General features: G+C 45.7%; 2 protein-coding genes, 2 long non-coding RNA genes and 1 pseudogene across 11 annotated transcripts; 3 read left to right on the top strand and 2 right to left on the bottom strand.

Moving 5' to 3' along the window:
* The first annotated feature begins 65,338 nt into the window (after positions 1 to 65,338).
* LOC120846464 lies at positions 65,339 to 65,929 on the top strand (annotated as a pseudogene).
* A 9,899-nt stretch (positions 65,930 to 75,828) lies between these two features.
* On the top strand, positions 75,829 to 98,217 carry LOC8029680 (acidic mammalian chitinase). The gene is made up of 8 exons (XM_040218220.3): positions 75,829 to 76,181; positions 76,251 to 76,451; positions 82,877 to 83,133; positions 86,278 to 86,381; positions 87,596 to 87,713; positions 92,547 to 92,732; positions 97,786 to 97,908; positions 98,000 to 98,217. The coding sequence occupies exons 1-8, from the start codon at positions 76,121 to 76,123 to the stop codon at positions 98,129 to 98,131; spliced, it is 1,182 nt and encodes a 393-aa protein (XP_040074154.1). The 5' UTR covers positions 75,829 to 76,120; the 3' UTR covers positions 98,132 to 98,217.
* A 19,695-nt stretch (positions 98,218 to 117,912) lies between these two features.
* On the bottom strand, positions 117,913 to 128,761 carry LOC120846495. 2 transcript variants are annotated; one of them, XR_005717037.3, is made up of 3 exons: positions 128,696 to 128,761; positions 125,481 to 125,652; positions 117,913 to 118,304 (listed from the first exon to the last, which is right to left on the bottom strand). It is a non-coding gene; the product is annotated as an uncharacterized LOC120846495 (long non-coding RNA). The 2 variants fall into 2 exon arrangements; XR_005717038.1 differs by lacking the exon at positions 117,913 to 118,304 and adding an exon at positions 124,956 to 125,031.
* A 2,214-nt stretch (positions 128,762 to 130,975) lies between these two features.
* Positions 130,976 to 142,385, top strand: LOC120846465. 2 transcript variants are annotated; one of them, XR_005717033.3, is made up of 3 exons: positions 130,976 to 131,225; positions 135,324 to 135,495; positions 140,105 to 142,385. It is a non-coding gene; the product is annotated as an uncharacterized LOC120846465 (long non-coding RNA). The 2 variants fall into 2 exon arrangements; XR_005717032.3 differs by lacking the exon at positions 140,105 to 142,385 and adding an exon at positions 135,945 to 136,020 and having other exon boundaries at positions 131,021 to 131,225.
* A 7,728-nt stretch (positions 142,386 to 150,113) lies between these two features.
* On the bottom strand, positions 150,114 to 273,069 carry LOC8029686 (WW domain-containing adapter protein with coiled-coil). Of its 6 annotated transcripts, XM_029995512.4 has the most exons (16): positions 272,861 to 273,048; positions 272,641 to 272,674; positions 271,870 to 272,041; positions 236,363 to 236,407; positions 210,050 to 210,180; positions 196,548 to 196,684; positions 193,242 to 193,328; positions 189,058 to 189,164; positions 181,368 to 181,490; positions 178,865 to 179,044; positions 165,090 to 165,140; positions 160,538 to 160,649; positions 159,921 to 160,098; positions 150,456 to 150,583; positions 150,323 to 150,402; positions 150,114 to 150,261 (listed from the first exon to the last, which is right to left on the bottom strand). In XM_029995512.4, exons 1-15 carry the CDS (start codon positions 272,899 to 272,901, stop codon positions 150,327 to 150,329), a joined length of 1,602 nt encoding a protein of 533 aa, XP_029851372.1. In that variant the 5' UTR covers positions 272,902 to 273,048; the 3' UTR covers positions 150,114 to 150,261; positions 150,323 to 150,326. The 6 variants fall into 6 exon arrangements, with proteins under 6 accessions (XP_029851372.1, XP_029851379.1, XP_029851382.1 ...); XM_029995519.3 differs by lacking the exon at positions 236,363 to 236,407; XM_029995522.4 differs by lacking the exon at positions 165,090 to 165,140 and having other exon boundaries at positions 272,861 to 273,038.
* Positions 273,070 to 288,358: the final 15,289 nt, after the last annotated feature.

Raw genomic sequence — 288,358 nt, 5'->3', positions numbered from 1 at the left:
GGGCGGCAATATAAAGGGAATTTAAAGTAACAGAACGTACATTTTACAAGACAGTGATGCTACGAGCGACAAACGTGTCGAGTTAAGCACAGAGAAGTACGTTACACATCCAGTTAAGTATGCGTGTACAAAGATCAAGACGAAAGTAAGAGTCCAATTAGCGACGGTCGAAAGGAATGTTCAAAATTGAAGCAACATATATAGCTGACCGGGGAGCACGGCGGCAGTCCATCCACAGAGACGACACACGTAGAGCGGCCCTCGAAGCGGCGGTCCTTCCGGGGCAGCGGGTGGTCGGTCTCGGAGATGCGGTGCGGCGGCGGCTTTCCCCCCCGAAGAGCGGACTGGTGCTGGGCAGGGTGTCGAACCGGAACCGAACCGAACCGAAAACCGGAACAGAACCGTTATTTTTAGCCGAACCGGAACTGAACCGAACCGAAATCTTCGCCGCCATCTTGGAACTGAACCGGAACCGAACCGAAAAAAAATATAACGGTAACCGGTTCAAAACGGTTCAAGGCAATATTTCTTTTTTGTCTCTTTTGTTAGTATCACGAAATGGACATACGTGAATAAAATATTGGCGGCTGTATTTCTATCTATGGATCAAATCGTCATATACAGAATTGAAAGGTATGGTAAGTTGTGGGTTTTCATGGCATTACGATTAACCATATGTCACGTGACGCCATGGTGTCAATACATGTTGTCACGTGACCTCGAGACGTCACGTGACTCACTGCGTCAACTCGATTTAATTTGAGGAAGTCACTAGATGTATTAACATTGTTGACAGCATGACGTCACATGACATCACGATTTCGCATCGAGAGTCACGTGACACCGTGACATCAGCGATTCTCATAACCCCTCGTCGAGTGTTCGGGTTCATGACAATCAGCACCGCCAAACATTCGGGTAACGGCACATGTCAATTACATATGATAATAGCCCAACTCTAACAAAATCTGAAGCTCCAGCCCATCTTTTGCTTTCCAAACCCTAGCCGCCTAGAGCACGACTGTGATGAACACTGGCGGTATCAGATCACGTGGCCGCTTGTTTAAATTGCGAGTTGAGGAGATATCGACAGCTGTCTCTTTCCTGTATTTTTTCTGCATCTGCTATTAGAGGAAAACTAATGGATGTTTCCGCAAGCTATCAACGTTAGGGGTTATTTCTTAACACTATTTATTGAAAGTACAAGAAAAAATTTTTGCAAGACCCATTTTACATTAGTGAGGCACCCAAATATTTTTTCGTTGTTGCTGAACTACATCTGAAAGATGTCCCTGAAAATAGAAGTACTGAAATTACTAAATGCGACTTATTAATATGACGTTACACAGAACTACACGTTTGTACGGAAGGAATACTAAAAAAAAAAAAAAAAGGATATTTTAGTGACCTCAGAGAGACAGCCGAACGTTGGCAGTCACTGTAAAGGCCGGTTCACACATGCAGCGAAGCGCTAATGTAGCGCTTCTCACGTGTCGTCTGCTACTTATTGTCTGCCATGAACAACAGTATTGACGGTGCGACACAAAGCTGGTGAACGCTCCCGTCAGCACGTGCTCAGCGCGAGGTCAGCGCTACGCTTGTAGCGCTCCGCTACATGTGTGAACAGGCCTTTAGTCTCACACGAGCGTCGTTCTTACGTTATTGCCCAAGTTTCGACTCCCTCTGTACTTTGCTTAAAGGAGCTATGAAAATATTTCTATACATTACTAAATACCACTCAAAATCACTTACTAACGTTAATAACTGCTTGAACTTGGCTTTGCTATCTTTTCTAGGCAATGACAGTCGCCCAAAAATTCGAGAAATATAAGCATCGTTCATCCCCTCAACTCGGAGCCAGAAGCGGCCACATGGCCTGGTGTCTATCTTATGCCGCCAACGTTAATCATACCTCCGCGCTGGGGTTTTAAAGGAAGAAAACGCGTGCGCAGCTCCAGGCATTGTTAGAGTTCGGCTATCCTCATCACCGCAGTGGTTGGACACGAGCCACTACCCAAGTATCTGCCAAGACATTGATTGGTACGAGCCGATGTACGGTGCTCACGCAGTCCTCCTGTCCAATCCATATATGAGCCGCGCTCGACTGTCGTCAGGCGGGTGGTTTTGATTCTACAATTGCGGCATCAATCTTTGGGAAGGCAAGACTAAAAGAAATAGTCTCATTTAATCCTCGCAATTTGACCGCGACAAAGAAGCTTCTGAATTAGTGGCGGTCTGTGCGAGTATACTTGGGCCAGAGGACCAGTACGCCTCGGAAAAGTCATGAACATTCCAACCCGATGTCGTTTTATGACCCATCTAAACTTCACGGGGTGCAAAATAAAAGCAATGAAGGGTTGCGGTTAACAAGTGTCAAATAAAATTGTCGAATGAACACACAAACGGAGGAGGCAATTCCTCAGGAATACTTTCAGCCTTTCCACTCTGGTGAAGAAGGACCAGCGAAGCTGTACTATCGTGGGAATCAAGGAATGGCCGGCCACAAGTCGGCAAGCCAGAGTGGAAAGGCTGGACAGCTACCGCCATCTATGAGCGACGGCGGCAACCAGACAACCGACAAGTCGGTTGTCTAGTTGCCGTCGTCATTTATAGATGGCGGTAGCTGTCCAGAGTTTAATGTCATCATTTCTTTGCTGACGGACACTACACTAGCTGGAAACTAGCCCTTAACAGCTCCGCTGTATAAAGAAGTGCGTGTGTGTGTGTGTGGGGGGGGGGGGGGGGGGGGAGGGGGGAGTTTTAAAAACATACTGTGTTGTAAAGGTTCCTCTTCCCTGCATCTTTGGCGCAAACCAAAAAGCGTGACTCCGGAAGCTACTTTGCTTGCAAAAACGCTCTTACCAAAAAGCACGTTTTTGTCGTGCCAGACGCTCGCGCCGTTCCTAGTGAAAAGCGTCTGACTCGCAACTAAAGGGTCGGAGGTTCGAATCCCACCTAAAATTCTTAAATTTTTTTTTCTTTAAGGCAAAATAATTACTTTCAAAAGTGAAATCATTTGAGACATACGGCGACCTTTAATTTGCATTACATGTCATGTTTTAATAACTCTCATTCCACGCGTGATATCACGTTTCACGTGAGCATTGTGGGTAACTTGAAATTCTTGCGCGAGGGTATGTAGCTCTGACGTCATGAACCTATCGACCAATCAGGATTTTCCAGTCACGCCACCGACATCGGCTTTTCTGCGACATCAGCTCCTTAACGCTATCGAGTTAAAATCATCAGTTAGCAAAGGTGACGCTCATTTGCAAATTAAATTGACCGGCATCTTGTCAAGAACAAACCTCAACAGCCAGACTATACCAGTTTATTCTGCATAAGAAGACCTTCACTTGGACAACCGCTATTTTGGGCCAGATTCGATCTGAGGGCGAAGGTGCGTCTAGATTAGAGTGAACAATCGCGATTACTTCTTGCTGCATGAATAGTGGCATGCATGCGGTGCTGAGTGTAAACAACCTTTAGTTAGAACAACAAGGATTTGGATTGCCGCTCGGTGTTTCTATAAAAAAAATAGACTGAAAGGAATTATCCTAAAACTTTTGTTACATTCTGAAAATTTCATTGCTTTTAACTCAGTTGTGTCGTCATCATAGACATATATTGTGAAGCGTATTTTGTAAACCTTATTTCATAATTAGCATGAGCACCGAGGTGCTCATTTCATAATTTTATGGAATGTAATTAATTCCTTACTTCAAGAACACAATCACGATTTCTATTTTAACACTGCGACACAAAGTTGTACCAATCACGGGTATTTTAGGCGACCTACCACACTTTGCGACAACATTTTGCACCGTGTAAATACATCAGCTTGAGCTTTACAATTTTACTTAAACCCGAGGAAAGCACAATAAAATACAGTATAGTGCTAAATTTGAAGCTGATCTATTTACATTTGTGTACCAACCAGCTCAACTCTTTACTCTTGTACTTAAACATTTTGATTCAGGTAAAACATATGTTACTGGTAAACAAAGGGATGTGGAGTCGTATGAACACGACGTTATGTATGTTAATGTAGATTTGTTTCTACTCTTGCGTCGAAATTAAATAACTGAGTTTAATATTTGTGGTACCTAAAACAAAAGTAAATTGCACGGACGATCGAAGAAACTATATAGTTAATCATTTCACGGCGTAGATTCAGGAGTTTCAGCGACGGTGTCACCGCCCTGGCGGCCGGTCGCCGAAAGAGAACGAGGGGGATAGGTTCGCTGGGCGTTGGCTTTGTGTGAATGCGTTGACCGCGAACGTAGGCTTATAAACTTCGGCATCAAGAATATTACGCGGCTCTAGTGTTTCGGTACGAGCAACAGAGGTGACACGATCTGCTACGACCAGCCACGACCACCCGCCGCAGCGATGCAGGCGTCGAAGGAGCGCAACCTGTGTACTACGCAGTCAGTCGCCGTCGCAGGTCGTTTGCCATTCAGGGCTTTCCGCCCCGGGTTCTTCGCTTGTACTTGGAACCGAGTATTATTTCATGTGCTTGTGTACGTGCTCAGTGGCTGGATATGGACCTCATAGAGCAGTTCTTCAGAATCAACAGCGACTCAAAGTTGACGGCGGAAGGGCTTGCAGCAACGCTTTCGGTTGGTGCACGGCTGCGACGACTACACGGATAAATTTTAAGATTGCTGCTAGCAAGGTGGGCCATAGTCGCTTTATGTTGACACGATTTTGAGTGTAAGTACTCCGTGCAAAGGAGAATCTATCGCGTTTCTAATCAACCTTTGTTTTTGTTGTTTTTAGCACGCACGACCGACTGCTATGCAAATGCTTCTGTACCGATCACGGAGTGAATGTCTTCGGCCTTACATTGCGGAACGCCCAATAAAAAGTCATAATCGTTCAGCGAGAAAACTTCCCTTTCGAGTGACCTTTTGATTGATAATTTCTCCCGTACTTAAGTGCTTTAATCAACACGATCGATTAAGTTTCTTCCCTAGTTAGGACATTTTTGTGCCACATGCGGCACTAATGCTTGGCACGATGTATGCCACTGGTGGTATTGTGAATTGGTTTACTTCCAAAGCTAACAGTGTGACAGATGGGACCATTAAATTTGCTAAAAATGTGATATGGGAATTTCGTTGCATAACTAGCGTTTTACGTTGAAGATTGATAAGAAACATGCTCATGTGATGATGCATGTCTACAGCATAAGCTTTGCAGATCCAGAATGAATGTGCTATAGGCTACAGCCTCAAGATTTTTGATGGACCAAATTGGTGATTACACGGCAATAAATATTGTGGTGAAAAACTGCCCATTGACTCTGAGTTTTGATCGTGACCATTGGTGTGCTGTTGGCAAATTAGGTAATGGCACACCTTTTCCCTGACCATCTGGCTTCAAGGGGCATTGCATCTAGATGTGCTTAAATATCTTTATTTCAAGGTTCAGTGGACCCCTCTGCATCATTACAGGAAGGCAGTCTCAAGCCACAACAAACAGCAGTGAATATACAATGCACAATAACAGGCACCAGTGTCCAGGCGTATAGTCCGCAGAAGTCAATTTGAGCCTAAAAATGTTTTTGTTTTGTTTAGATAGTTTGCATTTGGTGTATAATCCGCAGGGCCCGATTTCCGCGCCCAGTGCATAGTCCACCAAGCTGGTGCGTTGCGTCTTCGTGCTTTTTTTTCCGGGTGGCGTTTTCTTCAGAACTTCTTCGGCGAACGCTATTGAGCCTGAAGAACTGCTCTTGAGGCCCATATCTAGCCACTGAGCACACACAAGCACAGAAAATAACACGCGGTGCCAAGTACAAACGAAGCACCTGGGTGCAAAGCCGTGAATGCCAAACGAGCAGCGTCAGGTGACGGCGACTGACTGCATTGCGCCCCTTCGATGCCTGCATCGCTGCGGTGGGTGGTCGTAGCTAGTCGTAGCGAGATGATCTTCCCTTCAAGCAAGAAATCTTGCCATGCCATAGTCAAGATATGTGTGCAAGTGTTCGACGACGTGGGCTCTCTCACGTTGGTGCAGTTATCAAGAAAGGTGCATATCAACAATGTTGCGTGTTTGAGGCTGAAACTATGACGCATACTTATCTAAACCTAAATTTATCGGTCTGCGGCTACAAACATTTTCGTTGACGTTGTTTAGATGGTGTAACCGTTCAGGCCTCGCATTAAATGGTGTTGCGACTCTTCGGTTGTGTACGAAAACCTATTTTTGTCCTAATAAAAGACAGTTTCAAAAGGACACGTGTTTTTTGCTGATACATATCTTCCAATTTACAATGCAGAGGCAAACAGAAAATCAACTGCGTACATCTACCATATAGCATAAGCACCTTTGGCATTCATTCTTGAGCACACTCAAATATCAGCTTAGGTTGCTCTTGTTTTAGAATCTTTGCCCTGTTTTGTAAAAAGAAAAAAAGTTAAAAAAAAGCTTTACCTGTGTTCTCCTTCTGTCATTTAATACAGACTTGTTTGTCAGCAGATCACACACAGCAGATATCACCGTGGCACATTTAACTCGAACGACCGATGAGACTATTGCTATTACAATAAAGCTTTCGACAAGAGCCAAAAGGAGGCTTGTAGGGGTGCACAAGCATGCATCGAAATGAGATTTGCGCTTCCGGTGCTTGTTTACATTATGCGTAAAAACAGGACGATCGGCGACCAGCTGATCGCAATATAACACCAAGGGTACCGATGTTTCAATACATAGAACGCAGGATAAAGACCTCAATCGTCTCTTGTATGCTGTAGCTATCATACTTTTCGTCCAACCGCTTTTTAGCACAATTAACTAGAACAACCGAAGAGTTCGCAACACCGTTTAATGCGAGGCCTGGATGGTTACTTCATCTAAGCAACGTCAACGAAAATGTTTGTAGCCACAGACCGATAACTTGTTTTAGATAAAGTACGCGTCATAGTTTCAACACGCGAATATTGTTGATAAGTACCTTTCTTTGGACGCGCGTACATTCGGTTCAACTTGACGACAGCTGCACCAACGTGAGAGCTCACGTCGAACACTTGCACACATATCTTGACTATGGCAAGATTTCTTGCCTTCGACTGGCTTGAACACTTCATTTGTAGCATCACGGTAGGTCTTGGTTGAAACGATGATCGTCTCGCATACGGCAACAAACAGGGAACGACACGCTTTGTTTTATTTATACGCTACCGGTCTACGGGCGTCGCAAATCTATCCCCCTCTTGTCCGCCATGTTGGGTCGATCGGAGCGCCCCCTATATTCGCTGAAACTCCTCAATAGTGTATATTGCCAGAACAACGCGAAAAATATATTCTCAATTTAGCGGTTCAAACCGGTTCGAACCGGTTTGAACCGATATTTTTTGCTCCCCGGAACTGAACCGGAACCGAACCGAAAGCCGTGAACCCGAACCGGAACCGAACCGATAAAAATTTCGGTTCGACACTCTGGTGCTGGGGTCCAGTCGCCCTCTTTTTTAGCGGCGTCGGGCGCTCACGGCCGAGGCACTCGCGGACGCTTGTTCACGCACGGGGTCGGAGTCGAAGCAGCACAAAACCAAAAGCACACAAAGTAGTTCATACAAAAAGGGAGGACCACGTAGACACGGCACCTTTGACACTGCATGGCCGCCATGTTGAAGTTAGAAAAAGTAAGACATAGCTAAAACAGAAGGCCCCTACGCCAACAGCTTCTGTCCTGCTAAGGGTGACCGTGCAGGCGAGAAAAGTTTACCAATACACAAATGGAGCTCAAGACTTTGGGCGCAGTTAGGGTGACTTTGAGGTTGGAAAAAGTAAGAGAGACACAAAACATTAATCACGTACACCCCCGCTCGCGATTGCGCGAGAGGATGAGCTAACTAGGAAGAAACTAACAGGACAAAACCAACGCGTACGTACACGTGCCTTTGCAGCAACCGAACCAGCGACGGAGAAACATACAGGCTACAAGGAGAAATATGTGTACGGAAACGAAAACGCGTTATGTTTAAATAACGCAATAAAAATAAATTACAGGATGCCACTACTTCTGTGACAGGAAGTGACGCGGGGATTGGCTTTCATAGCGCGGTTCTTTCGTTTTCCTCTTTGCTTGCTTAGCGTGTTTTTTTTTTTTTTGTTGTTGTTGTTTTTTTTTCGCTTGCGCGTGCAAATGCCTACTTTTCGGAGATGTCAGATGAGTGATCCCGACAACGAGCCTTCCAGCAACCATGTCGCCCCAAAAGGAATGCCATTTGGTTGGAGGCAATCAGGCGTTCGCGTAGCGACAAACGTCTCCCGTTACGTTCTCGTTATATCACTCCGGAGGTCGTCGAGATTCGCACCGGGTGCATCGAACGTCCGCGAATAGACACAGCTGTTACGTGAAAAACCTGGCACAGCTAGCTTATTACGTAATGGCTGTCCGCAGAAGCCTTCGGACGTCCGAATTCTGCGTTAGCCGACAGATTATGGAGGCTGACGCTATAAATAGTTCCGGCACGTGTTGTGTCAGTGTGGCGTCAATTGACTTGGCGGATAAGGAGTTAGCGTACTTGCGGTACGTGGCGGGGCCACGGATTGGTTGAGATGTGGTGCGATGACGCAGTGTGTTCCTACGCTGAGGCTATTGAATTAAATCAGTTGAAAGTTAGCGCTCTGCGGTGTCTGTTCTTCCTATGTCCCTGCCTTCAAAGCGCAATCATGTTTTCTTTGTAGATTATCTTATTCGTTTTGCTGGAGAGACGCAAACGACGGGCATAACGAAATCGGTTGCATATTCCGCATACCTTGCAAAACCACTTCCCCAGTCACTTTGCGAAAAGTGCGAAACACGGAGTCTGCACCGTCCCGACTTCCCATTATTTTACCTGCTTTAGAGCAGTTTGTACCTGCTAGTGGGTATGTCTACTGAAACTTGAAACTAGGGGCAGTGCCAGAGAGCAAAGAGACAAAGTTCGGAAAGCTTGCTCGTCCTCCCCCATTTCTGAACTTTCAAGTGGTTCTACCGTAATAAATGCGCAACGCCTCTTCCAAAATAAAAAAAAAAGAAAGCACTATGTTCACTAGGTAAAACATGGTCTCAGTTCATGCATCTGTGGGCAGGTAGGAAATCTTGTCCGAATTTATTCACACCGCACGATGAGCGCAACACGTCGCTGTGCAAACGCAGTCCAACACGAAGCATAACAACAGCAGATTTAGGACAACGATTCGGAGTTCATTGTTCAACTAAAACGACGTAATTTTGTTGAAAACGCCCGCAGCTTTACTCACGGTATGCGTCGGCAACCTTCCCCATTCTGAAACGGAACGAAGGAAGACTTACTTTTAAAAACACTCGCTCCGTTCTCCCGGACCAGTTTGACTGGATCAGCTGACGACGACGGGACTGAACCCGTTGAACCTCAACCCCACAACAACCAATTTGCGCTCGGTGTTAGTGTGCGTGTCTACTATCAAGCACCGCACCACACACACCACGAACGTTTCATTTCTTTGGCGCATCGCCGTGTTGCACCAAACAGAACGAGATCGCCGAAGTCAACGCCGCGCTGTCGTGAACATTGGCTTGCGGTTGCGCATTCGTGAACACTGTGACTCCCTTCGCTTTCAAAGCACACACGACGATTACGAATGATACTCTCCGTCTTCCGGGAACATCACATGGGCACTTCTCCGGTCACGTCTTCGCTATGTGCTCGCAAACCGCGCAGCTTCTCGTGTACCGTCAAACCAAAACAATACCGGCGCCATGTTTAACCTGCGTTGTTGCCAGATCTTACCGGAAGTCGAGACGCTGCGTCATTCAACTCAGCGGCCAAGTCAACCCAAAAGAGCAAATCCAAGATTGAGGGGCGGGGCGTAGTTCTCCGCGGGTGTCGAAAGACCGGGAGTTTCAAATGTGGAGAGGTTCAGACTCCGACTAAATTACGTCCTGTGGCGTAAATATTGCTAAGAAAAATTATATTTTTCACGGAACATTTCTTTTGTGACATGCTTGTCTCAATTAGTCCCAGCTCGAAACGTCGTAATAAACTTCGAATTAGTAACTCCGACAGTACGCATCTTTGACTTCTTAACTTTTCCCGGTACATTGTTTTTATATTTACCTTATTTCACCTATATATTTATATATATATATATATATATATATATATATATATACAGGGTGTTTTAAGCTATATATTATGGGTGTATATATATATATATATATATATATATATATATATATGGGTGGTTTCGTTTGAAATCGAACACGCTTGTCGGGGTGGGTCTTTTGATTTTTTTTGTAAATTATATGTGATTGCCCCATTTCTGGAAAGAACAAAACCGCTTTCCAAAATTTTTTAAAAAAATATTTCGCTTCACAAAAAATTATTGAGTGGAGCAGGGTGAAAATCAGTTTTTTACTCGGTGATTTTTCTACCCAATTCTGTACGCTGGTATGAATACGGGAAGCATACAAAACTCACAGTAATTTTTCGTGCTCCTGTATATTATCTGGAATATTTCTTAGTTCAAAGGAAAATACTTTTGTAGTTTTGTTTATTGAGGTATAAAATGCCAAACATCGTCTCTTTGACAATCCGGTGACATCTTCAGAGCCTTGTAACTCATGAGTTATTATATTTGTCACTTATTAAATGTTATGCGGGTGTAGCCCTATAGATGGGCTATCGACGGGCATAAGTTTAGTTTACTTTATTTTCACTGAATTTTTTATATAAAATTTGAAATATCGTCGAAAATGAAATTAACCGATATTTTGAACTCACTTTATCAAAAAAGGCCATTTTTTTATTTCGTTCAATTTTTTTATTATTGCTGCCGATCATATGAACTTTTAATTGGCTTGGTGCGATTTCCCCCTTTTTTGTTGTATCTTCTCTAGAAGTGATAGAAATCGCTCCTACGAGACAATGCGGTGACAACTTCAGAGCCTTGTAACTCATAAGTTATTATACTTGTCGCTTACCAAATACCATGCTCTGAAGATGTCACCGGATTGTCAAAAAGACGATGTTTGGCATTTTTTACCTCAATAAACAAAACTACAAAAGTATTTTCCTTTAAACTAAAAAATAGTCCAGATCACATACAAAAGCACAAAAAATTACTGTGAGTTTTGTATGGTATGCTTCCCGTATTCGTACCTGCGTGCAGAAGTGGGTAGAAAAATCACGGAGTAAAAAACAGATTTTCACCCCGCTCGACTCAATAATTTTTTGTGAAGCGAAATATTATTTTAAAAAATTTTGGAAAGCGGTTTTGTTCCTTTCGGAAATGGGGCAATCACATATATTTTTTTAAAAAAAATCAAAAGACCCACCCCGACAAGCGTGTTCGATATCAAATGAAACCACCCATATATATATATATATATGGGTGGTTTCATCTCAAATCGTGCAGGCAAAAAGGGTCGAATTTTTAATTTTGATGAAAAAAATATATGTTATGGCGCCGTTTCTAAAACCGCAGTCGACACAAACCGCAAGTTCGTCGGATTTTTGGTTCTCGACTTATGAATTTTTAAAGAGGCCGCGGCGAAAAGCAGTGTTTTTCACACCCGTCGTGGGTCGGATGTTTCGCTTGATCTCCCGCCATGGATTTTCAGTCCACATTATATTATCTTTTTTGAAGCACTCTGTGGACACATTTAAAAGGCTCCAATACCATGAAATAATTTTAGGCCTTTTGCTTTTTTTCTGTAAAAATGTCAAAAACGCCTCCTCTGTCAATTGTTGACGAACTTTGACAATTAATTACTGGAGATCTACTTGGGTTACACCGATATTTTTTATGTCCACGGAGAGCCCAAAATACGCTCTTTTTATTTATTATAAAATTCCTTGGCTGTATAAAATATCCTTTGCGGTACGTTTACGTTAATATTATGCAAAAACCAAAAAGTACCATTTTTGAAATTGATTTTCTCAAAAAACCCATTTTTTATTTTTTTATTTTTTGTTAAAATGTAGATATGATAGTTGTCTACACGAAAATCAAGCCTAGAGAGTGTATATTTTGTTTGCATGTTTTATATTTAGGCCTCAATATCGGAAAAAGACGTTTTTGTTTTGCAAGACCTAAGTCAGACATAGCGACCCATGCGTCTCTATGAATTGTGAAAAAGTTTTCTTGAATTTTCTTCTGCATTTTGTAATCAATTATAAACAGATTTTGTGGTATTGAATATTTATGTGTTTTGATAAGAGCGGGAACCATGAGATACATATCTAACAAATCAGCAGGCCTAGTAGACTTTCAATAACCAAATGGGACAGACGTTGTATTGTTTCGATTTATAAACCTTTCAAAGTAAACTAGCACGACTAGCTATTTGCTGTCATATTACTAAGACAAAGAAAGTCACCACATTGTCGATATATACAATTCTTTACGAAACCAAACACTGGGGCGCTCGAAGCTAGGGCAAACAGGCGGTATCGTTTCACGCATGCACGGATGGCTGGTTTCAAATTCCCCCACATCCCTAACTAAACCGGCCCATCTTCGTGTGTGCGTCTGCGGGATTTCTGTCTCGCGCCGCCGGTTTTAGCGCGCACGCGGCGTTGTTTTGGCTGGCAGAACAGTTGTTGACCGTCGACATTGTAAGGCCCTGGTGTCCTCATCCTTTCAGGCAACGATTCCTTTGCTTTCCCTTGTGCAATACTCTGACAGACTCCTCCTGGGTGGCTGTCACTGCTCGCCGCGTCAACGACAGAATCGTACCATTTCACTCCTCGTGACACAGGGTGCGCTGCTCGCTTTACTGTCACGGGTCGTCCCATCTAACACAACGAGCGCGAAAGGTCGTGGTCATCTGCTGGCTCCGAAAGGGCGGGACGTTCATGCAGGCCAATGAGGGCCCCGAATCAATAAGACGTCTGCCGACTCCTACACGTTAAAAATTTACGACACCTGCTGCTCTGTTAATAAGTGTTGCTTTCTCATTTTGGAACGCCTCCGATGTAGCTTGCCGCCTATAATAAAATTTAAATAATCAAGAAATATATCTGGGTGGAAATACTGTATTTCATTTTTATGTGGGAACGTTGAAAAAAAGAAAAAACTATTTCCAAGCTTGTGAAGACGCGCAATTCGCAAGTCCATTTCGAGCCGTAAAAACACGTTTTCGTACGATATTGATGCTTAAATGTAGAACATACAAACAAAATATACACTTTCTAGGCTTGATTTTCGTGTAGACAACTATCATATCTACATTTGAACAAAAAATAAAAAAAAATAAAAAATGGGTTTTTTGAGAAAATCAATTTCAAAAATGGTACTTTTTGGTTTTTGCATAATATTAACGTAAACGTACCGCAAAGGATATTTTAAACAACCAAGGCATTTTATAATAAATATAAAGAGCGTGTTTTGGGCTCTCCGTGGACATAAAAAATATCGGTGTAACCCAAGTAGATCTCCAGTAATTAATTGTCAAATTTCGTCAACAATTGACCGAGGAGGCGTTTTTGACATTTTTACAGAAAAAAAGCAAAAGGCCTAAAATTATTTCATGGTATTGGAGCCTTTTAAATATGTCCAAAGAGTGCTTCAAAAAAGATAATATAATGTGGACTGAAAATCCATGGCGGGAGATCAAGCGAAACATCCGACCCACGACGGGTGTGCAAAACACTGCTTTTCGCCGCGGCCTCTTTAAAAATTCCTAAGTCGAGAACAAAAAATCCGACGAACTTGCGGTTTGTGTCGACTACGGTTTTAGAAAAGGCGCCATAACATATATTTTTTTCATCGAAATCGAAAATTCCACCCTTTTTGCCTGCACGATTTGAGATGAAACCACCCATATATATATATATATATACAACGGGCATGGTGGCGGGAGACCGAAGGTGTGGATATATAACTGAGAAGAAAAAAACCTTTGGTGAAAACAGCAGCAACGGACGATTTATTCCTCGACGTTTCGGCCGGAGCCCGGCCTTCGTCAGGAAGAACTTTTACAGATGAACGCTGGTGGTATTTCTACCACCAGCGTTCATCTTGAAAAGTTCTTCTTGAAGAAGGCCGGACTCTGGCCGAAACGTCGAAGAATAAATCGTCCGTTGTTGCTGTTTTCACCAAAGTTCTTTTTCTTCTCAGTGTTTATATATATATATATATATATATATATATATATATATATATATATATATATATATATATATATATATATATATATATATATATATATATATATATATATATATATATATATATCAGTGTGTCGAACCGAAAAAAATATGGGTTCGGTTACGGTTCAGGTTCAGGTAAATTTATATTGTTCCGGTTCAGTTCCGGTTCGATTAATTTGATCCGCGAACCGGTTCGGGGCGCTGAACCGGTTCGCGAACCGGTTCGGAAATTATAAATGGCAAATTTCAACATCAAAATAAATTACAAATAAAGCATCTGAAATCAGCAGGGCACCAATGAAAACAAATGAAAAGTAGTCGAAACTAGTAGTGCATAACATTTATAAAAGCCTGTAGCCAATGCAAGCGGCAAACAACGACTGTCTGATAACAGGGCTGTCTGTCACGGGCGCTAACTCCAGCGTCTGCTGAGCGTTGGTTTGAGCGCACGCGCCCGCTTGAGTCCCATGACTACGCTGGGCAGGCGACGGAAGCAACAGAAGCTCGGCAGATCCTTTGTCAAATTCGAAAGTGCGCGCAGCTTCGCTTCTCCGCGAGGGACTAGGGTTTGTATCCCTGTTTTTTTCCCCCGCATTTATCGAGTTTCCGGTACGAAAAAATACGGCATGTAAATCTTGACACTTCATAGCTCGATATACTCTGACCGGTGGTTGGGGCAGCGAAGAGCAGATATAATTCATGAATGCTCATTTCAATTGTAAATAAAATTTCTTTCTCTCCCTCAAACATTATCAAACTCGACAGCCTTTTCTTTTCTCAGTCCGATGGAAGCAAGCTTCAAGAACTCGCGCGTTCTAGAAACGTGTTATGAAATGAGCACACAGCAGCAAATATTTAGGATTTACGAGATTGTAGGAAAATGAAATCCCGTGACGCAATTCTTTTTTTTTTTTTTTTTTTTTTTTTTCACAGCCTTCCAATTCTCTTTCTTCCGTGCAAGCCGCGACCAGCGCAATACTGGTTCCTATGTCAAGAATCATGGATGCAGCGTTTGTCAAGATTCATGGATGCAGCGTTTATATTCCTAAGACTGAGTGGAGAAGAAAAATATGTAAGCGAGGTATGTGTCAGTTGACGGCACTTAAAAGAAATGGCATTGATAGCACATTCATTGCCAACAGCGCGTGGCCGAACCGTTTTGACATGAGCCGGTAACCGTTATTTTTTTCCGGTTCAGTTCCGGTTCGGGTTCATCGCGATAACAATATAACAGTTCGGGTTCGGGTTCAGTTCCGGAAAAAATACCGGTTCGGTTCCGGTTTTCGGTTCGGTTCGGTTCCGGTTCGACACCCTGATATATATATATATATATATATATATATATATATATATATATATATATATATATATATATATATATATATATATATATATATATATACAGGGTGTTTGTTTGTTTTTTATTCTTACACATTTGTTTAAAAAAACCGTGAAAGCTACACTAATGCGGTTTGTGCAGGTTGGTTATACGGCCAGGCGGACAGTATGTGGGTGGCTAATCTTTACGATAAGTCGGCTAATTAATTAAAATTCGTTAATTAACTTTTTAATTACTGAAAATAAACATATGGTTTCAATTAGAAACTTGCTGAGCACCATCGAAAACCCCTAAATCAGCTAATTTTAGCAGGATATAACGCCGGGGCAGCGTTTTACGGCGTTCTGTAAAAACGCTCCATTTGGACGCGTTTGTATAGATTTCGGTTTCTTATCGGAGCGCACCTACGCGCCCGCGATCCTGCTCCCTCGTGCTCGCGGCGCGAAGCCACCTCCTCGCCTCTTTCGTAGAATGGCGGGAAGTAGGGCGCACGTGTGTTGCGCGTCTCAGCCACTGGGGAGCAGGACCGCGGGCGCGGTGATGCGCTCCGATAAGAAACCGAAATCTAGAAACGCGTCCAAATGGAGCGTTTTTACAGAACGCTGTAAAATGCTGCCCCGGCGTTATATCCTTCCAAAAATAGTTGATTTAGTGGTTTTCGATGATGCTCAGCCAGTCTCTAATTGGAACCATATGTCAATTTCCACTAATTAAAAAGTTAATTATTAAATTTTAATTAATTAGCCAACTTATCGCAAAGATTAGCCACTCACATAATGTCCGCCTGGCCGTATAACCCACCTGCACAAACCGCATTAGTGTAGCTTTCACGTTTTTGTTTTAAACAAATGTGTAAGAATAAAAAAAAACACCCTGTACATATATATATATATATATATATATATATATATATATATATATATATATATATATTTATTTATATATATATATATATATATATATATATATATTGCGAAACGTATTTTCTAAACCATAGTTCACGATATATTTGACGATCATGTTTTCATTCCATCATTTTATGCACTGTATTTAATTCCTTACTTCAAGGGCAAAACTACGATTTAACTTTTAATACTGCGACGCAAAGTTGTACCAACCACAGATATTTTAGGCGACCTACTACACTTTGCGAAAACCTTTTGATTCACGTAAAATATACGTGACTATGGTAGACAAAGGGATGTTGAGTAACATAAAGAGGGCGTTTTGTATATGCAAATCTAAATTTTATTTTACTGTTGTGTCGAAATTAAATAACGGAATTTCATATTTTTTATACCTGAAAATAAACGTCGATTGTACGAAAGATAGAAAAAACTACATATTTAATCGTTTAACGGGGGAAATAGCGCCTACTGCCAAAACAACCCGGAAAATAAATTCTCATTCAACGGTTCAAACCGGTTAAACCGGATTGAACTGTTATTTTGACTCCCCGGAACTTAACCGGAACTGAACCGAAACCCGCGAACCCGAACCGATCAGATACAAATTTCGGGTTGACACTGCCCACGAAGGACATGCCCACGCGGCGCCCACGTGGGATCAACGTGGGTTTCAAAGGGGCTGCCCGAGCCCCCATTGCCCATGTGCGTCCCAGATGAGCCCCACCTTGTGTGGGCTTCTGGTCAAAATGTCCATCGAGACGAAATGCTCATCCGGGTCTAAATGTCCACCGATTCAAAATATCTATCGAGGCGAAATGTCCAATTGGATCAAAATGTCCATCGAGTCCTTTTTCTTTATTTGCAAGTTTGCAAGAAAACCGACAGAATATATTCCTAAGCAGGGTTCAACTCGGAACCCAGAAAACCAAAAGGACAGAGAGCTCTAAAACCACAAAATTTGCGAAGAACAAAGTGGTCTTTGAAACTTTATCTTCACATATACCACGTTCCATGCGACCCTTTTCTCGGTGTTCTACCAGTTGACCCAGGGACAAAGTGTCCTATGACGAATTCCCTTATGTGACAAAATAACCCTGCCACGAGTTGCCTTTTACGAATTGTCTTTCAACGAACACCCCGCCTCTTCCGCTGCGCCAAGTATGTAGGTGGTTTAGTTTAAGGTTCTTGTTGTTGTTGTTGTTGTTTTATTTTGTTGTATCCGTGGAACTTGTGGTGTGGTGAAGTGTAACGTTGCTTGAGGCAACAATGTGCCATTTGTTTTGGAGCTCTATTTTAAAAGTTTCTGCTATAAACCTCATTATGTGCGGCTCGTTCACGTTCAGCCGAAGCTACCACATTAATGTTCCTAGTTTCAAAATTAGTACAGAGGTGAGAAAATTGTTGCCCGTCATTTGGAGCTCGGAAAGTATTCTCGAGTTCGGTATTTTTTTTTTTTAATATTTGTTTTCATCTGTTCTTCTCATTATCTTATGTAAATGACAAAACGTTTACAGTAATTGTGTCGCATTTTTTGTTCTACCAAATCATAGATACTGCCAAACACAGGCCGTTTGGAGCGGATACAACCCTGCTTTTCTGAGAATTAGCATAAATAAAATTCGCCAAAACTTAAGTCCAGCAGTTCCAGAGCCAAGGTTTTCGCAAAAAAGCGCTATATCTTAACGTTGAACTAACGACCAACAGAGACCGTACATACAGTGAATTAGATTTTTTCGCGAGTTCAATATTTGGCAAATTTCTCTAACGAATTTTCGAAATTAAGAGTGGAATACTGCGTATTCATTAGCGTGGGTTGAATGATTCGCGGAACCAGTTGTTCGTGATTGTTTTCAAATTGCGAAATTTGTGAAACTGAAGTCAGCAAGCTTGCCCTATTTTGTCACTGACATTTATTAAAAGTCGGTCGCACCTTTTAAAACTTCTACCACTTTTCTCTGAACCAATCGGCATCTTGTTCCAGCCAATGTGCATGCTATGGTAGAAGTTGAGCGGGCTGTAATTTTTGTTTTAATTTTAGAGTCGAAAACTCTATTCTCTCTTTAACATCCGGTACAGGAAAATACGATTTGTCACAAAATAAAAAAAAGTCACTCGGATTTTCGCAAGCGGTCAGATTCTGACCATTTGTGCAAAAACGCGCGTGTATATGTACAACATATGAACACAATCGGTATCTGCGCCAGTCCTAAATAAGAGTCAACGAGGTAAGCTGTCAAACTGGTCAAAATGTCCATCGGGACGAAATGTCCATCGAGTCAAAATGTGCATCCAGGTCAAAATGGTCATAGAGACGAACGTTTTGACCTGGATGGACATTTTGACTCTATGCATAGTCAAAATGTCCATCCAGGTCAAGACGTCATCGAGACGAAATGTCCAATATTGGACATTTCGACTCAATGGACATTTCATCTCGATCAACATTTTGATCTGGAATCCTTAGCGAGAGGGCCTAGCTCTCGGCAATACCAAAGGGCAATTCAAACTAATGCTTAAAAAAAGTAAAGAATACCCACCGACCTTTACACATTTGAAACAAAACACGCGTCTTCGGTAAGGTATTTTTTATTTGCTTCCAAAAATAGGTAGTAAATTCCCATTCTCGACGGAACAACACACTCCTAATTTTTTTAAAGAAAATATACTTATTTCTACAAACATGCAACATTTCGGCTAATTTAATTTTTTACCCACTTTTGTTGATTCACAGATAGCATTTGGAAGGGGGCCCACGTGGGCCCCACTTGGACAAAGTGGTTCCACCTCTGTTATTAGAGGGCAAAGTTAGCGTAGTTGCATGCAAAGTGAGGACATGTCCACTTGAGCTGCAGACGCAGTACTACCGTGGATCCCACTTCACTACGAGTGGGCATGCCCAATGCGGACTGCCCGTGCAGTGCCCCCATGGATTCCACCTAGACAGGGGAAGTTAGCACAGAGGTGGGCTCCACGGGGGCAAAGTGGGCGAGGCAGATCCTGCAATATCACCGTCGGTTCCACCCCTGTTATTAGATGGCAAAGTTAGCGCAGTTGCATGCAAAATGAGGACACGTCCACTTGGGCTGCAGACGCCGTACTACCGTGGATCCCACTTCACTGCGAGTGGGCATGCCCAATGCGGACTGCCCGTGCAGTGCCCCATGGGTTCCACCTCCGCAGGTGGAAGTCAGCAAAGAGGTGGGCTCCATGGGGGCAAAGTGGGCGAGGCAGATCCTGCAATACCCCCGTCGGTCCCCCCTCTGTTATTAAGGGCAAAGTTAGCGTAGTTGCATGCAAAGTGAGGACACGCCCACTTGGGCTGCAGACGCCGTACTACCGTGGATCCCACTTCACTGCGAGTGGGCATGCCCAATGCGGACTGCCCGTGCAGTGCCCCCATGGGTTCCACCTCCGCAGGTGGAAGTCAGCAAAGAGGTGGGCTCCATGGGGGCAAAGTGGGCGAGGCAGATCCTGCAATACCCCCGTCGGTCCCCCCTCTGTTATTAAGGGCAAAGTTAGCGCAGTTGCATGCAAAATGAGGACACGTCCACTTGGGCTGCAGACGCCGTACTACCGTGGATCCCACTTCACTGCAAGTGGGCATGCCCAATGCGGACTGCCCGTGCAGTGCCCCCATGGGTTCCACCTCGGCAGGTGGAAGTTAGCAAAGAGGTGGGCTCCATGGGGGCAAAGTGGGCGAGGCAGATCCTGCAATACCCCCGTCGGTCCCCCCTCTGTTATTAAGGGCAAAGTTAGCGAGTTGCATGCAAAGTGAGGACACGCCCACTTGGGCAGCAGACCAGTACCACCGTGGATCCCACTTCACTACGAGTGGGCACGCCCAATGAGGACCGCCCGTGCAGTGCCCCCATGGGTTCCACCTCAGCAGGTGGAAGTTAGCAAAGAGGTGGGCCCCATGGGGGCAAAGTGGGCGAGGCAGATCCTGCAATACCCCCGTCGGTCCCCCCTTTGTTATTAAGGGCAAAGTTAGCGTAGTTGCATGCAAAGTGAGGACACGTCCACTTTGACTGTAGATGCAGTACCACCGTGGATCCCACTTCACTACGAGTGGGCATGCCCAATGCGGACTGCCCGTGCAGTGCCCCATGTCTTCCACCTCGGCAGGTGGGAGTTAGCAAACAGGTGGGCTCCATGGGGGCTAAGTAGGTGGGGCAGAACCTGCAATACCCCCGTCGGTCCCCCCTCTGTTATTAAGGGCAAAGTTAGCGTAGTTGCATGAAAAGTGAGGACACGTCCACTTGGGCGGCAGACGCAGTACCACCGTGGATCCCACTTCACTATGAGAGGGCATGCCCAATGAGGACTGCCCGTGCAGCGCCCCCATGGGTCCACGTCGGCAGGGGAAGTTAGCACAGAGGTGGGCTCCACGGGGTAAAGTGGGCGAGGCAGATCCTCCAATACCCCCTCGGTCCCACCTCTGTTATTAGAGGGCAAAGTTTGCGTCGTTGCATGCAAAGTGAGGACACGTCCACTTGGTCTGCAGACGCATTACCACCGTGGATCCCATTTCACTACGAGTGGGCATGCCCAATGAGGACTGCCCGTGCGCGTATAAGCAAACCATATCCCGTACAGCACCTGACCACGCCCCTTGTCACGTGACGTCACTTCCGCCAAGGCAATTTGTCATGTCACGTGCCCTGACGTCACTTCCGCTCCAAACCGAAACCAGTTGTTTTATTGGTTAGCGAATTGTTACGTGACATGACGTCACTCGTGCCGCTGTGGCAAGGTAAACATGGCGCCCGCCTGAAGCACGAAGCCTACGCGGTCGATCATCGGTGCAGTCGCGGCTGAAGCCAGAAACGCTTGAGACGGGAAGCCTACGCGATCGACGCAGTCGCGGCTGAGACGCTGTGAACGCGAGGGACTCAACACTTGGTGACGCAACTGCGCGACGCCCGCAGTATGTCTCGCATCGTGCTTCTGCACAGGAGTGCGTAAAAGGCGCAAGTACTTAGCGTTCTCAACTCGTCGCTTGATAAGAGCGAAGCAAGGTTACTACCAACGCCTACCGCTGGTTTCCGAAGTCGAGCCTTCGGTTTCCGACGTCGGGTCTCGATGTCGCCGCTATTCTTGCTGCGCAGGCTCGTCGCCGACGCGGCGGATGTGAACCATGTCATGCATGAACGCTTGCCTTTTTCGATACGAAAATATGCTCTGTTGTCACGAACGCTTACGCCGACCCACAAGCTGAATTTGAAGTATTGCCAGCATTTTTATTTCGACTGTACGTAGTCATCGCATCACCGTTACTCACGGCGACGCAGATCTTCGTGCTTGCCTTCTAGCGGTGCCGCGGCTCTCCCGACCCAAAATAAAAAAAAGCTGCTCTCGAACCGCAAATTGGGGAAGTGGTAAAGAAATTAGCTTAGTACCGTCAGAAACACCCGTATGACGATAGGCATGCTCAGTGGAACTATGAAGAGAAAAAACAAGAGTGCATACTTTGAACTCGAAAAGTTTTTATTTCACCACATTAAATATATCGTTGCAATGCAGTGCTGGTTTCAAAAAATGCTATTTCCTCAGTCCCTTGCAAAATGGCAAGTTCACACTGAAAAGCAACAGTTTACATATACATTAAAAGAAGTTCACGAATGGAAATAGTTTCTCTCGAGACCTAGGGTACAGCAAACGGGCATGTCGCCTCAAACGTATAAGGCACATGAAAGCTGTAGCTTTGGAAGCTACTATAGCTTATTCATGTAAAAGCAGCTTCACACATTTGCAACAGCTTATGACCAGTGGCTGACCAGTCAGTCACAAGAGGCTTAAAATCGCTTTGAAGTCATTCCCTTCGTTAGCAGTTGCAGGTGAGTGAAACAGCCTTAACTTGTGACACCTTTCGCTGTAAACACCAATTGTAAACAATGAATAAACCTTTTCTGTTCTTACTTAATTTGCACCATGTCGGAATTTTACATCACACTTGTGTGCATGTGAAACTGTGTGTGCATGTGACAAAATGTGAAACTGAGCCCGAAACTGACACGGCTGCAAAATAATCAGTTTTAAGAACTCGTGTCGGATTCAAAATTGCACCCAAAAATCCTGGACACGGAGCAGACGTTTGATTGTATCTGTTCGGATGAGCAGCTGTTTTTCTTTTCATTAATCCAGGCAGTTCGAATGGATGTAACCTCTGCTTTTGTACATAACATGTGGATATGAGCATAAACAGCAGGGGAGGCACCCAGCATTAACATCAGAAGAATGAAAACAGGTTAGAGAGCAGCTGGACTTAATTCTACTTGTTGGCTGATGAGCTCGTGGACGACAAGAAGCGTGGAGTCTTCTGCCGCGCATGTGAACACTCTGTGTACGCCCCTCTTTCAATCTCTTTTTTTTTCCGCTTTTGAAGAGACTTGGGGCTAAGGACGTTGGCAACTGGTCACCGGTTCACACTCGACAAGTGCTTCCGGCGAGTCTGTGACCAACTACATTGCTGTGCTGCGTCGTGTCGTTCAGCACTGCGAGTAGACATAATTTTCGTACAAGTTTTGTGACCGGTTAGTTTGTAGGGTGTGTGAGGAAGCCATTTAGCGACACCTTCTCGCCACACCAGACCTCGCTTTCGCTAGGGCTCAACAACTTGCGATTGCTGCGGAGTGTGCCACAAACGGAAAACCCCACATTTCCGGGCTCCAGAGACGGCAGAAGTTCGCCACATGGACAAACACCACCTACACAAGGCATGAAACGGTTCATCAATGCCAAGCCACAGCCCTGGCGCAGGGAAGACATCACCGAGTACAGCTAGAAAATGTTGCGCACGGTGCAAGTAGCTATAATTTTGAACACGCCATTTCTGTGGTGGAAACGGACACATCATACATCCATGCCGTCAGTAGTTGGCCAAATCCAAGCACCACGCTCCGGAAGTGGAATCCAGTCATCATCTGGGATCATTAAACCAAGGCAGAAATCGTCGAAGTTCAAGTAAATGAAATCTTCATCTGCATAGATGGTGAGGCTTGGTCAACAATTGTTCTAAAGAGATAGTGTCGGCTTGGAACGGCAGCATAGACTTAAACCTAAACAGCTCTCCGGACGTATTCACAATGTAAGTTGGTGGTTCTGGGAAATGTCAATTTTTCCACGCGGTTCAAGGGAAAGGAGCGTGAGCCACCGTTGCTGACTGTGAAAAGACGTGGAGCAAGCCTGCTTGAAAGAAACCGGTTTGAAGTATTCGATAAGCTACGTGATGCGTGAGCAACGGACCTTTCCGGAAACATATGGTGCCCCCAGCGTCTACTTTATGCACTACGACGTCCAGATGTATGGCACGAGGAATTGTCCCAGAAGCGAAGACGGAGTTGATGTTTGTTTAACAAATTGTGATTTCAGAACACGGAGGGGGCAGAGGCAGAGCAAAACAGAGGGTGTGACGACCTTTTTTTTTTACCACTCACTCAATTTTTAGCATTTTCTGAGCTCCTAATGATAAGAAAGACTGAATTGTGCTACTACTACGATATAAAAAGCGTTCGAGCCGGCACGAGCGTACATCCGAAGAGCCCTACAATTCCCCCCGTTGCAAGGTGTCTTGGGATTTTCCGGAAAGGTCTATTGAGCATTCAGAAAGGGAGAGAGGGGGGGGGGGGGGTTCCAAGAAGATGACAAATTAAAACACTCTTAGTCGAGGCTTGAGAAAGGACGGTCTTGCTCTTGTCTACCGCCTAACACAACACAAAGCACTACTATTTAAGTTGTCCTTCAATTAGCCGAGCCACTCCCACAGACTCAAGAATTTCCAAGGGTCTTCGAGTAAGGACTTGGCGGACCCACATACATTCACACTAAATCTAAACTTCCAACCCAAGTACCACAAGCCTTGACTTGTTCCTTTGGCCCATGAGTCAAAGGTGTAGTACAGCCTCACGCAACTCGTGCAACAAGGAATTTTGCCCCTGGTGCGGAAATCTGCATGGGCTACGCCAGTTGTACCCGTGGGGAAATCAAACGGCATGATATGGCTATGTGTATGTTATAAACGCATCATTAATCCAGTCTTGAAACAGAAGTCGTACCCACTGCCAACAGCACAGCAAATGTTGACTCAACTAGTAGCATAGTCCTTTATCACGCTTTTGGTCAAAAAACTTCTCTGCAACGCTATAGAAGGGCTTGGTATGCGACCACGTGTGGCACTGGGGTTGACAAGGAGCCTGAAAGACGCAAATCTAGCAAGCACCATTGGGAACTGGGCATCCAGGACGTGCTATTGTAGTTCCGAACCCACTTTGAATGAGCCACCTTTAGATCACGGTGATGCATCAATGCACTGATAGCATTTCTCACAAGTCTAAGTGTCTTTGTATATGTAAACCGTTGCTTTTCAGTGTGAACTTGCCATTTTGCAAGGGACTGAGGAAATGGCATTCTTTGAAACAGCACTGCATTGCAACGATATATATAATGTGGTGAAATATGCGCTCTTGTTTTTTTCTCTTCATAGTTCCACTAAGCATGCCTATCGTCATACGGGTGTTTCTGACGGTACTAAGCTAATTTCTTTACCACTTCCCCAATTTGCGGTTCGAGCGTAGAGCAGCTTTTTTTCATTTTGGGTCTGGAGAGCCGCGGCACCGCTAGAAGGGAAGCACGAAGATCTGCGTCGCCGCGACTAACGGTGATGCGATGACTACGTACAGGCGAAATAAAAATGCTGGCAATACTTCAAATTCAGCTTGTGGGTCGGCGTAAGCGTTCGTGACAACAGAGCATATTTTCGTATCGAAAAAGGCAAGCGTTCATGCATGACATGGTTCACATCCGCCGCGTCGGCGACGAACCTGCGCGGCAAGAATAGCGGCGACATCGAGACCCGACGTCGGAAACCGAAGGCTCGACTTCGGAAACCAGCGGTAGGCGTTGATAGTAACCTTGCTTCGCTCTTATCAAGCGACGAGTTGAGAACGCTAAGTACTTGCGCCTTTTACGCACTCCTGTGCAGAAGCACGATGCGAGACATACTGCGGGCGTCGCGCAGTTGCGTCACCAAGTGTTGAGTCCCTCGCGTTCACAGCGTCTCAGCCGCGACTGCGTCGATCGCGTAGGCTTCCCGTCTCAAGCGTTTCTGGCTTCAGCCGCGACTGCACCGATGATCGACCGCGTAGGCTTCGTGCTTCAGGCGGCGGCGGGCGCCATGTTTATCTTGCCACAGCGGCGCGAGTGACGTCATGTCACGTGACAATTCGCGTACCAATAAAACAACTGGTTTCGGTTTGAAGCGGAAGTGACGTCAGGGCACGTGACATGACAAATTGCCTTGGCGAAAGTGACGTCATGTCACGTGACAAGGGGGCGTGGTCAGCTGCTGTACGGGATAAGGTTTGCTTATACGCTGCCCGCGTAGTGCCCCCATGGGTCCAACTCGGCAGGGGAAGTTAGCACAGAGGTGGGCTCCACGGGGGCAAAGTGGGCGAGGCAGATCCTGCAATACCCCCGTCGGTCCCACCTCTGTTATTAGAGAGGAAAGTTAGCGTAGTTGCATGCAAAGTACGGACACGTCCACTTGGGCTGCAGACGCAGTACCACCGTGGATCCCACTTCACTACGAGTGGGCATGCCCAATGAGGACTCCCCGTGCAGTGCCCCCCCCCCCCCTCGGCAGGTGGAAGTTAGCAAAGAGCTCCATGGGGGCAAAGTATGCGAGGCAGATTCCGCACACCCCCGTCGGTCCCACCTCTGTTATTAGATGGCAAAGTTAGCGTAGTTGCAGGCAAAGTGAGGACACGTCCACTTGGGCTGCAGACGCAGTACCACCGTGGATCCCACTTCACTACGAGTGGGCATGCCCAATGCGGACTGCCCATGCAGTGCCCCCATGGGTTCCACCTCGGCAGGGGAATTAGCACAAAGGTGGGCTCCACGGGGGCAAAGTTGGTGAGGCAGATCCTGCAATACCCCCGTCAGTTCCACTTCTGTTATTAAGGGCAAAGTTAGCGTAGTTGCATGCAAAGTGAGGACACGCCCACTTGGGCTGCAGACCAGTACCACCGTGGATCCCACTTCACTATGAGTGGGCATGCCCAATGAGGACTGCCCGTGCAGTGCCCCCATCGGTTCCACCTCGGCAGGGGAGGTTAGCACAGAGGTGGGCTCCATGGGGGCAAAGTATGCGAGGCAGATTCCGTATACCCCTGTCGGTCCCACCTCTGTTATTAGATGGCAAAGTTAGCGTAGTTGCATGCAAAGTGAGGACACGTCCACTTGGGCTGCAGACGCAGTACCACTGTGGATCCCACTTCATTATGAGAGGGCATGCCCAGTGAGGACTGCCCGTGCAGTGCCCCCATGGGTCTACCTCGGCAGGGGAAGTTAGCACAGAGATAGGCTCCACGGGGCGAAGTGGGCGAGGCAGATCCTGCAATACCCCCGTCGGTCCCACCTCTGTTATTAGAGGGCAAAGTTTGCGTCGTGGCATGCAAAGTGAGGACACGTCCGCTTCGGCTGCAGACGCGGTACCACCGTGGATCCCACTTCACTACGAGTGGGCATGCCCATTGAGGACTGCCCGTGCAGTGCCCCCATGGGTCCACCTCGGCAGGGGAAGTTAGCACAGAGGTGGGCTCCACGGGGCAAAGTGGGCGAGGCAGATCCTGCAATACCCCCGTCGGTCCCCCCCCTGTTATTAAGGACAAAGGTAGCGTAGTTGCATGCAAAGTGAGGACACGCCCACTTGGGCTGCAGACCAGTACCACCGTGGATCCCACTTGACAATGAGTGGGCATGCCCAATGAGGACTGCCCGTGCAGTGCCCCCATCGGTTCCACCTCGGCAGGGGAGATTAGCACAGAGGTGGGTTCCATGGGGGCAAAGTATGAGAGGCAGATTCCGTATACCCCTGTCGGTCCCACCTCTGTTATTAGATGGCAAAGTTAGCGTAGTTGCATGCAAAGTGAGGACACGTCCACTTGGGCTGCAGACGCAGTACCACTGTGGATCTCACTTCATTATGAGAGGGCATGCCCAATGAGGACTGCCCGTGCAGTGCCCCCATGGGTCCACCTCGGCAGGGGAAGTTAGCAAAGAGGTGGGCTCCACGGGGCAAAGTGGGCGAGGCAGGTCCTGCAATACCCCCGTCGGTCCCACCTCTGTTGGGGCCAGCCAACGTCACTAAAAACTCAGTTGGGAAACTCCCATAGAGACAGCTTTAAAAAAGTGGCCCCAATCTTTCTCCGAGCACCGAGCTCATGACGAACACAACGCTACCCTTTCTCCCGCAGCGGCCACTCAAGGAACTGCACGTGACTTCTATTCTGGCTTTAAGAACAGATACAGCGGTAGAGGTTACAGGGGTGCCACCCCCGTCTCCCCAGCGGACGCGCCGCGTCCGTCAGTCAGGGTATTGGGAGGAGGAAATCAAAGGAAGTGTTACTGAGCAAGGACGCGCCGCGTTTAACTACCGAAGCTAAAATGCACCTAGGTCGGGACGCGCTACCTGAAAGGCCCGCTGAGGCATGGTTGCATAAAAACAATATTAATTGTTCCGCAAAACCTTGCGAACTAAAGATGATAAAAACATCACGCGCCCATCATTTGGTACTAAACTCCAATAAATTTCATATAAAAAGAGTCTTTTCCGTTTGTTTTTACGCAAAAACAGGCTTTGAAAAAGCTCGAGGTGACCATAGTACAGACAAACGAAAAAGAGTGGCGCTGTTGTCGCATTTAGCTCGGTCTCGGTGGACGCCAGCGGCCCAGGTTTCGACGACGAGTTTCCCAACTGAGTGTTTTAGTAACGTTGGGGCCAGCCGAACTGGTGCTGCCAGCAGTTGGGGACGCAGTTGGGGTATGCACTAGCCTGACGTTAGGCCTAACGTTAGGCCTACCGTTACGTTTTGAAGTCTAACGTCATCAACCGGTACGCGAAGCTGTTTGACGTGACGGGGGAGGCGGGCATGCGCTGGCCTGACGTTAGGCCTAACGTTACGCTTTGAGTTCTAACGTCGTCAACCGGCACCCGCAGCTAGGGCGATGATGATGATGGGAGGACACGTGATTTCAGCACACGCCGCGCCGAGCTTCTCACTCCCGCCGCTGCCTCATCGAGCGACGCAGCAGTCCCCAGCGAGCCAGGGTGGTCTGCGCGGCGCACCGCCGCACTCCCTGCCGTCGCTGCTGCCACTTCTGCTCCACTCGGCGCCGAGGAAATGCGGCCGCAACCTCGGCAGTAGCGAAACGTGGCCATCCACGCCAGTACACCGCAGACGAACTAAGTGATGGAAAACGCAGAAAGACGAGCGAAGAGGGAGTCAGCGAAATCCACCATCGTTGTCGAGTCTCCGAATACGCGGGCGGAACGAGAAGCGGCACAACGCGCTAGAAGACGGAACGTAAAGGCCCGTTCACACTCTTGCAACCGAGTTAGACCGAGAGAGACCAGACCGGTTTTTAAGCCTCTTGCGACTTCTTGAGACCAGCTCCGCTGCATCGCATCCGGTCCTAAGAAGTCGCAAAAGGCTAAAAAACCGGTCTGGTATCTCTTGGTCGAAGTCGGTCGCAAAAGTGTAAACGGGCCTTAATGATTTCGCATTCACAACTCATAAGAAGTGCTTAGGTGTGCTTGGAATTTTTTCTCTCCCATATGACCTATTGTCATTTAGTTTGAGATTATATATAACCAATACAAACCTTCATAAAGTACTATCGTGGACAATATGAGCTGAAACAGCGCTCCGGCCTGTGCATGCACGGTACTACCTGCGCCGACTGTCGCATCGCTCCGCAAACACGGCGCACCCTGAGGCCGAGATAAATTCTCACTTGCGCTCACTGCGCCTCTGCGCTCTTCCGGCCGTCTGTTAGCCCAATATTCACGTTTCTAGCTAACATGCATTTCAGTGCATATCAAGAAAGCGCGGAAGTAAAAAATGCACTGTCACGCTCGTATCTCCTCGAAGAGCGCTGCCTGACGAAGCTGCTTTGGCCCCTAAAAGGAGCCGATCTGAATATCATCGAAAATATTTGGAGGCGCATCAAGGTAGCCATGTCACAGCATCCCCTCCACCACGCCACTGCCCACAAATCGTGGAAAGCAAACAGAGGTGAATGGGAGTGGCTTCGGGCTGAGCCAGGCTTCGTGGCCGAGCTCTATGATTTCTAACCAGACAGGAGGAGAGCCGTGGACGCGGGTCAGGGGAGAATGACGCGGTATTAAATTATTTTGCAAGTTTTACTGCGCCTCAGGACGACCTGAACTGGACTTCTGCAGATTGGAACAAGCTTGATGCTACGGTTGCGACGCACTGTTTGACGCCGTTAACCACGCATACTTTTGGGGGGTGCCTTCTTCATCCCGATCTTCTTGTATAGTGCAGTTGAACTTCCACGCCGACAATTAATCTTTTGTGTCTGACAATGTCCTCTGCAAATATACTTTCGATTAAGTTTCAATCTCCTTCTCTTTACAAATATATGACTGTTTGTCCCACCTTATTAAGATCGTAAACAAAAAAACTGGTGTCTTGTTGGCAACTTCTTTTGTTTGAAACAAACACATGGGCCCAGTATTAAAGAAATAATATCTTTGAACCTTTTCCTAATAATCAAGGTTACAAAACCTTCTCAGTAACATGTATGCTTACTGTTTTTCGAACATTTGTGATTAATGAAACAGAAAAAAAGAAAAAAAAAACCTTGGACCCGGACTAAATCCGACATACAGATTTTGGCCTATATTCTACGATGTCCTACTTTGTGCATGCACCTATAATCAAACAAAAACAACCTGCGACGTCTTTAGATATGACTTTCAAAAACGATAAGAGCAGCTGAAATTTAAGACACTTCAATATTTTTTCTTCAGCAGTCAGCGTTTTTTCTATTGAATTTTGAGCGATAGAGTAAAGTAAATCAATGCCAAAAGGGGGACGACAAGTATAATCTTTTGTTCCCCCGCCGCCCTACCACACATGCCCGCTGTCGCACCCGCCGTCTCGCTTGCAGACAGCCGGAAGAGCGCAGTGGCGCAGCGAGCGCATGTGAGAAAATGATCTCGGACTCAGGGTGCGCCATGTGTGCTGAGCAAAACGACAGGCGGCGCAGGTAGTACCCTCCGCCGGCCGGAGCGCTGTTTCAGCTCATATTGTCCGCGATAGTACATATATTACAAAAGAAAATGCTGAGAAACATCTGTGATATTTCGTATGACCACCCTAGTTAACCTCTTATTAAAAGTTTGAATTTGATACATGTTTATAGCCTACATAAATATCGTTTATGTGTATCTTATAGATCAGAAACACAAAATAATTTTTGTAACATGAGTGAATTAGCTTACCTTGTACCAAAAGTACAAATATACCCCACTAGAATTGTACCAGACTTGGAAACTACTTAACAAAAACAACCTATGCCGAGCAAATGCTGACAAATACACTTCCAATCTTGCTTAATTTCCTGAACACAAGTAATTTTGATACTTTTGTTTCATCACTGAAATATCTTCGAGCGCTTTTTTTAAAGTATAGTTTCATAGCAATAAATAAGTTACACCATTGGGTGAAATTTTTATTTGATTAAAAAATGTATATAGTATTGCTTTTGATTTTTTTTAAGGGCCGCTCTGTATATTTACCGTGTGTAGAGTGTTTGGTACAAATTTGTTTGTAGCTCCAGTTTTGATTTGTTCGCTGTTATTGTTCATTTTTTTCTTTTTCGTTTGTGTTCTTGTGTGTGTGTTTTTGCTGCCGCTGCTACCATTGTAGGAAGGGGGCCGAGGACTCGTCAAGCTGCATGAAGCAGCTTCTTTCCTCGTTTCCCTCCATCATAATTTGATGGAAACTGAAGTTATTATTATTACTATAAATTATGCGGCAGTGCCGCGGCATCCAAGCGCAAGAGCTGAAGCGGTATTAACCGGGCAACGCCCACCAGAACACTCACCGGTGAGCCATCGACAGCGCGGGCAGCTGGTTCTACGTTGTCATCGTGTGCGCCTATACGCGCGTTGAGCTGCCTCGGGTGTGCTCCGCGTTTCGTCCCTCTTTTCGGCCGCTGCTCCTGCCATCGTTCATCGCAGCCGTACCAGTTGGCTTTCTACGTTTTCTTCATGTGCGGCAGTGCCGCGGCGTCCAAGCGCAAGAGGTGATGCGGTATTAACCGGGCAACGTCCACCAGAACACTCGCCGGTAAGCCATCGACAGCGCGGGCAGCTGGTTCTACGTTCTCATCGGGTGCGGCTATACGCGCGTTGAGCTGCCTCGGGTGTGCTCCGCATTTTGTCCCTCTTTTCGGCCGCTGCTCCTGCCATCGTTCATCGCAGCCGTACCAGTTGGGTTTCTACGTTTTCATCATGTGCGGCAGTGCCGCGGCGTCCAAGCGCAAGATCTGATGCGGTATTAACCGGGCAACGCCCACTAGAACACTCGCCGGTGAGCCATCGACAGCGCAGGCAGCTGGTTCTGCGCTGTCATCGTGTGGGGCTATACGCGCGTGGAGCTGCCTCGGGTGTGCTCCGCGTTTCGTCCCTCTTTTCTACCGCCGCTCCTTCCATCGTTCATCGCAGCCGTACCAGTTGGGTTTCCACGTTTTCATCATGTGCGGCAGTGCCGCGGCGTCCAAGCGCAAAAGCTGAAGCGGTATTAACCGGGCAACGCCCACCAGAACACTCGCCGGTGAGCCATCGACAGCGCGGGCAGCTGGTTCTACGTTGTCATTGTGTGCGCCTAGACGCGCGTTGAGCTGCCTCGGGTGTGCTCCGCGTTTCGTCCCTCTTTTCGGCCGCTGCTCCTGCCATCGTTCATCGCAGCCGTACCAGTTGGCTTTCTACGTTTTCTTCATGTGCGGCAGTGCCGCGGCGTCCAAGCGCAAGAGCTGATGCGGTATTAACCGGGCAACGTCCACCAGAACACTCGCCGGTAAGCCATCGACAGCGCGGGCAGCTGGTTCTACGTTCTCATCGTGTGCGGCTATACGCGCGTTGAGCTGCCTCGGGTGTGCTCCGCGTTTCGTCCCTCTTTTCGGCCGCTGCTCCTGCCATCGTTCATCGCAGCCGTACCAGTTGGCTTTCTACGTTTTCTTCATGTGCGGCAGTGCCGCGGCGTCCAAGCGCAAGAGCTGATGCGGTATTAACCGGGCAACGTCCACCAGAACACTCGCCGGTAAGCCATCGACAGCGCGGGCAGCTGGTTCTACGTTCTCATCGTGTGCGGCTATACGCGCGATGAGCTGCCTCGGGTGTGCTCCGCGTTTCGTCCTTTTCGGCCGCTGCTCCTGCCATCGTTCATCGTAGCCGTACCAGTTGGCTTTCTACGTTTTCTTCATGTGCGGCAGTGCCGCGGCGTCCCAGCGCAAGAGCTGATGCGGTATAACCCGGGCAACGCCCACCAGAACACTCGCCGGTGAGCCATCGACAGCGCAGGCAGCTGGTTCTACGTTGTCATCGTGTGCGGCTATACGCGCGTTGAGCTGCCTCGGGCGTGCTCCGCGTTTCGTCCCTCTTTTCGGCCGCTGCTCCTGCCATCGTTCATCGCAGCCGTACCAGATGGGTTTCTACGTTTTCATCATGTGCGGCAGTGCCGCGGCGTCCAAGCGCAAGAGCTGATGCGGTATTAACCGGGCAACGCCCACCAGAACACTCGCCGGTGGGCCATCGACAGAGTGGGCAGCTGGTTTTACGTTGTCATCGTGTGCGGCTATACGCGCGTTGAGCTGCCTCGGGTGTGCTCCGCGTCTCGTCCCTCTTTTCGGCCGCTGCTCCTGCCATCGTTCAGCGCAGCCGTACCAGTTGGGTTTCTACGTTTTCATCATGTGCGGCAGTGCCGCGGCTTCCAAGCGCAAGAGCTGATGCGGTATTAATCGGGCAACGCCCACCAGAACACTCGCCGGTGAGTCATCGACAGCGTGGGCAGCTGGTTCTACGTTGTCATCGTGTGCGGCTATACGCGCGTTGAGCTGCCTCGGGCGTGCTCCGCGTTTCGTCCCTCTTTTCGGCCGCTGCTCCTGCCATCGTTCATCGCAGCCGTACCAGATGGGTTTCTACGTTTCCATCATGTGCGGCAGTGCCGCGGCGTCCAAGCGCAAGAGCTGATGCGGTATTAACCGGGCAACGCCCACCAGAACACTCGCCGGTGAGCCATCGACAGCGCGGGCAGCTGGTTCTGCGTTGTCATCGTGTGCTGCTATACGCGCGTTGAGCTGCCTCGGGTGTGCTCCCTGTTTCGTCCCTCTTTTCGGCCGCTGCTCCTGCCATCGTTCATCGCAGTCGTACCAGTTGGGTTTCTACGTTTTCATCATGTGCGGCAGTGCCGCGGCGTCCAAGCGCAAGAGCTGATGCGGTATTAACCGGGCAACGCCCACCAGAACACTCGCCGGTGAGTCATCGACAGCGTGGGCAGCTGGTTCTACGTTGTCATCGTGTGCGGCTATACGCGCGTTGAGCTGCCTCGGGCGTGCTCCGCGTTTCGTCCCTCTTTTCGGCCGCTGCTCCTGCCATTGTTCATCGCAGCCGTACCAGATGGGTTTCTACGTTTCCATCATGTGCGGCAGTGCCGCGGCGTCCAAGCGCAAGAGCTGATGCGGTATTAACCGGGCAACGCCCACCAGAACACTCGCCGGTGAGCCATCGACAGCGCGGGCAGCTGGTTCTGCGTTGTCATCGTGTGCTGCTATACGCGCGTTGAGCTGCCTCGGGTGTGCTCCCTGTTTCGTCCCTCTTTTCGGCCGCTGCTCCTGCCATCGTTCATCGCAGTCGTACCAGTTGGGTTTCTACGTTTTCATCATGTGCGGCAGTGCCGCGGCGCCCAAGCGCAAGAGCTGATGCGGTATTAACCGGGCAACGCCCACCAGAACACTCGCCGGTGAGCCATCGACAGCGCGGGCAGCTGGTTCTACGCTGTCATCATGTGCGGCTATACGCGCGTTGAGCTGCCTCGATTGTGCTCCGCATTTCGTCACGCCTCCCGTCCGCCGCAGGCCTACTGAAGCCATTCTGTGAAGAAGTCGACCGTTCTCGAATGTGTTATGGCACTACAAAGGACGTCCACTTGCGTTGCCGAAAGCTAAATGCTGCGTGTCGGGATTTCCAATCTATGCTCATTTGAGAGAGTGATCTTTTAACAATACCGGATTGTTGTTGTGCCGACTCAGGGCTGCAATGGACTGCCTAGCCTGTTTAGAGCCAGTTCCTTCCGATGGGAGGTTTCTCACTTGCATGGAATGTAATAGCTCTTATCATTTTGGAACGTGTGCTGGAATTTCGGATAACACGTTCAAATCCATGGGCTCGGGGAAGCGGGAGAAGTGGCAGTGCAAAACCTGTCGCCATAAAGATGCGAGATCTCATTCGGTCTGTAGTGCAGAAGCGTCGCAAGCTACGAGTGGGGGTTCTACTGCTCTAGATGAGGTGAACAAGAAGCTAGACATATTGTTGTCTGTTAAGGCAAGCGTCGAAAAGCTGCTTCCACTACCAGCCAAGGTAGATGAACTGTTGTCCCTAAAGCCTGCAATGGCAGAGCTTAAAGTTCAGGTTAACGAACTCCAGGCCTCGGTTGATTTCTGTTCCTCCCAGTGTGACACAGTATTACGAACGGTCACGAACAACGAAGCAAGAATCGAACAACTTGGTGGCGAGCTTGCGGCTACCAAGGAAGTTGTTCTAGAGCAGTCGAACACCATCCATCAACTGCAGAGCGACTTAAATGATATGCAGACTTTGCTGTGCAAGTCAACTCTAGAAATTAACGGCATACCGTCCAGCCAAATCGAAAATTTGGGTCTCGTTGTCAATAACCTTGCAGAGAGACTTGAACTGCCACCCTTGCAGCAAGCTGATGTCAGTGAACTATGTCGCCTGCCGTCTAAGAAGGTGTCACCGCTCCCATCCTGGTTAGATTCGCGTCCATAAACGTTAGAGATAGATGGATGGCCTGCCGTAGCCGGCTGAGAGCGCTGCCCTCCCCTGACGCTCTCTCCAAGGTCTTCTTTAAGGAGCACTTGTCTCGAGTAGGCAGAGAGCTGTTCTGGAAGGCGAGGGTCAAGGGGAAGGCCAATAACTACAAGTTTGTTTGGGTGAAGTATGGAAAAATTTACGCTAAGAAATCCGAAAACATGGACACAATTCGAATCAACTCTGTTCAGGATCTAGAGAAAATTTGCTAGACTGTATTCAGGATCCGGATAAAATCTGCCAATTTATGGCTGTATCTTTCGAAAAGTGTGATAATTTCGCAAAATTTAAAAGGCTCCTTGTTACCCCATTCCGAGCGTTTTCAGTTGTCCACGTTAATATCAGGAGCTTAAGGAAACATTGGGAACTTTTCAAGGTACTGGTTAATGAAGTGTTGTCTCGTATTGACGTGTTCGTGTTGACGGAGTCAAACGTCCCAGAAGAACTCAGGGATCTGTTTCAGCTGTCCGGATATAACCCCTTTTGGTACTCCCGTCCGTTTTTGTTAGGAGGGGGAATTGTTTATGTTAAAAGTGAGTGGTCAGTAACGAGACTAGATATCACGCTTAGTTATGCAGAATGTATTTGCTTAAAAATAGAGAACACTTCGCATTCAGCTGGGCTCTTTGCCTGCTATAGAACTCCTTCTAGGAGTATCAGGCAATATCTTCAAGAGCTTACGGCGGTCCTGACGGAGAGCTGGAGTCAGGGTTTATTTTTTATCGTAGGCGATATCAGCATAGATATGTTAAAGGATCATAAAACCGAGGTTTGTGACTACCTAAATACTCTAGCTACCGCAGGTCTTGAAAGTACTGTCAGCGCACCTACCAGAGAAGAAGAGGTGGCCGGTAAGCTGGTGTTTTCGTGTATCGACCATATCATGCTCAGAACTCTAGACGCAATGGTGACATCGGCGGTAATTTCCGAAAAGCTGGCTGACCATTACTTTGTCGGGTGCCAACTAGTCTGGCAAGATGTTAAGGCAAGTCCGGTTGCCGATCGGCAGACAGTTCAAATTATTGATAACAAGATTTTGAACAGTCTGGTTTCATCCTATGATTGGAGCTCTCTTCTCGAATCAGCTTCGTCTTCGAATGTTAACTTTAAATTCGTGGAGGTGCATAACTCTTTTAAAGTTCGAGCTCAGAAAACAGTAACAGTTAAAAAACGAAGAACAGACCGAGTTTGGTTAAGCACAGCCATCTTGATCGCAATCACAAATAAGGAAAGGTTATGGGCGCGTTGGTAAGCGAGCGGCGAGAAATGCCGTCCTGCGTGCTGAATTCCGTGCGGCTAGAAACAGAGTAAACGCCATGGTTCGCTCTGCTAAGCGAATTTATTTTCATACGCAATTTTCCCCCGCAGGGGGCACCTGTGAAAGCAGGTGTTTGGAGAGTGGCGTCTCCACGGACCCCGAGCCATGCGGGTTCGCCCGCCCACGTATGGCTGTGCGTGGCTTTCCGTGTCCGAGGAAAAGGGCATCCTGGTGGTTGAGTCGAGCCCGGGGTAGGTTTGGACCCTTCGGGGCCCCCCGGGTGAGGCAATACACCACTTCGGCCCCCGCTTCTCGTAGACGGGAGACCTGGTAAGGCCCGGCCAGGATGATTCAGCCTAGTCGCCACTTCTACTATCCCCTCCTCTCTTTCACCCTTGTCTTCTTCTTCTTTTCACTCTTCTTATTTCTCTTCTTTCTTTTTTCAACTCCTTTGGCGGCAAGGGCTAACCTTGGGTGGCGACAGACTCCTTGTCCAGAACCACACTTGGGTATAGTACCTGGGCAGTGCTAATAGCGTAACGTCTCCAGCAGAGCCCTGTTTGTTATGGTGCGTTACCTATTCCCGCGTTGGGCTCCGTGGTGGGCGGCACACCACAGGTTCTGAAGACTCTCCGCCTCTTATGGCTCCCCCCCTCCTCCAAGCCGAACACGGCGCGTGCCCCTAAAAGGGGTTGCTCCGTACTTACTTTCGAAAAAGCATCCGAACCGCCAAAGTTTCCAAGATTTTTTGTCATTCAAGCCCTAGATGAAGAAAAGCCACTGGCTGAGCTATCGCCTTTTCTAGTTTCAAAATGTCTTGATGCCATTATTGGCAAAGCTTTCAAAGCGAAAAAGCTTTCTGGTAACCTTCTTGTCGAGGTTGAAACAGAAGTTCAAAGCAGGACGCTTCTAAAACAGACATGTCTAGGCGAACACCAGATAAAAGTCAGCCCACATCGGACACTGAATAGTGTTCGAGGTGTTATCTCTGAGCCTGATCTGATAGGATTGCACTGAGGATGAAATTCTGGCTGAACTCCAGAAACAGGCAGTGGTGGCCGTCAAGCGGATCATCATCCGTAAAGACGGGCAGGAGCAGCCAACCAAGCATTTGATCCTGACTTTTGAACTGCATACGCTTCCTACGACCGTTAAAGCTGGTTACCTACACTGCAAAGTCCGGCCTTTTATCCCCAACCCCCAAAGGTGTTTCCGGTGTCAGCGCTTCGGGCATGGCTCGCGAAACTGTCGGGGCCGTGAAACTTGCGCAAAGTGTGGCAGCAACGACCATGTTGCTGACATTTGTGAGAATACCCTCAACTGTGTTAACTGCCAAGGCAACCATGCTGCTTATGCTAGAACATGCCCACAATGGAAACGGGAAAAAGAAATCCTAACCCTTAAAGCACAAAAGAACATTACCTACCAAGAGGCAAAACAACAGTATTCCTTTTTCGCAAAAGGAACGTTTGCGCAGGCGGTGCGAAGGGAACCAGCACCGCGAACAGAATCGAAGGCCACTCAGGTCTCTCCTGAGGTCCTGGCGGTGGCTCTTGAGTCCCCAACCCCCCAGCAGCGGCAGCAGCTTCCCCTGGTTTCTGGAGGAAGCGCACCAGCTGCCTCTCGACCACGGGACAGGCAGGGAGCCCCCCTATCTGTCTCCATTCCAAGGTGTCCCCCCAGGGAGAAGGAGTGAGAGTCTCGCCCCAACTCACGGGAGAGGGCCTCGTCCAAGGAGCGGCATCACGCCGCTCCTTCAACAGCTGAGGGGCGGGGACGGATGGAGTTGGGCGACGGTCAGCCCAGCACCTCCACTGCTGCCCCTTTGAGTGAGGGCGGTCGTGGCCGGAGAGTCCGGCCCCGTGCCTCGACTTTGTCCAGACCTACACAACAAGCCTCGTTTCAAGAGGTGGAGGCGAGGGACGAGGCCACCGAGCCTTCCGCTCTTTCGTCCGATCAGGACGATATGGAGTGAGAGATTTCTAAAACAAAGAAAAAAACGTAAAAACCAGTAATACCACCAAAGTAATTTCCTCCGGGAGCATCATCCCAGGACCAGAGTAGTTGATTTCATTTCTTATACTTGCATCTCTTTTACATAATAATACCTCCACTTGTTCTACAGTGGAACTGTCGAGGTCTTCTTGCAAACTATGATGATATTACTGATATATTAGAGGAACACAGTCCCATTGCCCTCTGTTTGCAAGAGACTCACCTAAAAGAGAGTCACACAAATGTCCTCAGGCATTTCCAAGTGTTTCGGAAAGATCGGCAGCATTCAAGTCATCCATCTGGAGGTTCTGCTATCGTTTTGCAACGCTCTGTACCATGTTTGGAAGTACCCTTAAAAACAGAACTAGAAGCTGTTGCTACCCGTATACTGACTAACCGATTGATTACTATTTGTTCAGTATATATACCTCCAAACTACCAGCTTAAGTATGAGGAACTTGAATCACTTTGTGATCAGCTTCCTTCTCCTTTTGTGCTTGTGGGTGATTTTAATGCTCATAATCCTCTCTGGGGAGGTGGGCGAAAAGACACACGAGGGGCACTTATTGAGCGTTTTTTACTGTCATCAGGATTATGTTTGCTCAACTCGAAAGAATCTACACATTTTTCATCAGGAACACGTACATTCACATCAATTGATCGTTCAAATGTGCATCCTACATTATTTCCTTTTCTAACATGGAAAGTCATTCCTAATCCATATGGCAGTGATCATTTTCCCATTATTTTAGACTTTCACAATCACCCTATTACACTTCCAACTCGGACACCTAGATGGAAGATTGACAAAGCCAATTGAACACTTTTCAAGCAATCCTCTGTTTTAGCTATTACATCTCTCCATCAACTCTCTATTGAAGAGGCAGTAGACCATATCACAAAACACATATTGGAAGCTGCTATGCTCGCAATACCCATGACATCCACTCACCTTCCCAAAGGACCGAAGCCATGGTGGAATGAAGATTGCCAAAAGGCTAAAAAGAAGCAAAACAAAGCATGGGGCATTTTTAGGCGGTACCTATACACCGAGCAACCTTGTTACTTTCAAGAAAATGAAGGCTTCTGCGCGATTTGTTCGCAGGCTGTCTAAAAGGCATTGTTGGGAGAAGTATTCGTCATCTATAAATAGTCAGGCAACACCAGAGGAAGTATGGGATAGAGTCCACAAAATAAATGGCTCTTACCATGCTTTTTCCATTACTCTCTTGACAAAAAAAGGAATATGCCCTGAAAACCTCGAAGAACAGGCAGACGTTCTTGGCGAACACTTCGAGTTCGTTTCCAGTTCAAGGAACTACACGCCTACTTTTCTTCGACACAAAGTACAGGTAGAAAAAAGATCTGTCAATAGTTCGAGTGGCTATCAAGACCCATATAATGCTCCACTCACATTGCAGGAACTTGAAATGGTTCTTCATGCCCCTAAGCAGACTGCACCTGGTCCAGATGGACTTCATTACATTATGCTTCAACATCTTCATCCTTCAACTGTTCAACTCATTTTATGTATTTTCAATAGAATTTGGTCTGAATGCCACTTTCCAACTTCTTGGAAGGTGGCCTTTGTAGTACCCTTGCTTAAACCGGGAAAGGACCCTTCTAGTGCTTCTAGTTATAGGCTTATTGCATTGACCAGCTGTCTATCACAAACTCTTGAACGAATAATTTACACAAGGCTTATGCATTATCTTGAAACTCACAAAATTCTAGACAGCTATCAGTGCGGCTTTCGGTCGGCACGATCCACAGTGGACCACCTGGTTCTCTTCGAGACAGCCGTGAGAGAGTCATTTGTGAACAAACAGCACTGCTTTTTTTGTGTTCTTTGATCTGGAGAAGGCTTATGATACTGCCTGGCGATTTGGAATCCTGCAAGATCTCATCAACATCGATATTAGCGGGAGCATGTTCGGCATCATTAAAAGCTATTTAGAATGCCGCTCATTTCGTGTGAAACTTGGAACAACTTTCTCTCGAGATTTTGCACAGGAAAACGGTGTTCCCCAGGGTGGTGTACTTAGTGTCACTCTTTTCATAAAAATAAACTCCATTGCCCGAGTAATACCTCCTTCAGTTCAATACTCTATTTATGTTGATGACATCCAAGTTTCAGTATCATCATGTAACCGCTCTATATGTGAAAGGAGAGTTCAGCTGGCAATCAACAAATTGACGAACTGGGCTGATACCAGCGGTTTCAGGTTTTCCACAAAAAAAAAACAGTGTGTGTATGCTTTTCTCGCCGGCGTGGGATTTTTCAAGATCCTTCATTAACCATTTATGGACTACCTATAGCTGTGAAGAGTGAACATAAGTTTTTAGGTCTTCTGTTCAATTCAAAATTATCTTTTGTTTCTCACATTAAGCAGTTGAAGTTGAAATGCACAAAATCACTTAATATCCTAAAAGTATTGTCTCATCAATGTTGGGGTTCTGATAGACTGTGCCTCTTACGCATTTATCGTTCAGTGGTTCGCTCCCGTCTAGATTATGGCTGCTTTGTGTATGGCTCAGCTAAAGCATCGGTATTGAAGATGTTAGACCCTATTCATAATCAGGGGCTACGGCTGTCTATCGGAGCTTTCCGCACCTCCCCGGTTCCCAGTCTTTATGTGGAGGCCAATGAGGTCTCTCTTGAGAAGAGACGCTTTGCTCTAGGATCTATCTATTCACTCCGAGTAAGGTCTGTTCCTCTCCATCCTGCTCATGACTCTGTTGAAAAAATTAGGTTTCAAAGGACTTTCCCAAATAAGCCAAGTTGTGTTCCTCCTTTTGCCTTGAGAAATACTACGGCAGCAGAACTCTTTGGTCTGGAGCCCAAACCCTGTGTGACACAGCACAGAAATACCGTAGCTCCTTGGGATTACTCCCTCATCCATTGCGACTTTACACTGACAAAACACAACAAGAAAGACACTCCGGACGAAGTGCTGAGGCAAGAGTTCTTTGAACTACAGAGCCACTATCAGCACCGCACAAGCCTTTATACAGATGGTACTAAAACTGAATCCTTTGTAGACTGTGCAATGATTGGACCATCTGTTTCGAAGGTAAATAGATTGAACCCCTTTGCCACAATTTTAACGGCAGAGTTGCATGGTCTACTTCTTGTTGTTGAATATATCATTGAGAAGAAGCTGCGTCGCTCCGTAGTATACACAGACTCTTTAAGCTCATTGAAAGCCCTTGTTTCCCTGAATATCCCCACAAACCCGTTGGTTTCACACCTGCAGAGTAAAATAATCTGTGGGATCAAAAACAAGGGTGATATTATCTTCTGTTGGGTGCCAAGTCACGTTGGCATCCCGGGTAATGAGGAGGCAGATCAGGCTGCGCACTCTGCGGCCACACAAATTGTGCACCTTAAAGAAATTCCCCACAAGGATTATCACAAGGTGGTTAGACATTGCATACTGCAGAGATGGCAACATGAGTGGGATACTGAGATAAACAATAAGTTGCATATGGTGAAACAACTCTTGAAGGAATGGGAGAGTGCCCGGCACCGTGAACGATTCTACGAGGTGGTACTCTGCCGTCTAAGGATTGGCCATACACGGCTCACACATGGGCACCTTTTGCGGGGTGAGGATGCCCCACAGTGTGAACATTGCCACTGCCCTTTGACTATACTTCATATTCTAGTTGAATGCAATGCGTATGGCCTAGAACGCCGTAACCACTTTTCACAGCTTTACAAAGAGCATACTCCCCTACATTTGATGATTTTACTTGGCGATGAACCCCTCATACCACACTCTTGTGTTTTTAACTTTCTCAAAGCAATCGGCCTTCTACACCGACTGTGATTTTACTGTTCTGAAGTCATGTCCATACCTTTTGCACTTATACGTAAGTCATGTCCATTGTTTTATCCTATCATCTGCTACTAAAGCTGTTTCTTCTCCTTAACCCTCTCCCAGCAATAGTTTATGTACTTGGCGCATTATAGCCTTAGATGCTTTTGCGCCACTAAAACCCAATCAATCAAATCAATCATACGCAATTTCCCGAAAACCGTTTCAATATTGCAAAGTCTTGGTCACTTGTCAATGAGCTCCGAGGCCACCATTGCCAACGCTCACTCGATGAGGTCTTGCTCAAGAATTTCGGGGACAACAACATAGAGACAGTTAAAAATTTTAGCAATTTCTTCGCTACTTCTTCAGAGCAATCTCCGGTTGACTGCGTTCAGGATGTAACCTTGAAAGAGACAGTCAGCGCCTCTGCCTTCCTTTATGACATAGACGAAGAAGGTTTACGATCGGTCTTGTTTAGTATTAAGGGGTCTAGATCACCTGGCGTTGACGATATTAGTGTAGATTTCCTTCAAAGGAATTTTGAATCTTTAAAGTGTGTACTTCTTTATATGATCAACGGCTTCATTCAGCTGCGTGCGGTTCCGGAAGTGTTAAAAACAGCTATTGTTAGGCCAGTGCTAAAGGTTGGCAAACCAACTGTAATTGGTAATTACCGCCCCATATCTATTCTGCCTGTTGTAGGACATTTATTAGAAACGCATCTTGTTTCGATGATGACCAGTTTTTTAGACAAGTACCCAATTGTACCGGAGACGCAATATGGTTTTGTGCCAGGTAGAGGCACGCAATTGTTGTTAGATGATATTGCCGATTATTTAAACTCCGCTTTTGATGGTAATATGTTTTGCTGCGCTCTTTTCTTGGATGTGTCAAAGGCCTTCCACACCGTGAACCACTCCGTCCTGCTGCGTAAGGTTTTCAAGGCGGGTTTTAGGGAGCCTTTTTTTTATATATATGTTGTCTAATATGCTTTCCGGTCGCTCGCAGCGGGTGCGGGTGGGGCACGAGTTGAGCGCTATCTGAAAGTAGGCGTTCCCCAAGGCTCGTTGTTGTCACCTTTGTTATTTAATATCTACGTCAGCGATCTTCCCTCCGCCATCGAGAGTTGTACCTGCTACCAGTATGCTGACGACACTCTGCTGATATCTCGGCATATCGATTTTGCGAGCGCCCTAGACATTTTACAAGCCAATGCTAATAAAGCAATGGATTGGTACTCTGTGAATCTTATAAAAGTGAATGTGGCTAAAACAAAATTGATGTGTTTTCGAAATCCGCTGAAACACGGTTTCGTAGACAAGCCGTTTTTCCTTCATGGTATATTGTGCGACCCTTGTACTTGTGTCCCTGTTAGGTGGGTGGAGACCACTAAGTACATGGGAATTTTTTTTGACCACGACATGTCTTGGAATAATCAGATGGCATATATATGTAGAGTGTTACGGAAAGTGGCCTGTATGCTTTATAATATTAGAATCTTTGTTCCTTTTCATGTTCGAAAAATGTTGGTTTATGCCTTGGCATACAGTGTACTTAGGTACGGGATTACGGTGTTTGCGCACAGTAGTGGCCAGTGGCATGCTAAAGTGAACACCTTGTTGAAAAGTGTTTTGAAAAGTTTGGCGTACAATTCAATTTTCACAGACAGCACGAACATTTTCAGTGACCTTGAGATGCCAAATTTGTCTTCTCTACTTCGACAAACAGTGACATTTCGTTATTTTTGGACGAATCAGTTTAAGATTTTGCACGAGCCGTCTCGCACGCTAAGGAAAACAATTCGTTTTATACGGCCTCGTTGCTTCACGAGGTATGAGATGAGAACCCGTGATTACTATGTTCCGGATATTTTCAATGATCTTCCTGGATCTGTTTTCTCTTTCGCCTCTAAAACTAAGGTTAAAAGATGGCTCCGTTCTTTTATGGTCGATTCAGTGTAGGTAGTCATGGGTGTGTAGAAGACCAGAGTGTTAGATACGTAGGTTAGGTGTGTGTGTGTGTGCATGTTTTTTTCTCTTCTTTCTTTTCTGTTAATTTTTATTTGTATTTTTTATTTTTTTTATTTTTTTTTTTTTTATTTTGCGCTTTTGTTAACATGCTGATGGTGAGGTTGAAGGGTTCGAGTCCCACAAGCCATTTAGGCTTTGACTCACCCGATTTTTTACTGTAATGTGACTGTTGCGAATAAAATTATTATTATTATTATTATTCGCTGCGGAGATGTCGCCCAGTAAGGATGCATGTCTGATTTGCTCTCGCTGTTATTACGGACGACAAAAATTTCTTCGCTGCACTGAGTGCCAACTTCGCGCGGATACGAAGCGCGTATGCTTTCCGGAGACCGAACGCACATTTCTTCAGCGTGAGGTGAGCTCATTTGTCTGCCAAAGCTGTGCCAAGATCAACGGTGGAGCTAGGCCTAATGTCAGCGGCGTGGTCTCTGGTGGCCCCGACGGCCAGTTCGCCCGCTCTCCTCCTCCGCCATCGGCCTCCCCTACCAACACCACCTAGAGGAGAAGGCCAGCACACGCCTCCGGTGACGTCACGGCAGCAGGCTGACGAGTGCCGCGCTATAGAGCTGAGCTGAAGGCTTCGCGCGTAGCTTTTACGTCGTAGAAATGCGAGTTTTCGCACAATTTATTTTTTATGAGCTAACGTGAGAACTGTGAACGCCGAGTGATATAAAGAACCAATTTTAGAACGCAGGAAAATTCTTATAACCTACAATTATTGTAGTGAAATACTAGAAAGTGATATCTTGAGACAGATGTGTTATTTTTTTAAGCGATAAACTGGGTGGTGTAATTATCTCTAAACGGCATGGGACTTGTCTAATAAAAAATAATCCCTATGAAATGACAATAATCGAAGTAGTAGGACCAGAGAAAACGAACTAAAGTAACAATCGGATAAATGATGCGGAGGCATTCATTTCATTTAATTTCATTCACCTCAAAGGCATCCAAAGACGCATTACATCAGGGGGAATTCAAAAAAATAAAAGACAAAATAGTAATTGAACATAAAAAGAGACACCAACAAAAAGAAAATGTCACACACACATACACAAAACCGCTTATTAGCATGTTATTGTTATGATGCAGTTTTACAAATCAAAGTTGTTACACAAATTGATGCACTTTTTCAATGAAATGGGATATCTCTCAGTTACAATATGGTCAGGTAGTTTGTTCTAGTCAGTGTTGCAAAGTACTAAGGAAGAGGAAAGTGTAAGTATGGCACTGAAATGGTTCAATCTTGAAGGAATTATCTAATATGAATTATATGAAATTGGCAGCCCAGCACTAAGTAGATTGAAAATTGGAATCTGAGTAATACACATCTCGAAAAAAAACAAAAAACACAATCGAACTATTTTTCGTCTTCTTTCTAGATTAGGAAGATTAATGCTAGCTTTTAAAGCGGAGACACTAGTTTCGGATGAATAATCACTACATTTAAATCTGTCTGCTTTGTTCTGAAGATTCAAGCCTCTAGATTATAGGTAACTTAGATGTGGATTCTAAATTATGCTCGCATATTCTAATGGTGGGAGGATATATGTTTTGTATGCGAGTAGTTTTGCTTTAATAAGAGCTAGATCCCTACTGAAAAATCTCATTTGTATGAGAAACTCCTGTGTCCAATAAACACATATGAATCATACAAGATATATAAGAACATATAAGAGCCCTATAAGAACTAGATTAGAATAATATAAGAAATTTGTAAGAAGTTTCTTATATATCTTATATAGTTCTTATATGGTTATTATATATCTTGCATGATTCATGCGTTTATTGAACACAAGAATTTTCTCGTACAAATGGCTTTTTCAGAAATTAAGTGTTTTTAGTGCGCTATTTGTTATTTGCTCAACTCATGATAATGAGTCTGTGAAATACACGCCCAAATATTTGTACGACAGTGAGTGTTCTAGTGGTTCGGAAAGTAACAAGTACTGGGTTAGTGTTTTAGTGGAGGACTTAATTATGGACATTTCTTTACATTTATATGTGTTAATGTTCATCTGCCATAGGGAACACCACGATGATATTGTATCTAAATCGTCTTGGACAATATTGTGATTAATATAGGTGTATTAATTTTCCGGTGAATAACTCAAGCATTAGCAAAAAGTCTAATTGTCGATTTAATTGATAATGGTAGGTCATTGATATATATTAGAAACAATAGAGGCCGAGTACACTACCCTTAGGGACATCTGATGCAACAGCAATGGGACCCAAATTGCCAGACAAGTATAAAAGTAATAACATTCTAAAATTGTGATGTACTGGTTTGAAAATGTATTGCACATAGTTTGAAAAATGTATTGCACATAGTTTGAAAAATGTATTCCACATATTTTGGCAAACTTTTCTTAGATCTGTGATCAACCTGCATAGGTTCAGCAATTCAAAGCACTCTGCCTGTTCAAATATAGTACTTGTTTTGAAGCAAGCAACCTATCTGGTTACTACATCAAAAAACACCTGTGACCTATTTCTTGGCAATGTCATAATGTGAAAACTTTATATTTGCAAAAAAAGTACCGTAATACCCGAGCGTTGCCCCATATGCAGATGTACTTCGACAGTACCGAGTCTGTGAAACGACACAGTTAAAGCAGCTAAAAACAAGTTTTGTACACAAACAGAAGTGGGCATGGGAGCTTCATATTCAAAGTTGCTTGCATTTACAATGCAGAAGAGTCATAAAGAAGAAATTGGTCACCTTTGAACACTGCGAAACGAGCCCCCTGGTATCCATAAGTTCTGAAAATATCCGTCTTCAAAAACATTTATGCACATGCATCTTAGATGCTGTAGATTATGTGACACCGAGACACACAATATCTGTGCAGCATGTTGGCATTTACATTGTAGCACCACAAGATACCCAACAGACTGCTACAAGGACACCGATTATCTGCACACACACACACACACACACGCACACAGATCGATCGACTTCAGAGAGCAGTTGCCTTTGCATGAGGATGAAGCGCAAGCATGTTGCTGGCCGGACACGAACTAATTTGTTTAGCCTTGACCTCTTAGCGTATCTTGCAACAAAGGTTTCTCAGTTGAAAGTTTTCACTGCAGTCCAACACATGCTTCAGCTCGAACTCACGATGGGTTCATCATCACAGGCGTCAGACATACTCTTCCTTGGTCCGAGTTCGCTTCTTGACATCCGTGACGGTTGGCAGCGAGTGTCTTTGATAGAGTTTCAGCTTTTCATTTCTTCTGTTTGGCATTCTTGGCATTAATGCAAACATTCATTTCGCTACAGCATTTACACCAGCTCTGTCTTCCTGTGCGAGCAAACTGTAGCCAACTTGTTTCGTGCTGTCGATGCGGCCTTGCATTTTTCGCCCCTTGGGTTTTTCAAGGTGGTGTAGACTGCACAGCTGGCCACATAGCCCATGGCTATGCCTTATTTTTTTACAGCCCAGGGCCACATTGCAGGTATACCACGTTGCAGGTAGGGCGTCAAGTATCCGCTCGCTTGGGAAGATCTTTCTAGTTTCCATTGCTAGCTGTAGTGACCGTTGACATTGTGCTCCACAGCAGTATTCTGTTTTCATCTTCGCAAATGTGCCTTGTAGACACGTGATATTGTAAGCAAGCCAGTTGCCTATACATTCCGAAGTACTCTTCTAAGGTGTCAGTTTTCAGCTTGTCCCATGGAGGCCGGACAGTAGCCCGAGTTCATCAAAGCAGTATCCGGGATGTGTGACCGCTTCTGCAGGAAATAGAAAGAAAAAGGAGGAAATCATATTAACTTAAAGAAAGGTAATGTAATTAAAAATGGTTATAAAAAGAAAGAAAAAAAGAAGAAAGAATGCTGTTCTTTAAGGTGAAGTGGTTCCGTATTTGACAGAAAACACTGGCAGTGTTTCGATCTGGTATTTTGAATCCCAAACATCAAAATTATTCTTGAATTTGATGTGCCGAATGCGCTATAATAATAATAATAATAATAATAATAATAATAATAATAATAATAATAATAATAATAATAATGCTTATTGCACGAGCACATAGAACCAGGTACAGAAAATAATAATAATTAATAGAGCTTCCTGGTGCGTGGTGGGATTCCTTGGGGAGCCTGAAGTGGCTCCAGCTAAATCGTTAGTATATAGCTCTGGTGTATGGATAAGTAAGCTGATCAATGAACCATATTCCGGCTTGCATGCACTCCAAGCTACTGCTCAGAGACCCGCTAAAATATCGGTCTTACTAGTTAGCTGTAGCGGATCATTTCTGCGCTCCGATGAGGTTACGCAGAAACGACACAATGTACTTCTGTTGTTGTTGTTGTTTTTTAATTGATGTGCTGGTTGCACCCGCGATAACCTATCACTTGCGAACCTTGCGAAAACATTCCAACCTGAACTCATAAATCAAGTCATTTTTATTCAGTTCTGCACCTGCAAGTAGCGCCAGCATTTGAATATGTTGCTTCCAGGCCACAACCAAATCACTCCCAAGCATGCATTCAGCGAAAAGTAAAAACAAAAAACGAAACCACGATCATAAACATTAAAAAGTTCTCACCCTGCCATGCCGTCAAGGAGCGAGATCTTCCCATCGATCCGCTGTATAGTCGACGCTTTCGTAGTCATCCTTGCAGAAACTCAAATATGGACACTTTCACATCCAGTTTTCCGTCAAAGCGCGGATCATAGAGTTATTACAATAAACGCTAGAGGCTCAGCTGGCGCTAGTGTCTACGGGACTTCCGGTTGCAAACTGAAGCAGACAGCATGCAGTCTACTTTTCCAGTTTTCCTGTGTATTCCTATGGAAAAACACGCGTGAATTTTGTCTCGTCGACGGAAAATAACATGAATAACGCTTGTTATTTCGGTTGTACCGGATAGTATGCACCTTTATTACTATTGTGAAAGTGTAATTGCTTTAGTTACAGCATTTTTCTTTTACCACTGAACGATGTTAAACTTCGCTATATTTCAGGCCCAAACCTCTGTTCCATGGCAGGTATGTAGAAACGACCGACGATTCTAAGCAAAATAACGATCGAAAGGAATGTAGAGTGTGTTCAAAGTTCGCCAGCATTCCTTTGGTGCTTATATATTGCTAATACGCCTGTCCTCTCACTATATGAAAATGACCCTGTCGTGCATCGTTACGAGTGGCTAAAAAAACGTTAGAAACGTAATAAATAAAGTACGTGGGCTACGAAAGGTGTGTTTTCTTATTATTTCCTATGTTGGGCAGTTTTTATCGCGCACCTGTCCTCTGGCTTCCCCCAATTTGCAAAGATTTGGAGCGTGCGGGTGATAATTTGAACACAGAACAAGAATCTTCGCACATATTCATGAGCAGAAAGAATAAAGCAGTACTTATTTATTGCAAATCGGACTATATTACGTGACTCTCAATTTATTTTGATCGTCTGCAAGCACAAGGAGTTACTTAACCAGTGTTACTGCGTTGTTCTTGCCGTCTTTCTTGGTTTTCCACATGTCCTTCGTTCGTTTGGCACGTAATCCCCCATGCTGGAAAGCGCCGACGCCGTGTTCGCGCTAACAGTGTCCGACAGTGCACATAAATACATGTACCAAACAGTTTTAACACCGTTTTTCATGGCACGATTTTAAAATAAAAACGCCGTAACTGACCAATTATTTCATCTGCGTGACTGGGAAATGTTCTAATGTGCCTAGTAGGTACGAATTGTTCGTTATATTTGCTCTTATAATCGAGCGCAGAGAGGAAATGCACTCGCTTTTTTCCATAGAAATACATTACCGGAAGTCAATTTCGGACTGCTTGCTGTCTGCTTCAATTTGCAACAGCGCACTAGCGCCAGTTGAGTCTCTAGCGTACATTATAATAACTCTATGGCGCGGATAAACAACATATGTACGGATTGACAGCACCGGCAATCGAAAAGCAGCTTTCACGTTAGTCCACACACGAGGCCGCGAGAGCACATTCCAAAATGTGCTCGACCTCACTCGAGAGTTTAACTTCTGACCCTCGGCGTCCAAAAACCTACTCGCTTCCAGAGTTGTTCTAGTTGATTCCTCCAGCCTTATTGTCACGTGACCCAACCCGCAGGAGTAAGTAAAAAAAAGCCGTCGAAGAAAGGAACGCGACAAACGACCGCTGAAAGAGAAAAAAAAAAACGCAACGTCGTGGCGTTTTTTTTTTTTTTTTTTGGCGCCCCGTCAAGCGTAGAGGGAAAAAAAAGTAAAAGAGAACGTGCATTGCAAAGAAGCCAACTGTCAAGGGGAGCCTTGCGGAGAAGCGCACTACCATTTCAGCCTACTCATACCGACGCTCCTTGAAGGGAGAGAGGGAAGCGCTGCGGCTTTCTATCTAGGTGGTGTTGCCCCTACTCGTCCGATGACGCTGCCTGCCTCCTCTCCCGATGGCCTCGACGCACGTGGGGCAACACCTCCTAGAAGACAAGGCCGTAGCGCTCTTCTCGTGACGTCGCAAAGGAAGGCCATCGGGGGCGCGCGTCGAAGCGAAGGCAACGCGCGTGGATCGACCGCCGTAACGTGTTTTTAGTCACATACGCGTGTCAAATTAGCTAAAATGAAAGCTGCACATAGCAATGGGTATAGAAAACATTTTATTACACGAGCAAAATATTACACCGCTAAATTACCGGTACGAAATGGCGCGAGGTATGCGTATGTGATTGTTTTAAGTCGAAAACATTGAGTCATGCAATTATTGTTGTAGGAATGCATATTTTATACAGAAATACTTCGACAAAATGGCGAGACACGCAGTGATTTGGAAACAGCAAAACAGAACAGTTAAAAATCAGGTAGACGTAGTCAACGCGGACAAGGCAAGACAAGTGTTTCTCACGATCATGTAAGCGACGTTATCGCGTGCAGTCACTGAATTCTTGCATCATACCCCGGCCACATGGCAAAATTAATGTAATTTCGATCGAATGACATTATGGGGTCGACAAATCCGCTTGCGGCGCTCGTATAATCACTCAAGACCGCGAGCTGATTAAATCCTATATGACTGAATGAAAATATATTAACTATTCCGTGTGGCAGGGGTACTAAACGTACTACTTAGTCTACTAATTTACCTTTCCCTATGGGCTCGAGCTCTCTTAGAACAAAACATTACTTATTTTGTATATAATAATACTATTACCTTAATAGTTAAGATTCTAGTATAAACGCGATAAAGGCAATACAATAACCTTAGTGTAAACAAACACAGAACCACAAACAACACACTTTCAATAATCACACAAACTAGTTTTTCACCTTCCAGTGAAAACTAGATTACGCGCATATTTACAAATGTCGACGCAACTGCATACGAATAACGACAAAGAACAAAATTGCAATCTATCATGCGTTTAAAAAAACGATTGCAGCATTTTACTTGCGTCCTACATGACCAAGAAAGCCCGTAAATAAGTTGTTTCTCACCTGTCGATCGGATCCATACGTCCCACAATATCCGTGACGAACACATTTGAACACGAACTCCAAGCCTCTCTCTGTCGAGACAGGTCTATCGATTAATCGACCAGAGTCTTCGTTGGCTAGTTGTCACACGTCACTCAAACCGTAGCAGGACTTGTTTCACGAATCCACGTAAATGCCGTAGTATCCAAGCGAACACAAAAAAAACTACCCGAGACTACGGTGATGACAGAAATACGACGGGAAACAAGTCTCAAAAGTACCACACACCAGTGCAGCGGCGACGCAAGGCTTAACGTTGTCGACCCATCTCTTGCTGGTGTGCGCTCCCTGCGCAATGACTGGATTTCTTTTCGGTTTCCTTCCCTTCTGAGATGTCTCGGCGTTCCTTTTCAGACAGTCAGCAGCTCACACACAACGTAAATTTACCAGAATCGGAGCCATGTGGCATTGGCTGCATCGCAGCCGGTCCTTTCGAAAAGTGTGGGGTGCTGCGGAACTGCACGTAGTCCCGCGGTTACGGGGATATTCATAAATATAAATTTGGTACTCTCAACCTTGGAAACGCGTTGTATATTACGTTTATATTATATATATAATAAATTGTACAAGACTGCGCCTTTAAAACGTATATTAACGTCAGACAAACGCGCATGAACGAACACCACCGCGCCGCTTGTCAAGGATAATTTTTTTCACGTCGATAGCGTATTCTGACGTAGTTGCGCCATGGACTTCCTTCCTCCGCCATTGTGACGTAACCTCTCAGAGCGCTATGGCCTTGTCTTCTAGGAGGTGTTGTGTGGGGACGCCAGCCTTCAGTCCCTTCGGTCCCTTCTCCTCGGCGCGCTGGAAGGAATTTCTTTCCTTACCGAGGAGGTTGCTTCCCTCAGTGAAGACAACGCGCGTCTCCGTCGTGAGCAGAGACAGCAGGCGGAGCTCCAGGCAGGCTCCATCGCCTGCCTGCGGGCGGAAGTTCGCAGCTTACGCGATGTGCTTGGTAAGCGTAACTGGTGCTGAAGTTCAGGCAGGGCCCTTTGGAGGAAAGACATTTGCTGGGGCCCTGCGCTTCCCTCCTGCCTCGGCTCTCCCTGCAAAGTTTGCAGGTGCACCAGCGGTCGGGACGACGAAAGATGATGCGCTGCCTGGTAAGCCGAACCCCATGAGCCCGCAGGCACCGGTCTCTGCGCTGGTGAGCGTGGCGTCGGAAGATGATCCACTTCCTGTTAAGCCCAATCCGATCAGCCCGAAGACTCGAATCCCCGCGCAAGCCGGAGCGTCCGTGGCGTGCAAGCTGAGCGTTGCCCCCTCATCTTCCCGCCGGAGGGCATTGTTTGTGACCAAGCTGGATTCGGTCACCACCTCTACTGACGTCGTTGGGCATCTGTGTTCACTCGATGTGGAAAACTTGAAGTGCCACCGACTGAAGACTCGCTACAATACCTACGCCTCTTTTCACGTCTCTGTAGCTGCCGAAGACTTCGAGAAACTCTCTGACCCTGCTTTGTGGCCGAAGGATTGTCTTTTTAAACCTTTCAGAGGCGCTCTTCGTCAAGAACTCCTTCACTCGTCTGAAGAAGCCCACAAGCCCAGCACTAAATACAAAGATGAGTAACGTCGATTTCTTTTACCAGAATGTCCGTGGCCTGCGGACGAAAGCTGAATGTTTTTTTGCCAACATTACTCTCTCTAATTACTCAATTGTTTGCTTAACGGAAACTTGGTTATGTCCTAGTGTTAGTTCCTCCGACTACTTTCCGCCTTGTTTTGATGTCTACCGTCATGATCATGATTTCTCTTCCCGGGGCCGAGTAGGAGCCGGTGTATTGGTCGCGGTCAACAACCAATATAGTTCACGAAGACGTGAGGATCTGGAGAGATTTCCCGAGTCTCTGTGGGTGGAAATTGAGTGTTCTAGCAGTGAACGTATTTTAATAGGTCTGTTTTACCTTCCTACTCAGACGACACCAGATGATTTCCAAAGATGTCTTGCTGACATTGAAAATACTATTAATGATTCACAGGGTTGCAATATCTTAATCTTGGGGGATTTTAACGCCCCAGGTATTAACTGGACACAGTTCAATGTCCTTACTGGCAACTTTTATTGTAAACAAAAGTGCAACTATCTCCTCAACTTTACTTCCTTTTTAGATCTTAGACAGCACAATAACATTCTAAACGACCAAGGTAATGCTTTAGATTTATGCTTTTCAAACACGGACGGTATACGTGTGGCTCGAAGTGAACTTTCTATGGTTCCTGAGGATAGATATCACCCTGCTCTTGATGTAGTTCTTTCTGTTTTTGATCCTCCCGTCCTCAGTCCCTCTGATGGTCTTTCCCCACAGACATCATATAAGTATTCAGCGGGGGACTACACTGGATTGTATCACCATCTTTCGGGTGTTGACTGGGCTTCTATCTTGGAGTCGTCTGATATCAACGACCAAGTATATCTCCTCACAACTTTTGTTCAGGAGGCTATGGACATATATATCCCTCTTAAAACGTCTAAAAAATCTCGCTTCCCTATCTGGTTCTCTCGTGAACTCAGAACGCTTTTAAAATGGAAAGATTTTTTGCACAGGAGGTTTAAGAAAAGTGGTCTTCCAAAGTGGGAAGTTGAATTTAAAATTTGCAGAAAACGATGTAAGAAAATTTTAAACCGTGATCGCCTGGCGCATTCTGACTCGGTAGAATCAGATCTTGTTAAAAATCCCAAGAAATTTTGGAGGTACGCTAAATCGCGCTTGGGGAAGAATATTGAGTCCGAAATCGTCTTGAATCAGCATAGCGACAGTGCGAAGGGCATGCCTGAGTTGTTTGAGGATCACTTTGCGTACGTTTACATTAATAATAATAACTGCTCCTCAACTATTTTGCCTCATTCGGACGTTTTTGGTGACTCATTAGGTTCTGTGGTTGTCGATGAGGAATGTGTTAGGCTATGTATTAAGAAAATGAAATCCACATTGTCTGCAGGTCATGACGGGATACCCGCTGCAATTGTTAAGGCTTATCATGAATTACTTACGCCTATACTGTGCACGATTTTCAATAACTCCTTGACGTCAGGGATATTCCCTGACGACTGGAAACTGGCAGTGGTTGTTCCGGTCCTGAGATCTGGAAATAGTGGTGATGTTCTTAATTACAGACCTATTTCTCTTCTCTCTTCTTTTTCCAAACTCTTTGAAATGGTAATCCATCAATTCCTCTCCTTCAAGTTTCGTAGTATAGTCATTCCTAATCAGCATGGTTTCATGTCCGGCAGATCGACATCCACCAATCTCGTATCTTTTATGTCTGCTGCCTCTGAAGTAGTTTGTAATAGAGGTCAGCTTGACGTTTTTTATTTCGACCTGAGTAAGGCATTCTACGTAGTCAACCACAACATCCTCTTATACAAGCTTTCCTCGTACGGAGTATGTCGTTCGGTATACAATTTGTTAAAAAGCTATTTGCCTGATAGGCAAGCCTACGTCCGCGTCAGCAATACTACCTCGTCCTTGTACAAGGCAAGCTCTGGAGTGCCTCAGGGATCTGTCTTGGGCCCCCTCCTTTTTAATATTTTTGTAAATGATGTCTCTCGAGTTATATTAAATTCTTCATTTCTGTAGTACGCGGATGATATTAAACTTTACAAAAAAATATCGACCTTAGAGGATTGCATCGCGCTTCAGAATGACGATATTCCTTCGGTCGTTGGTGTTTAGGCAATGACCTCCGTTTGAATCATTCTAAAACAAAAATAATGACATATTCTCGCAAGACCCATGATATATTCTTTCCATATAGTTATCATGGCGAACTGCCGTCACGTGTAAGTGAACTGAGGGACCTTGGAGTTGTCTTTGATTCAACCCTGAGATTTGACACTCACGTTATCAAAGTGGTTCAATCGGCCTTGCGCACGTTAGGTGCCGTGTCTCGCATAACGAAGGCGTTCAAAAGCCCGTCCGCTTTTTTTAAACTGTATTGTTCTTTAGTTAGATCCCAGCTAGAGTACGCCTCGGTTGTTTGGAACGGCATTTCCAAAACTAACAGTTTATCTGTCGAGCGAGTCCAAAACAAATTTATTTCTATCTTTAAATATCGTTACCTTGAGAAAGGTGATCCTTGTCTGAACGGTGTGTGTAACTCGCAACTTGTCAACTTGTTGAGCCTGCAGCAGCGTCGGGTGAAGGCAGATTTGTTGTTTTTGTTTAAGACACTGCACGGCTCGATTAACTCTCCCGGCCTCCTGTCCGAGGTGAGCCTCAGAGTTTCACCTGTGCCTACACGGCTCCAATCATCTTTTTATATAGCTCGACATTTTAGCCACTTAAACCCGATCCAAAGATCGGCGGAGTGTTATAATCGCTACTCTGACACAATTGATATTTTTAACTCATGCGGGAGCAAGTTTGGAAATGCTGTTCAAATCTTCCTCTTGCAGGAAAAGGGCCGATCAGTTGAAGCGTTGATGTAGTATTTGCTTTTTGCTCTCACACCTGGTGATGTCTTTGTTTTGTGCTTTTGATTTCCCTTGTTGATTTGAGTGTCTTTCATACTTGTTAATATTTTTATTCTCAGACTGGAGAACTACGTTCTCCTTCTGCACTCGTGTGTATGCCTGTTTGTATGTGTGTGTTTTTGCTCATTTTTTTTAGTGTGCCAGCACTAAGACCGATTGGTTGTTCCTGGACACTTTAATAAACATTGATTGATTGATTGATTATTATTATTATTACCAAATATTAGTATTATTACAAATTCATTCATTCATTACAATAGAGTATACTCTATTGCATTAGTCGCCTGCTATCGCCCTCCATCAGAAAGCGCGTCGTCTTTTTTAGTTGAATTGAGAGCTTGCTTGACTGACCTTCAGGCCGAGGAACAACTTTGCGTAGTCGGCGACATGAACCTTGACACTTTGAAACCCACAAAGTCAACCGTATGTGACTACTTGAATCTGCTCTCAGAATTTGGTCTCAACTGTACAATTCAAGCACCTACCAGAGAGGAAACTTTGAATGAACACCTTGTTTCTGCTTGTCTAGACCACATGAATATACGCACTCACGGCCTTTCAGTTAAGTCTGCTGTCATTTCGCAGAAACTCGCAGATCACTACTTTACCGCAGTTCAACTGGTTTCCGATACGCCTCTAAGACACGCCTGTCCGGAAACAAGACTTATAGAGGTTGTCAATCGGAAATTATTCGACAAATTAATTTCTTCTTATGATTGGGGACGTTTACTAACATATTCAAATCAAGAACTCTACACGAAGTTTATTAATCTTTGGCAGACTTTCACAAGATGCAGTAAAAAAATAATTACTATCAGAAAGAGGCGTGCGGAACATATATGGTTGAATAATGACATTATTGCCGCGATTAAGTATAAAGAGATATTATGGACGCGTTGTCGTCGCTCTCCCGATAACATAGACCTGCGGAATGAATTCCGAAGTGAGCGCAACAAAGTCACTGCATTAATTCGCTCCGCTAAACGTAACTATATTAAACAGAAGTTAATAGATTCCCGTTATGATTCCCGTGTAACTTGGTCTGTTGTAAACGATTTACGAGGAGGCCACAGCGCGAAACATTCTGTCGACGAGACGATCACCAGATATTTCCCTTGTAACAAACAGTCCACGGCAAATGCGTTTAATGTACATTTTGGGAAAACTTCAAATGTTTCACGCGATAGTGAAGTTTGCCTCTCAAAAGCAGCTCCGGTGAATGTAGCGTCTGCCTTCCTTCCTGAAATTACAGAGCAAGGTCTACATAGTATGTTGCTTAGTTTCAAACCGGGTTTGTCTCCTGGAATTGATAACGTCCGGATGGCTGATTTGCGGAGAAATTATGCACCATTGAGGCATGTGATACTAAATATGTTAAACGGCTTCATAACGTCAGGTAATATCCCAGAAGATCTCAAAACAGCCATTGTCAGGCCTTTATACAAAAATGGGGATCATAGTAGCATCGAAAGCTACCGTCCTATATCTATCTTGCCTTCACTAGCGAAACTTTTAGAAAAACACATTTTCCAAACAATGTCAGCGTTCTTAGAAGAATTTAACCTTATGTCTCCCCAACAGTACGGTTTCGTTATGGGTAAAGGCACCCAACCCTTACTTGAAGACTTTTCCGATGTTCTTCATAATGCATTTGAACATAATCTTTTCACGTGTGCACTCTTTCTAGATATTTCTAAGGCTTTCGACTAAGTCTCACATAAGGTACTTTTAAATAAGCTCTTCAGCCTCGGCTTCAGAGGCCCTTTTTACAGACTGCTAGAAAACTTTCTGTCAAGTCGTACACAACTCGTTTCAATATGCGGAGCTCGGAGTTTGAAAATGTCCCTAAAGGCTGGTGTTCCACAGGGCTCGATACTATCGCCTCTTCTTTTTAACATCTATGTCAATGATCTTCCGAAGGCGGTCAACTTCTGCACAGTATTTCAATACGCAGACGATACTGTCCTGTTGTCGAGTCATGTACGATACCATGAGGCTGTTGAGCTACTCCAATCAGATGTATTACGGCTCATGAACTGGTTTTCAGCAAACGTAATTAGAGTAAACGCGAAGAAAACACAACTAGTGTGCTTTCGTAGTCCACTAAAACAAGTTCTTTTAGACAAACCAATTTTTCTTCACACGTCAGACTGTGTTTCTTGCGAATGTGCGCCAATTGTTTATGTGAACTGTACGAAATATCTGGGACTTTATTTTGATTGCGACCTGTCATGGAACTCTCACTTCTTCTATATTTTCAAAAAAATACGAGCCGCTTCGTGCACCTTATATAATCTTCGCATACTTCTTTCCATCACAACAAAAAGACTTCTGACGCACGCCCTTGTTTATAGTATTCTCCGTTACGGAATAACTTTATTCGGACAGTGTACAGCCTTATTAGAATCTAAAGTGAACTCCTTACTAAATGGCATCCTGCGTAGTGTAGCTTACGGTTCTAGTTTCCAAAGATCTGATAACCTCTTTAATGACCTCTCGCTACCAACTTTTAAATCACTATTTTTGGAAACAGTAGTGCTGAAGCACTACTGGGATAACACTTTTAAGACCCCCAACACTGTCTGTCGTGCCCTTCGAGACGTGAGACCATATCAAACGCCACGCATCAAAACACATTTTGGAAAATGCGTTCGCCTCTATTATGTATCCCATATTTTTAACAACCTCCCTTCTGTGCTACTCGACGTAAGTTCTCGAGGAGCTTTGAAACGTAGATTGAAGACTCTTTGCCTAGACATCATTTTTTAAAGTGCCGATTAATTTTTTTTGTTTTCATCTTGTATTCTACTTGATGTGATTTCTGTGCGCTGTGCACTAGTCCCCTGTTTGTATATATTTCTCTCTGTCACGCGTTCTAGATCTCTGAAGTGTTTATACTAACTTGCTTTGCGTGTGCCTTAAGTAATTCGTAAGGAACTAGTCCTACAAGCCTTTAGGGCTTTGACAGTTCCGATATGTGTATATAGTTCTATTTGAAGCACCTGCATTAAATATTATTATTATTATTATTATTATTATTATCATTATTATTATTATTATTATTATTATTATTATTATTATTATTATTATTATTATTATTATTATTATTATTATTATTATTATTATTATTATTATTATTATTATCGATATAGAAGAAGAAGTCGCCGGGCTCGGATGATGGTTTTTACCATGGCGAGGCATTTTCGATACGTTTAATGATTTCGTCGAATTAAGACCTTTGTCGACGTCCTTCTACCTACCCAAGACGAAGACAGTACCTGTGGAAGTCGCTCAACACCCTTCCGATATACGTACAGCAGAGAAATAGTCTATGGTGATCCCTCGCTCACCTGCATGCTCGCCTAGATGATTCAACAGCCGTCTTTGTCTTTTTAAGACCACTTCCGTGTGCCCGGGCGCAACATAATCACTCAAGGCTCACCACCAAACCACATCTGACCCAGCTCTTGTCAACGAAAGCTGTAGCGCCGTGGTTGAGCCTCATCAATGACCATCTGAGTTCGACGGCTTAGAAAAGAAACCCGCGGACATCCAGAACGTTTCCTGCACTGTCTGCGGAGAGTGCTCAGCTGCGACAGACACCGGTGCCTCACGTGCAAAGCCGCCAAGGTGCATTTAATTTCGCGGGTGAGCCTGGAATCTTTTTTCTAGATTGGATTATCCTTTTTAATCATATTTGTGTTGCACCGTCTCATGCCACTTAATTCTTTGTCGTCGTTGTTCTGTGGTCATGGTTAATCCTGCAATGTGTGGTGCTTGTTCCGATCCTATGGCAACCGACGGCAGATACATGAAGTGCTGTGACTGTTCAAGCCACTATCATTTAGGCAAAAAATGCTCTGGAATTGCCGACGGCACGTTTAAAGGTATGAGGGCAGCCAAACTTGAACAGTGGCGATGCCTCGCATGCCCGGGAAGGACAAGCGAAATCCAACTTAAACACCAACTCCCCGTCCTCGCAAGTGGAGCCACCTGATTTCTTGGAGCAACTATCGACGGTGCACCAGAAACGTGATCTGCTACTTTCTCTCAAAGACGCTGTGAATAATCTTCAAAAGATGCACCCAAAAATCGATGCCCTGTTATCATTGAAACTCGCGATCGATACTATGTGCAACACCATTAATGAGATGCAAGCATCCCTGAATTTTGTTTCTTCTCAGTAAGACGCTGGTGAATTCGACGCAAGCCCAAGACAAAACTGTCAAAGAGCTGCATACAGAAACCAAGGCCTTGAGGTCATTGCTATCGGACTAGGCGCTTGAAATACAGCAACTGAGAGCGGTTCAGAACGACACCGATCAATCTAATCGTATGTCCAACCTAGAAATACATGGCATTCCCTTTCAACCAAATGAGAATCTTGGAGGCATTCTGACTAACCTTGCAGGGCAGTTGAACATTGAAGGCTTTCAGCCAGCGCATGTCGAGAAAGTACATCGCCTGCCTGCTAGACGTGATGCCGTGCCCCCCATACTGATTCGTTTTTCATCGTCTCCACTAGAAAGAACGCTGGATGATGAGTCGTGGCCGCTTCAGTTCTCTTCCTTGCGGAGACTCACAGCCTCGAATCTATTTCAATGGCAATCTTACCGACTACAACAAAAAACTCTTCTGGATGGTGAGAACCAGAGGAAAGGAAAAGGACTATAAGTTTGTGTGTACTCGACATGGTCACATTTTTGCCAAAAAAAGCGAAGGATCAACTTTGCTTCGCGTTATGAATGTTGTTGATTTGGAGAAAATAGTGTAGACCCTAATGGCTCATTTTTCTCAATTTAAGTGTAGTGTAGACTTTAATGGCTCATTTTTCTCAGTTTAAGGACCTCAAGTCTTGCTCTGAAAACTTTGATGCGAACCCAGGGACATCTTTTACCTTATTCCATGTCAAAATAAGAAGCTTGCGCAAGCACTGGGATGAGTTTAGATTAACCGTAGATAGCGTGCTTCCGATAGCTGACATGCTCATTCTCACAGAAATTAATATCCATAGCGACGACGTTGGACAGTTTCTGTTACCCAGATTCAACATTTTTTTTTATACTCGCGATAAAAAGTGCGGTGGTGGTATCGCTGTTTTTCTCAAATCCACATAGTTTTATTCGAAAATTTCTGTTTCGTTTCTCTCTTGTGAGGCATTGGCGTAAAGTGTCTTTACTTCTACATATGAACTCTACCTACTGGCAATTTATAGACCCCTTTCAGGTAGCATTCCTGACTTTCTCTCCGAACTTCGCTGCTGTATACAGTCGTTGCCACTCACTGCACCTCTTTGTCTTACAGGAGATATTAACATTGACCTCTTCAAGCCTTCCAAAGCTATAGTTAGTGAATACCTCACTCTATTGGCTGACTGCGGAGTAGAACCTTCTATTCATGCCCCGACAAGAGAAGAATATCTAAACACAAGACTTGTCAGCTCGTCCATTGATCACATTAACCTAAGGGCACCTTTCTCAACAATCAAATCAGCCATTATAACTTAGAAACTAGCAGACCACTAGCATGTCACTTGGAATTTCCTGGTGAAGTGGGTGCTGAGCCCAATACTCAAATTCGCCAGATTGAAATAGTTGACCGCCAGAGATTTGACAAGCATGTTTCCGATTATGACTGGGTAACATTCCAACGGTCTGTATGTCTTTCAAAAATCTATTCTTCCTTTGTTGAACTATTCCAAAAGTTTGCTAACGCATAAAAAAAAGTAATTGTTTGAAGCAGAGGAACTCCAATTTACGCTGGCTTAACAATGACATATTAGCTGCAATTAAACTTAAACAAATTGCTTGGAAGCGCTGCCGCCGCTCACCACACAACCAAAGCCTGCTTGTACAATTCAGATCTATTTGCAACAGAGTAAGTGCACTCATTCGCTCTGGTAAGCGGGCTTATTTTCAAAAGCAGTTTTCTGAATCTCGGAGCAACGCTGTTAAAACCTGGTCATTGATCAACGAATTGCGCGGTGTCTCCCCGCGCGTGCAAGGAAGCATTTTAAAAGACACCTTTGGTATTACCTCGCTTGCTGCTGCAAATATTTTTAACGATTTCTTTGCCTCTTTTTCTGGAACAGCTAAAAAAAAGCTCAATGTGTTTATCTATTCCTAACTCTAACTCTGCTTTCGCTTTTCTTCCTTACACTACCAGCAAGCGACTTAGAGTCTATAATACTGAGCCTCAAATTCAACAAATCCCTCGGAATAGATAAAATACGCCTTAGTGATCTTCGAAGAAATTTCGTTTACATTAAGGATAGACTCCTTTTACTTTTCAACAAAATAATCGAGACTGGTATCATACCTCGTGCATTAAAAACTGCTGTTGTCAAACCCCTATTTAAGGGAGGTCAGAGAAGTAAGGTAGAAAACTATCGCCCAATATCTATTTTGCCATGTCTGGCACAAATATTTAAAAAAAAAAGATATTTATATGACAATGACATCCTCAATTGATAAATATCAAATCATGTCTCCAAGTCAGTATGGCTTCATTGCCTGGCCGAGGAACACAACCTCTCTTGGACACGGTTTCTGATTACTTAAATTATGGCTTTGAGAATAGCTTGTTCACTTGTGTTTGCTTCCTTGACGTGTCAAAAGCGTTTGATACTGTTAATCACTCTAAACTACTTAGCAAACTTTCAGCCATAGGATTCCGTGGACCTTTCTTGTCGCTTTTAGAAAATTTTCTGCTTGGGGGCAAACAGCTGGTTTCGGTGAACAATGTGCAAAGTTCCAAAGTTAGGTTAAAAGCTGGCGTTCCGCAAGGGTCTGTTCTTTCTCCACTATTGTATAACATCTATGCCAGCGACTTACATAGCGTGGTTTTAAACTGCATTATTTACCAATACGCAGATGACACCCTTTTATTAACACGTCATACTTCCATACCCAGAAGCGCTTCAGATGCTCCAGCAATCCTCCAACGAAGTCATGGACTGGTTTTCTCGGAACTTGATTTCTATAAATGCATCGAAAACAAAACTCGTCTGCTTTCGCAATCCCTTGAAAATAGTTTTCTTAAATATTCCTTTTTTGCTATACACATCAAACTGTACAGTGCCCCTCAAACTTAACGCCGCCACTCGGTTACACTCGGTTACGCAAATAGTGATCTATTGCATGCTACCCAAAGATCAATTGGTCGCTGCAGCTGCTCGAATACCTTCCCCTGGTTGGGTTCTTATCGGGGACGCGAATGTTCACCAAGTAGTTCGACCACTAGGTTCAGGAATAGCTCAACAAGTAAATAAACCGAACGATCTAGTGGCGGCACTGTACCTCGTGCCACTGTGCTGAAGCGCCGTATTCCGACGCTGTAAAATACCTTGGTATACACTTCGACTCCGACCTTTCGTGAAATTCTCATCTAACGAAATAATGTTCCAAGTTGAGAAGCGTTTCTTGACTGCTTTATAACATCAAAACTTTCACGCCCCTCGGCTTACGCAAACGCGTTGCTTATTCGTTAGCCTTTAGTCACCTGCACTATGGTATAACTGTTTTCGGTTCATGCTCGAATTTATGGCAAACGAAAATAGACAATATCTGAAAGGGGCTTTTGAAGACCGTGTGGTATAACCTCAATTGTTCTCATTTAGACCTTTTTGAGACATTGTCATTGCCGAACTTTAGATCTCTTTTTTTAGGAACAGTTGTGATCAATCACTACTGGTCTGACGACTTTAAATCTCCTCGTCCCGTCTCACGGCAACTACGGAACGTTTCCAAATATCTCGTCCCGAAATTCTACACACGGTAAGGTAAAAATATGCGTTCATTTTACGATCCATACATTTTTAATCAATCAACAGCAGATCTCTGGAAACTTGCATCAAAGGAAAAACTAAAAAAGCGCCTCCGTCATATGCATATAATAAAAGAAAAAGTGTAATTGTCCGTTTTTTTCTCACATTTCTGTGGTGTCTGTTTGTGCGACTCCGCTAGACTCCTCACCTCGAAGTTCTGTCCCTCGTATTTTTGTGTCGGTCTTTGAAGCTGCTGTGAACAGGCGTGCCGTGCGAGTGTGCCCTTTTTTGTCACACTGCTAGACTCCTCATCTCGAAGTTCTGTCCCTCATATTTTGTGTCGATCTTCGAGTGTGCTGTGAACAGACGTGCCGTGTGAGTGCGCCCTTTCTTGTTCACCCTGCTAGACTCCTCATCCCGAAGTGCTGTGCCTCAAAGTTTTGTGTCGATTTTCTTTTAATGTCCTGTAACCAGACAAACAAACCAATTTTAACTTTTTTTCTCCGGTCTCTGTATGCTTAACATCAACGATTTTTTTTCTTCTAATAATTTATATTGATCAGTACTACTGAAGTGAACAATTACTGTGGTCTTCTAGTATTTTAACTTTTTCTTTTTTTCCTTGACCCACTATGTTACCGATTCTACCTAAAAGGGTTCAGTCACACAAGCCCATGTCGGTTTCGACGAACCTGACTGCTTTGTCGTGAGTATAGTCCTCGAAAATAAATGTATTATTATTATTATTATTATTATTATTATTATTATTATTATTATTATTATTATTATTATTATTATTATTAATTTGAACTGTATGCACTAACTTGCGGCGTTCACGCCGAAATTCCCCACTTTGAATGCATTTTTTTTTCTTTCTTTCTAGCAATTGGTGTTGGCGGTAGTACCATTAAGCTTATCGTGTGTTGTGACTTTGTGTTTACTTTTTATAATTTTTAAGTGTATTTTTCTAGGGCTTGTCCGTTGTTTGTGTTGTCCGTACTATTGCTTTATACCCTGTTCTGCCTTACATGTTAACACAGTGCACCTGTACCAAGACCGCAAGGTTGTTCCCGGGCACGAATAAAAACATTGATTGATTGATTGATTATTATTACTGCCCGCCATCTTGCTTCGCAAGATGGCGGGCAGTAAGGACAAGTGCGACGGGTGCTCTCAGCCTTTTTACGGCAAACAAAAGTATCTCCGATGTAAAGAGTGCGGAAAACGCTGGCACAAGAAGTGTGTCATGCTTCCGGACAGCGAGGTTGGACGAATGATGACTGGGGTAAGCCCATTTATATGCAACGACTGCATCACCGTCGAGCGCACGCATAGTCCTAGCTCGGACGAAGCTAGGCCTGACGACGAGCAGGACTCACCCTGCCCGGACCGGCTCGGCGAGGTCGCCGCGACTTCGGTGGCTGTTCTCCGAGACCTGCTGGCCGACGCCTTGAACGGCATCTCTTTCCTGACGGACCAGATGACGGCTGTGAGGGAGGAGAATGCTCGCCTTCGCAGCGAGCTGACGAGGAGCTCCGAAATTCACTCGGTCATGTTGCGCAACATCCAGACGGAGCTACGAGACCTCCGGCATCGCCCGAGGTACGTCGGGGTACCCCCGCCTTCCGCTGCCGTGGCGGGCCGCCATGATCTGAATGCTTCCGTGCGGGGAGGAGGGGGAGCCGCCCCATTCCCCAAGGGGAAATCGACCTCGACGGTGTCTGAAGAACCTGTTTCCTTCAGCGAGGCGTGCGCCGTGACTCCTCGTTCGCCCCCCGAGCATCAACGTGACCAGAGCCGGTTAACCTTGAGCGGCAGAGCCTTCCGCGAGACGACGACGGAGTTGCTGACGGGCATTCCCTCCGTTGCCGCTTCGGCGACGCGGGCAGAGGGGGCCGGTGGCTCGGCTGCTCACAGCAATCGAGACGAGGGAGGAGATAGGGGAGAGACCGGTCCACTGGCCCGTGGCCGCTCAGCGGCTCAGCCTGGCTTACCGGAATACAGTGCGAGAAAGGTCCCTGGACTTCGTTCCCCCGGCTCCATTCCCCAGCGGCCATTCTTTAAGGGAAGTTCTAAGAATGGAGGAATTACCGCCGTATCGGTGTCTGTGCGACATTCCAGAGCTGTCTTCGTGACACGTCTGGACGCCAACTGTTCTTCGGCGGACGTCAGAGAACATCTCGGACAATTCCTTGGCCCAAAGGAGCTTCGATGCACAAAGCTGAAGACACGCTATGGTGGGTACTCTTCATTCCACGTCGCTGCTGTGGACGACGACATTGAGGCATTGTTTGACCCGAACATCTGGCCGGAGGGCTGCCTCTTCAGGGAATTTCAGGGTCGGCTGACGGGAAGCCGCGTGCATGATGAGAATGAACGTATAGAGTGATCCCCAACCATCTTGCCTGGAAATGACTAGCACGCACATTTACTATCAAAACGTTCGCGGCCTTCGTACTAAGGCCAGTGACTTCTTTTCTAATGCTATACGTACTGACTTTTCTATATTTTGTATAACGGAAACCTGGTTATGCCCAGAAATACTGTCTGGGGAGTATTTTTCGTCGGATTTCCTTGTGCATCGCAGTGATCGTGATTTATCTCGCGGAAAGAAAACGGGAGGCGGTGTCTTGATGGCAATCGATAGGTCTTTGAAGTGCACCAGGCGCGCCGATTTAGAGACTTATTCGGAATCTGTGTGGGTAGAGCTGGAGTGTGATAATCGAGAACGCGTTCTGATAGGTACTTTTTATTTTCCTCCATACATTGAACCCGAGGAGTTTAATGATTGTCTCCTTGGAATTGAGGATATAGCAGACAAACTGGGTGAATGCAAACTATTAGTAATTGGCGATTTTAATGTACCAGGTGTGTGCTGGGAAACTCACAGTGCTGTTTCAAGTAATTATTACGGTGCAAAGAAGGCCGGTCATCTTGTTGACTTTGCCTCTTTCATGGCCCTGAATCAGTTCAGCAGGGTTAAAAATAGTAAAGGCGCTATGCTTGACCTTTGTTTCTCAAACATTGATAACGTTTCTGTAACTAAGAGTGAATTTCCTTTAGTACCGACAGACAAATATCACCCTGCACTTGAGGTGGCTATAACCTTGAATGTACCTGTCAGCCGTATACCGGCTGCTAGTCTCACTTACCTAGACAAACTGCATAACTTCGCTGCTGGTGACTATGTGGGATTATATAACCACTTTTCTACGTTCGACTGGTCCCCTATCCTGCAATCATCTGACGTCAATTATCAGGTTCTTCAATTCACCACGGCGGTGCAGGAGGGAATGGATCATTACATTCCTCTAAAGAAGCATACCAATTCAAAATTTCCCTCGTGGTTTTCTCTGTATTTAAGAAAGTTGCTGAAGAAAAAAAGCTTCTCTCATCGCAAATTGAAAAAGACTGGCAGTCTCAGGTGGGAGGCTGAGTTCGTTCATTATAGACGCCTATGTAAGCAACATCAGAGGATTGACCATAAGATATATGTGGAGTCAGTGGAGTCCGAATTGAGGAGAAACCCAAGAAAACTCTACCGACATGTTCGTTCTCGAGGAGGAAAATTGATACATCCTGATATTATACTTATTTATTTATTTATTTATTTATTTATTTCAATACCTTCAAGGCCACACGGCATTACAGAAGGGAGTGGGGGAAAAACAAAAGTACAAAAAATAGAATTCAACACATATTAGTTAACATAATAGTTTTCAATGGCAGACTTGAATGCAGGAGCGTCTCTGATTGTGGCGATGGAGGTGGGCAGGTGGTTCCAGTCATTAGTAGTTCTTGGGATAAAAGAATCAAAAAAGAGCTTCGTGCGACTGAAAGGAACGTTGACTTTATGGTGATGATCATTTCGATGGGATACATACGATGGTTCAGAAAAAAGCTCTTCACTTAGATGCTGGTTGTGATGATAAATTTTGTGAAATAAGGACAAACGAGATAATTTTCTACGCAATGAAAGATTCGGAAGATGTAAAGTTAGTGAGGAGAAATTCGGAAGATGTAAAGTTAATGAGGAGAATGGGACCACGTCCAGTGTATGCGATATATTCGCGCGTCATTTCAGTTCTGTATATAAACACAATAGGAGTGGGTACCAACAGCCGCCATCCCCTAGCGTGAACGAATCCATTTCCTCCCTGCCTGTGGATGAGGGAATGATTCAGGAATGCATAAAAAAACTGAGGCCTACCATGTCCACAGGTCACGATGGTATTCCAGCAACACTTGTAAAAGCATTTCACGAAATTTTTACGCCCATCCTTTATGATATTTTCAACAACTCCTTAAGAGCAGGAGTGTTCCCTGATATGTGGAGGAAGTCAGTCGTAGTCCCAGTCTACAAGTCTGGAAGTCGTACCACTGCATCAAACTACAGGCCAGTGTCTCTGCTGTGTACATTTTCGAAGCTTTTCGAAATGGTGGTCCACAAAACATTGTCCTTTCGTTTAAAAAATGTATTAAGTTCCAACCAACACGGATTTGTAGCAGGACGCTCGACAACAACAAATTTGATTTCATTTATGTCCATTGCATCCAAAGTTGTGTGCCAAAGAGGCCAGCTCGACGTGGTCTACTTTGATCTGAGTAAGGCGTTTGATGTGGTTGACCATGACATTCTTTTATCAAAACTTTGTGGTATTGGTGTCTGTGGAAAGCTACACAACTGGTTTCAGAATTATTTGTCTAATAGAACATGTGTTGCTCGTGCGAACGGCGCGTATTCTTTTACGTACACGGCCACGTCTGGGGTACCTCAGGGATCAGTTCTGGGCCCGCTTCTTTTTTCTATTTTTGTGAACGATGTGTGTAAGCAGATTGTAAACTCGTCTTTTTTGCAATATGCTGATGATATTAAGATATTTAAGGAGATTAGAACTATCTCAGATTGCAAGTTTCTACAAGAGGACATAAACTCATTTAGCAAATGGTGTTCACTGAACGGTGTCCTACTAAACAGCTCGAAAACCAAGGTCATGTCCTATAGTCGCAAAACGCAAACGACGTGTTTCCCTTACAGTGTTCGCTCGGACGTATTGTGCCGTTCTAGTGAAGTGCGGGACTTGGGAGTGCTTTTTGACTCCTCCTTGAGATGTGATAGCCATGTGGCTCGTATAAGTACCTGCGCCTTGCGCGCGCTCGGTATCGTTTGTCGAACGACTAGAGTATTTAAAAACCCCACAACGTTTGTAACCCTGTACCGCTCTTTGACAAGGTCTCAACTCGAATATGCATCTCCTGTATGGAATGGCAGTTGTAAAACTACCCTCCTAAGGCTGGAGCGAGTGCAAAACAAATTTTTATCTATTTATCGATATCGATATCTGCGAGATGAAACATCTCTATCAAAGGGTAACAATGTATTGGACGTCCTACAGATGAACAGCTTATATCACCGTCGAGAAAAGGCAGATCTGGTTTTCCTTTTCAAAGTCCTTCATGGTATGGCCGACTGTTCAGAACTGCTCTCACAGATATCTTTGCGAGTTCCTCGGACAGCGACCCGTTTGACAATGTCTTTTTACTCTCCTCGAACGTTAAATATCTTGGACCCGATGTTTCGTATGTGTCGGGCATATAATGGCATTGGAAGTGATCTTGATATTTTTTGTGTGACTGAATTTGTCAGATCTCTCAGATTCTTGTATGGGTCTCTCTGAACCTGTCGGTGATTGTGATGTTATTATATATTATTTTAAGAAGGTATATTCGTTGTTGTGGTAGTCTTCCTACTCTGCGTTCGGACCCTGTGTTCCGTTCTTTCCTTGTTGTGTATATCGTATCTTTGTGTCAGCATGCGTTATATGTATCATATCTTTTACTCAATGTTTTGAGTTTTTTATGTTTTTTTCCTACTTTTTTGTAGTGTGTAAGTTTCGGTGTGCCAGCACCAAGACCGCATGGTCGTTCCTGGACACCTAATAAAAATTATTCTTGATTCTTGATTCTTGATTATTATTATTATTATTATTATTATTATTATTATTATTATTATTATTATTATTATTATTATTATTATTATTATTATTATTATTATTATTATTATTATTATTATTATTATTATTATTATTATTATTATTATTTCCACCGCTCCAAAAAATTTCAGCTGCCAAAACCAATCCCAGGGAACTTCAAGGTGCTGGCGGTGCGACGTTTCCCTGCCCCTTTTGACCCTCACTTCCACGGCACAAGGTGAAGCTACCGTTTCGTCCCTTCAAGCCGAACGGCTACAAGATATTCGGCGTAGCTACGCCGCCGTCATTGTCATCAGAGGAGCACCAACGCTGGTACTCGTCGCTTGACGCTTCCCACCTTATTTTCTCGGTAAGCCTGGAACTGTTCCTCTTTTTGATCGCTGTTACTTTGTTCCATCTCGAGCCTCGTCTCCGTCATCGTCATTCTCAAGTCATGGCCGATGTTTGCGGAGTTTGCTCAGCTCCTATACCAACTGACGGCAGATGCATGAAGTGCAGCGATTGTTTACGACAATATCATTTGGGAAAAAAGTGCTCTGGGGTTGCTGACGGCACATTTAAGGCTATGAGCACTACCAAGCAGGATAAATGGCGATGCCCTGCATGCCGGGACGGGTCCTCAAGTCAGAATCCTACTTTGAACTGTGACACCCAAAGCTCTCAAACCGAGTGCACCGATTTCGGAGCGCAGCTGTCAACGCTTCATCAGAAACTGGATCTTCTGCTCTCTTGGAAAGCCTCCGTTGATAATCTCCAAGACCTGCACCCCAAAATCGACGCCCTATTATCAATGAAGCTCGCGGTCGACGCCTTGCGCGACTCCGTAACCGAGATGCAAGAATCTGTGGCCTTCGTTTCAGCCCAGTATGACTCACTTGTCTACTCAACAAAATCTCAAGACCAAGCAGTCAAGGAACTCCAAGCAGAAAATAGGTCGTTGCAATCAAAAATATCCAACCAAGCGCTTGAACATCAGCAACTGAAAGCCACCCAGAACGACCAAGCGCTTGAGATTCAACTACTGAAAGCCGCACAAAACTCCACCGAGCAGTCCAATCGTCAATCTTTCCTGGAAATTCACGGTATTCCTTTGTCCTCCAAGGAGAACCTCAATGGCATCCTCACAGACTTAGCAGGTCAATTGAACATTGATAGCTTTCAGCTCACTCATGTAGAGGCTGCACACCGCCTGCCTGCTAGGCATGATGCCATTCATCCAATTTTGGTTCATTTTTCTTCGGTTCCTCTCAAAGAACGCTGGATGACATGTCGCGGCCGCTTGAGATCTCTGCCTCATGAAGAATCTCAGCCTAGAATTTACTTTAACGACCACCTCACAGATGCCAACAAAAAACTCTTCTGGATGGCGCGAACCAAAGGAAAAGAAAAGGGATACAAATTTGTGTGGGTTCGGCATGGTCAGATTTTCGCAAAGCAAAATGTAAATTCTGCTGTGCTCCGCATCACCAATGCTGCTGCTTTGGAACAAATTGTATAGGCGTATATGGTCACTTACTATCAATTTAATGACTTTCACTCATACTCTCAAAACATCCAACCTAGTCAGGATACTTCATTTACTTTATTTCATGTTAATATAAGGAGCCTCCGGAAACACTGGGACCAATTTAGGTTAGCAGTAGACTGCGTGCTTCCAACAGCAGATGTATTTATCCTTACCGAAATTAATATTCTCAACAAGGAAGTTGATGCTTTTTCATTACCCGGATTCAGCAGCTCCTTTTACACTCGTGATAACAAACGCGGGGGTGGTATTGCGGTATTCTTTAGAACTTCTTTATTTCACTCCAAGATAACAGTTTCATTCACTTCTTGTGAGTCAATAGCACTACGTATATTTAACTCCGTATATGACATCTACTTATTGGCTATTTATCGCCCACCTTCCGAAAACATTCAAGTTTTTCTCGACGAGTTACGATATTCTTTACAATCTCTTCCGTTAAATGCAACCTTTTGTCTGACAGGTGACATAAACATTGACCTAATGAAACCCTCGAAATCGCTCGTCTGTGAGTACCTTACTTTGCTATCCGATTACGGAGTTGAAGCCACAATTCTCACTCCTACAAGGGAAGAATTCCTAAGCAAAAAACTTGTAAGTTCGTCAATTGACCATTTAAAATTAAGGGCCCCATCCGCAAGAACAAGCTCGGCAATTATAACACAAAAAATATCAGACCATTACTTCGTTACATGTCATTTAGAGTTTCCTGGTTCGACTTCTGTTGACACTAGTACTAATATCCGCCGTATTACGATAGTTGACCAACGCACTTTCGACAATTATATAGCCAATTACTACTGGGCCACTTTGCAAAACTCGATTTCTCCTTCCCAAATCTATCATTCTCTTGTTCAACTCCCGACACAGTTCTCTAACGCATCAAAAAAATGTCTATACTTAAAGCAGCGGAAAACAGACATACGTTGGTTAAATAATGACATACTGTTTGCCATTAAATCTATAGAGTTAGCCTGGAAGCGTTGCCGCCGCTCACCACGAAATCGGATCTTTCAAGTAGAATTTAGGACCATGCGCAACAAAGTCAACGCGCTTATTCGATTGGCAAAGCGAATCTATTTTCAAAAACAGTTCTTCGAATATCGGAAGAACTCAGCCAAAACTTGGGAATTGATTAATGACCTGCGAGGCGTTTCTCCGCGTTCCCATGGCAGCTCATATGGCGATGTCTTCGGACACGATTCACTCGCAACTGCCAACCTATTCAATCAGTATTTTGCGTCCTTCTCAGGTAAAGCAAGAAACAGCCCCAATTCCTTCTCTCTTTCTTACTCTAATTCGGCTTCAGCTTTGCTTCCTTCGATGACTATAGATGATCTGGAATTTATAGTAATGAGCCTCAAACCCAACAAATCTCCAGGTTTTGAGGGCATACGACTGAATGACATCCGTAGAAACTTCCGTCATATTAAAAATACACTTCTCCTTCTGTTCAATACAATAATAGAATCTGGCATCATACCTAACGAGTTAAAACTCGCTGTTGTAAAACCTCTGTTCAAAGGAGGCCACCGAAGTAATGTCGAAAACTCTCGTCCAATATCCATTTTGCCATGCCTTGTTCAGATACTGGAGAAATTCTTATATAATACAATGTGTTCGTTTATTGACAAACATGACATTATGACTTCGAATCAATATGGATTTATCGCTGGTCGAGGCACGCAGCCACTTCTTGATGCACTATTCGACGACCTGAACTTTGGTTTTGACAATAACCTCTTTACTTGTGACTGTTTCCTAGATGTTTCGAAAGCATTCGATACAGTTAACCATTCCATTCTACTACAAAAGCTTTCCGCTAGTGGCTTTCGCGGCCCATTTCTATCACTGTTAAATAATTTCTTACATGGCCGCTCTCAGCTAACGGCAATCAATAATGTACATAGCACCAAAGTTTCTTTACAAGCCGGCGTACCTCAAGGTTCTATCCTTTCACTACTTCTTTTCAACATCTACTTGAATGATATGGCTACTGCTCTTTCCAATTGTACTCTCTACCAATATGCTGACGACATTCTTTTATTGACACGTCACCTTTCCTACCCGAAAGCAATGGAAGCACTTCAACGCTGTTCTAACATGCTGATGGATTGGTTTAACCAGAATTTGATTGCTATAAATATAACTAAAACAAAGCTAGCTTGCTTTCATAATCCTTTAAAAGTTGTTTCTTTAAATATTCCCCTTTTTCTCCATTCGTCCCATTGTACCCATGTTATTGTAATGAAGTTCCATATTCCGACACTGTTAAATATCTAGGAATACATTTTGATTCCGATCTTTCATGGAACTCGCATATCACGAAACTATGTGCTAAGTTACGAAGTATTTCCTGTCTGCTTTATAATACCAAAGCATTTATGCCTTTCATTCTACGCAAGGGCGTAGCTTATGCATTAGCCTACTCCAATTTGCGGTATGGCATAACTATTTTTGGTAAATGCTCCAAACTATGGCAAAAGAAAATCCACAGTGTCCTGAGGGGAATACTGAGAAGCGTGGGGTACAAGCGTGATTTTTCGGATTTAGATCTTTTTCAAACACTATCAATGCCAACTTTTCAGTCCCTATTTCTGGAAACAGTTGTGCTCAATTACAACTGGAAAGACGATTTTAAGTCTCCACGCCCCATCTCACGAAACTTGAGGAAAGCTTCAAGATTCCTCACTCCGATATGTTATACCCGCTACGGCAAAAAAATGCGTTCGTACTACGTCCCTCAGATTTTTAACCCATTGCCCCCAAGCCTTTCAGAGATTACATCCGAAAAGAAACTCAAAATGGCAATCCGGACACTTTCCATCGATGAAGAGGCCTTATAATATCTCATTTTTGGTTTCGTCATAATTGGTGTTGCTTCCTCACATGAATCTTTTTTCGAGTCAACATTTTTGTGTGTAGTGTAACGCAGTAATGTCTGTGTATTTGTGTGTGCACGTATCTGCGTGCGTGTGCATGTGTATGACTCCTTCTATCATCAAGTTCTTATACGATACGACGGGAACTTAGCCGTACCTCTTTTTTTTTCCTTCTACTAGAAAAATAGCTTATATTTGTATTGTATATTTCTTTCCTTGACTCTGACAATAACTTCCTGACTGACATTTTTGTGTAGTTTTCACAACTGAACAAACCATGTGGTGTTTTTCTGCTTTATTTTATTATTTTCCGAAACTCTCTTATATACCACTGCTACTTAGGTTCAGTCCTACAAGCCCCAGCTGGCTTCGACGAACCTGCCTAGTGCCGTCCTGAATACATCCTGCGTAAATAAATTTATTATTATTATTATTATTATTATTATTATTATTATTATTATTATTATTATTATTATTATTATTATTATTATGTAGATATGTAGATAGATATAGATATGTACGCGTATATGGCTCGTGTTTTTTTTCTCTTTCCCTTGTGTTTTTTAGCTGACTTATGCGCGTATTTATGAATGAGTTGTGTAATATATTTTTGTTTTGTTCTTTTTCGGCATGTTTAGTGGTATTGTTTTTTTAATGCGATGTTTTGTATTATGTTTTCTACCTATGTTGTTCGTTAAGGTTCCAGAACCATTATGCTTTGTGGTATTTTTTTTCTTTGGCGTGTTCTTTTTTTTTTTTTTTTTGTAGAGTTGTCTGCAATTCTTGTAACTTGTGTTTACTTTCGTCTTATGCTATGTTTACGTATAACTGTTTTTTCTCTACGTCGATGCCGAGTCTAGTCGTACAAGCCGCTATTGGCTTTTGACAGACTTGCTTTCTTTTGTATTGATGTTTCATATTTGCAATAAAATTATTATTAGTAGCAGTAGTAGTAGTAGTATTATCGTCATCATCATCGCTAATGGTTATCGAAGGTATCGGATTGATCATCTATGTATCTCTCCGTCCGCCTCACCGGTGGCACTCTTAAAGTACGAAGAGCGGAAAAACGGATCAACCGTCAAAATGAGCTGCGATCCTCGAGCGGAATTTTACGATGTGTCAAAATGAAAGCCCCTCTCCTAAACGAAACAAGATAAAATAGATGAAAATCAAGCACCCGAGGCACTTCCGAGAATTCCAGTCGGGAGTACGGTGGGGATGCCCCAATCGAAAGTTCCTCCCCCCCAAGAAGAGGCGACGCTCTCGGCCCTCCGCACCCAAGTCGCCCTGTGGCCCGACGCTAGGCGGAGGTGGAGGGCGCGCACCTTGGTTCGGTTGAATAACACTCCACAAGGCCGACCGCTCATCCCCGGAGCAACAACCGACGCAGCAACGGCGTCGAAAACAGTCCTCCCTGCAAGCTCAATGGGCAGGATCCGGTTCGCCCCAAACGTGGCCTTATAAAGAGCCAGCCCAGCTCATTAAGATGCGGCTCAATCGCTGCGTCGCCGCGATCGCGAGTTGCACGAATCGAGAAGCACGATAAACACCCCAAGGGGTTCGAACCTTGAAGGACAAAAGCTTTGAAACCAGATGAAGCGGCTGCCGTCGGCCGTCGCCCTGGTGGCCCTGTTCTGCGCGGCAGCCGTTCCCGGTAAGTCGGTCCCACCCCGCGAGGCAGCCTCGCGCTAAGCGCTCGCCCCACGGCCGCTCCGTCCGACAGCGGCCGCAATTCCCGAGGCCAGGAAGGTGCTGTGTTACTGGAACAGCTGGGCATTTTACCGGACCGGCAAGGGCAAGAGCACGCCCCAGCGCCTGGACACCGCACCGTGCACGCACATGGTCTACAACATCGTCGGCATTCGCGGCGCCGAAGTGGTGCTCTCCGACCCGTGGAACGACCTCTCCGACAACGGGGGAAATGGTGAGGCCCGCATTTCGTTTGCCTTTGTCGAGCTTAGAGGTTGTCGCGTAGACTGCTATCGTAACAAGGGGTGGAGCAGGAAATGGAGACACGTGCGAGTGCGCGCTGGTGACAACTCGGCGTGTCCGTCTCCAGCATTCGGATTCTAACCGCAACGGTACGATGTATAATAGCCCCGTGCGACGCAACGTATGGCTCATAATCATGGCCATCTAAAATGGTTGACTGTCACAATCTTCAGGACAGAACATTTAGGCCAGGCTCAAAGGTCCGGAGCTCACTGAAAAAAAAAGAAAACCGTTCCTGTTTCACGTCACTTTCTTCTTGCTGAGAAAACCGTCCGTCGTACTTAGCTGTCATGAGCCGGCTTGGTCGGAACGAGAAGTTGTTTTTATTGATAGCAGTCTGGAATTTCGAACTGCAAAAGCTACCGTACGAAGGACGAGGTAACATATCCCGTCTCAAGAGCCCGCGCGCCTCGGTTGAATCTTCATCTAGCGGGCCCTATTAGATTTGTCAACAGTTTCTTGTTTTCGTTTTATGGCGTTCTTTATAGTACCTTTTACCTCCCATCTAACCCATCTGAAGGGAGATTGGGGGCAGAGGTGAGCTGGGAAATATTGGGCAACAGAATAAAACCGGAGACACGGAAACAAAAAGGACGTACACAAGACCGTCTCAGACACAGGTAAACGTTCTTTTTGCTTTTTATATTTTATCGCTCTGTCTGAGACGGTGGTATGTACGTCCCTTTTGTTTCCCTGTCTCCGGTTTTATTATGTTGACTAATCCACCTAGTTTGCTTCTATTCGCTATGCAACTCTGGCGCTGTTTCGTGATACATGTGAGACGAGCCGAAGCCTGCAGCTGAAAAACCGGCGTTCGTTTTAGTCCTGGGGAAGCTGGTCTACCCTGCCAGGTCTACGTTGTAGGTATCCAGGTACTCAAACCGTAACCGTAATCGAAACCGAACCGCAAACCGTTTAGGAACGAAATCTCTTCAGTAACCGTAACGAAACCGTTATTTGAAATTCATGAAAACTGTAACCGTAACTGTAACCGTAATTTATTTACAGGTAACCGATATTAACCGACATTAACCGGAAAATAAAACTATGAGTTTTTCTCAAGAATGACTTCGAGGAGAGATCCTGAAGTGTCGTGGCCATTTGACAGAGTTACTGTCAGTGAGTAGTGCATCTGGTAATACATTTCAGTTGAATCTAAATTTGGGATTAAGAATACTTGGTTGGAATCAGTGGTCGAGCTTATAATGAAAAGTCTATACAATTTCTAAATCAGCCGCACTATACTACAATCGCTACATGTATTCAGTACGTGTCGCCTTCAGGGTATTAACTAATAAGTTAGAATGCTAAGAAATCCATCCAACTCGTTTTTTTTTGTTTTTTTTTTAATTATTGACGTTCCTGACCTGCACTAGCCAGTATGAAGAAGCGAGGTAAATTGACCATCATGCATAGCTGGCGGAAGACAAACGTCGAACTTTGAGGTTCGACGTAAAAATCCGGCTCGACGAAAGTTCGTGACCATCCCTAGTTGCACTACATCTGTAGGAGAAGCTCCGCCTCCAAACCATGAAGAAAAATGGCGCTACCATACAAATGCACAATTTTTCCAGCCTCAAACTATCGGACAACGATATACGCGCGCTTCTATAACCACATGCATTTGCTTGGAAATGGCAAACATGACGTACGTGTAGCAGCGCAACACAGCGAAGACTAGGGAAAGGAACGAACAACGCAGGACATATTTTTACAGCTTTCTGTGTTGTTCGTTCCTCTCCTTAGTCTTTATTGTTTTTCGCTATTGCATTTACAATATGTTTGACTTTCACCAACTAGCCCAGCTCTCAATTTTATTACTTTAGTCCACTTGGCAGTATTTTACTAGAGAAGGGCTATAGTTCTGCCCCTTCCTTCAGTATGTGAGAAGCCTTTTCTGCATATCTTATAGGCTGCAACAAACTATAGCGACGAAAATGTGCGAATGGTTCTTCCAGCACCCAGTGGGAACTTTCTGAGGGTTGTTTACAAACGTTGCCGAACAACAAAGTAGCGATGTTTAGTAGCGATTTTTATTATATAAAATGCGATGATTCCCGAGTAGTGGGGGTATTATCTAAGCTTGGGTACCAAACTATAGAGGTAATGTAATTAAATGTAGTGAACAGGTGTTTGAGCTAGAAACGTGTGCAACTTTTGACCAATTAGAACTACTATGACGTTTCTGAGTTCTCGTTATTGTGAATGGCCCGTTGTTGGCTATCTGGGACTATTTTAAACCGTTTAATATAAGACGGCTGTCTATAGCATTTTAATAAAACAAATTACTGAAGAAACCGAAAAAAAAAATGTTTTTTAGGAACGTGTAACCGGTAACCGAAACCGTAAAAGGTAAAACCGTAAAAAACCGCAACGAAACCGATATCAACAGGAAACGGTTACCATATTTGTAACTAAAACGTTATATTTTTCGGTTTGAGTCCCTGGTTGTATGTGAAGGCACACGTGATTCACATTCTCTCCGTTATATATGCGTTGCTCTTGTTCATGTCGTTGTTGTTGTTGTTGTTGTTTTCCCAGTGGAGCAGTTACATCACCATTCCTAAAAAATATAAAATATAGCATCGCCCCCCCCCCCCCCTAAACCCGTATTTTCGCAATATCAAAGCTTTTCAATTTTAGTTCAAGAGCAGTGATACACAAAATTGCAGCTAAAGTTTTATTTGACAGTTAAAAAATAGCAAAGTAAATCAACTGTCCAAGAAACCATCACAAAAAAAAAAAATGAATGCCAGCAAGAATAACTTTTTTACTCTATTTTATTTATTTATTTTTTTTAATTTGCACCGAACCTGAGTGCACCGAACGTCGTAACTTAGCGAACTTTTTTATTTTCTCGAAATTCACTTTATTTTAAAAGTTATAGGCATGTGAAAATTACATCTGCATGTAGTCCTATATGCAGATGACAAATATATTTTCTTTTCTGGCTGGGACATCGACGACCTTTTTGGAAAGGCAAAACAGTGGTTGTGGGGATTAGACTTATGGCTTAGAGCTAATAAACTTTATTTAAACATGGAAAAAACAAAGTACTTACTATTTAGACCAAAAGGAATGACATCCCCTTCCAATTTGCAATTAAAATTCCAGGATTCTTATATTCAACTATCTTCAACCATTCGATTCTTGGGAGTTTTATTCCATGAAAACCTATCATGGACGCCACATAATGATTCTTTGAGAACAAGTTTTTGTCGAGCTGTTGGTGTTTTAAATAGATTAAGATATTATCTTACAACAAAAGTGAAACGTCAAATTTATTTCGTGCTTGTGCAATCCCGCATAAGTTACTGCCTTTTAGTGTGGTCAACGACATCCCCAACAAATCTAGACAATATTTTATCCATACAAAAGCGAGCATTGCGAGCAATTGGTAACATACAACTTCTTAAAAGTGCCACACCACATTTTAGGACATATCAAATACTCAACATAAGAAATCTACATAAATACAAACTATCACTTGAAATTCGGTGGCAATTTCAGCTCGATAAATTGGTGTTCTATGTTAAGTACCACGCGAAAGATAGCCCGTATAATTTAAGGCGACATTTATTAATAAAATCGCGGTCGCGAATGAATTATGGAGACCAGAGGTTGAGTTTTCTTATACCAGACCATTTAAACCAGTACCCGTATATTTTAGCTTCATTGGAATACGTACGATCACTTTATCAATATACAAATGTTGTAAAAGAACATTTACTCACAGGGAAATAAAACCGGATGTGCTTTAAGCAAAAGGCTTATGATGATAACTAGCAATTGTCCTTTCACGCCATGTTTTGTGATGTATTTGTTTTGTTTAGATTTCTAGTTTGGAGTGAAATTGTATCTATCCTCATTTGTTTATGTTTTTGCTACCGTTGCTGCCAAAAGGGTGGCATGGCCCCGTCAGGCATTTATGCCTTTAGCCCTGTCCCCTGAGACATCTCGGTACTGTTATGTCTTAAATAAAGGTATCAAGAACAACAACAACAACAAAAACAAGCAAAAAATAACCTCTTTCATAACGTCATTGGTCCTCGTCCCCCCTATTCCCGCGACGGAGGATTCCCCTTGCGGCGGTGACTGAGGAATTTGGGGAGGAAGGGGAAAACGGGGAAAGGAGGTGAGGCCGAGGAGAGAAGCTTCCCGGGAACGGGGCAGCTCTCTCTCCCCGGCTGACGTCAGGACCAAAAACGTCACGATTTCGTCCCATGCCGCGCGCTTTTGACACCACGGGGCGCCCCCGTAGGTGGAGGAGGTTTCCACGTCGCCCGGTTCAAATATGACGCACTGATATTTAGTTACTCTCTCCGTGCCCGCTGGCTTGCCCGAACCACAAGAGACGTGGAAACCGCAAAAAAGGTAGACGCTTAAATAGGACTGCAGGGAACCTTTAAAGGGATACTACAACGAAATTTCGGCGCTCATTTTTTGGTCTATATGTGTTCAAAGGAGCAGTATCACATCGAACATACCAATATTTTGTTAAAAAAGTCTCGAAAAGTAATTTTAAAACGAATTAAACGGTTAGCAAAGAGCACCTGGTGGATGTCGCTAACGCCTCGTTTGTAATGCTCGTCTAGGAACCTTGACAGCTAGTGACGGAGGTTGTCTCGTCTCCGGCCACGACGAAAGAAGAGGAGAACGAGGAACTCCCCTCCTCCCGGGAATGCCTTTTTCTGTCGCAGAAGTCGCTATTGTCCCCCTACAAGATTATAGAAGATTAACCCGTCGCTCAAAATTCGTACAAAAGCAGCCGCTTCGGTGGCTGGAACGACTAGGCCAGGGGTGGCCAGGCTGACCCGGCTGAAGAGCCGCAAACAAACCCACGAAACTTTTAAGAGCCGCGGGGGAGGGGGGGGGGGGGGGCAAACTTAAATTTTGTATAGAGCCTGACTGTACGTATGGGGGCACAAAGCTGTCAAACCGCAACTGTGCTTTTTTTTAAATCCTTTCTTTTTTTTCATGGGGCAACGCGGAAAGGAGCGAAAGGGGGGGTCCCCTACGAGGAATCCGCGAGCCGCACTTAGACCAGCAAAGAGCCGCATGCGGCTCGCGAGCCGCGGTTTGGCCACCCCTGGACTAGGCCATCCTCTCGACGTCAGCCTTGCCGTAGCTTTGCTCGTCTTGAGACGACCTACGTCACGATTGCGTTGGATGTCACGTGGTCTCCGCTGGGCCTTCTCCGAGCGCTTGCCAAAGTGGGCCGTTTATAACGAAAAATACAGCCACCAGGCTCAAGATACAAACGTGCGATTGTCATTTACGGATATTGTGGATCATATTCAACCTATTTTTAAACACGACGGGAATATTTCAAATATTGTTGAAGTATCCCTTTAATGGAGAAGTGAGCTCGTTTGTTACAGCACGGTTTCTCAAATCGATAGCGAAGTTCGGACAACGCAACTCTCACTTCAGGCTCGTAATTAAGCTGCAACTTGCACTTTGTTTTCATCGAAGCTACCGCAGTAATGCAAATTTAAGTTTGCGTTATTTTAAGTTCCCGAGCCGCTACGGCTCGGGGTTTTGTTCCCGAGGTTGTGTCATTAAGAAATGCAAAACGTCACGCTTGCATTGCTTAGTGTGTCAACTCAGATTGCGTTTTTTGGTCTAAACATATGTTTCGGCATCGTCATTTACTGAGCTGCCTCCGTAAGCTGCGGTGATTTGCTCTCCGAGTGTGGGGCGGGAAAGTAGATGCGCGGGCTTTTTTAGAGTGCAGTCCTCGGATATTACTACTAGGTGAGGTTGTCACGCGTTGACGCCACCAAGCAGCCACGCTCGCAACTACAGTACCCTAGGCAGAGGGAGAACTCTCGACGTCACGAGCGCGATACGCATTGCGCTTCTCCCTGGCCGACTTTGAAGCGAGAGGTAAAGAGCTCGCGAGTACGCCATTTCGTTTCCGTACCCCTTTAATGCGATTTAAGGACGGCACTTAGCAAGTGACAAGGCCGTGAAAATGTCGAGACCCATAAAATTTAGTCTGCATGAGCGTGACATATCCCATGTTCTCGTCACGCACAGTGTTGCAGCTTGATTTGGATAGGTCGGAACATATTTTGCACCTTGTTATGCGCCCAGCTCCCTCTTTATATCGCAGTCGTTGGCCCTCCGAATGCTCTTCGTGACGTAGCCCTTGAAGAAGTGAGGAGCACGCGCAGAAAATTTCACATTATTTGAAATTTCGTAGAGTACGTCGAACAACTCGGTCCTTTAAAAATATTTTTAAAAAAAACATTTTGGTGCACTTTTGATGTACGTGAGCTGCAAGACTTTTCCCGAGTAGGCATGTGGAGGCGGGCAGACGCTAAGGCGGCATGCACGCGCTGTCCAATGCAGGGAACCTTCGGCGCTTCACAAATCTGAAGAACAAAAAAAGTCAACTGAAGGTACTGGCTGCTGTGGGTGGCCAGAGCCTCGGATCAGCGCCGTTCAGCAGGATGGCGCGGTCCGAGACACACCGCAAGAGCTTCGCGGAAAGCGGAGTGTCCTTCTGCAAGAGGTATCGGCTTAACGGCCTCGTGCTCAACTGGAACTACCCCGGGGGCGGCGGAGGGCGGCCAGAGGACAAGGAAAACTTCGTGGAGTTGCTCAAGGTGGGTGGTTTGTTAGGCCCCCTTCAGCTGGAGTGGTTTTCTAACGTCTGAACGCAGCAACCTCAAAAACTCAAATTGCTAGAATTTTTTTATCATCGTCATTAACATTTCAATTTTCTCGCACTATTTAAGCGTACAGTTACGCTTTAATAACGCGTTAATAACGTGTTTTATATCTAAAAATAGCGCGGAAAGTTCTAGCTCATCTCCCTGAAACCATTCAGTCACGAAAACCGTTTCAAACCAGTACCAAGTCAGCTCCTCTGTTCAATTATCATCATCATCACCACAGGGGATTCACGTGAAAACATCATGTCTGGGACTGGTGTATTGCAGCGTGAAACGTCTCCAAGTTGTCGAAGTTGCTCGCCCGTTTCGAGCCGAACTCGATCCCAGGAATTCGAGCTGTCGCTTCTAGAGAACAACTCGCCAGCAACCCTGATATTGCTGATGCACCGTCTGAAGCGGGCCTTACAAAAATAATTTTCTGATTCAAAGAGAGAGTAAAGGTCGGTTTTATATATTTGCGTTTTAATGTGATCGATTGCGGTACGACTTCTTGCGTTCCACTATGACGCGTTGCGCAGATCTCGGTGGCCATAGCAGCCATCTTGTAAGCAGACAGATGCGGTCATAACGCTGTCGGTCACACTCAAACGAACATGCCTCTTTACGTGAGAGTGTCAGCGTGGTGCCATAGCCTAAATTAAAAGAACAACGCGGGAAACGAGAGCCAAAAGACATGTACGTAGACAAGCGCTGATTGCCAGAAGAAACATTGACTAAACAGGAATTACAAAAAGAAAAAAAAAATAGTGGCACCCTTTTGCAAGGTAACGGTAGCTTCGTCGTACCGAGAACGTCCGTACGTAGTATAGTTCCTTCGTCTGTGGACGCCGGAAGGCGTTCGCAGGTCTTTGGTCACATACAGAGCGGTGGGTCTTACTTGCCGTAAGGGAATACGTCCCGTCAAGTTTAGTGAAACGAAAGCCCGTTGCATTTAGTTGGTGAACGCACCTTTTGTCGTCGCAGTTTTGCAGCGGGGGGAGCCTGAGGACGCGTTTTGCGTTAAACGAAAGAACTAAATACTCGTAAATCTCCAAAAGCATTATCAATTGATCACGCAACAGCGAATTTGATCATCTGACGTTGAAAACAAACGCATGTGCGACCAGGGCGGGATAAATTTCCTCAATCAAGTTGACGGCCTCTGCTGTGCTATGCCGTCGGAGGAATATGCGGTTCTCTTCTTCATGGGGGCAAGCCTCTCGCCATTCTGCATGGTCCCTGTGCAGGGTGCAGTTAAACGGGCTGTGTTTTGAATGCTATCATAGCTTGCTGATATCCCTAGTATTGATAAGACAAGAAAAACTATTTTCATTTTATTACACAATAATTGTTTACATTTTCTCAGTTTATTTTTTTTTGCCACCTTTTTGCTTTTGTTTTATGCTGTGGATGGCCAACAATAGAAGTGAAACATTTAGCAGATTACTTGTTCAATTACTGGTATTAGAAAACGACTAACAGGGAAGTTTCCGATCCCTGGAGACATTTCGCCTCGGGTCCTTTGAACGTTTTAATTTTGTATAGACTTTCGACTGTAAGATCTCAATTTCAGAAATGAACATTGCTCGTTAGTCGCTGCAAATGTTAGGCGACGCTCGTACCTCCGGAGAAGCACACTGGGGAGCAGGCTCCCCGTTATTAGGGTGGCAGCACTTTCACCGCTTTGCGGTGTTATAGGGGGCATCACATTGCTTTAACGAGCCATGAGAGAAGAAGCGAGCGCCTATGTTCAGCCCGGCCATGGCCGAACGTACGTCTCAAATCCTCCAATTCATGGAGAACTTGGGTGGTGCTTTCATCGTACTCAAGCGCTCGGTTCATGCAAGATTGAGTGTGACAAAGAGATGCTGTTCACATCACCAAATTTGACATCCCGTGCCTTTTCAGTGTGCACTCCTACTCAGAGCACTCTCTGGCACTCTGCATTTATCCATCGGAAAGTCGGAGTACGAGCAGCGTCCCGGCACAGCTATATACGAGGTCGCGTTGACGTCGGCGGCATCCTATGGCCAAGTGTCAGTGACAGTGCTGCGCCACTGAAAGCGACGAATTCTGGATCTACATTCGCTTGTGGACAGTGAAAGGAAATGTTGCCGTAAGAAGCATTTTCGCTCGTATCTTTAGTAGATCGTTCTTCTGACGACGGGGGGGGGGGGGGGGGGGGGGGGACCATTTAAGTTTGACGGTAAAAAGCGAAGAATCCTATATCCTATGTTCCTCAGGTTGTTCAGAGTGTGTCCATAGAATTAAGCTGTGAAATAAAGTCAGAGCCGAATATAATTGACTGCGTGTTTGTGTCCCACGGCGATGCGCTGAGCAGCCACTGAGCTCGTGTGGATGATAAGATTATTCGGTTGGGACAGGGAAGATGCTGTTTACTAATCAAGTTCTCTTTCTGCCATACGTGTGACCCTTATCGCGTTCGCTTTCCGATACAAGTTTATTCAAGACTATTTGCAAATATTACTGTACGACTGGTTCATCAAACAGCGCGTTTACAGGCTGTTTGGTTTCGTCCACTAAACAGCACTTTTACGCAACGTACCTTAAGTTATAAAAATGTTTTATCTCTGGCATTTTCCACCGCTGGACAGAGAAGGCCAAAGTGCTCCGAGCTGCACAGTTGAGATTGTATGAGACGGATTCAGGGCTCTTCTGAGGAAAAGAATAGTGGACTCTCTTCGATCGAAGTCAAAGGACCGAGGCAGCCATCCAAAGCGGAAAGTATGTCCCGCACGTATGTCCCTCTTCGAGAGCATTCACTTGTTTGTATTTCAATGTAGGGCAACCGATGCGTCTGCTTCCCGACTGTTATTTGGCGGCAGGTAGTATATATATAGACACGCTGAATAAATAAACAAACAACATCTGTCCTACTTTAGGGTCTTTGAAGTATGCGGATTTGCACTATGCAGCAGTTGTTCTGCCGAAGTGTCGCTTCAATCAGTGTTCGAGCTCTCAGTCAGAGTTTGTCATGTTCATTTCTTCTCTTCAGACGTGATTTCGGCGGCATCGACTTAATGGCAATATCCACTCAACTTTCCCGTCGGCCTTCTCCACTATTCTCGTGCGCAGGAAATGAAGGCAGCCTTTGAAAAAGCGAACCTGTCACTTGGAGTGGACCTGTCTGTTGCGAGAGAAATCGTCGCAGAGGGTTACAACTTGCCCGAAATTTCAAAGTAAGGGCTGACATGACAGCTGTTTTCATTACTTCATCAGTTGTTCATCACTTTTTTTTTTTTTAGAACGATTTGAATGCATGATTATTCCCGTCTCTTCTTGTCTTCAAATCTGCGCCTTCCCGTAATAACTGTTGAGGGTGAAAGTGCTTGAATCAAAAAGAAATGTCATGTCGTGTCTGTCACCTATCAGTGGTGCGCTGAATAAAAGTAATTGAAAGAAGCGCGATCAGAGCGATGCTAAGACTACATACAATGCTTCTGTTCATTCTACGTCTGGAATTCTTTTTTTTTATTTCTTTTGTGTTTACGGTAGGGACGTTCCCTGCATCGTGGATAACACTTTTTTTTGTTTTAAACAAACTACACATCTCAACACTTCCTCGCACAAACATTCTGTGAATCCAAAGGATACCGTTACCTTTTTCGTCTTTACGTTGGCGAAAATTAAAAATAATAAAATTAACTTTACGACGACTATCGCTTTTCCCTCTCATACCATCCAAGCGATCTCGTCTTGATTTGGACACCCTTCGTACGCCAGGACTCTCCTCAAATTCTTCCACAAATCTATTGGGCCATAATTCATCAAACATCCCCAGTGAACTATTCCGGTAGCCCTCTGAAGCCGTCACTAAAATGCTTGTGTCCGCTGCATGAAGCGCTTCGTCCAAAGCTCCGAGCATGGCACAAGTTCATCATTCTTGTCAGCCATACAGTTCTGTCGTGCCTAATGTGCACAGGCGATGCATGGCTTATGCCCCGATGCATGGCTTAAGCCTCGACTCTTGGGGCAGTGTTCGTTTCCAATGTATTTCCCCCAAAAGCTTCCGGTCGTCCTATCGAAATGCGAGAGAGAGAGGTACACGTGCCGTCCTCCTCTTCTTATCGCTTGCGAGTCGCAGGATGAGGCGCTCACTGGATGTGTCGCAGTCTTCACAAAGCCTCGCACGAGGAAGTAGTGAACTCAAGAGGAAATACGTAGTTGAACAGAAACGGCCATGTGCTGAGTGTGACTGTACTCGACGTGCCAGAAGACACTGGAGGGGAGAGAGCGGCGTATCGTTAAGGATAGAGAAACAAACCTTCATAGAAAACGAACTGTGATATCGCATTTCCACGTAGTCTGCACAAAAGCACCGCAGAAACACAGCCCCGTTGTTTTATGCCTCCTACATCGTCTTCCTTAAAATATGTCTGATATTTGTCTGCAGGAACGTCCACTTCATGACAGTCAACGCCTTCGACTACTGGGGAACTTGGTCAGGGAGGACAGGCCCGGTGGCTCCCTTGCACGGGCTCTCTGACACCGAGTACACCACTCCCAGTGTGGTAAGTGGTAAGAAGGGACATATTTCCCAGTCTTGTACCATGGGGGTCCCGATACGCAGGTATTAGTTGACGTAACCACACGCACAACTTCTGTTTAGACGTTAAATATTTACATAGCGTGAGGTCGGAATGCCATGGTATGGCGACACTGGTTCTCGCTGTAGATGAGAGGAGACGCAGTAGTGATACACGAACGCACGTCAGTACGATGCTCGTTGATGATAATAATAATAATAATAATAATAATAATATTATTATTATTATTATTATTATTATTATTATTTTTATTACTACTGACCGCCATCTTACTTCGCAAGATGGCGGGCAGTAAGGACAAGTGCGGCGGGTGCTCTCAGCCTTTTTACGGAAAACAAAAGTATTTCCGATGCAAAGAGTGCGGAAAACGCACGCACAAGAAGTGTGTCGTACTTCCGGACAGCGAGGTTGGACGAATGCTGACTGGGGTAAGCCCATTTATCCATTTATATGCAACGACTGCATCTCCGTCAAGCGCACGCATATTCCTATCTCGGACGAAGCTAGGCCTGACGACGAGCAGGACTCACCCTGCCAGGGCCGGCTCGGCGTAGACTCCGCGACTTCGGTGGCTCTTCTCCGAGACCTGCTAGCCGACGCATTGAACGGCATCTCTTTTCTGACGGACCAGATGACGGCTGTGAGGGAGGAGAATGCTCGCCTTCGCAGCGAGCTGACGAGGAGCTCCGAGATTCAGTCGGTCATGTTGCGCAACATCCAGACGGAGCTACGGGACCCCCGGCATCGCCCGAGGTACGTCGGGGGACCCTCGCCTTCCCACGCTGCCGTGGCGGGCCGTCATGATCTCAGTGCTTCCGTGGTGGGAGCAGGAGGAGCCGCCCCATTCCCCAAGGGGAAAACGACCTCGACGGTGTCTGAAGAACCTGTTTCCTATAGCGAGGCGTGCGCCGTGACTCCCCGTTCGCCCCCCGAGCATCAACGTGAGCCGCCGCAGCAGGTACTAAAGCCCCTTTATACGGAAAAGTAGCGACATCCTTTGAAGAATGCCGCCTGCCATCCTTGGCCAAACCAGGCGGCGCTATCGTCGACACGCGGGTGCACAAAAGCAAAACATGAAGATAAGAGGTGTGCGCGTCAGAGGAGGAAGGAGAAGGAATGCCTATGCTGTTGGAGTGCAGCCATTGCTATGAGCTCATGTCGCCAATCAAATAACGCCGACTGTGCAACGTCACGGCTTTCATCGTCTTTCTTTGAGCACATCCTTCAAGGCTGGAGACCATGACAGTGCGCTTTTAGCATGTGTGTATGTATTTGCGAGCGTAGCTTTCAGGCCTTTGACTGCGCTCTGACTCAAGGCCGTCTGTTATCTTGGGCCAAACCAGGCGGCGCTACAGTCGACGTGCGGGTGTAAAAAAGCAAAACATAAAGATAAAAGGTGTGCGCGTCAGAGGAGGAGGGAGAAGGTATCGCTACTTTTTCTATTCAAGGGCATTAGCAGGTACAAGCTCCCGTGCGTCTCCATGTTTAGTTTAAGTCCCGTCTGACCCGGATGAAAGTACCGCGTCTCTTCCTTGAGGTGGTGGTTGAGCCTGGTTGTCGCCATCCACTAGAGCAGCTTACATTAGGTGGACGTTAGGGAGATCGGGCGGGGTTGGCCATCTCTGAGGGATCCCTTCCGGGCTTTGGGATCGGTGTGACTATGGCGTGCTTCAGGGCCGTCGGTACCTCACCTCGTGTCCAGATCTCGTTGACATGCGCGAGGAGCTCCTCGAGTTGTGGAGCGTCGAGGTTGCATTGCCCACGTCACATCCTTTCCTGGTGCGCTCTTCATGTTAATCTGTTCGAGGGTCGCGGTGAGCACGGCTTTTGTGAATAGGATCTCGATCGCCCGCGACTCATCCACGTGGTCCGGAGTGTAGATGTCGCCGACTTGTATGGTTGGCGGTTGTGGGAAGAAGACGGACGCCATTTTCCTCTCGAATTGGTCGCGGTTGACGCCAGTTCGAAGCAGCACGGCTTGCACTGTGCTGCACTCGTTGAGAGACCGGAAAGTTATCCAGAGTTTACTAGCCCCAGTGTGTCGGGAGAATGATTAGCAGTGCTCCTCCCAGCGTTGGCGGGACTGTACCTGCGCGTGGCGTCGAATTCTGGCCGCCTGTTGTCGGATACGCATTAGGTCGGGGAAGGTGCGGCCGCAGGCCATGTACTTTTTATGGACTTTCTCCTGGACTTGTCACAGGTTGACCGGTCCAGCGTTGGGGAGTCGCCTTCCACCTCGAAAGTATTCGTAGCGCCGGCCGCCGCCACCAGAATGCGCTCGACCAGCGTGGTGGCCCCGTCTGTGTCTGCAGAGTGGCTCAGGAGGTCCCCCCTGAAGCGTTGCCAGTCGGTATAGTGCATTCGTTTCTTTCGCTTCTGCTGGCCACCGAGGACCTCAATCCAGATGGGATGGTGGTCGCTACTCCACGGTGTGGGTTCGCGATACCATCGAGCCGCAGTGTCGGCCGTCACCCAGGTCAGGTCGGAATTGGTGTCGTGCTGTCCTGGGTTCTCTGCCCACCTAGCTGGCAGGCCGAGGTCGTTGGCCAGCTGAAGTTCAGCCCCATCGGCCTCCTCGAGCAGATGTCTTCCGCGGCCTTGCGACCGCTGGTACCCCTAGGCCACGTGTTCGGCATTAAAATCTCCGGCCAACACAGCAGCGTCGTGCGGGTAAAGCGCGCGCAGACGGCACATCCATGGTGAAGTCCACGTTGGTAACAGTCTGTCTAGTAGTGCCAGGTCGCACGTAGACGCCACCATGATGTTGCGGCATCCAAGGAGCGGCCGGGCGGCTATTACCTCTTGCACTTCGGTCCCAAAGGCCGTGGTAGGGATTTGGCAGTACGGCAGCAGGACCGCCAGCGGCTTGCGGTCCATGCCCGGAGCCGCTCGTTCAGCGTTGCTGCATGCGGCCCCCACCGCAGCCGAGCGGCGGGGGGCCGCATTAATTATTAAGTCTATTGAGTAAATAGTAACTCTAAGTAATCAAACTACTAATTATAACATCTATTAAGCTATTAACATATCAGTTGGTCGAATATTAGCTCAAAGTAATCAAGTCATCACGATGTCAGTTAGGGCGAATTAAAGTTCATTGGGTCAATAGTAACTCGAAGTAATCAAAAAGTAATCATAATGTGACTGGTGCTTATAATAAATTGGTTAGTTTATTATTTGCTCAAAGTAATAATGAGAGTGAGGATTATGCAATATAAAGTCAAATAGGTCACTAGTTACTCAAAGTAATCAAGATGTGAATAATGCTGATATAAACGCAGTTGTGTCACTAATGTACCGGGGAAAGATAAAAAGTAACCACTAAGTTAATTGAGTTAATTAAAATCAATTGGGTGAATAGTAACACGGATTAATCAATGGAGTAATCCGAATCTTACCTGATATTATATGAACTTGCCTTTGTCAATATTAATTAAAGTAATCGACTGAGTTATAAAATGATTGCTTCTATAAAGTTATTTGTGTCAATAATAGCATATTAACCAAAAAGTAATCAGAATGTGGAATGAGCTACGAATTTGTATTTTTGTCATTAATCCCTCAAAATAATCGAGAGAGTAATAAAAATGTTGAACTTTTATTATATAAATTGTGTAATTAACAGGTTGAAGTGATTAGAAGTGGGAGCCATTTTAAGTCAGCGGAGTCAATAATAGCGAGAAGTAATAAAAATAGTAACCACAAATTGCAGTTGTACTCATATCATTTGAGCTGTATCAATAATAAGTCTAATTAATGAGAAAGAGTAAACAAAACGTCAATTCAGCCTAAGTAAAGTCGAGTGCGCCACTAATAACTCGAGGTTACTGGTAATCAACGTGTGAATCGTGCGACTAGTAACTCCAAGTGATCGAAATAGTAATCAAAATATCAGTTATACAAAATCTAATTTTATAAACAATTACTTTAAGTGATCAAAAGTGTAAGCGAAACACGGCCACTGAAGACAAAAAATGTACATATTCTGGATTACATATTGTGATAAAAATTAAATACTATTAATATTGTGAATTCAATTGACTGACCCGGGGATTAAATTGGGTAGCGCTGCGATTAAATTTAATGGCACTTGAAATAAATTGAATGTCACTTGGATTAAATTGACCACCATTTGCATTAAACTGAGCGGGTAATCCTGTAGATGGCGCTTCAAACGACGGGATGCGTACTGAAGGGGAGGGGGTTACCCCCTCCGCGGGAGTTTCACAACTGAGCTAATCTAGTTAGGTTGTACTTGACAATGTGACTCCAATTTCCCCGCTAAATTTAGCGAGGAAATTAAAGTCACGTGACCTGACATTATATGACGTTAGGTCACGTGACACCGTGACGTCACAGCTGTGGTGCCATGTGATGTGGCGTCAATTGCCCGGCTAAATTTAGCGGGGAAATTCATAAACAATATGTTCGTCACTTCCTGAAACGACTGTCTAATGTCTTCTAAACAAATGCAAACGATCGCTCCTTTAATATTGCATTCCATGCATTTTAGGACTTAAAAGATAAGGGTTGCTGGTCATTTTGTTTTTCAGACCTATTCATTCATCTCAACGACGGAGCTATCACATCCGTATTTTTTCAATCAAATCTAAAGATCCCACCTTACGTGATTGTTTAAATTCAATTAAAACTACACAGGTTGTTTTGTTTTGTTTGTTTTTTTCTTTTTTTTTTACGTGCATAAAGCGGTTTTGTGTATCGGGCTCCTGTGTATACATTCGTATCCCGAGTGGTTCAAGTGCACCATTGTTCAAACTTGAGATGAGAACTGCCTCGCAGGAGCACAGCGTCAAAAGCTACCTTAACGCGGGCGCGGAGCCCTCCAAGATGGTTCTGGCCATCACGACCCTCGCTCGATCCTGGACCTTGGAAGACACGCAGAACACCGGCTACGGCACTTTCACGGATGAGCCCGGCACCGCGGGCCCCTACACCAAAACAGCTGGGGCCCTGGGTTACAACGAGGTGAGTTAAACCGCTAGTTATAATGCCCATCAGTTGGAAGAAAAAAATGAAATTTGGGGTTTTCGCCTGCCACGCCCATTAAGCCTTCAGTATTCATCGCCTGGGAATTTTCTTGTAACATTCAACTCTCAGTTACATAGCTCCCACACCGAGAAAACCTATCAACTGATTGCGGTCGTCTCGATCGAGACTTCAATTCACAAAGTGAGGATTCGTAGTCCGGCAGGTTCCTTCGGAGCCGCCGAGTACCTTGAATAACGGCTAGAGTGTCTAATTGAGGTCAATTCTCAAACGCACAGCATACCTATTGTAGATCTCAATGTAACGCGTTAGAGCTGTTACAGTCTCCACAGTTCGAACGACTGACTACGAACAACAGCGAACTTCGTCAAATTAACATAGAGACCGATGAGCATGTCGCCGATGTAGACCTCGTCGCAACATACACCACCGTAGTCGAGTACGAACACGAGGTCACCCGTGTGATCGCTTTGCTTGGTAGTAAGACATCGACAATCCCTCCTGCAAAGGGAACTGCAACCACCAACGGCCGCCGATGACATCGCAACCACGTTTGAACAGCGAAGGAGCTCCCAATACTAGGCCGGGAGGGGTAAAGTTTCCTAAGCTACAGCTCTAGAGCTTCAACGGCGACGTCGGCGGATATAGCAGAGCTTCTAGGAGCAGTTCTCAAGCGCAGTATGAGAACAAAAGCGTCCCCCGATGCCAGAAGTTTCGCTACCTGCGGACCCTCCTTGGCAGAGGCTTTAGTGATCTCGAGTTGACAAACCATCGACCCCTGCTACGCACGTTCACGCGATCGATATGCTTTCTAGTCGATTCGTTGACAGACGACGTATAGTCCAAGATAATCTGGCGAAATTATGAGGCTACCTTCTGTAATTTTATCAAGCGACACCAAGGCTCTACGACGGATGTACGACCACATCCAAGTAAACATCCGGGGGCTGAAGGCTCTTTGCATCAAATCGGAGACGTATTCCACAATTATGTCAGACATCCTGCTTAAGGCCCTACGGGAGGAGCTAGTCGGGGCGCTCTGTCGACGAGCTAGCTTCATTTCTCCACGAACGCGGACCGAACTCGTTTATTCGACATCGTACAGCAGGGGGTTCAATTTGCCTCTTAATTATCTCGTAGCCATAGGCATAGACTACGGGGGGGGGGGGGGCATCGGGGCTTGTGCCCGCCTGGTGAGATCCAGGGAAGGGCAGAGCCCCCCCCCCTCCCCCCCCCCCCCCCCACCCCCGGTCCCGGGCCATGATCCTTACCGAGACACTGTTTACGTGCCATGTAACGAGCTTCTAGTAGTGGCATGTAAACAAAATAACGCCCACGTTGCCTTTATTGACAAAATACATCGGAAACGGAATCCCAGCGTGCTTTCGTTAGCTTCAATCTCCAGTTCTGGCGAGAAAGTAACGCGCACCCCCCCCCCCCCCCCCCTCCCCCCGGAGAACTTCTCAGCCTGCCCCCCCCCCCCCCCCCCCCACCCCCCGGGAAAATGGAAAGTCTACGCCGCGGCTCGTATAGCTATCTCGATCACGTATAGCTATCTCGATCAGCACAGCGCCTGCAGTCCCACCATCTGAAAGAGTTTTCAAGCATCCTGAGTTTCCTTCAGACCGAAATGGAGACCAGGGAAAGGGCTGAGATGACTGACATGCATCAAGAGTCCAGACGACGAAATCAGACCGATCAAACACAACTATAGACAACTTCTGCAGCAGCAGTTCTACAAACACTGAACGCGGTTGCTTCTTTTGCAGAATGACGGTTTATACAACTGCGACCTAGACTGGTGACGTACTATTTGGTCAAAATGAAAAAAAAAGGCTATCCGATTATATGCGGTACTTTTGATTGAGTAAGAAAGGACATCAGGTCATATACTGTCGTGGAAAGATGTCAAGCTCCTCTTGTTCTGGAAAGCACGCCGCGTCTATGTGTAGTCCCAACTGGAAGCTCTCAGAAGATCCTGGTCAAAAGACCGTCGCTACTTGTGTAGGAACACCAGCTGCGGAAGTTCCCTTGGCACAGAGGTCCTCCTCCTAACCTTCCGGGCCTTGGCTGTCTCAAAGAACCCGAGTTGCTACTTTCGTGCCATCGCCGATCAATGCAGTTAATGGACATGGATACGCAGGGATAAGTCCCGCAAACTTAGCCTCAAGGTTCTGGGAGAGACCAGTCTCCGGTTGAAAACTTTCGCGAACACTAAAGGCTGAACCGCATGTAAGCGATTTAGCGAGCGACGAGACGAGCGACGGCGACAAGCGACGAGAGTCAGCGGCGAGCGACGGTGATTGCTCACTGTAGTTCGTCGCGTCGCTTGGTTCTGAATTTCTTAGAAAACGTCGCTCATCGCTCGGAAGTGGCTGAAGTAATTATCCAACAGTACGAAACGTTCCGTTTTACGTGACTGCGGATTCGCGCGCGCGGCAACCTTGCGCGCGCGATTGCGCGGCTGTCCTCGGTTGTGTGTCGTTGAGAAGCTTCGTTTGATCACCGGTTGCGATGGGTATAATAACCCCGACGACAAGCACCGCTTCACAGACGATCCTTTGGGATATGTCCCACGCAAAAAAAAAAAAAAAAAAAAAACACCAGAATTTAAGATTTATTGCGCTGAGCCGCATCGGAGCGGCCCTCAGACGTGCTGTGTGGCAGTCAAATTACCGCCGTAAAATATTCGCTCTCCTCCGTGCAATTTTTCCTAACCGGTCGCACCCAGTGCCTGGGGGTACAGGCTTTTCTTCAAAATGAGCATCAGACGGTATGCGGCGAGCTTTCTTTGACGATCCATCGTTGGTTGCACGAAAGAAGCACATCTCGCCCCGCTCGCTTTCGCAGTCAGCTGAGTTGCCAGCCGCGCCAGCCCATTGGTCAGCCGGGCGCGGCACAGTACACTTATTGGAATGTTTTATCTTGCATGCAGCCATAGGCGCCGACTACGGAGTGCCCCCCCCCCCCCCCCCCCCCCTCGAGCTCCTTGGGAAAGCAAGTACTCTCGCCTCTGCAGGGCCTACGCCTCATTCACCTCATCTGTGCGCCGTGCCGGGTGCTTGGGCATATCGACAGGTGTCGCCCATAAGTCAGAGCAACGAGAACATCGAGCTACTAACACTTCGCAAACATTGATATATGAGACATTTAAATAAAAACTCAGTTCCAGGCGAAAAAAATAGCAATAAAAAGTAAACAAGCCTGCAGACGGCAGAAAATACGTTGGAAAAGACCCCCTCGGCGAAAGCAATCGTTGCGGCGCTCTTACCCAAGAAACTGGACAGAGAAAGGCGAAAAAGGTGCTCAGTCACTTTACAATTGCGGTGTCGGAAGCAAGGACAAAGCAGAAGCAACACGAAGGGAAGGATGAAAAAAGAAAAGTGGTCCGCACAAGCGACTAGAGCGAAATGTCTTTTTTGACGAACGCGGAGGCAAAGGCGCTTTAAGGCATGGCCCTGGCGGCTCGTAAGAAGAAAAAAAAAATGTTCGTAAGAAAAAAACAGCTGAACATAAAAGACAAAAGGACATCTGTGCGCTGTCGGTGATGTGTTTGTTGTTGTTCTATGGCGGCAACATGCGGCAAAATGCGAAGGCGCCACCAGACGCGACAGAGAAGGCGAAGAAGCTTGAGCGACCGACGACCGCGGCCTGGCCGCCGGGTTGCCGAGCACCAGCCTGGCTCCACGGCAGCGCTCTACTTGGCTGTTGTCTCAACTGACTAACACGTACTCAATTGTAGGAGAACCGCAAAAGGAAACGTTGAAAATGCACGCTCACCAGAAAAACGGTCACTCACGTCACGCTCTTTTTCTGGTGTGCGTGCATTTTCAGCGTGAGTTTCCTTTTGCGCTTCTCCTACAATAGGAATATCCAACTCGCCCAAGCATCCATTCCAAGTACTAAAATTACTCGCGACCATAGTACCATTTTTTCCATACCCCGTCCTAATGGCGAAAAAATGTTGAAAATTCAGGCGAGGTGGTGCGTATTAATCATGATGTTTCAACCCTGGGACTGCGAAGGAAACTTGTAAGATCAAGTAGAAATAGGACAGAAGGTGACAGCGTCTCAAAGTCAGCAAACAAAATGGCGCCCCCTTTGTACAAGCTCCCTAGCAAGGAAACCTTGAAGGAAGTGTCAGACAGGAGAATGCTTTCCTAAAACTCATGGATTAAGAAAATAAGTAGTTTGTACTTGTCTGATTTTGATTCAATAAAGCAGGAAAGGCCAGTTTTCAAACCGGCAAAACAAATCGGTCAGTTTGAAAGTCTCAGGCAAGCGCAAAAGCAACGGTTACTTTTTCAAGTAACGGTAAATTACTTTTCCTGTCAAGTAATCGAGAAATATTATTGGATACTTTTTAATTGAAAGGTTAACTGAAACTGTAATAGATTACTTCTTGTAACGTGTGCAAGATTAAGAGAAAATGTGTTCTATGGCTGGCACCTAACATTTTCGGTTCGGACTCCTGAAACGGAAAATTCAACGCGGACTGGAAGTTGAACGCTGCCGCAGCGCTTGCGTCCTCACTTGTCGGACACGACTGCCAGCTGAACGTCCGAGTTACTCCCTCGCCACATCACGCGAGAAAGCATACAGCGACGGTTCTACTCCTTTTCCAAAAATGTGGACCCACCAAACTCAAGCTAAAGTCTCAAGCACGATGAATGCGCCACCTCGGAGAGAAAAGTTTCATTGCACGCTGTGCATTGGCCTATTTATACGATTTTCGTTCTGCTGAATAGCGCTCCAGAACAGCCTGCATAATGGCAGCAATCACAAGCCTTTTTTGGGAAACAGCGTATGAATGGAGGTTTTGGGAATGGCTTTTGCACTCCATCCGGACACCGAATTTGTTTGCTCCATCTCTGGTTAAACACTACACGTCTCCCCTAAAATAAAAAATAATTGTATCAGGGTTATAGCTCACGGTAATCCGGTAGCAAGATGTCGAGAAGATCCTTCGAGAACGCAACATGGCCAGTGCACGTTCCAGTAACAGGGTAACTATCAGTGTTTCCTTTTTCAGCTCTGCGAATCTCTCAAGACAAAAAAATGGACTGTCAGCTTCGACAAGGGCCTGCAGGCACCGTACGCTGTAAACCTGACAAACTGGGTGAGCTACGAAGATGCCGAGAGCGCGAAAGAAAAGGTAGGTAAAGTGCAGCTCAATTGCGCGCAAAGAAAAATTAATTTTTTTTTTTTTTTTTTTTTTTTTTTTTTTTTTTTTTTTTTTACGCCAGGCTTCTTTTGCCAAGCAACTAAAGCTGGGCGGGATCGCCATTGTGACGCTTGACACGGACGACTTCTCCGGGAATTGTGGAGCAGCCTTTCCAATTCTTCACTCTGCGTCGAGGGAATATTTATCCACGTAGCAGATCGAACTCGACGTTTGGTTTTCTTTGTTTGATATGTGGTGTTAATCCGTGAACTGTTCCGTGAATGAAAATGATGAACGCAATGTATTGTTCGATTGTATTCTACATTTCATAATCATTAGCCTTCATTAAGTCATCCCGTCCAGAAATCGATCGTCTATAGCCGGTGACAGGTGAAGGGTCTAAGGTAAGCTCCTCCCACCCCTCTTTCCACTTTAGCAGAGCGAACGCCCGCGAGGAGGCGACCCCCTCTCCAGCGTTCGCTCTGCTGCTGCAATCTAATTTAGTGGTTCGCACCCTCGAGACCACTTAGGACGAATTGAGCGGTCTCTGTAGGCACTTGATATCCGAGCGCACTCTCAAGAAAAAAGGGTGTCAAAAGGTGCATTCTTACACCCTTTGTCCCATATAATACACCCCCAAACTTCAATTCGACGTACAGCGCCCTACAGTCAAACAGACGGCCCGAACTTTTACGAGGGACCTGATAGCCGTGTGGTACAACTTATTAAGATAGCTAATGTTCGTTTTACTGGCAACAAGAAAAATAATCGGGGTTTTCTTGGCCCCGCTGTAAAAACTCGGTGTGTTCTTTATTTGGACTTTGATACGTACTTTAGCTATTTACAATGTTGTACCACACGGCTATCAAGCCCCTCGTAAAATTTAGGGCCGACTGTTCGATTGTAGGGCGTTGTACGTTGAGTTGAAGTTCGGGGGTGTATTATATGGGACAAAGGGTGTAACGATACACCTTTTAACACCCTTTTTTCTTGAGAGTGCGTTTAACGGCAAAGTATTCTTGAAAACAAACTGATCCACCGCCAAACCGGGACTGTTTGTTCTTCCCGCCGCGGAGCTGACGTTCCAGCGCCGCACCGCAAAAGCCGGACGTCGCGTGAGCTGCGCTGCGGGGAAAAAGTCACGGGGTTTCTCCCTCGTGGGAATACCGCTCTACTACTATGTCCGAAGGCTAACGGTAGGGGCGGCACTCACCTAATTTGCTATTTGCACTTCGCCGACGACGACTACCCAATCATACACGTCTTGGGAGTCCACATCAAAACATCCATAGAGGCGTGCCCTCGCTCCGACGCGCTTTTCGCCACAGGCAGAAAAACCACTCGATGCAGAACGGACAAGGTGAAAGGCATGTCTATCAAACTTGCGGTGATTTATGCTCCAACGTAACATTGACGAACCAAGGCCGACATCGGTACACATCATCAATCAGCCAATCAATCAGTGTTCATTTTAGTGTCCAGAAGCACACGACATGTTATATTCGTGCTAGCACAAAAAAAAAAAAAAGAACTGAAGCGCAGAGCAGGAACGCAGTCCACCATGTCTGAAAACACAATAAATTTAAACGGCAGTTAGAACTCCTAGACAAATAAAAAAGAAAAGACAAAGCACAGACATGAACAAAGCGTTTCGATTCTGAGTCCAAAGAAAAAAGAATATATTGCACTGGCATAAATGTCTTATCAGCCCTGTTCCAGCATGAGCAAGTTTCTGTCAGAGTAATGAAACCTAGCGCACCAAGCACTAAACATACCAAATCTGTCACAGTACGGTCTCTGGGGTTCTTAACACGCAAAGCTCTCCTCCGACCTTTCCAAAAGCTCGTTTGCTCAGCAAAAAAAGAGTATAGCACAGCTTCTCTAATGCTCGGCAAGATGGTGCTGATACAGAGCGGGTATGTTCTATGCAGCAACGTACACCATATTTTACAACTGAAAAGGGTGTATGACCAGAGATCAACATGCTGAAAGGATGCAAATCTGGAAAATAGCCTTTTTACACCCCTAAATGGGTGTAAAAAGGCTGTTTACACTCCTTTAGGGAAACGAAAATTGGCATATACAAATTTCGTTCCGAAATTATTTAAACATGACAGATAATAACCGTAAATGATAATCACACGTTTGTATTTTGAACGACTGGCTGTATTTTTGGTTCCAAACGGTGCGCTCGAGAAACGAACGGAGAGCACGATGCGTCATGGGATATCCCGCGCAAACAAAGAACGAAAAGATTCCCCGCATTCGTGACGTGGCAAGTCTGGCGTGGTTATGAAATTTGCCGCTGGTGGTGTTTTGGTGGCATCAACACTAAAGTCTCTGGATAAGATCTTCATACAAGTAGCGACATTCTTTGCTTGACGGTGCTGCTTGACGGTGCAGGTTTTAGGAAGCAAATGGAGACGCACAGCAGAGGTTTGAACTGAATGCCTCCATTTTGTTCCAGCGGAATGTGCTTTGTCATTTGTATTAGTTGTTGTTACTTGTAAAAGAAGTACCAAGGGACTTTAATCAACGCGTTACAACCGAGCCGTTCGAAGTGCCCGTGGGGTGACGAGCGTTTCACGAGTGAGATCAGTCGTACACGCCTTGTTCGTGTGCCCCATTCTACCTCTAGAAGACTAGCCCGTCGCTCAAAACTCGGACAAAAATTGATTACCCACCGCCGCGGCACCGTCTACCCTGCATGAGTGGCGGAATTATTCTTCCATGTTGCGATCCCGCTCCCTCCTTGTCGTCTGCTAGGCGCAAAGTAGACGCCGCTACAGCCCTTGCCGATGTTTGTGGGTGCCTTTTTCGGTACGACGATTCTCTGACTCACAGAAAGGAGTCAGCTAAACAACCAACGGAGGAGATATAACGAGCTAAGCATAATCGTCGCCAATTGACTCCGTAAGTGTGACGTCCAAACAAACTGTTCCTAGGGGCGTTGTTATAGACAAATACATTTGGCTAGGTTTCGCTACGAAAACCCCACCGTTCAAAAATCAGGACTACGATTTAAACTTCTAAAAATCACAGATATAGAAAGCTTCAATGTCATATATGTTTCGACAGAAGTGCGCCTAATCGCTTGTTTCTGAAATATTTACGGCTGCAACTTCCGGTCCTCAAGATGCCTGAAGCAGACGACGAACGCAAGAAGTATATGCCGTTTGCCACACGCAGGTGCCGTCGTTTGAATCGTGTGAATAAAGGCTATATTCTGATATTGCATTTGTTTGATATATAATGAGTTTCAGACACTTATAAAAATTCATAATGGGGGGGGGGGGGGCGATGCAAAATATGGTTTATCGAAAGTCCGGCGTCGATCGAGATGATCGTCTGCTAAAAGATCGCATTGCACCCGTGAGAAAAGCACTTCAGGCAATCGGTCGAGATCCCAAAATTTGTTTGCGGACTCACGCTATGGAAGGGTGCTTCGTACCTTGTAACCATCGCGTGGAGAAAGATTCTCTTCAAATTTCCGCAAGAACGTAAAGCGCCGAAGAACGGGATAAAAATGAAAGCCGTTTACAACTCCCTGTAACGCCGAATTAGAGCGCAGCTCTTGAGGAGGAGGAGGGAAGGGTATTAAGGGTCACGTGTTTTCTGGGGGGTCACGTGACCTTGGGGGGTCACGTGACCTTGGGGGGGGTCACGTGACCAGAGGGTGTCACGTGGCCTCGGGGGGTCACGTGACCCCCCAGAGAAATTTTTTCGCTAGATTTAGCGGGGAAACTTTTCCGCTAAATCTAGCGGGGAAATTTTTCCGCGAGTGGGGAAATTTTTCCGCTAGATTTAGCGGGGAAAATTTTCTGCTAGATTTAGCGGGGAAATTGTTCCGCTAGATTTAGCGGGGTAATTTTTCCGCTAGATTTAGCGGGGAAATTTTTCCGCTAGATTTAGCGGAGAAATTTACCCATAATGCACCGCGCGGTTACGCCGACGGCGACGCCGCTCAAGCCGGAAACGGGCGCCTAAGAGCTGCGCTCTAAAAACCTAAGGTGAGTACATGTAGCACTGGCGGGTACTGGCGGAGTTCTCTACGGCCATGGCGACGCACTGGTTTTAGAGCGCAGCTCTTAGGGGCCCGTTCCCGGCTTGAGCGGCGTCGCCGTCGCCGTCGGCGTCGGCGTAACCAAGGTCACCCCAAGGTCACGTGACCCCCAAGGCCATCCCAAGGTCACGTGACCCCCAAGATCGCCACAAGGTCACGTGACCCCCAAGGTCACGTGACCCCTCCCCTAGGGTCCCGTGGCCCACGAGGTCACGTGACACCCAAAGTCACGTGACCCCCGAGATCACGTGACCCCCATCGAGGTCACGTGACCCCCCGAGGTTACGTGACCCCCCCTCCCCGAGGTCACGTGACCACCCCCCAGGGTCGCATGACCCCCCGCCGAGGTCACGTGACCTCCCCGATGACGTCATCGTCACTGATGACGTCACCGGCATCCGCATCGTCATCATCACTGATGACGTCATCAGTGACGTCACTGATGACGTCACCGGCATCCGCATCGTCATCGTCATCATCACGAATGACGTCATCAGTGACGTCACTGATGACGTCACCGACATCCGCATCGTCATCGTCATCACCGCTGATGACGTCATCGGAGTCCGCATCGTCATCGTCACTGATGACGTCATCAGTGACGTCACTGATGACATCATCGGCATCGTCACGTGACCCCCCAAGGTCACTTCACCCCCCCCCCAGTACTTTTCCCTCCTCTTCAAGAGCTGCGCTCTTTTGTCGCTCGTTTACCGACGCAATTCAATGAAGACGCCCGCTGCAACAGAGGCCAGCAAATCTATCGTGTCGTCTACTACCAAAGTAAAGCGGAGTGTAATACTTCAGAAATGGCTTTCATCGTTGCAATACACACTGAGACCAGAACATCTTCATAATTAGATATCAAGAAATTAGGTTACTTACAAAAAGTATTAACTTACTTGTAAGCAAAAATCTAGCCTCATCTGGAGTATCCATGCATTAGCAGTGAGTAGCCCATAGCAACGTCCCTAGTAACGGTTTGTGTGGACTCAGACGCCATGTTGTGACGTAGTCACTTACGGGGTCAATGATTGTATACACAACTCGGTAGATTACTTTTATTAATCAGGGAAACGCCTGTTCGTCGCCTTTTTTTGTGTGAGTATTGCTGTGCTAATTATGCTTAGCTTGGTATGTTCCCATCGTTAGAAGTTTGGCTGACTGGTTTCCATGAGTCAGGGAATCTCCGTACCGAAAGAGGCACCCAAGAAAGCCTTTGAAGCAACATCGGCAAGTGCTGTGGTGGCGTCTGATTCCAGCCTAGCAGGAAGTGTTCTCGTGGAAGAGCAATAGACCTTTTCGAAAAAATGTATTCATTTATTTATTTATTTGTTTGTTTGTTTGTTTGTTTGTTTGTTTGTTTGTCTGTCTGTCTCTCTGTCTGCCTGTCTGTTTGTTTGTTTGTTCGTTTGTTTGTTTGTTTGTTCATTTATTCATTCATTCATTCATTTATTTATTTATACATACTGCATCCCCAGTGAGGCTATGGCAGGAGTGGGAGTTATACATAGACGGTCCAGACATCACTGTGGACCACTGTCAACGGCACACAGTAATTCATCTGGTTGTAGTGACCGGATGTTTCCTGGTAACAAAATACAAAATTCCTGTCGGCTATCATCATCATGTCATTCGGAGCTGCCATATTGGAGGGTTTATGCCATCTTTCATCTGTGGACCAAACGCATCTGCATTCAACCGTACGTTTTCAGGATATTAGGGCGACGCATTTGTATATTCAATAAGCTGGCTATTTAGTTTCGGTGCAACGAAGAAAGAGGGCCACGAGATTGAGGAAAAGGAATTGTCAGAAACGTTGTCGTAAGACTCCTCACTCAAGCAGTGAACTGGGCCATCCTGGGGGGATATATGTTGCACGTTTTGGACTCCCAGGAGACTAGGGAGAAGGAAGTGACGTCAACAACGCTCTTTGGATGTTGATTGGTGGAGTCGGTGATGACGCGTTGCGTGGTGCTGCTAAGATACGTTCATTCACACCTACGTCACTTCCTTCTCCCTAGTCGCCTGGGAGTCCAAAACGTGCAACATAGCCCCCCAGGTAAGTGAGCAGTCTTCATCGAAGATGCGGTGTGAAGCGTTCGTACTGGACTAGCAGTACGTGATCATATTGCTTTGCCTGGAGTAATGTCTGTCGTGCAAATCGATCGGTACGGTAACCCCCGAATATCGCGGAAACGCGATAATTTATCATAAGAATACAATATGGCACTTCTTTTTGCATATGGGCTTTGTGGGACTGTTCAGGTGCACACCCGTGCTAACTCGAACGCTTCATATACTGGAAGTGGCACGGTTCATTTTCTCTTCCGATTAGGAAATCAGAACCCTCAAGAAATAGAGCGAACACAAAAGGAGGTTATCAGATATCCTAGCTCTTTTGCTTTCATTCCCCCTTCTCTGCGTTCTGAAATCACAACATGTTATACCAACGTCAACCTCGCCTTCGATTCCTGGATGATTGTATGTACTGTACATCGGAACGTGAAAATGAGTGGTACAGCAGACGGTGGGGCCGACACTATTTTCCGGAAAAGTCAATACTCCGTCGTACAGGGTAGGTGAGGTATGCACGGTACGTGTTTCAGAGTGCCCCTGCTATGTGGCGCTGGGGGTACGGAACTGGTAGAATTCCTGCCCTACGAGAGCCAGAGTTGCGTGTCTGTTTTCCACGTGCCGCCGCACCGCTATTCGCCGAGATCCGATCACGTGAGGAGCAGGAAAGTAGAAGTTGCACGCGCCCCGGCGTACGTTCCCCTACTTCTGAGCGCGCCGCGCCTCCAAGGCGCGGCGCCGCTATTCGCCGAATTCAGTCACGTGAGGAGCAAGATCAACACGCCGTGCAGGAAAGACGGCGCTACGGGGATGAGCGCGAAACTCTGGCTCCCGGGAGCCAGAGTTGCGACGTCCGATCCTACGTCCGAACAGGCAACGACGGTCGGACGCGAGGGTTTTCAACGCCCTCCGGTGCTACGAAAACCCTCGCTCCCCAAGGTCATTCCGGCAGTCCGCACGTCGGATCGGACGGTTTCGTCGTACATCTGTTTCGCGCTTTAGGGTCTAGCCTTGTCCGTCCGGCGTCCGTGCTCACATCGATTGCCATCTCATCTGTCTTCTTAAAAAAAAGAAAAAATGTTTGCGCAGTCGACAGGATTCGAACCTGTGTGGGGAGACCCCAATGAATTTCTAGTCCATCGCCTACGGGACGAGTCGGGGCTCTGCGATGTGGTAGTAACTCAAGAGCTGAAGATGTCATGGATGAAACGTTGCATGTAGCCGCTCAACGTCTATACAGGAGAGGGCGCTGCGGTCAAATGCGTATATAATCGCGTTGAACTTTGCATGCATTGGCTCAACGTTTATAGACGAGAGGGCGCTGCGGGCAAATGCTCAAATGCGTATATAATCACGTTCTATACCACACATTCCATACCAATGCAACCCGGAACTCAGCACTACCTATGAGCAATAAAAAAAATTAGCACCATCAGCACTACCTATGAACAAAATCAGTATCATCAGCACCACCAGACCTTCGCCCCAATCAACATCAATCACCACGTGGAAATGCGGTCATTTTTTTTTTTTTTTCACGTGTCGCCGCGCCGCAATTCGCGGAGATCGATCAGGTCAGGAGCAAAGAATCCTGCGCCGTGCAGGAAAGTCGCTACGCCGACTTTGCACGCGAACCGGCGTATGTTTCCCTGCGTTTGCCTCCATCTACTCCTTTCCTGTTATCCATGCGCGGCGGCGCGCGCAGCGCCGCTATCAGCCGAATTCAGTCACGTGACCGGCCACAATCTACGGACCACGCCTCCTACACGCGCGAGGAGTGGCTTTCCCGCATAACTTAGGATTTCAAGTGGCTGAACGCGCAACTCTGACGCCTACACCCTTAATCGGGGGCCGGCAAATGTCATGGCCATTTTCAGAACTTTGCCACGAACAGAACCGGCCCCGTCCAAATAGCCGTGCACAACGTCACGGCTGCAGTTGTCCCCTCCCCTCTTTGATGGTGTGAATGGTGAAAATAAACCCTGGAAAAGGGGGACAAAGGACAAACGCTAACTCCAAACACAACTAAGTGACTAATGCGCATATGAAAAAAAAAAAAAAATCCGCCTGGTTTTGGTATTTAACCAGAAACCTCTCCATTTACAGTGGAGCGCTCTACCAACCGAGCTAACCAGGAGTGAGGCGCCAGTAGAGCAAACGGGTTTTATCAGCTGCCACCAGTCTAACACCAACAAGGATGAACGGCCTGCATTTTTAAGATGATAGTGCAATTAATGTAAAGGTGCAAGCGAGCTGCAGAAGAATGACGATAATAAACCCCGGAGAACGGGAACAAGGGTGACAAAGGACAAACACGAACTCCAAACACAGCTAAGTAACTGATGCGCAACTGAAAAAAAAAAAAATCCGCCTGGTTTCTTACGCGAATTTTTTTCGATTGCGTACCAGTCACTAGTTCTGTTTCGATGCTTCAGGCGGATTATTTTCAATGGCGCACCAGTCACTCAGCTGTGTTCAAATTCTCTAGGCGGATTTTTTTTTTATTGCGCACCAGCCACTTAGCTTTGTTTGGAGTTTGTTTTTGACCTTTGTCCCCCTTCTCCAAGGTTTATTATCGTCATTCTTGTCCAACTCGCTTGCACCTTTGCATTAATTGCATTATCATCTTTACAATTGGTATGCGCATGAAAAAGGCCTTCCCGTGTGTTCTCTCGGAGGACGCTTCCTCTCCCTCTCTCAGCTGACATTAGCGGGCCTTATGCTGCAGCTTAGAGCCGAGCGAGGTCACGTAATCTTTTCGCCGTAGTTCCTTCGGCTGCCACTTGGGGCTAAAGGTGGGGGAAAAGCTCGACTTTTGCTTTGCGATTATGCAGCGGAATCGCGACATTTTTGAATGAAGGAGGTGTTTTCTCTATCCTCCGGGACACGATAAACAACGTAAGAATGACGAGATGCAAATTCTTTTAATCATAAAATCGTTGCACCGCCCCTTTAAAGGTGCCCTTTAATCCTATTTAAGCGTCTATCTTTTTTGCGGTTTCCACATCTCTTGGTGTTTGGGCAAGCCAGCGGGCACAGACAGAGTAACTAAACATCGGTCAGTCATATTTTAACCGGACGGCGCGGAAACCTCCTCCACCTACGGGGGCGACCTACGGTGTCGAAAGCGCGCGCGTTATTTAACGTTTTTGGTCCTGGCCTTACTACTGGTCACAGCCGCTAAAAGCTTTTAGTCGAAATTCAAAATATAAGTGGCGCGAACCGTTGCAATTATTTATGAAAGTAGTTTTTGTTCGGCATTTTTAGATCAGAAGAGAAATAAATGCAGTTTATAAAGTACAGAAACAAGAAATGACCCGTCGACATACCCACCACCAAGCGGTGGAAAAGGCGGTGCATATTGGATGGTTTCATTTGAAATCGAACACGCTTGTCGGGGTGGGTCTTTCGATTTCTTTTTTTTTTTAATATATATAATTGCCCCATTTCTGGAAAGAACAAAACCGCTTTTCAAAATTTTTTTAAAAAAATATTACGCTTCACCAAAAATTCTTGAGTGGAGCAGGGTGAAAATCTGTTTTTACTCCGTGATTTTTCTACCCAGTTCTGTACGCAGGTACGAATACAGGAAGCATACGAAACTCACAGTAATTTTTTGTGCTTTTGTATGTTATTTGGACTACTTTTTAGTTTAAAGTAAAATACTTTGTATTTTTTTTTATTGAGGTGAAAAATGCCAAACATCGTCTCTTTGACAATCCAGTGACATCTTCAGCGCCTTGTAACTCATGAGTTATTATATTTGTCGCTTACCAAATACTATGCGGGTGTAGCCCAATACATGGAATATCGACGGGCATAAGTTTAGTCTATTTTATTTTCACTGAATTTTTTATATAAAATTTGAAAAATCGTCGAAAATGAAATTAATTGATATTTTGAACCCACTTTATTCAAAAAGGCCATTTATTATTTCGTTCAATTTTTTTTATTATTACTGCCGATCATATGAACTTTCAATTGGATTTATGCGATTTACCCCTTTTCTTGTTGTATATTCTCAAGAAGTGATCGAAATCGCTCCCACGTTCTCTGAACGGCCAAACGCAGTTTCCGCAGGTCGGCTTCGCTGCAAAGACTATACTGCTTATTTGTGTGTTCAAATGCAGCGGGTAAATTCATTTCGATTGAGAACACTCTTGCTTGGCTACATTGTATTTTATTAATTTTTAATGATGGCAACTGACATTCCTTAGTCCGATATTCAGCGGTGCAGCGGATGTTCCATTATCCGATGTTTAAAGCCAGGTCACAAAGGGTGGAGAAAACGGAACGCGTTCTTCACGTAGCCAGACCGGGGTCATATACCCATACCTCGGCAAACCTCACTCATGAGGGCCATCACTCACCCTTACTCACCCTCATCTTCACAGGTCAGGTGAGGGTGAGTGAGTTTCTGAACCAGGAAAATTCATGAGTGCGAGGGTGAGTGAGGGCCGTGAGGGCCGTGAGGGCTGTGAGGGCCGTGAGGGCTGTGAGGGCGGTGAGGGCCGTGAGGGCAGTGAGGGCCATGAGGGCAGTAAGGGCCGTGAGGGCCGTGAGGGCGGTGAGGGCTGTGAGGGCGGTGAGGGCCGTGAGCGCTGTGAGGGTGGTGAGGGCCGTGAGGGCCGTGAGGGCGGTGAGGGCCATGAGGGCGGTGAGGGCGGTAAGGGGTATGAGGGCCATGAGTGCGTGAGGGGCGTGAGGGCGGTGAGTGGCGTGAGGGCGGTGAGTGGCGTGAGGGCCATGAGTGCGCGAGTGGTGTGAGGGCGGTGAGTGCGTGAGGGGTGTGAGGGCCATGAGTGCGTGAGGACAGTGAGTGGCATGAGAGGCGTGAGGGCCGTGAGGGCGGTGAGTACATGAGGTGGTGTGAGGGCCATTAGTGCGTGAGGGCGGTGAGTGCGTGAAGCCCCCTTCAGATCGAGAACCTTTCTCAGCAATTTTGGTGGTAATGGCGGGTTGTTCTCTAGCTTTCCCTAGATCGACACGAATTGCTGAGATCGGGTCCGGCTCGAAATAAGCAAGCAACTCGGAGCAATTCGAATGCGTTTGAAGCGGCTGCATCCAATCAGGGACGCAAAATTTTCACGTGATACCTCGTGCCGGTGATGATGACACCGAAAGACTTGCTTCTGGTTTGAAATCGATCGTTTTTTTTTAAAATAAACTGTTTCAGAAAGGTGCATTAGTATTCTTAACGAGATTTAAATGCACAAAAACACGTTTATAACGCGTAATTGCGTCTAAATAGTGCAAGAAAAATAAAATTTTATGATGACGATGGCAAATTGCAGCAATTGGTTGCTGCGTGTGACCGCGGGCGGCCCGTGTTGCTGGTGTTGCGACGTAAAGTTTCTGGGCGAAATTGCTCCATCTGAAGCTGGCCTGAGTGGCGTGAGGGCCATCAGTGCGTGAGGGGCGTGAGGGGTGTGAGGGCCGCAAGGGCGGTGAGGCGCTGAGGGCTGTGAGTGGCGTGAGGGCGGTGAGTGGCGTGAAGGCGGTGAGTGGCGTGAAGGCGGTGAGTGGCGTGAGGGCCGTGAGGGCGGTGAGGGCGGTGAGGGCCGTGAGGGCGGTGAGGGCCGTGAGGGCGGTGAGGGCCGTGAGGGCGGTGAGGGCGGTGAGTGGCGTGAGGGCTATGAGTGTGTGAGGGCCGTGAGGGCGGTGAGGGCCGTGAGGGCGGTGAGGGCGGTGAGGGCCGTGAGGGCGGTGAGGGCCGTGAGGGCGGTGAGGGCCATGAGTGAGTGAGGGGCGTGAGGGCCGTGAGGGCGGTGAGGGCCGTGAGGGGCATGAGGGCCGTGAGGGCGGTGAGTGCGTGAGGGCCGTGAGGTTAAGTGAGGGTGAGTGAAGGGCTGAAGGTGAGTGTGACTGTGAGGGTGAGGGTGAGTGAGGGGCTGAAGGTGAGTGTAGCTGTGAGGGTGAGGGTGAGTGAGGGGCTTAGGTGAGTGTGGCTGTGAGGGTGAGGGTGAGTGAGGGCGACCTAAAATGCCGACCTCTGCATATACCTGTTCGTGTTTTTTTGTTTTTTTTTTCGTTTTCGTTCGCAGGACGGCTCCTTGAGGCGGACGTCAAAGGACTTCGTTAAAAAAAAAAATTAAAACAATGACAAGAAGCGTTCAGCTTTTCGACTGAAAGGAGAAAGAAATCGATATAGTCAGGAAGCACAGAAAAGAAGAATGGGCCTCCGTAGATGCTCGCACAGGATTACGCTCCTCACATGTGTGGTGCACAGTTCGCGAGCCGGACCAGGAAACTAAGAGGACATTGGCACGAGATGTACAGTCTCCAGCATTATGAAAGACACATTCGCCGATGCTGTTTATGCAGCGGTGGGCTTTGCCGGACGCGCTTTATTTTTAAGGAGAAAATAGAACAAACCTTTATTTATTCCCCAACCAAAGCAATGTGCGCCTACCCAAACCAAATCTACCGTAGCCACCCAAGATAAAATCGTCAAATCGCTTTTCCATATTCCCGAAGGCTGTACAATCTTTGCATTAAGCTCGGTACGACAAAGTAGAGAAACTAAAAGTCTACAGAGACATTAAGTGACTGCTTTAGCTGCCTTCTGTGCATGTGGGAATCGTTGCTTCTTAGCATCAGAGATATTTCGATCAGTCTTGAACAAAACCCAACACTTTTATTTTTAACTGCACACACTCGTTCAAACAGAAGGGCCACCGTCTCGGGTTCACCGCCCGCTCGCCTTGGCTCCAGTTTTCGTTCTGTCCGTCTCGACTTACCACGCTGTTGAACTTCTCGGCTGCATCCGACCGCTGCCGGTACAAAGTTCAGCTCGCCCCCGCGCACGATCGTCTCCACAGGCAAGCCGATGCCGTTGTCAAAAAGTTCCAATATTGCATTGCTCGTGAGCTGGACTATTTAAAGCACAACAACATATCGTTTTACAAGTGCATCCTCAATATATTAGCGTTAGTTAATAAAAGTGACTATTTATCGCCAATTGGTGTTTGTGTTCTGTAAAAAATTGTCTTCGCTTCTTGTAAACTTGGTCCGTTTTCCTCACTTTTTTTCTGCAAACTGCTTTTCCTTCTTAAAAAGGGGCATGCGATATTACATATTTTTTATATACACGCTGACAATAAAGAACAGGCGATTACATGGTTATTTGATCGTACGCGACAAGACACATCATGGATTGGCGCCCGTGCCGGATGCTTCCTGGGTGTAACGGAGATGGGCCTATGCGAAGGGCAAGTTCGTCTGCTTCTTGCGCAAGGGGTGGCGGTGGCGTCAGAACGCCGAGCCCTGATTGGCTGATCGCGACCCCCTATCTGAGCGTCGTCTGCTCCTTTGCAACGTCGTCTGCTCGCAACATCGTCTGCGTCTGTCTTACCTTTCCGGCGACTTTCGGAAGCGCAGAGGCCAGATTTACGAAACGATCTTACGCCAAAAATGTGCGTAAGACAAAACTTAAGAACAAATTCGTATTCACGAAACGAAATTTTCGTAAGTTTTCCGCAGATTACGACGAAATCCTACGGCAGCTCCAGCTGTCTTACGCACATCTTACGATCAAATCAGCATGGCCGACAGCGTCGCGGTCGCGACGACCCCACGGACGTTTATTTTTCTACCTGCGCTCTGACGCGTCCCGACTTCAAGCAGCAAGAATTAAGAAGTACTTGAAACAGACCACGACGAACAAGAACGCTGGATCCACAAACACCCGGGAAAAGCTCCAACGGCCACGATTCCACCGAACGCGACCAAACGAGCTGGGCAGTTAGGCCTAGCAGGCACTCCGCGACTCGGCGACCGTCTGCCCACGACCGGCTGGCGTGCTGAATGGAATATGCTCGCGCGACCTTTGTGAACCCTTCCCGTATTATACTTTGATCGCTGACCTCAATTTTAGATTAAGAGGTCAATTTCTTCCTGTTATCTCCTTGCTTCCGGAGGCAACGGTGACTCTCGCCGGTGAAAAAACGGTGAATCTCCGACAGACGCAGGAAAGGTAAAGCAGCCATCGCTTTGAGTAGCAGACGTAAAGCAGACGACGTTAACTGCGCCAACCCGCCGACGTCGTTAAGAGGGGTCTCGCCGCACACGAATGGAGGGAAAAAGTATTTGGGAGGGAACTTGCGGACACTAACACGCTCACTCTCGGTTCTAAGCAAACAAACCTCGGCGCCCCGGGACACCTCGCCAGCGAGTCCTTTGACTTCCCTCCTTGATGCGAGTCTGCTAGTTGTTAAACGAAAACAACGTACCGCTCGAGTTATTTCGTCTGCCCTCTCTGAAAGGCCAAGTCGAGCTCGCTCGTAAAGACCTGCAGAAAGTCGCAGGAAAGGTAAGACAGACGCAGACGATGTTGCGAGCAGACGACGTTGCAAAGGAGCAGACGACGCTAAGATAGGGGGTCGCGATCAGCCAATCAGGGCTCGGCGTTCTGACGTCACCGCTACTTCCTTTCTCATGCGCAGAAGACGAAAATGAGCCCACTTGCGCGAAGGGCAGGGCGTGCTGTACAGAGCGCGACACTGTTAGCGCGAACAAGCGATCGCCAGTTTTCTGTGTTTTTCTCTTAGAACGGAAAGGTTGTCATCAAAGATATCATTGTTATAGAAAGAGCTTATTTAGGGCTCTAATATAAGGGGTAAAATTCTGTGCCCACTAATACTCTTTCCTAATAAAATGCGAAAAGGCGCCGATGTGTTCGCGCGTCGAGTTTTCCCTTCGTCATATTGGCACCACGGAAGAAGCTTTCTGGATTTGTAACCGCCTTAAAGGGATACCACAACGAAATTTCGGCGCTCATTTTTTGGTCTATATGTGTTCCAAAGAGCAGTATCCCATGGAACATACCAATATCTTGTTAAAAAAGTCTCGAAAAGGAATTTTAAAACGAATTAAACGATTAGCAGAGAGCACCTGGTGGATGTCGTTAACGCCTCGTTTGTAATGCTCGTCTAGGAACCTTGACAGCTAGTGACGGAGGTTGTCTCGTCTCCGGCCACGACGAGAGAAGGGGGGAAGGAGGAACTCCCCTCTTCCCGAGAATCCCTTTTGTGTGTCGCAGAAGTCGCTATTGTCCCCCTAGAAGATTATAGAAGATTAATCCGTCACTCAAAATTCGTACAAAAGCAGCCGCTTCGGTGGCTGGAACGACTAGGCCATCCTCTCAACGTCAGCCCCGCCGTAGCTTTGCTCGTCTTGAGACGACCTACGTCACGATTGCGTTGGATGTCACGTGCTCTAAGCTGGGCCTTCTCCGAGCGCTTGCCAGAGTGGGCCGTTTATAACAAAAAATACAGCCACCAGGATCAAAATACAAATCTGCGATTGTCATTTACGGATATTGTGGATCATATTCAACCTATTTTTGAACACGACGGGAATATTTCAAATTTCGTTGAAGTATCCCTTTAAACATCGGATAATGGAACATCCGCTGCACCGCTAAATATCAGACTGAGGAATGTCAGTTGCCATCATTAAAAATTAATAAAATACAATGTAGTCAAGCACGAGTGTTCTCAATCGAAATGAATTTAACCGCTGCATTTGAACACACAAATAAGCAGTATAGTCTTTGCAGAGAAGGCGACCTGCGGAAACTGCGTTTGGCTGTTCTGAGAACGTGGGAGCGATTTCGATCACTTCTACAGAAGATACAACTAAAAAAGGGGGAAATCGCGTCAAGCAAATTGAAATCTCATATGATCGGCAGTAATATAAAAAAAATTGAACGAAATAATAAATGGCTTTGGATAAAGTGGGTTCAAAATATCGGTTAATTTCATTTTCGACGATATTACAAATTTTAAATAAAAAATTCAGTGAAAATAAAATAAACTTATGCCCGTCGATATTCCATGTGTAGGGCTACACCAATACCACCTAGAACCACGACCAACTCTATAAAGAACACAAGGCCTGCGCATGTAGATCCCCGATCCGCCCCAAGCGGCAAACACCCCGAAGCTTGACGAGAGTAGGGGCTCCCGGCGGAGCACGGGAGAAAAGTGATCGCAGAGTGGCGATCACTTTTCGTCTGCCCCGCCACTCTGCGATCACTTTTCTCCCGTGCTCCGAGCTCGCGGCTAGGCGTTGGGCGAGCTCGGAGCCTCCGCTAGCAGACGAATTCTCCGCAACGCATTCCTTTTGCCTATTTCCGTGCGAAGCGACCAATGAAAAACTTCGTCCCGGGTATTCGCTGCTTTTAATGTGAAAAAAAAGGTGCCACCTCATAAGTGAAGGACATTTTCTTCGCGTGGGAAGGATGTTAGAGCTTTCAGGTTGCAATTTCGGGGCTCTCCTGAAGTAAACACCCTGTCACAACTTATATAAGCGAGACAAAACGCGAATGTATCTTCGCATTGTCTTTTGAAAAAAGGGCAATGTACCAAAATTTTGGAACGTAGCGACATTTCAACTTTGCTATTATTATCAGTCAATTTGTTTCGTTGTTGCAGCTCCCATTTCTCCTTGTTTATAACCGTTTTGTCGAATAGACGAATAGGATGAAGAAGCAAAACGCAATTTCGAACCACGTACGTTATTGCGATCTCAGTATGCTCTGGAAGGAGTCGATTGTGCACATGCAAATTTAACGCTATTACTGAAATTAATAAAAGCGGAGTTACAAGAACAGCAGACTTCTTGCGCGTCCAAAAGAAAAAAAAAAAAAAAAAAGAACAGCGTCGTAGTGCAAAAAAACAACAACAAAAGGATTGTCAGCGCCCGGGCGGCGTATTTCCAAAACCTGGCCCTTCCAGATCTGCCGCGGAGCGGTGTGCTCTGATTGGCCAGATTACCGCCGCAAAAAATATTGACGGCGACGCACATACGGCGCCGGTCGCCGGCAGGAGCGTCTGCTACACTCCGGCGGATACTTTGGTGTTGTGGTGACTTGGTGGGCACGCTGTTGTGTAGAATACGTGTTGTTTCGTCTGCCAGTGCATATCCATTGAGTTATTCCGCATATCACGCGCATAAAAGTCGGTAGCAGAAGTTTCGAGCATGCCGATGTCCACAGTTCGACTGCTCCAACCTCGGCGATTCTTTACCCAAGCTCGAATGAAGTAGGCCTCGCTGCTCTGTTCCGTAATTGAAACCGTGTACACGTGGAGTGCTTGCAGTGCTAATGCGCAGTGCTTTTCAACCGTAATTCAAGAAGCGAGAACGATAGCCCTGCACAGCGTGTGGCTGGTGTCAACGTTTTCCGTGTGGCTCCTATCACAGTAAGCCTTGTCGCCTTCCTACGCGCCCGCGTAGCGCCCGCAATGTTGTCAATCGTACTGCTCAATTAATTCGCTGTTTTTCTTGCTCTGAAACGCTATGCAGATTTTATATCCATTTCAATGCTTCACAGTTGAATGAACACTTGTTTGTGCTGAACAAGATTGCCATGAACGGATTTACTTCCGCGGTTTTACGCCCCGCAAATGTTTACTTTTTCTGCCGTATTTTCACGTTTTATTGCACAGACTGCTTTGATTTGTACCGGTTTTAGGCTATTTGGCGCATACCAAGTTTTGTGAAATTAAAAGGACGCGAATTGGTTTCAAGCTGTTTGTTTCTTACGCCTATCATGATTTCACGTCGTGTTATTTTGATCAGCACTGGAGGTGAGCTAGGACTGCTCCAATATGTCTTTTTAACCCCAAGGAGCAGAGAATAAAAACCCATACAGAACTCGGTTTCAATAGATAGGGACCTTTTCCTGGTGCCTTTTTGTTCACTGTTCCCTTCTCTGCACTTGATACATAGGTATGTGACCTGTTCAGTTACCTGGAATGTCACCTTCCCTTTCAGCCTGTGGAGGTCCATGGGAATTAGAACAGAAGCATTAATGCCATCTTCAGAATTACTTGTGCATCAAATCCTGTTACCCACGGGACATTCTTGTGTGAATCTGAAGTCCATGCTATTGATAGCTTCTCCATGCTAGTGATAGACTCCAGCTACAGTCTAGTTTTGTCATCTTTATTTCGGTCCCATCAATTTCCAGCTGCTGATGTCATCACTGTGTAATGCTGAAGTTCTAAAGGCCCCATAAATTACAGGCAGATCCACACAAGATCCACAACACTGAGCACAACGAATGCAATGCTGCTGGTTCTTACGACCAGCGACTTATACGCACACACCCCTAACATGCCCCAGGTCGAGTCCCTAATAGCCGCATCCCACTAGAGCAACAAGCGACATACGACACCGACAAACGGCCTGTTTGTCGGAGTCCGCTGTCCCACCTGGCAGACACGACACGGAACACGGGGACAAGGAAACTTGTTTGCTAGTGGGACTGGAGTTGTCAACAAAACACTTCAAAATACAGAGACAGAGTATGGCAAAGCGGTTTTCTTGTTTTGCTCTCTGGGCGTCAAATGCCCCAACAAACACTATGAAAGTGGAGACGATTACTTTATTCCTTGTTTAAAGCTTCCACTTGTCTTCATTTGCCGTTGGCGACTTTCTGAAAACAGTCGTGACAATCGACACCCAACTTTTTCCGAACTAGAATTCCTGAATCATTCCTTTTTTTGGGTCGTTCGAAGCATTCAAGGTGAGCGCCATGGGATTTCACGTCGATTTGAGGACGTTTTTAATTTCATATCCGAATGACCGAATGGCAGGCGTTTTATGGGAGACAATCACAGAATGGATGACAAGTCTCTCAATTTGCCGGAATGGCTAGCCACAGAACTGGCGGAACGTCGTGTCCTACTTCGTGGTAAGCGGTCTTACTTTGGTCAGTCCTCACACGTGGGTGTATCCATCCTGATGCAGGGGCGCAGACTTCGGCATCTTGAAGCACCAACTCGCGCACAAAGTTTTCGTGAGCAAAACCAGCCACAGCAAATTCCCTTTTGCAACACGACATCTAGCAAGCAAGCCGGGCCCGCGACTACAACGAGCAATCCAGGAATCGAAACTGCGGGAGCGGGAACAATCAGTGGCCGCCAAGGACTGAGTCACGGGAGGAATGGGAGGAAGGGTAGGAGGAGGGTGGGGAAGACAGCAACAGAAGGCACAAGCGGGCGAGAAAATTAAGTTTGTCCCCAAGTGATGTTCCTCGGTGGGACTGCTTGCTGCGCTTCAAGTTCAACGACAGACAACAACTCGTACGTCGTCGATGGTTTGTCGGCGTTTGTTGCGGGTGCTGGTCACTGCAGTGGAACAGCATCAGCAACACAAACCTTTGTGGTGTTGCTGGACAAAAATCAGTGTTTGTCGCTCTAGTGCAGGGGTGGCCAGGCTGACCCGGCCTAAGAGCTACAAACAAAACTACGAAACTTTCAAGAGCCGCGGGGGGGGGGGGGGGGGGGGGGCTTTTGTCTAGAGCAATTAACGAAACTCGAACTACTTTCAATCTATCCGAGTCAAAAGCACTCCAACTGGTCGTAAGGTAGCAGCAGCACAAGACTACCAAACTGCAACCTGTCTTTCGACTTAAAACGTGTTCCATTTCTTTATTTTGGGGAAGTGCTCGTGTGATAGGGAGGGAGGAGGGCAAGGGGGAGGGGGAGGAGGGGGGGGGGACCGCGAGCTGCACTTTAACACGCGAAGTTGCGAGCCGCAGCTTGGCCACCCCTGCTCTAGTGGGACGACGCTATAAGAATTTTCTACTCAAAGTACGCAAATCTATCCCTCGGGAGGCCTTTCCCAGAATTAGCAACACCTTCCCAGATTGACAATCATGGATGAACCCCTGGTCTCAATCCTGGAAGTGTTACAGCAGTGGAAGGTGGGCACCGCAGATGCCTGTTCTGCTGCGTCTCACTAGCAAGTCAGTCGAGGGAGATTCAAGGAACTCCAAGTTGGGACATTGCGACCAAAGCAACATTTTCCCCCCTCTGCTTGAACTTCTAGAACGAGCCATACCGGGATCGAGACAATCTGCACCAGTACATGGCAGCTCCTATGACCCATCTTGTAACGCCTTCATCTCAACCGCCATTCTCCAGCAGTTCTTTTAGGCACAGTCTTCAGAAGGTAATCAAAAGAGCATGCACAAGCTACGTCAGAGGTCCATGTGCAGTTCAAGGTCTTGCATCCAAGAAATATTTCTCGAGACATTCACAACATATGTTGATGAACACCAGTGTTGCAGGCAAACATCTGCCAAGAAACCACACTTGATCATGCAGACACTTGCTTCCCAGAGGTCGATTGCGTAGAACCGGATGGTGCAGCTTGATCCTGCCCATCAACCAGGCCTTTGGCACATACCCTCTACTGTGTAGCATTGCAGATGCTTGAAGTACAGCAGACTGCCAGCCTGATGGGGCAAGAAAGACCAAGCAGTCAACCCAAGCCACTCTTGAACCAATGTGCAGAAAAGGAAATTCAAACATAGAGATATGAAACATGCTGTAGTCAAGACAGATTGTAGGTCGCTCTGCTTGTTCTGGGTGTGTCCTGATCAATCCATTAAGTGGGAGTGGGAGACGCCCTTTTAAAGGGCCCCTAAAAAAGAAAAGTATTTTTTAACAATCTATAGTCGGTGACAGGTCAAGAACGAAGTGGAAGCTTGTCCCATTTCTTTCCACTTTAGCAGTGCGAATGCTGGAGAGAGGGCGACCTCCTCTCCACCGTTCGCTCCGCTCAAGTGGAAAGGGGTGGGAGGAGATTCCACTTCGTTCTTGACCTGTCACCGACTATAGTTGGGACACGTGTGTCAAAAAAAATTTAACGTCGGGAAAAAGTTTTTTAGAGCAATATTGACGGCGCAAGACGCGATTTAGTCGGCAGTCACGTCCCTTATTGCTTGTTTTCTCTCTCGGCATTTCAGGCGCGTGGAGCAGAGGTAGATCGCCTTCGCCTTCACGACCAAGATGGTCACTTTGGAATGACCCATGACGTCATGGATTTCGCGCACAATTTCAATTAAATCTCGCAATCAATATTGCTCTAGAAAATCTTTTTTTTTTTTTTTCATGAACTTTTTTTTAGCACATGTGTCCCACTAGACTGTTTAAAAAAAACTTTTTTTTTTCTTTTCAGCGGTCTTTTAAGTTGGCCATAAAGTTACTTCCCAACCAGCAAGTTATCCCTTGAAGTCCTGCTGCATGCTACCTTAGGAAGAAAGTTGAAGATGCGAAATATGGATCGGAATGAGCAAGAATGCCTTCCAAGGCGAAAAGTATTGATGTGTATGCTCCGCCAAAGTGCTTACCCTGCTACATTTCACCAAAATGTGATGAATTTATGCCTACATTGCACCATAAGGGAGTTTCCGTTTATAACTACCGAAACTAATAGTTCAGGCGTCGCAGTACTGCCAGATTGTTCCTGTAACATTGTGCGAATCGTTCAGAACTTCCGGTTATCGCTTAGAATAACGTGTGATTTGATTAGATTTACACACCGAACATGACTCGGTACTCGGATGTTTCGTGATATCTCTCAATGTAAGTGGTATGTTCAGCAGTCTATCTCCATTGAATGCGCTTCTCACACCACGCACTGGTGCACTGCCGAGAAGCTACACCCGTAAAGTAGGCATTGCAATTCTGCACATGTCGCTTTGCCGCAGCGCAGCCTTGTCTTAAAGGGGCACTATAGTGCTTCTTGAGATCCTCGTTTTATTGTTATAACTCAATCTACGAGCACTAACCACCCTAAGAAAACAAAAATTACATTCATCTGCGGCCAATTTTCATACTAAAACAATTGATCAAAATTTTCGACACTTGGCGTCAGCGCAGAATGACAGATGGCGCTACCGAACCTTGGTGAATACGGTCAAACAACGGACGGCACGTGTCGGCTAGTCGCGGGCAATTGGGTCCACCGTGGACGAGCTGCCGACCAATCGTGCTCGTCCACGCAAGAACCCATCGCTCGCGAGTGGCTGACACGCACCGTCCGTCATTCGACCATATTCAGCAAGGTTTGGTAGCGCCATCTGTCATTCTGCGACGATGGTAAGTGTCTGGAACCATCACTTTCTTAAGATACGAATTGGCCACAAATGAATGTAATTTCTGGTTTTTTAGGATGATTAGTGCTCGTAGATTGAGGTATGACCATAGAACGAGACTTTCAAAACACACTTTAGTGCCCCATTAAAGGGATATTGAACTGAAATTTGGATTTTGCAAAATAAGGATGCATGAGCGTTGAACAAGACGCTAGGAACTTCAAGACATGACTCGTACATCAATATCTCAACCGGATGGCCACACTTTTGGAAAAGAAGGGCGTGATCGAGCGAGGTCTTTGACTTCATTGTCCTCCGGCAGAATTTCAGAATGAGGGGAAGCAGCCTCGCTTCTCTCCTCCTCGCTTCAGTTCACTAGCTCGAAGGGACGTAGCGAGGAGAGGGAATGGGACTCGTGACGAGACCTGTCTCGTCAGCCGTGTTCACTCACACAATTTTTTTCCAAAAATACAGTGATCCGTTGGAGATATCGCTGTAAGAGTGTTGTTTTGGGGTTTTGCAGCGTCCCGCCTATCCGTCCAGCTTCGTTTTGTGAGCTCGAAATTTCTGTTCACTATCGCTTTAAGGGTAAAGCACTATTCCAGGGTGAAAAGATGGACAACAAAGCATGAATTAGAAAAATATATATATATGTGAAAGGAAAGGGAACTTGGTGAATGCTGATGTGATATTTACCTTGCAGTAAACTTTGCTAAATAAAAATCTGGTTAGTCTATATCAGGGGTGGCCAAACTGCGGCTCGCGAGCCGCATGCGGCTCATTGCGGGTCTAAGTGTGGCTCGCTGGTTTTGGGTAAGTGTGCCACCCTACAACTCCTGTGTCCCAAAGACGAAGAGACTTTTAGAATTATAAGAAAAAGCTCACAGACTTGGCACCCTTGTATTACACTGCGTAGATAGAGCAGGGCTGGTTTTTGACACATTGATGTGTCCAGTGACACTGTTTCCTTTATTGTTCTAGAGAAAATTTTGAACCGTATACGCATAACAAACGTCAGGGGCAGTGGCTGGCTAGCAAACCAGCCGAAGCTTTAATTTTTGCTGAGCGGTTAAAGTAACGTTCTGCTGCTTGGTGTTATTTGTTGTAGTCAACAATTATACTTGTCCTTTTTGGAAAGCACTATTCCCTCCACATAGTTTTTTTTTTTTTTTTCTTTTTAAGTAGCCTCCCCCCCTTTACTTTTCCTGTGGCTCTTTGAACTTTTGTTATTTTGTCTGCGGCTCTAACCCCATGTCACTTTGGCCACCCCTCGCCTATTAGCCCCGAGAAGTTTGCGTGGCGCCCCCTTACGGCGAACCGGGGTGACGTCACGGCGAGGAGAGAATTTTTCTCCGGCTCGCCCCGCTCGCCCTGTGGAGGCTGCGACGACGCTAGCTGTCGGCGCGCTCGTTCCTATTTAATTTTTTTTGGCGTGTTTTTCGTAGGAAGTTTAATATTTTTTTTATGTGCCTTTATTGAGGTATGGCCTGTAGCTTCAGGCGAAACTTCGACCAACATTTTAAGCATGGTTGACAGGGCAGGCAACGCATGAATCGGAGCTGGTATATGAAAATAAAGAAATATGGTCACAATTGCAGGAGCAACACTATAGATTTACATCTCGCACAAAAAGTGCTGCTGATGGTCTGAATGAATTGGCAGGTTATGTATACTATTTTTTGTTTTGTATCTCCGTTTTTAAACAAGTTCGCCGAAGCAGAAAAGCTGCATGCCGCTCGGGTAACATGCTAAATACGGTCTGGGCCATGGGGAGAGAATCACAAGTAAGACAGCCCAAGGGCAGGGGCAAAGTAAAAAAAACAAGGAACATTTATTACATACATTGCTCGCATTTGACCTTTGCTGGATTCGGATAGTATTTCAATGGACTACACGGGTGATATCTGTGGACTTGTTTATATCAACCCTCAAGTAATGTATAACAAACGTAAGCGAAGGTGTCTAGCTCGTTATTAGTTCGTTAAGCCCTAAAATTGAGATTTTACTTAAATCGAATTTTCCTGAAGCTAAAATACCAGAACCTTTTCTCACGCAGAATGTCGCCCTTCACGGGTTCCACATTTTGTGCTACTAATGCTGCAACTACCACTGGACAAGCGTTCGAATGCTTGCTTTTACTCCTGTTTTCATCTGTTGTCAGAGAGTACAGCTGTAGGGAGTTTGGAGGCTGAGGAAGCTTTTGGAGACCTGCAGCAGTGTCTCTTTTAATTGGAAATGACAATTCAGACTAAACGGTGTATTTTCCGAATAACCAAAGCTGGAATAAAAGTGTCAGGAAAAAGTATAAACATTTCAAATTACGGCACATTTGCTGTGCATATTTTGGGCAGTCCAATACATATCATACAGGCAACTGCGGGTAATTCGGCCGTTTTTGCTGCTACCATACAAACTAAATTCTAATAATTGTGCATCTTCTATGAAATATGCCTGCATACGTGTATAAACTGTTTAATTAATTTACGAAGAAGCTACATTTATGTAAAGCAATCCTGTTCTATGATCACTTCAAAGATGATCAGACACAGGGCCTTTAAAACATCTGCGAACCAGCGTATGCAGACCGGCAGCACAAAGTCGGAGTCCCGAGCTAATTTGCCGACCACCCAAAGGCCCTTGATATGAATGCAATTTCAAATGCCTGCAAAGCGGGATGTAATATCGTCCTAAATCATGAACATGCAAGGAACAGAATTACAGCGTCCGAAACACTTGCGCCAACGCTCCACCAATCCTTCGCTAAATTGCCTTGTGTCGTGTGGACGGGCGGTGAGGTTCATCGGCGGAATTGCCTCCGCCGATAGCTTTCGGGATTTGTAACCCAATTTTCAAGGTAAAAGAGACAACCAGGCTTATAAAATGTACGGAAGCACGTCAATATCAGCCTAACTCAACGTCCTGTACACCGGGTAAACGAAGTCCAGCGCTTCGAAGAGCTTGCGGCACACAACGCCAAACCGGGAAACCGGTGCTGGGAAGCGAGCCGATGCGAGGTCGCGGAGCGGAGTACTCCCCCTGACGTCACGGTACGCCTCACCCAATCAGGGCGCGGCGACCGCAGCGACGCTTGTGTTCGCTCTCGGGGCTAATATGATAGACTTTGAGAGCTTGAAAATATTAGACACAATTCCTTTATGTGGTTAGCATACCTATTTAATGATGCTTGCTTATCCAAAAGTGCTCATCAGTGAGTAAATAATACATTCATCCCCAGAGCCTGACCTGTGATTCTGGGGGTATGCTGTGTAGTACGTCATTTATATATGTCAAGACTGACCCCAAAACAGAACTGTGAGCTACAGCCGAATATGCTGGCAGAGGGTTCGCAACATTACCGCTGCTTTCCACACTTTGGCTTCAATTTGTTAGGTGGGAATCAATCCAGTTAGTTATTACTGGTTCCATCTTAAATGTTTTGATTCTGGCCACAGGTCTCCAATGTGGCACTCAATAAGAGGCCTCATATAAGCCTACAAACCATATAAACCTGCTCTGTCATTTAGTGCTAATGCAATGAGCTGTTTCCTATGGTCTGTTCACTACCAAGCTGACATTGCGGTGGGAGCTACACATTCACTGGACCTATCGACCGCCTTCCACTCGTCACTGGACCCTGCTCCTGGCGCATGGATGTAGGCGGGGCAATGTGATCAGATGGCAAATGATGGGCGTACAACTGGTCCAGCAAGCACGTAGCTTCCTATGCACCGTCAGCTTAGGGGTGAACGGAAAATACCAGTTGTGCGACTGTACATAGGCCAGGTCACAACCCGTGTCGTCTAGGTTTATGGCGATTTAGCTCTGCCATAACCCAGGAAGGAATCAGACCATCTCATTTTTCTCCGACACGATTCACAGTGGTCCCATTGGAAGGAAATGAGATACATTTAATTCCCTCATGAGCTACAATGGAACTAAATAGCCATAAAACCTTTATCCATGACGACACACACGCAGCACCCGAAACGAAGGTGTGGGATGGCGATATGTGATGCCATTAAATGACAAAGCAGTACAACATCATGCTTGTGTTTAATATCTGTTAAAGTGCATGGTGGTTCTGCAATAACCCGCACATTAAGTTGAGAAAACTAATTCGCAACTAGCAGCATGGTTTTTAAAAAAAATATTGTTTGGAATTTTTGTGCGACGCTTGATGTCCCCATTATTTAGGTTCATCAAAATTGAGTGCTGAAAAAACATTGATTCAAGGCTTTTACAGTACCTCTTTCCTCATTCCATTTCATTGAAAAATTTCCCCCCTAAATCTAGCGGAAAATTTTCCCCGCTAAATCTACCGGAAAAATTTCCCCGCTAAATTTAGCGGGAAAACCCCCGCTAAATCTAGCGGAAAAACCCTCTAGATTTAGCGGGGAAGCTTTTCCGCTAAATTTAGCGGGGAAATTTTTCCGCTAAATTTAGCGTGAAAATTTTCCCCGCTAAATCTAGCGGAAAAAATTTCTCCGCTAAATCCAGGGGAAAAATTTCACCGCTAAATCTAGCGGAAAAATTTCCCCGCTAAATCTAGCGGAAAAACTTCCCCGCTAAATCTAGCGGAAAAATTTCCCCGCTAAATCTAGCGGAAAAATTTCCCCACTAAATCTAGCGGAAAAACTTCCCTGCTAGATCTAGCGGAAAATTTTCCCCGCTAAATCTAGCGGAAAAAATTTCTCCGCTAGATCTAGCAGGGAAATACTGGTCACGTGACCTGGGGGGTCACGTGACCCCTCCCCGAGGTCACGTGACCCCCTTCCGAGGTCACGTGACCCCCTTCCGAGGTCACGTGACCCCCTTCCGAGGTCACGTGACCTCGGGGGGCACGTGACTCTCCCTCCACGAGGACCCCCTCCCCTGAGGTCACGTGACCCCAACAAGGTCACGTGCCCTCGGGGGGGGGGGGGGGTCATGTGTGACCCTTTCCCCTATGTCACGTGACCCCCGAGAAACCGTGGCCCTCAGTACACTTCCCTCCTCCTCCTCAAGAGTTGCGCTCCAATTCGGCGTTACAGGGAGTGGTAAACGGCTTTCACTTTTTTCTCCGACACGATTCACAGTGGTCCCACTGGAAGGAAATGAGATACATTTAATTCCCTCATGAGCTACAATGGAACTAAATAGCCATAAAACCTTTATCCATGACGACACACACGCAGCACCCGAAACGAAGGTGTGGGATGGCGATATGTGATGCCATTAAATGACAAAGCAGTACAACATCATGCTTGTGTTTAATATCTGTTAAAGTGCATGGTGGTTCTGCAATAACCCGCACATTAAGTTGAGAAAACTAATTCGCAACTAGTAGCATGGTTTTGTAAAAAATATTGTTTGGAATTTTTGTGTGCCGCTTGATGTCCCCATTATTTAGGTTCATCAAAATTGAGTGCTGAAAAAACATTGATTCAAGGCTTTTACAGTACCTCTTTCCTCATTCCATTTCATTGAATGGCAGTGACAGCACCATAAGAATTGAACAAAGAGTGAAATCTGCCACCTTGTTGACAAACCTACCTGCTGAAGGTGGCCACGAGATTCCCTTGTCACCACTTGGTCACTTGAATAAGCCGTTAACTATTGTATCTAGTTGTACTATGGCAGCAATGTTGTAGCTGTGATGCTCGTCGGGCCAGGTCTCTTTCAGATGTGCATATTTCCGTCAGAGAGTAGCCCATCGCCATGGCAGCTGGTATGACAAGAGTATAAATACATTAGCCAAAAAATTGAACAGTCAGACAAGCTAGTCTACATGCCACACAATTCTACACAAGGAGACTAAAAAAAAAATGAAAGCAATGCAACATTGCCTTTACAGGGCTGTGTATCTCAATTCTCTTCCCTAGCCCTGCGTTGACCAAGACGTGATGTGTGCATACTTGCAAGTTCAGACGAAATGGGACAATCTACCTATGCGGTCTCTATAGTTTTGCATTGCAAAGGCAGACCATGTTTTTATTTTGGCAGTGACAAGGAGGCTACAGGCATAATCTGAGGTTCTTTTATAGATCAAAACAATTCTGTAAAGCGAACCCACGTTACAGCCTGTACCATGTCTACGTGAGGAGAGTTAAATTCTGGTTTCTCTCCTGAATGTCTATAATGAAGCACTATATGCCTAGCAGTGCTAGAACATTTCTTTGTCAAAGGCTACCCAGCAGCACAAAGTGAGTAAGGCACAGAACTTCCTTCAGTTTAAAAGGTTGAAACAGCGCAAAAACGACGGACAGGGTAAAGAAGGACACGATTTTAGACAACTGAAGAACCTTCAGTTGTCTAAGACCGGAGAATGAACCTCTCACAGGGGTGAATGTGCACAAAACGTGTCATTTAGGAATGTATAATAATGAGTGCGTTGTGAGCCAGATGTAGATAATGCGACAGATATATACTTTATGATGACATCTGAGCGTATGTACAATGTCTCGACATGCGAATTTGCTGTCCAGCCAAACATATTCCCCACTGCTTTATTCTGAGCGACGATTGCTACTCAATAACGTCACTGCAGCGTGGTGGTTTCAGACGGTGCTGTGTCATTAGCTATTTTCAGACGTCGGAAACTTAGCAGCAGACGGAAAAACTACTGTCGCAACTTCTACATCCATTCAGCCCAACTAGCTGACTAGATAAAATCATAACTAGGGATGTTGCAAACCTGCTGAGATTGCAGGAGTTAAGGTTTGAACTTGAAAAGTTTGCAAATTTCAAACCCTGCTGTGTTTTGAATTTGAAAAGTTTGAAGATGTCAAGTTTCTGAAAGTTCAGGTTTGAAGATTCCAACTCTCTTTACAGATTGAGTATGAAAAGTTTGAAAATTTCTAATTTCTTAGCTATTCAAGTTCAAAGAATTCGAATTTAAATTTTTGAATCTCGAGGAACGAAATCAAATACCACAATATAAAATAAAGATTTTAAGGACTCATGTGGAAAAAACGTGAAAGTGCTACAAAATTGACTAAAAATGTTGCACATTTTATTTTGTACCATAAACACTACTTTCTTCTCGGTATCAGGTTCTCGTGATACTTCTCGTTATTTATCATGATTTATGAAACAAGCCTTGAATTGAATGGTTCAGCGACAAGCCTTGAGGCGGTCTAGTATGCATCAGGAATTGCTACCTCTTTGCAAACTGGAAGCAATGCGATTGAATACCCCTAAATGAGATGCTGGCATGAGACAACGAAATATAAACAAGTTGATGCGTGCAGACAAAGTCGCCAAGGCAAAACATCTTGCTTCACGAAAGTTTGTAGTTGCTCTGGGCATTTATTTCCAGTGGGATGACCCGTGGAGCAGAGAGAACACTCCACGCAGGTACAGCACCCGACAGAGCTCGAGGCCAAGGAGCATGCAACCAGAAAAGCTCGCAGGTCCCCCGCCCCCCAAGATACAGCTGATGAGGTAATGACCGGTCGTGCATCAGGCTCACTACACTGCCGGTTTCTTTGGCACCTCAGTGGCTCCAAGGCAAGGCACCGGCCTACAGACACCAGGTGGCGGATTCTGACACCGGCCCAGGTGCCTGTAATTTGACAAAGGCTTATTGCGGAAAAGGTCATGTAATCAAGCTTTCTGTTGCACGTCTGATCCCCAGGTGGTCCAAATTAATTGTCAGTCATCTGCTGAGGTGTTCCAAATGCTTGTCGTCGGTTTGGCTTGTAAAACACCCAGATTTGATTTTGCATAGCTGGTTCTTTGCGCTTTCCTTCTTAGAAAAATAAGAAAACAAGCGTAGATATTAGTTGCTTTAAAATGCAAGCGGATACTGTTGATAACGGATCAAGTGCCTATCCAGTGTTGCCTCTCACGAGTCGGTGTCGCTTTCAGTGCGCGCCTTTCCCCAACCAGCCACTAACCGGAGGAGATCGGGCAACTTGCATTAAAAAGCAGCTAGGGTTATGAACAATGCCCCAGAAAAGTGCCTTTGTCGGATTTCCAACCTAAAGACAAGAAACCTGCAGGTTACTTTGGGGCAACCTACGCAGTTTTACACGGTAGAGGCTCTGTGCGAAAGCAGGAGAAAAAACTTCCAGGTACGAGGCCGGCTGCCACCCCAAAGCGAGTCGTTGGTGGCACCACCACATCTTTGTGTTACTAATATTTAAGACCTTATACGATTTGGGTAAAGTTTCTTCACACTTCGTCAAACTTCTGTATGTTTCACGTACCCAATTTTTCCCCTTCCACTGGAAACCTCAAAGATTATTTTTCAGTTTCCACTTCAAGTTTTTTCCAGAATGAAAAAAATTATAATGTTTCAGTCTGACTCCGGCTTGTACACAAATTGAAGTTTTTTTTCTGATGTTTGGTTTTCTTTTCAGTTCGATGCCCTGGAGGATTAATGAAACCCACTGTCTACGATACAGATGACCTCTTTCGTCTTCATACCTTGAAAAATGTACAGACCGCCAACGCAGCATCAGTTTGTACCGTCGACTCGGTCACATAATCGTCACTTCAGTGTTGCGTCGTGCAAGCAACTGAAAAAGGGGTTGGCTTTCAAGGCACAGTGTTATGTAAGGAAAGTAATGGTGACCAGTTCCAGTCCCAACCCAACTATCCACCTCGTGCAGAGCTTGTGAGCTCCGTTTATAAGGCCCCCCCCGGCCACTACAAACAGCTGATTTCACTCTCCTTGAGCACATAAGTTAATGTTATTCAAGGTTATTGCGTTCCGTAACTTCATTGTACAGTGTACCTTGCGAGCGCATAAGGCACCGCCATACCTGGGGCCATGTAAGCAGACTTGGACGGGTGAAATCCAGGCGGTCTTGATATCACGAAAGCTCACCTGCACCGTCAAAAAGTAAGGAACAATATGTTTGAAACAATCTTTCTTTGAATTCAGCACATCTACGAACCTCCAACGAAGTTGGCCCTGCGAACAGGAGAGTTCACGATTGGTTTGCAAGGCATTCCGTTACGGGGTTCTGTCGCACACTTTAAATGTTTTGCCAGTAACTGATATTTTCTGTTTTCTTTTTTTTTTTTCATAGTTTTAAAGTGGCAAGATGTGAGTGAGTATAGCGCACACCTTAAAGGCCGGTTCTCACATGCAGCGAAGCGCTGATGTAGCGCTCCTCACGTGCCGTCAGCTACTTATCGTCTGCCATGAGCAACAGTATTGACGGTGCAATACAAAACTGGTGAACGTTGCCGTCAGCACGCGCTTAGCGCGAGGTCAGCGCTATGCTTGTAGCGCTCCGCTGCATGTGTGAACAGGCCTTAAGAACGAAAAGCTTAATCCAGTTATTTTTTACTTAAGTACCGGGTATAGCTTGATTACGTTAAGCTAGGGTCATACTGCTTATACATCATACAAAAAACAGTCTGCATACAGATTTGAGGGCAAGTCACCGTGAGATCCATGCTTCGAATGCAGCCTGGCAATGGGTTCAAGGAGAAACTTAGCATGCAACATTCGAACCACAGATATTGCGGTGACATGCGTGTGCAGACTGTCCTTTGTATGATGTATAGGTGGTGTGACCCCGGCCAGCCGTCTTCTGGGTAAAAGCAGAATGTCCCGCCATCACATTGAGAACCCAGCCAGCTGACACGGGGGATTCGCGTCATAGGCTTCTGAAACATGAGCTCTTGAAAGCAGGGCAAAAGGGGCGGGGTGCTTCACATTGGGTGCTTTCGTGCACCACCCGCAAAAGGCTGCTGAAACCCTATAAAAAATTTTCATTTGAACCATTTTTGCTGCTATTTGCACAACCTACAGCTGCACAGTGATGAGGCATAACAATTATGAAGCCAAGCCGTGAGAATAGCGGGGGTGGTCAAGCCAAACCAATCCTGTCTGAGCGACTGAGTGGACGAGAGAGCCCCCAAAAATGGTGCCTTTCCCTTTCCTCCTCTCTCCGAGTTCACAGATGCACCCAGGTATACATGGCTAGCACTGACGTCACATCAGCCGCCATTGCTCCATACCATACGCCTGTTTCTGTACGTTCTGCAGCATACATTTGACACCATCAAATTTGTCTTCTGGGCAAGGCTTGCCGAGAGAAACAAATTGAATGGTGCGAAATGTATGCTGCAAAAGGTACGATGCAGCAATGGCAGCTGGTACGGTGTCATATGACGCCCGTGCAAGGCATGTATACAAAGTCTGCAAACACAGATATGAGACCTGTAAACGTGGGTTAGGCACTGAGAACAAAACTGACACCTGGATATGCATGTTTTCAAGTAATTTGGTGTGAGATACTAGTGTCATCGTACATGCAACCTAATAAATTATGTATATTCTTCTATCCTGGAAAATTTAATACGATCCATGTACTGGCTCGAGCGTACACGGTGGCCGGCTAGCAGTCACACATGCGTAAGGGTTGCAACCTTTCTGCCTAGCCTTGCGCGTTGTCGTGTACGCACCAATCTCTTGTGCAAAGAAATCAGAATTAAAATGTGTCACTACCTCGAAATCTGCCTTCAACAACATGAAATCAAACGGGGCTATACCGATCTCTTTCTGCCCGTTAGAGACTCCGCAACAAATTCTGAAGTTTAATCATATCAAGGCTGGCAGCCTGCTATTTGGGTATTTGTTTTTGATCGGCATGCGAAATGTGCACCACGATTGTTTCTGTACTCATTATATGGCTAACATCAGACTTGATGCTTGTACCCAAAGGTTACATCAAAATGTTTCACATATATCGGAGCATAGCGTCACTTAATAAGCAATCAGAGCAAACTTGCCAAAGGACGCAGTCTGCAGGCGACGTAGGTTCATGTAGCCCTCCTTGGTGTAGCCCACGGTGGAAGAAACGAAATGTTTCTTCCACTGTGGTGTAGCCAGATGATGGGCGCAGCCATGACAGTTTGAATTTATGATGTAGCAGAAAGTTTCGCACATCAACTTTGGTTACTTATTACGTTCGTTATATGTAAACCAAAACAAAATATTTAACTACAATTGTTATTTATTATTTATTATATATTGTTTAATGTTTTAATACATTAACTTAACGTTAACGAACCTAACGACTACGAATGAACAGAAACGAAATCGACAACAAGCAAAATGGCTGCGACCAGTTGACGCTGCGGTGGTGAAGTTATCAGCATTTAACGTTGCTGGATTTAGTTGTAAGCTCTTACACCACTATAATTCGACACGAGATTTCTGAAAAGTCGACACGCTATAAATAAAGCTGTAGCGTGCCCTTCTATTTAATTAGAGCTGAAAATACATTTGGGAGTGAAGTGATTTGAATCTGAGCAGTCGCCCGCTGCAACACAACGGTATGTATTCACGATTCACGAAGATTTCTTGTGCAAGTATCGGAAGATATTCCTTAAAGCATGGCTCACGGGGCATTTTCATCATCTTAAGCGGCCTTGAAAAAGGGAAATAATGGAAGCTACACAAAGGAATGAAACGTTCGGATCGAATAGAATTGTTCGACGGTGCCGAAAGACAAAATTGAACGAGTTGTAATTTACGGAGTGTAGAAGCTTAGCACACGAGCGACGTTGTATTTGTTAACTCTACTAAAGATTTGAGTGATATGGATACCTTTTGCGCGATATAACGTTGCAAGCACGGTTGTGCTTCTTATTTCCTTACAGTTTGCACCTAATTTTCTGAAATTAGAACACCTGACGAAGAGTTTATATTCTACAATTCAAAAGACGATAACATTGAAGATGACATAAATATCGTTTCTTTTAAGCCATTGTTTATGTTATCGTATTTTAAATTGTAAAGCACCGAGGTATTTATGTTTTTCCGGAGTTTACAGAAACACGACAAAGAAGGTCCCAACATTAAAAAGAATGTTTGTGACTCGTAATCTCGAGACTGTCGCTCAGGGCTTCCCTCTCTCTGTTTTCTGCAGTCACATGGAATGATAACACTAAACTCTTCATAAAAGAAAAAAAAAAGATTAAGGTTTTGAGTAGTATTGAGCTGTTGGGCACCAGGGCATTGAATGGAAAAGAAAACTGAACATCAGAAAAAAACTTTTATTTGTGTGCAAACCGGAATCACACCGAAACATTATAATTTTTTTTTGCATTCTGGAGTGAAACCGAAAAATAATCTTTGAGGTTTCCAGTTCAAGGTGAAACATACAGAAGTTTGACGAATTTCGAACTTCTGAACAGAAATTTGACGAAGTGTGAAGAAACTTTAACCAAATCGTATAAGGTCTTAAATATTATTAACACAAAGATGTGGTGGTGCTACCAACGACTCGCTTGTGGTGGCGGCTGGCCTCGTACCTGAAAGTCGTACCGTGTAAAACTGCGTAGGTTGCCCCAAAGTAACCTTTAGGTCCCTTGTCTGCAGGTTTGAAATCCGACAAAGGCACTTTACTGGGGCGTTGTTCATAAGCTTGCTTAGGAGAAGAGTGTGTTGGTTCAAGTCATGCATGAAGAAAGAATAAAACAATTAAAACAGGGACAACACAACCGCATCTTTCAACTAGCAACAGATGAGTAAAATTTCCACAGCAAGCAGTCGACTATACCCAGGAGGGAAAGGGGGGAGAAGGGGAGATAAAAAACGCGAAGTGCAAATCAGAGAGGTGGGTTTTTCTCGAATTTCAGAAATTGAACCTCAGTTTTCGTCAGCAGGAGGGAAGGGTTTGACACATTGTTTTTTGCTCTGGTCATGGCAAATGACTCTATGATCTCCCTGCTGCTGTAACATGTCAAACCCTTCCCTCCTGCTGACGAAAACTGAGGTTCAATTTCTAAAATCCGAGACAAACCCACCTCTCTGATTTCCACTTTGCGTTTTTTATCTCCCCTTCTCCCCCCTTTCCCTCCTGGGTATAGTCGGCTGCTCGCTGTGGAAAGTTTACTCATCTGTTGTGTGGTTGTGTTGTCCCTGTTTTAATTGTTTTATTCTTCATCCATGGTTGTTCATAACCCTGGCTGTTTTTGAATGCAAGTTGCCCAATCTCCTCGTGTTAGTGGCTGGTTGGGGAAAGGTGCGCACTGAAAGAGACACCGATTCGTGAGAGGCAACACTGGATAGGCACTTGATCCATTATCGTCAGTATCCAGTTGCATTTTAAAAGCGACTAATATCTCCACTTGTTTTCTTATTTTTCTAAGAAGGAAAGCGCGAAGAACCAGCTATGCAAAATTAAATCTGGGAGTTTTACGAGCCAAGCAGACGACGGGCATTCGGAACACCTCAGCAGACGAGTAAGGATTAATTGGGACCACCTGGGGATCATTTGACGTGCAACAGAAAGCTTGATTGCACGACCTTCTCGGCAATAAGCCTTTGTCAAATTGTGGGCACCTGGGCTGGGATTAAAACCTGCCACCTGGGGTCTGTAGGCCGGTGCCTTTCCTTGGAGCCACTGAGGTGCCAAAGAAACCGGCAGTGTAGTGAACCTGATGCACGACCGGTCATTACCTGATCAGCTGTATCTTGGGGGGCCGGGGGACCTGCGAGCTTGTCTGGTTGCATGCTCCTTGGCCTTGAGCTCTGTCGGGTGCTGTACGTGCATGCAGTGTTTTCTCTGCCCCACGGGCTATCCCACTGGAAATAAACGCCCAGAGCAACTACAAACTTTCGCGAAGCAAGATGTCTTGCTTTGGCGACATTGTCTGCACGCATCATCTTGCATATTTCGTTGTCTCATGCCAGCATCTCATTTAGGGGTATTCAATCGCATTGCTTCCAGTTTGCAAAGAGGTAGCAGTTCCTGATGCACACTAGACCGCCTCAAGGCTTGTCGCTGAACCATCCAATTCAAGGCTTGTTTCATAAATCATGATAAATAACGAGAAGTATCCTAAGAACCCGGTACCGAGAAGAAAGTAGTGTTTATGGCACAAGATAAAATGTGCAGCGTTTTTAGTCAACTTTGTAGCACTTCCACGTTTTTTCCGGATGAGCCCTTAAAAACTTTATTTTAAATTGTGGTATTTGATCTTGTACCTTGAAATTCGAAAACCTAAATTAGAATTTTTCGAACATAAATAGCAAAGAAATTCGAAATTTTCAAACTTTTCATACTCAATGTGTAAAGAGAGTTGAAATCTTTAAACTTGAACTTTCAGAAACTTGACATTATCAAAATTTTCAAATTCAAAACACAGCAGGGTTTGAAATTTGCAAACTTTTCAAATTCAAACCTTACCTCCTCCAACCTCAGCAGGTTTGTGACATCCCTAGTTATGATTTTATCTAGTCAGCTAGTTGGGCTGAATGGATCTAGAAGTTGCGACAATAGTTTTTCCGTCTGCTGCTAAGTTTCCGACGTCTGAAAATAGCTAATGACACAGCACCGTCTGAAACCACCATGCTGCAGTGACGTTATTGAGTAGCGATCGTCGCTCAGAATAAAGCAGTGGGGAGCATGCTTGCCTGGACAGCAAATTCGCATGTCTAGACATTGTACAGTCAGCACAGAATGAAACCCGAATGCCGGAATGCGTGGCCATCGTCACAGGCTGCTCCGCTGGAGGGCCCCTGAGAACTAATGAAAATGTGCCTTGGAGCGAGGGTGCAGGTCCTACTAAGATGTGCTCGACCCTCGCGCGGCGTATCTGAGACTTTCCCGTTTCGCCGGTGGTCGAGGGTCAAGCACAGCTTAGTAGGACACGCACCCTGGCACCTCGGTGCATTTTCATTAGTTCTCAGGGGCCCTCCAAGTGGAGCAGCCTGTGTCGATGGCCACGTGTTGCGGCGTTCGGGTTTCATTCCGTGCTGACTGTACATACGCTCAGATGGCGTCATAAATTATACATCTGTCGTATTTTCTACATCCGGCCCGCACTCATTGTTATACATTTCTAAATGGTGTTTTTCGTGCAAATTCACCCCTGTGAGAGGTTCATTCTCTGGTCTTAGACAACTGAAGGAAGTTCTGTGTCTTACTCGCTTTGTGCTGCTGGGTAGCCTTTGACAAAGAAATGCTATAGCACAGCTAGGTGTATAGTGCTTTATTATAGACAATCAGGAGAGCAACCAGAATTTGTGTCACCTCACTTAGACATGGTACAGGCTGTAACGTGTGGGTTTGCTTTACAGAATTGTTATGCTCTAAAAAAAAAGAAAAAGAACCTCAGATTATGCCTGTAGTCTCCTTGTGACTGCCGACATAAAAACATGGTTTGCCTTTGGCATGCAAACTATAGAGACGGTGTAGGTAGATTGTCGTATTCGTCTGAACTTGCAAGTATGCACACATCACGTCTTGGTCAACGCAGGGCTAGGGAAGAGAGGTCAGATACACAGCCCTGCAAAGACAATGTTGCATTGCTTTCATTTTTTTTTTTTTTTTAGTCTCCATGTGTAGAATTGTGTGGCATGTGGACTGGCTTGTCTGACTGTTCAATTTTTTGGCTAATGTATTTATACTCTTGTCATACCAGCTGCCATGGCGATGGCCTACTCTCTGACGGGAATATGCACATCTGAAAGAGACCTGGCCCGACGAGCATCACAGCTACAACATTGCTGCCATAGTACAACTAGATACAAGAGTTAACGGCTTATTCAAGTGACCAAGTGGTGACAAGGGAATCTCGTGGCCACCTTCAGCAGGTAGGTTTGTCAACAAGGTGGCAGATTTCACTCTTTGTTCAATTCTTATGGTGCTGTCACTGCCGTTCAATGAAATGGAATGAGGAAAGAGGTACTGTAAAAGCCTTGAATCAATGTTTTTCCAGCACTCAATTTTGATGAACCTAAATAATGGGGACATCAAGCGGCACACAAAAATTCCAAACAATATTTTTTACAAAACCATGCTGCTAGTTGCGAATTAGTTTTCTCAACTTAATGTGCGGGTTATTGCAGAACCACCATGCACTTTAACAGATATTAAACACAAGCATGATGTTGTACTGCTTTGTCATTTAATGGCATCACATATCGCCATCCCACACCTTCGTTTCGGGTGCTGCGTGTGTGTCGTCATGGATAAAGGTTTTATGGCTATTTAGTTCCATTGTAGCTCATGAGGGAATTAAATGTATCTCATTTCCTTCCAGTGGGACCACTGTGAATCGTGTCGGAGAAAAAAGTGAAAGCCGTTTACCACTCCCTGTAACGCCGAATTGGAGCGCAGCTCTTGAGGAGGAGGAGGGAAGTGTACTGAGGGCCACGGTTTCTCGGGGGTCACGTGACATAGGGGAAAGGGTCACACATGACCCCCCCCCCCCCGAGGGCACGTGACCTTGTTGGGGTCACGTGACCTCAGGGGAGGGGGTCCTCGTGGAGGGAGAGTCACGTGCCCCCCGAGGTCACGTGACCTCGGAAGGGGGTCACGTGACCTCGGGGAGGGGTCACGTGACCCCCCAGGTCACATGACCAGTATTTCCCTGCTAGATCTAGCGGAGAAATTTTTTCCGCTAGATTTAGCGGGGAAAATTTTCCGCTAGATCTAGCGGGGAAGTTTTTCCGCTAGATTTAGTGGGGAAATTTTTCCGCTAGATTTAGCGGGGAAATTTTTCCGCTAGATTTAGCAGGGAAGTTTTTCCGCTAGATTTAGCGGGGAAATTTTTCCGCTAGATTTAGCGGGGAAATTTTTCCGCTAGATTTAGCGGTGAAATTTTTCCCCTGGATTTAGCGGAGAAATTTTTTCCGCTAGATTTAGCGGGAAAAATTTCCACGCTAAATTTAGCGGAAAAATTTCCCCGCTAAATTTAGCGGAAAAGCTTCCCCGCTAAATCTAGCGGGTTTTTCCGCTAGATTTAGCGGGGGTTTTCCCGCTAAATTAAGCGGGGAAATTTTTCCGCTAGATTTAGCGGGGAAAATTTTCCGCTAGATTTAGGGGGGAAATTTTTCCGCTAGATTTAGCGGGGAAATTTTTTCCGCTAGATTTAGCGGGGAAAATTTTCCGCTAGATCTAGCGGGGAAGTTTTTCCGCTAGATTTAGCGGGAAAATTTTTCTGCTAGATTTAGCGGGGAAATTTACCCATAATGCACCGCGCGGTTACGCCGACGGCGACGCCGCTCAAACCGGGAACGGGCGCCTAAGAGCTGCGCTTTAAAATGAGATGGTCTGGCTCCTTCCTGGGTTATGGCAGAGCTAAATCGCCACAAACCTAGACGACACGGGTTCTGACCTGGCCTATGTACAGTCGCACAACTGGTATACTCCGTTCACCCCTAAGCTGACGGTGCATAGGAAGCTACGTGCTTGCTGGACCAGTTGTACGCCCATCATTTGCCATCTGATCACATTGCCCCGCCTACATCCATGCGCCAGGAGCAGGGTCCAGTGACGAGTGGAAGGCGGTCGATAGGTCCAGTGAATGTGTAGCTCCCACCGCACTGTCAGCTTGGTAGTGAACAGACCATAGGAAACAGCTCATTGCATTAGTACTAAATGACAGAGCAGGTTTATATGGTTTGTAGGCCTATATGAGGCCTCTTATTGAGTGCCACATTGGAGACCTGTGGCCACAATCAAAACATTTAAGATGGAACCAGTAATAACTAACTGGATTGATTCCCACCTAACAAATTGAAGCCAAAGTGTGGAAAGCAGCGGTAATGTTGCGAACCCTCTGCCAGCATATTCGGCTGTAGCTCACAGTTCTGTTTTGGGGTCAGTCTTGACATATATAAATGACGTACTACACAGCATACCCCCAGAATCACAGGTCAGGCTCTGGGGATGAATGTATTATTTACTCACTGATGAGCACTTTGGATAAGCAAGCATAATTAAATAGGTATGCTAACCACATAAAGGAATTGTGTCTAATATTTTCAAGGTGTCAAAGTCTATCATATAGACTAACCGGATTTTTATTTAGCTAAGTTTACTGCAAGGTAAATATCACATCAGCATTCACCAAGTTCCCTTTCCTTTCACATATATATATTTTTTTCTAATTCATGCTTTGTTCATCTTTTCACTCTGGAATAGTGCTTTACCCTTAAAGCGATAGTGAACAGAAATTTCGAGCTCACAAAACGAGGCTGGACGGATAGGCGGGACGCTGCAAAACCCCAAAACAACACTCATACAGCGATATCGCTATCGGATCGCTGTATTTTTGGAAAAGAAGTGCATGAGTGAACATGGTTGACGAGACAAGTCTCATCACGATTCCCATTCCCTTTCTCGCTACATCCCTTCGAGCTAGTGAACCGAAGCAAGGAGGAGAGAAGCGAGGCTGCTTCCCCTCATTCTGAAATTCTGCTGGAGGACAATGATGTCAAAGGCCTCGCTCGATCACGCCCTTCTTTTCCAAAAGTGTGGCCATCCGGTTGAGATATTGATGCACGAGTCATGTCTTGAAGTTCCAAGCGTCTTGTTCAACGCTAATGCATCCTTATTTTGCAAAATCCAAATTTCGGTTCAATATTCCTTTAATTAGCCACTAAAGCGTGTTTTGAGAGTCTTGTTCTATGGTCATACCTCAATCTACTAGCTCTTATCATACTAAACAACCAGAAATTACATTCATCCGCGGCCGATTTGTATCTTAAATAAGTGATGGTTCCAGACACTTACCATCGTCGCAGAATGACAGATGGCGCTACCGAACCTGGCTGAATATGGTCGAACAACGGACACCGCATGGCAGCCACTCACGAGTGATGGGTTCTTGCGTGGACAAGCACGACTGGTCGGCAGCTCGTCCACGGTGGACCCAATCGCTCACGAGTGGCCGACACGTGACGTCCGTTGTTTGACCGTATTCACCAAGGTTCGGTAGCGCCATCTGTCATTCTGCGCTGACGCTAAGTTTCGAGAATTTTGATCAATTGTTTTAGTATGCAAATTGGCCGCAGATGAATGTAATTTTTGTTTTCTTAGGATGGTTAGTGCTCGTAGATTGAGTTATAACAATAAAACAAGGATCTCAAGAAGCACTATAGTGCCCCTTTAACACAAGGCTGCGCTGCGGCAAAGCGACATATGCAGAATTGCAATGCCTACTTTACGGGTGTAGCTTCTCGGCAGTGCACCAGTGCGTGGTGTGAGAAGCGCATTCAATGAAGATAGACTGCTGAACATACCACTTACATCGAGAGATATCACGAAACATCCGAGTACTGAGTCATGTTCGGTATGTAAATCTAATCAAATCACACGTTATTCTAAGCGATAACCGGAAGTTCTGAACGATTCGCACAATGTTACAGGAACAATCTGGCAGTACTGCGACGCCTGAACTATTAGTTTTGGCAGTTATAAACGGAAACTCCCTTATGATGCAATGTAGGCATAAATTCATCACATTTTGGTGAAATGTAGCAGGGTAAGCACTTTGGCGGAGCATACACATCAATGCTTTTCGCCTTGGAAGGCATTCTTGCTCATTCCGATCCAAATTTCCCATCTGCAACTTTCTTGCTAAGGTAGCATGCAGCAGGACTTCAAGGGATAACTTGCTGGTTGGGAAGTAACTTTATGGCTAACTTAAAAGACCGCTGAAAAGAAAAAAAAAAGTTTTTTTTAAACAGTCTAGTGGGACACATGTGCTAAAAAAAAGTTCATGAAAAAAAAAAAAAGTTTTTCTAGAGCAATATTGATTGCGAGATTTAATTGAAATTGTGCGCGAAATCCATGACGTCACGGGTCATTCCAAAGTGACCATCTTGGTCGTGAAGGCGAAGGCGATCTACCTCTGCTCCACGCGCCTGAAATGCCGAATAAGAAAACAAGCGGTAAGGGACGTGACTGCCAACTAAATCGCGTCTTGCGCCGTCAATATTGCTCAAAAAAATTTTTTCCTGACGTGAATTTCTTTTTTTGAACACCCAGAACACTATAGTTGGGACACCAACTATAGTGTCCCAACTATAGTTGGTGACAGGTCAAGAACGAAGTGGAATCTCCTCCCACCCCTTTCCACTTCAGCGGGGCAAACGGTGGAGAGGAGTTCGCCTCCTCTCCAGAGTTCGCACTGCTAAAGTGGAAAGAGGTAGGACGAGCTTACACTTCATTCTTGACCTGTCACCAACCATAGATTGTTAAAAAAAAAACTTTTTTTTTTTCAGGGGCCCTTTAAAAGGGCGAGTCTCCGACTCCCACTTAATGGATTGATCAGGACACAACCAGAACAAGCATAGCGACTTACAATCTGTCTTGACTACAGCATGTTTCATACCTCCATGTTTGAATTTCCTTTTCTGCACATTGGTTCAAGAGTGGCTTGGATTGACTGCTTGGTCTTTCTTTCCCCATCAGGCTGGTAGTCTACTGTACTTCAAGCATCTGCAATGCTACACAGTAGAGGGAACGTGCCAAAGGCCTGGTTGATGGGCAAAATCAAGCTGCACCATCCGGTTCTACGCAATCGACCTCTGGAAAGCAAATGTCTGCATGATCAAGTGTGGTTTCTTGGCAGATGATCGCCTGCGACACTGGTGTTCATCAACATATGTTGTGAATGTCTCGAGAAATATTTCTTGGATGCGAGACCTTGAACCGCACCTGGACCTCTGACGTAGCTTGTGCATGCTCTTTTGATTACCTTCTGAAGACTGTGCCTAAAAGAACTGCTGGAGAATGGCGGTTGAGATGAAGGCGTTACAAGATGGGTCATAGGAGCTGCCGTGTACTGGTGCAGATTGTATTGATCCCGGTGTGGCTCGTTCTAGAAGTTTAAGACCAAGCAGAGGGGGGAAAATGGTGCTTTGGTCGCAATGGGGGGTCCCAACTTGGAGTTCCTCGAATCTCCCTCGACTGACTTGCTAGTGAGTTGCATGCAGCAGAACAGGCATCTGCGGTGCCCACCTTCCACTGCTGTAACACTTCCAGGATTGAGACCAGGGGTTCATCCATGATTGTCAATCTGGGAGGGTGTTGCTAATTCTGGGAAAGGCCTCCCAAGGGATAGATTTGCGTACTTTGAGAAGAAAATTCTTATAGCGTCGTCCCACTAGAGCAGGGGTGGCCGAGCTGCGGCTCGCAACTTCGCGTGTTAAAGTGCAGCTCGCGGTCCCCCCCCCCCTCCTCCCCCTCCCCCTTGCCCTCCTCCCTCCCTATCACACGAGCACTTCCCCAAAAAAAGAAATGGAACACGTTTTAAGTCGAAAGACAGGTTGCAGTTTGGTAGTCTTGTGCTGCTGCTACCTTACGACCAGTTGGAGTGCTTTTGACTCGGATAGATTGAAAGTAGTTCGAGTTTCGTTAATTGCTCTAGACAAAAGCCCCCCCCCCCCCCCCGCGGCTCTTGAAAGTTTCGTAGTTTTGTTTGTAGCTCTTAGGCCGGGTCAGCCTGGCCACCCCTGCACTAGAGCGACAAACACTGATTTTTGTCCAGCAACACCACAAAGGTTTGTGTTGCTGATGCTGTTCCACTGCAATGACCAGCACCCGCAACAAACGCCGACAAACCATCGACGACGTACGAGTTGTTGTCTGTCGTTGAAGTTGAAGCGCAGCAAGCAGTCCTACCGAGGAACATCACTTGGGGACAAACTTAATTTTCTCGCCCGCTTGTGCCTTCTGTTGCTGTCTTCCTCACCCTCCTCCTACCCTTCCTCCCATGACTCAGTCCTTGGCGGCCACTGATCGTTCCCGCTCCCGCAGTTCCGATTCCTCGATTGCTCGTAGTAGTCGCGGGTGCGGCTTGCTTGCTAGATGTCGTGTTGCAAAAGGGAATTCGTTGTGGCTGGTTTTGCTCACGAAAACTTGGTGCGCTAGTTGGTGCTTCAAGATGCCGAAGTCTACGCCCCTGCATCAGGATGGATCCACCCATGTGCGAGGACTGACCAAAGACCGCTCACCACGAAGTAGGACACGACATTCCGCCAGTTCTGCGGCAAGCCATTCCGGCAAATTGAGAGACTTGTCATCCATTCTGTGATTGTCCCCCGTAAAACGCCTGCCATTCGGTCATTCGGATATGAAATTAAAAACGTCATCAAATCGACGTGAAAAGCCGTCACGCTCACCTGGAATGCTTTGAACAACCCAAAAAAAGGAACGATTCAGGAATTCTAGTTCGGAAAAAGTTGGGTGTCGATTGTCACGACTGTTTTCGGAAAGTCGCCAACGGCAAATGAAGACAAGCGGAAGCTTTAAACAAGGAATAAAGTAATCGTCTCCATTTTCACCGTGTTTGTCAGCGAGTTTGACGCCCAAAGAGCAAAACAAGAAAATCGCGTCGCCATACTCTGTTTGTCTCTGTATTTTGAAGTGTTTTGTTGACACCAGGAAACAAGTTTCCTTGTCCCCGTGTTCTTTGTCGTGTCTGCCAGGTGGGACAGCAGACTCCGACAAACAGGCTGTTTGTCGGTGTCGTATGTCGCTCATTGTCGTCTGTCGCTCTAGTGGGATGCGGCTACTAGGGACTCGACCTGGGGCATGTTAGGGGTGTGTGCGTATAAGTCGCTGGTCGTAAGAACCAGCAGCATTGCATTCGTTGTGCTCAGTGTTGTGGATCTTGTGTGGATCTGCCTGTAATTTATGGGGCCTTTAGAACTTCAGCATTACACAGTGATGACATCAGCAGCTGGAAATTGATGGGACCGAAATAAAGATGACAAAACTAGACTGTAGCTGGAGTCTATCACTAGCATGGAGAAGCTATCAATAGCATGGACTTCAGATTCACACAAGAATGTCCCGTGGGTAACAGGATTTGATGCACAAGTAATTCTGAAGATGGCATTAATGCTTCTGTTCTAATTCCCATGGACCTCCACAGGCTGAAAGGGAAGGTGACATTCCAGGTAACTGAACAGGTCACATACCTATGTATCAAGTGCAGAGAAGGGAACAGTGAACAAAAAGGCACCAGGAAAAGGTCCCTATCTATTGAAACCGAGTTCTGTATGGGTTTTTATTCTCTGCTCCTTGGGGTTAAAAAGACATATTGGAGCAGTCCTAGCTCACCTCCAGTGCTGATCAAAATAACACGACGTGAAATCATGATAGGCGTAAGAAACAAACAGCTTGAAACCAATTCGCGTCCTTTTAATTTCACAAAACTTGGTATGCGCCAAATAGCCTAAAACCGGTACAAATCAAAGCAGTCTGTGCAATAAAACGTGAAAATACGGCAGAAAAAGTAAACATTTGCGGGGCGTAAAACCGCGGAAGTAAATCCGTTCATGGCAATCTTGTTCAGCACAAACAAGTGTTCATTCAACTGTGAAGCATTGAAATGGATATAAAATCTGCATAGCGTTTCAGAGCAAGAAAAACAGCGAATTAATTGAGCAGTACGATTGACAACATTGCGGGCGCTACGCGGGCGCGTAGGAAGGCGACAAGGCTTACTTTGATAAGAGCCACACGGAAAACGTTGACACCAGCCACACGCTGTGCAGGGCTATCGTTCTCGCTTCTTGAATTACGGTTGAAAAGCACTGCGCATTAGCACTGCAAGCACTCCACGTGTACACGGTTTCAATTGGGTCCATATCACAAGAGCGAATGACATTTTAGCGAACGGCGACATTTGAGCGAATGATCGTTTTAGCGAATAACGGGGGCGCGCGTTAACCCATCCGTCGCGCTGCGCTTTAAGGCACGACCACATTGGCGTCGCGGAGGCCTGCGGCGCGGCGGTCGGCGCTGCCGTTTGCCGACCGAAACCAGTTTTCGGCTTCAACGGCGCGACGTACGGCGCCGCAGAGTCAACCGCTCCGTGCGCGGTTCAAAGCCGGGCGCCGCACGCCGCAGAAGAGAGGAGCCAATGGGAAGTGGCGTAGATAGTGACGTCGCGATGCCATGGCAACGCTCAAGCCGGTCCTCGGCTCGTCTTTCACGTTCCGAAGGACGTGTTTCGCGTCGTCTGCTCTTCCTATTTTCCCCCGATGCCTTCCCCAACGGAGCGGTTCCTTGAAACTGTGCGGCTGTTTCCCTTTTTATATGACAAGACGCGGCCAGACTACCTAGATAAGGACGCTAAGAACAACCGCTGGGAAATTATAGGAGAGGAATTCGGAATTACAAGTGAGTTTCTCCGTGGCACTTGTTGCATGTCGTCTGTGTTGTGACGGATGTCGTGTTGATTCGGTGACACTTTCGAAAGTAGCCTTCATCTCTGGCGCGCCGCCGGGGCAGCAAAGCCCCGGCGGCGCGCCAGACCTGTCCTGTCCCGCGGTGTTTCGGTAGAACCAACTCGGCCGGACCCAAAACCTGCGCCTCCTTCCCTTCAGAGCGCGGCGACGTCGCAAGATCAACGAACAGGCTAGGATAATCACATTCACGCTGATCACCAGGTCATTATGGATTCCTACCATGTGTGGCAGCGAGTGCGGAACGGAAGAATGTAACGAAGAGCAGACGACGAAAGAGCGGGAAATCCGACGGGTGGCGCGATCGCGGGAACCAGTGCTGTCACGTGACGCCTGCAAAACGGAGGCCAATGTAAACTCCTCGCGTTGGGACGCCGGACGGCGGTGCCGCCCGGCGGCGCCGCCCGGTGGCGCCGTTCACGCTAGTGTGGTCGGGCCTTTACGCCGCTTCGCGGCGACCAGGGGGGTAAAGGTGGGTGAGGAGGAGTGGCAAATCCCGTGCGCCGACATCCTGGGTCCCGAGTGAACGATCGCAAAAGAGAGCGACAGAACACGAGAGAAAGAAAGCAACGTTGCCATGGTAAACACGGAGAGTGAAAACTCTCAGCAATATAAACAGTGATAATTTAACGTTGTAAACTAAATTCTGAGCTATTCTAACGCTTATAAAAAGCAATAAACTCATTACGCTGCATTAACTTCCCTTCTGTCGAAATCTCGGAAATCTGGTGGTTACGCAGTTTCGTATTCCTCAACCGCGCCCAGCCGCGCCCCACCAGCGAAGCCGGGTATATGGTTTAGTTTAGCGTTAACGCGAGGCCGTACATCTGCGCGCTATGCAAAAAGAAACCTTCGAAAAGAACGCGAGTATCTTTCCACCGGTAAGTTCGTGGATTGTTGAAGTTCACGAAACTGCTCTGATGATGTAACCGTGTTTGGGACCCAGAGGGTCTGCCTGCATGGTGCGCCGCTTGCGGCAGCCAGAATGTATGGGAAAATGGCGGACCTTTTCCTCTAGATTTAGTATATGATCTCTATGGCGGCGACAGTCTGCGGCAACTCATTACAAAAATATGAACTCATTTGGCCCACCCGAAAACGCCGCTTCGCGGCGTCCGACTATTCGCTAAAGTGTCATTCGATGAAACGTGGGCGTTCGCTAAAACGTCATTCGATCAAGTGAGTGCCTCCCGTTTCAATTACGGAACAGAGCAGCGAGGCCTACTTCATTCGAGCTTGGGTAAAGAATCGCCGAGGTTGGAGCAGTCGAACTGTGGACATCGGCATGCTCGAAACTTCTGCTACCGACTTTTATGCGCGTGATATGCGGAATAACTCAATGGATATGCACTGGCAGACGAAACAACACGTATTCTACACAACAGCGTGTCCACCAAGTCACCACAACACCAAAGTATCCGCCGGAGTGTAGCAGACGCTCCTGCCGGCGACCGGCGCCGTATGTGCGTCGCCGTCAATATTTTTTGCGGCGGTAATCTGGCCAATCAGAGCACACCGCTCCGCGGCAGATCTGGAAGGGCCAGGTTTTGGAAATACGCGCCCGGGCGACTAACGTCTTCGTCGCCTTCTACGCTAAAAGTCGGCACCCTTTGGACCGCCGTCAGCACCTCTTTCCATTTGTCAGTCCACTTTCTATTTTTATTTTTGAGGAGCAGCCTCGATGGTGTTCGACAACGCGTTCTTTCTTCCTCCTGCTTTTTTTTTTTTTTTTTTTTTTTTTTTTTAAAATTTGTATTGTATGTATGTTTTTGTTTACTTGACGTTCGGACCATCGCGGATTTTGTTTTGCCTTGTTTGGACCCAGTTTTTGCTCTCTTCACTTCGGCGTTTACTACCGCCAGTCCGTCTGCTACGCTGTTCCCGGACATTTTGAGGGCCGTCTGCAACTTTGTTGTTGTTTTCTTCTACTGTCGTCTGCAATGACCTCCTATTTTCACCTTCGATTGAGTTTCTAATCCGAAATCTTCATACGTGCTTTTTGGTATTTATTAAATATATTAAAAAGTGCAAGCTCGTTGTACATTTATATTCGAATTTTATTTGTCTACGCCGGAACGTCTGCTATGGGTCATCGTTTGTTGATCAACCGGCCGCCTTCGGGCATACACCAGCGCATACTTGGAGATGGCAGGCATGTCATTTGTCGATGTGTTATTTAGAAAATCCTTCTTCCGCTTCCCGAAGCCCGAATAAACGTGAGTAATTAAGGTGCTGCAACATTAAAAAAAAGCTAAAACAAACCACTAAAAAAAAAAAAAAGAAAGAGCTCTTCTTTTATGCTGCTGCTTTCTATTTTTTTTTTTTTTTTTTCCCTAAGCGCCGCAATGATCGTCGTCGTTAAAGGAGTTTCTTTGATGGGTGATTTGTATCTTTCTATTGTCTGCTAACGTTTTGTTTTATTCGCCGTTGCTACTTGTTCCCCATTTCTCTTTATTTTCGCCTGTGGAGGGGACCCCATCTTTCCTGCAAAGTTTGGAAAGCGTTTGCACGGTCATTTTCTCGTTACTTTTTTTTGTTTTTGTCCTGCTGCAGCGGCTGGTTCGCTTACTCTGTTGTTTGCGCACGTTTTTATGATCACCTATTTAGGTAAGAAACTGTGACAGCACAGTCTGTAACGGATCAACAGTAACCTCTTACGACGTAGTTCGAGTAGCTAAACGCCTTTCTTCCGCTTCCCAGATGCGCTCCAAACGTGTGATTCCCTGAGTAGCGTTTGAGACCGCTAAAGAAACTGTTCTATCGTTGTTTATGCGCGCGTTGTTATTTGATTGTCATTGCAGTTCCGATCAGTGGATTCCGCTTCGCAAGCGGACTGACCGTAATGAATTGTTCAGCTGTTAGGGTGACGAAACGGGGATCGCAAAGCGTCTGCTTACGTAGACTCCGAGTCCTCTAGAGGCGTTCGCCGCCGCGCTCCCGTGGGTTTTCGGAGGAACTACGCCGCATTTACTGGCCACCACAGCTAAGTGCGCGACTGCTTAGCGCGAGCTAATAGCGAGCTACCACAGTTCACTTGCAACGTGCATGCGACACCATTAAGATTGCCGGTCTTAGCGATGCGAGCTGGTTTTGAGCACGACCACTGACGCAGGCGATGGAGCAGACGATGGTGCTCATCCGGGCTACCTAGGGGGCGCTGAGGGGATCTACTAGTGATGACGTTTAGAGGAGGAAACGCGCAGGCCTTGTGTTCTAGGTGGTATTAGCTATACCCGTATGGTATTTGGTAAGCGACAAATATAATAACTCATGAGTTACAAGGCTCTGAAGTTGTCACCGCATTGTCTCGTGGGAGCGATTTCGATCACTTTTAGAGAAGATACAACAAAAAAAGGGGGAAATCGCATCAAGCCAATTGAAAGTTCATATGATCGGCAGCAATAATAAAAAAAATTGAACGAAATGAAAAATGGCCTTTTTTGATAAAGTGAGTTCAAAATATCGGTCAATTTCATTTTCGACGATATTTCAAATTTATATAAAAAAAATCAGTGAAAATAAAATAAACTAAACTTCTGCCCGTCGATAGCCCATGTATAGGGCTACACCCGCATAGTATTTAATAAGTGACAAATATAATAACTCATGAGTTACAAGGCCCTGAAGATGTCACCGGATTGTCAAAGAGACGATGTTTGGCATTTTATACCTCAATAAACAAAACTACAAAAGTATTTTCTTTTGAACTAAAAATAGTCCAAATAACATACAAGAGCAAAAAAAATTACTGCGAGTTTTGTATGCTTCCCGTATTCATACCAGCATACAGAACTGGGTAGAAAAATCACGGAGTAAAAAACAGATTTTCACCCTGCTCCACTCAACAATTTTTTGTGAAGCGAAATACTTTTTTTTTAATTTTGGAAAGCGGTTTTGTTCTTTCCAGAAATGGGGCATATATATATATATATATATTTTTTTTTTTAAATCAAAAGACCCACCCCGACAAGCGTGTTTGATTTCAAATGAAACCACCCTATTAGAAAGGGGTAGTGGGATCAGGCACAGACGAGGGTCGAGGTTGAAAGGTCCTGGATGTAAGCGGCGGCGCTGCGGTCGAGTATCCGACCGGTTCCGAAGGCCTCCGGCTGCTTCGGCGAGCAGGTTTGGCGGTATGGCAGCGTGAAGTGGCTCTCGTTCTGACTGATCTTTACCCCGTGTTTGCTGTCGTTTCTGGCCAATGAAGTGTCATGCCGAATTAGTGTTTAATCACACAGCAAATGAAATGCGAGCCGCCCTGGCCGCCTGCTTCATACAGCCTATCCAGCACATGCTTTGTGGCGCCCTTTCGAGCCGTTGTCACGGAGTGCGGCAGCCGTGAGGGCTCGCCGAGCTCACTACCAGTCCCCTAGTTCACGGGCACTCAAGCGACCAAGGACTTCATGAAGGTTTCCTTTTTTGCTTGTTTTTGTAATTTTAATTCACCCATAACTTTTACAATAAAGCAAAATTCGAGAAAAGTTCCATTAAGTTACTACGTACAGTGCACTCAGGTTCGGTGCAAATTAAAAACCAGTAAAAAAGACCGTGCAGGGCCCCTTTAAGTGACTTCAGCGAGTTTTTCAATGGAATAGTTTTTCGTTATACAACCTTTGACAGTGCGCCGTCAATAGCTCTGTCAGATAAATTTTTTTTTTTTTTTTTTTTTTTTTTTGCAAGCGGTGTGCATACCGTTTCAGTTCCGAAGATGGTGTGCTGCCTGATAGATGAGTGTTTGTTTATGTAATCAACTTCGGCTACGCTTTTTTTTTGTTTTACAAATAAAACTTTAGTTGCGAGAACAGCTTCGCCCTGTAGTGTTTGTTGTCTTCACTCATTCTTCGTCGTTTGTGGCGTTTCCATCATGCATAACATTTACCAACTCGCCCAATTTGCTACCTTAGTACAGAAGACTAGTTCTTATATGGGTCACGAGTAACAACTTTGACAGTGGGCAGCTCTGAAGGTGATGGGTGGTTCACTGTAAAAGGGCACTATCACACAAAGGCAACGTGTGAAAAAACCAGCATGAACGGCTAGTCACAACATGTTAACAGCACAGGACTGGCCCATAGCGTTGGCAGCTGTTGATCGTTAGGGGAAGCAGAGCATAATTGGGAGCATAACAAGCCCAAGACAACCAAGTTGGAAAGAAGTGGCGGGCCCCAGAGAATCTATTCACGGGTTGCATGCGGGCCATGGGCCAGTGTTTGCTTGGCCCCACTCATACAAGCTCAGGTAAAGCATACCATTCTCACATACCAATGCTTTCATAAACTTAAAATTATATAAATTAGATTGCTGATTTAATAAGCATCCCCCCCCCCAGAAAAAAAGGGATGAAATGGCTACTGCAAGTAGATTTTGTTTAGAATGCTTATAAGGTTCTGAATCCTAGAATCATTTTTACGGAATGACGAAAATTCGGCACTTGGGGCTAGAGTCAATTCTACCACGATGCTAGTAGTGGTGGCTGTTTCACGAGTTTCATGTCGCACGCAACAGTCGACACTGATTGGGTTTGCCCTCTCCTTAAGTTTAGCAACAAACAAGCAATGGGAATGGCCATGGCGTGGTAGGGTGGCATCCTTTGCAACACCACATCATCTGGTGTCACTGTAAAGTGAAGCCCCCCCTTTCCCAACCGCAAGGAAAAAAAAAAGGTTCACCTTTAAAGAGAAGCAGAAATAATAAAATCTTCCAGCAAAGAGGGCATCATTTCACATGTCTGCTAGGGTGCAAGAACTTCAAGGTAAGTCCCGGCTGGCTTTCGCAGTTCCCTGACTAAGTAGCACAGACAATGGCATTAGAAAGAACCTGAACTCTAAGCTCTCGAGGGAATGAAAGGAATGACAGTATTTTTTCGGTCTCTCAAAAGCTCGAAGTTGTTTTTTCTCATGCACTAGTTGCAAGGGCCACCTACACCATGATTTTGTGCATGCTTAAATCACATTTTCAGTGCGTATGCACTCCGTAAATGCAGTACCCAGCGAGCAGGACCAGGGATTTGATGCACAGCGCACAACACGGCAAGCACCAATGCCAAACTTCTCCCACAGAAGGGCCAAAATGCCACTGCCAAAATTCTCGTCGCAGAGGAACCTTAGCAGATGCGCCATCAACTTGGATGGCGAAGTTTCCTTTTCGGTGCCAGGGCAGACTTGTCGGGCCGTGCTCCAGCCACGAGCACAGCTGCGGAGCTCACAACACGGCCAAGCCACGAGTCCCATCCAAGGCTCTTTATTCCTCGGTATGCTATGTACAAATGGTCAGTCCCTGCTTAAAAAACGGGTGCCCCTGCGTCGTCTCGGAGGCACTTGGCCACTGCCCCCGGGAGTGCCCTGCCCGTAGTCCCAGCTCCTAGAACTTGACCTGCAGCAGAAAGCACTTGTGAGCACACTTCCCCCCTCCCGCACCCTGGCCTCGCACCCACCTCACTAGGAGTCCGACATGAAGTTCACCTGGCTCTTCAGCTCCTCCAGCTCCTTGATTTGCTGCCTTAAAAATAACGTTCTGCAAGAGAGGCCTGCCATCAGCTGCCGTTCATTCCTACAAGCATCACCCACCTCTGCTCTTGCAAGGTCGCTTGAATCTCGGCCAACCTGACCAGCGACCGCGCCATCTTCAGCTCGGCCGAGACTCGAGTGCAGTTTAAGCTTCCAAGGCTGTGCGCCTCCTCGCTGTACCGATTGGCCTGCGACAAGACAAGCATGGCGCACCCTGTAGTCCCGTCCTCGGCACATAGCCCCACAATGTGAGCCAGACAGTCTGGGTCACCCCAAAGGGATGTTCCAGATAGGTCTACCCCTCATTTGGCAACTTCACACATCTTCTATGCTACTCTTCTTACTTGCATAATGAGCACACTTTTCAAGAAGATTTGAGCCTCACAAAAGGGAATATTGAGCGGAGATTTTGAAGACGTGTCCTAAATGACACACCTGCAAAGTCGTCAAAAACGGAACGACCGATGGACTAATGCAGAACAGTGCAGAGTGTCCAAAACATGCGAGGAAGTTTTTTTGTTTTTTTTCCTTCCTCCCACAAGTTTTGAGTTTGAAAGGGTACTGCAACGACATTCGAGCGCCTATTTTTTTGTTATCTAAATGTCGACCATGTTCGGCCACACTACAGACACACAAATATTTTTGTTTGAAAAGGCATAAAAACATTATTTAAAACCAATAAACCGACTATCCGATTGCACCTGATGGATGTCCCCAAAGGGACTTGGAGTGTTGTCCCCCATAAAAGCAGCGCCACTTTGCGATAGTATGATGGCAAGCTGCTCGGGCGCTGCTCCCCGTCGAACCGGATTTCCCTTCTCTCCTGCACCGATTCAACTGCTGCTGGGAGCAGGGAGAGGGCCGTTTGAAGGGCAGGTGAGTCACATTTTCGCCTCCGCCATGGCAATGCCAAACCAGTTGTCGGCCATCTCGAACAGCCAGGTCGACACTACCAAGTGGTGGAGCTCACAACCACGCCAGCCTCTCCCTAATGCATTGCCCGCAAAGGTAAACATGTCACCAATGCGCTGGAGGTGCCATATCTCCAGAAAGGCATCGCGCTCTCTGATGCCTGCTCTTTGGAGTGCTCGCTGAAATCCGCCATTTCGAACAAACAGTATAGCCATTCATTCAAAATACAAACATGCAATTGTCATTTGCAGATTTTGTTAATCATATTTAAGTTATTTCTGAACATGAGAAGTATTTTTATATTTAAATTTATATGTTAATTTTATTTTTAATTTGTTAATGTGAAAAAATATGATACCTCCAGCAAGAAACTAGCTTGGGATCCAAAAGATCATAAAGTAACCGCAAGTGAGCAACTAATTTCCCGCGTCTTGCTTTTTGCTTCAGTTCCAAAGGCTTGAACAGTACGATTATCACACAGTCCAAACTTTTCCAGATATTTAAAACCCATAAAAATGGTTGAAAATAGATCTATGGCTCAAGTTAGGTTTCCATCATTTGATAAAGCATTTTAATCCCAATGACAGATTACTTCAGTGAAAACCAGAAACAGGCCAATACAGTCAAACTAACTTATAACAAACCCGGGAATAGCAAAATATTCAATATAAACTAATGTTTGTTGCATGCTGCTGCTGGCATACTTTCAATGTAATCTTAGCCCACTTTTAACAAAAAGAACTCAAGGCAACACCAAGAATATAATAAAAAAAGAAAAATTTGTTTTTGTGAAAGACCCAAAACTGGAATGCGAGAAATTCACAGAAAATAAAAATGTCTTTTTGCCATGGGCCAAAGGCATTCTAAATACATAGCATTTATAGGGCCTCTTCATTTTTCCGGGCAGAGTAAGGGCAGTGAAGGGCACATTTTGAGGTTTTTTGTGAACATACGAAGCCCTCAATGTCACAATTTCATGTTATGTTATTGTCTCGTGTAAAGTGTCATCACGATGTCAACGTCATAAGGTCACACAACACCATGACATCATAATGTCATACATGCCACAGTGTTACGTGACATTACAATTGGACATCATCGTGTCACCTATACTTCGTTTCAGCTTCCGTCCGAGCGCGGCCGATGTTATGAGGTGAAGGGCCAATCAAACACCGCAAAAAGCGCAGCGTCATGGCGTGCTCTCTGCGCTTGATAAGACTAGCCGGCGGAGGAGCACGCACCGAGACACGGCGAATACCGGCTGGTCCTATCAACTGCAGAGAGCACGCCATGACGTTGTGCCTCTTTCGCTGTTTGATTGGCCCTTGGGCTCACAACATCAGCCACGCTCGGACCGAAGCTGAAACGAAGTATAATGTTGCAGCGTCTGGTGGTGGTGGTCACAGAGGACCTTAAAGGGACACTGACACCCCCCAAGATTTTTTAAAAATATTTTGCCAGGCAATTTATTATGGTGTCAAAAGACTACCCAATCAATATTTTGCTATAGCCTCACATATTTTTAATAGAAAAAAAAAATGCAACTGCTTGAAACCGAAACTAGACTGGGGAGGAGGAACAAATATAGAGGAGGAGAAAGTTACCAGAAGTCACGTGGCTGTGCAATTTTTTTTTTTTTTTTTTCGCTCAATGCATTTGATGCTTTTAGAAGCCACAAAAGATGGGTATCATATTTATTGTCTATTTTTAGTATTACCTTTAGTATTACCTCTAAACCAGAAAAAATGGCACGTGACCAGGGAGAAGAGAGTGAGCACAACTCAAACTGGCCAGTTCTCGACCGGTTGTTTGCGGGCAGAAAAAAAACGAATTTCGAGTCGCAAATTGTGTCCTGGGTAGATGGGCTCTCGTGTGTCATGTACAAATAAAAACCTTGGCGTGCATAAATACCCTGTCAGTGTCCCTTTAAATGCTTTAAAGCACCTTTGAGATTATGCCATGCAACACTGCAACGTAATCGAGGCCTACATCCGCAAACACAATAACTCCAAGAGCTGGTCCTATAAATACTATGCATAGAAAACCTTCCTTGCCTTATAGACCGTTCCATTAGGGTCATAGCAGAGAGGGTAAAAGAGAAAAAAATGCACTCCCCCTCTCACCCCGCACGTCGTCCGCTCCGCCGAGTGGGCTGTAGCTCGCGTCCGGCTGGCATGCAAACTGTTTAAAATTGCGTCATTTTGGAACTTTCAAGCGCAGATGCGCAGATTTTGGTATGCCAGTTGTCGTGTACTACTATGCTAGATAAAAAGACTCACAGGGTCCAATTGTGCTGTTACCTGCGTGCAAATAAAAAAGAAAAATAGGGAAAAACTGCATCAGATTGGTTGGTCTCTTTGGCGAAAAGTAAATCCGGTTGCTGTACCTTTTTTACTATACAAAGTTCGTACTGCTGTAGGCCTTTAGCGACCATGAGTGGAAGTCTGAAATAATAAATAAAACATGCTCTCCTGCCGCAATACACGCAGTAGTTGAGGGTAGTACTGCCGGCTGACTCAACTGCTTTTTAAGTAACGGAAAAAGGATATGCTAGTTGATCATTTAGCGAAATAGAACAACAGAGAGCTATAGGCTGATTTTGGAGTAGCCAAAACTATTCTAAGAACGCGAACCACTTCACAACGGCGGCCACAAGTGAGAGTTCGATGTTCCGTACTGCCCGCCGATACAGCCCAAAGATGGAGAACGGCAACCTCCTGGTTTGTCGTCTGCTAGCGGAGTCGGGCGCGTGCCCTCTCTCCCGTTTTACCCCGCTGAACTTCCCGGATGTGTGGAGAGGGCGCTGCGGTCGAACAAAATGGTGCCGCCCGGAGAGCGCTAAATGGAATGGTCTACATCGGATGCATTTTGCCATTGATGATGTTCTGGAAGAAAGCTCACGCTTGTCTACGCCCGTGAGATTTGGCTTTGCCACAACATGCCGCCCTGTGTCGTCTGGGAAAAGCTGATGAGAAAATTCCTCGGCTCTCCAGAGGATGGCACCGTAGCCAAGTGCGTATGATTCTCGGCACGTGTGCACGTCGACCTGCAACCTTGGACTGCAGATCTTTCATTGTCTTCTCTTTTTCCCGCACTAAGTATGTCATCCACTTTTTTACTTTTGGTTCTATTCGTTTTGTTGTGCGAGTCCGAGTGTATCAGGTCCACAGACCTATGCACGGAATGAATTGAAGAGAGTTGCATCCCATTCCATCTACTCGCTCAGAGCGGTACTCTCAATCGTTGCATTTTTTCCAAACGTGTGGCAAGACCGAAAATGGAAAATGCTATCCATTACAAATGATGGAAATACAATGGCAGTCAAAAACAGACTAAGAAAAGGCTCACAGAAGACACATCATTCTGAAAACGATCAGAGACTACAACTAAATGATATATTCCACTGCACAAAAAGATATTTTGAAACCACCGAATGGGAGCTAACGAGGGATCACTGCACATGGATAAGCACCGAAGCTTTTTCCTCATATTCGTACAAAGACTGCCAATATTTGTGTGATACCAAGGGGGCTGCAGCCACATTCTCTGGCTTAACGTCCTCAAATTGAGAATAACATCATCTTAAATGAGAAACAGAAATGTTATGCGGTCAATGCTGCTACGGTATTTGTTACACTGATGTGTAGCCACAGAAATTTGTGTCAAACAAGTGTCGACCCCCAAATTTTGCCAGAGCGGTTATCTCCCAATCTTAGCTGGACATGGATTCTGACACCCATCACAAGGAAAAACAGTGCTCAAAACAACACGAAGGAAACAGGCGCCGATTCAGATAAAAGGGGTTTTTCTAAGATAGCAAAGAATTTTAAAAAAAAGGGCACTGTAAATAGGCAACTGATTCCTTCGGGATAACGTTATACACAGTGGCAGATATCAGGTAGAGAGCGTAAAGTGATCATTAGCAAGTTAATCACCTAAATGTAACTAATAAACTTTTTAAATATTTCTGCCAGCTGGCACGTTTTAATTGGAAATTTCTAGCAAGTAGTCAAAATATGCCATATCACTCCTTAGATTTCATGTAGCGAAATTCTAAATCCACGATATTCTCTGTTAAATACAAGCTATGAGCAGGCAGTATACCTAAACAAGATGCAAAACCAGCAGGGGGGGTCATTCCATGCCAAAGGAGATGCAGCAATCTTTTCACGTCTGGGATATGAATGAAAAACATCATTCAGACAAAGAAGCCTCTGAACTAAGGAATGGCCGAGTGGGCTAGCCCACACCAGCTCGGAGCACGTGGAGCGAAAGCTCGAGCTGCAGAACCCAGGATTCTGGGTTCAATCCCCACCCCTGCTCGTTTCCATCTGGATGAGCATCGGCGTGCGGTCGAGTATCACTACTGCGTGGTGAACGTTAAAGACCCCAGGCTAGCGGTTGTACTGCACTGGCTAAATTGCTCATCTACAGCTGGGAGATAAGTTGCCTATTGAGGCAGACTAAGGTTCTAGGCTGTGTAAACATACAGACACCTTAATTTTTTTAAGCCACTGAACTCCAAGAAAATTAGTTTTTTGTGAAAAAATAAATACATTTTTGCTTAAATTTCTGGAATTTGCATAAAAAACATTTCACTTCATTCATTTAATATACCCTTGAAGGGATACTACAACGAAATTTCGGCGCTCATTTTTTGGTCTATATGTGTTCAAAGGAACAGCATCGCATCAAACATACCAATATCTTGTTAAAAAAGTCACGAAAATGAATTTTAAAACAAATTAAACGATTAGCAAAGAGCACCTGGTGGATGTCGCTAATGCCTCGCTTGTAATGCCCGTCTAGGAACCTTGGCACCTAGTGACGGAGGTTGTCTCGCCTCCGGCCACGACGAGAGAAGAGGGGCAGAAGAAACTTCCCTCTTCCCGAGAACGCCTTTTGTGTGTCGCAGAAGTCGCTATTGTCCCCCTACAAGATTACAGAAGATTAACCCGTCACTCAAAATTCGTACAAAAGCAGCCGCTTCGGTGGCTGGAACGACTAGGCCATCCTCTCGACGTCAGCCTCGCCGTAGCTTTGCTTGTCCTGAGATGACCTACGTCACGATTGCGTCAGATGTCACGTGGTCTCCGCTAGGCCTTCTCCGAGCGCTTGCCAGAGTGGGCCGTTTATAACGAAAAATACAGCCACCAGGCTCAAAATACAAACGTGCGATTGTCATTTACGGATATTATGGATCATATTCAACCTATTTTTGAACACAATGGGAATATTGCAAATTTCATTGAAGTATCCCTTTAAAGCGTTTACATAAGGGGAGGCATACACAACAAATATTCAAAAAATGGAAAACACAGAGATGCGAGGTTGCTAAGTATTAAAAAAAGTGGCAAGTGCAGCTCTGAAACCGGACGATTCCTGGATATTGACAATATTTTCTGGAAGTGAGTTCCAATTTGAAATGGATAACTTAAGCGATGAAAATTTGCAAAGGTTTGTTCTTGGTTTAGTCAAACGAAGTTTTTGAGAATGGTCCATATGTGGTGAAACGTGATGTGCAGCCGGGCAATACAGCAATACAAGTTAAGAAAAACATTGGAAAAAAAAACGGTTATGTACCACACTAATTTAGGTGGGCACCTAATTATTTAATAACATGCCCTATCTTACACTAAAATACAAACATCGAAAGACGCCATTTTGAGTCGAAATAGGAGCTCCAAAACGAAGAGACTTCATGAGAGTTCTTTATTTTATTAGCCAACTTGGATTTGGGTGTTAGCTACAATACTGTTTCCCTTTGTTCTCTGGAGTCTAATAATTGAACTGCTTGTATTAGATTTCCAAAGCTTCGTTTTGTTGCACTTTAATTAAATGACAAACTCACCAGTTTATGCAAAAAAATGACATATCGAGAGCCAGAAAAAGCTATGTGGGCAGCGGTGCCCAGAGCTTTCGAAATAGCCAAAAGTTCAATCCCACCTCACTTCTTCAGAATATAAAAGAAGTTAGAAAAGTACTTTTTGTTGTTGCTGAGAAGTTTTTTTTTTTTAATGAGCCTCTCCAACCATGGGCGTACCAACCGGGGGGAGCAAGGGGGGCACTTGCCTACCTAGTTCTCAGAGCGGAAAGGCAAGGCACGTCACAGCGCCCGTGACTCGGAAGATGGTGAAGGAGTTGAGAGGTGCCAGAAACCTCAATCTCTAGCATTTTTTAAAATAAAATCTAGGACATGCAGGCAAAAGTGTCTTGTTCCTTACATCAGAAGGGTCGTAGCACAAACTCCCATGATTACTTAAGCAGAGCACTGAAATTATTGCACAGCTCCTTTAACTACATGGGTTTTATGAAAATTCCAGAAATCTAGTGCATAATGTCAGCAAAAATAAAATAAATTTTTCCACAAAAAACTAATTTTTTTAGAATTCAGAGGCCTCCTTGTAAAAATTAATTTTTTTGTACATATCACAGACACGAAAAAATTGCCACATTTCCTTTGGCATGGAATGACCCAGGGAAGTACAACCCAAAAGCGACGTCACGTCAGCCTCCGGAGTGGACGCGTGCAGTAGCCGACAAGTGGACGCGTGCAGTAGCCGTCTCCTCGGGCACTTGGCTTTCTGCGCTAGTTTTAGTGCGGCGAAAACTTGACAGACAAACTTCGCCAAAGAATAGTGCAAAACAGTATAGTTGTCTCAATTCTAACTACTGCTAAGGCAACTACTGCTAAGGCAACTAAGACTGGCAACTAATTTTTGACTGGGATGTTTCAGCCAAAGCAAATATTTAAAATAGCGGTAATTTGCTATCTGTCACTTTACCGTTTCTATGCGATGCCCCCGCGGTGGGCAATGTCATACCAGAGGAATCAGTTTTCCGTTCCCGAGCGTCCTTTTTTCTTAAAATTATTCGCCGTCTTAGAGCGAGTTGGTTTCACTGCACTCGTGCCCACGCGTGCCCACTCGCAGCGTGGAGGTGGCTACACTTTCCGAGTTGGTTCCGGCACTCCACGCATGCATGCACTCGCTGCACCGAGAAAATCGAGGGCCAGAATGCAATTCTGTCGTGCATCGCTCAGGCAAGGAGAGAGAGCAGACGACGGGGGTTCGTCTGTTACTGGTCTGCTGCGAGCTGCCATTTGCACAAAAAGAAAACAAAAAGTGGATTTTCCGCTAGAAATCGTGTCCTGCAAGAGACGAGATTGATTGTGAGCTTGAATTGTGACTTTCTGCTATTTCATAAAGGAAACAATCGACAACCCATATTTTTGCAAGTTTTGTTGCCGTACAGTCGCTGAAATTTATGGAGGAGTAAAGAAAGGCTCGGGAGAAACGCCTAAGCAGCCGCAAGATCTCTGTCATGAGTGTACGGGTGAAAAATCGTCGGCAAAATATGGCTGATTGTGGACTCACAAGTGGACACCAATTGTCAATAAAGCTTGCCCAGCAAAACCGATGCGCCCTAATTAGCAGCCGAGAAAGCTAAACACGGTGATTCTAACCGTGTCTTGGATAAAATCACCATGTTTAACCTACACCAGTTATTTTGCATTCTCGTTATTTATTCCAGAAAGCTCTCGAAAGTGCCGTGAAACGTAGTGCTGGAGATTCCAATGAACCAGTTTGAAACTATACCATGACAATCCAATGGTTTAATCATTGCAAATATAAACGTAGCAGCGACCGCACTGTGTTGCGTTCCTACCTGTTATGTCAAACATCAGGGCACTAGTTTCGGTTTGAGGTCAGTACTCTTGCTACAACATGGATGGCGGCAGCATCAGTTTGCACTCTAGCAAGTTCGTTCAGGACCGGTACACCGTGTGACACTCTGCGAGTGCGATAAATTCTGGGAGCGAAGTCACCAGTGCCAGTGCGTGTGGAACAAACCCGCGATTAGAGGAAACATTCCATATTATAGCGCAGCTCTTAGGGGCCTGTTTCCGGCTTGAGCGGCGTCGGCGTCGGCGTCGCCGTCGCCATAACCGCGAGGTCACGTGACCCCCCCCCCCCCTGAGGTCACGTGACCTACCCAGGTCACGTGACCCCCAGAAGTCACGTGACCCCTGAAGTCACGTGACCCCCTGAAGTCACGTGACTTCTGGGGGTCATGTGACCTTAGGGGGTCACGTGACACCCCTAGGTCACGTGACACCCCGAGGTGACGTGGCCCCCCGAGGTCACGTGACCCCCAAAGGTCACGTGACCCCCAGACCCCTGAGGTCACGTGACCCCCTGAGGTCATGTGACCCCCTAAAGTCACGTGACCCCCTAAGGTCATGTGACCCCCGAGGTCACGTGAGCCCCTGAGGTCACGTGAGCCCCTGAGGTCACGTGAGCCCCTGAGGTCACGTGAGCCCCTGAGGTCACGTGAGCCCCTGAGGTCACGTGACCCCCTGAAGTCGCGTGACCTCAAGGAGTCACCTATCCCTCAGTACGCTTCCACCTTCCTCAAGAGCTGCGCTCTAACCGGCGTTACAGGGAATTGTAAACGGCTTTCATTTTATTAATAAAAGAAAAAGAAAAAAAGGAAGCGTTTTTGAATTTGAAAAAGGACGAGCAACTTGGCCAGCTTGGCACAAGTGTTCGAGGACGATCGGTGCAGTAAGCGGGGGTGCACACCCACAAAAGCAGCAGAAAAGCTTCCTACCTGGCGTTCGGCGTGGTCCGCCTGCCAGCCCGTGACGTGGCCAATCAGGGCCTCGTTGTAGTAGTTGGCTAGTGACGGCGTCAGGCTCGGGGCCGTCGGCTTGAGCACAGCCGTGACCAGGGCGCTGGGGCCGCCCACACTGTGCAGGCTGCTCACGCTAGACGTCGGGCTGTCGTGCCTGCAACCACCCGCCCACTGCAAACACAGCACCGCACTCGCCCACACCGCATTGCCGGGCACATTCAACGGCCGCAAACTCGGTGGTCGGACCATGCGACCATGCGTCCCTCCTGCAGTTCTGCCCTCGGACCTCGTGCACCTCTCAGTCTTTTGCTATTGTCTTAAAATTTTGGGCCGAACAACGACGCAGCATATGTATTCAATACCTAACCCGCGCTCGCCCTCGGTAGGCGATGCAACACATTCGACGCCACGGCTTTCTGCCGCAGTAGTCCTGCTTGCCTTCCTGTACCGACTGCGCCGGGAAGGAGTTCAGAGGTTATTTTGCAAGCTCTTCAATGGCTACTCTACTTGCTACAATGAGCGACAATTATAATACGGGCAATTCTGCTTTTTTAACTACAGAAGCTTCCCCTCAACACCGCCGTCTAACGCACCTGGACGAGTGGGCACTGTAGTCCGAGGAGGGCGACGCCCCCCCCTTGTCCGTGACAGCCAGGGGAGGCAGCGGCTGGCCAGGCATGCACTCCGCCTCGGGTCCCAGGGCAGCTGAAACATGCAACACCATGCAACCTGAAAACGCCGCTTCCTCCACAAACAAGGACCCACCGTGTGTCCCTTTCTCTTTTCTGCTCTCGGGCCTACCGAGCACTCATCCCATTTCTTTGGAAATTATATCCAACTGTTAGGTGGGTGCTTGTTCGGTATTTTACACTATACTTCATGTCACTAGTTGTGTGCAGTGCAGGCGAAGGCAACGCCAGGCGAAGAGGAAAAGGGCAAGCACTAGGAAGGCAGGATAGGAGAGGAGGGCGACAGGAGAAAGGGAGAGCCCTAGGAATGCTAAAAAGGAGAGGAGGTTTCTCTCCTCCACCTCAGCCCTCGTAGTGCTTGCCCTTTCCCCTTCGCTTGGCGTTGCCTTTGCCTGTACTGCACGCAACTAGTGACACAGAGTATAGTTTTAAATAACAGCTGCAAAAAAGAAGTCAACCTGTATTTGTACCAACATGGTAGTAATCCACAGTTGTGAAAGTTTAGGTGAAATAAATGGTGCGTGTGAGCACTGCCTCCTGTCTCATGTACAGGTGCCCAAAAGCGTTGTTGGTTGTTATGTTTTCCCACATCGTACATTGTTTCATCATGGTTTTGACAAACTTATTCATGAGGTTTTACTGTACTTTAGGATGTCACAATTTGCCCAAAATTTACCCATCAAGTGCCCAGTGCATGACCACCGAGCTAGGTCAAAGTCATTTTATAGTTTATAGTCCTACTGCCCTAAAACAACTTACTGTTGGAATAATTTTTCACTATGCTCTTCTAATAGCGCCAGTCACTATACTTTGTTTTTATATATTGAACAAAATGTTGTATTTTTATCCTAAAATGCCATATCCACTATTTCTGCATCACAAAATGTCTTGTGTATCTCTTTTTATCGTTTGCTATTGTTTTGTATCGCCTTACACCCCTACAATAATGCCCAGAACTGGGAGATGTAGGTATTTGAATAAATAAATAAATAAACAAATAGTCAAGTTTCATCACAGCAGGTACCTTGTGACTAATTACTTCTTCGAGCCTTATACCATGCCATCACTCGGGGCAAACGACTCAACAAGAACACAATTAAATTGAAATGGCGACGGTATACCTCCCAGAAAAAGCAATCGGCAACTGGTATGCCCTAGCAAAGAACTGAGGCTTCGTTTAGACCACCTCGTAATCTTTAACATGTAAGCAAAGTTTCCATTAGATACAATGCCTAGACAATAACTGGCCTAACAGGCTGGACGGACAAAAAGACACGTTGGAAAGGAGGGCACATGACCCTGAACCAACTGCCCCAGCAGGCTACTGCCTCGAGCGTCGGGGAACAGGACTCAATGGGACAGAAGCCCACGATGCGAGACATCGGCAATATGGCGATGAAGTGGCAAGGTCAGAAGGAAGGCTTAGCTGCTAGTGGAATGGGCAAAATCATTTCTCGCAACAGCTTTCCCGATTAAATTGCAGTTGCTCGGCAGGCTTGTTTTTCTAACACCGAGTGCTCGGAAAATCTCAAATGTATTGAACAGTCGAGCATGTGCAGAATACTGTACGACAACACATACGACTGGTTACCTATAGACGCTTTCAGGAAGTCAGTTACTCGAGCTGCCACCAGTCGGCGCGCCCTACGTGCACTTTCCGATCCGCCATAGCCGACCTTCAGTTTCTCGCCGTTGCTCCGCGTTATGTGCTGCACCGGCCACCACCGGAGCCTTGTTTGCGTGTTCTTTTACGTTCTGCATTGAAATCTCGTGTTTTCTTTAGGTCTTTTCAATATTTCGGGCTTTCATCTGGTATCTATATATAAACATAGCTCTTGTATTTTCTTATTTATGAAATGGAATCGGACAGCGAATGAATCGACGATACAAGGCTATGGCCCACAGCTTCAGAGACCATGTAAGTTCATCACATTCTTACTTTTTTGTCGCTAATAAAGGGCCGTCAACACCATTGCGACATGCAAATCTCAACTGACGCAGTAAGGCTATTGCAGTCGCGCTTCTCGCTGCATGTGCGCGCTTTAGACATTGTTTCCGTAAAGCCAAACCGCACGTAAGCCATTTTGCGTGCGATAAGAGGAGCTACAGCCACGAGTCAGCGACGAGCGCAGAAATTTCTCACTGTCGCCAGTCACATCGCTTGGTTTTTGGATTTCTCGGAAACGTCGCTCACCGTCTTGGTCGCTTGCTTCCGTGCGGTTTGCCTCGTCGCGCGACTGACCGAGCAACAGCGAAGCAGGGTCGCCGTCGCTTGTTTCGTTGCTTGCCGAATCGCTTGCATACGGTTTATTCTTAATATTGAGGAGCCAATGACTCAATGCTGTACGTGTGCATCGAAATTAATTAAGCATAAACCACATGCAAGCGAATTGGCGAGCAACGAGACAAGCGACGGCGACCCCGCTTCGCTGTCGCTCGGTTAGTCGCGCAAGAGGAAAACCGCATGGAAGCGACAGGAGCAAGCGACCAAGAAGGTGAGCGACGTTTTCTCGAAATCCAAAAACCTAGCAACGCGACGGGCGACAGTGAGAAATCTCCGTCGCTCGTCGTTGTCGCCGTCGCTCGTCTCGTCGCACACAAAATCGCTTACATGCAGTTCGGCTTTACGGAAAAGATGTCTAAAGCGTGCATATGCAGCTAGCAGAACGACTGTGATCGCCTTACTGCGTCAGTTGAAATTTGCATATGTCGCAATTGTGTTCACTGCCCTTAATTAACGACAAAAACGTAACAATGTGATGAACTTACATGGTCTCCGATGCCTAGGCCATAGTCTTGTATCTTCAATCCGTTCGCCGTCCGATTCCATTCCATAAATAAAAAAATACAAGAGCTATGTTGAAATATAGATATCAAATGATTGAATGAAAGCCCGAAATATCGAAAAGACCTACACGATTTCAACCTGGAACGTAAAAGAACACGAAAACACAGCTCCGGTGGTGGCCGTTGCAGCACACAACGCGGAGCAACGGCGAGAAACTGAAGGTCGGCTATGGCGGCAGGGTCAAGTGACGTCAAGATGGCGGCGCCCATGAAATGCTGCCTGAAAGGGTCTATATAGTACACATGCAGGAGCACTCCAAAGTGGTACACAGAAGAACCTCAATGATTCATTCCTACCGATATGCCTTCCCAGGATTTATCTTCAAGGCCACCAGACCCACCTCTTAGAAGCAATGCATTCATTTACTAGTTTCGTTGCAATTTTTGAACTCCCATGATTGTCACGTTAAGAATGCCACGACAATTTATTTAGTACGAAACAAACTCGTGAGAATGTGACGTGCAATTCAATGGACAAATGCAAGTCTGCCTTCTGAATAGGGCAGCTGGCTGCCTTGGCACTATCAGGGGGAAGGGAAAAGGGCCCTTTGTCTCCTCAAGGAATGGTGTGGCTGGCAAAGTGCCTTCGAAGGCGTTTCTTTCACCGACACTGCAAGTTTCAAGTCGTGCTTCTGTTTCTGTACTATTCCGATTTCCTTTAGATGTGGGCGTCAAAGAAGTGAAGTTTGGCTGCTTTTTAAGAACACACTTGCCATACAATGTATCTGTTCACCAAACTTGCACGAAACACGCAAACTGGGTCTCGTAGGTGCGCCATCCTGATGGCAGCCAAACCAGCAAGCCGGCAACGTGTCAAAATCGACCGCTATTCAAGCATCGGTTCACAAACTGGGTTTCCAGGAACGTTCCCCAGAGTAGCCTCGTGGGCTCCAGAAGTATTGCCTCCCTCTTCCTAAGGGCTTTTTCAATTACTTTAGCAGATCCGAGCTACGTGGTCTGCAGGCTTCTGCACTATTTTATTGAAACAATGCCAAGGCTCACCATCAAGAGGGATGGGTGTTCCTCGCGATTCAAAAATTTGAAAATCCCCACATTAGTGGAATGCCTTCTGGATCAACCATCCAATCATTGCCCACCTACGCGCCATCGAGCGAGGAAATGGCCACAAGCGCAGGTCTACAAAAGTGCAATTTCGGCCTTGAGCTAGCGGCCTCCTCTGCTAAAACTGCTCCTCTGCGCCCCAAGTCCCGCAGCTACCGGTTCGGTGGCTGCCAGGATAGCGCTCTCTAGCTCGCTTGGCCTTTATTTTATCTGTACGGCATTCAAAACCTTGCTCTTGAAAGCTACCCCAATCCTGAATATCTGTGGAAGAGAAATGCTTGCCTTTCATCCACACCACGGGCATAGGAATGTGAAAAGAAAGGATATTTTCTTTTTGGGGAAGGGGGGGGGGGGAAGGGGAGATAATGATGCAAACCTTTGCAAACCATAATTGGGAAGACGAAGCAGACATACGAGCAAATGCGGTGCCTAGTCTCAGAGTGCTGCGTGTGTCAGAAACCCCAATCGATGGAGCAACGGAAAAGTATGAGTGATCTCTGGCCCTTCTCGCTACAGGGTCGTGAGACAATAGAGAAAAGACACTTACTCGTCTGAGCCTGCTTGGTCAGCTGCAGCGCCTGCTGTATTGTCCGGTACGCTGCATGAGAGAGACGTTTCTCACTCTTTCTGTTTTGGCAGAAAAAGGGGCAGCCCCCCCCTCCCCCGTGGGGCCCCTAAGTGCCCAGTGCAGCATCCCCTTCTCTCCCCTCCACTCACTCTGAGGCTCTGTAGCCTCCTGCCTTCTATCCTACTTCCAGCGAGCCCTACTCGACCAATTATGGAGTGCCAAGAGACAACCATTCTCCCGCCGGTTGTCCGTTTGCGGACAGAAAGAGACTTGACGCTTCTTTTGTGAAAACTAGAGTGAGTAAGCAAAAACAGACGGCTGTAGTGACTTCTGGGAATTTCCTGAATATCCGAGAGATACCACCCCCGCAAGGCAGCCAGCCTACCGCTTTTCGGAACAATTTTCTATTTACGCAAAGGCACCAAAAGATGGCCCACCGCCAGAAACCAGACAGGCCAGGTGACCTCGGCAGAAATAAAGTAAGCCCAGATGGGAGATAAGTAAATAATGGAGACTGGAAACGACTGGCAATCTTTGGCTGAAAAATCTCTCGCGTGCAACTCTCATTCTTTTGCTTCCTTGCGACACCTTGATGATGTCAAAGAAATGAAAGGTGTTAAAAAGAACCTCGGAGCATTCTTTGCAAAGTCCAAGAAAACCCAGGACAAAATATGTGGATTTGAACTTGGCTTCGTCGGAAAGTATGAAGAAACCTGGCAAAAGGTTCGAGCCGATGGTACCAATGCAAACAGAAAGTGTGAAGCATGAACAGAGATGAAGGAAGTGAGGCCGGCAGATGTGAACATCGATGGCAAAGTTCTATGAGGGAAGACTACCAAGATTCAGCTCTTTTCGGATATTATTATTTTTTGATGATATATATTTTTCCATTCCAGCAAAAAAATCCTATCAAAGAGATTCAATTGCGGATCAACCCATTGAAAATCCCTTTCATTCGTCTCCTTGCTGTGGTTGGCTGTTCTTATGGCCTTGCCCGTTTAGCCATGTGCGTGTGTAGAGTGACACCGGCTACTGCACCGGTGTCAAATGATTTGTGGCACCATTTTGAGATAATGTTTAGCTGATTGAGAAGGCGAAGCTACTAGCGTAGAATTAATAAAATAAATTTAGAGGAAGTCCACCAAGTTCCCATGCATTTTCGCATGGCAAGTTGGTACAGTCCTGGTGGGCCCAAGTTGCTCGAGAGGCTTTAGTAAAAACGAAGCCGTAAAATATAACTTGCAAAGTCGGTACCTAGTCTTTCCCAGCTTTATCTTTCACAACAACACCAGCATGTGTTGTACAAAAAATAAAACTAATGCTGACAAGCGATTGGACAACTACAGTGCGTCATGACAAAACAAATTCATTTTGTTTCCCATTTTTATGTCACTCTTTCTCCTTTCTTCTAAAGACCGCAGATGTGAGCGCTGACAACTGACCACACTTCGTTCTTATTTATAGACCTTTCCGAAAAGAGCTCTCTGGCCGCCGCCATTCTGCCACCGTCACAACCCCTATCAGCCAGAAATTTCTGCCACCCGCAAGGATTGTGGAAACCCGGCCAGTGCAACACTCCACCTGCGCTTTATTGGGATCGCCGGTTTTTCTTGAAAGTTTTTATATTATTTGCCCATTCAGGATGCGTACCATCTTTGTGTCATCTTCCCCGGTGAGACCCAAGGAATACCAAGGCTCACAGCCTGCTCGGCCTTTGCGAGAAGCAAACAAAAAAGCGAAGATCGACTGGCCGGTGACGGGGGGGGGGGGGGGGGGGGGCCGTTCCGACATTCTTTGGGGATTATCTCTGCCGAGATAATCTCCGGAAAGTAGGGGTGTGTGAACATTCGAGATTTTGAATACGAACAGAATATTTTTCTTATTCGATTCGAGAATTGCATATTCGGAAATTTCCTAATATTCGGTAATGGCCGAATATTCGGGCAATGTACAAATATTCGAGCAAATAGCAAATATTCTGCGCACGGGACATGCCCTGAACATTTAGTTTCCTTAAAAGCCGCATTTGGTCACCAAATATTGCGGGTATTGCATCTATTTTTTTATAAACCCTTGCCGCTTACGTTATACATAGAACTAATTTGTTTGCATGATCTAACGTCCAGGCAGATTTAGCTCCCAGGTATTCAAAAAGTAAATTGCTATCGATATTCTACCGCGCAAGTAAAATGATCAAGGTTGAACACATGCCTCATAGAACCGATTTTATGAAACGCGCGCCAACACAAAAATAAATGCTGTGCACTAGTCACCGTTGTCAAAGTTTGACAATGGTTCTTTGCTGTCGACAGAGGTAATCCTTGCTTACGTCTGAAGCGTTTTAGGTGCCGCGCTTCTCGCGCTTGTACGAGTGCGCGACCATCACCTCTGGGAGGGTAGTCTTCCAAAACAACACTTTGCGAGCTCATTGGGTTGCTGGGACTGAGAGGCCACGCAGTGCTACTCCGTTGTTATCTTTTCCCGCCAGCGTGATGGCCTTTCGTTTAAATAAAGCCTCCTAGTGGAATTTTTTTTTTTTTTTTATCTTAACGGTTGACAAAAGTTTATAGATGCAAGAGAATTTGCGTGATACGGTTACCAAAATGGCGAATGTAAACAAACGGTCACGATGGCAATGGGGCTAGTCACCTTATATCGAGTATTGCATTTTTCTTTTAAGTTTCAGTTTTTGGTTTAGACGGTAACGTGCACGCACTTTTGGGCACCGAACTTGGCAAAAAAAGTGTGCGTTAATTGTGCAAACGTATTAGCTCATGACAAAGGAGCAGTTTGTGTTTTCATTTTGCCAAGCCTGTGTTGTGAGTCACTTTTCTAGCGACCTTATAATTTCTGCTGCAGGAGCAAGGGTACTTTCTGCTACAGGACCATTTGTCACGGCAAAAAGGGAGTGCATATGTACTGAACATGCGGAACAATTTTCTTACGTGATAATTTGCAATATTTGCATTTGCAGCTGATACCTAACTTACTGGCTAGACAAGGGAAATTTCAATTATTTTCTTAAAAAAAGTCACTACCAGTTGTTTGTGTGACAACATTAGAGGTTGCATTTTTACATGCTATCCAGACATGCAGAGCTTTGTACACACTTAATTTTGTCAATTTGTACAACTTATCAGTTGCACCTTCTGCCTGCTTTCATGTACAGTTGACAGATGATTACTAGTCAAGGTACAATCGCTGTGTTACCAATTGCATTGTTTATATGCTGCCTAGTTGGGTAGTTTCATTTACTTGAAACTGTTATTTTCAGTTTGGAAAACAACATAGAAAGTATTTGTATATTTTTATTTGTTATTTCCTTAATGGTAGACACATATTCGAAACATATTTGATATTTGAAGCTATTTTTTTCCAATGTCGTATTTGATTCATATTCCAAACTTCCAATATTCGCACACCCCTACCGGAAAGCCTTCGCGGGCTTCATGCAAAATAGCCGATCGGGAGTGGGGTAGGGGCCAGAACAGACCCTCCAGTTCCTTTGCCTTAGTGCTGTGCAAGAAACAAGCTCTTCTCAAATTGTGCCCTAAAATAAGACCGGATTTTGCCCTATGGTCACGAAGTGACTGCCGTCGACACTGCAGAGTGAACATGCTGTGTTATTCGAGCTCTTTCACAAATAGACACTGTCCGGATAATGCGGCACCATGGGGTATGTACAATATGTTGTTCGATTGGTGAGAGCTGTTCAATTTCATGTTGTAAGCGGTGAGTACCCAGGCTTTTCGGCCATCTTGTGTGGCCAGACATTTGATGGTTAAGACCCTTGTAGATCGACACTGCCAAAACTGTGGCCATTGTGAAAAATCTCCATAAAATAAAAAAACATTCCAGTTGCATTTGATTTTGTTCTGTTGTGCACAGACTCACCAAAAACAGCTTTCATTTGTTTGTTTTTGTTCCCAAAGATAGTACAATGCTTTCTTAAAAGCCTCGAGAAATTCTATTTGCCATAAAACACAAAACAAACAATAATATACAGAAATTTAGCCGCCAACAGCGTCCGGAATCGCTCCTGCGCAAGCTGCCACAGCCCACTGATGAGAAAACCCACAGCCCAGTGCAGTCGGGCAACACTGACATACTCTCTCAAAATCAGGGACGCGCGCTGTAAATCGCTTCGTTCGAGACTGCCGCTAGAAAGGTCTATACAACTCCGGAAACTAGGCCAATGGGCAGAAAGCACTCGTGAATGGCAGCCCAACATTAGTGGCGGCGAATGGCCGTAACCAGCTTAGCCGTAGTGGTCAACGACACATGATCCCAGGCGGCCACCATACGATGGCGGAATCGCAACGTGCACTCAATCGCTCAATCCAGCTCCTCTACTCAGTAGGACATGAAGCTAGTCAGAACCAAAATGACAACTGTTCGGTTCACGGTGGCAGTCTGGCGGGTGCAAATGATGCGAGCCACGCAAACCTAGTTAAAAAAACAAGTGCAAGGCTGCAAGTGGACCACAGCTGCTTTTGCATGCGTTTCACTGTGCACTGGTATGACCAAATAAAACTGACACCGTGAAAAAGATGCCGGCGGTTGCAATTGCACCATGTTTGCAAATTCAATTGTTTTTTTTTATCAATTGCAGACATTTTCAAAATCCCACTATGGCTTGTTGGAATGGCGCGACTATATTTTGCTTCACAGCCGTCTAAATGGCTTTTAACCGGAAATAATATATAAAAAATACAAGGCAGCAAATTGATTGTCAAGGCAAATTTGTAGAAACCACAGGGGTGATTATCAATGAATGTGATAGCATTCCCAATGATTGGAAACTAAGATGAGACTAATATATAAAGGCAAAGGAAGCAAAGACAACATTAAGTTATATCACCCAATAATGGTAACTTCAGTTCTATACAGATTAGCTTTGCAGATAGTAAAGTGTAGAATGGAGCCATGGCCAGAAGATATACCGGCCGAGCTCCAAAATGGATTCCGAAGAGATAGAGAAGTGGAAGATAACTTATTTGTCACCAACCAATGTATAGAAATAGCAATGAAGAACCAAACTCTTTTATGATTAGCTTATTTGGACATCAAGGGAGCGTACAATAATGTGAGCCCGGAAAAACTCTAGGATCAGCTGAAGGAGTGTAATTTAGATACAAATTTGGTTAGGTTTCTTCAGCAGGTGTACAGACAATAAGGCAGTGATAACATGGGAAGCAGAAACTACACAACCTGCAGAAATAAGAAAGAGGACTCAGGCAGGGTTTTCCACTGTCACTTCTGCTCTTCATGATATATCTCAGTGAAATGGAAAAGAACTTAGGTTTTAAGACGGAAGGAGGGAGAAATGTAATAGACGTAATACCAGGACTGATGTAAGCAGATGACAGAATATTCATGGCAGATAACCAGGATACATTACAAGAACTAGCTGGAATATGTGGAGAGGTAGGGAACACCTTGGGCTTGAGTTTTAGTAGTGACAAGTCTGGAGTAATGGTGTTTAACGACGAAAAGAGAGAACCCCTGAGGATACACGACATTGAAATAGACCATGTAGTAAAATACAAATATTGGGGAGTCTGGCTCAATGAGGGAAGGAAATATCTAGAGGAACATGAGGAGAATATATTTAGAAAAGGGAAAATAAATTCCTCTATTATGAAAATCAAGGCACTATGGAACTATAATAGGTACAAAGTGGTCAGAGGTTTTGCCGCCTCATCAGATTTTGTCTCCCACGTCATGAGGGAAGCCTCGTGGTTGAGAACCACGAGGCTTCCCTCACGACGTGGGAGACATGCGTGGAGGAGCTAAAGCACACCTTCACAAACCAACACCGACGTCAACGAGCCGAGGACATCCTTCAAAAAAGATGCCAAGGTCTGAACGAGAGTGTGACAAGCTTCACTGAAGATGTCCTGCGCCTGTGTGCCCGTGCCGACCCTAGAGCCGCCGAAGACAAGAAGCTGCGCGTCCTCATGAGAGGCGTGAAAAGCGAGATTTTCGGCGGCCTCGTTCGCAATCCACCAACGACCGTAGATGAATTTGTTGCTGAGGCAACTAACATTGAACGAGCGCTGTCGGCCAGGGCGAGTCATTATCAGAGAATTGCCAGCGTAGCTGCCACCTCATCCCTTCCATCTTCCCTCCCTGACCTCGGCAAAGTTGGCATCAAGAACCTTCAGGAGGTCATTCGGGACGTGGTTCGAGAAGAACTGAAGCGGTTGCTCCCTTCTCCAGAATGACCCGCCGCTGTTTCAATCGCCGAGGCTGTTCGCAAGGAGGTACACCGGGCCTTCTTGCCAGAGGTCCCCATCGCAGTGGCTCCCGAACGGCCGGTCGTGGCCTACGCCGCCGCCGCCAAGAGAGAACCTCCCGTCACAGCACACTACCAGCCAGCTTCCAGACGTGAGGCACCGGCACCGCAGTATGCTCCACGCCCAGAGCAGAATGGTGCGAGGAAGACCGACGTTTGGAGGACGGCCGATCGATGCCCCATGTGCTACCACTGTGGTGAAGCGGACCACATCTACCGACGATGCCCCTACCGCCAGCTGGGCCTACGAGGGTTTGCGCCCAACGACCCTCGACCACATCTTGGAGAGCGACCTCAAGACATCGAGGACTACCTCCGCCGCTCTTCATCTCCTGAGTCGTCTCCCCGCCGGGTGTTCCGTTCACCATCTCCTCGACGCTCGCCATCGCCCTTCCACCGGTCTCGCCAAGATGGCCTGTCACCCATCGCTTCCCGTCGGGAAAACTAGGCGCGGCAATGCCAGGAGGTGGTGTTGCCGATGACGAACGATGCCAAGATCCTCCAAGATCGTCGGAGCTCTCCCACTCAAATGCTGCAACGCCCCGAAACGACGTTTCTGTAACAGTGTCGAATAACCTCAACGTTATCATCGACAGCCACGACGTGACGGCACTTGTCGACACCGGAGCAGTCTACTCCGTTTTGAGTGGGAGGCTCTCCCGCCGCCTTCAAAAAGTCATGACGCCGTGGGATGGACCTCAAATACGAACCGCCAGAGGACACCTCATTACACCAGTCGGGAGATGCACTGCTCGCGTCGAGATCCACGGTGAGACGTGCCCTGTGAAGTTCGTCGTTCTACAAGACTGTTCCAGAGACGTCATTCTCGGCATGGACTTCCTGTGTGCATACGGCGCCGTCATCGACCTTGGTGAGAACAGAGTGACGCTGCGCAAGCCTGTTCGGCCTTCAGAGAAGCCCCAAACAGCGTCAGCCGCCGTCAGAGTCGCTGCCGACCACGTGAACTTGCCGCCGCGATCAAGTGTTGTCATACCCGTCGTGACCGATGCAGCTACCCGCGGCGAAGTTGTTCTGGAAGGCAACCTCCAGTTGCTTCTAGGAAGAGGAATAGGCGTCGCACGAGGAGTAGCTGAACTTCAGGATGGCCGCACTGTGGTCCTCGTGACGAACTTCCGGAATGAAACGCAACACCTCACAAAAGGTGCAGCCGTTGGCCACGTCGAGGAACTTCGAAACTCCGCCGAAATCGCCGCCATTACTGACGAATCCTCGCCACCTCCAGCAAGACGGTACGTCGCCAGCGCAACTCGACATCGACCCTAAGCTTCCGGACTCGAAACGACGGCAGCTGATTAACCTCCTCGCCGAATACCGTGACTGCTTTGCGACATCGTCGAAGGTGCGCCAAACAGCCGTTGCGAAGCACCGCATCGTTACCGAGGACGACGCGCGCCCTGTGCATCGATCACCGTACAGAGTCTCCGTTAAAGAAAGGGAGGTGATCCAGGAGCAAGTCCAAGAGGTGCTGAACGACGACATAATCCAGCCATCAAGCAGTCTGTGGGCCTCTCCAGTCGTACTGGTTAAGAAGAAGGACGGAACGCTTCGGTTCTGCGTGGACTACCGGCAGCTGAACGCGGTGACGAAGAAAGACATCTATGCACTCCCCCGCATCGACGACACTTTAGACCGGCTGCGCCACTCCCGATACTTTTCATCGATGGACTTAAAGAGTGGCTACTGGCAGATCGAGGTCGACGAACGGGACCGAGAAAAGACAGCCTTCGTCACGCCGGATGGACTGTACGAGTTCAAGGTGGTGCCCTTCGGACTGTGCACGGCGCCAGCAACTTTCCAGCGTGTAATGGACACCGTACTGGCAGGACTGAAGTGGCAGAGCTGTCTCGTCTACCTCGACGACGTCGTAGTGTTTTCCGGCGACTTCGACGAGCACTTGCGACGACTCCGAGCTGTTCTCCAAGCCATACGGACCGCCGGACTCACCCTGAAGCCGTAGAAGTGTCGGTTCGCCTATGACGAACTGAAGCTCCTAGGTCACGTGGTTAGTAACGAAGGCGTTCGTCCCGACCCAGAGAAGACTCGCGCCGTCACAGCATTTCCAGCGCCGAGAGACAAGAAGGCCGTGCGAAGGTTCCTTGGACTATGTGCCTACTATCAGCACTTCGTTCGAGATTTCGCAAGGATTTCCGCACCGCTAACAAACCTCACAAAGGACGCCGAGAAGTTTGAATGGGCCGAAGAGCAGCAGCAGGCATTCGACGAGCTGAAGCGACGACTGCAGACTCCTCCTGTTCTTGGACATTTCGATCAGGATGCGGAAACTGAAATTCACACGGACGCAAGTAATGCTGGACTTGGCGCGGTACTGGTTCAAGTGCAAGAAGGCACCGAGCGAGTTATCGCCTAAGCGAGTCGGACACTGTCCAAGGCGGAGAAAAATTACTCCACGACTGAAAGAGAATGCCTTGCGTCGTCTGGGCAATCACGAAGTTTCGTCCGTACTTGTACGGGAGCCCGCTCCGTGTAGTCACCGACCATCAATCGCTCTGCTGGCTTGCGAACCTCAAGGACTTGTCAGGACGCCTCGCTCGATAGAGTCTCCGACTACGGGAGTTTGACATGACTGTGGTCTACAAGTCAGGCCGCAAGCAGAGCGACGCCGACTACGTGTCTAGAGCCCCTGTCGAAACGCCTTCCGGCAGCAGCGACGACGATGACGACGAGTGCTTCCTAGGCGCATTGAATATGACGACATGGCACGACGTCAAAGAGACGATCCTAAGTTGCGCGCTCTAGTCGAGCACCTCGAAGGACGAGGGGGGACTGTCCCCCGCGTCTTCTCGAGAGCCCTGCCGACATTCGTCCTCCGACAAGGTGTGCTTTACAAGGAGAACTTCAGAGACAACAGCTCGCCATGGCTGCTGGTAATCCCTACCGACCTTAAAGCGGAGATCTTCCAAGCCTGCCACGACGACCCGACGTCCAGACACCTTGGTTACAGCCGTACGCTGGCCCGAATTCGCGAAAGGTATTACTGGCCCAAGCTGCCGAAGACCGTTCAGCTCTACACACGATCGTGCCACGAGTGCCAGCGACGCAAGAAACCGCCGACGAAGTCGGCAGGGCTCCTGCAGCCGATTGCTCCCTCAACCGCACCGTTCCAGCACATCGGAATGGATCTACTTGATCCTTTTCCACCATCGACGCAAGGAAACAGATGGATTATCGTCGCCACCGATTATCTCACACGGTACGCCGAAACGAAAGCCCTTCCTGCAGGGACTGCTGTGGAAGTCACCAAGTTCTTTATCGAGTCCATCGTTCTCCGGATCGGCGCTCCCGAAGTTCTGATCTCAGACCGTGGATCATCTTTCATGGCCCAGCTAACGCAGGAAATCCTCCATCTCAGCCACACCAGCCATCGACGCACAACGGCGTACCACACGCAGACCAACGGGCTGACGGAAACTCAACAAGACCATCGCCGACATGATCTCCATGTACGTTGACGTGGAGCACAAGACATGGGACGAGGTGTTGCCGTACGTCACATTTGCCTACAACACGGCTGTGCAAGAAACCACTGGGGTGACACCCTTCCAACTGGTTCATGGTTGAAAGTAACGACAATGCTGGACGCAATGTTACCCCACGAACAGGCTGTCGACGGAAGTGACGACGCCCAGGTGGTTGCCCAACGGGCAGAAGAAGTCCGCCAGCTCGCCAGACACCGTATTCAAGCCCAACAACGTGTCGACACTGGCCACTACAACCTTCGTCGTCGGGACGTCCACTTCCAGCCCGGAGACAGGGTGTGGGTGTGGACACCGATCCGCCGCCGTGGTCTCAGCGAGAAACTCCTAAAGCGCTACTTCGGACCCTACAAAGTACTTCATCGACTCGGGGATCTAAACTACGAGGTGATGCCCGACGGAATACGGACTTTATTACGCCGCCCTCCACGACCGGAAGTCGTCCACGTCGTGCGCCTCAAGCCGTACTACGCGCGATAAGACTGCGAACTGTGATCTTGTGCAACGCTTGATAGGATTGTGTTTTACCAGCTTCCGTATTTTGCCATTCTTTTATTTTTCTTGCTCTGCTTTGTTGCCTTCTACGCGGCATCGAGACAATGCCTTTTTAAAGGGGGGAGTAATGCCACGCTCGTCGGCGAGCGACCGCGTGCGTGGCCGAGTGGTTATCGCGCTTGACTGTCGCGCAGAAAGTCTAGGTTCGATTCCAGTCCAGTGGAATGCTCCTTTTATTTATTCTTTCAACGTTTCGTTCTCGTGAGTTCAAAAACATTCTCACCTGATCAAGTTCCGAAAGCTCCAGTCGTCGAATATTCTACGCCGATTATTCCAGAAGCCCACGCATGTACATAAGGGGCTCCGCGTGGCGAGCCACAGTCAGTTTCGCCCCAGCGTTCGACTCTGCTCTTTCGCCGACTTCGACGCCCGCGACGCTCTACTGTTATCTTTTGTTTCCTTCTTTATTTTGGGCACAAGTTCACCCGATTAAACGTTTAGTTTACTCAGTTATTTGCCGCCTCACCAGATTTGTCTCCCACGTCGTGAGGGAAGCCTCACGACGTGGGAGACAAAGGAGTGATAGTACCAGGACTGTATTTTGGCAATGCAGTACTGTCCATGAAATCAGAGGTTCAATCAGGACTAGAAATTCGACAAAGGAGCCTAGGCAGATTGGCACTGGGAGCACATGTAAGGACATCAAATGAGGGAGTACAGGTGGACACGGGATGGTTGTCTTTTGAGAGCAGGGAGGCAATTAGCAAGTTGAACTGTAAACAAAAATGGCGGAAATGCATGATACGTGGTGGGCACAGAAGGTATTCAAGTATTTATGCATTAAAAGTTTAAACACAAATGGACAAACCGAACCCGAAAGCTTACATTTAAATACCTACACACAGGTAATGGGGCTGAGCAGACTACTTCAGTGGAAAGGGGAGTGAAAGAGGCAGAGAGGAACATATGGGAGGGAAGAATGAAGGAGAAATCAGCTCTAACCGTGTCAGGTCGCGAAAGCAGGACATAAGAAAGGAAGATGTGTTCAACAATTCACTGGGAAGTTCTTTGCTGTTCGAGGCAAGAACGGGTGTTTTGAGGACGAGGACGTATAGAACTCAATTTCAGGAGACAGACACATTATGTGCCACCTGCCATAATGATAGCGATACACTAGAGCACTTGGTTTTGAAGTGCACGGGGCTTCGCCCTGCCCTCCCTGAAGGGGTAACAGATTAGGCCGGGGCCCTGGGTTTTACTGGTGACGATGAATGGACGGAAGAGAAAAAGATTACAATGACAAAGAAGCGATTAGAGGATTAGTGGAAATTATCTAGGGAAAATAGAATGATGGACAACTAACTAGCACAGCTGGGGACAGGCAGGACAGAGGAAATTTGGGACTCCCTCCCGCGTGGCTCCAGTGCAAAGTCTGTTTCCCAGAGAGCCCGGGGCTGGGGTAACGCTGACAAGGTTTGACCAGACAAAAATTGGCGAGTCTCTCGCCAGGGCCCGTTTGCTCGAAGCCGGAAAACTTTAACCGCGGTTAAGAGTTCAGCGCCCTTCCCTACTAGGTACCTACAAGTACCTAGCCAAGTTGACGAGGGCTGCGCGTGCTGACGCGTGCAAGGCAAAATTTGTTTTAGGCTTTTTGCTTTAGAACAGTTACTACTGCAGACGCCAGCACGTGCAGCACATGTAACTATACACTAGTAGCATGCCCCTTGGTGCTTGGGAAAGTTAGCAAAACGACTATTGGGACGCCGTCTGCTTCTGCGTGCTATCAATACCCAGCAGATTGACTCAAGGCAATGCACTTTCTGAAGGCGTTGCCATGCCGACAATTATCGCGTTCATTTTAGGCTTAGGAATGGCCAGAATCGAAAGACTATCTAAAAAAATGTGGCAAGGTCATTGCTTACGGTATGCTTTGCGATTCAAGTGAGGTAAGGCAAAGCGAAGGCCTCCTGAACCATTTATTGCTGACTAACGCACCCGATATTGCAGCTACAATGACATGGTAGTTCCAAAGCGAGCGGCGCTCACTAACCGGGGGGCACCGCCATGTTTCCCCGCCGTCCTTCCTCTGCCGGTCACGTGACCTAAAATTCCCCCTCGGGCGGAAATGCGGTTAACTTCTAATTGCGGTTAGAGTTAACCAGCTTCGAGCAAACGGACCCACGGGAAAGAGGCAGGATGCTTTTAGTCTTTTTTGCCAAAACCCCCGAAGGTCATCCTGGTGATATTTTACACTGCCTGGTGATAGTTAGAGGGAGAAAATTGGTCTTAGAAGGGCGGGAGGAATCATATGTTTTTGTCTTTTTAGAGTTAGGCTAGGTGGCGCAAGCTACCGCCCGTTACAAAGGGTATAGCCATTAACATCCATCCATCAATCCATCCATTGACTGCCAAATTTAGTGGGGAAACTGAATTAGTGCATAGGTCCCGACGTCTATTTTTTCGCTAAATCCTTGTCATCCTTGAGATCACCCTAGAGGTCATCCTTGAGGTCGTCCTAGACGTCGCTCTTAACGTCCTAAACGCCGTCCTCGACGTCGTCTAGGACGACGTCAAAGACGACATCTAGAACACCCTGAGATGACCGCTAGGACCACTTCTAGGATGACCTCTAGGACGTCAAAGACGATATCTAGGACAACCTCTAGGGTGATCTTAAGAACAACCTCTAGGACGACGTCGAAGACGACCTCTAGGACAACATCAAGGTCGTTAGGTCCTTCAAAGAGGGTGCGAATGTGAAGGAGCACACACTGCTGCTCCGCATACGCGCGACGCAATGGGGTGCAAGCACAGCGAGCTGAAATAGTCTACTGCGCATACCTACTGCACATTAGGAGGCCAGAATATACATGACTGAAAATCTTTCGCAGCTTAATAATGCTATCTCATTAAAAATCGAGGAACAGGTGGAGCGGCGTCTGAAAATTATATCCTCGTCATATATTAACTCTACAGGGCGAGTGACGATCCCATAAAGAAACCCAAATATTTGAGTGCGTCAGAAATTTTGGTGCCCTAAAACTCGGTCAGTGACTACAAGTATGGCACTCATTTCGATGCAAAGAAGACATTGTGCCAAAAAGTGCAAAAAAATTGCAGCTCCGAAAGTTGGTGAAAGCAATTGCGAGCAAAGCCCACTGACATGGTTCACACAAAGCACAGAAAGGATAAAAAGTTGTTCGGAAGAGTGTCTAAACAGAATAAACTGTCTCGGTGGCTGTGATTCCGTCCAACATCAGGCAAAACGACCCAAAGCCTATCGACCTCCTAACCCAATAATAAAGTGACTAAGTTGGTTCATGACTATAAGCATATAAAAATGGTGCGCAAAAGACAAGGATCAACGAAAGAAGTACACAGGACGGCACTGGTCCCGTGTACTTCCTTTTAGGAGTAAGCGGCCTCGCAGCCCGAAGAGGCCTCACCTTCCTGGGGCGACATGTCGTCTAGGTTGGGGAGCCCCTGGCTGCCCGCTAGCTGCGACATCATGCGGGGCAGGCTGGCCAGGGTCACTTGCGACGGCGACACCAGCAGGCCGCTCCGCCCCTCCTGACCAGGCGTCCCGCTGCTCGCCGGAGAGATGTCCATGTCCTGCGTCTGCGAGTCTGCCCGTCCCCCCAAGGTCACTCTTCGGCTGGGCCAGCTGTCCCCACCGCCCCCAACCCTGGGGACACCGGGGCTGTGGCATGCAACCATTTCTCCCTTCGCCTCTCCGTGACGCGTTTGAGGGTCCACCTCCGAGCTAATGGCGTATTTGCACCACAGAGCTTTTCTCCGCAAAGGGGAGCTCTGCTAAGTTTTCCAGCTACCTAATCCGAGAGCGTCGTTTGAATGCTGGTGGCTTCTTCAATCCAAAATGCTATCTCCCTTCTCCCAAATTCACTCTTAATTAATTTAGAAAAGTTATATTTAGTTTGACAACTTTGGTTTCCCTAGTTTCCCATTTTCCCCTACTACCCAAACGTGACATCACCGGCAGATGGCATGGTGTGCGGCTGGCAATCAGTTACGCTCGTGCGTGTGTCTAACAGCAAACAGACAGGGGTGTTTGTGCTATCTGAAGAATAATCTCTATTTGCATAAGGTATGGTTTACGTGCTGAGCTATGAGAAGAAAGCGATGCAATTGGGATTTTGAGGACACCATTTAAGCAACTTGGTACGCTCGAGAGTTTTGCGAAATTGCCAGTTTAAATCTCCTTCTACCACAAGCGAGCAATTACATTGGCAAAGAAAGGTCAAAGAGAATCACAGTACGCCTTTTACCAAATTATCCAAGTAGCACAAGAAATATTAGTACAGGTGCTGAACATGCTTGCCTTACCCGGTAGCACATTACATTTGTTCTAGATTTGCTTTAGAAAAGTTACTTTAAAAGACGGCAGTAAGTAGAACTACATGCGTACTTGCAGCATGCAACTTGGTGCATAGATAATTTAGCAAAACGTCTATAGACCCTTCCAGAAAGGCATTTCTGGTTAGTGTTGTTTTCAACATCTGTGCATAAGGTGCGTGTTTTGCTTGCCTTTCGATGCGATGAACAAGTGCATGCTGGGCTGTGACCTAACGCTTGTGTGCTGCGATTTTCGTGAACACCCAAATGGTGTGGGGTTTGCAAAGCTTTCCCTCTCGAGAAACGCATAACATTGTCCGAAGAGCCCCTCCCTCGTACTGATGCAATAAAGCACCACAGAAGCAGATCTTATAAATAGTAATGCACATACTAGCGAGTGTCTGCCACACAGTTACGCATCAATCCATGGCTTCGACTAAAATAGTAACTGGAAGAATGTCTCAGGGACAGCTGAGGAATTTTAGAGGAAACCCTCCAGGGTACTCTGGGAAATTCAGTTCCAAAAGAATGGAATGAACCACATTCGTATACACCAGGCAGATTTACTCTTGATGAAGATCATGCTAAAATTAAAACTACTCCACAACCACCCAGCTAAATATCATCAAGGTGCAACGAGAGGCCTATAAAATACACAAACACACTATCACATCTTTAAGCAAAGGATGGTTGCTTGAAGATGCAATACTGCCTAAGGTACCGGATTAAATCATAAAATTGTGATAATTGATCAATTACGTAAAATACGAACGAGCGCAGAATTTATAATACATAGAATGTCAAAGTGAGGGATAAAATCGGCACATTACCGCAGATTTTATCCATCGATTCAACATTATGCAATAACGAATTCTGCACTTATCGCTCCATTGTCACTAGAAGGACAGCGAAAGACATTTAGTAGCCGTAGTTTTGTTGCCTTGGCCGAACAATCGCACACTGGCAGCGAAACGAGAAACATCCTCGACGGCCACCTGAGCCATCACTGCAAAATGCGGCAGTATTACCGCTAGCGAGGGGACAGAACGGCACAGCTCTTAGTAAAAAAAACTGACTGCATCTCCACGTGGTGATGTTGATTGGGGCGAAGCTCTGGTGGTGCTTGTCTGCGTGGACGCTGAGCCGCAGCATGCCGAGCCTTTTGTTCGTTTTCATCCATGTCAGAAAAAGGATGTGTGGTATGGAACATGGTTATATACGCATTTGAGCATTTGACCGCAGCGCCCTCTCCTGTATAGACGTTGAGCGGCTACATGCAACGTTTCATCCATGACATCCCCAGCTCTTGAGTTACTACCACATCTCAGAGCCCCCTAGTTGTCCCACCATCGTGGCCAAGTGGTTAAGGCGATGGACTAGAGATCCATTGGGGTCTCCCTCCATGGGTGCGAATCCTGTCGACTGCGCAAACATTTTTTTTTTTTAATTTTTTGCCTTACACGAGCTTGTGAGCACGTGAGCTCACAAGCAGGAGCACCAGCAAGATCAATGTGAGCACGGACGCCGGATGGACAAGGCTAGACCCTAAAGAGCTTCGCCCCTAAAAGGAGCCCAAAAACTCCCAGGGCCACTCACCCTTACGCAGGTCCGAGTTTCGTGCCGAGGAAACGCTCGGCCGCCGTGTGTCCGACCGTGCAGCCTGCTGGTACGGCCTTGTGGAGCTCGACACGGCAGAGCTGCTGGAATGCTTGTCACCCTCTGCAAAGGGAGCATCCCCTGTGGACCCCCGCCGGCCAAGGGCACCGCTCCAAACTCCACACAAACACCAACTGCATATTAAACACGCCCTTCCGTAATAGCACAAAAACAACTGCCACCCCCCAGTTTCGGTCCCGTTTTGTGTCTGACAGGGTTCATACAGAATGTTTGATGCAAAATTCAAGGACTTTTCAAGGATTTCAAGGGCATCAGAATACAAAATTCAAGGAGGGTTTGAAAAAATTTATTCATTGACAGGAGTTAAGAAATAAGCTACTTTTTGGCAAGAATTTCTCGTTTCATAGCAGCTATAGCTGCTTTCTTTTCTTTTACTGTTTGCCGAAAACTATTGGCCTTGGCCAAAAGTGTCAAGTTATTCTTTGCCTCAGCATCTTCTAAGAAGCAATCTGCCGCCTCAAGCAGCCACTTGAGAGTTTTCTGGAGTTTCAACTTCCTCTCGTGCATTCTCTCCAGCTCCATTTCAACAGCTTTCTCTTCAAAATTTTCTGCTCACAGGCTGGTTATTTCTTGCGCTCTTCTAAGTATGCAGCGTATTTCTGCCTTGATAGGCGTACAGAGGACTTTAACTCCTTCGACAGTGGAATAGTCAACAGGCCACGGTTTTTGATAGCGTCGAAGATGATCCGCTGAGGAACATGAAATCTCTGCCAAGTTTTCAAAAACAATCTGCTTGTTACCTCTGAAGCCCCTTTCGACGGAAGCTTGGCCCTGACTGAGCAGAAGGAGCAGCTTTAGTGCTTCCCACAGTGTGGAAAAGGAAGTGTCGTACTTCGTCAGGCGCACAACTAAAAAACTTATCAATACGCTCTTGGCTTCTTTCGTAGCCTTGCAGTTCATATCGAAATTCGTGACAAAAATTCACATGCTGCCCACAAACCTGGTCTCTCTTGTGCTCAGAAAAAAGTTTTGCATCGATAAGGCAATTGAAAACAACTTTGAGCTTCCCGAGGCATTTTTCTGTTCTCGACATTTCCCTGGGATCAAAGCAGGATAGCCCTCTGATAATTATGTACTTGAGAGGACTTTTTTCACGAAGCTTGAACGTCATTTCAACCAGAAACTTGCGACACTCAAATCTAACCTCAAGAATACATTTAGGGCTCGCCTTGCTGTTTTTCAGTATTTTCTCCGCTGCACATCCAGACAGGAGCTCTAGGAGTAGTGAGACGACACAGCCTTCATTGTCCACAGAACCTCGGCTTCAGCAACCATTTCGTGCTTCCAACAATCCGTGTCAAGGGCCGTAAGGTACTGGCACCTGCACGCTGGTGCCTGGGCATATCCAGCGCCAAGTCTGATGCTAGTAGATAAGAGGTGATAGATGAGCTGGAAGCAGCTGACTCGACTTCAGATCGATGCTTTGCGCTTTTCAAATGACTCTTCAAAGTGCTTTCACCCATTATGGCAACATCAAGTGACTTTCGACAAATCACAAACTTCGCTCGGAAGAAGTCATTCGTATCTGGGTTCACCCACTGGTGATAGTCTTAGTGTTCCAGCCAAGGCGAGAACTTACACTTTCGACCCGGCATTTTGGCTTTGAATCTTGATTGAAAGTGTCTCACGCTCACCAACACTATCCTCAACACACCCAACAAAAAGAAAAAATGGCGATGACACGGGACGTCTTGGATTGGATTGGCTTTATCCTTTAGAACGAACGACATGCCGTGTTGCCATACGATGCGGCCCCATTAAAGGACACATGCAAAGGAAAAAAACATTTTTTTTAGACAGCTTAGATGGAAAAAGGATGTCATAAAACGATTTTACAACGAAGAAACAAAATTTTTAGAGCTATATTTACGGCGCTATACGAATTTGTAGTTGGCGCTCGCGGGAGCCGCTGCAGGTCACGTGGTAGGCCCGCGCGCCGCCGCGCTGCGTCGCCGCCGCACGCTGAGCGTTGTGCGAACGCCGCTTCAACGCGTTTCTCCAAGCCGCCGTCGCCGCCGCCGCACAAGTTCGTCTGCTTCGGGGCGCCGCCGCCGTCGTCTGACCGGCGCACAGGTCTATCACGTCTGCTTGCGTTTTTTCAGGAGTTTCCTTTGGGCTCTAAAAGTTACTTATTCGTCTTGGTTTTTTGTTATACTTCAAACAAAGATGAATAAGTTACTTTTAGAGGCCATAGGAAGCTTCCGAAAGAGCGCAAGCACCACGTGATAAATAAAGACCAGTCACGTGATAAATACAGACCACTTTTCCGCGGTGCCCGCGGGCGCCTACTACAAAATCGTTTTGCGCCGTAAATATAGCTCTAAAAATTTTTTTTCTTCGTTGTAAAATCGTTTTATGGCGTCCTTTTTCCATCTAAGCCGTTTAAAAAAAATGTTTTTTTCCTTTGCATGTGTCCTTTAACGCATTTGTTGGAGGATTTTCAAGGAATACAAGGATCGTCTCAACTTTCATGGATATTTAAAAGCCCTTGAAAAGCTTCTAACGAAATTCAGGGTATTCAAGGATTTCAAGGAGCTGTACAAACCCCGGTGTCATTAACCCTTCGAGGTTCATTTCCTTTTCGAAACACGTTTCACAATGGTTGAGTGTTTTTTCCAGAGGAGTATAAAAGAAGGTCAGAGCAAAATTAATTTTTTTATCTAGCGGAAGCACAATATTGCACTTGCAACCTGTTCAGATTTAGAAGCATCAGACAGAGATAGTGAAGGCAAAAAGTTGTCACCTTTCTTCCATTCCGTTTCATTTTGGTGTGTCCGCTTCCGCAAGAGTCTGTTCGTTTCAGACTCGGAACAGGAGGTGCTTGACAGACCTGCCTCATCGGTGGGTAACCTCTCATCCTCTAAACTAAATTCTGAGAAGCGTTAAGAGTCTGAATCGAAAGAGCTGGCATGTCAAGCGACCATTTTGCATATATCACGTGCGTGGAGCATCCAAATGCAAAACTATAAATAACAACAGAAAAGCCATACACCGTGCTAACATAATGTTTATAGTTTGCCAAAGGCAAAAACAAATAGCACCACCTCCTGTGGTGTGCGCGGTTTTGTATTTAGGCGAGCACTTTCAAGGGTGTAACTGTCACTGTACATGTACACTGACGACTCTCAAAGGGTTAACCCTTTCTCAGTCGAGTATTTTTCTCACAGGGACACAACACCCCCCCAAAATATGTTTTGAAATTTTTTTTCCAGGTGATTTAATATGGTGTCGGGAGACTACCCAATCAATATTTTGCTACAGAGTGACATATCATTTTGATAAAGCCAAAAAACTCAACTGCTTGAAACCGAAACTGAAACACAAGCCCGGAAGCTCATAGCCAGAAGTCACGTGACTACACTCGACCACATTTGTTTTCTCTCCGCTTCTCCGGCATGTGAAGCAGACGATGAAGTTGATGCACCGTTTCTCGTGAGATTGCTTTGCACTTATATTCCTTCCGCCCAATGATCTCTGCTTGAAGACCGATTAGTCAGTAGCACGAATGACACGTCTGTTGCAAAGTTGGTCCGTCGTGCGCCGCCATCATGTTGTCCATCTCGCGGTACTTCACCATATTGAGAACGACGTGCACACATATTTCCTATGATTCGTGCAACATTATGTTTTCGATCAACATATTCGCAGCATTTTGACCCTCGAGCACGCGCTCTGGCCAATCACAGCTTCGTAAACATGAGATGGGAGGCTGTGGGGAAATCCCGACCACGCCAAAACTATCCGGCTGGCGCCATTTTGAAAGCCGGCAAAGAGAAAAAATTCACGTTAGAAACAAGACAAAGATGGTGGCTGCCGGCCGCATGGTGCAGTAACGGGGAGCTCAGGAATTGGGGTCAGATTTCGAGTTTGACCACTTTTTGGATGCTATCCGCGTCTCGTAATGATCTTTTTTAACATATTATAGAGCGAATGAAATGCTGCTATCCGTGATGGCGGCTGAGGTCACTTGATCTCTCTAGCTCCGAGTATAAGTTTTAATTCCGGGGGACGAAGGGCTATGTGCGTTCTCAACGTGCCTCAGTAACTACGAAGCCGCGGTATGTCGGTTATTGTAGATAAAACAGATTGGGACTGCGGTATTGGCTTTGTGAAGCTAAGCAACTATTTTGGAGATACGAATATGCCGCCGCCGATGCATTTGGAGACATACCAGAAAACGGCAACAAGCATGCATGATGCAAGCAACGCAATGGAGGGCGCCGCAAAGGCTGTGAGGAAAGTGCAGGAAAAGGAGGCTCAAGATTAAGTGCAGAACAATAGAGGTGATGGTCTTGATGTCTGTGTGAATTACGATGGCACAAGGCCGAAGTGTGGATACGCGTCACACTTTGGAGTTGGTGCAGTCGTCAAACTCAAGAGTGGCTTAGTCCCCCCCCCCCCCAATGACGTCTCAGTCCGAAACAACTATTGCCACGTCCCTGGTCCAAAAAAAGATTTAAATGGATATCAAGCAGCAGAAGATCCAGTACAAGAGTGTGCTTAGCGACGGCGACAGTAAGGCTTTTAAGCATGTTGCGAGTCGAGGATTCTACGACAGGGATTTTCAGAAGGAAGACCGTGTCAATCATGTGGCAAAGTGATGTACGCGGGGATGGAGAAGTTAAAGAAGACCAAGAAGGGACTCGGAGGTTTCGTCCAATGTTGTGACGAAGAGGCTAATAAGCTCCTATGCAAATGCCTCGAAGAACGATGCACTGGACGTGACAACAATGCATAAGGAGGAGTTTGCAAGCTTGCTTCACTCCTGCTCTACTCTTGCCGAGCCCCAACACCAGGCGTGTCCTCAAGGCAAAGAGTCTTGGTGTCACTTCAATCGTGACAAAGCAGACAAGCTAAGTGCACGACGCTCACATTGCCCAGCCTTCTCAAGTGAGATAGCGAAAGAGCTAATGCCGCTCTACAACCAACTGTTGGACAAAGCACTGCTGGTAAGATGCTGCAGGATGAAGCCTCAAAATGCCAATGAGTCTTTTAATGTTCTGGTTTGGAAGAGGTGCCCCAAAACTGAGTTTGTGTCACTGCGCACTGTGGGAACCGCCGTCGCAATGGCAGTCCTCAAATTCAACCTGGTTCCACGGGGCTTTTAATAGACTGCTTGGCAAGATGGGCATAGAGCCTGGAAGCCACCATGTAGCGCACACCAAGGAAGCAACTGAGCTGGAGATCACGAAGACCAAGGCAAAGGCACTGAACTCCTCCTGCAATGGCGCGGGATCTTAACGGTGACGGCAAACGAAGAGGCTTCCGTGGGCCAAAGTTTGGATAGGTGGCAATGCCTCCCCGAGTTAAAGGTGGGCCTTGGAATGTACGCCGCAGAAATGCGCGATCGGTTCCTAACCGTGACGCAATCACCGAGCAAGCGCGGAAGATATGGTTGATGCTGTCATTTGCAAAGTGCAAGATTTCGTTGGACGACGCTGACGAGGTGCTTTGAGAACGTAGCAGTGATGACGACGGGAATGACATCACCAGTGCAGACGAATCACAGTCTCTAGTAGTGGACAGAGTGAGAATGACAGGAAGCAGCTTAAATTGTCCCGCCTCCAGCGTGAGCTTCCTAGTTTCGACAACTCCTGGGCATCTCATGCGCCTCGCGTGTGCATGCGCAGCCAAAGCACGCCAGAAGGCATCTATCCCGTGCTGGAGCCTGGGCTTTTGCAAGAAATACCCTGCCGTTGTCACGCGCTTGCCGTAAAATGCACCTGTAAAGGTGTTCTTTTTTTTTTCCATTAGGCGATGGGGGGGTCGACTTACAATCGTATAAATACAATATGTCCACCGTCCTAGTGGCATACATCGAACTCAAAACGCCGTAGGAATGTAAGCCGCAAACGTTGGTCTGGATGTGATCATAGATATTCCTAAGTCCCTGAACATCTCGCTCCGACTCGACCGCTGGTAGGCTTCGGTGCCTCTCAGTAGGTATTCTCGCTGAGTGTTCCGCTTGTCTCCAATGCATTCAGCCAGGATTTCTATAGCATCTCTATAGCATGCTGCTGTAGCCTGCAGTCCGGAGATGGCACTGGCAGTTGGTCCGATTAGTAGAGAGCGTAGGTGTTTTCTGCTTCAGAGAGCTTGGTGTTGCAATGTACATACTGCGGCATCTAACTGCTCCCTGAAAGATTGCCACTGTGTGAGCTTGCCTCGATACTGCAAAAGTTGTAGTTTGAGGAGCTTCACTTCCGTGGTGTGGGAGGGGTCGTCTCTGTCAAGGTCGGCTTCTGGACTGGTTACGGTCGTGGCCGCCCAACAACGCGCTATCTTGTTACATAACTCACCAAGCACTCCTGCAACACCGTCCTCGCAGTCTGCAACAGAAACGTAGTCAGTTTCCGGGTCAGCATCACTGATGTGCAGCTCAATCTTCACAATGACCTTGCAAAATTCTTCGCTGCAGGCGATCAATCTGTCTTGTAGGTTCTCGAGGGAGTTAACATAGAGTGCGGATGACTGGAGTGCAGTTGCAATCTCACTGATGATCTTCGTGTTCTGGTTCCACCGAATCTTCCGCCTTGTTTTCAGCCAATCCCCTTTTGGGTTGATTCCTGACGTCCAAAGTTTCAGGTTTCGGCAACAATATGTTGCGTTTTGAAGTGCTCCTCCAGTTCGGCGACTTTGATGGTGATGTGGAGGTCGTTCACCGAAAGACAGGACGACCGGCTTCAACGATAAACCGACACATTCTATCTGGCTCGCGATCGCCTCGTCTCGCCTCTTCTCGGAGAGCAAAAACCAGAATGCTCTGTGGCCGCTATTCTGCATTAAATATTTAACGCAACTCACATAATGGACAATTTTTTGAGGGAACGGAGGCGTCCATATCAACCAGATGTGACTCCGATTTTTCTTTCGTTGCAGTGTTTTATGGCGTCGGATGCACCACTGCAATGCATTCACTTTATGCTCAGGCACGTAAATGACCACAAATGCTTCTTTCTCAGAGTTATAGTAAGTCTTAAGAACCACTAACTTGAAGTACTTAAATAAAACGCTGCACTCAATTGAAAAAACACATTAAGTGCCTGGTAGACATGTATGACAGAAGAAAAAAAATTTTGGAGAGGGGGAGGGGGCCTTTCCTCCCCCCAAAGAGGACAACAAAAATACAGAGAAATGTTTAGGTAGCAAGACTCACTTTGAGTACTGCAGCACACTTCTATTTTGGGACATTGTGCCAAAATAGAAGCACATTTCAGAATTTCTCTTCACTCAAAATAATCTCACAATGTAAACATTGCTCTAAATTTTTTTTTTTTTTTTTCAGTGTCATTTTCTTTTGCGACTATCGCCCGTAGTTCTGGCACTTTTTGGGAGTGTCCCATTAGGAGGAAAGAGGATTCTCAAAGAGACACCTGTACCATTCCCAGCACAGAGCTTCAGGACCTGGAGTAGGCAGAACTAAAGCATCTTCAAGAGTCTTCTAAGCAGCACAAAATGTGCCAATGCAGAAGGGTCGTGCCTCGAGCAAATGGTAGCTCAGCAGTCGCTGGTGGCACAACAATGGTTGTTGGTACTCGCGAGAAGCATGAAGCGTGGACCTGATCCAGGGGCTCTAGGAGGAACGGCTGCCTTGAGAGAGGGCACTTACGACGGCTGTTGGTGCCACTCGAACTGGCTGTGTGGGAGGCCCGGACCTTGCACCGGCCAGCCGGCTCCGAGGCAGTGCTGGGTGCCAGCGGCACCGTGCTCTGCAACCTGGGAGGAAAAGATGCCACCCTCCTTTACCCCCGAGTAACCACCACTCCCAAAGTCCTCGTCTTCCTAGCTCCCCCTCTTGCGGGACACTGCAATGCCACCTAAATGTGGCACTCTTCACTGGGCGGTGCCCCTTTCTTAAAAGAGACTTGGGCTAGTTGGTGGACGATGGCTAGGAAACTTGCAAGGGCAAAACAGAGATGGACACGAAGCAGGCGACGCTTGTCTCTGTCCGTCTCTATTTTGGGTTCAAAAGCTTCTCGGGTCTCTACCCAACCAGCTGTCGACAATCTAGAGTGCCGCAGCATTAGCCAAAAGTCTAGCAACGCTGCCACAGGTTAAGAGCCTACGAGGGCAGGCAGAGAGGCTGAAACCGGGCAAAGAGGTTTTCGGTGGCTACAATTGGGTATTGTTCCTTCTCGAAAAGGGTCCCTTGCAAAGTCTGCCCTCAAAACAGGGCCAGATCAGATGAACACAAGGCAGGCCAGCTTAAAACTGCCATGCTCTAAAATTCTCCTTGCCTGTCCAGGGGTGGAACTCATGAAACGTACTTGGGAGCAGCCACGGGAGCAGCTGAAACAGCTGTTTTGGAGCAGTTTGGGAGCAGCTAAAACTACGTTCTGGGGCAGGCTAGGAGCAGCCAGATCAGTTTTCATTGCACTTCAGCTTGTGTCTTAGACAAGAACGGGAGCAATTTCAATCGCGCTTAGCAGCACAGATGACCATGAGTGGTTAGAGACCTAGGTAGATGGGATGAGTGTAACAGATGCGAAAACTTGAAACTTTGCGAGCCTTAATGAGAATCAAAAAGCAAGTACCCTATGTTTCTAAAGATAGCGTCCTTCATATTTTCTCAGTGGCTTTCAGCTGCTCAAAATGCGAACTAGAACTGCTTATCGCACAACCCACACGTGCTCGACTAAGTAATTATATGTGCGAACCACGTGACGTGCGTAAGCAACGGACGTGCAGTTGCGCAGAGGAACAGGGCAACGAATTTCGAGTTTATCCTATTGTGCAACTCGATATCGAAGCAGCAGACTATGATTAACGAAGTTATCGTATTTGAAGCGATAAGCAGGAGCAAGGTTAAAGCACGCCGAGTAGGTCTACCACTCGCGTAAGAGGTGCTCGTCGGCAAGGGTTCGGATCGGACCGCGTTTCAGTTCTATCAAATCACGATTTATCTTGCGAAAATAAAATTCCAACTTCTAACGATGAAGTACTAAAAAGGAATATTTTGCTAATTTGTTTTCAACTGGCTGACGTCCGGATCTCGGATCCCGGGCCGCAGAGCCTCAGACATTAGCGAGTTTTAGTAGACCGTGTTTCCCGCTCCGCTCAGCCCCTCCGCTACCCGGAACTCTACAGCCAAGGCTGTCGGCGCGAAGGCGCAGTGGCGGTTGCTTCGTAGCGGAGGGTTAGCGGAGGGGAAAACACGGTCTTCTAAAACTCCCCAATATGACGCTTAACGACTCGACCTCACCTCAGCCGACAAGCTTAACAGCTTATGGTTGAAGAATAACAATCCAGTGGCAGATGGTGTAGCGCTTAGAATCCGATTTTTTTTTATCGCGTTTCCGACTCGGGATACACAGGGAGAATAAACGGAACAAAGGATTGCAAGGCCGACCAGGCTAAACGCGCTCATTGCTGCCCCATTCGAGTAATAAAACAGAAAACCAAGACAAACTAAAAACTTTTTTGACGCACGTTATGCGATTTGGCGCATAATGGCGCGAGGTATAGGCTGAGGCGCAGTTTCTGCAACATGGCGCAGGATGGCGCAGACACATGCGTCTGGCTCAAAATGGCGCAAATGGCGCAGCCGTTCCACCCCTGCTGTCACAGCTCAAACGAGGCTCTCTATGCGTCATGTGGCTTTGGCTCGGGGTGCAAGACTAACAGTTGAGCGAGGCCTTCTTCTCCTTTTAAACGCGTTGGTGGAAATTTCTAAAAATAAAAAGACGCCTCTAGAAACATTCCCAATCGAATGCAAAAAGTTTCACCTATCAGATGCAACACTAAATGCACCGGGACAGCTACACTTAACTCCAAATGCGGCAGCCACTGCCTTTACGCGTGTTCGGCACGGGTTGAGCTTCAATTCCTTTCAGAACATGAACTCCCACTAAAAAAAACAGCTTAGGAAAATATGTGAGTCGTCAAACGTCTTTCCTGCTCTAGAAAGCCACTTGGGACCATGTCGGTGTACCGCTTCTGTCCTTATTGGTTTGCACAGAGACCAGCTTTTATTAACCCCCAATTAGTAGCAGTTGAGACTATGAAGCAAGGCGGATGGCTCCGCCAACAATGCAACTCGAGGAGCATAACAGGGAGAGTTGCCCTGCTATATTTTAGCTTGTCCAGCATGCTCCTTAGGGGCATTTCTGCCACCTAGACTGCTGCCTCACACTCACTTGGAGTAAAGCATCAGACAATGCTCCTTCCTGTTGCCAACTGGCTTGCACAGCCGACCACCACACCAAGGAAAACAAGCTAGAAATCACTGCCTTCACATTAGGAAAGCATGCTGACCATTAAAGGTATGGTGAACCGAAATTTGGATTTCAAAAAAACAATGCTGGAGATGTAGGCGGGACGCTACAATCCCTACAACACTACTAGTAAGGCGATATCTCAAATGGACGGCCGCATTTTTGGAAAAAGAAGTCGAGATTGAACCAGGCCGACGAGGCGCGTGACGTCAATATACCTAGTTTCCTCCTCTCTTCGCTTCGCTCCCTCAAGGCCGCGAGGCGGAGAAGACGCGAGGCCGTTCCCTCTCCTTCTCGGAGAAACATGACGTCAACATTCCTGCCAAATGCGCCTCCTTTTTTTTAAAAATACCATCATCCGTTCGAGATATCGCTGTATGAGTGATGTTTTGGTGTTTGTAGCATCCCGTTGCACGCTTTTGCCGCGTGTTTTGGGGAATCCAGATTTTGGTTCAGCATCCCTTTAAAGCTTTAATGGCACAATGGCAACCAAGGCCATACTCTGCCGAACCAAGTATGAAAGCCAAGGGGCAATAGTACCCAACCATGCATTCTGGCGAGATAACTCGGCAGAAGTATGCCACGCGCAACTTCCACGTTCCATGCACCTTGCTACAACACAATGGCCACCGGTGAACCTTCGCCCGACGTTTTTCTACGTACAAAGGCGGTGTTTTGACTTGCTCCAGTTCCTTTGCATCCGAATGGACAATGCAAGGCAGCGTAGTCGGCCGATACTCAATTTCCGCGCATCATTTGGGGGCTAATAATCAGAATCACTTCCTGCCAGAAAATCCTTCCCTGGTGTCCTTCTTACACTCTACCTTCTTTTATGGCCAAACTTTATGGCCAGTTAGAGAGCTAATCCCACACAAAAGAGGAGGGGTTTTCTCCTTTCTTGTAGGCCCAACTTTAAAGGGGCACCGACGCACCCCCAGAATAACTTATTTTCTCCGTGAAACCCTAGATTAGGCAGACATAACCCAAAAGTTTTATCACTGTAGGGTTGTGCATTTACTAAAAAGAAAAAAATTAACTTACCGTAAAATAATGGGCAAGCGCCCACTCAAAATTGAGAGATAATCGTGAAAAAATGGGGAATGGGCGCTTGTTCAGTCATCAATTTTACATATAAATGTACTGTGCATATTTTCTCAGATCTTAGAAATTTGGATATCGGCGCTTAATGTGGAATGGGCGGATGCATGGTATTTTACGGTAGTCAAACCAAAACCTGACGGCCAGTACGGTGCACCTTGATGTCAAAACATGCGAGCCGTAAAGAGTTTCTTCCTGCAACTATGAGCTCCAAATTCAATTCACCGATGCATTTCTATTGATAAAATTCTGTTTCCTAGATTCTATCGCTTTTGCACTCTAGAAGGCCCAGAATTTGAAAAATATTTTGTGCACTGTGTCGTCTTAGCAAGTGACTGTAAAAGAGGATGAGAGAAGATCCGAACATGCAGTCCTCAACCGGCACTTTTTGTGCAGGAAAGCAAAATGTCGAGCCCCAACCATTTGCTCTAAGGCGGCCCTGGGAGATGGTTCGAGTCCAAACCTCAGCAAGCGGAAATACCTGGTGGGCGTCCCCTTAAGACGAGCCGGCACTTGGGCAGTTGGCTCATCGGCGGCCGGAGTGGCCCCGGTCGACGTGCCAGGACCGCTTCAACCAGAGAAAAAAAAGCAGAGGAGGCACACACACACGTCACCAATCATACTCCTCGAGTTGATTGGAACCGTCAAACATAAAAACGATACTAGTGGCTAAGAAGTTCTCCGAGGGGGGGCTTTTTTGTTCTATTTTTCTTTTATACTGGCAATTATCAGTAGTTTATCTTAGGGGGTACATTTTACAGCGTATGTATATTGACATCTGTCTGTCGCTGTGTGCGTTATTTTGTTTACATGCCACTACTAGAAGATCGTTACATGGCACGTAAACAGCGTCTCGGTAAGGATCATGGGGCGGGGGGGGGGGGGGGGGGGGGGGGGGGGGGGCTCTTTCCCCGATTTCACCAGGGGGGAGAATGAGCCCCGATGCCCCCCCCCCCCCCCCCCCCCGTAGTCTACGCCTATGAGAGCAGGTATCGATTTGGAAATGCAATATCCTAATTATGTTTTTGCAAACTTTATTGACCTTTTAAAGGGCTTCTCAAGCTAAGGCTTTTTGAAGTCTTTATTTTCCTATTCTAGATTAAAAATTTTATGAAGCTTATGGCTAGTTACTAACAAGCTACTGCACTTCATGAGAAGCAAAATTGACTATTGTATCATACTTTTTATAAAAAATTAGTGTGCCTAAATCTGCGTAAAAAAAAAAAAAGTCTAAGGACACCTAGGCACTTCTTGAGAAATTGTGAGTGCGAAAGCATGAATGTCGTTCTTCCACTCCCTTAGTTTGTCTGCGGTTTAGTGGCGTAGACTACCCCATTTTGCCGGCGGACAGCCGAGCGCGCGCTTCCGTGAAGTGGCTGCGCTGAGCTCGGCCCTGCGGCCTCACTGGAGACTGCCTGGACGGGCTCTGGCTCTGCCGCCACCGCTCCCTCCTCTTACCGGCGGGCGCGCCACTGCGTGCACTGCGCCGCCATGGAGAGGGTTTCTATGGTAGCTTTTTTGGGAATTACGCCGCACAAGAGCCAATGGGAGCCTCGTTCCTTGATGACGCACACCAGCCAATGAGAGCATAATACATCAGAAATCAGATGCACTGGGGAAAGGGGATTTTAAGTGCCGTATGACCAACGTTTGGCGTGGTTTCAAAGCTGATGACGTCAGTTCGCTCCGTGGGACAGGTAATGCTTTCGCATTTACACCTTTTTCATGTAGTTGTTTCGGCCTCTGAACACAAAACTATAGAGGCTATATTAAAACTGATGATAATTTTGAAAAGACAAAACGTGATACATAGCGCAAGTTTTAGTATTTTAGAGCAAATATAAAAAAAGGTGACTCCGACCTGCATCTTGCCTTAAGTGAGGCAAACAACATTCGAGGGGCAAGGCTCCATACATCATTGGTAAGAACCCAAAGGAGTGCAAGTCAAGTGACCAATGCGCAACCACTGTCTGTGTGGCAATATCAAGCAACTTTTGATCAGTCAATCACGCAACAGGAATGGTGAGATACCATGTCGAAACTAGAAACAAGTTGAGAAGATCTTGGCGGGCAGCGGACAACTGCGGCAGATTCTTTAGTATTTATTGGTTACACTTCCCTAAAGTACACAAGCAAAAGAAAAATAACATGTTTTTTAAACAGCCTGGATGGGAAAAGGAAGTCATAAAACGAATTTATAACAAAAAAGAAAAAAGTTTAGAGCTATATTTACGGCGCGAAATGAAGTTATTGTTGGCACCCACAGGCGCCGCAGGAAAGTGGCCGCTATTTATCACCTGACTAGCTGCTATTTATCGCGTGGTGCTTACGCTCTTTCGAAAGCTTCCTACGGTCTCTAAAAGTTACTTGTAAGTCTTCGTTTTAAGTGCAAAAAAAAAAAACAAAGATTAATGAGTAACTTTTACAGCCCAAAGAAAGCTCGTGAAAGCTCCTGAAAGAACGCAAGCACCACCTAATAGACCTGTGCATCGGTCAGAAGTTGACGGCGGTGGCGCACTGGAGTGTTCCCTTCCGGCGGCGAGGAGAAATGCGTTGAACCAGCGGCGCACCACGCTCAGCGTGCGGTGGCGGCAGAACTTTGCGGCGGCGGCGCACAGGTCTACCACGTGACCAGCTGCGACTCTCGCGGGTGCCAACTACAAATTCGTTTTGCGCCGTAAATATAGCTCTAAAAATGTTTTTTTCTTCGTTGTAAATTTGTTTTATGACATTCTTTTTCCATCTAGGCTGTTTAAAAGAAAAAAATCTGCATGTGTCTTTTAAAAGGACACCGCATATATGCTTACATTTGGATGGAAATGCAATCCATAAAGTCCCCACAATTGAGACAAGGTATCCAACTCATAAGTTGGCTTTTTTTCTGCATCAAAACCTTTGGCCAACAACCAGCTGCTTGGGCCTACCCTAGGTACTTTTTTTTCCAGTGGTCATGCACGATAATGACGCAACGCGGAATGTTTTTTTAAGTAAGAAAATTTCGGAGGCATGTCTTTCATAAATAAATAGTGAAAGAGTCCAAGTCAATAAAAATAGATTTGCCATATCTCTATTTCATTGTACCTCGACAATGCTAATAAAAACTTAGTAAAATAGTAAACTTAGTAAAAAGTTAGTAAAATACAGCAACACTTTTGCTGTATTTTACTAACACGGCATGTCACAGTTGTGACGCGTATATCATCACGTCGTATAAATACCGCTGTGCCATGGCTTAAAATTTTCCGATGAAAAATTAGCAACAATAAATCTGGATTTGCGTAAAATGAGGAAAAGCTGCATGCATTTTTTATGGGGCTTGGAGGCAGTAACACCCCCTTTTAAGGGCAAACATTCTTCAGAAAGTTAGGATATTTAGCAAAACACTCGCATTGGAGTAAAATTCTGTCCCAGTGGCACCACCAGGCAGATACGCACCGGCCACGGTTGGTCTAGAGCTACCAAGTAAGCTACACTCTAAGTATCCACACTTCATTCCCCAATTTTCTTACGGGGGCGCTTTTTGGCCGCTTCGTGCAGAGCAAATTGGAGATTGTTACCAAAATGAAGATTGCTGTGCCAGGAAGCCCAGACGATATTGTTTTGCCCTGCTGCAGACTGTTTTAACATTTCTGGAGGAAGGAAAAGCGATTCCTGCTATTTCAGATAAAATTGAGGTAACTTGCAATTTTGGGCTCTCAAGCGTAGCTTCTTCAGTGGCTATAGGTTGGCCCAAACAGCGGCCAAACCCGCAATCTCGAAGCACGGCAGGCCACCTCTCACAACTCACCTCTCCCAGTCGACCCACTCCTTGGGCTTCTCCCACTGCGACACCTCCGTCTTGCAGTTGTAGTAGTACTTCTTGCCCGAGGAACTGACGTGCTCCGACCAGTCGCCCACCTGCTGCCGAAGCTTTTCCTTGCTCTCCTGCGGGCAGGGAAACACTGCTTGTCAGCCTCGCGACATGCCACCGTGCTTCCTCAACACGTTTGTGCGGCCACTGAACCCCCAAAGAGAAACCTTCTCCATTCGTATGACCTGTGCAGTGCCTGTACACCCAAAGGTCTTTCATTCGTCCCTGGACGGATCCTTAAACATCAGATAACAGCTCCGAAAGATTGAGGTCGCAGAATGCTGTGGCTAGCACGAGTCACTCATTTTACCAACCATTAAATATGGGAGCCCAGTTTGGAAACCATTCATGCAACAAAACATTTACAAAATAGAATGCATACTAAGTAAAGCCGTCCAATTTATTTGCAATCACCATCAATCCACAGATACAGTCTCCCCACTCAAGTCCGACGCAAACCTTCTGTCCACAAGACCAGGATGATGTTGACTCAAATTAAATTATTTTTTAAATTGCTACATGCTTATTACCATATTGATATTCAGAGATATCTTACATAAGCAAACTTCAATAACCCAACTAGAACGAAACAAAGCAAAGTTATTCTGTCTTAACGTTTTAATACAGATTCTTATAAGAACACTTTTCTTGTTAAATGTGTCGATCAATGGAACTGCCTAACCATGAATACTGTAAATAGTCAAAATGAGTGTGGTTTTATTTACAACATTATTAATACTTAAAGGGGGGGTGCAACGATTTCCGGACTTCGGTCAAAGAATTCTGGAAGTTGCCCTCTGACACTTCCGAAGTAAAGAACAGAAAACCGATTTCGCCTGCATGTTCTAGTTGTAGCGTAAAAAAAAAGATAAATATTGTCATTTCGGGCACCCCTCAACTCGCTCCCAGCCTTCAGGGTCACACCTGGTCCCCCTCCTAGTGACGTCATTCGGAGTGCCGTGTAGCTTCCCTTGTGTTCTCTCGGAGGACGCTTCCTCTCCCTCTCTCTGCTGACATTAGCGGGCGTTACGCTGCAGCTTAGAGCCGAGCGAGGTCACGTAATCTTTTCGCCGTAGTTCCTTCGGCTGCCACTTGGGGCTAAAGGTGGGGGGAAAAGCTCGATTTTTGCTTTGCGATTTTTGCTTTGCGATTATGCAGCGGAATCACGAAATTTTTAATGAAGGAGGTGCTTTCTTTATCCTCTGGGACACGATAAACAACGTAAAAATGACGAGATGCAAATTCTTTTAATCATAAAATCGTTGCATCGCCCCTTTAAGAAATCGCCTTGTTAAGTCTTAAAATAGGTCTTAAAGGGTCTTAAAATAGTAAAAAAAATCACTAAAAGTGCCATTTTTTACAAATCCAGATTTAAAGCCTTTTTAATCCAAAGTATACTCTCCCATAAGATAAATGCTAAATTCAATTTCTAAAATATATAATAAAAAAAAAATTGTAGGCATTAAAGGACTTGATTTGAAGCCTGAACTTCTAAAAGTATTGTATTTCAAGCCGTCGCAAATCCACAACCACGGAGCCAACCGGCACCATCTTAGTCTTGTTTCAAAGCTAGTTTTTTACACTTTGTTTAAATGTGCTTTGAATCGGCGTCTGCATCAAGGTGGCAACGTCATCGCTGCTTTTCGAAAGAGTGTGAGCAGAGCTTAAGCGACGCTAATTGAGCAAAGCGCACGCTCCTCCAAAGCGCCACTCTCCAATTGGCCTTGGCTCCTCTTCCGGCTTCCCTGGCACATTCCCTCACATGCTCCGCGCCATCTGCTTTCGTTTGCTACACTGTCCGAGATGCACGCTGCCTTCGCACTTCTCCAGTTTCTATTTTATTTCAATATTTTTAGCGTTTCCTTTGAGCTTTCGAATGTTTTTCGTGCCCCTGGTTTTTCTCTTATTGTTTGTGTAAAAAGTTTGGTCCTTGACTCACTTTTATTTGCTCAGCTTTTATTTTTGCGTACATTTGCCCGCTTCGCATCTTTGTTCTATTTAGTTTTGTGCATTTCGATGGCAGGGGACCCCCATCTGAAAGTGAGCATGCGAAAAGTGAAGAGCAAGCGTAGATGTGCCTGGAATAAGAAGAGCACTACATCGTTGAGAACGACACTGCCAACATCGGCAGCACCGCAAGTCGTATTGCTACTTGTGGACGTGGCTGAACCAACAACTTCAGCGACACCACAAGGCACTTCCCCGCCGGTGGAAGTCTGGACCAAGCCCGTGCACTGATCGGATTGACACTGTATTCTACACGGAGGAGTGTACAGAACACAAACTGCAGACGCAAAGTCTTCGTTGGCAGAGAAGTCGGTGACTTTGCGAAAGTTTGAGCTTCTGGACATCAGCTTGGCCAGCGACGACGACGATCGCGGCCCGAAGTACGTCATCGTGGACATGGAAGTACTGCAGAAGCTCTTCGCATCCACGACATGCTGCAAGTGCGGGATGGCCACTGTTGAACTGCGACGAGAGGCAGTACAGCCTAGCGGTGAAGTAAGAGCTCACATGCTCAAGCTGCTATTTTGCCGAGCACCCCTTTTCATCTCCCCCAAGTCGCAGAAGCAGCCAAGATCAAGCCCTTCGACTCGAGAGCAATGAGCAGGATCATAAAGGGCATAGAAAAAGGAGAGACTGCCTTTGCGGGCTTCTGTGCCACCCTGAACCTCGCCCAATTGGGGCTTCACCACAAAACCTTCAGGGGACACGTGGACACCATGCTGCAAGCATGTCAGGGAGTAGCAACAGCCACAGATGCAGGAAGTGTGCAGGTGATCAAGGGCCTGTACCACAACTTCCTCAACCCCGTTAAAACCGTAAACATAATTTTTGATGGGACACGGAAGACTCGTGGTCACAACTAGAACATTGCAGTGGGATGCATTCTCGAGCTGTATTCAGGCCTGGTGCTGGATCACGTTGTCCTCTCCAGGTACTGCCGTGGCTGCAATGGGCACCCGACCCAGATGACGGCTATGGTCACTGGGCTATGAACCACAAGTGCCTCAAGAACGTCGATTGCAAAGCTGGATGAATGGAAGCCAGTCCTGATCCTGATCAAAAGGTGCCTGGAGAAGAATGGGCTGCTCTACATAACCATCCTCTGCGACGGAGACAGCCACGTCTTCCATGCTTTGACACAGGAGGGCACTTCTGGCTACATCGACATCAAAAAGAAGGACTGCCTGAACAACGTGCACAAGCGGATGGGCTCTTCGCACCTTGGTGGAGAAGGAGCAAGGGGAGTCTTTTCGGTGGAAAAGGGAAGCTGACCCAGGACAAGATAAAAACTACCCCAAACTACTATAGGCTCTGGGCAGGGTTCCAGAGAGCGCCACCATCAGTTGGTCATCAGCGCCACCGTGGCTAAATGAAGCAATACTGGGACAGCTAAAATCGGCAGCATCGCCAGCATACCCTTGCGAGATTATGTTATTACCAACTCCAAGCGTTGTGTTGTCGCGCATTACACTAACGACTGTTTTAAGAATCTATCAAACATTAAATATACAGATGTGCATCCGTGTGTGGTTGTGTCGTTCTAGCATTAGGGAGTTTTAGTAGGTGCCTTCCTCGATAGGTAGAGGCAACCCAAACGGGAGCTAGCAGAACAAAATTGAACGTCATAATATTATGGCCAAATATAAGTGAAAGCAAATAAACTAGGACAGTTTTTTGTTTGTTTTTTACATTGTTTGCACGCGCTTCAAGATAACAAAACTGAAGACTTCATCGAGCTTCCCTCCTCTACAAAAGCGCACTGCAAAAGCGGATCTAAAAACGCCCCCCCCCCCCCCTCTCATCCTTACCCACCCTTTTTTTCCAAGTGAACTCTTCCCGCATGAATAGCTGATCTCATTTTGGTGATCAGCTTGTTTCCAGTCCCCTCGTCGCCATGTTAAAGACTATTGTGGTGTCCGAGGGATGCGTTTTTCGTGCAAGCTGGCTTTAGTTTGGACGGTGTCGTACGCAGTTGCTTGGCGCAAGCCGATGCTCGTTCTTGTCCAATGAATATGTTGTTCACTTTTACATAGAACAGAAATAAACGCCGCATGGATAACATTTTCTCGTGGGGTAAGTACTTTTTTTTTATGATTTCTTGGTTAGACTTTTTTTGCAGCAGGGATGAAGTTAGGACCGCATAGACACAGGTCGAAATAGAGCAACCATCTTGGGCAGCTACGCAATCATGCTTGCTAAAGGCACAAACGACAGTTCGTTCTGCAATCGGCGAAGCGAAGAAAAAGCTCACTTCGGTTTTCGGTAACTACAATCAAACGTCCAAGAAACGTTGTTCGATCAAGATGTGTCCGCGGTGCAGAGAACAATGAGAGTGTCAAAGGACTGATCTGATTCTAGAGTCATTGCATCGAATTCAAAGACAACACCGGGCTTTGAGCACATCAATTCCAAATATCGAGACAAATAGCGCATTCAGAAATGCATCTCAAGTCAGGCAACGTGAACGGAATGCTTATTTTACACGCTTTATGGCATTTATTGATCTCCGACAAAGCTGCATTTTTCCAGTTTCGACGGGAACCAGCAGAGCTTCACGTCTGCAAGCTTCCAGGGTTACGACAGTCCGGTACGCAACAGTGCCTACAGCTTTGGCGTTGGCTCTTCTGCGACATCCGATAGCAATGCTAAGAAAAAAAAGACCAAAAACGCATGAATCAACACCTTCAAATTGATGCGTGAACAGCCCCACGAGCAAGCAGGCTGGTGAAAGGGCCTTCTCAGTGTTGCAAATATTTTGAGCTAGATGGCGTAACATGTCACACCAAACTTGACTGCCCGGAGGGTATGGATAAGTCTTGAGAAGCCACAGGCACGATGTCCCAGGGATGGACAAGGCAGTTGCATATGACATCGACAGACGAAGCCCCGGACCACAGCCACTGTCCTGAAGGGGACAATTCCTGGTGCCCGTACAACCGTGCACTGGCTAACCATGAGAAGGCACCACCACACACACAAGAGCGCTCTACCAGGCTTCATTTGCACTGCAGAGTCTCCCAGAGGCTGGGCAACCCCCTGAAGCACTGCAGTGATGGCATGACGCAGAATGCCATTGAGTGCCTACACTCGGTGATCTGGGCTCAAAACTCCAAGAGCACTCCCTGCTGGCTGTGGGAGGGGCTATTGCGGAAGTCAACCGAGGCATGGCGAAGACCAGCAAGGTGGTGGCAGAGCAGCTCGGCAACAGCACTGGGAGCTGTCCGATTCACAGGAGCATCGAGAAAAACAAGCAGAGGCTCTGCAAAGCCGAGAAGGCTCACACAGAGAGTGAAAAGCTCGAGAAGAGGATGGCCAAGAAACACAAGCCCCACAGGACCCAGGACTACTGCCCAGGACTCCTGTGAACCTGCACTCATGTCCAAAAAGCTCTCAAGTGATTTCCTGCCTTTTTAACGCGAAAGCATTACCTGTCCCATGGAGTAAGCCGACGTCATAAGCTTTGAAGCCGTGCAGAACAGCACCTAGTTTTTCCGATCCCAAAGGAGCGGAGTGAAGCTAATGGATTTCGGCTTCGGTCCCATTGGCTGGTGGACGTTGACGAGGCTCCCATTGGCCGCTGCACATCTGTTTCAACGACCACCACTCCATGGCGCTGCATGTCCATGAAGCAGCAGCTCCACCGCTCCACGCCCCCAAGGTCAGCGCGCCAAGGAGCTCGCGCACGCTTGACCGTCGACACAAGTACGCCACAGACGGAATAAGAGAGCGGAAGAGCGGCATGCATGCTCTTGCATTCACAACTCGTAAGAAGTGCTTAGGTGTACCTCGAGCCTTTTTTTATTTTTTTTTCAAATGCAATTGTTGTACTGAGGTTTTATTAGCATCTGCATAAATGGATTTTAAAAATTCCAGTATTTTGGTTTTGAGCAGTACCTTGACTGCATCCTAGAGCTTTTCTTTTTTCCATGAATTCAGTAGATAAAAGTGCCAACATAAAAGTAACCCCAAACGAGATGTTCTCAGCTTTGTTTTTTCATAAGGGGCCGTTATAGAAAATTTTATAATGCTTGCACAAAAGAATATAAAAAAACTTGGTATTGTTTTCAGCAAAAACTGAACTGCATCCTAAAGCTTTCCCTTTTTCCGAGTCAATAGACTAAAAGTAATTAGCTAAAATGTCGACTAATTATGACCAGATTTTGCTTGCCTTTAGGTCTATCATTTATTTAAGGTAAAAAAAACTGGCTTCATGAAGATTCTATTACCGTAAACTACCAGGGGAGCGCCCACCACATTTTCATTGAAAACTGGGTTAATCTAGACATGGGTACTTGTCAGGTCAAATCGGGTGGTTAACGTATAGTTTGCAGAATTCCGAAGTTTGAAAAATGTTAATAGTGGGCGCATGAACGAAGTGGGCACTTCTGCAGTATTTTACAATAGCTTTAGGACCCTTGCAAATCACTGCACTGATAAAAACTATCTTAAATGATAAGTTATCCTAACGACCCATAAACAATGACCTAATTGAAATCTGATATATTGTTGTATCTTTTGTTCTAGATGAGATATTTCAAATTTAATTGCAAATATGAAATCATCATTAAAATACATATCTGCATGCTAATTTTCAGAAACACCTGCCAATCAATAAAAATATTTAGAGACCCTAGTCGCCTGCCCCATAAGAGTGCTTGTACTTTTTAAAATGCCTACCAACCTGCTTTGACCTCACTGATGGCATACATTAAAATAAATGAAGCGCACCAAACTGACGAGTGAATAGAGCGTGTGCAGTAGGAAACAATTTTGGAGAGGTTGCTATTTCTTGGGGCCTTGCCATTGGCAAGTTCTGCACCTGTCTGGCAGGGAACTACGAGAGCAGTCGGCGGCTTTGACCGACACATTTGCTGCTAGCATTTTCACATAGACCAAGTCTGGAATGAAGACAGCGGCTAAGATAACTGTACAAGATGAATTATATGAGCCACCTAGAAGACAAGGCCTATATTATACTGTTGTTAGTGAACACCACCCCAAGCTACAAATGCCCTCTACGAGTGTGTGCGGCAAAGCGGCAGAAGGTGCAGCGAAAAGGCCCAGGTGACCTACTCATTTGAGTTGACCGCCCACGACGAAGTGGAGGTGACAATAATGAAATTACTGCGGTAAAATTAGAGCAATTAAAGTACTTCTGGCAATAAAGCAATCAATTGCTTTTTTTGAGTAGTTGATTTAGTAATGTATTTAATTATGCTAAAATAAACATTTGAATTAATTTTTTAATTTTTTTATTTCAGGTATTTAGTGTATCTTAAATGCAAAAGCAACAGTTTGTATTTTAGAGAAAACAGCTCCGACAAGACTAGTGGGGTAAAGGGACAATAAAAATAATGTGATGTAATGTGACAACACCGACACAAACTAAGTGGTGCTGCGTGGATCCACTAGTGATGATGCTAGAGGAATAAAGAGGCAGGACTTCTCTTCTACCGTAAAATACCGAGCACGCACCAACTCAAAACTGGGAGATAATCATGGAAAGTCGGGGGATAGGCGCTTGCTAGGTCAAGGAGAAAAAGTGAAGGAGCACACGATCAGGACGCAGCTTTCGTGTTGGTGGCACTCGGCACAAAAAGTGATGCGACCATACTACACGATCTCGCCATCCAAAAACAGACCACGGGCCATGACATGCTTGTCGACATCAGTATGTGCACTGGACAAAACCTGTCGGCCGTGTGCGCCAAGCCTTGTTGATCGCTTCCGCAACTTTCCACTTGCAGCCGTAACTAGCGGGTGCGCGTGCTGCTATGCTTGGCTTGGCCTGGCCGCTTGGCGGCTGCGAGTAAATACCATAAATAGCTTGCCAAGAAAAATTAAAAAATGACAGATTACAGATTGCCTAGTCTTAGTCACTGAAGATGCTTCACCCGTGATATGCCAGCGCTGTCCACCAGTTGCAGAGATGACAGTCGACAATGGCAACTGGGCACTTGATGTGTCTTTCGAATATTTTCGAACTTGCTTAAAATAGGGGAGTGGGAATCCTTTGATGATTTCATGAAATGTTTTAAAAGTAGGGAATGGGCGCTTTTTGTGACATGGGCACATGCTCGGTATTTTAGGGTATGTGGTAGTGTCCGATATGTCAACAAATTAAAAACTTGATTATGCATTACTGTTACAATAAGCGAGTAATATAAAACTCATACAAAACACCAAATAAAGCCATAAAAAGTATGTCCGGAGTAAGATTTGAAGCTAACATTTTGCAGGCAAGAGATACTGAAGGCATTACCACTTGGCCACAAGTGCAGACTACTCTAGATTGACAGATATGTCACCACTTTACCAGACAGTCCTTGGATGCTATGGTGTTTCTTTTCACATAGCCCAACCTTTCCCAGCAGCAGCTTTACATGCTGCTCCTTGAGCACATAGAGGCATTTCACTCCTAGAACGAGCCTCTCAATTCTCTTTCTGCAAGCCCACCTTTGTTAACGAAGCAAGGACACTTTTGTGGCATCTGTTTGACAGTGTCGCTAGGTACAGGGAGTGGCAATACAAGCTGCACCAGCGGCACTCAGGCCTGGGTGGCACAAAAGCCATGTGAAAAGCATCAAGTATGTTAAGCTGTTAAAAATGAAAGACGTTTACAATTCCCTGTAATGCCGAATTAGAGAGCAATTTCAGATACGATCGACCGAAGGGTGGCTGCTCGACATTTTTAAATCAACCAATGTTTTGATATGCTATTGTCTAGTGTCTTTTATAAATGAATCCAAACTTAGTTTTGACCAGAAAAAATATTTGGGGACAGAAAATATTGTAAGGCATGAAGAGGTGGATAGTTGCATTCACGCGCACTGATGGAGGGGGGAGTGAAAAACTAAAACGATTACATTAGGAGAATTCTAATAGTACTTTTTAGACGCTAATTATGGGTACAGCTTGCTTGTAATATAAAGTAATAATATTTATTTAAATTTCATTTATTTTTCTAAAAATTGTTAAACATGCCTGCTCGAACGACAAATGGCAAAATTTGGAGGCCTGCATCTCATGAAATAATTTAACCATTATTATATAATTTGCAGATAGCGTTCTGCTTATATATGCCTACTATTTAAAAAATAAATAAGGTATGTGAGTGATATAATAGTCAGGATATATTAAGGCAAACGTAAGAAACAAATTAAACAACAAAATATTCCATACTCTATTTCGGCATTCATTTCTATTAAAAACCTGTTGCATTATTTTATTGAGAAAGAAGAAACAACTAGCCAAAGTAGGGTCCTTTTTCAAAGCCTACACTTAGCAGTGCCCTAGACAAGAAGTGACTCTGAGGTCCAGTTTTATGAAACTAACACAAATCTTTTATATAGTTTTATCCAGATGAGGCCATTGATAACTATATAAATCGTTCACGCACTACACTTGAGGAGAAACTACTGTGTACAAAGAGCTATCATACACATCTTTTATATAGTTTTATCCAGATGCGGCCATTGATAACTATATAAATCATTGACACACTACACTTGAGGAGAAACAACTGTGTACAAAGAGCTATCATATTACGAACTAGTGATCCAAGAAAAGATCCTGCAGGCCATCGGTCACTGGGAACTTTGTTTACTTTATTTTCCTAGGGCACTATATGCTTCTCTCTCTTATCCTCTATCTCCATCTCTCTCTCTTATATATATCCCTGACTTGTATCTAGAATAAAAACATATTCAAGCATTCCCTTTCTGCGTGGTGGTGTTCTGTGGCTAGCAACAATCATTTCATTGCGAAGATCACGATTATGGCGCAATAGTTGACGGAAACAGCAGGCGACACTCGTCGCTAGTTCTGGCAAAACGGCCGATACAATCTTTTTTCGCATTTCCCCGCTCGCTGTCAAGGATGAGGGGGTTCGCTTCAACCAGCAAAATATGGCCGCCGATGCCCGTTTACTGACAAGTCGCGAGTGTCGCCATCCCACACAGGCACAAACGGGCACACCGAAAGAAAGCAGAATCCCTGAATACTCGAGCCTCGCCTAAATGCAATAGAGCGTAAACACTGTCGCCATGTTAACCTAGAAAAGGTTAATATGGCGACAGTGTTCACGTTTTAGGTAAGTAAAAGAATGGCGTGTGGTATAAGCCGGATTTTTATACGAGGTGCAAGGTGAGCCCTGAGAACCTGTCTGCTGCCTTAGACTACTTCACGAAAGACGAGCTACAATGTTCGCATCGAGGTCCCAACCAGAAGGACGTGATCTCTGTCATGCTGGACGGGGAGAAAACGTTTGTGCCAAAGCACTTCCTGACACGCTCAATCCGAGAGGCCTTTCGTGTAAACAAAGACAAGCATCCTGATTGGGGCGTTGGGCTAACGAAACTATATTCCTTGCGCCCTGGATGGGTCAAATGTATTCCACACCAGGAAGTGTGCGTTTGTTTGCGCTGCGCCAATGATTACCTTTGTATTGCCGCTGTGGAGAACGTTACAGGCTCAACATTCAACACTGATAAAATGAAGTCAGCATTTCTGTGCGACCCACTAACAAGTCTGTGTCTTTAAGGAGATGCTATCACTGCCCAAAAGGCCAGTCTCTTACACTAGAGAAACTTCATATCCCAGAGGATGAAGAGATTGTGCTTACATGGAAGTCCGGTGACCTTGTAGAAACAAAAAAAACAAAAAAAAAAACATTGGATTTTGAGACTTTCCTAAAAGTCGTTCAAGTAACAGTGGAAAGTTGGTTATTTCACAACCATATCCGACAAACGCAAGATAAAGCGATCTACGATGAAAAGCAGCTGCATGCAACGTGGGCGCATTGTCTTTCATTTTATCTTTGCTGAAAACAACCATCGTGCTTCCTGACAAAGTTAAAGCATACAACATAAGAAAAAAAGTTACAATATTTACATGTGTAGTGACGACAAGAAAATCTACAAACAGCATTGCTATCATCAGTGAGGACCTGTATGACGTCGTCGCTCTCACAAGCTTGGCTCTAGAAAAAGTGAAAGAGTGGCTTGAAGACAATGTTGCAGTATACTCGCACGTGATATACGTAAGTGAAGGGGCCGCCAATCATTTTAAGAATAGCTACCAGCTTCTCCAGTTTGCCCAGAATGATTTCCCACAAGCCCAGTGGTTATTTTCTGCACCTGGACATGGGAAAATGCATGCGACGGAGTTTGCGGACTCGTGAAGCACCAGGCAACGCTGAACAACTTGAGAGAACGTTCAATAAACGCAATTCAGACAACCAGGACAATGGTAAGCATTCTATCCGAGAAACTGGGTGCATCTTGCGTATCTGTACGAAAATTAGCTTGTTCGGTATCGTAACAAAAAAAAAAAAAGAAGAGTGGCTGACGGTGCGCGCCTTTCCTGGCATTCATTTTTGGCACGCATGGCGGCTGCGCAAGTCATCAACAGAAAGAACCTGTGACATATATGTAGCACGGACAACCGGATCTGGTTAGAAGAAACTTTATTAATTGGGTACATCGAGGAAAGCCTTTGTGTAAAGTGCCGAATTTGATGCCCAAAGGACTGCTCATTTTGAATGCAGGGTTATCTTATTTATCACAGTTTTCTTCACGGGGTATTTAACCTATTTTACTTGGTGATAGCTTATAGTCTTTATCTGATCACAATATGAGAATCAGGAAACGTTATCCTTGCGCAGGATAAAATATCTCGGCTTGCCACGGTCCATTCGTACACCGAGAGTGTCGAAGTTCTTACAGTCCGACGTGGTGGCACCGCTCATCTGAAATGGTTTGTCCCCGGAAATACGTAACTAACCTAAACAATTTTAGTATTCTATCTTTATTTTTGAGTGTGAAAGTAAAGTTGTTTCTTTTATTTTAAATATAAATTATACCGGAAAGTAAAACTTCACACTGCATCATCTTTTCTCGAATCACCAGCCTCTAATATGATACCTCTTTGTACGCAGTATGTATAAAGCTGTATATAGTTTCTCCTCACTTTTAGTGTGTGACCAATTGCTCTAGTTATCAGTGACCTCATCTGAATAAAAATAAATGAAAGATGTGTGTTAGTTTCCTGAAACTGGAACTCAGAGACACTTCTTGTGTAGGGCACTGCTAAGAGTAGGCTTTGAAAAAGGACCCTAGTTTGGGGAGTTGTGTCTTCTTTCTCAATAAAATAATGTGACATGTTTTTAATAGAGATGAATGCCTAAATAGAGTATGACAGGGTACCCAAATTTTAAAAAAATCTAAGGCGGTGTTTTTTTATTTGCATCGGAATTTTTCGTTCTTCGATTTTTTTTCCCATGTTTGTCTAAATATATCCTGACTATCGTATCACTCAGACACCTTATTTGTTTTTTTTTAAATATTAGCTATATATAAGTAGAATACTACCTGCAAATTATATGATAATAATTAAATTATTTCATGAAATACAGGCCTCCAAATTCTGCCATTTGTCATTCGAGCAGGCATGTTTTGCAATTTTTAGAAAAATAAATAAAATATAAATAAATATCATTACTTTATTTTACAAGCAAGCTGTACTCATGTTTGTTTTTAAAAAGTATTAGAATTCTTTTAACTTTATCATTTTAGTTATTCTCTCAAACATGCCCCCTCCATCAGTGCGCGTGAATGCCACTGTCCACCTCTTCAAGCCTTACGGTTTTATCTTTCCTGTCCCCAAATATTTTTTCTAGTCAAAACTAAGTGTGGATTCGTTTATACCAGACACTAAACAATGGCATATAAAAACATCAGTTGATTTAAAAATGTAGAGCAGCCACCCTTTGGTCGATCTTATCTGAAATCGCTGTAGAGCACAACTCTTGAGGAGCAGGGGGGAGGGTATCCTCCCCTCGTCCTCCCTCCTCATCCTCCCCCTCTCCTCTGCACCATCCGCCCCCTCCTCCATCCTCCTCTGTACCGTCCTCCCTTTCCTCCATCCTCCTCCTTCCCTCTGCCACCTCCCCCTCCCTTCCTCCCTTGTGACCTTTGTGACGTCATTATGAAAAACATTCCATAATGCAATGCGCGGTTACGCCGACGGCGACACCGCTCAAGTCGGAAACGGGCGCCAAAGAGCCATGTTTTGAAACAGAGCTTCGAATGCACTGGCACATTTCCTATTGTCACAATGTCTCAGTCAGTTTCATAGCTTAGCATGCCGAAGGTACCCATGCAGCATTTCATCCCTTTCGGCTAGCACTAGTCCGAACCAGCTCATATTGCTCCGAACTGTATTCCTTTGAAAACTGGTCACATGGTGTAAAAATCCCTCGTCACCCAGTGGGTAAACTACTTGCAGTGACCAGGAAGTGGTCCTTCGAGAGCCTCATGGTGCAGCCAAAGCCGCAGCTACATCGCAGATTGCCGGCACCTTGGCCCTAGATTTCAGTCGGCGAGCACAGAAGAGCCTGCTCATCAACCCCGAGCAGCCAGTGGCCCACATACCTCGGTGGTGTGGCTTCTTTCATGGTTGGTCCGATGGGGCTCTGTCCCTCGACACTTGGAAGAGTGTTGCTCCTTGGCTCCTGTTGAACTCTTGCTGAAGCGCTCCTTGTAGGCAGGGGATTTGCTGGACCCTAAGCATTCACGGGAAAGTTGTGAGCACATTCCACAGACAGGAGCTGTGCCCAGTCCTCCCGACAGAGTACAGCTTCCCGGCACAAAGCAAAGAACCTTGACAAAGGGTTCAAAGCTGACCCAGTTGGCACCCGTTCTATGGGAGAAGTGAAGCCACAACAGGGACATAAGCCAGACAGGTGCTCGTCTGGTTTGTGTCTGTTATGCCCCCCTCTCTGGCACACTTTCTTAGCAATAGACCGATCTCACCAGGAGTTGCGCCATGCCACCACAGCCGCGGTGCATTCTGGTACGTGTAGTTCTCCCCAGTTTTTCAGCCGTGCCAGTGCACGTTGTATGCCTGGCATTTGGAAATTTTCGGGTTAGCGCGAGTTTTATTTGGGTGTTTACTCACATTTTTCAATGGGTAGCTTCACCTGTTGTGTGTCAGGTTGCTACAATACCAGCACCAGGCAAAAAGGCTTGGGATTTTATATCTTCTCAAAAGGAAGCAGCCTCTGACAAGAATGGCTGAGAGAGCTAAACAGAGCCAGACAGAGCGGCAGGAGAGAGAGTGTTTTTCAATTTCTTTGGCAATTTGCTTCACGATTTATATCCACCCCATTGCACGTTAGCTAAAGAGTGTGAAGTTACAGGGCGCAACACACAGTAGGGTAGGCCCAAGTGTTCCCTGCCTTGGAATCTCCCTGAGCACTCGTTCCGCAGCGGTCTATCTCAATCGGGACCTCTACGCTGCTTTGGCGACCGTTTTTAATACACTTTTTGCTCGGTGTATTTCGGTGATTATAACTGTTATAACATGCTTCAAGCATAACTATGCTAAAAAAATCAGGAAAATCACTAAAAAAAAGAAAAGCAGTGAATCCCAAAATGCATCGCTTGAAATTAAACCAACTTTTTCAAAAGCAGTCTTAATTTTTTTTTTTAAACAAATTGGAAAAACATTGCATACTGCAGTTTTGAAGTGCAACACTTCCTGCCAAAAAGGCAACAAAAGAACCTTACCCACCTTGTGGTGGTCCATTATGCCACAACTTGATTTTGGCTGGCGTTACTACTCCCCTCAGTATTAACACCACCAGTCGAGACCGCAGCAAAAAAGCTTCCACCATCGGGCGACTGTTAGCGTTCGGAACTTCCGCAACCAAAAATTGATTTGAAACTGTACATGCAAACTCATCTCCACCCAACGTTTTTAGGTAGGCATGGTTGCTACTTTTTGATAGATGCGAGTTGTTACAGCACGTCAGGAACCGTCTTTCTGAAGATGGATTCTTGTCTGTGTTCAGGCTTCTCTCCGCACTTCACCTCTACCCTGTCGCACAGACTGTCAGCAAGAATAAAACAACTTAGAAAACTACTGCTCCCCGAGAAAGTCTATTCAGCTCTTCTTACTTCATTATCGATTAAACATTACGCACAAGCCTGGGCACTACCAAGCTCCGTTTCCCGTTGACACACTGGATGCTGTTCCGCGGTGCTACCCTGAGCCAATGGTCCCTTGAATATCTGTGTTCTTTGCCATTGAACTAGATGTTCACTTGTTTAAAAGTTCATTGAGAGGTCTGAGTAGCCGGGGTGCTCGAGTAGTGGCGTCGCCGTTTTCCCCGCGACTGCAGGAAGACCACCGCGTGAACGACTCGAACTTGGCAGCAGATGAAAAAGCAATTCTAAAGCGATAAGATGACGGTAACTGCTTTTCTGCACTTGCTGACAAACTAAGGCATCAGAAACAACACAACCTCATAAAGTGCACACATACAGGAAAATTCAAGCCGATACCGGGGCGTCCCTAACTAGTATGCACAATGATGTATGCGCACCGCAGCCCTATGCAGCCGGTAAAGCTGGAAAGCGATGACTACAAGTAGCATGGCGGCAGCACCACCTCCGGAATGCGTGCGCTTGTGCAGTTCGCTTGGTGAGATCAGTCTATTAACCCTCTACAAAGTTCCCCACTCCAGTGCCTCCCATCTAACACAGTGCCCAGTTCACACCCGGCAACATGAAAGACCCGATACACTCTTCCAACAAGGGCACTTTTCAGTTAAGATATTGACGGCAGTGTCGTAAACAAACCACTCGCTGCTTCGTTTTTCGTTAAAAATGATCAATATTATAAAAAAATCCTGTAAGAAGACCTACCCCAAAAAAAGAATAAATGGTGAACTTTATGAAAAATTAGTGATAAACACCGGGGCTCCCGCTAAAGACAATGTGACACGGGAATTGGTATTGCAGATCGCGGGTAGGGCAAATTCGTGCTCCACGGTGCGATAAACACGCGGAAATTTGATGCAAACTACTGTGTCACGGGAAAGGACACCGCAGGTTGCGAACAGTGTAGATTTGTGTTTCACGGAGGGATAAGCATGCGGGAGCCTGCTACAAACTTCTGTGTCACGGGAACTGATACCACACACGCATATCGCGGACAAAACCGCAAGAACCTGCAACGAAATCTCATGTCAAGAGAGCAGATACTGAAGATTTGCATTTCACGATGCAGGAACAACTCCCGTGGCACGGGAACCAACATCACGCATACAGGTCGCAGACAAAATCGTACGAACCCACTACGGGCTCTCTTGTCACATGTACAGGTTCTGCAGATTGCACGGTTGATGCGATTCCTGTCAGACACCATGTGATGGCCGACTGAGATCAGGGGGTGGGCAATGTTTTGGCATTTTTATATAATGGATATCTAGGAAAAGATACAGAATGGGAGATCTCTCGAGGGTGGGCGTTCATATGGGATTTTACGGTAATAAAAGTATTGGTGTAGATAAAAACCAACACGCAATAACCATGCAATACACACTCAGACAATCAAGGTAAGAGTAAACTTTCAGTGATGTGATTGGCCTAAGCCGTTTTGAAGCACCTTTCGGAGCAGCCAAAACAGTGTTTGGAGCAGCAAGAGTGGCCTCTGAAGCAGCAAAAACAGCGTTTTGGGAGCAGAAAAAGTGGCTTCTGGAGCAGCCAAAACAGTGTTTCGGAACAGCAAAAGTGGTTTTCGGAGCAGATATTCTTATAAAAATAAAAATATTTACTTTAAGTGCTGGACAAACGAAAGGTACTTTTTCTTGCTGCTCTGAACAAACAATGGTCAAGTTAGACCACTTGGGAGTCCTTCAACATGTAACTGAAATGCTAATGGCATGATACATTTCGCAATGCTTCAGTTAAATAATACATATATATGTTCCCGTTATAGATAAATATCAACCAAACTTCACATATTAAACCTTATTTGAGAATGACCAGCTTAGTAGTAAATATCACAGCATTAGATTGGCCAGTTATATAATATATGAAAGCAGTCTCCGGCTGATGAAACCCGTAACTACTGCAGTGCACTGCGAAATCGTACACGAGACAAAGGTGCATTACGACTAGCGGGTGCTTTCCTTTTTGCTTTTCAAAACTTTCTGCGAGGCTGCTGCAGGCCTCGCTTTGCCTTCAGCTAGTCATGAATGTCCACTTGCAATGCCTCCAAAGAGACATTGAGACATCCCACAGGTGTACATACATTGCTGTAGGTGTCGCCGAGCAATTCCGAAAAACCACTTGCCATTGTTTTACTGGATCTTGACATGCCAGAGTTTCGCCAAAAGTACAAACGTAAAACAATGGATTGCAAGTGTCCCGGCTGGTGCCTCTGTCGTGCATTCATGTTTGCATGCATGTGAGGGCAACTTCGGCAGGCTTGCAGTTGCACATGCTTCATCGCGCGAGCCGAGATGGCTGTTCGATCGAAACGGAAACCACGCCACTCCGCTCCGCTCCGTCGCCAACTGGTTCCCAAAATTGCATGCAAAATGTAACTGTCCGGCATACGACAAAAAACAGTCCAGCGGCACGTGCTTGCCAGGCAGGCAGGCAAGGTACAAGCTAAACAAAAAAAAAAAGAACCTGAGCGCGTCGATGCAAGACATCGCAAGCCAGGGTCAAGAAAGTTCTTGGGGCGCTTTGTGCAACGGCTGAACTCGAGACAAACAAGCGCGCTGTGCAGGTTCAGCATGAAGACATTGCATTCTTTGCTTTAGTTCACTTCTCTTCACTAAATTTCTTTCGCGGCAGATTTTTCACGTGCCGGGGTCCCTCTGAAAGAAAGCCCGCCGAGAGAAACTACAGTTTTCACATGCCGGAGTCCCTCTGAAAGAAAGCCCACCGAGAGAAACTACAGGTAATCAATACTTCGACACAGCAGTCTTAGTGTTAAAGAGGGATTTTTGTAGAAGCGTCTTAAACAAGAATGGGAATGATGATGAACATGCGGCGGTCCTTACGTTACAGTTTAGTAAGCGCCATATCTGCAGCGACGTGGGGACGGCAACACCCGACGCCGCGTGACCACGGTGACTGGCAAGCAGGGACCAAAAATAGTTTTCCCACGGCCTTTGCTTTCAGGAGCAAGTGCTTCAGCTCATAAAGTACATAACTCCCACCGCGCAAGAATGTGGTTTTGTTTCGCAGCATGACGGCATGGCTGGTACCCGGCATGCTTGCGTCGGAGCGCACACTGTGACGAGACCCACGAGATGACGAGAGTGCGAAACGAGAGACGGCAGGATAAACCATGCAAGACCATAGAAAAAATCGTAAGGGTGCAGGCGAGCTGGTGAATATTAACCATGTTGAATTAACCCGAGACTGGGATAGAGAAGAAACATCAAAACGTAGAAGGAACAGAAAATAGACAGGACGACGTCTCAAACCGGATGGACGATTGATGCAGGGTACTTTCTGTTGGGCGGCCGCTTGCGCCACCTAGCCCAAGCATGCTCAGTTTAGTTTCAGTTTTGAAAGGCGACCAAAATTAGTACTTTGGCGCAGGCTTGCCGCAGATTACCCATATTTTGGCAAAATTTATCAGGATGTAGCTGGGTTAGGCCCTTGGTGCAGTTTGGCACAATTGGCGCAGAAATCACATCACTGAACTTTTCAACTGCAGTGCATATGCTTAATGAAAGCTTTAAAGTCTTCACAAAGCTAATGGCAATAAAGTGTCACTGAGAGGTGCCTCCGTGTAGTGGTATGTGACAAAAGTAAGCCTCGTTTTGCAATGAATACTGCTATGCCAACTTCTCAAAGGTTGAGTTCCCGTCCTGTTCACCACTCATTTCTCATCAACCATTACCAACTGGAGTACCCAAGGTGGTCATCCCATCATTCCAAAATCAATAAGCACAGTAAAACTCCTTTTTCCGGAGTAACCAAAAAAGCGCAGTTCTTCTTTAGGTACCTAGTTGTAACATCCTCGATTTGATTTCAACGAGACGCCGAAGGGCTTTGAGCCTGCCTAGAAAAAATCCAAGCTAAGAAAAATATTTTCTCCTTTTACAAGACTACCCACTTCTCGACCTGTAATTACATCCATTCCAAATTTTAACAATGCTGGTGATGTTTCCGTTCTTGATTTCTTTTATTTGTCTTTCGACGTGTTTCGGAAATTGTCTGTTGATTGTGGTTTGGACATCGAGGCTTTGAGGTATAGTTTTAAGAATACAGTAAACAAGTGTGTATCAAACTTTGTGCCTCGCAGGATAAAGAAAATAAAAAAAAAAAAATTTGTGATTTTTGATAAATAGAGATATTTTGCACCTAAAGTGTAGAATTGCCCGAGTGAGGAAAAAGTAGAAAAACAATAGGACAGAATCATATAGTCAGCTTCTTTCAAAACTAAATATTTGTTCAAAAATAAAATTTTGGAAGCAAGAAAAAATATTTTAATACTACACATAGCTCTGGCATCATATTTCAACCAAAGAGAAATCATCTCTACCAAGTAATGTATCCCCAAATGAGTTCAATTCTTTTTTAGATATGACTTTGCTGATGACGATGGTGCGATTCTAAATTTTAAACAGAGCGATGTGAATCAAATTGACAATATTTGTGTGACGCAGGAGGGTATTTTTAATTTACTATCGAATTAGATATTAAAATAAGTGTGGGACCAGATATAATTCCTAAAGCTTTCCTCAAGCGTTATGCAGAATGGGCCTCAAAGTATTTACACGTCTTGTTTAGAATATCTCTCGAACATGCAGGTTTACCAAAGGACTGGAAGACGTCAAAACTTCCACTACACAAGGACAGAGTTTTGAACATTGCACCAAACTATACTCCGCGACAACTTTTCTTGGCAATGCAGTGGAGAGGAGGGGAGCCCGTGCACAGCTTTATTCAGCACTCAAAATGGGAGAGGGAACACGTCCTTGTATCTTCCACTGCATTGCCAAGAAAAGTTGTCACCGAGTATATTTTATAGATCCATTTCCTTAACAAGTACAGTACGTAAATTATTAGATAAGATTATCCTTACACATGTGTTATCCCACCTGGATAAGCATGATCTTATTGCTAAGAATCAACACGGCTTCAGTAAGTCATTATTCACCACCACACAGGTCATTGAATTCACTCACAAATTAGCAAAAACCATTAATAATAGAGGGCAAACCAAAGTAATATTTTTAGACTTTGCTAAGGCATTCGATAAGACATCTCATCCAAAACTGTTAGCAAAACTCCACAACACAATTAATAACACCCAAATTTTAAATTGGATAAAAGCATGTTTAACAGATAGACAGCAATATGTTAATTATAACATACTTGATTCAAACAAACTTCCCATCTCATCAGGGGTACCACAAGGGTCGGTGCTTGGACGTCTTTTATGTTTGGCTTACATAAATTATATAACGACTGACATCGATGTTTCTCTCAGCCTATTTGCAGACAACTGTTCCATATATCATAAAGTAAGTGAAACCAAAGACAATTTTAAATTACAGGAAGCACTCACTGCTTTAAAATGCTGGACAAAAATATGGCAAATGGAATTAAATTTTAATAAAACAGCTGTGATGATTATATCATGTAAACAAAAAACTATTCAATTTAATTACTTTCTTCGTGGGCTAAGGGTAAATTATGTAGATGAATATAAATATTTAGGGCTTATGTTTAATAACAAGCTCAACTGGAAGCAGCATTTAGAAAAACAGTTAATAAAGCCAGAGGCACTTTGTTTGCATAGAATGGAAATTAAATTTGCAGATTGTGATAAAAAGCTCCCAGCCTATGCGGAGAGCAAGTCGTCTGCTTCTTGCGCAGGAGGGCAGTTCCGTGAGAACGACACCAAGCTGTGATTGGCTTGGATTGAAAGGATAGCGGGTAGACCTCAATGCTAGATGTCTTGAGGTCTACCCACTATTTTTTTCAGTCAGCCAATAAGATCTCAGCATTCTGACAGAATCACAACCCCTGTGCAAGAAGGAACTATATGGAATTTTTATATGGAACTTGCGCTCCATATAAAAGTCTTGTTAGACCCATTTTAAATTATGCGAGTTCAGTGTGGTTCCCTTTTACTAAGGATAGAATTAACAAAGTGGAGCGTATTCAAAAGCCAGCTGCTCAGTTTATTTTTAACGCTTATAATACGAGATCATCATCCACCAAATTAGTCAAAAAAGCACAGCTTCCAACTTTACAAACACAAGCTGTAATTGACAGATTGAAAACTCTTTACAAAATCATCAATTGTGCCCTTCATAAAGATAGCTTTAATTACTTAAAACCTCTGCAGTTCAGGTTTAACACAATACAGTTTTAAAAATGACTGCTTTAGATTTTATTTCCTCGGGCAATTGAAGAATGGAATAAAACTAACGAGATTGTGACTGACAACTTTCGATCACTTTGTAGCTGCTATTGAATCGCACTTCAGCTAATTCTATTGTTGGTGCGCCACTGCTTTTTGCTGTTTTATATTCTGTACCCAGCTTGTAGTATTTCCACATAAATAAATATATATAAAGAAATAAAATTTAAACAATCAGAGCTAAAGATGGCAAAACAGAAAGCTTACACGAAAGCAGAGAGTGTGAGGTCCCTTCCCTGGGAAAGTTTTGGGGTGACGCTGGAATACCTTAGCAATGTCAAACATCATTGTTGCTTCTCTTTGCACCATGGTACAAGACATTCCCCCGTGGTTGGCTCCAATCCTTTTGGGGTGTTAGGGTGTGGGCTACCTGGCCCCTGTTCTACAACCAGTATCTAGACAATTCAAATGGCTTTAAAAAATATTTTCAATCTATGGTACATTTTGTCACATATATTGTGGCACGCAACTGCGGGGATAAATAAAAGAATGACGTGCTGACTCGCACTCATCCGATCTGAAATTGGGGCGGCAGCAGAACACCACTTTGAGTTCGGTCTCGTCGTTTATGATAGTTGAAGAAAAGATCAGATATTTGCTCAAGGTAATGGTTGGAAACCAAATTTTCATTTTAGTTCCAAGCGTTCATTGTTATCAGATATTTAAATCAGTGTTTCCGGTGTCCACAACTTACTCTTGCACCTTAATGATAATCCTAATTCATTTTTTGAGTGCTATTCTGTTTGAACACATTCTTTGGGAAGGCTCTTTCTTCTGGAATTATACCTAGGCCTTGGAAATCAGCCAGAATAGCCCTTTAAAATTGAGTAACAAACAAACCTTACAAACTGTAAAGAAATTTCAGATCCTCGTCCAGTAATCTCTTCACTTTTCACAAAGGTCATTCAATATGCTGTTCCCAAAAGAATGGCTTCCATTCAGGTGTTTCAACCATTATGCAACTCCTGGGATTCAGGTGTGACACTGCTTTGTCTTTAGATTAAAAAAAAAAAAAAAAAAGAAAAAGAAGAGGTCAAGATGACGCTATTTTTGTCAATTATTCGAAAGCTGTCACACACTTTTGCACTCCAAGCTACTTTCGAAGTTAAAAGTAACGTAGTGTCTAGAGTACCGTCCGACGGCACTCTTGCAGAGCGTTCAAGTGCCGTCCGATGGTACTCCACCCATGCGTTCAAGTGCCGTCCGAGAGACTCGTATAAAACGAGTTCTCAAAAAGGGTTTTACAAAGCAAAGTGTAGCTTAGTGGTAAGGTATCTGTCTCATAAGCAAGCGATCCTGGGTTCGATCCCCAGTGCGGGCTTACTTTTTTGTTTTTGTTTTCTCAAAAATTTTATTTTGCCGACGCATTTGCCGATATTTATATATATATATTTTTTTTTTTCACAATTAACACAGGAAAAAAACGAATGTTGTCCCCGAAATTTCACTTAACGAAATGGTATGGGACTTCGTTTCCAGAGGTGCATGGGGTAGAGCGGGGCTTGGTTGGCCAGCTGGACGCCGCGAAGCGGCGTGTACGACGGGGCCAAATGGATCAATAGTTTTGTAATTAGCAGCCGCATACTGTCGCCGCGAAGCGGCGTGAATGCAGGTGTTAACGAGCTCCCCAGTGACACACACGCCGTCCGACTCCCTTTCGGATGGCACTTGTAGGCGCAAGTGGAGTGCCGTCGGACGGCACTGTAGACACAGCCTAAAAGTAAAACTTAAAAATCCTGTTTTGCTCGAGTGGATTACCGATTACTTAGAGGATAGGTTACTGTTTGTTTAGTTGGGGAATGCTGCCTCTTAGGGAGCTTTTGTCATTTTGAGTGTTCCACAGGGATCTGTGTTTGGGTCTCTTTTATATTCACTTTATTAAATGGTACGGCAGAGATCATACCAGTTACAATTTGTCATCATGTCAATGATTGTGTCTTGTATAACGACATTACTTAAATCGATGATTCATAATTACTTAATCAACCATTCTAGCACTTCGCTAATGGAAAGAAAAAATGACAAATAGTAACAACTTCAATACATCTGTATTTATGAGGATTAAAAAAAAAAAAACTTAGGAAGCAATTCATCACTTTTTGAAGTAATTTTATATTTGCCACGTTACATTTTTGTGCCAGTAATTGGTAGTGTAACTTAGTTGTGTAATATGTAGTGTAAATAATTATTCACAATTAACCGTTAATTTTATAAAAATATGAAAATAATATGTTCCGTCCATTCAGCATAAAAAAAAATCTGCTTTTTTTTTTAGCTATGGTATTGATGAGAATTTTAAGTAAGGTTTACAAGCTCAGATATTTTGCCAGTCTCTTGCAATATTTTGTGAAAACTGTGAGTTAGGGTTTTAAGGTGTTATATTATTTTTGAATGTTTATATTGACGTATAAAAATAATTAGTGCCGGTCATAATTGCGAAATTAGTCAAATACACATTTGAAGACCTCCAGGCAACCCAAAAAATGAATTCGAGCCATTTTGCTCAGCGTGGTTCCTCCAAGTGGTGACGTCGCCCATCACATTTATGTTGATCAGTAAGCCTAGCCGTCTCCTATCAATTGCAGTCTTCTGTAGCTTCAATTTCTCACAGAAATTTATTAATGAAAGATTTTCGCACCGCAAGAGTATGGCTACACATCTATGGTAACATTCAAACACATTTTTCTTTTTATGTAATTTTGGGGCATTTTCAGAGTTTGTGCACAAGAATTTCTGTTCTTAATATCATCCTATCACAACCACATTTGGCATGCACATACTTTAAAATATGTAGAAAGCAACTATCTAGGTTTGGCTAAAATGTAAATTTTTTATATTTATCAAAAAAATAAGGAAATGTTTGTTAGCCCCTTGAAATGGCATTTTCGCTATTTTAAATTATTTTAAAATGAAAGAAGCATCACACACATTATTTTTGGTGTTTGTTGCACTCAGTGGTTTAAAAGGAGCAAATTAGTTTATTTTACTAGGCTTTTTTAAGTGTGTTGCTATGCCTCACGTGTACCGTAGAATGCCGTGCAACCGCCCATACCACACTAAGCGCCCGTACCCAAATATGTAAGATCTGAAAAAATATGCACAGTACATTGATATGTAAAATTGATGACCGGACAAGCGCCCATCCCCCATTTTTTCGCGATTATCTCTAAATCTTGAGTGGGCCCTTGCCCGGTATTTTGCGGTACACAAAAAAAAAGTTTTTTTTCTGTGTGTACATTGCACTGAAAACCTAAAAAACAAGCTATATCAAATCTAACACAAGATTTATAAAAAGATTAAGCACCATAAACAGTAAAAATTTCATTTCAATATCAAAAATAATTTTAAAACTTTTTCGCAAATGTCCCCTTAACCCATTCGCCACCAAAGCCGGCGAATCACCGGGCATGCCGTCAGGGGCCATATTGCCAAAGCCGGCGATTTACCGGGCTGCATGAATTTCTGTTTTAAAGAGCTATTCACAGATGGGGCGCTATGTAGACTTGGTGAAGTGTAGGTTAGGTTGCCAACAGATGGCGAGGGTTGTTCTGTTCGCTGTGTTTGTTCGAGCTTGTTCTTTCCTATGTCATCTTTCCCGCTCGATCGTTGCCTACTTGGAAAAGATGGCAGCGTCCAGAGTTTTTGACGATGAAATCATAGGCATCCTCTTGGACAGCGATGATGACGGGACGTCTGATGAGGCTAGCGAGTTTTCAGAGCCTTCTGTTGATGACGGGAGCGATTCCGACAGCAGTTCCGAATCCGAATGACAACAAGAGCAGTCTGGTTGTGCGATGCCTAAGCGACCGAGGATGAAGTGCTTCGAGATCTTTCATATGAGGAAGAATCTGTGAAGGCCTATTGTTTTAAAGACTTGAACGAACCACTTAAGCATGTAAATAAACATGTTTTCTTGTTTTCTGGACTCAGTTTTACTGTAAAAGCTTATTATACAAGCAAAACAGTCATGCCTAGTGAGGCCCCATTTTAGAAGGAAAACATGTGGTACGGACGGCGCGACGCGCGCGGTAGCAAATGGGGTTAATTTAGTGGTTCTTAAGCATAGATGTGTCGGGTACCCCTGGGAACCCGCCAAAGTGATGGGGACCCCATGCCAGTGGGGAAGGAGGGGATATAAAATAAGACAACTAATTGCAGCGTGAAAAGGGCATTTTTTACTGTTATAGACAGGAGAAGTGAGAAGCATCAGAAGTGAGAAGCATCAAGTAAAAAGATGAATGGGTACATAGATGGTACCGGCTGTACCCTTTATAACAGGCAGTAACTTGCACCACCTAACCAGGGTCTGAGGCAAGGGATTTGCCATTTTTGGGGTCCGTAAATGGGGTCCACGGAACTCCATTTGAAAGCCGCTGCCTTAACTCTTTCCGTACAACGCCCATCAAAATCAATCCCCTGTGATCGACGATTTGCGAGCCCCGTTGCAAAGCCTCTGATGCGTTTCTGGGCAAGCTATGGCATCTGGTGGTTTGAATAGATCAGGTGTCTTAAACACGCAGCCCGCGGCCCGCAAGCATCCCGTGGCTGCGAGCCCACATTCTTAGCGCCATGTGCACCATAAAGGGATGCTGAACCGAAATTTGGTTTTTCCAAGACACGCGGCAAAAGCGTGCAACGGGATGCTACAAACACCAAAACATCACTCAGACAGCGATATCTCGATCGGATGACCGTATTTTAAAAAAAAAAAAGAGGCGCATTTGTCAGGAATGTTGACGTCATATTTCTCAGAGAAGGAGAGGGAACGGCCTCGCGTCTTCTCCGCCACGCAGCCTTGAGGGAGCGAAGCGAAGAGAGGAGAGGATTAAACTAGGTATCTTGACGTCACGCGCCTTGTCGGCCTGGTTCAATCTCGACTTCTTTTTCCAAAAATATCGCCGTCCTTTGAGATATCGCCTTACTGGTAGTGTTGTAGGGATTGTAGCGTCCCGCCTACATCTCCAGCATTGTTTTTTTTTTTAAATTCAAATTTCGGTTCACCATCCCTTTAATAAAAGTTTTATATTGTCGATTTGTTTCCGCTTGAAAAGGAGCTCTGCTACCATAACGTGTTGTCGCATTTGGGACTATTCTGTTTCCATTTGGACGGATTATTGCTTGGTCTTAAATATTTGCTTCTCAGCCCTTTATTGTGTAAATCAACCGGAATGGCACTGCCACTAGTAGACTACAAGTGTGACCTTTTTGCGCAAAAAGACACCCCAGCTGCACAAGCTCTTGCTCAGCAAGAGCAACTGCCAAAGACAAAGCTATGAGCTTACACTTCTAGCTGCGAGACAATACCTTCAAGATGAAAGTATTTTCTTATAGTGCTGCTATGGAAATCGGCAGGAAAGCAAAAACTGCCATATGAAGATATATACCTTTTCTATGCGTGTTGAGCCTAGTGAATCGACCGACAGGGCAAGGGCGGTGTGCTTGCTCTCTTTCTATTGAAAACTGCCAGTACATTGGGGTGGTGCTGCTTTGAATCTTTTTTACAACATCAAATGAGGATGCAAAGTAGTCGTATAGATATGCAAATGAATGCTCAAAATGGCAAAACGGTGAGCCTACAAAAAGCAGAAATCACTAGATTCCTTGTCCAGGAAATCTTTGGGGTGTCGCGGGGACAGTCGGCTCGTGAAACACCACTGCCGTTTTTGTTTTTTTTTTACTTCCCATCCAGTTGAAGGATTTTAGATGAGAGAAGGCAAAAAGAGGTGATGTCCGATCCCTATGGAACCAAAATGTATTACATCTTCGATGTAATACATTTTGTCGTACATAATGTCGTACATATGATGAGCACTGCACATACTGAACAACTGCACAACGGTGGCCGAGTGGGCTAAAGCGCACACCCAGCTCGACGCACATGGAGCGAAAGCTCGCACTGCGGAACCCAGGGATCCTGGGTTCGAGCCCCACCCCTGCCCGTTTCTATCTGGATGAGCATCGTACCGGCGTGCGGTCGTGTATCACTACTGTGTGGTGCACGTTAAGGACCCCAGGCTAGCGGTTGTACCGCACTGGCTAGATTGCTCATCTACAGCTGAGACACCAGACGCCCACTGGGGCAGACTAACTACCGGCTGTATAAACATACACACAACAATTTGCTTTGCCCCCCCAAGAAATGGAGAAACAGCGCAACTGCAAGATCCAATATGAAGAGTGCAAAGTTGAGCACAAGACAAATGTTTTCTGCATTACCTGCTACGTTTACCTGGGTTTTACCCACATCCAGAAACTGCCTCACCAAATGGCAAGCAGGCCACAATAATTTAGACTATGTGGTAGAACTTGGCAAGTTTTTTTTGTTTTTTTTATCTAGAGCATTGCAACTTGCAGCCTTTCTTGCTATTTACGTTTTGCGTATTTTGACATTTTTAGCAGTCATTTTTTTGCTAAGATATATGCATATACTTCTATTTTTGTTAGCAATAATAATTTTGGTTTTCAGAAATTAAATTTCGCATAATTTATTAGACTCCTATTTCTTACTTATATCATTAAAGAGAGCATTGATTGTGCTATATTTCGATATACTGCAACGAATTATAAGGGCCTAAGTTTTTCAGAAAAGAAAAAAAAAAATTCTGGGGCTTTCCAGAAATGAGCAGTTTTCCCGTGGTAAGGAAAAAGATAAAGGGCCGCTGACAAACCTAGCATCAATATTTCTTTATATTGTCGTGCGGCTGGAAATTATTGCTAGGGATCGTCCTAAAATATTTTTAAGACCAAAAACAACACTGCAGCGAAGGAAAAAAAATTCTAGAAAGCTGAATTTAAAATTTTTACCCAAATCAATGACATACATGTACGGCCGAAATGGTGCACTCCTTACCTTTCTAGATCCCTTTTAAGCCGCAAGTGTGCTCTCTAATCGACGACGTCAATCACGGGTGTTCGTGTCTGCCAACCGGCCAATCACAGGCTTATTTTGCTGTGCACTTACACGTCTCCTTTCTTAGCATACAGACGACGTGTCACCTTTCAGTTCAATTTTCTTTAATTAGCAATGCTCTAATTAGTGGGTCTCAAACGTTTTTTTGAATAGGGAAAAATGATGTGCTGCACACTTAGGTGAGCGATGCTAAGGGATAATCCAAAGACTGCTCGACAATTGTTCTCTTCAAGTCCAAACAGTTACCCAGCACAAAAAAAGACAAACTTGTTGGAGCCTTTGTCCCCTTCCCAATCGTCCCCATCGCTCCCAATGCCTTCAGCACAGCTGCCGAGCGATGCCACGCAGAAAATACAAAGAAAAAATGCCAGGAGACGGCCGATGCTTCATCACTTATGCCCAGAGTCCCACTACAGTGACAAACAGAAACATCTGACACTGACAAGCCCCAAGCTCATGCAGCATGCCCGCGAGGTTATCTTTGGTAGGCTTGCAATCACTCGTGCTTACTGCACAGGATCCGAGACACAGCAAGCCTGTTGAAGGTACCACGCGTACGCTGCACGTTTTTGAGGCTTGTTGGTGTCGGCTGTTTCTGCTTGCTGCTCTAGTGGGACTCGGGCATTACACTTCCGGGCTCCAAGTCTTGATATTTCCAAGTCAGCAACGTAGTGCGTTTGCATTGGTCGTCAAAAAATTCATTTGACGAACGCCATTAACAATCCACCCTTTTCCCCGGATGTGGCGCCACCTATCGGCAAACATCGGAACCCGATTGTGACCGGGTTCAAGGGTTTCTTGGGTGGAAAACGAGGGTGCCATAAGCTTTACCTGGGCACGTTGCTAGGTTTGTTTTCCAGTACGTCGGCTTTCTGTTTAGTTTTTGTGGCTCCGCTACTTCACGGTGACAACCGAGGATGACCAAAGACATCCTGTTCCCGTTTCAGCCCGACGGCTGGGTGGACAAGCCACCGCAGTTTGTGGGCCTATCGCGAGACAGTGGGGATACCTGAACTACAAGACAAACTTGCTGTGACAGGCCCACCGAGGATGGGCTTTTAAGGAAGAGGGTTACGTCCGCAACGTTAGGTGGAACACCCTAGGTGGCCCTGGGATACGCCTCGTCCAGGGCGTCTGCCTTCTGTCAATGAGGAAGGCGCCGTACACGGTATCAGTGCGGTTCTCAAGAAGCACTGAGAGCATCATGGGCAGCATTGGTAGGCTGTCACTTCCTTACATCGCCCGTAGCCATAGAGATTGTCGTTGATTCGTGTCAGCGAACATAGTCGACACAAAGTCTGGGTGATGGCTGTACAGTGATGGTTTTCTGTCTAATAAAGTGCAACTTTCTAGCCTGCTTTTCTGATGTGCGATTAAAGTGATTGACTTGTGATGAAGTGAGCTCCGCATACTGTAAATGATATCATTTTCATGAATTTCGGAAGGGTGGGTTTTGGGAATATTTCTCGGGCACAAAATTTTGCGATTAGAAGTCATTTACTGTGTATTCTTTACTATAGGGTAATATATTTGCAGGATCTATTTTTTTTTGGTAATAGTAGTTAACTTGCAAATGTTGCAAAATTAAGTTGTTTACAGTAGTCGAGAATGTTCATTTGCCTCCTCAGCCTTTGTAGGGCCTGCCGGGTCAGCCCCATTCACTGCACGAACCCAAGCCCTCTTCCATTAAAAAACATATGCAAAAGAAAAAAAATTTTTTTAAACAGCTTGAATGGAAAAAGGATGTCATAAAATAAATTTACAACGAAAAAAAAAAAAACTTTCTAGAGCAATATTTATGGCACGAAACAAACTTGTAGCCAGAGCCCGCGGAAAAGTGGCTGGTTTTCTAGCGTGCAGCGATCTCATTCTTTTTTTTTCTTTTTTTTTTTTCTTTTTTTTTTTTTTTAGGGGGGGGGGGCAATGAAAGTTCTGAAGCGTTTGAGACAATAAAAAAAAAAAAAGCCTCAATGTGGTCTCTGATGTGTTTGAGGCAATAAAAAAAGCCTCAATGCTCAGGTCGTCAGTAGCCTTTTAAATCGGATCAGCATGTAAACTTCAATTTCTCTCCACACCTTAAAAAATTAGGACATGCCAAATGAACTCAGAAATGTCTCACCCAAGAAGTCAAATTAACTGCCTATCAAACCGTCATTCGGGATGCTTTGGAGCATGGATCGCTCATCTGGGACCCTATTTGATCCATCCAATGCTATTTCATTCATAGCGTCAGCCTTATGGATTTCGTATCAGTGGCATGTAGCCTTGATAACATAATTATTTTGGGGGAATGGTATAACGATTTAAGGTAAGATATAATGATTTTAGGGGGTTATGATTTTAGGGGAAAATTCCCAAAGTGCACTTTGGGTACTTCCCCGAAAATCATTATACCTACCGTAATATCTCGAGAGACAGCCCACCCAAAAATCGAGAGCAAATCGTGTGAAAACAGGGAGAAGGCTAATGTTCAATGTATAACCAAGTATAAAAAAAAAAGAAGAAAAGAAGCTTGTAGCAAAAGAATTTGAAGGTGTGTTTACGCCTCATTCACTCACCCTCAAAACCTTTAAACGAGCAGCCGTATCACCGTGAAACAAAAAGTCAAACACTTTGTCACATAGGCCCTGTGACCTTTCAGGCTTGTGAAGGCTATGAACCAAAAAAGACTGTTCTGCCCCATTTCTTGCCTGCCTATCTGTCCTCGTTTCCACCGAGGTCACCATTGGCTCGGGCAGTGCAATTACTAGAAAATCTTTTGGTGTTTTTCAAAACAAAATACCGAATCGTGCCAAAACTAGGGGTGGGTTATCTTTCGGGATATTAGAGTAATCATTCATGTCTGATTGCACCCTTGCAGTGGTTATAATGGAGACTGGTGGCAATTCTTAACATTTATTTCCTCTACCGATGGCTAGCTCCAGGTTAGTTCTAAGGATGCCGCGAACCTAGCGTAGTTTGGGTTCGAAAGGTTTGAAATTTCCGAACCTCGCTAAGGTTTGAATTTGAAAAGTTCACAACTTTAGAGCCCCGCGGAAATTCGAATTCGAAAATGATAAGGTTTCTGAAAGTTTGAGTTCGAAGATATCAAATTTTTTGACAGATAGTTCAAAATATTATAACATTTTAAATTTATATAAGGTTGAAGTTTGAAAAATTAGAATATTTCGAATTTTTTCGAGGTAAAAGTTTAAAAGTTTCGATTTTAAGTTCCAAGTCTGAATTTCACGGATGGAAATCAAATTCCGCAGTTTAAAACAAAGTTTTCATGAAGTCGTCAAAAAAATTTAAAAAATGTGCTACAAATTTTTACCAAAAACGTTGCCCAGACTAGTATGAACTTACCCCAGCTCACTCGAGCCCTCATGTTTTTTTCGTTAATACTCCTTCCATCTCAGTGCTGTGGTACTGACGGTACTACCTGCATTACTCGTTATTTGTCGTAACTTATGAAACAAGCATTGAACTGATTGAACGGTTCATCGAAAAGCCTCGAGGAAGTCAGGTGAACATACTTCCTACTTATTTGCAAACAAGTATCAATCTGATCAAACGTCACCTAATAGCCCCTTCCTCTAGCAAATAGCGAGTGCTCGGCGCGCGCGCGCTCGCCGAGCGGATTCTTGTTTCCCTTGCGAGATGAGAGCAATCTTTCCATGTGCCGCTTGTAGATCTGGAGCCAGTCATGCACTCGCCGAGCGGCTCCAATTGCTCCGTTGAAAAGTGGTGGAGTGCGTCGAGCGGTCCGGAGTAGTTCTCCGCGCAGCCTTTTTCGGAGGAGTGCGATCTGTAGACACCAGCTCGCAAAGTTTCGTTATCGACATTCCTGCGTGTGAGTGAAGGAGTTTCGCTGCTTTTTTGTTTCGATTGCTGGGTGGGCTCTCTTGCTGTGCTTGCTTTCGTTCCCCTCGTCATGACCGACTCGCCCGAGCATACTGCGGCGATGATATTGTTGCAGTTAATTTCAGGAGGTCTAATAAAATGCAGTGACAGCAACAAAGATACCAGCTTAGCTCCAGCTCGAGTGACGAGGCAGCCGTTCTCGGCAAAGGGTTTGCCGAGTCGTTTGCCTGGCCAGCGAAGAGGCCCAAGATATCGCGTTACGTCAAAGACGTTGTGCGTGCCTATTCGGATCAAGAGCTAGGTACGTCGTTTGTTCGTTTTGTGGTCTCTGTAATGTAATTGGAATAATTAGTAGACAGCATGCCAAATACTCTGCAGACGGATGTCGCCTTCGGAGATGACGATCGCTTTACGACATACATGTTTGGTATTGCTTAATAGCATCCTACGGCTCGTACAAGTACTTCTAGTTATCTTCATCGGGCTTATATAACTGTAAGGAAAAATAAATTGTGTCTTAACATCGGGGTCACCGTTAATCAAGTAGTAAACATTCAATTTTTTGTCAAAGCATAAAGTTCCAATCAGAACTTCATGCTTTCAGCAAGATAGCAATGTGAACTAAAACTGTTCAAAAGCAAGAGCAGACGCTCTGGAAGCGGTGGCGCTGGAAGCGTTACGCTTGATTTGCTCCGCAGTGCGTGCCACTGGGATGGATCACGTGACCGACCGCTCGACGGCCGCTAGCGCAGAGCGCTCGGCATTTGCCAGGGGAAGGGGCTATAAATGAAATGCAGGCATAAGAGAACTAACTATGCAGTAGAACACATTCACATAAAGGCACCCAGGCTTCGCAAAATTTTTTAGTTGCTCTGGGTGTTTATTTTAGGCAGGATGAACCGTGAAACGGAGAAAACGCCGAACACAAGCACAGCACCCAACACAAGTCAGGGTTGAGGAGAATGCAATCAGACTAAATTAGGGGACCACCCGGCTATAATACAGCTGATCAAGTCACGAACGGTTGTTATCAGGCTAACCATATTGCCGCTGCCTGGAACCTTTCTTTTTAGACGAATGGAGATATTGGCTGCTCTAAAATGCAGCTGGTTATTAATGATAATGAAGTAAGCGCTGATTCAGCATTCGCTGTAACTCATCGGCGTCGCTCTCTGTGCGAGCCTTCCTTGACGCATGGAAATTATGGGCGCTCAAAAACGACTAATGCTAGCAAGGACGCTCCCAGCGAAGCACCCCGGTTCAATTTCAAGCCTTTAGGGATCTGTTGGTCTACAAGTGACTCTGGGGCAACCTACGGGATTGTGTGTGGGAGAGGCTCTGTGCAGAAGCCGAAAGAAAAAGATGTGAGGTACGAGGCCGAGGACACCCCAAAGCGATCATTCAGCGGTTTACAAGCGTGACGTTTGTAGCCTGATCAACTAACGGCAAGACTCTGAGTGCAATTTCAACCCCACTTCACATATTGACAGCTTGTGTTATTTATATTTGTCGCTTCGAACCTATAGGGGTGAACTAGGTTCCAACTTTGTCCAACTTTTATTCAGAAGTTCGAACTTCGCTGAACTTTTGAACCTTGCAGGTTTGAAAGGTGGAAAATCGTCAAATTTCTTAGCGTAACAAGTTCGAAAATGTCCAATTCCATAGCGCGAAAAGTCTCAAGTTCAAAAACAATTGAATTTCTCAGCGGCAAAAATTTGAAAGTTTGAAAATCGTCGCATTCTTTATGTAGTAAGACGTTTAGACACTTTGCAAATCTTTTGAGCCCCTTGGTTCAATCTTCGAACCTCAGGTTTACAAAAAGTTTGCAGCATCTCTAGTTAGTTCACATGGTAAACGCTCCACCAGTCTTTGAGAGATCCCAGGATCAAATCCCGGACCAGGCGGATTTTTTAAGTGACAACCAGTCACCTAGAGAAAGCAAGTTATGCTCCATTTTAGATGGAAGTTAATTTATTACAACTCAGCTATAAACACATGTGAACTAACTCTAGCCTAGATGCTAAAGGTCCGTTCACACTCTTGCAACCGAGTACGACTGAGAGAGACCAGACCGGTTAAGCCTCTTGCGACTTCTTAGGACCAGCTCCGCTGTAGCGCATCCGGTTCTAAGAGGTCGCAAGAGGCTTAAAAACCGGTCTGGTCTCTCTCGGTCGTACTCGGTTGCAAGAGTGTGAACGGGCCTTAAGTTAATATAATATGACCAAAAGCGGTCTGCACCAACAACTAGCTGGTGCAGTGTCAAATTTAAGCTGAACGACCTTAATTTTCCCCTAAATAGCCCAAAGCACACTTTAGTTTTCTGAAATCAATGAACTGCTCTGTTTTGTTGTCAAACTAAACTGCTCTGAACATGACAATCATGCCCCAAATGCCATTTGCACCAACAACTAGCTGGTGCAGTGTCAAATTTAAGCTGATCGACCTTAATTTTCCCCTAAATAGCCCAAAGCACACTTTAGTTTTCTGAAATCAATGAACTGCTCTGTTTTGTTGTCAAACTAAACTGCTCTGAACATGACAATCATGCCCCAAATGCCATTTGCACCAACAACTAGCTGGTGCAGTGTCAAATTTAAGCTGATCGACCTTAATTTTCCCCTAAATAGCCCAAAGCACACTTTAGTTTTCTGAAATCAATGAACTGCTCTGTTTTGTTGTCAAACTAAACTGCTCTGAACATGACAATCATGCCCCAAATGCCATTTGCACCAACAACTAGCTGGTGCAGTGTCAAATTTAAGCTGATCGACCTTAATTTTCCCCTAAATAGCCCAAAGCACACTTTAGTTTTCTGAAATCAATGAACTGCTCTGTTTTGTTGTCAAACTAAACTGCTCTGAACATGACAATCATGCCCCAAATGCCATTTGCACCAACAACTAGCTGGTGCAGTGTCAAATTTAAGCTGATCGACCTTAATTTTCCCCTAAATAGCCCAAAGCACACTTTAGTTTTCTGAAATCAATGAACTGCTCTGTTTTGTTGTCAAACTAAACTGCTCTGAACATGACAATCATGCCCCAAATGCCATTTGCACCAACAACTAGCTGGTGCAGTGTCAAATTTAAGCTGAACGACCTTAATTTTCCCCTAAATAGCCCAAAGCACACTTTAGTTTTCTGAAATCAATGAACTGCTCTGTTTTGTTGTCAAACTAAACTGCTCTGAACATGACAATCATGCCCCAAATGCCATTTGCACCAACAACTAGCTGGTGCAGTGTCAAATTTAAGCTGAACGACCTTAATTTTCCCCTAAATAGCCCAAAGCACACTTTAGTTTTCTGAAATCAATGAACTGCTCTGTTTTGTTGTCAAACTAAACTGCTCTGAACATGACAATCATGCCCCAAATGCCATTTGCACCAACAACTAGCTGGTGCAGTGTCAAATTTAAGCTGATCGACCTTAATTTTCCCCTAAATAGCCCAAAGCACACTTTAGTTTTCCGAAATCAATGAACTGCTCTGTTTTGTTGTCAAACTAAACTGCTCTGAACATGACAATCATGCCCCAAATGCCATTTGCACCAACAACTAGCTGGCGCAGTGTCAAATTTAAGCTGAACGACCTTAATTTTCCCCTAAATAGCCCAAAGCACACTTTAGTTTCCTGAAATCAATGAGCTGCTCCGTTTTGTTGTCAAACTACCTACAATGCTCTGAACATCACAATTATGACCCAAGGTCTGGTGCAGTGATAAAGGCATCCAGTTCCATATAAAAATGTCAAGTAAGTGGCAGCTGTGGGCCGCATTTTGATTAATGGCCGGGTGATTTCACCATCACATTTTTGCAATCTAATTAGGTAACACTGCATGATGATAGTTTCATTATTTTGTAGCTCTGTTCTCTTAAATCAAATAGTATATATGGACTGCATTTAAAAATGGCTAAACAGTAAATAGGATTGAATCAAAATTCTGTTCAATAAATAAACTTTGAAAACACCTTAATTAGGTTTGTAACAATCTTGATTCCACCTTTGTCTATTAGCGCAGGTGGCCCATCTTCTATTTTGTGAGGCTGGATGTGAATCTCCAAAATCAGAGTCCACAAATTCTATGCCGCAAAACCCGACACCAATCAAATTCTCTAGCCCCGGCTGATAGGTTCTCAGTGTTTGTTCTAATGACGTGCACGGAAAAGCTAGCACACTCCATTGCTACCATCCTCTTTTTGTCCGAATTCTAACCGTGCTGTGACTATCTTGGGATGACAATTGCCGTACCAAGTGCTGCAAACTAGACAGCTACACCTCGGATAAACCTTCATCATGAAATGCGCGCCAAATGCCTTCCCATTTTAGTAATCATTCCATGCATCAATTTAAGAGCTGGACCATTTCAAAGCAATTTTAAACAGAAAGGTTATTCCCGAGATTTTGCATGCATGTTGGTTACTTCATCACCTAATGCACCGTCACTGTAGTGGTGGAAGCCCAAGGAATGCTCGCTTTATAACATTAGAAATAAATGGAAGACAGTGGGCGTGGATGGAGATAGCATGCCAGGAGTAAAGGGAAGATGGAGGTGTCAGTATTTTTATGCATTCAGCTGATTTATGTGAATCGACATGGTACAAAAAAAAACGCAAAAGAATCTAAGAACCTGTTCACTGCCACCAGGAGGCACGCCTACCAAGCCGCTAGAGCCACTGCACACAATGGATAGCACAACAGGTCATTGAGTGAACCATACCTTAAGGGGGTAAAGAATCGAAACTTGAAATGTCTTCAGAACACTTCGAAACGGGTGAAATAGGATCCATTATATCCGTGAATGATAATCACACGCTTGTTATTTTTAGCTAATGGCTATATTTTTCGTTCCAACCGAAGGATTCTGGTAAGCGGGGCAAGCGCTTCAAAATCGGCCGTTGAAGCGGCGCGATGAGCCTCAGGATATTTGCTTGCAATGCCACACTTGCAGCATCACAATTATGGCACCCTGGCCGTAAACAGGCCAGGGTGCCAGAATCATGATCGTCGTCACTTAGCGGTGCCAGCTTTATCGTAAGCACATTACAACAACGCCACGTGGGAATACCCAAGGTACGGTGTACTAGAACTGAGAGGTGTGCCAAGCGCCGCTCGTTCCCGGGCGCCTCCATCAGTCACTGCCGCGTCCTGGTGCTGATAGTAATGGGTACCCGACGTCGGACATCCCAACGAAGCTCGGCCTCCCCAATACCAGGTGGTATTGGGGAATCGTTTTAAAATTGCTTTTCTTGCATTTACGGACCAGTGTAGACTGGTGTTTGTGAGCTGCTGTCATAAAAGAGACCACGTCTACACAAAGAAATTGGAGTTAAAATTTCGCTTCCGCACCTCACTAAGATAACCCCACTGTATTCACCTGCTTACAAAGGCTCCAATTGCCCAAGTCTTTTACAGGCCAAGGACGAGCCTATGGGAAAAGCGTTGGTTTGGCAAAAAGAGGCCGTGCCAATACAGCAATTCAGAAGATTGGAAGACCCTTTTGCTGGGAAGAAGCCCAAATCAAGCAGAGCCTACACCAGACACCACTGCCGTCAAGAAGGGAACCTGATAGTAAGCTGGCCATCTCACACCTTGACTCGCTGCCTCTTTGGTATAGCCAGGGGCTTAATTAATTTAAACAGTCATTTACAGAGAGGTTTCCAGATGAGTCCTAGAAGCTACCCATACAGAAGCAAGCAGGGGCGGATGCAGGAATTTCCTGAGGGGGGGGGGGGGGGGGGGGTCAGGTATTGGTCAGCGTACCAAGTGCTTAGAAACCCCCTCCCCCCTCTCCCTTGTTTCACGCCCTAAATTTTACACATGTAGAAATCAAGAGGGGGGTCAGGACATCCGGACCCCTCCTCTAAATCCGTCCCTGGAAGCAAGTTCATCTGCTCACTGTGCAGAGGTACAGTGATGTCAGAGTGCCGAGCTCCGATTGAAGGACACAGTGGATAGACACAAAGGCCTTTGTGTCTACCCACTGTGCCCTCCAATCAGAGCGAGCAAGCCGGACCAGGAGGATTTTTTTGGTCGCACACCAGTCACCTAGCTGTGTTTGGAGATTTGTGTTTGTCCTTTGTCCCTCTTGTTCCCCTTCTCCAGGGCTTATTTCCATTAGTCTACTCCTTGTACAGAGTGCAGGGGCACCAGATGTCAGGGCACTGAGCTCGGGTGTCGCCTGCTGGTCACAGCAATGGCTACCTTGCCTTTTATACGACTTTCAGAAATCCACCGGTTCCTTACGAATTAGGACAGAGCCTTCGTGAAAGGAGATTAAATAGTTTGAAGGGTACATTGTTTTCGTTGACTAGCAACTATCAGACGTTCTACAATGAAATAGACAACTCATGGCCGAGGTGGTGTTTGCTTTGTCGCACACATGCTCACTCCCTCTCATCTTTTCACGCCTCCTCTCTCATGAGCGGAGACCCCTCACTTTTTCTAACCTCCCCACTCATGCACAAAGCAGTACAATTTGGTGGATTTGCTCGACGAACTGTCTGCCCATAAAGCAGGATTCTATAAAAGCTTTACAAGTGGTCACCTGCAAAGATATGTCCACGTGCATCATTCCTTCATCCAGTCCTCCCTGGTCAAGTGGCATTTACCTAGCTTGTAATGCTGAGAAAAGGTGTTGGATGCTGTGAGGTTCAGCTCCCTACGTAATTGCACAACACAGTTTGTACAAAGACTGTACTGGCACCTCTTCCTATTTGACCCTCACGTGAGAGGGACCGGTGGCCGAGTGTATTAACACATCGGAACGCGTGGAGCCAAAGCCCGCGCTGCAGAACCCAGGATTGAAACCCTGCCCGATCTGGATGAGCATCGTACTAGCGTGCAGTTGTATATCGCTACTGCCTCGTGCACCTTAAAGACCCCAGGCAAGCAGTGGTACCGCACTGGCTAAATTTCTCACCTACAGCGGAAACCAGTGTCGAAGCACCTGAAAGCAGACTCGACCTTACGCTGAAACATAAACATTTTTTTTTCTTTTTCTCTTTATGTTGTTTTGGTAAGCACATTTTACCCCATAACTTAGTAGTGTTCCAGGTGAACATGTTTCACCAAACTGTAAAGTTTAATGCGAGAGTTTCAGTTGTGAGGAAAAAAACAAAAAAACTCGGCAATCATAGCAAACAAACTTTTTTTTATGTGGTTTTGGTAAACACATATTACCACATAACTAAGTGTTCCAGGTGAGCATGTTTCACCAAAATGCAAAGTGTAATGAAAGAAAAAAAAAAAAGACTCAGCAATCTTGCTAACCGTATCGCGATGTGTAAAGTGGATGCAGGTGCAGCAAACACTGAAAGCACTGCCAACACTGTGGTAAGAGTCACGAACCAAATAGCCCATTCTTTCCTGCTTCCCTTTTTCTTTGCATCCTGACACTGTGCCAAAGAGTGACCCCACCATTTGTTGCACCGCACAGGCAAAAAGGTAAACAAAAAGGTGGTGCAAAAAAATGGCAGACAATGAAATGCAGCTGTCTCTCGTTACAGGCCAGCCATTTCTGTCTCTCCTACGCCGTCACCCATCCCTGGCTACAATGCAACCCCCAGCAGTGGTGCACGCCCCCGCACACACTGGAGCAGGGAACTTGACAACGAGACACTCGACAAACACACTTTACACGGTATCTGGCAGCACACAGGACAGCCTTTCTGGGACTGACTTATGCAACCAGGTACAATGCAGACAAGATTGGTAGCAAAGAAAAGGGAAAAAGAGGTGACAGTTACCAGAGGAATTCTTGTACTTGCTGTCGTGATCATACCTAACGTACCCTGTGGACAAAACAAAAAAGGCGGGCATGACACAGAGTTGAGGACACAACACAGGACAGTGAGGGGTGCTCCAGAAGAACAGACTGAGGACAGTGCTCGCCTAGCACAGCCACCCAACGAGCATGTGCCCAACCGCCGAAGGTACTCCAGCAGATGGCTGCACTACGAAACCCGGGGCATCCCCATTGAGTATCCTGCGACCCTGCGCAGTGCTACGAACGGGGGCCACAGCTGGCCAAGCCCCAACCGTTAGGCCCGCGGACATTTGCAGCCCACAAAGTGAGAGCCCACAGACAAGTAACATGACGGGGCAGTAAGTAACCTTGCACTTGGAATGCAAACCACAAGAATATATAGAGGGATTTGAATTTGACCAAACTCATCAGGTGGGGTCTTTGGATCTGCTTGAAACAAGTGTATCTGGTAGCTCTGCCTCCCTGCAATGCACAACACTTCCCCCAAGAAAACTTGAGGTAACAGGGGAAAAAATTGTGCTACCATGTGGTAGACGGCATCGAAATTCAAATTTGTTTCTATACTCTCGCTGTTCTTTAACAATACTTAAATATTAAGGTGGGCTAGTTGGATATGCATTTTACAAATAAATAGCACGAAGGTCAAGTACACACTGACGGAACAAGCAATAACTGTATTAAAACGACAGAGCACCTGTTCCGTCAGTGTGTACCTGACCTTCGCATTATTTATTTGTAAAATGTTTAACAATTGATGATCACTGAAACTAGTAATATTTGTTTATTGAGTGGGGACTATTACAAACTATATTTGGAAAGAATCGCAATTTTGCCCCAATTAAAAATGCTGTAGCAAACAAATGGTTAGGAACATTGATGTGAACCATCTATCAGTGAGTAGCTCTAAACTAAATTATTTTTCTAAATTTGCAGTACATCTTAAGGCTGGTTCCCACACTTGCAACTGCGTACTTGCGACTGCTGGAGAGGGCCAAAACTGCTTTTGCAGCCTCTTGTCACTGCTTAGGATCACTCCACCAGTCGTCCACAGACACAAGAGGCTTAGAAACTGGTTTTTAACCTCTCGGGTCGTAAGCAGTCGCAAGTGTGTGATTTAGCCTTTCGAATTTGAGGTTTGAGGTTTCTGGTTAATAGCTCCATACACAGCTCTCGCCAAATCTCAGTCATCTGCATCAGTTCCACAAAAATCAAGTTATGCCTCGAAACTTCTTCAGGTAAAATTCACCACTAAAATGCACCCTCCATGAAACTTTGAGCGTGTTATGTGCCAATGTTCATTCGTACGACTCATTCCGGGTGAACTGGAGGGCATTCACCCAAGGTCGAGGGCCAGCTCGCCACAGCAAGGACAATGGAAACTCCCAAAATATAATTATACATCAGTGTATTGCCTCCAGAGATTGTGAAAGGGGTTCATGAACTTATTGTTGTGATGCTAACCCTGCATCCAGATGACGGAGCGTAGCTGCTATAATAAACATTCGGGTTGGAGCTGAGATGAGTCAATTCAAATGAGCCCCTCTAGGTAGCACCCAAGCTGATGAAGTCAAATGCTACCAGGTTTGGACCACTGCATATTTAATTTACTCTGAAACTCTGGTTGCAATTCAGCTCCTCTCCAGTGCTCTGGTCTTGTCATGGGCTCTGACAACCAGTTCTAAAAATGCCTTCGTACATCGAAAAGTCGTGAAACATTTCAGACTTCCCATTTGGATAAATAATATGCACATTAAATTAGGATCCTGCGATAGCATTGGTGTATCCCATCCAACATTTGGTTACATAAATGGGTTACAAAAATGGTGTATGTGTTAAACAAAAAAAAAAAATAGAGACTGCATCACTTCTCTGTATTGTAAAATACTAACATATCCAAAATAATATCAATTGGCTTTAAAAAATAGTGAAGCCATTCATGCAATTACACTCTAATCAAAGCTCCTTAATGGCAGATCCAGAAAGCGAACCGCCTTCAAGAACAATTCAGCATTTGTCATAAGCTGCCTTGAATAGAAGTGAAAGCCAAACAACTTAAGGTGTCAGATGCCTGAATACTCGCATGAGGGAACTAAGAATTAGGATAGCAAGCGTGAGACTCCATACTGACAATATTTGACTATGCACATGCCTCACACAAAGCATTCGTGCACGTGCGTGCTCACAGCAGTTTACATGAAATGTACCCCTCATAGGACTTTTGGCAACTGCAACTCTGCTGCATAGGACAAGTCAATTGAACTGTTCAAATATATTGCACATAACAGTTTCCCATAATTAGATACAGTAATTTATCACCGAGGTGGGACTAAATGACACATCTTCTCTGACCAATGTCCAAGGAATATCTTGTATCAATCAAAAACGAGAGACAAAACTAGACATATCCACAAACTGAAGTAAAAAAGCAGCAAAAAAAAATGTTTCTGTTAACCAAAAGACTGTTTGATTTGGCAGGATCTGGGAATGAGAGCAGTCGCAATGACTGCCTCTTCTCCAATTTTTGGAGCTGTTGCCGACAGAGTACCACACAAACTAATTCGACGAATTGATTGATTGATTGATTGATTGATTAGGTGTTTATGGCACATCAGCATCTAAGGATATGTTGTGCCAAGCTTAGACTATTGCAATATGGGTTTATGGAGAGAAAAGAGCTATAGTAGCGAAATATGTGAGAAAACTATGAACATGAATGTGTGTAAGTGTAAAAAATATGACCATGTGTTTAGGATAGACAGTAAAATCACAGTCAGTGTAGAAGGCCACCATCTGTGAGGAAGCGAAAAACACAGCTGTGTGGGATGAGCAGTTCATTACCTAGTAGTAAGGCAAGGTGTAGTGGAACGTGTTCTTTATAAAGCAGTGAGGAGTGTTTGTAGCGGTGCTGATCATACATAGGGCAATCAATGAGTATGTGCATAATACTTAGAGGTAAGTTGTTACAGTGTCCACATTCATGAGCATCCTCCCCGCTATTGTATTTGGTGAATGTAAAGACACAAGGTATGTGACCGTGGTTCCATGGAAAAACCGTAGAATACCGCACATCCGCCCATTCCACATTAAGCGCCTAACCCTTTAACTGCCATGGACGAGTCCCACTCGTCCATGCTTGCCGTGCTAATACTCCCAGTGAGGGGTCTCACTCGTGCTGCGATGCGGAGATGTCTCCTACATGCCAGAGACGAGCTGGGCACGTCCAGAGCGCCTCATTGTTACCAGCCATCTCCAGATGGTGCTAGGCGACCCAAACTTTTTTCGTGCTCCGCCAATTTTGGAGAAGCTGGAGCAATCGTCTGGCCGCCTTTAAAAATGGCGGCTACCTCAAGCGCTTGCGGCAGCGGAGACACGCATGTGCCACGGTGAAAACGCGTTTTTGCCCAGATTCAAAGCAGTTCAGATGAAGAATATGAGGAACTGCTTCTGGACAGTGCCAGCAATTATTCATCAGATCTTGAACTGAGCTCGGATGAGTGCGACACAAGTGATGACGAAGATTTACAGGCATCTCGGAAGCGGATGAAGCTTGATATGAGAAGTAGCCGCCTCCACCCCCTCGATTTCCCTTTCTGGCGTCTCCCGGTATGACGGCTACAGTTCAAGATGAGCACAACCCTCTTGAGTTTTTCAAGCTATTTTTTGACGACGAGGTCATTGTCCTGATCGTGCAAGAAACGAAGAGGTATGCCTCACAGTTTCTCGCAAAACATCGGACAACTGAAGGCTCTCGCGCTGCAGTGTGGAAGCTGTTGACTGCGGAGGAGCTCAAGGTGTTCCTCGCATTGATACTGCTGCAAGGCATTATAGACAAGCCTGAACTCGCCATGTACTGGTCGACCAGGAGGATTCTCCAAACCCCCATCTTAGGTGAACTCATGAGCAAGAACAGATTTCACCTGATAATGAAGTTTCTTGATTTTTCCGAAAACGAAGATGAGATCGATGAATCACAGCAGCCCCAACCGAAGCTTTGCAAGCTGTGGCCACTGCTGTGTCTCCTCAAGGAACGATTTCTCACCCTCTATGTTACCGAGAGCACTGTAGCAGTGGATGAAAGCTTGATGCTGTACAAAAGAGAACTGTCCTGGAAGCAGTACCTGCCCCTGAAGTGCTCATGCTTTGGTGTGAAGTTCTTTCTCCTTTGCGAGTCTGAGAGCGGGTACATCTCTAACCTCATCGTTTACACCGGCAAGGGGACTGTTACGCTAGACGCGGACAGTGCCATGGGCACAAAGGTCGTCCTGAGCCTGATGGAACCTTTTCTTTGCAAAGGGTACTGCGTCACTGTCGATAATTACTACACCTCTCCAGAGCTTGTAGACAAGCTCCTGCAGCAAAAGACCGATGTATATGGCACGGTTCGGCCAACAAGAAAGGACATGCCCCCCTTCAATGACCTCAAACTCAAGAAAGGAGAAGTCGGGGCATTTCAGCGAGGAAAGTGCATGGCCCTGCAGTGGCGCGACAAAAAGCTCGTTACCTTGCTGAGCACAGTTTACGATGCCACAGTCGTCGAAGGCGTCAACGCCCGGAACGAGAAAGTCGTGAAGCCTGCTGCAGTTTACGACTACAACAACACCATGGGAGGAGTCGACAAGAGTGACCAGAACCTCGTACAACCCGGCTGTGAGAGATGGGCAGAAGGTCTATTACAAGAAGATCTTCAGGCACCTTTTCGACAAGTGTGTCTACGACTCTTTTGTTCTTACAAGAAACAAGGAGGCGCACTCAGTCAACTGGACTACCGACTGGACCTCGTAGAGAAGGTGATTGCAGCAAATCACGATGAAAGCCAGCGGAAGAAAGTTGGAAGAAAGTCCGACAATGAAGCCACGCGGCTTACAGCTCGCCATTTCGTAAGCTTTATTCCTCCAACAGAGAACAAGCAGCTCCCGACTCGGCGCTGTGTCGTCTGCTGCAAGGCCTCGTCCACCGGAGGTACCAAGATCCGGAAGGAAACAAGATATTGGTGCAAAAACTGCAACGTGGCGGTCTGCGTAATTCCATGCTTCGAAATCTACCATATGAGGACCAACCTCTAGATTCTCTAAGTCGCTCCTCAGTTGGGCACAGGATGTCAAGAAAAAAATAACATTTTGCCAGCTTTTTTTTTTTTTGCAAAGTATGAATGTTTTATCTCCATAATAAATGTTCCAAAAATAACGCAGACTGTTATCTGTTTGAGAAGAATAGAAAAATTGCATTGGAAGTAGTCATTACATATAAATACAAAAAATAATGGCATTTATTAACTAAGGTCCAATATTAAAAATTGCTCATAGTTTCTTCTTTTAAAATAATGTTTCTAAACAATACAGGAAGAAAAAAATCTAGAAAATTCGCATCATTTTTTGAAAAAAAAAAAAAAAAATTGGCAGTGAAAGGGTTAAGCTCTTATATCCAAGTTTCTAAGATCTGAGAAAATATGCTGAGTAAATTTATATGTGAAATTAATGACCGGACGGACAAGCGCCCATTCCCCATTTTCTCTCGATTATCTCTCAATTTTGAGTGGGCGCTTGCCCGGTATTTTACGGAATGTGTGTTGGGTACTGTACTAGTAGAGGCTTTGCATCCATCCACACATTGTGCTGCACCATTCCTTAAAAAAAAGGGGGGAACTATGGAAGGTTTGTTTTGAAATGTGCGCCTGGAACTTGATATTCTCAATACTATCTCGAACGGGGTGCTCCGAGACGGAGCGGATCCTGTCAGAGTACCAAAAACCCAGGGAAAATCTCCTATAGTCCCAGAGACGGTTCATCCCCTTCTGCATGAAGGCTAAGCACCGGGGAGATGCAAAACACACCAGTAGCTAATTGCAGTCCCTGATGATGAATGGGATCTAACATTTTCATGACTCATGTCCGGGCAGAGTTATAAACAATAAAGTAAAACCTGGTTATAACAAAATGGGATATAACAAACTAACGGAAATAACAAAGCAATCATAATTCTCCTTGCTTGTTAATAGTGGGAAGAAATGGACATTGGCTATAACTAACTAATGGTTATAACGAAATAATTACGACCGTTCCTTCAACTTTGGTACAACAAGGTTTTACTGTACTACCATAATCAAGCTGAGAACGAATGACAGAGCGATAGATGCTCAAGAACCACAGACGATCAGAGCCCCAGGATACATGTGACAAGACCTTAAGGATGTTCAGATTTAAGACACTCAAGTTTTAAGCTTTTAATGTGAGGAATGAAAGTCAACTTGGAATTAAACACAAGGCCCAAAAACTTATGTTAATCTTTTTATGACAATAGGAGTGCCTTTTACGCTCAGGGATGGTTCCTAGAGAATTCCACATCAACGAGAAAAACAGACACAAGCTGTTTTTTCTTTTTTCAAGAGAAAATTTAAAAACATTTGTATCAGCCCATTTAACCAAGTTATTTACTGCTAGTTGGACCCTACGTTCACAAATTGAGGAATTACAGGATGAAACTGAGATCTGTAGATCATCAACATATAAAGAATATTGTGCAGAAGGGGGAATTGCACGGCCAATCGAATTCAGTTTAATGATAAAAAGAATGGCACTGAGTACACCCCCTGAGGGACTCCATTTTCCTGTAAAAACTCCTCAGAGAGAGTTTTCCCCAGCCTCAAGCGGAAAGTGTGGTGCTCCAGATAACTCTGTATAGCACTCAACAATCGGCCACGGAGACCAAGATCGAATAAATCTTGCACTATGCCGTAGCGCCAGACCGTGCCGTATGCCTTCTCCAAATCAAAGAAGATGGAAAGACACTGTTGCCTGTTGACAAACGCCTCACGTACGGAAGTCTCAAAGCAGACGAGATGATTGACAGTGGACAGTGCTGAACGAAAGCCACATTGGAACCTATCAAGGAAGTTGTTTCGTTCTAGAAAAAAAAACACAAATCTCTCGTTAATCACCCTCCTTGGAAAAACAGCCAATTAGAGCTATAGGTCTGAAGCTAGATGCATAACAGGGATCTTTGCCAAGCTTCAGCACTGACACAACAACACCAATCTTCCAGGAGGATGGAAAGTGACCCTCAAGCCAAACTCTATTAAAAAGGTACAAAATTAGCTCCACAGTGGATGGACGAAGATGTTTGAGCATTTTATAATGAATACCATCTGGCCCAGGGGAAGTTTGTTTGGAACAAAGAAGTGCCATTTGAAGTTTGTGTAATGTAAATAGAGCATCATCAGGTTCGTATGAGCCACCTGATGAGATAACAGCTTTTTTTTTTTTTTCTGCTTTTATCTTGTGTCGCTGAAACGTTTGAGTGTAGCGTTGGAACTGGAGACACTCGAAGTGCTCACCGAGGATGTTGGCTTGTTCCTCAAGGCTGGCAGGACACACTCTATTTCGACTCAAGAGTGGGATAGCGAATGCCCGGTAAGAGCCATCAATTTTATGCACATGATCCCAGACTTCCTTCACAGATACAGTGCAAATAATCGAGGGAGTGTACTTTCTAAAACTTTTTCTCTTCGCTTGCCTTCGAATAATCCTCGCCTAAGCCCTCTTTCTTTTAAATTCAATAAGATTGTGTGATGTAAGGTTGCACCTAAAAATACCCCATGCTCGATTTTTTTTTTTTTTTTTCCAGACGGCAATTTTTGTTCCATCAGGGCTTAGGTCTCCTGGATGACGTCATGGGGGTGGAGAGAATGGCAGCCTGTAAAATGCGCTGAGTGATAAGATCAGTGGCTCTTTCGATATTGAGATTGTCAAGTGATGTGCATGCCAAAAGATATGATTCTTTGAAAGTTGCCCAGTTGGCGTTTTCAAACTTTCAACGAGGTGAGTGCCTTGAGATGTCATTGGAAAGTGCTTAAATTCTAAAATGATGGGAAAGTGGTCACTTCCGTGAGGATTCGGGATGACCTTTCACGAAAGCAATGGGAATGATGATGGGTGACAAATAGTTAAGTCAAAGGAAGTAAAAGTGTGAGTTGCTGAGCTAAAATATGTGGATTTGTTTGTGTTTAGCAGGCACAATCCTGTAGAAAGCAAAAAGCATTCGACAAGGGCCCTTCTAGAATTGTTAAAAATCAAAAGCACAAACACCAAGGAAAAGAGGGGACAGGACAAAGCACTCTGTCCTGTCCCCTCTTCTTTTCCTTGGTGTTTGCGCTTTTGATTTTTAACAATGTATATATAGCCTACTAGCCCAACAGTTAATTTTAATTCAGCCCCTCTAGAATCCTGTCTGTCACTAGCCCACAAGGCATTGTGTGCGTCAAAAACTCCTCAAGCAAAGAAGGGGAAGAAAGTTGATTAACGAGGTCTTCTAGCTCCTCTATATGCAAGTGATAAGTGGGAGGTATATACGAAGAACAGACTGCAATTATTCAATCTAACGACATGCATGTAGCCACTGCCTCGAGTGAAATTTGCAGGGCCACCTCGTTACATGGAATTGAATGTTCCACAACCACCACAACAGCTCCAGCTACGTGAGCCGCACGTATACAATCCCTGCGAAACACCTGGACGAGTTTCAAAACAATAGTGTGGGTGGTCTTTAGGTGCGTCTCCTGTAAGCAACACGCAATGGGACGGTGATCCTCTAAAAGATAGCTCACACCGTCGCAATTAGATGAAATATCTCTGCAGTTCTACTAATGGAAGACATTTACTTTCAATAAAGGAAGCCGTTCGATATATCCGTTATACGAAAAAATTGAAAATGTTGTTTGTCTTTTGGTGCCACAATCCATAAGAAAGTTTTTTTCTTTGCAATGTCCTTATGCCCTCCTGCAGCCTCGCAGGAGACCGAGGAGACCGACCCTCATACAGAGAGAGGAAGGGCCTCATCAGAAAGTGGGAGGCTCTCATCCAATGAGACCTTGGGTCTTTTGGGTGGCAGAGGTGTACCTGACCATCCAGGATTTAAAGAGCTACCAGAGGCACAGGGGGGCAGCCCCCAACCCCGCACAAAAGGGCCAGCTGGCACCGGTGACGGCATGTCTGGCACCTTGGAGGGTGCAATACCCTCCTTAGAGGGCACAACCACCTCATTGGAGCATGAAGGCAGTGAGGTGCCCACCGTTTTCGGACGTTCGGAAGGGGACCCTTGTGGAGAAGACAGGTCTTCCGGGGCAGTCTGCGTCTCCACGGATGCCATAGACCAGGGGTGCACAACTAAAATATTAGGTGGGCCAAAATTATGCTTATTGAAAACTGTGCGGGCCGCACGTAGTGCGACGTGTTGCACATTTTGGCTGCGGTCAGGCTTCCGATATCAGTTGTCATAGTACTCGTTGCTGCCTTTAGCACATTTCGCAATGTCATGTCCGTCATGCAGATCGAAGGGAGTTCTTGTTCAGAGTCATCAGTGAGAAGGTCTGCTCACAAACATATGTGCTCCCAAAAAGTGATGTTAGTTTCAAGGCGTGGTCCGCCAGGTTTTCATATTTGTTCTTGTCCAGGTTTTTGTAGAACTCGAGCAGCTGAGATTTGCAATGCATAGTCTTCAGCGCTGGTGAACACTGGAGGTCGATAAGCTCTAGTTGCATCTTCAGATCAAACTCCTCTGGGGACACAGAAAAAAGATTGCAGAACGGGTCGTAGTTCGCTTTCTCGACCTCAAGCGCCTTGAATCGTAGCTGGAGCTCTGAGAGAAGGTTCTCATCATATGGCGCTTAAGTCGCAGTCACCGACTTCTGGTTTTTACCGTTGGGAAGAAGTTTCTGACAAGTTGTAAAGTGTGCTAAACTTGCAGTTTGAAGCTGAGATGTAAACAGGCACAACTTTCCTTGGAATGCAAAGACTGTGCTCACCATGTCCAAAATGAGGTTGTCCTTTCCTTGGAGAGCTGTGTTGAGTGCATTTAGGTGGCTTGAAATATCTGTAAGGAATGCCAAATCCCGTAACCACTGCTCATCTTCCAGCTCTGGTATTTGTTCCCCTTCTTCGCCCAAGAAAACGATGATGTCTTTGAGAGCGGCGAAATGACTCAAAATATTCCCACGGCTCAGCCAGTGAACTTTGGTGTGGTACGGGATGTTCTTATGCTTGTTCTTCATTTCTTTCAGGTACTCTTGCAACTTTCGGTGCTTCAATCCCCGAGCATGTATAAAGTTGACGACTGACGTCACGTCTCTAATGGCATGTTCAAACTCCATCACTTTGGCACGAAGTGCTTCCTGGTGCAGTATGCAGTGATACTGCTTCAGTTCTACGCCACTTTACATTTGTAGTAAAGCAACGGCTCCATTTCTTTTCCCAATCATAGCTGGGGCTCCATCAGTGCAGACAACTGTGAGTTTTTCTCACGGTAGCTTGAGCTTCTTAACGATGTCTTTGACCTCCTTGCTTATCTTTTCTCCAGTAGTTTGTCCGTGCATTGAGCAGAGCTCTGCCAGTTCCTGTATTACCTCAAAGTTTTCATTGACACCATGAATGAAAACAAACAGTTGAGCAGTATCCTTGATATCTGTGCTCTCATCCAAAGCCACAGTAGCACACAAAGTGACCGCAACTCTTCTCCAGCTGTTTTGATAGGTCGTCTGCTATATCGTGCTCACGTCGCTTTACAGTCATTCTTGATAAGCTCAGATTTTGGAAGATCAACTTCTTGTCCGGGCACATTTCTTCAGAAGCAACCAGAAGGCACTCTTTTATGAGGTCCCCATCAGTAAATGGACAACCTGAATAAGCTATCTGTTGATATCCAAAAAGAAGCCCTTGTAGCTGCTTCAGACATGTTTCTTGCTTTTGTGAACAGTAGCTGCTCAGCAAGTAATTTCTGCTTTTAGGTTCTCGGATTTCGTTAGCCTCTCAGAATCCGAAAGGGCACTGAAGTCCTGGGCATGTTTGGTCTCGTAGTGGCAACGGACGTTGCACTCTTTTGGCACAGCAAGGGACTCACGACACACAAGGCAGATGCATTTGGATGCATTCTCAATAAAGAAGTACCTGTATGTCCATTCGTGATGGAACTTCCGGCCCTCTTGGTCTATTTTCCTCTTCTTTGGAGTCATATTTCATGAGCAACAAGCTTCTTTCAACCAACACGTTTTTTCCCTTTTGCATTGAACTGGCATTGTTCATGTGAATGGATGGATGCTAATGGCTATACCCTTTGTAATGAGCGGTAGCTTGCGCCACCTAGCCCAAGTCTAAAAAGACAAACGTATTCCTCCCACCCTTCTAAGCCAACCTAACTATTCCAACAGGAGGAGAGAGGGTTGATAGCCTCAGTGGTGAAAAGAGAAGGGGATCTGTTGAGAGAGAGCAAGCCCTTTTTGCGTTCCGTGTAGTACAGACATGTTGAGACAGAACCACACCATGGACAGGGAAGGCTGCACACGCCGTTTTACTGATGTAAATGGGATTAATGGAGAGGGAAAATTTGAACTGAGAAATCTTACTTCATTTGCCGCAGACTGAGAAAAGTAGGTCAGAGAGTTGCACTGCTCCTTGCCAAGTGGAGTGGGCACTCAGTGGATTGAATGGGCACTCAGTGGATTCTTTCTCATCTACTTCAACAATCTTCCACTTCAGGTATCTTCATCAGTGTGCTTGTTTGCAGACGACTGTGTCCTTTATTGTAAAACAACATCCATGATTCCATAGCGCTACAACATAGCCTTCATTCCATTAATAGATGGTGCAACATTTGGCAAACGTCCCTCACTGTTCACAAATGTCAATACATGCTTTCCTTCCTCCTTTCAAGGCTCCGCTACCCTTACTCTTAACAGTGTTCTTCTAGAACAAGCACATATAAACAGCTCGGTGTTCTAACTACAAACCTTTCTTGGGATAGTCATATTAATTCAGTAATGTGATCTGCCAACCCAAGCTTGGGTTACCTCCGTCATAACTTCAAATCCACCCCTCCTAACCTAAAACAGCTCCTTTACATTTATTAGGTTCAATCCAAATTAATATATGCAACTTCAATCTGGCACCCCCACCTTTCCACATTAAAAGTCAGCATTCAGTCTGTTCAAAGCTGTGCTGTCCGTTTCGTTCAATCTGATTATTCATGTTTCGCCAGTGTTTCTCTAACGAAATATATCTTTCTCTCCCATTACTTTCAACCCAGCGAAAAATGTTCTATCTTTGCCCTCTGCACAAAGTCTTCTATTCACCGCTGCTAAATCAGTGTCTTCTCTCTCCACCAACCTATTCTTCGGCAAGACTAGATCACTCTAACAAAATAGCCTGGCCGTAATTTTTTTTCCACAGCACATCAAAACGCTCTTCTCCCCGACGCAATTGTGGACTGGAATGACCTTCCAAAAAACATCACTACAATTGTAGACCCCATCAGATGAAGCCATTTTCAATATTGTGATTTAACACCCACTCCCCTTTTTGACGCCTCACGGCTCCGAGGGTATTGCAACTAAATTAACACTGTCTGACGTGTGCATGGAACTGGGTGACGATACTGTCACTCCCTGCTGTATGTTTTTCCTTTCCTCCAATAGCATCAATGTTTCCATTTGAATCTTGATGAAGACCGACAGAGTAACTACCAACACAAAGACAGGCAGGACGAAGACTGGTCAGACTTCCGAACTGTAGAATACCAAATCGCCGACCGACTACATAACGCTGACATAACAATGCTGACATAACGAACACTGAAACGATGCATACCGACAGTATGAGTAACAACACAATAAATACTGGCACGACGAACGACGATACGACACGCTTAAAACCTACTCGACAAATACCAACATAAAACGGCTTTCCCAGAAGTAAAGGAACGCAGCATCGAACTGCAATTCAACCCATGTAGATGTAAGCCAGACTCGTTTCCTGACCGCTACCGAAGTGGAACATTCTGCTTTTCCGATTGCCCTTCATGCGCTCATCATTAGGGACACGCCACAGTATGGTGTGTCCCTAGCGGCACATCTCTGCCCATTCTCTCGCATATACTCGCAGGCTCAAGCACTCTCCCAGTGCTTGAGCTGTTTCGGCCTTGAGCTTCCTCGCTGCCTCTCGCGTTTCGAATTGATGGTGCCTACCGCATCATTCACATTGTCGGAATGTTTATTCTAGGCAGACAAGGAGCAAGTAACAAGCTAAGAGGCAAGGGAATAGACCTTTGTTGAATTACCCAAACATCAGAAAGAATGCAGGGAATGTAGGTTGTGGGCACCCTGGCGGCTCCCCAGCCCAGTTGCCCAACTACAGAACACAGGTGGCGAATTTTCCCGCGTAGCGGCGGAGTCAAGCCGGCCACGCGCACATTGCACGTGTCACCTTGATACTGCGGATCAAAGTCGGCACACAGGCAGCCGCTGCCTGGGCTCAAGCGCTGCTGGGAACAATGTTAAATGTATTGATTGTCTCGTCCATGTCCAATTAAATGTAGTTTCTTGTTCTTGAAACCGCTGGCTCCGTGTTATACCACCGGGTCGGATATGCAGCAAGGCAAACCGACCACAAGGTTACATGTGCCATATGTGTTTGCATCTGTAGCAGTGAAACAAATGGAATTTTGCAGGTGCACTCCTCAACACATTCTTTTCAATATTTACTCATAATCTTTTAAACAGGGAAGGTGAGCGTATGCAGCTCATGTACCTAAGTTCCCAGCCTTCTCTTTGGTGCTTGGGTAATTTAGCAAAATATCTATTGTGGTGGTGTAGGTGGCACTGCCGTTAACATGACTAAAGTTGTACTACCAGAGAAAACCACCACCACATTTTTGTTGTTATGTGATAGGGGACTCAAACTCGGCCCGCGGACAGCCCGCGACTCGCCGATACGCAGCCCGGAACATTCTGCGGCTGAGGACTGCATACGACATAGCGCCATAATGGTTTTGTGTGTTCCATCCATTTCCGCTCAATGCGTAGCTCTCTTCTTGTCATGTGTTGACATATTTTGCAATATTCCAATTTGTTTTGCATTGTGTTTGGATTCTCAGCTCTTTCTCATGTTAATCACCCATAAAATAATCCCCCTAATAGGCTACAAGCCCAAACTCCTTGCTCAAGGACATACCTTGACTGCACAAACTCTTGCTCAACAGGAGCATCTACTAAAGATAAAGCTCTGACCTCAGGATTCTAGCCACCAGAAACTATTATTAAAACCCAGGTACTTTTTCTTTTAATGCAGCTATAAAAACTCTTAGGAAATCAAAAACTGTCGTATGAAGAGATTTGTTTTCTTGGGACATCTTTAGTTTGATTAATATCCGAGTAAATTGAGCGACAGGGCAACAATAGCGTGCTAGCTTCTGTGTCTTCTCGAAAAATGCGAGCACGTTAAAGCTAAACATGTCTCTGGTAAAACAATGAGTTTACAAAAAGCAGAAAACACAAAGTCCCTTCTCTAGAAAATCTCTGTGGTGATGGCGAGATATTCAGCTGCTTTGCAACGTGAAACACCATTGCATCTTTTCTTCATCCTGAAACCTATCTCCCTACTGGAACGAGACGCCTGCTATACACGAACTCATCTCTGTTACGTCACAGAGCGGTAGTGGCGCGTCGGGCGCACTTCCGGTCTGGGGCTGTGGGCGGAAGCCGCCATGGGGCACGTGCATTCCTGAGTTACTTTGGAAGAAACCGGACACAAACCTGCCTTCTCATCAAAGTGCTGCGAATGGGGCTTTACCAAAAGAGTCAGGAAAGGTTTGAAGGTCAGTTTTCATGCGTATTCTGCCTGCTTGGTTCGTCGGAGAACGTGAACAGGGGCCGTGAAAAGGGAAAAACAGACACGGTTGGACCACGATTGCTTGGGCGGGAAGCACTTTGGATTGAATTCACAGGTATTTGTGGTCGTCAGATTTATTTGTTTTGTTCCAACATGAACGCAGGAAAACCGTCAAGTTGCACGAAACACCTGCGGACTACGTTCGGTGCGTCATCACGTTCAAACAACCGCCTCATCGTTCGAGCTGTCGTCTGCTCTCTCATACGTTTCTGCTTGTCGTCTGCTCGTTCAGACGACAGCAACCCGTAGACCAAACGTTGACCTGGTAATTGCGATAAGATGTGCAGACCTCAAAAGACATTTAAGTTTGAAGGTTGCTTCAAGTAAGTAGGCTCAATGTAAACAAAGATATAAAGAGACGTTGACAATCGTCACCAGTGGCCATCACCGACTTGTTATGCCTGATTCACTCGGTCAGATTCTGCTTGCGATTTTCAGTATCGACGTCAACATCTCAGCTACGGTTTCGACTTTTGCGGCCCAAGCGACGTCATGACTGAAAATAGTGAAAATAGCGAGCAGAACCTAACCATGTGAATTAGGTTTTAGCATCCATTCTGCGGAGTCCACGCGGAATGAATCGCCGCGTTAATCGTTAATTAGACCTCATTAATTACACTGAGGCCGCTCAAGTAGTCAGACATTGCCAGGAAGACGTAGAATCAACAATTCCAACGCGAAAAAGAGCGCAGGGACTCACACCGGCACCGACAACATCCCATTCCAATGGTTTGTTTATGGGCGACGGCGAGCTTGCCCACAGCCCCATCGCGCATGCGCAGCGTCGGTGGCGTCCGCTAGGGGCGCTCCGATTTGTTTGTAAACATGAGTTGGTGTACAAGGTGACATAAAGCCAGCAACTTATTCCCCTCGCAGAACCCCATGTGTCTGCTCCTACTCCTTCGCATCGTGGGCCTCTACAGGAATAAGTAAGCATGGATAAGTCAATAACAGGTGTTTAACTATACGACTGCAATCGCATTATTCATGGACACTATAATGCGACTACACTTCATAGGCTACGTCCCAATTCTGTCAGGATTGCCCGGTCGCCAGGTGCAAATGATTGACATTAAAAAATGAATTCTCGTAATTACTAGAGCTTTAAGCTCTTGATATTAAGCGAAACTTATTTCTTAAATTTTTGTGTCCTGACCCGTTTCAAGCCACGACACTGCACAAAACCCCAAAAACCACAATCAGTCAAAGAGAGGCCTCGAGTCGTGCAAGAAATTTAATCTCCCTAAAGGGGCCCTGCAATCATATTTAAGCATCTACCTTTTTTGAGGTTTCCACGTCTCTTGGGGTTCGGGCAAGCCAGGGGCACGGAGAGAGTAACTAAATATCAGTCCATCATATCTTAACCGGACGACGCGGAAACCTCCTCCACCTACGGAGGCGACTCGCGGTACCGAAAGCACGCAAAATGAGACGTCTTTGGTCCTCGGCTTAATACTGGTCAGAGCCGCTAAAAGCTTCTTTTTAGTCAAAATACAAAATATAAGTGGTGCGGACCATTTCAATTATTTATAAGAGTTTTTGTTCACTATTTTAGGTCAGAAAAGAAACAAATGCAGTTTAGAAAATATGGAACAAGAAATGACACGTCGACATACCTGCCACAAAGCGGTGGAAAAGGCGGCGCATACTAGAAAGGTGTAGTGGGATCAGGCACGAACGAGCGGCGCGCGTAGAAAGGTCTCGGATGTATGCGGCGGCGCTGCAGTCGTATGGACTGCAGGATCCGACCGGTTCCGAGCGTTCCCAAGGCCTTCGGCGAGCAGCTTTGGCTTGCGGTTTAGCCTTTTGGCAATATGGCAGCACAAAGTGGCTGCCGTTCTGAACTGATCTTTACCCTGTGTTTGCTGTTGTTTGTGGCCAATGAAGTGTCATGCCGAATTAGTGTTTAATCACGCCGCAAATGCAATGCGAACCGCCCTGGCTGCCCACTTCATACAGTCTAGCCAGAACATGCTTCAGTGGCGCCCTCTCGAGCCGTCCACAGGGAGTGCGGTAGCCGTGACTGCTCACTGAGCTCACTGCCCCTCCTCTAGTTCACGGTCACTCAAGCAACCAAGGACGTCACGAAGGAGGTTATTTTTTGCTTGTTTTTGTAATTTTAGTTTGCCTATAACTTTTAAAATAAAGTGAAATTCGAGAAAAGAAAAGTTTCATTAAGTTACTACGTTCAGTGCACTCAGGTTCGGTGCAAATTAAAAACCAGTAAAAAAAATCCTTGCAGGGCCCCTTCAAAGGGACGCTAAAATATTTATTTCCAATTGGTGCTGCTCACTTCTCGAAGCTACAGAAGTTCGTACGATAAGCCCCAAGGGTACCATTTCCATCGTAGCCTTGGGGCTTTTCTCCAAATACACGACAACCGCATCCACTGGAACACCCCCCCCTGTCATACCTTGACTTCCATACAACGCACACAGCAGCCATCAGGCGTGGAGGCCAGCTTTGCCTCCCAACAGTGTCAGCCCTACCGGAACGCAATTCCATCATCTGGAAGACCAACCCTAGGCATGCATCGGCAGCAGATTCAGCCACCTTATGTCCGGGATGGTTTGATAACCCCCTCACTGTCCAATCGGCCTTTTCGTGTCAGTGACTCGTGCAACAAGTATTTTCGTATGGACGTTGACTAAAGCAATGAAACCGTCTCAGTGGAGAGGCTCCGGCCACCATCCGTCCACACCAGCCAGCGTAAGCATCTCACTACCCCCAATGACACCATTACCGTTGCCCACCAACCTCATTTCTACGACCACAACATTCCACACAAAAGATCCACCCACCAAACCTCCTGATATCCGACCTGCCTGCCAGACAGCCAAATACAGTCTAAGCTCCTTATAACAGACCTTGATTTTGACCAAGATTACGGTCCACTGTAAAAGGAGTATGTTATATGCAGATATTAAGTTGAGTCAGTGGTTAGTAGAAGAAAACCAACCGAACTTCACAAATCGGTATGTTATATCCGATTGTCTGTCGTAACCAGGTCTGTTGTAATGAGCTTAGACTGTACAGAATGGCATTTACAACCTGTCTAATGCCCTATGCCACAGCACCTTACCAAGGGGACCACCTGTAAGTTTTACTCAACAAGGAAAGTAAAAACCACAGTTTGCAGGAATTGAACACAATTCCTCTACCTCAAAACCAGTGCTTAGGCACCATTATTCTAAGCATGCGTTGTTTCACTGTTTTTTACTTTCGACCACAAAGATTTGTATCGGCTGCTAACAACAGCGTATTCTGAAAGTCTTCAGGTTCACCGAGTTGTGGGCCACCGGTGAGTCACGTCACCTATGACCGCAGTGCAGACTCAAATATTCACTCCAATTGTGTAGTATGGGAGCAACATCTCCGACACAAATGAGCATGAGGGAAAATGACCTTTGGATTCCGATTCTATTAGCCATAACCAACCCCTGCGCTGGGTATAGCTCTCGTGACCCCCAGTGACCCACTACGCACCAAAACAAAACAAATGACATCCAGTGCTGCCTGCATCCCGAGTGCCCATGCGCCTCACCTTATTGTTTTATGAGACCACCTAGACGGTGCCGTCCTCATAACTTGGAAAGTGCAATTAGTAAAATGCTGGCCCAAACAGGTACAAATCATTTAATTCCGAGGGGAGGTGGCACATTTCCTATTCAGCACACCCTGCAACTATGTATGGAACATTCAAATGAACGTTTCTGTATGGTATGGAACATTCAAAGACGGTGCATGGGTTGCTATGCATTAGTCAATGCAAGGGCACCAACCCAAAGGAGGCCAGAGCGATGACAAAGAAGGTCGTTACATTCTGCGAACTTTCTAGTGAAGTGATCGTCCGATGTGTCAACACTGGGCACAAAGAAACGCCCTTGAATGTTAGGTGAAGACTTGTTAAAGAAAACCTTGATATTTTGGCAATTTTAAATCCTTTTAGTTTCTCAAAGTGTTTCGGGGGTGCTTTCAATAAAATGTGTCATATAAAGCATCTCGCTGTTGAGCATTAGTTAGCAGTGTTCATGCGTTCACAGAACAGACATCTCTATTTTTTACTCGTAAAGCGTAAGAAAAGCTTTGACCTTTCAAAAGGAAAACATCAAAGCCATTGTCTTTATTTGTCCTGTTCGATTCCGGTGCGAAGTGGGCCACTAGAGGGTTGCACGATCAGGCTCTAGGATAGCTTGGTAGGGTTCAAAGAGCCTGCACAAAGCACCAACTGCGAGGTCACTTGCACCATTGCTCGGTGGCTAGAGACAGCAGTTTTAGTGGGTGAACCAGCAGTGGGTCACGGTGCACCCGAAGAAAATGACAGGTGACAAACCGGTGGGTCACAACGCATAGGAATCAAGGCTTAAAAAAAGAGCTTCCCCAGTGAAAAACTTATGGATAGGGTTCCTGCAAAAGCCACACTACACTTCTTTTTTTGTTTCCTTCACTAGAAAACCATTTCAGAGGAGACAACAAATATTGAGGACTCACTAAGTACCACTTCAAGATTTCACAAAAATGTTAAGAAAACATTTCAAAAACCCTTTAAGTATTACACCACGCTATGAGGTGCCCAGAGGCTATATCCAGCTTTGTGCAGGTCCCAAATCAAGCGTGTGCCTGACTGCCGAGACCCCCTTTTAAGCATATCACCATGCTACTAGGTGCACAGGGACTACAACCAGCCAGGTAACAGCCAAGGTGAAGCGTGTGCCTGTCTGCCGAGTTCCACTCTAGCATTTGGTCATGCTACGAGGGGCCCAGAGACTATTTTTAGTCAAACATGTTGATTTCAAGAGTATTCCTGACTGCTGAGCCAGTCCCAGCCCCTCCCCCCTTGGTAAGGATTTGGTCATGCTACGAGGTGCCCAGGGGCTACAACCAGCCATATAACAATCAAGGTGAAGCCAAGGTGAAGCTCCACTTAAGCATTTGGTCTTGCCACAAGGTGCCCCGGGACTATAACTAGCCAAACATAGGCAGGTCTCACGCGTGTGCCTGACTGCCGAGCCCCTCCTAAGGATTTTGCCATGCTACGAGGTGCCCAGGGACAACAACCAGCCAGGTAACAGCCAAGGTGAAGTGTGTGTTTGCCTGCCGAGTCCCACTTAGAAGAGCTGTGCAACACTCCCAGTGCTTTGCTTAAATAATTGTGTGAGTTGGTGTCTCTACTTTTCTGAAGAAAAGAACAAAAAACCGCTTTTGCCTGCATGTCCTAGTTTTCATTAAAAAAAATGACAAAGATTGAGGTTTTTGGCACATCTCAACTCCTTTACTATCTTCCGAGTCACGCGTGCTGTGACGTGAAGGGGGGAACCGTGCGGCTGTGGTGAAGCTCTCTCTCTAGCGCCATCAGTGAGCAGCGAGAACTCGCCCGCTTGCGACCACGTGCTTGCACCGCGCCATGAACATAGTGAAAGGAGGAAAGTGCCAATGTGCTCATCCGGGTCCTGCCGTCCCCGTTCGGCTTCTAGCGGTTCCTCGCGGTAGCAAATAGAGCCGACAGTTTTGTTGACCTGATATAGATAACGCCCCTAAAACTCTGTATAATAAAAGTTTTGTCGATGATACCAGGTTTTTGAAGCATTTGTATTTATGTTGGAACGACAAGAGTTATAGAAAAATAACATTTTATCTAGCAGGTAGTTGCACAACTTGATATTTTTTTACAAGTCCCCCTCTGATGTCATGCCGCGTGGTCCTCATGGCCACCACCTGAGGCAATAGATCAGGAAATACTCCAATTTCGCTTCGCAATTATGCGGCGGACTTGCAACATTTCGAAAAAAGATGTGTTTTCTGTCCTTTGTGACAAGGCAAACAATGTCAAAGGCAAAAGATGCAAATTCTTTCAACATTAAATCATTGCACAGCTTCTTTAAGCATTTGGGCATGCTACAAGCTGCCCAAAGACTATAACCAACCAGGCACACGCCGAGGTCAATTGTGTACCTGACTGCCCAGCCCCCTTCAAGCATTTGGTCATGCTACAAGGTGACCACGTACTACACCCAGTGAGGCACCAGTAGAGATAAAGTGTGCGCCTGACTGCCGAGCCCCACCTTAAGCATTTGGTTATGCTACGAGCTGCCCAGAGACCACAACCAACAGGCACAGGTCAAAGTCCGTTGTGTGCCTGACTGCCCAGCCCCCCTAAGCATTTGGCTCTGCTACAAGGTGACCAGGGACTACAACCAGCAAGGCACCAGCCGAGGTCAAGCATGTGCCTGACTGCTGAGCCCCACCTTAACCATTTGGTCATGCTACAAGCTGCCCAGGGACTATAACCAATCAGGCACACGCCGAGGTCAATTGTGTGCCTGACTGCCCAGCCCTCCTTAAGCATTTGGCCATGCTACAAGGTGACCAGGGACTACAATCAGCGAGGCACCAGCTGAGGTCAAGCTTGTACCTAACTGCCGAGCCCCACCTTAAGCATTTAGTCATGCTACGAGCTAGCTGCCCAGGGACTACAACCAACAGGCACACGCTGAGGTCAAGCATGTGCCTGACTGTCGAGCCCTACCTTGAACATTTGGTCATGCTATGGGCTGCCCAGGAACTATAACCAACCAGGCACAGGGCGAGGTCAACTGTGTGCCTGACTGCCCAGTTCCCCTCAAGCATTTGGCCATGCTATAAGGTGACCAGGGACTACAATCAGTGAGGCACCGGTTGAGGTCAAGCATGTGCCTGACTGCCGAGCCCCACCTTAAGCATTTCGTCAAGCTACGAGCTGCTCAGGGACTACAACCAACAGGCACAGGCCGAGGTCAAGCATGTATGCCTGACTGCCAAGCTTCAATTCAAGCATTTGGTCATGCTACGGGCTGCCCAGGGACTACAACCAACAGGCACAGGCCGAGGTCAAGCATGTGCCTGACTGCCGAGCCCCACCTTAACCATTTGGTCAAGCTATGGGCTGCCCAGGGACTACAATCAACCAGGCACAGGCAGAGGTCAATTGTGTGCCTGACTGCCCAGTCCCCCTTAAGCATTTGGCCTTGCTACAAGGTGACCAGGGACAACAACCAGCGAGGCACAGGCCGAGGTCAAGCATGTGCCTGACTGCCAAGCCCCACCTTAAGCATTTGGTCATGCTACGAACTGCCCAGGGACTACAACAACCAGGCACAGGCTGAGGTCGAGCATGTGCCTGACTGCCGAGCCCGACGTTAAGCATTTGGTCATGCTACAAGCTGTCCAGGGACTACAGTCAACAGGCACAGGCCGAGGTCAAGCATGTGCCTGACTGCCGAGCCCCACCTTAAGCATATGGTCATGTTACGAGCAGCCCAGGGACTACAACCAACAACCACAGGCCGAGGTCAACTGTGTGCCTGACTGCCCAGCCCCCCGAACCCCCCCCCCCCCCCCCCCCCCTTAAGCATTTGGTCATGCTACAATTTGAGCAGGGGCTACAACCAGCGAAACACCAGCCGAGGTCAAGCATGTGCCTAACTGCCGGGCCCCCCGTAAGCATTTGGACACGCTACGAGCTGCCCAGAAACTATAACCAACCAGGCACAGTGCGAGGTCAATTGTGTACCTGACTGCCCAGCCCCCCTTAAGCATTTGGACATGCTACAAGGTGACCGAGGACTACAACCAGCGACGCACCAGCCGAGGTCAAGCATGTGCCTGACTGTTGAGCCCCACCTTAAGTACTGGTCATGCTACGAGCTGCCGAGGAACTATAACCAACCAGGCACAGGCTGAGGTCAAGCATGTGCCTGACTGCCAAGCCCCTCTGAAGCATTTGGTCATGCTATGAGGTGCCCAGGAACTGTAAGAAGACAGGCACAGGCTCCCCAGGTCAAGCATGTGCCAGACTATTGAGCCACTTTGCTTTAGCCATGCTATGAGGTGCCCTGGAACTAAAGAAGCCAGCCACCAGACCCAGGACAAGCGAGTGTCTGACTAACAAGGCCCCTTTAGCTTAGGAAATGCCAAGGCCTAGCACAGGCCTCAGCAGCCTAGCACAGGCCTCAGATCAAGCATCTGCCTGACTGCTGAGCCACCTTTAGCCTTTGGCCATGCTACGAGGTGCCCAGTATCTATAACGAGCCAAGTAGAGGCCTCAGTTTAAGTGTTTGTCTGACTGTGGAGCCTCATTTAAAACTTTGGTCATACTACGAGGTGCCCAGGGACTAAGACCAAGTCTGTGCCTGACTGCCGACCACCATTTTAGACTTGCACTACGCAATGCAGCACCCAGTGAGGTTTGTCTTGAAAGGAATGGGCAGAATGTAAGAAGGATATTTTCTGGCTGAGGACCAAACTTCATCACTTAGTGATGACTATCTAACTCTCGTCTGCTGTATTGAAAATGTAAGAACAGCTTCTCTATAATAGAAACAGAAAACCAACGTGCTCGGTTTGCCTCCTTGCTTTGTGTACAAACTATTCACAATTTGTGTAGCAAGAACAAGAAGTCACCCAAATACCTTGTGGTGTGTACACCTAAAGCTTCTATCAAACACTGTACAGCGGCAGCACATACTCATATCAATTTACTAAACCCACCATGTTGTTGCCTGGTACAACTATTGGTTTGGTCATCAATCATTTTGATTCGTGATCTCAGCTGCAGTGGCACTGTGAAAAGTTGACAACAACGTAACTCCTTTCTTGCCTCTCCATTTGATCGCAATGCACTTTGATAGGCAATAGAGTTTTTAGTGTTGCGTATCAAAGTGCAATGCACTTTGATAGGCAATAGAGACTTTTTAGTGTTGTGTCGTTCAATAGCAAAGTACTATTGGGTAAAAGGTTTTTTGAGTTTGTTGGTCTAGATCAGGGGTGGCCAGACAGACCCGGCCTAAGAGCCGCAAACAAAACCACGAAACTTTTAAGAGCCGCAAAGGGGGGGGGGGGGGGACTTTGGCCAGAGCAATAAACGAAACTCAAACTACTTTCGATCTACCCGAGTCAAAAACAGTAACTGTACGTAAGGTAGCAGTAGCACAAGACTACCAAACTGCAACCTGTCTTTCGATTTAAAACACGTTTCATTTCACTTTTTGGGGAAGTGGTCGTGTGACCGTGAGGAAGACGGGGGAGTCGGGGGGGGGGGGGGATGGTGTTGCGAGTCGCACTTTAACACGCGAAGAGCCGTATGCGGCTCATGAGCCGCAGCTTGGCCACCCCTGGTCTAGATATTTGAGAGATAAAAGCTTCTGAACAAAAAAAGATGAGGACAATCCGGTGCATACTTCCATGCACATACCTGTTTGTCCTTTTTCGTTAAAAAGCACTTGTCTCTTTAATATTTTAGGGTATGGTCATTATCAATCATATCTATATTTATTTTTATTTGATACTGCAGACGACAAGTGGTCCAAGCAGGATGAGCAAAGTACAAGCATAAGATACCCGCATAAAAAAAACACACACAAAGCTCGGTCAAAGCTTCAGACACTCCAAAGAAAGATTTCGGTGGAGTGAAAGGTGTTTTTGCCAATGTCGACTGAACCCAGTCTCGCGCCATGAAGAAACTGTCATCATCCGTTACGCTTTGATCACTGGAGCACTCAGTCAAGTCTAGATTATCTTCAATCTCATTTGAGAATAACCATTCATCGGCACCTAACGAAGAATGAGGCAAAGGAAAGGTTTACCGCTTATTCCTTGCACGTGTGGCTCGGTGTAAGAAGGATGCCATTTTAACAAAATGTAGTGTTGGGGTTTCCTTTGCTAAAATTGTGCTCCTTTCGGTAGATTAGAACTGAAATATGCTAGAGATAATTTAGGCTAAGCAATTGTTTCCTCCTTTGGAGTAGTTTACTGGTGCAAAAGCACATCAACGTTTTCTAAATGGCCTCTGCTTCAAATCGCAAAATACATCAACTTAAAAAACAGTGACACCCAAAAAAAAGAATATTTTTTTTGTTAGGCAGTTTAATATAATGTCAAGACACTACCCATCAATATTTAGCAGCAGTCACCTAACTTCTTAAAACATTAAAAAAACTCAACTGCTCCAAAACAGAAACATGGTTACAAAAACTCATGGCAGACTAGTGAATCGAGGAGGAGGGGAAAATGGGGAGGAGAGAGCTGCTGGAACTCATGTGGCTATTGCTCCCTACCCAACCGCACGTTTTTTTGTTTCTTTTTCTTGTTTTTTTTATTCTACTTTGTTTTTCTAGCGTCTGAAGGAAACAATGACAACGACATTGCGTGCACCGTCTGCCGTGCAATTGTTTCGCACCTATATCCGTTCGCTCCAAAATTTCCCTTTTAAAGCAGTACAGACTGACCGGTACAACAAAGGACAGTTTTGAAGCAGCGGTTCCACATCCGTCGTGCATTGCCATCTCATCATTCAGCCCGCGATACGTCGTCATATTGAGAATGACGTAGTACATGTACTTCCGGTGATCAGTGCAACTTTTTTTTTTTCAATCAACGCATTTGCAGTTTCTTAGAAACCACAAAAAATGTTACATATCTTTTTCTACTTTTAATATTGAACCTGTGCCTTCGATGAACCACACCTGCGAATATATTTGGTACGCTGAATGGCACGTTACCATGAAAAGGAGAGCGAGCGCACCTCCGACCAGCCAATTCTCAACCAACAATTTACGGGATGAAAAAAGAAAACAAATTTTGAGCAGCAAATTTTGTTTTGAGTAGTTGGGCTATCATAAGTCATTTTCAAATAAAAACCTTTGTGAGCATAAATACCCTGTCAGCGTCCCTTTAAGCAGCCCACGGGATCTCCGTGGTTTTGAAAGAAAAAATAGCAAGAATAATCATAGAGTAGTGGTGGCTTGACATGGACAAGCAAAAGCGTGACCAAGGTCGGTCATTCAGTTTATAAGAGCAGTGATGCCATGCCATCAAAGAAAATGGCGTATCGACGACCATGGAAATAGAAAAATTTAAACATAACTCGGTTAAGCGCCTCTCATATATTCAACAAGAATTGTAGACTCGAAAAATTAAAATGCTTAAGGACCTCGCTTGAAACCAAAACAAGACTTGTTGGTGGTGAAGTGGACCTGAATCGAGACTCATTTATGCACAGCATTCATTGGAAGTGGGGAACGCAATGATGTGATTGGCCTCAGTCGTCTTGGAGCACCTTTTGGAGCAGCAAAAATAACTTTTAGAGTGTAGGGACACACTTCATTTTCATTCCTATCTTTGCATATATGTTAAGATTGAAGTGTTAGCTTAAGTAAAAGACGTTGTCTACTTCGCCTTCCGGCTTCTGTGCAACCTTTTATTAGCACCAACTGCACGGAAAGTGTGGCTCCCTAAAAAACAGAACTAGATGTCTAGTTCCAAATAAAAAAACACCAGGCATAGCAACAAGATGCTGACTGATGAAGGACAGTCTAAACTGCTATGAATGGTTGTTTTAGGTATGAAGTCAAAGATGAACCAAATATTTTACATAGAGGTGGTGTTAAAACACAATAATATTAAGCACCTGAACTGACATGCCATTGAAATTCTAAAGGTTGTAATAAAACTGCAATTCTTAATTAAGAGAAAACAAGTCTGTCATTTGAACAACAGTGAGATGTTTTATGTAGAACTTCATGATCACGAAAACCGGCATGTGAACAATAAATGCATATCCCTAAAATGCAGCCGAACTTGTTAAAGTTATTAGTTTCCACCCAGGTCCCAGCCAATTTAGTTTTAATTTACTCACTGTGTCATTGCACAGAGAGAGCCTATTGAAGGTGACAACTATAAACGACATAAAAAATATATGTAGAGAACAGTCCATATAAATCTTCTCACAATATCCAAGTATCCTTACTAAATCTTAAATTTAAAAAGAAATATCATTTGATTATTGTTGTCTATTATATATATACTACCCGCCGTTTTATTTAAAAACATTGACTGAGAGGTAGAGTTTGTTCATCAATATTCACTAAGCTTCTTTATTTATTTTAATATACCCAACGTTTATTGTGCAACATTCAGCTCTGGAGGAAAGCTTTCCCCTTAGCATGCAGGTGTGCTGTGGCAAAGCAGGATATGCAAAATCGCGATGCCTACTCCACGATTCTTACTTCACCGCAGTGCAACAAAGTATGGCGAGAAGCGCACTCAATGAAACAAACTTGACAAACAGACCACGAGAAATATTGCGAGACTTTCGAGCGGTGTCAGTGTTTGACATATACGAGGGGTGATCAATAAGTTTTGAGCCCTAGGCTGTAGCTGCTTTATTCAGTGATGGAATTTAAAAGATGCCACATTCAAATGAAAGTACCTGCTCCTGGGAAAGAGGAGATTCCAAACTTTCAATTGAATGTAACATCTTTCAATTCCATCAATAAATAAACAAGTTACAGCCTCGGAGGAAAAACTTATTGATCCCACCTTGTAAATCAAATTGAGTAGTATGTTATTTAAGGTGTTAATTGAAGGTTTCGAAGCTTCACATAAGCCTACCGTAATGATATGGCCGTGCAGCGGGGCCTTAGTTATTATATTTTTAGTAATAATAAAGTAAAATTATGTTTTGGCACAACCTCTGTACAAATTTATCACAGTTTGGAGAAATGTAGCAAAATGTAGCAAAGTAAGCACTTTGGCACAATTTGGCACAAATGGCATAGCTATCAGATCACTGTAAATGAACTTATGTAGAGATTGTCGTTTCCATTTCCACATTTAAACACAAAATAAATAATGACAACTGCTGTTCACACTAGCCAGCTTTATACATATTATGCCACTCAAAGCTAGCGCCCGAGTCGCATGACCGCTTGAGCAACACATTTTTTAAACTCGAAAAGTAAAATATTGACACAATATTTCGCTGAAACACTTGAAACATGGTGTGCTTGGTGGTTAAAAATTCAGGAAAAATTACAACTGAGGAAATCCCCTCAGTACCCTGACCCCTTCGAAGAGATACTGCGCACTCAGAAAGCATTTTTTAAACTACCTGGATAGACCATATATGCCACAAATAAACAACCTCCAAAAAAATATATATATTGTAATATTTTGAGATCGCCCGGCTAAAATAGAGAGCAAATCGGGCAAAAATAAGGAGTGGGCTCACTCTCGGTGCACAATCAGAAAAAGTTGGAAAAAAAAACTATTTTTAGATCATGCTTTTTTTCGGACAAACTTATTATCGCGGCGAGGGACAATGAAACAAAGGTGACCGTACTTCCCAGTCAGCAAATGTTCGCTTATATCCCGCTATAGCTCAATAGCCGAATTTACGTCCAGGTCATCGCTGATCCAAACACTATGATTGCTAGGGGTGGGCTATCTTTCGGAGTTTAAAAAAACGCAAATAAAGCCGAAAATTGAGGTGGGTTATCTTTCGGGGGTGGGGCATCTCTGGGGATATTACGGTAAGTCGGCACACCATTTAGGCCGCCCGTCGCATTTTGCATGCACACCGAAGTAATCTGCTTGTGCAAACTTGCTTCAAATATCACTCCTATTTGAAGGCTAACGTCAGAGTGCTGTCAAAAAAGAAGTAATTTGTCAGCCTCCCATGGGGCGGAGGAAAGGTATGCACACCTCTGCACATTGCAAAAGGTGTGAGAGAAGAGCGGAGAGGAGAACTGGGCATGCACACTTCATCCATTATTCCGTCTAACTTTCGTCTCATGACATAAATATTGCATTCACTTTCTTTTTCTTTCGGGGAAAATGCATTTCGTGATATGTGGCCTATCCAGGAAATTCAAAAGAAAAATTATTTTAAGCCCTTGACCGTGCCACGAGGTGCCCAGGGACTACAACCAGCCAGGCACAGGTCCCAGGTCAAGAGTGTGCCGGACTGCCAAGCCCTCTTTAAAGGGCAACTCTGCTCCATTTTTGTAAGTGAAGAAGCAACTCTGATTCCGTGTTATCTAAAAATGCAGCTCGGAAAATGGCGTAAAATTTTTCTAACTATATCACAAGTTTATTCCACTCTCGGCACAGTTTAATGAACATTTCAGAGTAAATAATACTCTCGTTTTATAGTGTGCCAGAAAATGGAATTTTCTAGCATGTATGAAAGGAGTTGCGTCTTAGCACAATATGTGAAGTTCAAACCAGTCGCGGTAAATGTAGCAACGGCTCCACAACTGCGATCTACTTTAGCCATCTGAGAATCCGAGACAGCACAGATTTAGTAAAATGTTTCAGACTAGGCTCTATAAATCAAAGAAACAAATAGGGGTTCCCTAACGCAGACGCTTTGACCAGTAGGACGATCAAACATTCAAAGCATTTAACAAAAAATCTTTCCCTGGTCGTTGAGTTTCTTAATGATCGTATAATATTTGTGTGTACGTGCAGAATGTATTGCCTAGAATATGATCATACTCTGACCGCTCTTCTGCAATAATGCCCGTTCAACACTTCAGGATAAACCTATCAAGCGTGCAACAGAGCATTTCCAGACGGAGCAACTGAGCATCCCTCTGCACATTAACAAAATGAGAATCATGTCCAACTTCTGTAAACAGTTTCTGGGCTTTAGCTTTTTACTATGTGTATGCAGAAAAAAAAGAATAACTTGTGCTTCTTTATCCTTCGAGCTGCTACAAAGTGTTTAGGGAGCCAATGGAAAGCTACTGAATTGCGCTCAAATGGGGCTATAAGGCATGCCATGATCATGCTGCCAAAAAGTGCTGGAGAGCCAAAAGACAGAAATCTGAAACTGAGTTACTGGGCTCTTGACAAAAGGTACTCCGACAAATCACCTACCAAAAACGGCGAATCTAAAAAAAGAAAATTTTGCAAATTGACACTTTCTTTTGCAGTGTATGGCAATCTTGGCCAATTTGTCCCTTTGAAAGCAACAAGGTGCAGGCAAATGAAAATATATGAAACATAATGCAACTAATGAAACTGGACCTCCACTAGCATTAGCCTTTTGGTGAGAAGGTGCGTTCAGATTTCCCAAAATGGGTAACCAGAGAACCGACATCTAGTGCTCGCTGTCAACCCTCTAGATCGAGTACTTTTTACTCAGCGAGCAGTACTTTGTTTTCACATTGATTCCAATAACAACTGTTTCAACTGTCAATGTATCTATCGTACAGAGATTGTCCGCTCGCTTTCCGTGTCTTTGGGGCATACTTGACACCAATCAAGCATGTCCACACACCACAAAAACAAGTACACACTTACTTAACCTCCACTTATCCTGGCATTGATATAGTATATTCACATAACTACTCTACTGCGATGAACTAAGTGTATCTCATCCTGCATCAGTCTAGTTCCAGTGCTTCAGCAAAACAAGGTCAGACAGATGCTGGTAGCCAAAAGTTTCAGTGGCACTGCGGGCCATGGCAAAACCGCATGTGAGCTGTATGTTGTGCAGCCCTGCTGAAGGGGAAGGCCAACCCAAGAAAGCTGCCACCACTGTTTTAGCAATTAAAAGTGATGAAGCGTGGAATCCAATTCCCAAGGAGGGAGAAAAACGGGACAGGTGCCAGCTTCCAGCCCACCTGCACTTCAAGCGCACAACCCTTCTAATTGGACGGCACCCGTTTTTAGACAAAGGAATGTGTGACAATACGGCAATGCCTGAATCAATGGCCCCGCAGTTGCACATACTGTACTTTAGTTACCGAGCCTAACCGTTCTCGAAGGTGGAGCGATTGGCTGGGGCAGAAAGCGATGGCTTCGAGCCATCATTTTATGTGCAGTCACTCGCGCCGATTGTTAACTTACAACCCTCCAGTTCCGAGTCACCGTGCAATCGCCCTTCCACGCCAACATTGCCGTATTATGAAACATTGACTTTCCGCCGTCCGTTTCTACTATCGACGTGCCTTCAGAGTTTTCATGGTCACAAATATATGACTGGTGGATTCTATAATATCAGTCGACAAAGATGTACCGTATTTACTCGAGTTATAGCCACACTGTTTATGAAGAAAACCTGAGGGTTCGCTTTTCCGTAGAGCATGCGGCTTGCCAATCACCGCGATCGGCAGCATGATTCCAGCGGTTTATAGGACAGAGATAATGTCTTTCTGCAGTGATGTGATTGGCCTAAGCCATTTTGGAGCACCGTCCGGAGAAGCCAAAATAGTGTTTCAGAGCAGAAAAAGTGGCCTTTGAAGCAGCCAGAACAGCATTTTGGAGCAACAAAAGTAGCTTGTAGAGCAGCCAGAACAGCGTTTCGGAGCAGCAAAAGTAGTTCTTGGAGCAGATATTCTTAAAAAATAAAACAAATTCGATTTATGCGCTGGACAAACGAAAGACACTTTGTGTTGTGTTGTCATGTGACGTACTGTGACGGAACTAGCAGCTTCTGTTTTTACTGCCGAGACATCCTACATCAGTGCTGTGGGCGTTGCCAAACAATTATAAAAAAAAACACTTTCGTTTTACTGGTTGCCGTGACAAATTTTCGTCTAAAGTAAGCAAACAAAAAAAAGAACCTGAGCGCATCAATGCAAGACATCGCGAGCAAAAAGTTCTTGGAGCGCTTTGTGCAACGACTGCACTCGAGACAAACAAGCACGCTGTGAGTGTTCAGTGTGCAGATATTACCTTCTTTGCTATAGCTCAATTCTCTTCACCAACTTTCTTTCACGCTAGATTTTTCACCGCACCGGGGTCCCCCTCAAAAGAAAGCCCGAGAGAAACCTAGGTAATCAATACTTCGGCATAGCAGTCTTTGAGTTAAAGAGGGATTTTTGTAGCAGCATATGATTTAAACAAGAACAGAAATGTTGATGGACATGTGGAGGTATATATGTTTTAGTTTAGAAAGCGCCATATCTGCAGCGACGTGGAGACGGCAACACCAGACGTCGTGCGACCGGGGTGACTGGCAGGCAGGGACCAAATATAGTTTCGTCATGGCCGTTGCTTTCAGAAGCGAAGGCTTCAGCTCACAAAGTAACTCCCGCAGCACAAAAACGTGGTTTCGTTTCACAGCATGACGGCATGGCTGGTACCATGAACGCTAGCATCGGAGCGTCCGCACACGTCCGTGTCTAATGTTGAAGGAATTAAAAAATTACCCTAGACGAGATCCACGGGAGCGCGAAACTTGAGAAGGCGGGAAAAACCATGCAAGACCGGATGGACGATTGAAGCAGGGTACTTTGTGTCGGGCGGCCGCTTGCGCCACCTAGCTCACGCATGCTCAATTACGGTAGTCAATTTAGTTTCGGCTTTGAAAGGCGGCCTAAATTGGTCCTTTGGCGCAGGCTTGGCACAGATTACCCATATTTTGGCAAAATGTAGTAGGATGTAGCAGGGATAGCCCCTTGGCGCAGTTTGACGCACCAATCGCATCACTGCTTCGTGCAAAGATACCATCTCTGAAGATTGTATTTGTATGGAGAATCGTGTTCTTGATCTAGTTATTCGCTATGTTATTTTTGCGCAATGCGATGATTGGATGTATATGTGCTCTGCGGTAAAGCAGACGCAAGGGCCTTGTTCATAAACAGTGCAGCTATTACACGAGTAAATACAGTACTCCAACCGTTAATTACACCTCAAACGTTCCGAGCTTTGTATCACAAATGTGACCGACGTAAAAGGACAGACAACTAGCCAGGCACCGGTCCCAAGTTGGGCATGTGCCCCACTGCCAAGCTCCCCCTGAGTCTTACAGGAGCTGTACAACAATTTTAACGTTGAAAGAATTTGCATCTTGTACTTTTAACATTGTTTATCTCGTCACGAAGGACAGAAAACACGTCTCCTTCCTTCGAAATGTTGCAACTCTGCCGCGTAGTCGCGAGGTAAAAATAATATGTCCCGGTCTGCAGCCGTGAGCGTGCGTCGTGTCGCCAAAGGGGGACTTGTAAAAAAATGGCAAGCTTTGAAACTACCTGCTCGATAAAAGTTTATTTTTCTATAAATCTTGTCATTCCAACATAAATATATATGTGTCGAAAACCTAATATCGTAGACAAGAGTTTTGTTATACAGAGTTTTAGTGGTGCCACCTATCTGAGGTCAATGGTGGAACTGACAAGCGATGAATCGGAGCAGCTCTTGTAGCAAGAAAAAATGGGTTTCGGAGCAGAAATTCCCACTTTTGGAGAACAATTTTGAGCTCTCATGTCAGAAAATTTTATACATTCTCTTTGAAAATTAGCCTATGGAAAAACCTGCAGTTGTTGGAATGTTGGGAGGCTAAAGTGTTATGCCTACAGGGGACTTGGCCTCTACAGATATTTCATTATTGAACAATCATACGACGGAAATTCGTAGATGTCTCAATTAACCTATTAGGAGTATCGATGGCGTTTCGATTTGTGTTTGACGTAAAAAGATGTTTTGGGTATATTTTAGGGTTTGTATCACGGTGACGTAATTGTCGCGAGTTCGACATCAAATTGACACTTTTGTGTTGAATGTGTCTCACACTGCCCTCGCTCGTATTCAACCTGCTGCTGTTCATAGAGCAGTAAGCGGAGCACATAGCTACACCAACCGATCACGAGTAGCGCTAGCTATTCATTGCAATCAATGTGAGCACCGTTCGCACAAAAACTGACAACTCTTCGTTAGGCACGTGCAAATAACGGATTTTGGTTTCGAAGCAAATTCAAAGTGAATAGTAGTTATGGCCGAATGTTTTTAAATTGAATATTGAAGAGCTGTTGCACCTCTCTCCATGCCTTTTACTGCTGTTACACCATGCTCAAACGAAAATTCAGCTGAATTCGCGAAGGTTGTTCCTAAGCTCCTAATTGACAACTCATGAGCTCTGTTAAATTTAATTAACAGAGCTAAATTATAGACTGTAGCCTCAGAAAGTCCAGTACCTACATTGGGATGGCAAGGAAAAGAGATACGACATAAAATTAGACCTATAAAGGAGCCCAGCCATTGAGGGGTTTTATAAATCTTATACCTATATAGAAATATTTTCTTCGCTTCTGAATATAAAAAAATAATGATCACACTCTTTCCACCTCAACCGTGAAGGTGAAGCCGATCTACCTCTCCTCCACGTGCCCGAAATGCCTAGAGAAAACAAGTAGACAGGAGGTGACTGACTAAATCGCGTCGTCAATATTGCTCTTATATTTTTTTTTTTTTTTTTGCGTAAAATTAATTTTTTGACACGCATATCCCAATCAAACTGTTTAAAAAAAAACTTTTTTTTTTTAGGGTCTTTTTAAGCGTGAGGCTGCACTGCGGCGAAGCGAGTCGCGAGATCGCTGTGTCCGCTCCGCGGGTATTGCTTCTTCGCAGTGCACCTGTGCTTGAGGAGAAGCGCACTCGAGGGGGATAACCCGCCACAATCAACATTTCAAAAAGTATGAACATCGCAGTTCATTTAGAAGCGAATATCAAATAACGTATTATTTGAAACTACTATTAGAAAATTAGAATATTCGCGCAGCCCTACATTTCGCACATAGTACTTAGGCATAAAAAACAACTGTACTTTTTTCATTTTCAGTGGCATCGCCAACAATGTCACGTGCAAGACACTTCCACTTTTCTTTTTGAAAACAGCTCCCTTTTGGCGCAGACATGGCGCAAATTGTGCACAAATACAACCTTTGGAGCAGCGTGTAGAAGTAATTCATTCTGGCACAGTTGGCGCAGCAGTTCCACCACTGTGAGGTCAACAAAACCGTCAGCTCTATCTGTTACCGCGATGAGCCACCTGTAGCCGGACCTGGACGAGCATGTTGGCACTTTTTTCCTTTCGTTTTCCAATGCCTCGACTTCGAATGCCGCCGCAAATATCGGCAATGCCAATCGGGTGCGACCACGTGATCGCGAGCAAGCGAGTTCTCACTGCTTACTGATGGCGCCAGAGGGAGAGCTTCACCGGAACCTCACGCGTCCCCCTTTCACATCACAGTGCACGTGACTCGAAAGGTGGTGAAGGAGGTGAGAAATGCAAAAAACCTCAATATTTCTTTCTTTTTTTTTTTTTTTTGAATAAATACTAGGACATGCTTGACTCTTCTTTACTTCAGAAGAGTCAAGACACCAACTCCCACAGTTATTTAAGCAAAGCACTGAAATTGGTGAACAGCTCCTTTAAGGCCACGCTCCAGAAATAAACCCCATTTCAACTCTCGGTTATGGTGACATCGTCCAAAGATTTGTTCACTGTACTCAGCAAGAAAAAGAAGACCAGAACCAGGGGACAAATGAAAGGGATGTCGGATTCCTCAAGTCTCTCAGGTGGTTCCCTTTTCCACTCTACTTGTTCAAACTGTTTCGAAATGCGCATATTTTCGGTGTGGCCATACAAACTATAGTCGCGGACAGGATACGAATGGCAGGCAGTAGCTGTTCCCCTTGCAGCGTTCGAGTACGATTGGGCACCTCGTGAGCCTCAAGCATATGAATGCAGTTAAAGCACGGCCGAAGGCCACAAGTCAGTGCTGCTCCAAAGAGACGCCACTCTCAACTCGTTAGACTTAAGCATCCATAGATTCAATGGATAACCTAAAACTGCAAAACGTTTCGGACGCATTACTGAACAGGACTGAAAAAAAAAAAGCGAGCAGAAGCAGCAAACACCCAATTCCTAATCAGTACTTATTAAGTGACAAATACTTCTTGGCCTAGCATCAATTGAACAGATAGTTGGGCCTCTGCAGATGGTGTTAATCTCGGCATGCACAAATACCTCGCTGGTGTCCCTTCAACCGTGGTTCAGAACTGGCAGCTTCCGCACAAGAAACAAGCCAGGGCTTTGCGCGTCAGTGGGCCACCCAGGCACCTGGCCACACGCAAGCTCCTCAAAGGGCCGCAGGTGGGAGTGGTCGCTTGCCTCGGGGGCATGTTGGGCTGGCGTGCCGCCAACCTACCACGAGAAAGCAAGGCTCCATACCTCGTTCGTGGTCCCGTTCCTTGGGTCTCTGGCTGTACGATGACTTGTGATAGCTATGCCTGCTGTCTGGGCTGCCCATACGGCCATGGCTGCTTCCATTCGAAGGCGACTCACGAACCTTGTCGTTGTAGCGACTTCCAAGGGTTGCTTTGGAGCTGTACTTGCTAGAGTTCTGCACAGTCAGGGAAAGGAACCTGTCATCGCGCCAGGGTTGGCATTCGTCGGCGGCGGGTTCCACTGTGGGCGAACCCAGCACAGACCGCTGGGCTCGCCCGCATCGCGCGGAGGTGTGACCGAGGATCACCTCAGATTTCGGGCCGAACCTCGGGGAACGCGCGAGCACAGCTCCCGAGGCCTAGCGTCACTTCAATAATTCACAAGCAGCCCGGACCTTTTGTGCTTCCATCAACTGGACATCCCCGCCATCCGACGCCACAGCTCTGGAGAGGGGCTATGCCGGACCAAGTGAGGTCCCGCTGGTCGACGAACGCTCCGCGGCGGCTTCTAACTGTTTTTGCACAGCCCGATGCACACTAGAAACCGACGCACCAGCCGAAGAGGCCACAATGTAGGCATAGCCCCCCCCCCCCCCCCCCCCTTTCCCAAATCTTTCCTTATCGTCAAAGAGAACGACAGCAAGACCCCGACCAAGGCAATACACTGCTCAAAGTCGGGGCACCGGTGCGCTAACTAGGCACGGTGCAAAGCAGACGGTGACTGGATTAGCAACAAAATGATGGGTTGCCAAGCCGTGCTCTCACGGGTACTAACCTCGTAAGGATGGGCCTGATTTCTGTCAAAGTACCTGCAAAAACAGCCACCCAACGCATTATGGCGCCAGTTGTAGGCAAAAATGATAGCGTCGGGCTACGAACGCTTTATGTACAATCGTAACGACAGAGGGATTCCTTAAAATATTTTGACAACAAACGAAAACATGGCGCCGCAGCTGGACACATCGGTAGTTCCAGCCAAGTGAACTCGTTCCTACCCATCATTGAGCCTTGGAAGTTTCCTTGCATGCATTACCATTAATGCTCGGACAAGGTAGGAGTGTATGGTCAGTAAATGATCGTATTTGATATCCTAATTTACGGGGACCATAGGAACGCTAGAACCTCGGGCACATAATTGGACGCCATGACACATCCGGGGCTGTCGTCGGCGCTGCAGCCTTATGGGTATTTTGGTTGCTCCGTCAGCGCTTTGCGCGCGTGCGCGAAGTCGAACAAAACTAGGCGAGCGCCTGATAACTGTAAATATTATTTTTATATCGTTAAATTACTACTCTAACAAAAACAAAAAAAATGTTTTAATTATTTTGGAGTTTACCATGAAGATAGTTAAGTTGCCTAATTATTTGGACATCTCCCGTCAAAACGGCTATTTGATCGCGCTTCCCCGTTGTTCGCTGCAGCGTAAGTGGCGTAAGTGCAGCCACCGGACGGCCACCTTGCTCATAGGCGATTTGCGTTTTTGCTAGCGTTTTGCTGTAGTTTTCTAGCGTCCTGTAGACACGTTTTCTACCCGTTAGTTGTCATTCGCCGAAGAAGTTTTTTCACGATTCTGTGCAACCGTTGAGACTTTCCGTTGTGAACACGTGAAAAATTTTACGAAAGCGCAGTGTCGCAAGAAAAAGGCATAACTCGTTGAAAGCAAGTTTCGCCGGTCTCGCGGCTGGGTCAAAGCTTCCTTGGCACGCCGAAGTGCTGCGTCTCTGTGCCTTCGCACGTTTGGATGCCGATCAAGAATCGACGTCGTGTGGATGTGTTTTGCGAGCGCAATGTGCGTGAAGCCGTACATAAAGGCAAAACTCGTCGAAAGCAAGTGTCACCGGTCTCGCGGCCTGAACAAAGTTTATTGTTGAATTAACAGCGCAAATACGACAAGGAAGGAGAGACAAGGGAGACAGGATAGAGCGCTGAACTAACAACTGACGTTTAATGAAAAGGAGAAAGAGGAAGAAGAACCCAAGAATGCTTTTAAAACATGCATAATAAAGTTCAGCGCTCTATCCTGTCTCCCTTGTCGTATTTGCGCTGTTAATTCAACAATATGATCAACCAACTAGCCCACCAGATGATCGTGATGAACAAAGCTTCCTTGGCACGCCGAAGTGCTGCGTCTCTGTTTCACACGTTTGGATACCGATCAAGATTCGTTTCGGCGCCGTGTGGATGTGTTTTGCGAATGCAACGAGTGGTGAAGCTGTATGTACCTTTGGGCAGCGTATTTGTAACTTGCGGCACTCGCAGACTAGAAATGAATTTGATACAGTGGCGACGGAAGAAGGGAGAAAGGGGGCAGCATCAGCGGAGCGTTTTTTTTTTTTTTGCGTTAGCTACACTGGCCGAGGTTGAGCAGTTGCACGTGGCTCCCAAAGAGCCGTGCTGCGCAAGCGCTAGGAGCAGTGACGTCACACGGCGCACAGCTGGCGCGCCGGAGACGCCGCCGCCGCGCGCGCCTCGCCGGTCTGCGCATGCGCGAGGAGCAGTGACGTCACACAGCTGGCGTGCCGGAGCCGCCGCCGCCGCGCGCTCCGCCGACACCGCGCGCGTCTCGCCGGTCTGCACATTCCAGAGGAGTGACATCATAGCCGCGGCAGACGCACTGGCGCCACCGCGTGCCCAGCTGTGCGCCTCCGTTGTGCAGTAGCCAAGTATGACGCTGCACCGGAGCCGCTTTATAGCGCCTCTCATTTTGTGCGCATAAGCTCACGCTACGTATATCCTGGCATAGCCGAGCTAAGCCACCGCAATTTTGTTTTGCTTTCTTTTACTAAACGTTTATGGCAATCAAATCAGTAGTAGAATATCTTTATTTATTTTTGTGGCTTTTTCCTGCTGCACTGCGCATTCGTAAACATTTTCACGTATTCTCAACGGCAAGTCTCAACCCTTACACAGGACCTTAAAAATATTCTTCGACGAATGACAACGAACGAGTGGAAAACGTGTCTTCAGCGCGCTGCCGCCAGCCTCTGTAGCGCTAGCAAAAACGCAAATCCTCTACGAGGAAGATGGCCGTCCAGTGGCTTCACTCGCGGGCAAGGAGCTCGCGGGAGAGGAGAGCGCATTTACGGCATTTACGGATGTCGCTCTGGTACGGAAACAAAACATAAACAAAAGCAAAACCAGAAGTGACGTTTTTTTTTTATTTAGGTAAAAACTTAAGTGTACTATTTAGTTTTAACTTTATGTTTTCTTTTTTTAATGTGTAGGTTTATAAGTTTTTAAATTCTTTTTGCGTTTATTTTTTTTTTTTTATTGGCGTCTTTTTTTTTTTTTTTTTTGTAATTTGCCGCGCCGTCTATTGGGTTTCAGCAGGTTTTGACAGCCACGTTGGCCACGTCGCACGCATCGTCGGCATCGTTACAATATTAAAGCGGGAGACACATGTACGACGAAACCGTCCGATCCGACGTCCGACCGCGCAATACGATGGTCGGAGGCGAGGGTTTTCAACGCTCTCCGATGCTACGAAAACCCTCTCCCCCCAAGGTCATTCCGGCAGTCCGCACGTCGGATCGGACGGTTTCGTCGTACATGTGTTTCGCGCTTTATTATATCTGTTTTGTGTGGTCGGGCGGCTGCTCTCGCAGGTGTACCGACTTGTGAGTACGTACTTCATTCTACACTTCTTTTCATCCTAAGATTGACTAATTGCAAAGCCTACAAGCGCGAACGAGTAGCTTTGATACTCCCGGTGCACGTGCGCTCGTGCAGCCGAGGTAGTACGATTCAACGCAAGGGGCTCGCGCTTGTAGTATCCCTCACAGGCTAGTCCATGCCAGGATGAGACGAAGTATAGGTTCCTTTTTGTATATCACTCAAGTTTCTATGTTACATAAACATTTCTTGAAAGTGCAAAGATATCTGTCGTTATTGCACTTACGGGCACTCGGTTATTGTAGAGCATGACTATGTTGTTTTTAGAGATGACGAGTTACGCTAAAAGGGTCTATAGGCACGTTTGAAATGCACTTATGGACAGGTTTCTGTGCAGTGAACAGTATTCCACGCAAAAAGGACGTTTATTTACTCAAAATATGGAGGTGTACCAAGTGCACACAGTACTGTGTTTGGTACTGGTATGAAAGTGCATGTTTGTAAGGTATGTCTCTCGGTTGGTTAAACTACAGAGTAAAAAAAAAATTGTTCATGTATCGCTAAAGAGCTTTCAATGCTACGTGCATGTACCCCCTACGTTTCACTGCGGCACCACAGAATGTTCTGATGATTTACGGAAAAAAAAAGGTAGGTGAGGAAACTAAATAATCAACACGTTCGGTGCACTTTAGGCGGTGGCTTCATATGTAGAGAGCATGACACAGCTTGCACAAACGCGCAGTTGCCAGATTTTAGTTTTTATTTCAAACCTGAATAGTTCTCACCCAATTGGATACTATGTAATGGAATGAGCTAGTGTGGGCCAGCCGGGCCTCTACTTAGACGGTAAAATATGTTCTCCAGCACTAATCAGTATGAGTGAAGTGAAACAAAGCATGAATGTTGTGTTTGTGCCAACAAGTCGCACAGGATACTGTACCGTTCTGCAATGCGATGAGGGTACCGGGAAGGGTGTACAATACAAGGAGTAAGTACATAATGGTACTATAGAAATCGGAAACATGTCATTCATTCCTTCAAACAGACACAAAGCAAGAAAAGGTTGTAGATGGTCCTAAGGGAATATTCGCTGGACAACCATGTCCCACAGAATGCACCATATTACAATTTGGAACATGTGAAATTTGAATATCTAAAGATTTTAGATCTCTTAATCCTTTCCCCCATCTTTAATCTTTACTCATGGTTGCTGCAACATTGTATGTTTTTCGCAGCATGGCTGCCTTTTCCCCAACACGTCCCCGTGCATGCCAATGCTCTTGGTGAAGAGGGTGATGTCGTTTCAGCTTGTAGACATTGGACACTCTGCAGTTGCCCGATTGTCGTCTGCGCTGACCGGAGCACCCCTTGGCCGGTGAGCCACGCAGACCCAGACTGCCAACAGACGGTGTCCCTTCTTGAAGCAGGGACCTGCACTCTCCAAGCAGTTCTAGCACTTTATTCACATTATCTTGGCTGGTGCATTAGTAGGATAAGCTTTTTCCCCTTTCAAATTTGGCTGGGACTTTTGCTTTCAGCGCTCCTATTCCCAACTTTTCCCGACGTTCCAAGTCTGGGAGTGCAGTGTCTGTAGCATTGCACTCTTCACTCGCGTTAGCCGCAACATGTCCACAGCTTTCCGATGGGGTTGCTACTGCAACATCTGTGACAGTTAAGCTGTCAAGGCTCATCAATGGGCCATTCCTATAAGAGGCAGGCAGCCTGTCGAAGCACCAATCTTGGATGTGCAAAAATATGGCACAGAAGTGCTTGCTGGGCAGTCTCGTCTTGTGAAAATCTGGGCAACTGCAGCTCGGTGTGGAGAACTGCACAAGGTAAGAAGCTTTTGCCGATGCAGCACTTTGAACGTGAAATATGCCACTAGGCTCATCTGTTATGCGGTCCGCGGCAATGTCCTCGACAGCATGTAGCCTTGCCATTATGTGTTTGACCACAGCAGGAGGCCTGTTGTGCAGGAATGTTGGTACAGACAAGTGGTAAACTGTAGTCTGAGGAGAAGCGCAAGTTGTTTCTTAAGAAATGCATCTCTATCGCTCAGAAAAGTCTTCATCGTCTGCAGCAGACCTGTCAGGCTCTTTCGTCCACTGTGGCATTTCAAGTAGTGCTCTTTGAGCATTTTGTTTTGGGCTTCTGTTCCATTCTTAGTTCTAACAGTCAGCTCACTCCTAAAGCAGGAAGCCCACATTTCTTTTACGTTCAACCACTGTGCCTCCACATAGCTCTGCAGCTTTCGATTTCATTTCCAGATGGTGGAAGCTTTGAGGCACTCGAGTGCAGTATTAAAATCGTCTTCAGAACTGGCATGCGTAAGTCTACGAAGGAGACCCAACAGTGTCTTTGTCAGCTACCCCATTTTCCCTCTTTCTGCACCACCTTTCCCAAGCTTGCTCGCGGTGAAAGTCGCAAAGAGCAACACGGCTCTCGGGAAAGACTGAGGAAATTGCATTAATCACGGCATTGCTGAAATCAACCATCCAGAACTTGGGACTAAGATCTGGGCACCATTGCCGAAACAGCTCCAATGCCTCTGCAATACACTCCGCAGTTTCAAATTGCACAATAAACACACCAACAATGACATAACCCGTGGGTGCTTTCGCCACAAGAAAAAAAAGTGGCAGGGCATAGTCAGTCGTTTTGTTTGTCGCATCAAGACAAATCGCATCTCCTGCATATTTCTGCGTTGCAGATTTCATGAAAGCTGTTTGGTGACTAAACAGAAGTGTTCCATCACATTCCTTTGCCATTACTTCCAACACCTCATCATCCAGAGACAAAGCATTTGTTGCTACTGTTTCGGAGGTGCTTTGGAGCTCTTTGGAGCTAGGTGTATCATGCACCAGGTAGGGACGGAAAAAGTAGTTTGCAGCTGGGTCTCTCTTTTTCATTTCTTCTACCAGTTTCAGGGCATTCTCCTAATCACAGGAGCTGAGCCTATCTTTACGGATGGCACTCTGAATGTATGTGGATAGATCCTGACATGTGGGATAAAATGCACGGCAAGATTCAGATGGTTTCTGTTTGCCAGCAAAAAGCATATCCTCTATGAAGAAACGGAAGCTTTTCTGAACCTCATTCACCGACATGATGACTTCCTTGACAAGCAACCAATGGATGCAGATGTTGCATCCAAGATCAACTTGGATGCAACATCTGCATCCATTGGTTGTGCATAGCTAAGGGCCATGCCCAACTGGTGATTGCAGTGTGCATCTTTCCCAGACATGCTTACATAAGTTCTTCGCCGACACACCACCCGAGCACCATCTTCAGCTGACAGTGCAGTGCACAGCCTGGACAGAGTGGCCTTGGAAATTTCTTTCTTCCATTGAGTGCAGTCTAATGGAAGATCCATCTAAAGGTCATAATAAGACAGAATATGCTTGTAACATCACCCAAAATTCTACCAAGGGCAAGTAGTCAAAATTTTTTAGTATGGAGGTTCTCGAAGGATGCTTCAGATGTTTTGGAATCAATATGAAAAGGTTTCCTTTTTTCTGTAAGCTGTATGTTATTGTACCTGCTATCAGACTTGTACGTAATCCGTTACAAGTAACGAAATTACTTGTAATCCGTTACATTTATCGGTAATTTAGTAACGGAATAATTACATATCTGCTAGAGTAATTTTAAAGTAATTCCCTTACATATTTTACGTAACGGATTCCTTGTAATCCGTTACATTTTTTTTTTTTTTTTGGACCAGCCCCCCCCCCCCCCCCCTTCCCTTCTAAAGAAAAAGTCGTTTTCATTTTGGTAAAGTTGAGCGCAGCGACACTGTCACGCGAATTGACCAGCCCAAAGGGAGGCTTGGCACTCTTCAGTTCCGCAAAGCCTTTTTTTTTTTTTTTTTTCGCAACACCAAGTTCCTGAACCTAACAACAATGTCAAAAGATCCGAATAAACATTTCTACAAAAAAAAAAAAAGGGCGAGAGGGGGGGAAGTTATATCCGTTTTTTTTTTTGTGTCTTTGTTTTTTCTTTGCGATCGAAGGCGGGGAGAGGAAGACACCAAGGCATTGTGTGCCTCCTCGAGAAGTTCAAGGCGTTAAGTGCACAGACAAGAATTAACAATGTCGCTCTCGGTTTTAGTGACTAGGACCATTTTCATAATGTCACAACACGAGGCAAAGCGCCGTCTACCCTAAAATCCACTAAAAGAGATGTGATAATATGTGAAGGTGTTATTGCTACAAGCATCCTCGTTCGTCGATGCTCACTTATCATCTTCTTTTAGAAAACGGGATGTATTTTTTTCCTGCTTCTTTCACCTTATTTGACCATGTTTTAAAAGCCATTTACTTTTTTTGCAGTCCAACTTTTACGGTTGGCCCACTTTATTTGTGAATTCCAGCCAGGTTATCTGCATCTCAGTTACCCTTTTTGTGAGTCAGCTTTTTGCGAGCACTTCGAAAATGGTAATAGTCTTCCTTTTTTCTTCTTCCTGTTTTTTACCCCAGCAGGACGCATCTTATCTCAAGCAGATATTTTTACAAATAAAACATAATGGTGGCTAACGTTGACTCGATATTCTGGGCTTGAGGAGAGAGTGAAACTCGTGAGTGGGGCCATTACGCGGCTTACTTAGTTTTCTGCCCTTCGCTGCCAGTGGCATTAGCGGACATCTATCTGGAGAACACCGGAGTAAACTGCAGTCGGTCCGTGCTCCGTGCGTTTTTGAACGGCACCAAGAAAGCTACACATGGTAAACGTGCGTTCACATTTCCTTGTTTTAACCAACGTTCTAATTAATTGTTGTTATGAGTGTCCTGTTGTTTTCTTCTGGATTACTTATATTTAAATATTGGAAACTTTTTTTTGTAATTCACCAACGTCTCAACCGAGGCTCGACCTGTTCAGAACCAAAGGAAGAAGAATACGGAGCCAAACCTTATTTGTTATTTAATTATCACCTTACTGTTACCAACTCTGCTAAAACTCTCAAATATCCGGCAACGGCTGCAATGGCGAAGCTTAGCTCTATCTTTGAGGTAAATAGTACTTCCATTGATTCGATGAAAAAGCTCATTGAAGAGCATAAAACATTCGTGAGGCACAATATGGCACTCCCACCCAGTGCCTCAGCTCAAATGGTGTTCAGCGTAGCAGTCGACACATTGACTAAGAAATAACACAAAATGTCTGACGAGACTTTCGAGAGTCAGCTATTGCTCAAAATACGCAAGGTCAATAAATGGAACAGGTGGCAACAATAAGAACTTGAATAACCTTCTTCTCTTTGTTTCTTAATCGAGGAAAATATTGTTGAAAGTAACGCCACGAAAGTAACGGATTACTTTTGGGAGTAACGGTCACTTACATTTATTGGAGGGTAATTGTAATTGTAATAAATTACAATTTAGCCTTGAGTAATTGTAAATGTAATTCCTTACTATTTTTCAGTAACGTGTACAAGTCTGCCTGCTATGAAGTGTGTGTTTGCACATCATAACTGCATCTACAGGAAAACAAAGCTACATAGACAATGAAGAACACTTTTGGGTTGTGAAGAACAGGTATAGCTCAGACTTGCTCTTTCTGCAAACATATTTCACCTTAAGGCACCAAACAGGCACATCACATAAAATCAAAGGACGAAGTGTCAGCATATTACCTCTGTGTATATGTGAACATGTGTCAAATGAAAAAGTTAAAAGAAACATGAAAAGTCCAATTTTAAATGCAAAGCAGCAGCAGAATAGCAAAATAGTGTAAATGCAGCATATAACGAAAAACAAAAGAAATAAGATCAACTTAAATTATGTATTTTTCTAATAAGCTTTCTTATGTTAAATCGCTTATTGGTGGAATGGGGTATCTCCACTAGTGAACACAAGGTTTGCAGAATCCCTCTGACAACACTTCTGAAAAGAACAGGTAGTAAGAACTGATTGGCAAAGCATCTTGATAATATAAAGTGCAGATGTGTGCAATTGTTCCAAACTTTTTCATGTTACTCCTAATGCCAGTGTATGCAATTGTAAATTCATAAAATATGAGTAAATGAAAAGAATGTGAATAGTTTTCAAAGTTTAAAATTTTAGCCCCATGCAGTGGGCTTCCCCCGCGGCATACGTGTACTGAAAGGAAGCAACACTCATGGCAGCAGTTTCCTTAGCGTATTGAGTAAACATGTGGAATGCACTGTTATTACAGTGCATTCCACATGTTTTTAATTTTTAAGGCATTGGAAGGAGACTGAAATAAAGGGAGGGGGGGGGGGGGGTTGGGAAGGTCGGGGTTGAGTAGAAAACGAGCGTGTTGGTAACAGTAATTAAACATGAGGAAGTACATAAAAAAAGGGGGGACGGACGGTTAACGGCACAAACTGTAACGCTTTGAGATTACTTTGCGGCGCATTTGAGCTCACTGAGTGGGCCTCCCCATGTGTTTTCGATGTTTGTGTTTACGCCAGCAACTGTAAAGGGGGAGGGGGACGGGAAGGGGGTATATCTGTGTGGTGTGCTTGTGTACGATTCGTCGGCGGGGGGCAAGGAAGCGTTGCGAGGGAGTGGGGGATGAGCAGTGGTGACAGTGGAGGGTGATAAGTCAACTGCGTGGACATTCTCATCGACTCTGTGGCGCCTAGGGCATGTAGATGGCTGTGTGTGCAAGAAGGGCTGCTGACGTGGACTGGACGGGAGGAAGCGGCTTGACCTTCGGGACTGTGGATGTCGGGTGGGGGCACCGGGGGGGCTCGCCTTCTTAAACGAGTGTCTGATCGAAAAATAAACATTCAGCTGTGTTTGAGACGTTGTGTTGAGTTCGTCCCCTTCTGTGTTCCTGAGTCTTGGGTTTTATTACCATGAACAAAGAAATGCTTATTTGAAGCTGCTGCATTGCCTAAATTCAAAATACCATCTGAATGGGCTCCACAGCAGTTGCTTGCAGTCACTGCCTCTCGAAAACTTTTGGGGTACATTTCAACCGAGAGAGACAAGACCAGTTTTTAAGCCTCTTGCGAAGTCTTAGGTCCGGATGCACTGCAGCTGAGCCGGTCCTAAGAAGTCGCAAGAGGCTTAAAAACCGGTCTGGTCTCTCTCGGTCTTACTCAGTCGCAAGAGTGTGAACGGGCCTTTAAGTACACAGAGATGGACGACCTAAAGTTCTATCGCGAAAAGCACATAGAAAAACACAAACATTATAACACAAGAAACTTTGGCGACAGAATATCATTGAACTTAACGTTAACTTGCCATTCCTTCACATGATGGTACTGGAACTTGTGGGCCGACCTGCCCACCAACTGACTGCAACCGAACTGATTTCACACGTAAGGTTCCTTCCATGTCCATTTTTATGTTCGACCAAAGCCGACTAACTGGCCATGGCGACCTGGCTACCAGCCAGTGATTTCCCCACCCACCCCCTAGGGGGAAGTGTACCCCCCCCCCCCCCCCCCCCCCTGTTTTTCTGAGGGCACCCCTGAGAAAAATCTCGCGCTGAATAAAAAAAAGATATATATACTCTAAACGACTTAATTTTCGCGAATTTCGCGAAAAACAGGTCCAGCAAGCTATACCGGTTAATAGTAAACGCATTGGAATCTATATCGAGATCCCACCGCGTCGCGAAAATTAGAACCCACGAATTATTCTAAAACTTCAGCTTTGACCTAAAACACGAAATACTGGGCCCGCAAAAAATAAGTCGTTTACAGTATATTTATTTTGCAAACAACTGTTCTTTTTTCAACTGCGCTGACTCAAAAGTGGTTCCTATACGGAGACGTCACAGTGGCATCGGAGCACGAAACGTTTCATTGCCTCTCTTCCGGGCTGCTTAGCTCCTTGGCTCCTCTTCCCATTGACATGAAGAACAGAGGAGAGGTTTGCCTGGCGAATTTAAGTTACTTGCGGTATCACAGTATTGATACCGTGACTGATATTTTATGACGTTGAATTTTGTTTCTTTGTGCTTTCTTGTTAAGGAAATTCTGCATTCTTCGTTCAATGTTTAAACCAGCATGTTGAATGTAGAGTCCCAGAACCTCTGTCGGGCACCCTAGTTTATCTCTGTCCACACGCTGAAGAAACAGTAGAAAAAGAGTGCAGTAAATAGAAAAAAGATAGTGCCTCCTTGTGCCTTCTCCCCCTACAATGGAAATTCAGACCCCCCTCTTAATTTTAATTCCTGGGGAAACCCCTGCTACCACTTACCTGCCTTGCAGGTGACGTTATATGGCACCGTACTAGCAGCTATTCTTGCCATGCTCTGTGCCCATACCATTTCTGCAACATACACTTCGCACCATTGAATTTGTCTTCTCGGCGAGGCTTGCCGAGGTGCGAAATATATGCTGCAGCGCAGGTACGGGCATAGGAGAATGGTACGGAGCAATGACGGCTGATGTGACGTCAATGCAAGCGTATAGCTGCAAACCTTTGCTGACTCCAAACCTCCCAAGCACTGTTGAGCTTGGTTTCATCGATTGAACTGATATGGGACAAGAACTGCAAGACCATCTGGTTCCGACAGTGGTTAAGGTGGACTGAGATTCACGACGATGTTCTGTGTAGGCCAATTCTTTCATCCCTGCGGGGATGAAAAAATTGGCCTGCCTCGGCAAGCCTTGCCAAGCAGCGAAACTGCCTAGGCGCGCCTAGGCAGTTTTGCAGCTAAATGCTCCGCAGAGCATCAGGAGCTCGGCAAAAAGGTAGTGGCATCGACTGACGACGACGAATTGGAGGAAGAACTACAGTTGGCCATTGAATTTGAAAGGAAGCTGAGCTTCCCGATCACGCTCGCTCGTCTGTACTTGGCGTCACCAATTTTGTGCTACGTTGTCAAGGCCAGCGTAGCTTCCTCGGTGCTCCAACTCTGTCAGCCCGAAGGAATGCGAATGAGACGCAAGGGGAAGCCATGCTCTTGCAGCAGCGTCTGGCTGGGTAGCACTGGGGAAGCTACGCTAGCCTTGACAAGGTTGCCCACAATAGTTGACGCTAAGTATAGGTGTAGAACAGGGGTGGCCGAACCGTGGCTCACGAGCTTCTTGCGGCTCTACGGGGGCCCCCTCGCGGCTTGACTACCTGGTAATAATGAAATATTGCGTACAAAGAGACAAGGACAAAACAAGTCCTTGTCTCTGTGCGCAACTTTTCGTTATGTTCAACATTTACCAACTCGCCCAGCTTACCACCTTACACCCTGGTAAACCTAACCCTCCTTCACCCTTGCAAGATCAAAAGGTTGCTTGTGTTGTGTCAGCTTTGTGCCAAAATACAAAATGAACAAGGTACAGTACTTGTGTTATGAACGGGGACCTGCAATAAAGAAACATGCCGAGCAATTGCCTTACGAGTAGAATTCGCTGTGGCCTCCAACTAATAAAAATGTTTTAAAAACTTTCTTTTTAAAAATACCATTTTCCTTTTTTATTGTGGCTCTTCATTTAAAATAGCTCTCTTTTATGGCTCTTTGTATATGTTAGTCTGGCCACCCCTGGTGTAGAATATAATTCCAAACCAATTAGTCCCTTTCCGAAAAGAAAATTGCAATTAAATGTACTTAATCGGTATAGATTTTATGTCGCCCAACCGGGTCTAGGCCAACTCGTCGAAAGCCAACTCATCGACGGCCAACTCGGCGGCGGCCCATTTGCAAATAGGCCAATTCGTCGTAGGGCAACTCGTTGAAGGAAAACTTGTCGAAGAGGCCAACTGCATGGTCGCTGATGTTTCAAAGCCGCAATATATAATTTTGTCCTGAAATTTCGAAGCAAATCCTGACCTATAGTAATGTGTAATATCGCTGCACAGTAATAGCCTCCAGTGTGCTCTTCCTTGTCGAAGATAACTTGCAGCTTTCGCCGCTTTCACGGTGCAGTGGGAGGCGATCACTACATCGCGCATGTATCACTGGGCCGCGTGTTAACCTACACGGCTTCGCGGCGACAGTCTACGGCGGCTCATAACAGAAATGCTAACCTGACTGGCCCATCAGTCACGCCGCTTCGTAGGGAGTCTGCGACGGCTCATTACAAAAAGTAATAAAACAAACAAGGATGATCCCGAAATGAACATTTCTCAACTTGCCTCAAGATACTGTCCTGTCTTTGCAGTCTTGCGATTTTTCTTTCCGTCTTGTAACCTAAAAAGGGCGCTGTGACCAAACACAAATAAAAATTTAGGTCAAAAGGTGAGAAGGAACTACGAACTGTAACCTCGGACTGTCATTCAACCCATTTGACGAATCGCCCTTCAACAGATTGCCCCTTTCGACAAATTGCCTTTCGACAAATTGCCCTATTACGAATTGGCCTATTCGACGAATGGGCCATCTACAAGTTGGCCATCGACGAGTTGACTTTCGACGAGTTGGCCGGATCCCCGCCCAACCACGTCCCCCCATGAGAACTGGCTATGACAACAGCAACAATTGATAATGAGACTGAGGGCGACCTGCACTTCAAAGACTGGACTGGCCATGACCAACCAGATGAAAACCAAACCGCTAAATACAGAGAAGACGAGAACATATTTGATGACTGCCTCCCTAGAAGCAATACAGCATGTAACTGCACAGAAACTGAACCTCCCCACTATGCGTGTAACATTTTACTACAGCTTCCACCGCCCATCTTTGTGCATGCGTGTTCTTTGCAGGAATTGCCGCTGACAAACCACTGTCATGTACTTCTCAAGGTGTCACAGTGACTGCGGCTATTGACGTTGAGAAACCACAAGTATAAGATTGGGCAATTCAAATTGGATGGCTGCAGTACACGGTTCCCTGCCACAGTGAGAAACTCCTGTGACTTAATGAAATCAAGTCTTATTTTCACTGTGGAAACATGAGTAAAGATGTGAGTAGAAGATCTAGGTGTAAGGTTTAAAAGCGCAAACAGACGGGGACGATAGGAAATAACACAAACGACAGGGACAAGGCGCTAGAGAAGATCTAGCTTATCAGTTTCTCCCCCTGTTCTACAAAAGAAATGCCGTTCCCAAAAATTAATGTCACTGCTTACACATTTTCGAAAAATCAGAGATGACGGATGAAAAAGGGGACAAACGCAAAATGTCTCAGTCTCAATGTCAAGACAATTCGTGTTTGTCCCCTTTTTCGTCTGTAATCTATTTTTATTTTTTTATGTGCAACATAAACCAGCTTGCCTTTCTACTCACTCCATGTTTAATGTCACTGCTACACTTTATTTTAAATTTTTCATGTGCTTGTCAGTTCCAGTGGTACCCCAGAACAAAATAGTGAGTGTGATGGACAAACAAAACAAAGCCGAGAGTGGCAAATCACCATAATTTCTCGGTGCAAAAGACACAAGGCCAGTCCAAATTCACTCGCATTGGAAAATTATGTATAATGACATTACTGTCGATATCAGTATGGTTAATTGCTTGGTGATAATATTTCAAGAAGCTGAAACGACCACTGGAGACAAGCGTCAAAGTCACAAAAGCAGTTACAGTGGACGAGCTTCGGATAAACACAATGGGGAGTTTTCATATATTGTTCAGGCCGTCCCGCAACACACACTGCTACCAACTGATCTCCCCCAAACTACATTCCTGTTATTCCCGGGCCACGAGAACTGACACGATGATGGCAGTTGCAACCGATACCAAGAAGAGGACAGCCTACACTTTCAACTACTAGACCGATGACTGACCAGCTGACAATTAAACCAACGAAAAACAGAAGATGAGATGAGATTTCACGACTGTCTTGCAAGAAGCAATGGAGCAGCGGATGAAATGGTGCCAGTCGGTGACATACCAACTTATTTTTGAGTGGGGGGCAAACCAGCCCCCCCTCCCCCAGGGCCGGGGGGCGGTGCCCTTGGTATCCCCTGGGCGCCGCCGGCCAGTGTTTGCCCCGCCCAGATGGGCATGTTTCAAGGGGGGGGGCAAGACACATGCCTTGCCCCCCATTCTGAGAACTGGGGGGGCAAGCGTGCCCCTCGCCCCTCGCCCCCCCCCCCCCCCCCCCACCGGCATGACACCAGTCATGCATTGTTGAGGAAACATCGCAGCAGCATTTGTACACGAAATGCCAGAGTCGGAGAAACGTTTGTCGAAGATATATCCACAAAACGCATTTCCAGAAAGCATGTTTTGACGGAAAATATGGACCCCTATTTTTCTACCTCCGCCTTTATATTCATGATAATCTGGGGGGTTTCTTCAACCAGCAGTACTACCTACCGTAAAATACCACAGAAGCGCCCACTTCATTCAAGTGTCCCCTGTTAACATTTCCTAAACTTAGGAATTCTGCAAATTATACTTTAAGCGCCCGATTTGACCGGACAAGTGCCGATGTCTGAATTAACCCAGTTTTCAGTGAAAGTGGGACTCCCCCCCGGTATTTTACGGTATGTCCGATAATACTCCAATGATCCAGGAATGACTTCTGCCTCTTGTGACCCCGGAGGTCGGTTGCTTCTTATGTTCTCTCGCTTTACCCGTCGGGCTGCTGATGAGTCTTATCTTGGGGTATACGGGTCCATGTCACATGAGCGAATGACATTTTAGCGAACAGCGACATTTGAGCGAATGGACGGGGGCGCGCGTTAACCCATCCGCCGCCGCGCTGCGCTTTCGCCGCTTCGCGGCGACAGTCTGCGGCGGCTCATTACAAAATTGTGAACTCATTGGGCCCACCCGAAAACGCCGCTTCGCGGCGTCCGACTATTCGCTAAAGTGTTATTCGATGAAACGTGGGCGTTCGCTAAAACGTCATTCGATCAAGTGAGTGCCTCCCCTGCCATACTGCAACGAGAAAGTGACACCCTACAGTGAACATACAAACTTCTCCACTAAATGCACAAGTGGAGCTTACTGCAAGGTGGAAAACAATGCATCCTGACGTTCCTGCCCGAGATTCAGTAACTCTGCGTTTTG

Source organism: Ixodes scapularis, unplaced genomic scaffold (assembly GCF_016920785.2).
Source record: "Ixodes scapularis isolate PalLabHiFi unplaced genomic scaffold, ASM1692078v2 PGA_scaffold9__187_contigs__length_104089568, whole genome shotgun sequence".
In the NCBI taxonomy this organism is placed as follows: domain Eukaryota; kingdom Metazoa; phylum Arthropoda; class Arachnida; order Ixodida; family Ixodidae; genus Ixodes; species Ixodes scapularis.
This window is presented reverse-complemented; position numbering and strand designations above follow the sequence as displayed.

Bases quoted from the DNA above. Each gene is read 5' to 3' on its own strand.
- LOC8029680 (XM_040218220.3), top strand. From the start codon at position 76,121: ATGAAGCGGCTGCCGTCGGCCGTCGCCCTGGTGGCCCTGTTCTGCGCG. The intron at 76,452-82,876 runs GTGAGGCCCGCA...TGTCCAATGCAG, and splicing joins CTCCGACAACGGGGGAAATG to GGAACCTTCGGCGCTTCACA. The intron at 86,382-87,595 runs GTAAGGGCTGAC...ATTTGTCTGCAG, and splicing joins AACTTGCCCGAAATTTCAAA to GAACGTCCACTTCATGACAG.
- LOC8029686 (XM_029995512.4), bottom strand. From the start codon at position 272,901: ATGGTAATGCATGCAAGGAAACTTCCAAGGCTCAATGATGG. The intron at 272,042-272,640 runs GTTAGTACCCGT...CTGACTGTGCAG, and splicing joins ATCAGGCCCATCCTTACGAG to AACTCTAGCAAGTACAGCTC. The intron at 196,685-210,049 runs GTATGTGGGCCA...CCCTGCCCGCAG, and splicing joins AAAGAAGCCACACCACCGAG to GAGAGCAAGGAAAAGCTTCG.